Here is a 204,007-nt window from a genome sequence, read left to right on the forward strand (position 1 = left end):
AATATTATAGCATGTAAATATTTGTTGAAAACAAACTAAATCTTCCTGTCGGTTATTTTTAGATTATTCCCAGTTTTTAAATTAGAAAAAATATTCTGCTTTTGGCAAGCCTTTAAGAATCTAAATCTTATTCCACATATTAACAATCCAAATAAAATGAAGCATGAAGAAACATGGAAACCCCAAAAAATATTCTGAACACACTTTATAAAACCAATTTCTACTTTCAGAATTATCAGAGAAGTTTACAAGTAATCCATAGCAATCATCATTTCAAGTAATAAGTCTTAGAAATCTTGGAAGATTTTACAGAAGCAGATTTCAGCTTTCTTATGGAAAAACCGAGACATTGTTTATTTATTTATGTATGTATGTATGTATGTATGTATGTATGTATGTTATCTTTATATCCTGCCTTTCTTTCAATAGATCAAGGCGGATAAAGTGGAGATCAAGATGATCTCCACTTTATCCCCACAACAACAGCTTTTTGAGATAGGTTACCTGAGAGAAAGAGAAAGAACCCACATCAAGAGAGGTTTCCCTGGCAAAGATTTGAAATTGAGTTTCTCCAGTTCTGTTCCAATACGTCAATTACTGTACAACTTTGACAACTAAAATGGATTTACATGAACACATTTATATTTGTGTCCACTTAAAAGCACTGTCTGGGATTTTCACATTTATTTTCATAAAATATCTTCCTTTGCCATTATTCCTTTTTGTTGTCATCACACATATTGTCCAGTTTTATACTATGCAAAATTATTATTTGTAAAAATGTAGGATTCTTTGCCTCACATTGATATCCCTAAGGAGTGATAGATAGATAGATGGATGGGCAGTTTTCTCCAAAATACAGAACAGAAGGAAACCTTCCTCAAGCCACCCATTTTTTTTATATCTAAGTCTCCAAATTTCTATTTAGACTACTATTTCCAACACTTTTCATGCTCATTGTGCTGTCTGGAGGGATATGGGAGCTATAATCCAACTGTTTAAAGGGTCTTCTAAAAGATTTTCACTCAAGACTGCTTTTCATCACCAATCCTATGCCAAGGTTGGATTATACCACACTGGCATCTAATATGGACATCAATCATTGCACTACAGAATTTCTCAACAATTCTGCTTCTCCAGTTGTCAACTTGACACCAAAAAATTTTCTTGAAAATTAGGACCATTAGAAAGAGAGCTTGTTTTATTACAAAACTTCATTCAGTAAGCTCACTAATTGGCTGTCCGTCTTTGTCACTAGCCAAAGATTTGGGAACAAAAATATACTGAAACCTTTTGTATCCAGATACAATAAAAAACACAAAAGCCAGATTCCTATTTGGATGGGTTTTTTTTCTTTCTAAATAAAAAAGCCCTCTTCTGATCATCAAAAGAGATGAAACCACTTCCACTTTAAATTCATTACAGAACTCTACATGGCCAACCTATTACTAGGAAGAAAAATTTAAATTAATGAGAACATTTTAAAAAAAGCTCATAAGATATGAGTTTGGTACAAACCAGTACCAATGAATACTAGTTTAAATTAATTGGTGAAGAATTCTCATAGAATCAGGAAATAAGAATCAAAGCAGCATTCTTTGCTTACTCATATACATCCATAAGTTGACAGCTGGAAGAAGATAAAATTCTCCTTCACAGTAGTTTTTCAAGAAAACATGTGGTTGAGCGCATATTTTATTCAGATTGGAAAAAAAAGACCATGTTAATACAACATGAAGGAATGTGTCACTTTTATTTATCCCATTCTTCTGCAATTTAGCTCATGGAGCTTTTATTCTCATCATCCACTGTTCTGCATACATTCTGACATAATGTATGAAATGTCGGTTATGGCTTTTAAAGCCCTGAACGGCACAGGACCAGATTACTTGCAGGACCATCTGTTTCTAAGAATTATGGCCATTTACAACATCCCACAAGAAGGTCATGTTCCTGGTTCTATTAAATAGTACCATTTTGTAGGACCACGGAGGCATGCCTTCTCTGTCACAGTTCCTGATCTATGGAACAGCTTCTCCCTATGATGTAGAGCAGTGGTGGGATTCAATTTCTTTTACTACCGGTTCTGTGGGCATGGCTTGGTGGGCGTGGCAGGGGAAGGATACTGTAAAATCTCCAGTCAGAGGTGGTATTTGCCGGTTCTCTGAACTACTCAAAATTTCCACTACCAGTTCTCTAGAACTGGTCAGAACCTGCTGAAAACCACCTCTGATGTAGAGGGCCCTAATCCTATTAGCCTTCTATTAAAGCTTAGCCCCAAGGCATTAAAGTCACGATATTAGAAGAGACCATCAGGCAAGTGTCTGGTTTTTGTGAAAATGTTATAATGTTCCTATGTAAATTTCTGTTCATGCTTCCGGGGCAGTTAATATCTTATTTTGTTATAGTAATTAAAGTTTTGGGCCAGGACTGCGAAGACCTACCATTTCAAAATAATGAAAGTAAATTCAAATCCATCCTCAGTCATGGCAACTCAATAGGGAACAATGAGCCAGTCACTCTTAGTCCAATCTATCTAATCGGATTGTTACTGGATAAAATAATGAAAGATTCCTAGGTAAGCTGCCTTAAGGCTTTGAAGAAGAAAAAATAGAATGTTTGAAATTAAATTAAAATATCTCATATAATTCCAAGTTGTTTTGCTGTAATGATGTATATTTTTCTAACATCATTTCCAACATTACAAGAATAAGCACCCCATCTTTAGATAGGCACTGCAAAAGTCACTAATAGACTCAGGCTAGTAAACTGAATATTAAGAGGAAACATATGGAAAAGGCTAATGAATAGATACTAAGTGAAAACAAAGAACCAGTTTCTTTTCATCTATATAGCAAAGGGATTAGAACAGCAATAGAGAGAGGGCTATACTTTTGGGCTCCATCGATAGTTTCCTAACTTAACTGGAAAAGTGCTTAATTAAGAAACAGGAATATTTATTGCTACCTGTACAATCAGTAGAGCCTACACTAGTTATTCAACTGCTGAGTGGGCTGAAAATACAGAGATAGCATTCTGTGAAAAGGTATCTGCCCCCATTTTTAGAGTTTTCAAGTTTTTCCATAATCAAAACCAAAAGTCTCCAAACACAAACCAGGATAGTCTGAACTCCCAGAAGACTTGAAGTGCAAGAATTTCTTTGCTTCCTGCAAAGAATCCCACCTCTGAGGGCTGGCTTTTATCCCTTAAGGGAGGGGCCATCACCTTGCAGCCTTACTCCCAAGTCGCCCGTGCTACTGCAGCTGCTCTTTCCTTCGAGCAGCCCTGCGCACACGTGCACTGGGCACAGGCTCCTCAGGATCCTCTGCATCATTGCTGCCAGCCTCCACAAGCTCCAAAGGCAGCACTCCACTCTCTGATAGTGCTGGCCCTATCCCTGAGTCACATGCAGGCCCCTCATCCAAGTCCTCACTCTCCAGGTCCCCAGCCATCCGCACCTGCTGCTGGCGAACCACAACAAATGCAGCACAAGTCAATATACCTTTAAAAATCCTGAGATGTTGCAGTAAAGATTTAGCAGCATAAAAACAGGAAATATTTCAGCTACAGAGGAACTAGGTGGGCAGTTGCAAAGCATAACTTTAGATTTCTCTACATCTTGCACTTTTAAAAAGGAGAAGCACATTGTTGTTGCTTCTTGCATGCAAGTGTCAACAAAAAAATAGCCTTTCTTGGTCATTAATTGTACTGAAAAAGTGCAAGTAATACAAAGAATTGTTTATATCCGAGCTGATGAACAAAAGGCAACAGCTGGATGATCAATAGGCTTATTGGTTGTGGATTTCTACATTTATACAGTCAAAGCTTATATATTGACAATAAAGACATGCTTTTAGAGACTCACTCTGTGGGGGAGGTGCAGTCTCTAAATTTGACACATGCATACATACATACATCTGGAAAAGTCTTTTCCTTTAAAAAAAATTTTTTTTTTGAAAACAATTTTATTGATTTTCTACAAACAAACAAAACAAACAAAACATCAACTCTCTTATATACATACAGTGTGTCGGTTGGTTCATCAGTTTTGTGCATTCATTTCGTAGTCTCAATTACAGTTATATTACATAATAGCTCATATTGTCAATCCAAACTTATATATCCTAATATCGCTATTAGAAAATCATTTGACTATACTTTTAATCATTCGTACTTATGAGATAACAATACTTTAACCAGTTTATTCTATAACAAATCATATAATCATACCAGATCTATCCTAAAAACACTTTATAGATATGATATCGAATATCAAAAGAGAAAGAAAAAACAAAGATATTCCTTGCTGTCTAACATTCTAAATATTCTATTATTGTACTTTGTCATCCAACCATTGATAGAAAAGATCCCAAATTTCATAAAATTGTTTATCCTCTTGCTCTCTAATTTCAAATGTCTATCTACTCATCTCAGCACATTCCAATATTTTCTTAATAATTTCTTCCTGCGATGGTATTTTCTCATTTTTCCCATTTTTAGCAAATACGCTTTCCTTTAAAATTTTGTATGACTATGTGACAGTCCTGCCTTCTTTGTGATTCTATGTATCATCTTTTTATGATTTTTTTACAGCTACAATGATAATTAGTTCTGAAGTTCACATAAAACCATTCTCAACTACTAGTCTAATATTGGGGGGAAATGAAACAATGTAACCTTGATTATATTCCATCAAATTATCTATGAAAGTTAACTTTTACAACAAAAAGAGGAGAAAGTGCAATGCCCAAGGGAAACACCTTGAACATACACAGTTGTTTTATTATTTGATAAGATACTCGAGGAGGTAATTGTAATATGCTATTAAGCAAGCAGCTTTGATTGTAGAAAGCATACCTGATGAGTAACTGAGAATCTTGATAAGACAAAAAAGAAAGAAAGAAAAGAACTACCCTTACTTTTAGGCATTTGACCATTTGTTTTGTCCTTTTTCCATGAGCACCTATCATGTTGTCAGTTTTGATTTCCAAGTTCAACCCTTGGCTTCCAAAAGCATTCCTTGTGAGGATTTTCTTGTTCTTGGTTTTGTTTTAAAAACAGCTATCCCCGATTCTCTTGTGCACGGCTATGATGTTTCCACAGCTAAAAACCTACTTTCCATTCTCTTGGACCAACTTTGTTGCTTTATCAGCCTTAAAAGATAACTGTTTCCTTTTATTTTGAAAACCACTTCTTCAGATTTCATTCTAGCTCCATATATGGTGTAATCAGTATGCAAGTTCCTTATTTCCCTTTTGTGTGGTAGAAAATTACAGAAATGTCTCAAATTGGAAGGAACTTCCTAATCTACATGCTGGGGATTGGTATATTAATAAATTTTATTATCTGTTTTGTGTGTGTGTGTGTGTATGGGGGCGTTGTCCATATAGGATTATGCACCAAATTCACAATCTAGAGACTGTATCTCTCTATAGCTGCCACTAAACTCCAAATACATGCAATCAATAAAACAAGGATTGTACATAGAACAATATCAGACCTCTGAAAAGTATAAGCATGCATATGTACTCAGTACATATTGGGCCCCTTTTGCAGCAATTACTGCCTCAATGCGGCGTGGCATGGAAGCTATCAGCCTGTGGCACTGCTGAGGTGTTATGGAAGACCAGGATGCTTCAATCACGGCCTTCAGCTCTTCTGCATTGTTCGGTCTCATGTCTCTCATCTTTCTCTTGGCAATGCCCCATAGATTCTCTATGAGGTTCAGGTAGGTGAGTTTGCTGGCCAATCAAGCACAGTAATCCCACAGTCATTGAACCAGGTTTTGGTGCTTTTGGCAGTGTGGGCAGGTGCCAAGTCCTGCTGGAAAATGAAGTCAGCATCCCTAAAAAGCTCGTCTGCGGAAGGAAGCATGAAGTGCTCCAAAATCTCCTGGTAGACGGCTGTGTTGACCCTGGACTTAATGAAGCACAGTGGACCAACACCAGCAGATGACATGGCTCCCCAAATCAACAGAGACTGTGGAAACTTCACACTGGACTTCAAGCATCTTGCAGTGTGTGCCTCTCCATTCTTCCTCCAGACTCTGGGTCCTTGGTTTCCAAATGAGATGCAAAAGTTGCTCTCATCAGAAAAGAGGACTTTGGACCACTGAGCAACAGACCAGTTCTTTTTTTCTTTAGCCCAGGTAAGACGCTTCTGACATTGTTTGTTGTTCAGGAGTGGCTTGATAAGAGGAATACGACATTTGAAGCCCATGTCCAGGATCCGTCTGTGTGTGGTGGCTCTTGATGCACTGACTCCAGCCTCAGTCCACTCCTTGTGAAAGTCCCCAACACTTTTGAATGGCCTTTTCTTGACAATCCTCTCCAGGCTGCGGTCATCCCTGCTGCTTCTGCACCTTTTTCTTCCACACTTTTCCCTTCCACATAACTTTCTATTAATGTGCTTTGATACAGAACTTTGGGAACATCCAACTTCTTTTGCAATTACCTTTTGAGGTTTTCCCTCCTTATGGAGGGTGTCAATGATGGTTTTCTGCACAACTGTCAGGTCAGCAGTCTTTCCCATGATTGTGATTCCTACTGAACCAGACTGAGGGACCATTTAAAGGCTCAGGAACCGTTTGCAGGTGTTATGGCTTAATTAGTTGATTAGAGTGGGACACTTTGAGCCTAGAATATTGCACCTTTTCACAATATTCTCATATTCTGAGATTGTGGATTTGGGGTTTTCATGAGCTGTAAGCCATAATCATCTCAATTATGAATCACGGCTTGAACTATCTTGCTACGCATGTAATGAGTCTATCTCATATATTAGGTTCACCTTTTAAGTTGCATTACTGAAATAAATGAACTTTTGCACGATATTCTAATTTTTCGAGTTTCACCTGTACATACTTGCCCCCCATTTCCCTTATTTTTACCAGCATTATAGTCATTAAAAAAGAAGATACATTACACAAACAAAATTTCAGTAATGCAATTCGTAAATAAAGAACATAAAATATATGCTCTCAGTTATTCAGCCAAAGGATTTGTCAGAATTGATAATGGAACATATAAAGCAGAATGATTTGGTGTTATGATACCAAATGAATGAAGGTAAAACTCAAATAGAACGTAACAAGAAAGGGATTATAACAAATAATGTGGTTTAATATTACTGCTAATGGGTTAATTGTTACTGCTTAAATGGTTAATTGTCTGGGTATTTACAAAAATAATAAAGACCTATTTTTGAAAAATTAATTATTCATAGATGAGATGTCATAAAATGAACAAATTGTATGATTAAATAGATATAGAATCTAGGCACAATAACAGCAGCAACAGGAATTTCAATGAAAAAAAAATTAAATTTATACTGAAATTAGAACTAAGAAACTTCCTGACAGTGAGAACAATTAATAAGCTTGTCTCCAGAAGTTGTGGATGCTCCATCACAGGAGGGGGTTGTGGGGGTTGGGTTTAAGAAGAGACTGGAAAGCCATTTATCTGAAATTATTCTGTATTCTGAACATTATACCTAGAAAAAAACTGGTACATGTTTACCACTGGTATATTACTCCAGCATTGTTAAAAACAGCAGTTCATTTTCTAAAAAAGATTACTGAAAATGTATCGATCAAGCTACATTATTTATTATTATAATTGTTGTTGTATTTAATGGCAATACAAGGCTCAACAATTTTGGAAAATGATTTATAACAGAATGAAACATTTTCAAAAAGTGAAATTTCTTTCTACTGCTACATTTTTATTAAATACTATGGTACTAAACCTAATATTCCAGTGAGCTATACTGAACTAGCTTTGTGCCTGCTAACTGCTGCAGGGATTTTTTACATTTCTTACTGCAAAGTATATATGGATCTTTCTGCAGATAAATGGTTATTTTAATTGTGGAAAGACATCTCAATGAAGCTGTCAGGGAAAGTTGTAAGCCTCCTGCACATGGCAGCAGCAGCCATCCTAAGCACCACCATGCTCTCACTGGCCACCCATGCAACTTTGTGCACCCATTTAGCTATCTGCTACCCTGTTTATAAACTGTCTGGGATTTGCAACTGCCTGTTGGGTCCCCCTGGTTGTTGGAAATTGGCAGGAGGTTGTGAGGAGATCTTCATTTAACTGAACAATGCTGGGATTATCATTGCTAAGCGATGAGATCATGTAATTGCGTTGCTTAGTGATGAAAACTGAAATTCCAATTACAGGTAGCCCACAACTTATGACCACAATTGGGACTGGAATTTCCATCATAAGTAATCATAAAGTCAGTCATCAAGGGATTGGACCCAATTTTTTAAGTAGTTATTAAGTGAATCATGTGATTAAGCATGTCATGCAGTCATTAAGAAAATCTGGATTCCCCAGTTGATTTTGCTTGTCAGGAGCCAGATGGGAAGGTCACAAATCAAGACCACATGAATTGCATGATGCTGCAACCATCCTAGATGTGAGCTGGCTGCCAATTGCCCCAATTGCATTTCACATGACCACGGGTGTGATATGATATTCATAACTTCAAGGGTAAGTCGTAAGTCACTTTTTCCTGAGAAGCTGTGAAACCTTGAACTGTTGTTAAATGAACAGTCATAAGTCATGGACTATCTGTACTACTGATAGCCAAAGACTACCTGTATCTATTCCAGATTATTTATTTCCTGATTCAAACTGGCTGATGCTGTAATTTTTAGCAATCATGATCATACACAGATACAAGAGGCCATAGCAGAGGTGGTATTCAGCAGGTTCTGACCAGTTCTGGAGAACCGGTAGAAGAAATTTTGAGTAGTTTGGAGAACCGGCAAATACCACCTCTGACTGGAGATTTTACAGTATCCTTCCCCTGCCATGCCCACCAAGCCACCGCCCACAGAACCAGTAGTAAAAAAATTTGAATCCCATCACTGGGCCATAGGCAGCCTTGCAGCCACAGTTTATTCTCCATCAATTTAGAACATGCAAACCATAGCAAACTGGTATCGAATTCTGAAAAGGTAACTTATTAAATTCTTGAAATTCACTCAGAAACAGTGATACTAATGTGTAAACTTAAGCCAAGTAAGTCATATATTATTAATTTTGAATTGTTTGAGCAGTCTCAAAGGAAGAACATTGGGCATTACAGCAACTGCTACATGATACTACTTTACTAACTTTATAATTTGATGAGAAATGAATATAGGGCAAATGTCTTTGGATAGTGCTTATGTCAATCAACCCAGAGAACTGCAGTTTTAGGGCAGTTTTGAAGTACAAGAAAGAAATGAATTGTATCAATAATATTTTATATGGTACACTGAGAACTGCCAAAATGTTCATGCTTTTTAAGCCAATATGATAGTCCATCTACCTAAATTAGTTTCATTATTATAAAATACTGTCCACAGTAATCTAACTTTTAGTAGCCATCTTTCTTAAAAGGCCCCATTATACTTCATCTAAAAATCATATTTTTCTAGGATTTATACTAATGCCTTGCATAGATTTTTTTTAAAGTATAAAGGCAAAAAAGGATCCTAAGGATATTATATACAAATTTACAGAAGGAAACTTTATGATGCAGTAGAATAAAATGCCAAGTAAAGAAAACGAATCACTCCATACTGAAGTCATTTTAATTGCTGAATGCGTAACAATTTGACTCCTGTATTTGATTTATTCAATATCAGAATAAGAACAGAATCTATCTTAGCTTCATAATGGGAAAGCTTTCAATCTTATTTCCATTTTTAAATATAACTTTTAATGGTTACTAGTTCAATCTAAAAAATAAAAAATGGTGTACATTCATTGGCTCCAACCAAAATTACAAATAATTAAAACATTAGAAAATCTTTTAATTAGATTTTTGCCTTTCTAATTGCTTTCAGCACTTTTAAAAGGTGAGACATTGCAGAGAAGATGGGCTTGCAATCTCATGTAGTAAAATGCAGGCAAATAGCTTATTTGAAATAGGGCGAGACAACCTCAAATGTATCCATTATAGTGGTGTGACACAATTCTGAAAGAAAGATTCAAAGACTCAATTCTTAGAGCAGAAAATAGAATGCATGCATAAATTCAAAATCTTTAAAAATTGTATCAGCAAAACCAGAAATCTTAACAGTTAGATCTTACAGTTAGAACAGAAATCTAACAGTTAGACCTTAACAACAGTGTGGCTGAATATGGTTGTTGGTAGAGAGCTCACAAAAAAGGTAGAGGGCTCACAAAAAGAATCTCTTCCTGAGTTTTCCTTACCAAAAAAGTTAAAATATTTTTTAAATGTTGTAATGGAGAAAATAGGACATCTTGTTCTAGGTGCCCTGTAGACTTTTATTAATTGCAAAAATGTCACTGGAATCAAGGCTAAATACTTTATTTCATGGGTCGAGAAAGAGGGCTAAAGTAAGGATAGAAGGGAGGGGGAGAGGGAGGGAAGGAAAGTTGTGCGTGTGAGAGCGATATGGAGATGGAGATGTGAGTGCTTCGAATTTCTCTTGAAATCCATAGAGATCAAACATATTAATATTTTGTTTGAATCATGCTTGTTATGTCAAAACATAGGCAAACATAAATAAAAGCAAACAGAAGCAAAATGTTACGAACTTATCCAAAGACTTCCTTCACCACAACTCATCTATTTCTGCATTTATTTGTATTAATTTTCTTCAGTTCAATTTGAGGATTGGGTGGTAACTCTGTATTCTTCTATTTAGGTGGTGTTTCTTTTATTCTTTTGTTAACATGTGCACATATAAAGCCTTTATTCTTGAATAGTTTATAACTACATAGAGCACCTGTAATTTTTGTAAAGCTTTTTTTTTTTTTAACAAATTTTATTCAGTTTTTCACATAAAAACAAAAATCTCTTTTTAGTGGACAACATATTTCCGGGTCATCACCTTTACATACAAATATGATAGCAGTTATACATTCTTATATTCATACTTAATTCTATTATTACCTTTTCCATTCCACATTTTCAGTAAGAAGAGAAACAAACACATTAATTCTAGCCTCTTTCATTAATCTCAATCGAAACATCTTTTTGTTTCATTTCAATTATTTCAAATATAATCCTTTAATATTTATTTTAAAAATAAAGATAAACAATATGTGTTTGCATAATAATAATAATAATAATAATAATAATAATACTCTATATTGACTTATTAATTTAGTTGGTTCTTTAGTCTGTCATATTCCCTTTCCATTACACATTCTTTTTATAAATTCTAAATTAATACAAGTTTTAACACGAAAGAAAAAACAAGTATAAGTTTCCCTTTTACTGCTTTGAGTGTGACAAATATACCTTTATTTAAAATATACCTTTATTCCCTCATCTTGATTCCCAATAAACCATCATTTTTAAGAAGTTACAATAATAATCATTACATCTTTTCATTTGGATTCCGCAGCATATTTCCCCCCCTTAATTTCTAATAAGAGTTATCAATATCTATATTACCCTATTTTCTAAATATTTTTAATTGCAGAAATATTCTTATTACCCCTTGTCACCCTGCAGAATCCCCTTTTTAATTCATCAACCATTATCTCTGAAAAAACAATTTCTTTTCAACATTTTATTATTTCTGTATTTCTTTATTTTATGCACCTGTTTCTTACTGCTTCTCCTCCCCCTCTTTTCCCCATATCTTTTCTCATTCCAGTTTATATCCCTCTCTTTCTTAATATCTTCCTTTCCCCTTTTCTGCTGGGTCTTTCTGTCTTTCCCAACTTCACAGGTATTCCCCAGTTTGATTGCCTTCTTAAGTCTCAACTTTTTAACCTTCCTTCTTTCCCCACTTCTTTGCAGCGTTCTTTATGTTAATTGTCTATTTAAAATGTCTTCTCCTTCAGTCGACTCCTCCTCCTCTGAAGCTCTTTCTTGTTCTTCATTGCCATTTCCATTTTTTCTAACACAGAGAAAAGTGATTCGCCTCTTTCCTGTAGTAATTCTCTCATATTTTTAAGTTCCATTTTTAATTCCCGAAGAGATATCATTACAACTCTTGTATTTTATGATGGTTAAAGTCCACAAAAAAACCACTTTTACTTTCCTTCTTTCTTCTTTCAATTTTCTAAAGTTCTCAATTATTCCAGCCCAGGGTCTATTCCAAAAACATCAATCAATCCCACAGTCAGTCTTTCCTTGCTTTTTTCTTTATTCTAATTCTGCTTTCACTTTCTAAGATTCTTACTTTGTTTCAATATTTCTTTAATATTATATCCACACAAGTTCATTCAGAAACAGGATGTTTGAGCTCAAGTTTTTGTCAAAAGGTGGCACTCTCCATTATACAAAGTCTTCACCTTTTTCCCCTATTTTTTTATTTAGGGTTTTTCGAACCTCAATATTCCAACACAGTTCAGTCTCCAATTTGTCAACCTTTATTATTATTATTATTTGACAATCTTAAGTCCAGCTTTATTGTATGCCTGTTTATTGCCAAAATATTTTAGTCCAATTTAGTTAAATCTTTAGTTCCGGCTTCTTCCTTTCCTGGTTCGAAGCCCCGCTTAGCTGTCAGAAATACTTTCTTATTTTTTTCCCTGTACCTTTGTAATTTCGCCATTCACTTTTCTTTTCTTAAAAATTCCATGTTACCTTAATCCTGGGGTACTTTTGTTTAGTTGTATCACCCAGTTGTCCCGGTTCAGATGTTATCCACCTCTTTCTTCCCTCCTGCACAAATCTTAATCCAGCTGAGTCCTCCTCTTCAGGTTGGCCATTTTAAACCACCGCTACAGTCGTCTTCGGGGGGAAAAAGACCAAGCCCAGGAGGGGAGATGCGGCTCCCCTCAACCTGGCTTGCAGCTTCCCCTTACTCCACCGCTCCTCCAAGGCAGCTTCAGCCCCTAATCGTAATGATCGGGGCTCTCCAATGAAAGAGCACAGACCATAGCTGCAGAGAGATGCAATCTACAGTCTGTCAGCAAGGAGGCTTTGCCTTCTTCCCGACCCAATTTTTGTACAGCTTTTTACTTAGTATATTGCTTCTCTTATTACTGAAGAGCCATGACCCGAAAATTGCAAAATGCTTTTCTCATTGTAATCTTATACCCACACAAAAATTTAATCCTGTACCTATTCAAAGAGATCCACTGTGAGGGAAGCAAGTAAAGGATTGTACTTCTTGTAACGCTCAGGGTTTTAGAAAAGTATTTAGACATTCACTTGTAAAAAAAGAAAAACCCAACATTAATACCTTGAGGAATTCTAAAACTGACTTGAATCACATGATACATTAAACAAATGACAACATGGCTTAGAGAAATATGTGAACTCAGACGATTTGTCAAGTTCTGTTAAAATTCTGGATAGTCAAAGAATTATTACATTATTACATTGCATTGTAATGTGGTTTGGTGACTTTTGTATAGTGCATTGTAAAAATGCAGTTACACTGATTCATGTATCATAGCATTTAGTTTAATACACTGCTCAAAAAAAATAAAGGGAACACTTAAACAACACAATGTAACTCCAAGTCAATCACACTTCTGTGAAATCAAACTGTCCACTTAGGTAGCAACACTGATTGACAATCAATTTCACATGCTGTTGTGCAAATGGAATAGACAACAGGTGGAAAGCATAGGCAGTTAGCAAGACATCCCCAATAAAGGAGTGGTTCTGTAGATGGTGATCACAGACCACTTCTCAGTTCCTATGCTTTCTGGCTGATGGTTTGGTCACTTTTGAATGCTGGCGGTGCTTTCACTCTAGTTGTAGCATGAGTCTACAACCCACACAAGTGGCTCAGGTAATGCAGCTCATCCAGGATGGCACATCAATGCAAGCTGTGGCAAGAAGGTTTGCTGTGTCTGTCAGCATAGTGTCCAGAGCATGGAGGCGCTACCAGGAGACAGGCCAGTACATCAGGAGACGTGGAGGAGGCCGTAGGAGGGCAACAACCCAGCATCAGGACCGCTACCTCCGCCTTTGTGCAAGGAGGGACAGGAGGAGCACTGCCAGAGTCCTGCAAAATGACCTCCAGTGGGCCACAAATGTGCATGTGGCTGCTCAAACAGTCAGAAACAGACTCCATGAGGGTGGTATGAGGGCCCGACATCCACAGGTGAGGGTTGTGCTTACAGCCCAACACCATGCAGGACGTTTGGCATTTGCCAGAGAACATCAAAATTGGCAAATTTGCCACTGGCACTCTGTGCTCTTCACAGATGAAAGCAGGTTCACACTGAGCACATGTGACAGATGTGACAGGGTCTGGAGACGACGTGGAGAATGTTCTACTGCCTGCAACATCCTCCAGCATGACCAGTTTGGCAGTGGGTCAGTAATGGTGTCGGGTGGCATTTCTTTAGGGGGGCCCTCCACGTGCTCGCCAGAGGTAGCCTGACTGCCATTAGGTACAGAGATGAGATCCTCAGACCCCTTGTGAGACCATATGCTGGTACGGTTGGCCCTGGGTTCCTCCTAATGCAAGACAATGCTAGACCTCATGCGGCTGGAGTGTGTCAGCAGTTCCTGCAAGACGAAGGGATTGATGCTATGGACTGGCCCGCCCGTTCCCCAGACCTGAATCCAATTAAGCACATCTGGGACATCATGTCTCACTCCATCCACCAATGCCATGTTGCATCACAGACTGTCCAGGAGTTGGGGGATGCTTTAGTCCAGGTGTGGGAGGAGATCCTTCAGGAGACCATCCGCCACCTCATCAGGAGCATGCCCAGGTGTTGTAGGGAGGTCATACAGGCACGTGGAGGCCACACACACTACTGAGCCTCATTTTGACTTGTTTTAAGGACATTACATCAAAGTTGGATCAGCCTGTAGTGTTTTTTTCCACTTTAATTTTGAGTGTAACTCCAAATCCAGACCTCCATGGGTTGCTAAATTTGATTTCCATTGATAATTTTTGTGTGATTTTGTTGTCAGCACATTCAACTATGTAATGAACAAAGTATTTAATAAGAATATTTCATTCTAGGATGTCTTATTTTTGTGTTCCCTTTATTTTTCTGAGCAGTGTACATTTAGATCACATAAGTTATGACTATAGAAGGAAGAGGGGTGCAGATCAGTGGTTAAAGACCTTGAGCTTGTAAGCTGGAAAGCAGACAGCCCAGGTTCAAGACCCAAGTGCCGCATGATAGGATGATTTTAAAACTTTAAATAGATTTTAAAATTTGTCATAACTTGGAATGGTCATGTGTCAAAGACTACCAGTACTTTGCTTTAAAAGCCTCCCCCAAACCAGCATCTTCCAAATATCCTGGTCTCTTTGCAAGCACAGTTGAATAATGAAAACCGTATGGCAGTTTTTTGGGGATAGTGATTCTGAAAATTTGTGATGGGCACATTTATAAAATCAAAGTTATAAGAGATTGGCCTATTCTCAAAAGTATTGTCAAGAAAGCCACAGGCATTAAAATGTAAAGAAAAAAAAAATTGCCAGAAGATGAATTTCTTGAGGTTAATTTTTAAGATCTCAGTGGAACTTTTGCATAACAAGTACATTGTGTAAATATACATAATATTGACATGGCACTTGTGCTGTATAGCATATCAGTTTCCAAAAATTAAAAGGGCCAACTACCTGATGAGCATATTGTTAATCTTCATCCACACGTGTACAGTATACGTTTTGTGTGTGTGTGTGTGTGTGTGTGTGTGTGTGTGTGTGTGTGTATCTGGCTTTACTTCATTTTCTTATTTATTGTTTAAGTAGTTTTGGTTTCATTGCAATAGTTTTAAAACTTTACTCTTCTTATTTTGGGCTTCTCTGGGAGGAAAAGCAGTATACAAAATAGATATTTTACATTATTTTTTTCCAAGTTTACCACTGGAAATGTCATCTGGCATTTTGAGTTCTGGGACTTCAGGATGTAATACACAAGCGACTATTATTAACATTTCCATATATCACTTACGAGAATTATTTTAAAACAAAATATTTTTGTGTAGAGACTCTGTAGCGTCTTAATTTATAAATTGCTTTATCCATCTATCTGAAATGAAAGTTTTTAAACTAAGATAAATAAGCAAAGAGGGAATTTAACAGACTGTAGCTATTTATATTTTCCTATATTATGTATATGTGGGCATATTCATATACATATGTATGTAAATATGTTGAAGAGTCAATGTAGTGTAATGATTAAAGTGATGAATGAGGAGTGGAAAAATCAGATTCTAGTCCTCTTTTAGGCACATACGCTGCTTGGATGACTTTGGATCTCTTACTCAGCTGTAGATCAGACAAGTGAAAAACATCTGTTTACCAACCTGCACTGGACATTGTGATAGAATGAAGTATATAACTTTGCATGAGGAGAAATTCACCCTGCAGCTGATTGAGTCAGGCTAATAATGTTTAATATTAGTACTGCTGCTTGTACTGCTTTGCATAAACTTAACAAAATCAATGAACTTATTCCATATCCTGAAGCACTAGGTAAGTATTTGAGAGCTCTATAAGAAATACTGGAACACTATTATATGCTTATTAATTTCCCCTTAAGTGTAATGAAACTTGAGTCACAATGCACAAACAAAGTGTGCCTTTGTATGGAGCTGCTAGAGTGAAAGAACATAAATATTACCCCTTTCCTGGTTCTACAGAATCAGATCTCCAACATCATTTAAGCCTTGCTCAGCTTGCTTGGAGGGCTTCCAGTTTAGCCTTCATGTATATGTTATTGAGTATTTATTTTATAAGCTCACTTTCCTTGGGTATATTCCTTAATCTACTAATGTTTCACATAAAAATAACCCCCTCAATATTTCAGAAAAACAAGCGTTGCCTAGGAACAATTACTGCAAACTATTTTCAGCAGTATTTTACTTAGGCTAAAGACAAATGTAGTTTTTTGTAGCACTGTGATGAATCCAGCTGTTTCAAAACTGAAGGGAACTTTTCCTCCTGTTCCTATTTCAAAGTGGTAATTTAAGAAAATACCTACAAACTTGTAATTTTGTCATGACACTATAAAACTATGTATTTAAAAACATATTCATTCCCTTTTCTATTAAACTTTTTCTGCACTACACATGACATTATATAAGTACATTACAAAGCACTACAAAGCAACAGGCAATTGAGTTTAAAATCCTCTATCATTGCAGGAACACAAATTAAAGGGCCCCCGTACAGATGGGACTCTTTCTTCCATTTGAAAACCTCCAGGGAAAGAAGAGCTCACTGATCTCTGGGTAACTGTCTTCATTTTTGAACTGCTTATTACTTTGAAAAGTTATTTCTAATGTTAATCAAAATTTGCCTTCTTGTAGCTCAGGCCTGTCAAACTGGCGGCCCATGGGCCGGATACGGCCCACACAAACCATGCCCACCCCAGCTCCGCAAAGGCAAAAAACATTGCGATTCATCACAATATGGCCCACGACATGAGCAGATTTGACACCCCTGACATTGTAGCTTAACTTAATTAATTAGTACACGTCCTGTCCTTAGAACAGATTTGAACTTCTCTTGTTAGACTTCCTTTCAGGTACCTGAAAAGTTTTGTCATATCTCCCTTCAACTTCTTAAGGCAAAACATGGCCAGCTCCTTTAACTTCTCTACATAGGACTTCACATTCTTCACACCCTTCTCTGAACCTATTCCAGTTTGTCTTAATCTGTAATGTTGGGAATTGAACACAATACTTAATACGAGGCTAGATTAACAGTGTAAACCAGAATTATTTCTGTAATTTAGAAACTATACATTTGCTGATGTTGCCTAATATTGCATTAAACTTTTTTGTAGCCATGACACATTGTTGACTTATATTCACTTATATTCAGATAATTTTCACTAGTATTATCTCCAAGTCACATTGTCCTCAACGTACAACTATTTAGTTAGCATCAATTTGAAGATGCAATGGCACTGAAAAAAGTGTCTTACAGCCAGTTCTCACAGTTATGACCATTGCAGCATATCCATGGTCACATGATCAAAATTTGAACACTTGGCAACCAGGATATATTCATGATGGTTATAGTATCCTAGTATCCTAGGGTCATGTAATTGCCATCTGTAACCTTCCCAGCTGGCTTCAAATAAGCAAAGTCAATGGGGGAAGCTTGTAATTAACTTACAACCAGGGTGATTTACTTAACTGTGGCAAAAAAGGTCATAGAATAAGACAAAACTCACCTAAACACCAACTCACATTGCAACAAAAGTTTCTTGATTGTAATCATAAGGCAAGGACTACCCATATCCCTTATTTTATATCCAAGCATGTGATTACTGTTTCTTAACCAGAAATGCTTGCATATGTCTTTCTTGAATTGTATAATTTTCTATCCATTTTTCTAATCAATCAAAGCTAGAAAATGCTCTCTCTCTCAGAATATATTCCTTGCAATTAGCAGTTTTTCAGAAGAGGACTTTTCCATCATTTGTAGCAAAGCACAGCCTCTTAGTAATTTCCCCAAATCCTGCCTTCCCACCAGGTCTCGTTTAATTCCACTAGCAAACTCCTACTTGTATTCCTTTCTCATTTATAGTGCTTAACCCAGCTGTTTTATATTCCTTCTATATCTCTGCTTAATTATCAGGACACATTCAAATACATGCAACAAGCAATTAACAGTTCTCAGGATATACTTCTTGCAATCAGCAACTATTCACAGCTGAACAAACACTTCCTCAGAAGTATTTTTTTCTTCCATTCAGTCATGACTGATTTCTCAGAAACTGCCTGGACAAGGCCTGCAGTTTTCTTGGCAATTTTAGAATTGATTTGCCATTGTCTCCTTCCTAGGGCTGGCCTGAGATCGCTCAGTTGGCTTTGTGCCTAAGACTAGAACTTTCAATGTCCTAGTTTCTAGGGCGATGGTTTAATTGCACTTTCTCTGTTCAATCTCTTATCATTGGCTCTTCTTCCTGTTGAGATCCATGTAGAGTCTTGCGAGACTTATTTACTATTATTAACACGACTACTCTTCTGTATAACAAGGCTGCATTTTAAACAAATTCAAAATATGATACAGGAATGCCTTTGCCAGGGCTTTTTCATATATGACAAGCACAAATAATTGAAAATCTCTACTATTCTTATTGCTTTCTTAATGGGTAGTTGTCCATAATTTCTCAGGTTACTGTCCTTAACTGGAATTCCAGTTTACAAATGGCTGCTCTTTTTTAAAAAAATATTTCTAAAAAAGGAGGATGCACACATATTTGATTCTTCTTTGGCTATGTCTAAATTCTAAGTTCTCAGGCATAGAGGCTTATTTAGTTCCTCTTCCGTGATCCTATCCTGTGATCAAATTTTTATTTGGTTCCTATTCTGCAGCATCAAATATTTTTTTAATCAAGAGTTTATTTTAGCATGTTAAATGTTTCTGTTCTTTGATCGAAGTAACCCCTGAAATGTTGCTCAACTTAAAAAGGTTTCAAGATTCCCCCTGTTCAGTTGTGACCAACTCAAGGGGGTGGTGCAACATTCTCAGCTGAGGGACCCTCTGAGAGACACTTCCATCAGCCAGCATGAAACTACGGAACACAGTAACTTTCCCATCAGAGTGCTACATATTTACAGTATCTACTCGTGTTATGTATGTTTTCAGACTGCTAGATTGTCAAAAGCTGAGGTGGGTAATGGGAACTCACCCCGTCACACAATCTTGGCTCTCAAAACCTGGACTGTCAGTTTTCCAACTGACAAGCACAGCATCTTTAAACACTGAGCCATACAAACTGCAATTCATCAAGAGCTAGAAAACAAATAGGTCTCATACTTTTCTACTTGCTACAGTTATTTTTAGTTTGTTTCTTTACATTGTATGCTTTATGATTTAATCTTTATTTTGTTAACCACTCAGGGAAAATGACTCATACCAGCAATATGAGAATTTTATCAGGCTTAGCTCAATAGTATATAACACTGGAAAGAAGAATTAAAAGCAACTCTGCTGGTTAATACAATCAGTTCATTAAATATTTAGGATATTTAGCATTGCCATTTTCCTTATTAGTATAAGGAAAAAAGATAAACATTTATAAATTTCACCTAGCTAAAGATTTGTCCATTTTCAGAAATAAGAGTTTCAGTTAAATCTCTTAAGGGTATATATTTTTACCTTCCACATTTTTTTTCATAGCAATCAGAATAGTTCAGCAGCAAAGAAGTGACATCTTCAAGTACAACCTACTGATTTAATGCTACAGATTTATCAGACTTTGCTATGTCTCCAAAAAAATATTTTGCAGAAAGAAGCAAATATATAACCAGCAGGTAGCTAGTTCCCTATTTCAAAGGTCTGATATGAATGTGTAATCTTTTTGCTATTAAGTAACAGAATGCTTAATTAGTAAAATTATACACAAAAAAGGAGGACAGTTCACAAAAGCTGCAATAGCAAGCACATCAGAGAGGACAGTATCAAGTCAAGGTTAAAGACAAAATACATTTGGAAAAGTACAATGTTCTCTTGGACATAATCTGCTAGTTTAGATTAAATCGCAACAACAACTTTGCATAACGAAGTTATCAGTAAATGTAAGGGCTTTTCCTCTGTACAGAAGGAATGAAAGAACATAAAGTCCCGTCCCCCCCAAGTTATAAAGGAAAGCCATTATTTTTTATGGTTTTATATAGGATCCATCCCTGCTGTTTTACTGCTTACCATGCTCTCAGAATCCATCAACATGGCAGAATTTAAGATTTGATTTCCAATTTACTGTGCTTTGATTTCTATGAAAACACAATTCAAAGTCCACTAATGCAGGGGTCCTAACCTCCTGGCTGTGGCCCACTACCAGGCCATGGCCTATTCGGAATTGGGCCATGTGAGTGCCTGGCTGGAGTGTGTATATGCGTGCTCAACTTGTGCAAGTGGCAAACCAGTGGGGCACACAGCCCAGTTCCCCTCTCTCCCCACCAGCCAGGCCGACAAACCGCAAAGGTTGGGAGGCAGCTTCATGAATGGAATAGCATTGGGTTTAGTGTATTCTAGAGAATAACAAGGATAAGGAAAAATTATTTTGGCTGTGCATATGAAATAAAAACATAGCAAAAGACAAAGCCATGCATTTGTTTTCATATACACTAATCTAGGGCCTTACTCTCTAAGAAAAGTTTCAGATTGATGGTTTACCTAATCTTAACAGGACTTGATTTAATATTACCTGGATCAGCTAAAATATAGAATGTTGAAAAGGTATTATTCTATTATTTGTGAATTGACATTTTAAACCAAATCTTCAGATTATTTCTGGCAGACTACAGCTTCAGAAGAACTTATTAACCACCAATGCTGATCAAGTGAGAAGGAGAGAGAAATTAGTACCTTTCTTCTGCAAATGTATTTCAAATCTCACGTTCCAAAACCCAACTAAATATTAAATAGAATATTTTAAAAGATCTTCTATTCTACTAGCTATTTCAGACTCAATAAACTTATTATAACTTCTATTTCTTTGTACTCAAAACTGAATTTCCAAACTTCATATAAGCTTCATGTATTAATGTATATTTGTGTGTATTATGAAAGGACAAAATATTCTTTGACAAATATGTTCCCTATCTTGATTTTTTCATATAAAGTACAATCATTTTTAACTAGTCTATACAGATCATTTCCTAAGTACATATTCCAGTTTAAGAATACACGATCATGTCATATTAAGCAATGTTTGCTTGGGCACCAAAATATATTCATCAATATATATAGTTTGTAAACCATGCTTTGTTTCTTGAGATAGGTTCAGACATTACACTAATTAAGAAAAAGAAAGCAATGCCTGAAAGAGTTTAAGGCTGCAATTGGCTGTTTTAGTTGCTGCTAAATAAGAATCCCTGCATATTTGCAATTCTTGCTATAGGAATAACTGCCATTAATAAGTTTTGACCTGTATTATGAAGGAGCAGCTACTAACAATATTAAATGATCAAGTACCCATCAGAATGATTAAAGTTATAGATGTAAAATCACACTAAATTATTTTGTCTAGAAATGAAATTTGCTTTCAAGATGTTTTATCACATTTTCATTTCTTGGAATGTGTACTGTACCACATTTTGATCACTTTTTTAAACAATAGGTTTTCTATCTCTTTAATGGTCTTGGGTGGCTTGCATACTTTTAATCTGATTGCAACTATTACTATATACATCAAGGTCATCAGGGCAACAACTGAAGAAAAAAGATCCTAATATTCCTTTGACCATAAACTTTCTGGAATTGCATCATTTATATACTTTATTTATGTATTTATTTGTTACATTTATTTGCCACATTTTTCACCATGAGGCTATTATAGGTGGCTTACTACAATAAAAAAGAAGAAATTAAGAGTGTAAACAAAACAGAAGTAAAATAGAACAGTGAAATAAACAATGAAAAAGAAAATAATGAGAATACATCATATGATAATAAAAAATGGTTGGGTGGAGACCAGAAAATGATGGAGTCTGCTATCAATCCAGAGCGGCTTCCAGTTTAGAAGTTTAGTCCTTGTTTAGATCAAGTATGACTATACCAACATTTTTAATATTTTTTAAAGGGATTGTATTTCCCCTTTAAATATAAATGTAAAATACCGTATTTGCCGGCGTATAAGACGACTTTTTGCCCTAAAAAACATGCCTCCAAGTGGGGGGTCGTCTTATACGCCGGTAAATACATTGTCACTCGGTGCAAGAGCAACGGGGCGGAGCTCCGCAACTTGCGAAGCCCCTTCAAGCCCAGCCGGAGTCTCTCTTCCTCCTCCTCCCACCCACCCACCCACCCTCCGCCCGGCTCGGGCGCTATGGAGGCCAATCTGGAGGTGGGGTGGGGTGGAGCGGGAGGGTCTCTGGCGGGGCCGCCGCCCAGCCAGCCCCGAGCCGCGTAATGGCCCGGGAGTGGGGGGGGAGAAGGTGGTGGGGTGGACTGTGGCGCCCCTCCTTCTGGGCAGCGGGGCGGGGGCGGCAATTTGCTCCTCCCGCTTCTCCCTCCCTCTTTGAAAGACCGGGAGGGCTGTGCTTGGGGCGGGGGTGTCCTCAGGAAGTTCCTGATGGGACCCCGCTGGGCAGGGCCACCCGGCTCCCGAGCTGCTTTCCAGGGTCCCCTTGGGAAGAAAAGGGTCCGGTGGGCGGTGGAAGAAGGCGAGCGCCCTCCTCCCGCCCCTGTCCCGTCCGTCCCTCCTCTTGTCCCCTCCTCCCCTCCCCGCTTAAGAGAGAAAGATCCGCCTCCCCTGCACCGAGCTTCCACCCAGCGCCGCGTCTCCGGCCAGCAGCGCTGCGATTGGGAACCGGCCAAGCGACTTTAAAACCGAGCGGAGGCCAGAGATAGCGGAATTACCCTCCACACCACACACACACACACACACAGAGAGAGAGAGAGTTGGCAGCTGTCCATCCCCACCCTTGGAGTCCCGATGGCACGCACGCGGGGCTGTCACAAAGGGAGAGGAATTGAGTGCCAGCCTGAGAAAGGCGAAGCTGCCTCTCTAAAGCATTTTGGTGGCTTTGTAAGTTTGGGGGAAAGGGGTTGGGGTGTCAATCAAGAATTATATCCAGAATACCCCAAGTGTTACAACTTACCGTATTTGCCGGCGTATGAGACGACTTTTTGCCTTGAAAAGCATGCCTCCAAGTGGGGGGTCGTCTTATACTGCGAGTATATAACAAAAACTGTATTTTGAGTGGAAATGTTGGGGCTCGTCTTATACGCCCAGTCGTCTTATACGCCGGCAAATACGGTATGTAAAATACAGAGTTACAGGACCTTCAACACCCACCCCTTGATCCATACACAACTATCACAAAGGTTGATTTGCTTACAATGGTAATCTGGGCTAGTGCAAGCACTTTAAAGCTGAGTATTCCTCAGTCCTCATTACATGAATACTGTTTTAAATTCTTTAATTCAATCTTCCTCAATGTGATACCCCCTCAAGATATAGTGGACTACAATTCCTATCAGGTCCATCCAGCAACCTAACACATATATAAGGTAGGACCTGGTTGCTGTAAGCAAAAACAAGATATGCATTACTCTACCTGCAAACTATTTCAATGATTAATTCACTATGCGGATCAGCCATATTTTATTTCCTACATCACACCAGACAACAGGAATTTGGGGGATTCCTAAAGTAGTTTCTCTGATATCAGATATAAATATAAATCTCTCTTCCATATCCCTCTGTAACTATTAGGTATATTTTGAAGCATTAAATGTTCTGGTTTTGAAGGATAAGTACCAGCAGTGCTTCTAATTTGTAGATTACAAAAGGCAAGCTACTTAATTCTTACAGTAAAAGCTATCACTTTCTATTAGTGTCACTGAAAATAAAAACACTGAGGAACTGCCAATCAGAGAAATAAAAGAATGCAGAGAACAGCAACAAAGATGATTAGAGGTCTGACAGCTAAAACATATGACGAATAGTTGCAGAAACTGGATATGTCTTGTCTAATGAAGAGAAGGATGAGGGGTGACATGACAGCAATCTTCCAATATCTGAGGGGCTGAGAGAAGGGGCTGACCTATTCTCCAAAGCACCTGAGGGCAGGATAAGAAGTGACAGGTGCAAACCTATCAAAGAGAGATCCAACCTAGAACTAGGCAAATTTCCTGACAGTGAGAACAATTAATTAGTGGAATGGTTTGGTCTAGAAATTGTGGGTGCTTCATCACTGTAGAATTTTAAGGAGAGGCACAGTGAAGGTCTGGAGGTTGTACGGTGCTATGTAAGAAGTGTAGGTTGGGGAAGTTGTGCGAGGATGCCTGAGAGGCACTGCATGAGTCTAGGCGAGTGTAAGATGGTGTGTGAAAGGCATGGTGGTGTCAGAAAGGGTGCACGATGTTACATGAGAAGTATGATTCAGGGAGGGTGCATGACAGATGATACATAAGGGTAAAACGTTGAGTTGGAAAGGGTGTGTGGGGGTATGAGGGAGCCATGGATTACCTGTATTAGAATTACAAGGGTTACTACACAGTATACAAGCCCAATTCCCCTTTTGGTCTCCAATTTGTATAATAACCATCATTTTTATGGTGGTTGTTAAGTGTATCATGTGGTTGTAACTGACATGAAAAGTTGGAAATTTTGGTCACATGAATGTGAGATGCTACAATCAGTCATAAGCATGAGCCAGTTGCCATGGTTAAAATGCAATTATGTGGCACTTATATATGAGCCAGGAGTTTGCTGCAGCTGCCAAAAAAGCCAATGCATCAAACAGGAGCTGTGGCGGTACAGTGCTTAGAATGTGGTATTGCAAGCTACTTCTCCTGATTGCTTGCTGCCAGCAGTTCAGCAGTTTGATTCTCACCGGCTCAAGGTTGACTCACTCTTCCATCCTTCTGAGATTGGTAAAATGAGGAGACAGATTGTTGCTGGGGGCAATATAGTGACTCTGTGAACTGCTTAGAGAGGGCTGTAAAACACTGTAAAGCGGTATGTAAGTGCTATTGCTATTTTACAAGGGGCAGAAGTGCTTTACCGCAGTGATCCCCAACCTTTTTGACGCCGCGGCCCGGTACCGGCATCAGCTGGGCGCCGCGGCCTGGTACCGGCATCAGCTGGGCGCCGCCATCTTTTTTTGATGAAAAAGTGCTTCCGGTGACCTCACGGGCGCTTTCATCAAAAGATGGCGCTGCGCTCGTGAGCTTTCGGTAGAAATGGCTTTCTCCGGAAAAGCTCACGAGCGCTAAGCCGCCATCTTTTTGATGAAAGCGTGCTTCGGTGAGCTTTCTACCCGGAAAAGCTCACCGGAAGCACTTTTCATGAAAAAGATGGCGGCGCCCAGCAAGCCGCGGCCCGGTAGGAGTTGTTCCGCGGACCGGTACCGGTCCGTGGACCAGTGGTTGGGGACCCCTGCTTTACCGGCAATGAAGCACTCCTTCCAAGGCCACTATAACAATTGTTAAATGACTGATCATAAGTTAAGGACTCCCTTTATTCAACTTTTATTTATTAGAAGTTTTCAAATTATTTTATATTCGTATATTGTAAAGAAAGATCAGAAGAGTTTGATGCCATACTAGCATTAACATAACCATTTAAATAGAAATCAACATAATGCACTCACCGGTATAACCTCTATGCCTCTTTTCCTGAGGAAACAAAAGGGAAAAAAAAAAAAAAAATATGTTAGGGAAATACACAACCAGTTAAGTAAAACAATATTTGGAGTGATTTTACCCCTGAATGTTTGAACTTTTAATTCAGCAGAAGAAATCCTTTGATAATTTAAAACTTTTGTGGTACATTTCTATACTATTTACTGATTTGTGAGCAAGTCTATTAAAGTTAATGTCATTTAATTTTGAGCAAAGTAAATATTTGTTTAGAAGGCTTCATATTCAGCAGAATTACAACTCAAGCATTTTACAATCCCAATTTCCAAAATGAAATATAATAACTACATCAGCATAAAAGCAAAACAACTTTTTTCAACTTCAAGATGTGTGTAAACTACAATTTGGTACTACAATTAGCATAGTATATTTAGTACTATACTATACTACACTGTACTGTATATTATACTTGTATAATTAGTAGACAAAAGGGACAAGAAATCAACCCATGGGCTGCACTTATTCAAGACACAATGTTATTTCCCCTACTTCTACCAAAGGGTATGCTGCTAACATTACCAATATTTACAGTTTCTTTGTAAAATTAAGATCTAGCAAATATTAAATTAATGGAGAAGTCAAATCCATCTTCCATCATGAAAGAATTGGATCATACTAAGTATGATAATTTGAGAACTGAGAAGTGATATATAAATCTACAAAATAAGTATGTTGCACTTTTTAAAAAACTCTATAAAAATATAATTCACTGAGTATCCATTGTAATCATCAGATCCCAAATTCTTTTTTCCTTAAAAAACAGATATCAACTTCAAGAGTTCAGTGTGGTAAATAAAAAATACATCTCCTTTATACAATTTTTACAATTGGAAAATATACTCATGACAATATGGACATTTCATAGAATTCTTTCAGTGTCTTTTTCTGTTTTCACACACATAAAACCTAAAGGAGAAAATGTATGGTTTTGAAAAAAATAGTTGGTAAGAGTGAATAAAATTTTAAAATATTTAGGCTTAGTCATCCTTTGAATCAGCTTAAAAGTGATGATTCAAATCAAAAACTGGTGCAACTCATTATAGCAGATACATGTATTTCCAGGACTGCAAAGCTTTAACAGAAACCCTTGACACACATGAAGCCTCCCTGATATGGCCACATGATCATGGAAACATACACGGCTGCTTTAATGAGTTGGAGTCAGGTGATGTATTTTGTTAGTGGTTCTAAAACATGTCTTTCAAATCAAATTTAAAGCATTGTATAGCCCTATATCTAAACTAATTAAATCCTAATATCTGAGGCATCTAGTTATAATTACGTTAAGAAATTATATTTCATAGATTCTTCCATATATTATCTCAAGCTTATATTTGATATTCCTAAAAAATCAAATTGTCCTTAAGGCAAAAATACAATCAATTCCAGAAATTCATATACTTTCCCAAAAGCAGTTCAAAAGCAACTGAGAAGGAATTTGCAGGAGTTAGTTAAAGTGTAAATATTCCATGTTAGAAATATGAAGTGACCAAAGGGAAACAGCAGCATAACAGCCAAAGAATTTGCTCTGGGGAATAGAAAGACACCAACCACAAGTCAGGCAAACTCACTCAGATTTTTTTTTAATTGCATACTTCAACATATGGCATAATTTATGCTTTAGTGAGTATTAATCAGGCATGTAAGTGTTGTTTTTCTTTTCTAATTGACTTTGAACTGAAAAGAGGTGGACCATTATATTATTTTACTAGGGACCATAGTTTAGTGATTTTTCTATTGCAAAAAGGTTCAAGTAATCTTGTACTGCACTGATCCTCAGCATATTTCCTTAAAGAAGAATCAAGCAGCAAGTGACACAATTACTCAGGGACTTGAGAACTCTAAATGTCAGATTCTGTATAAAGCAGTTTCATCTTTTCTACAGTTTTTTTTTTCTAGGAATGTTGATATTAAGATTTAATCAGAAAGAAGGCTTTATTAAAATACCCTGATTATATTTTAATGATTTATTATTACAAAGAGTGATTTATTTACTTGTATCCCGCCTTTATGTTCTTATAAATAACTGAAGGTGACAAACATGCCTACTAATACTCCTTCCTCCTCCTATTTTCCCCACAACATCAACCCTGTGATGTGAGTCAAGCTGAGAGAGGGTGACTATCTGGCTTTCATGGCTAAAGTAGGCAGGGCTAGAATTCACGATTTCCCACTACCTAGCCTGGTGCCTTTAACCACTAGATCAAATATTTATTCAAAGCATTTCTAATATACAAGAACATATCATGAGTAGTAATTTTTGTCAAGATTGATAGTGAAAGATGGTCTGACCTTCAACCTAATCAGGATTCTTTAATGCATAACAAAACACATTCTAAATCCTTTTCCTCTTGAACTTGTGACTTGCAGTCTTTCTGTCTTGGACTAGATTAAAAGAGCTTTGGCAGTATAAAGTCAGCAAGGCAGAAACCCTGTTGAAGACTTGGTGTAAGCTAGATAAGACCCCCCACCTCTCAGTATTTAATTTCAAAGTTTTTAATCATGCAGGGGGACGGTTAGGAAAGGGAGTTTATAATAAAGACAATAAATTTAAAAAACCAGAACTCAAACTGTTGTCTTTTCAAATTTTATAACAGAAGAGATTAGTTAAAAGTCTCACAATGAAATAACTTGATATAAAATCTAAATTGTAATCTCATTGATGGAAGATTTGACTATTTAAAAAGGAAAGTCCATTTTTCTCTTACTATAAGAGCTTGTTACCTAAACAATGCCAAAAAAGAGCTCAGATTCGTGATAAATGAGTTATGAAAAAACAGAGGAATCTAAGTAACTAAGCATCCATTGTTTTTGGTAGTGGAATGTTTTGAACTAGATGTTTACTTAGTTTCTTTCATTTTTCCTCCTCTGTCAACAAGGTTAACAATTAAAGATACTTAAAGTAGCAACACAGGCACAGAACCAGTAATATTTTTAAGAGGTTAGTACATAATCTAGGTGGCAGTATTCTGCAATTTTATTAATACACTGAAGCATTCCAGTGTTCTCCAGCAGATTAAATTAAAATGTTATTTTTTAAAAACTAGTCCTCAAATGGTCATTCTTGTATTTATTGGCTCCAAATTCATTTGATCAACATATTAGATTAAAAGGGCTTTGACAATATAAAGTCAGCAAGGATAGAAATTTAATAGATTCTATCTAAGAGATTCAAAAGAATCTCTTAGAAGAAATAAAAAGTCATGAACTTTGGGAAATTTTATTTACTTGTTTCTTTATAAGATTAATCTTGCTGCTCAACCTGTAAAAAATAACACTGGGCAGTTCACAACAATACTATGATTTAGATGCTAAATAATTTACTGCTTTCTAAACCTATAGGTTTTATTCTTATTTATTTGTTAAATTTATTTGCTGCCTATCTTGCTGTGGGGCTATTCTAGGAGGCTTACAATAAGAAAAAGGATTACACCAATAAAATGAAAGAAATGAAAAGAGTGTAAACGAGAATGTCTTGAGAAACAATGAGAATTAAGTCACTGCATAGATCTGGGTCATATGAATCAGAATACTGAACTTTAAATCTGAATGACATTAATTTTAGCCATGAAATTTTGTTACAGAAATGCACAAATTCAGAATATTCTTTCAATTCAGCTTTTTTCAACATAAGGAAAAAATATACAAGGCTATCTCACTCTACTGCCAAGCTGCAGCCAATCTCTTTCACCATGTTTAGATTGGGGTCTCCTGTAATGTATTTAGGTTTAACATGAGGACAATGAGAAGTGCTGGGATTTCTATTTTCCTAAGAACATTACAAAATTTAATATACTCAGCATACAAACATGTGAAAGAATAGGTTTATGCAATGTACAGAGTTTTTTTTTCTTTCTTTTAATGGACATATCAATATTTTATTTTCATTCAAACAGTACATAAAGATAAAACTGATATAACTGGAGGGGGGGAATAAAAAATTGAGCTTGCAGTGATTTATTCAACAAGAATTAACATATATCATTTCTTTCAGTGACCCATGTAGCTATAATTTGTGCAGCTTTTACTAAAGGTAGGTTCATGTATTGTGACATAAACAGTGATAAGAGAACTATTACTAGATCACAAGATAAAACTTTGGGGCTCTTAGAAACTTTTTTGGCATCTTGCTTTCTGTGGCCTGGCAGAAGCAAGTTAGTAATTGTCTGAAATCTTCTCTTGAGAATGATCTTCTGGACAGTGAAATGATTGATGTATAATTGCTTGACTATAGTTTATTCTTAAAATCCCTTCCCACACTCATAGGCATATATAACCTTTCTGAAGGTCTCAGAGAGCTTTCAATATAGACATAATGGTATCACACCCTGTAACAATGAAAAGCAAATCAAACTAAATGTCTGAGGTTAAAATAAGACACATGCCTCTCAAATTTTCCCTAAAAATATTTCTAGATTTAAACCATTCCCTGGCTAGCAGTCAAGGAAACATGGGGCTGAGCATGGCCATCAAAATAGTAGTTTATTCTGCATACATAATAGCTGCTAAAATTTTGCTTGCTAATTGATACAAATTAAGATTATATGAATACAAAATAGGATTTACTTTGCAAGCCAAAATAAATCATGTCTGTTATGACATTGAGAAATTATTAGTCCTATTACTGGATTTATACACTGTGTTAATGGTTTGTATAATCATTGCTTATTGAATTAATGACAATTAACTGACCACACATAATATACTGCCCAGGGTTATTTCTCCGAGATGGGCATCCATATAAATGTGACTGATTGATTGATAAATCAATAACTAAATTGAAAACTATAAAAAACGGGTTATAAGATACAGAGGGCAAGTTCATATACCATATAAATGTAATATGATTTTCTTGGTTTTTGTTTGGTATATAACAAAGCAACTACACTATAGACTATTGAATATAGACTATTCAAACAGCAATGGCTACAGGAGTTTTAGAAAATAAAACAAGTTTCCAATGGAAATTACTCTAATTTATAAGTAAAAACAAAAGACCACATTTCCATTTGAGCAGAAGATAAATTAGGAAAAGATTGTCCTGAACATTCTAAAGATGTATTTGACAATAAATACATTTGTGTTACAAGAATTACTATTTATGATTGATTTATACATGTATAGTATTAACATATTCATATAAACACTCTGAATCAAAATTTTAAAATATTTTGGTATTTTTTCTTTTTTGCCGAATAAAAGGTTTAACAGTTTGTGTTTCATGAGAAATATTGAAAGGCCACTATAACTTGTACAGGAAATGTATTGAAATTCTATTTGATATCCTTGAAGACCAATTAGCAAACTTTGCAAAACATACTATATTAAGATTATCTAGCTACAAATATGCAATATGCTGATGAGCACTATATTGGTTGTTATATCAGCACACAGGAAGAATCTTCTGAACCGGAATGAGTTAATGTTTTTATTTATGCTACTTATATAGCTGTCCATATTATATACAATAATCCTGTAACTTTTAAGATCACCTACTTACCAACTAACCCAAGGAAGCTTACAAAGTATTATAAGTATTTGTTTGTGTGTGTAATAAATAAACTATTTACAAAAGAACATAATGATTCCACTGGAATCATTCTTTAATCTCAATTGATACTTCCAAGCATCAAAACTAAAATGTAAAGTCTAAGAATGCTTCTGCTGGTCCTCTATGTATGAATGAACTTCTTAGACTGAAAAAAAAGGTTTCAATCATTTAAACATATTTATAAATGGAAAAGTGGATTATAAATTGAATAAATAAACATGAAGAGAAATTACTGGTAGCATTGTTATTTATATGACAAGAAATTATCTTCTTCCAAATGTGCTGAGTTACAACTATAATAACTCTGGTGAACATAACATATTGGTTAGTCCTGTAATTTATAATTTTGCCATGCACCTGCATAAAAATCAGTAAGGATCTGCATCAAGATCATTACTTTTATATATGGCAACATGGGGTTAGAAATAGATGATTATCCAGGACTATTACTCAGTATGATACAAGTCAAGCTTAAGTATGGACATAATTGTATAAAAGCAGCCAGAGTTTCCAAGGTAGATGATTCATTGTACTACAAATACCACATGCTGATGTGTTAATAGATCAAATGACCATGGTAAATTTTAAAAAATCAGAAGGGAAATTATTGTGGCCACTGTATAGCTGCAAATATAGTGTGCCTCAGTGGAAAATCTCCATTAATTGTAAGGAGTTACATAGCAATTAGTTTAACATGGTTTAAGATACTCTGTAAAAGTAGCAAATGAAGAGCAGTGCATAACTTAAGAGTCATTATCTTTGCCATTAATAGGCTAATTTAGCAGAAATGTGTTTGTCTCTCTTTAAAAGTTTTAAATGCCATTTACTGCAAATTAACTATTATTTGGATAAGCATCCTGGGCATGCCTACCAAATGAAAATTACAGAAAGAAATATCACAATAGTATTTGAATTCTAGTAAAAAAGTAGAACTATTAACTAAAATTCTGTTAGTCAAATCCAGAAAGCCTTTATTCTGTCTGATTTTGCTTTATGTGACATCTCAGACAGAACTATTATTGTGATTCACTCATATATCACCAAGTCACATTATGATTTGTTTGGTTTTGGTTTCACATTTTGTATGAATCTGGTCCTTGTGCCTTAATTTATCAAATTACTTTTAAAACATGATTTAGTTGACTGAACCAAAACAATATATTGAAGTTTTTGGTTTCTTTTTCCTTTTGGAACAGGAACATTTTGAGAAGAAAATTCAGCAACTATACTTTGCCTATGTAACTTAATAGAAGAGAAACATTTCAGGATGACTGTTCATAAATTAGTCTTGAAAGCCCAACTATGTTAACTCGTGATTAACATAATAATCTAATATTCAGTTAAAAGAGAGCTAGACAGTCATGTGAATTGTAAAGCAGACCTCTTCCTCAATATAGTTTAAATATGATCCATATTACTGTGATTATGTAAGACTATGCAGAATTTGTCTTAAGTAGTCTTAGTTTATTGTAGACTAAGACTACTTAATCACTGTAGTCTAAGTCAGTGATTCTTAAAGTGTTGCTTATAGTGTTGCTTAAAGTGTTGCTTAAATAAGTCCAAGATGGTCTACCATAACTTTCTCATACTCATTGGCCAGAGCCTGTTAGCAGCCTCACATCCTGCCTTCCCACATGGCCTCACAGCTAGCTAGCTTGCCAGAATGGATCAGTTACTGAAAACTGATTCAGTAAAAGCGAGGAAGTGACAAAACAAGTAGAAACATCAGTATCATATTTCAGCAATTTGAATTTTCAACAGGTCTTCTCAATCTACATGTATTTTGCTGTACTAAATGTAACTCTAATCTTGTACAAACAACTCAGAAGAAAAGTACAAATTATAAATATATAGTTTTTTACCAGACTGAAGTCTGTTCATTCTTAACCCCTTAGTATTTATGAGGTTTCCACTGAATGTAATTCTTGCCCAACAGGTTTGTGTTAAGAGATGTTCCTATTATGATATGAGTAAAATCATTTTTAAAGTCCTTTAAATTAAAAATAGAAAATATGGTAAGGCAAACATAAATGCAGTGATCATGTTAATCCAGGCTGCACAGGAACACAAGGCCTGTGTCGCTTGCATTGTGAACAACATGAAGTAGTGAGGGGAGGGGGAAAAGCGGAGGGGGGAAAGGCGGAGGGGAGAACGTCCATACACCCCACGCGCCTCGCCTGGCCACCAGGCTGCTTGTTTCCACTTCTTTCCTCTCCTGCTTTTGGCTGCATGCAAGGAAAGCAGCAAAAGTCTTTCTTTCTCTCCCCCAAACTCCACCAGAAATGAGTCTTTGGGACCCCGCAAGGCATCCTGCTCCATGAGGCTGCGCTGGCGCAACAAGTCTCACAAAGACTCATTTCTGGCAGAGTTTGTGGAGAGAAAGAAAGACTTCTGCTGCTTCTGCTGCTTTCCTTGCATGAAGTCTTTCTCTCTCTCCCCTCCTCCCAAGGAGCTGGAGATGGTATCCTGCAATCCCAAATAAAGAATGATCGATCGATAGGAAAACGGGATGGGGAATTTTCCTGCAGACTTTTCGGGGGATTTTCCTAGGGTCTCTGGTCCATGGATTTAAAATTATGAGTTTGGTGGTCCCCAAGGTCCAAAAGGTTGGCGACCCCTGTTTTAGACATTATGTTTCCAATTGTGTAGGCTAAAATTGCTTTTTCTTCCTTGTAGCCACATCATACTCAATTCAGTTTACAATTAGCTACTACTGTAAGAACGTTTCTTGCAAATATTATCAACCTAGGTAATATTCCCACCCTATAATGGTGAGTTTGATTTTTGCTTCCTAAGTGATAAATTTCAAATGTCTCTTCAATTTCATTGTTACTTTCAGTCATTTCTTTAACAAAGTCATTTTGAATTTTCTTCTTTTTACATGTTTTTTTCATAATTCACAAGTTTAATGATTATTCTCTCCATTTCTTCATCTAAATCAATCAGTTTATAAGAATGCTATCATCTGAAAATTTTAGCTTTTGTGGCCCAATTATATTTATATAATTCAATATTTTCTCCCCAAACTTAGTAACTATAGTACACTGTCTTTTTAAGAAACATTATCCTTATTATATTCCACCAAAATACTGTTTTTGACAGTCCTTTTCTATACAGGTAGTCATCAACTTACAACAATTCATTTAGTGCCATTGTAACTTCATCAAAGTTACAATGGCATTGAAAAAAGTGACTTATGAACATTTTTCACACTTATAACTGTTGCAGTTTCCCATATGATTTACATTTGGACGATCAACAACTGACTCACATTTATGACTGCTGTAGTGTCCTGGAGTTGTGTGAATCTCTTTTCCAACCTTCTGACAAGCAAACTCAATGAGTAAGCCGCATTCATTGAACAACTGTCTTACTAACTTAACAATTGCAGTGATTCACTTAACAAACATGGCAAGAACAGTCATAAAATGGGGCAAAACTCATTTAACAAATGTTTCATTTAGCAATATAAATTTTGGCTTTAGTTGTGGTTGTAAGTTGAGGACTACTTGTATAAATTGTAACGGAGTCCAATAAATTTTAAATGTTAGTTTTATGTATAATTCATAATTTGAGGTCCATTGACACTTGCTAAAGAAATTGACACTCTCCTGTTTATTAGAATTATAGAAATGAATTCTACCTCTAATTCTTTATTCTCTTCATTTCTGGAAATTTCCATATCAAATTGATCTATTGATAACAAATATCTATAAAAATAATTAGGTTTCTAGTTTTAAAGGATTTAACAAGTTGTATTTCAGAAGCTGAAAAAAGATGCTGATCCAAGATAATTAACAAATGGATTACACCTGATAAATACTTGTCTCTTAACATAGAATATGTTAGAAATTAATCTTCATCATATATCAATTGATCCAATTGATCCATTTGCAGATGATACTAAGCTGGCAGGAATAGCTAACACCCAAGAAGATAGGCTCAAGATCCAGATGGATCTTGACAGACTAGAACATTGGGCCATATCTAACAAAATGAAATTCAATATAGAGAAAAGTGAAGTCCTACACTTAGGCAAGAATAACCAAAAGTACACATATAGACTGGGTGAAACCAAGCTCAATAGCAGTAACTGTGAGAGGGATCTTGGAGTCTTAGTGGACAACCAGCTAAATATGAGCCAGCAGTGTGCAGCAATAGCCAAAAAAGCTAATGCAATCCTAAATTGTATTAACAGAGGGATACAATCAAGATCAAGGGAAGTACTAATACCACTCTATAAAGCCTTAGTAAGACCACACCTAGAGTACTGCATCCAGTTTTGCTCACCACATTATAAAAAAGATGTTGAGACTCTAGAAAAAGTACAGAGAAGAGCAACCAGGATGATTAGGGGACTGGAGACTAAAACATACAACGAACGGTTGCAGGAACTAGGCTTGGCTAGTCTAGTAAAGAGAAGGACCAGGGGAGACATGATAGCGGTCTTCCAATATTTGAGGGGCTGCCACAGGGAGGAAGGGGTCAAGCTATTTTCTAAAACACCTGTAGGCCAGACAAAGAATAATGGATGGAAACTGAACAAGGAGAGATTTAACCTGGAAATAAGGAGAAACTTTCTGACAGTGAGAACAATCAACCAATGGAACAGCTTGCCTCGGAAGTTGTGGGAGCGCCATCACTTGCGACTTTCAAGAAGAGATTGGACTGCCATTTGTCAGAAATGGTGTAGGGTCTCCCGCTTGGGTGGGGGGTTGGACTAGATGACCTACAAGGTCCCTTCCAAGTCTGATTATCTGTTATCTATTATCTATCTGTTATCTGTTATCAAAGTCAATATCCTCACTTCCATCTAATATTTTCATATCACCATCATCTCTTAAATTTTACGGCTTCCCCATAAAGTCAATTAAGCATGGGAAAAAAGGATTCAATCTTTTTATTAGATGTTACATTGCACAGGTTTTTAACTGATGTAATTGTTTCCAGAGATACTAAGTTTTAATATAATTAGATCCCAATAATATCTATCCAACCATAGGTACTAAACGTATTCCAAAGTTACCCAAATTAGAAAATTAACACTGATTGTTGCTTTCCAATACTTAATACTTGACAATAGGTAAGTGTGATGATATAGCTCCTATTTAAAAAAAAAAACAAATTCTCCCTCATCAATAGGAAATTGTACTTTCTGTAAAGATATTCTCAGAATCAAAGAACCCCATAGAAATCTGTAAACAAAGACTTTTTTTAATAAATATTTTGCAAATATATAAACTAGAATTCTTTTCAGAATATGAAGTAACCTGGGAATAATATTCATTTTAGAGCGTTCAACTTCATTGAATGGGTAAAGTTTAATGATTCCCATCTATCAAAGTCTGAAGAATATTTTGCCGAGTTATATCCTTTACTATACAAATATATAAATATTTAATGGATTCCTCACAAGTATAGAATTGATTTTCTTTCTTTAAATGGATAACCAAAAATTCACTTACAGGCATCAATTTCAATTTGGATCAATTAATATAGTATACTATAGTTTTATATTTCCTTAGGAATTAATAAAATTATGACTTCCAGTGGCGTTTCCGTCGATGACGGATCAGAGACCGTGATCGTGTGCAGCTTTGATCCGTGTTTCCCTTATTGGAAGGGTCCCCACGGGACTGGAGTCATCTGACCCACCTTGGAGGGGGGGGAGAAGAGGGGGAGACTGCAAGCTGGGTCGAGGGGAGCTGCATCTCCCCTCCCTAGCTATTACTCCCCTGGAAGACAGGGAGAAATGGCAGTCTAAAATGGCTGCCCTGAAGATGGAAAAATGCTGGGACCCTAACTTATTTTTTTTTAAAGATTTTATTGGTTTTTAAAAACAAACATAAACAGACAAAACATAAAAACATCAAGCTGTCTTCCATAGGTGTACATACAGTGTGCCAGTTGGTTTACAAATTGTTTTGTGGTTCCATTTCATAGTCTTCAATTACAATTACATTACATATAATCTCATATGTCAATCAAAAACTAAATACCTTAGTATCATTATTAATCAATCATTTGACTATTATTCATTCATGTTTTACAAGATAACCATAGTTTACTTAATTTATTGTATAACAATTCATATTATCATCCCAAATCTATCCTAAAATCATTTTGCAGTTATAATAAAAAAAGTACATCTTTATATATTTATTATTTTCTAAAAATCTACATATTTCATTACTGTACTTTGTTATCTAACCATTGATAGAAAAGGTCCCAAATTTTATAAAATTGTTTATCCTCTTGTTCTCTAATTTCAAATGTCAATCTACTCATTTCAGCACATTCCAATATTTTCTTAATAATTTCCTCCTGTGATGGTATCTTCTCATTTTCCCAGTTTTTAGCAAATACAATCCTAGCCGCTGTTAATACATTTACAATCAGGTATTTCAAGTCTTTACTATAAATTTCAGGTAAAATTCCCAATAAAAATATCTCTGGTTTCAAGACTATGTGTTTTTTCGTCATTTTCTCCAACCACGTGGATTTTAGTCCAGTATTTTTTGGCATCCGCACAAGTCCACCACATATGGTAAAATGAGCCAGGTGTCTGATGACATTTCCAACATTTTTTGGATTTATTCTTGAACATTCTTGCTATTCTTGTCGGGGGGAAATGCCACCTGTAAAACATCTTATACAAATTTTCTTTATATGCTGTTGACATTGTCATTTTATAATTTTGAGACCACAATTTTTGCCATTTCTCTAGATCAATCCCGTATCCAAAATTCTTCCCCCAAGCAATCATAGTTTCTTTAACTTGTTCTTCTTCTAGTTTAATTTCTAATAAATATCCATACAGTTTTTTAATCACCTTTTCATCAGTACCTGTCAAAATCTTATCTAAATCAGTCAATTTATCATAGAAACCTTCTGTTTTAGAATCTTTATCATACCTTGAATGTATTTGCGCATATGAAAACCAATTCATCTTCATACCTTGTTCCTCTAGCTTTTGCATAGATTTAAGTTCACCCTTTTCATTCAGTATTTCACCATATCTAACTGTTTGTTCCTTTTTGTATATTACAGGATATGAAAATGCTTCAATAGTCGATAACCAGACTGAAATTTTCAAATAACATTGTCTTTTAACCTTCTCCCAGTTTAACCACAGAGACTCCCCTATATATGATGTCTTCTGAAATACCCGTGTTTTAGTTCCTTTATACCATAAAAAAACATGCCATCCCAACAAGTCATGTCCTTCTAATGTCAACAATCTAGCATTTCTTAGTGTTATCCATTCCTTAACCCACATCAGATTTGTAGCTTGGTAGTACAATTCCCAATTAGGCAGACCAAATCCTCCTCTAATTCTAGCATCTTGCAAGAGTTTTAACGTTATTCTCGCTTTCTTACCTTGTCATATATATTTCAACACGATTTTATTTAAATCTTCAAAATAATCTTTTCCAAGCCTAATTGGAATTGTTTGAAATAGATATAAAATTCTGGGTAATATATTCATCTTGATTGTTGAGATTCTCCCTATTAGTGACAGTTGTAAGTTTTCCCATTTCACCAAATCTAGCGCTATCTGCTTTTTAAGTTTAATATAATTGTTCTCTTTTAATGTACTACATCTTGCTGTCAAAGCTGGGACCCTAAGTTTTGTGCTGGAGCGGTGAAGTGATGAGCGACATGTAACCAGATCAAAGAACTGATTTTTTTCTTAACAACCCCGAGAAGTAGAAAGAAAGTGCCCTCGCGCAAGAGTATCACAGCAGAGAACAGAAAATAAGAGGAAAATACTAGGTAAACAAAATTGGAGTATAAAAAGTTACAACAAAATTAGAGACTAAATTTTGAATAATATAAATTGGCATTAATTAGGCATTGGATAAAATGTTGGACTTGCCTGGAATTGATTATTAAGAAAATTAATCGTGGAAATGGTTAGAAATTAATGTTTAACATAATTAAAAGAGAAAAGAAAAGAACTCTGAAAAATGGAAAGTGATACAGAGAGCCATCTAATGGTCAAAGACTTTTTTTCCTACAAAATCTTAGGGAAATTTACTAGACTCATAACTGTTATGAAACAAAAGATAAATAAAATAATAAGAACCCTGGAAATTTAAAAAAAAAAAAAAAAGAGGGAGAAACTCTACTAAGAAGATATACAAATGTAATTTCCTGGGACTGTTGGGTATTGATTGTGAAAGAGCCAGTAGGATTAACAAGAGAAACAAAGATAAAAGGAGACTTTTGGCAAGGATTGTTATAAAAGACTTTGAATATTAATAATTTAACTGATTATAAAAAATGGAAGAAATAAGCAAAGACTTTAAGTTGGAATTGCAAACTGTAAGAGGAATGCTGAAAGAAAGAAGGGAATTATTGGAAATATTGGAAAATAAAATAATGGCGATGGCAGAAGAACAAAGAAATTCCAGTGAGGCGGACTTAAAGGAAGAAGAAAGAGGCTCAGATAGACATGGAGAACAAGAAACACTGCCAAAAGACACTAAAGGAATTAAAACTATGACATTGATGACAGAGTCAATAAATACAAGAGAAAACGCTCCCAGGATTAAACAAAAGAAGACAAAATTATGCAAGAAGAAACTTTAAAAAAGAGAACAGGAAAAGGGGGAGAAGATGGGTGAAATGTTAGGAGAAGGAAGATCAGGGAAATTTATAAAAGGGAAAGTTGGCTAAAATTAAAAGAAATAATAAAGCCAAAAAATTCAGAGATAAGGGTTAGATGCTATAAGGGGGATACCACACGTCATAGTTGTGCTTTTAAAGTTGTAGCAACGTTTCGGCAGAATCTCATCTGCCATCATCAGGCTTCTGTATTGTGTTCGTCTGTGAGTCAGACTTTTACAGTTGTTTCAGTTTTAAATTTGGGGCTAGCCTACTGCTGTGCCAGAATGGTTTTTTCTTCATCCTGATTGGTTGGGAGTCTTGGTCTGTGTTTATTGGTCTTGGAGTTTATTGCAAAAATGCAGTAAAAAAGCTGGAACACACTTCCTCACTAGTCCAACACGTGAAAGCCACAGGTCATAGCATCAACTTCAATGGCACCAAAACCCTAGCCACTATAGAAAACCCCAGCCACAGAATTATCAGAGAAGCCATAGAGATTGAAAAAAGACCTGAAAGCATGAATAGAAGAGATGACTCCACTAACTGTCAATTATCTGGAAGCCTGCACTCACAAACAAAAAAATCTCCACACCACAAGCCAAGCAAACACCTGCACACAAACAGATCCCCCTGATACCTCCAGCTCAGACACACCCCAACCAGGCATCCAGATGAAACCTAGCTTCCTAATAAATGATAGCCGTCCATTTACTCAGAGCCAAGCTGCACTAAAAGCCTCCAATACAGGAACACAATGTTGCCAGCCAATCAAGACAAAAATGCCACAAAACAGACAGAAGATATTAGAAACACCAATCAAGCAGAACACAGCAAACTCCAAGACCAATAAACACAGACCAAGACTCCCAACCAATCAAGATGAAGAAAAAAACCATTCTAACACAGCAGTAGGCTAGCACCAAATTTAAAACAGAAACAACTGTAAAAGTCTGACTCACAGCGAACACAATACAGAAGCCTGATGATGGCAGATGAGATTCTGCCAAAATGTTGCTACAACTTTAAAAGCACAACTATAATGATGTGGGAAAATACCGAACAAAGCTGAATACCATACGTATACGTATATATATGTATACGTATACGACTATACGTATACGTATACATACATACATACATACATACATATATATATATATATATATATATATATATATATATATATATTTTATTTATTTAATTATTTATTTGATTTGCCAATTGTTTACAAGATAATAAGTATAAATGTATACATAGTTGTGAATACATGAAATGGGTACATATAAGAAAAATAAAAGAAGAGAAACAATAGGACAGGGACGGTAGGCACGTTGGTGCGCTTTATGCACGCCCCTATATATATATATGAATGTATATATATATACATTCATATGGAACTAACCTCATGGAACTAACAGAACACTGCTTAACCAACACATATTTCATATACAAAGGACAAAGATACAAACAAATAGAAGGAGCTCCCATGGGATCACCACTGTCACCTGTCATTGCAAACCTGTTCATGGAAGAATTGAATCCAGAGCCCTGGCCAATGCCATCCTCAAACCCAAACTATGGTTAAGATACATCGATGACACATTCGTGATTTGGCCCCATGGACAAGAAAACCTAAACAATTTCCTAACACACCTAAACAGCGCACACCCCAAAATCAAGTTCACCATGGAAACAGAAACAAACAAACAACTACCATTCCTAGATGTACTAATCTACAAAAACAGATGGCACACTAGGACACACCATATACCAGAAGAAAACCCACACCAACCGCTACCTCAACGCCCAATCCCACCACCACCCAGCACAGATAAACTCCGTGGCTAAAACACTAATTACCAGAACCAAACGCCTGGCAGACAAGACACACATTAAGACTGAACTATGCACCCTGAAGTACTGACAGCCAACGGCTTCCACAAAAGCAAAATCACCAGCTTGATCCACAAAAACACACTGAAACATAATAGAGACCCAGAAGATGAACAGACCTATGGAACAGCTGTCCTGCCCTACATAAGAGGTACTACAGACAAAATTAGTAAGGTACTACACAGACATCACATCAGGACTGCCTTCAAAACAGACAGAAAAATAGCAGCCATCCTTAGCAACCCCAAAGATAAAATTGACCTGGAAAACCAAGGCATATACGAAGTCCCCTGTGCATCATGCCCGGCCACATACATTGGACAGACCAATAGAAGAATAAGCACCCGCCTGGATGAACACAAAAATGCAGTCAAAAAGCTGGAACACACTTCCTCACTAGTCCAACACATGGAAGCCACAGGTCATAGCATCAACTTCAATGGCACCAAAACCCTGGCCACTATAGAAAACCCTAATCACAGAATCATCAGAGAAGCCATAGAGATTGAAAAAGACCAGAAAGCATGAATAGAAGAGATGATTCCACCAGGCTGTCAATCATTTGGAAGCCTGCACTCACAAACAAAAAAATCTCCACACCACAAGCCAGGCAAACACCTGGGCACAAACAGATCCCCCCTGATACCTCCAGCTCAAACACATCCCAACCAGGCACCCAGATGAAACCCAGCTTCCTAACTAATGATAGCCGTCCATTTACCCGAAGCCAAGCTGCACTAAAGGCCTCCATTAAAGCAACACAATGCTGCCAGCCAATCAAGATACAAAAAGAGCCAAAAAACAGACAGAAGATATTAGAGACACCAATCAAGCAGAACACAGCAAACTCCGAGACCAATAAACACAGACCAAGACTCCCAACCAATCAGGATGAAGAAAAACCATTCTGGCACAGCAATAGGCTGCCCCAAATTCAAATCTGAAACCACTGTAAAAGTCTGACTCACAGACGGACACAATACAGAAGCCTGATGATGGCAGATGAGATTCTGCTGAAACGTTGCTACAACTTTAAAAGAACTACAATGCGTGGGAAAATACCAACCAAGCCGAACACCATACATGTAAGTACCGAAAACTTAAGAAAACATACATTCATATATATATATATGAATGTTCATATATATATATATGAATGAACTGTATATAAAACGTGTTGTTATGAACCCTTTTCTTTCTTCAAGGATTAAAATAAGGGAATGGAAATAAATTTTAAAAATATGATTATTAATTATTATAAGTAAAGTGAAGATAAAATGATATTAAGAAGTTATCTTACTGATTTACTAGAGGGGATATATACAGTTGACTATATATACAGTTGATTATTTAATGGATATTAGAATTGTACAATGAGAATATTTTATTATGATTAAAGTAGGAGAATGGAAAATATATGGATCCTAAATATATTGGTTTTATTATATTTTTACTCTTTTTAGATTGTTTATTATATATTGGCTTAGAGAAAATTAAGGACAATAATAATGTGTAATGTAAAATAAAATAGGTGGTAAGCTGAAAATGGAAATAATAGGGGATAAAGAATTGAAAACTTATGTATGGATGAAATGATATTGATATTGAATTAATGAACTGAAATATGAATTGCAAATTTATTTAAGGATGAGTGAAATGGATTATATGAGTTAATATTATATAAGAGTAATGGAAATGACAATATGACTATGTACAAGTGTAATAATCTGGAAACGTGTTGCTCACGTGAAAAGATATACAAAATTTAAAAAATAAAAAACTTTTTACCAAAAAAAAAAGAATTAATAAAATTATTACAATATGATATAATCATCACGAGTCTTTCACTCTAAAGTGAAAGTTAATGATACTTTTCTCCTACTCTTTAATTATTTAGAGGAACTAGACAAGGACATCTACTTTAATCCTTAGAGTTTAATATCTGCATGCAACTCTTGGCTCATGCTATTAGACAACACAGGGAGATTTATGGAGTAGTACATAACTTAGTTGAATACAAATTGGTTTTATTTTCAGGTGTATGTATTAAATTTATATGCCACTCATCTCCCCAACTGAGTGATTTTGGCCACCTTACAGAATCTAAAAAAGATAAACAGAAAAGCAATTACAACTTTAAGAACTATGCACATTAAAATTTTAGACCAGTTTCACTGAAAAACACTTAAATTCAACACATCAAAGATTTAAAACTATGCACAAAAAAACTCCTCTGACAGAACCAACAAGATGGGACAGCATTGTGGTAAGGTCTTCTTACCCTGTCAACCACATTTAGCAGTGAGGCCCCCCAAAAGTCAACCAACAAAACCAAATTTTAATACCCTTCTGGAAGGGCATTAAAGTGGAAAATTCTTCCCTCAATAGAGAGGGAGGCCAGTGGTGGGATTCAGCCAGTTCTCACTAGTTCGGGAGAACATTTAGCTAACTTTCTGAGCAGTTAGGCCTGCAACATTAAACACTCAAAGAGCCTTTTGGACCCATTTCCCATAGGAAAAAAACCCACTGGGAGCCACAAAACCTGGGTGGGCAGGCCAACTCGATATCATTCACTCACACCCAGTCACAAGACCCCCTAGCCATGCCTACCCAGCCACAAAATCCATCTCTCTCCCCTTCTCCCCCCACTCTGTATCTCTGTATCTCTCTGCCCCTCTCCCTCTCTATCTGCCTCTCTTCCCTTCTTTCTTTTTTCTTCCTTCCTTCCTTCCTTCCTTCCTTCCTTCCTTCCTTCCTTCCTTCCTTCCTTCCTTTCTTTCTTTTTTTTCTTTCTTTTTTCTTTCTTTCTTTCTTTTTCTTTCTTTTTTTCTTTCTTTTCTCTTTCTTTTTTCTTTCTTTCTTTCCTTCCTTCCTTCCTTCCTTCCTTCCTTCCTCCTTCCTTCCTTCCTTCCTTCCTTCTGTATCTCTTTCTTTCTTTCTTTCTCTGTATCTGTCCCTCTCTCTGTATCTCTCTCCCCTTCTCTCTGTATCTCTCTCTCTCCCTATCTTCCCCCTATCTCTGTATCTCTCCCCCCCTCTCCTCTATATCTGTTTCTCTCTCACCTGGGAGGGTACGCACCTCAAGCGAGCGCCAAAGTGCAGCAAAGGTGCATGCAGGGTGGGCGGCCGCTCGCTTGAGGGTCTCCCCACATGTGTGCATCCTCCTGGCCCCGCTACAGCTGGCCAGAGGGTCACGAGAGAAGAGGGGGAGGGTTGCCCAAAGGGAAGCCTCCACTATGGCTGGCGATCGTTCCTCAGCCAGCCCGGATTTCCAAAAAGAAATAAAAGGAGTAGTGAAGAGCCCCAAGGAGAGCTTGCTGGTTTGGCTCAGCCATGGCTTTCCGAGAGAGAGAGAAGAGACGCAGAGACAGAGAGAGCATGAGAGAGATACATAGAAAGACAGACTGTGGGGGAAAATTGGCTGTTGGGCAAACATCTTTAGTGAGGGCTTTCTCCTAGACTGACCCCAGGAGTGGGTGTACGAGTTTCGGTGAGGCCAGCTCCCTTTTCCTGCTGCTCTGAACTTCTTAAAGCCATGGCTGGGTGCTGTGGGCCCATCCCCCTTTCTGAAATCCCATCCTCCCAGATCCCATTCCCACCCCACCAGCCCTCATGTTAACGAGGCCGGCATCAGCCGTGACTGGGCTAGGCCAGTGTTTCGGGGCAGAAAGCAGGTTGCATGTCTTCCCCAAGTGACCGAGGTACACCCAGCACCAATAAGGGCCAGAAGAAGCTCCAGTAAGAGGGAGGCGTCAGAAAATCAGCCCCAGACACTTCTCCATCCCCCGCTATCACCCTTGCCTTCTCAGGCCAGGCGAGAGAGGGGAGGATGAGGGGCAGGGCCAGTCCCAGTGATGGGACAGGGAGCCACAGCAGAGGGCCCAAAGAGCCATGTGCTGCTCTGGAGCCGCGGGTTGCCGACACCCAAATTAGATGAACCAGCTATTGGAAGAAACAGCTTTTCCCATCTTAGAGTTAATCCTGTCATGAAAGCAGGAAGGAGACATTCTATGTGTTGTTTCTAGCCTGGTCCTTATTTTTATTGCCCTGCTTAAATGTTTTCAGAAACTGCCTCTGCCTTAAGTCTTGTTACATTGTAATACCTAATGGCATTTTTTTTTCTTTGCTGGTACTTTTATTAGGGGCTTGGCTTTCTTAAAGAGGAAGGTTTGTTTTAAACTTTTTACACTGCTTTACTGGTTCCTGGCACTGTCCTTTTGGGGTGTACTTCCAAGAAGCAAGATGCAAGCTTGGCAATGATTTTTTTTACTGCTTTTCTGGGAACATGTGGTCTTTCCTTAAATCTGGATGCTTTCCTTAAGATATCTTGTGAGGTGAGTGAGACCAGCCGGTATCTTTAAGTTGTGCATATGGATCTACTCCTGGGTGGGAAAGGGTGCTTTGTCAGTTCACTGAGCACAGGAGTCTGTCTATGGGGATTCTTCAGTCATCCAGGTCATGGCTATCCCAAAGGTGCTTTTTTCAAGAAGCAACTGGACTTTCTTGGTTTCCAGAAAGTCCAGTTGCCCCTTGAAAAAGCACCTTTGGAACAGTAGTCTCTTGCATTGCTTCAGAGTGGCCAAGACACATGATTGCTCACTGATTGTAAGATTTTTTTTTAAAAGGAGGTAGGGGTGTGGATTCTCTGTCCAATTCATTTTAGTTTTCTCTCTTGATAATAAGGCTTAGTAACATGGCATCAGGTTTGAAGTTTATTCAGATATCTGTGGCATGTACTAATGTTGTGATCCTGACAAGCTTGTGAGGGCAGAGACTTGAACCTGGGTCCCCTATATACTTTGTTAATTTGTCTCTTTAACTTGGCATTTTTTAGCCCAAGTGTGCCTACCCACTTTCGGGAGAGCTTAAATGAACTCTCTACTAAAGGGTTTCACTTTATGAGCAACAGTTGGCTGCTGATAGTTACTGTTGCATTTTAACTATTTTAATTCCTCAAGGTGTTCTGGCACCCTGCCTGATTTGTAACTCTGGGTTGCAGGTATTGCTGATGAAAAGGAAGATATTCGGACAGTATGGTTTAGGTTTCCATGATGGCTGGGATTGATCTTCAGTGTGTATTCCCCCATTTCTAATCTAATGATTGGTATTTAGGGCAGCTTTTTGCAAGCAAAGAAGCTTTTTGTATTTTGTACAGGTAATCATTTAGTGACCATTCAAAGTTACAGTGGCACTGAAAAAAGTGACTTATGACCATTTTTCACACTTATGACTGTTGCAGCATCCCCACAGTCATGAGGCCGGGCAAGGTGAAGCATCCCTTAAGTTGGCCATGCCCACCCAGCCACGCCTACCCAGTCGGTCATTAGGGCAGTTAGAGAACCAGTTTGAATCCCACACTGAGGGAGGCCTCAGACACAACCTGTTCCCCATTTTTATGCCGTTCTTGCATCAGTTCCCAGAAAAATGAAGACCACTTTTCCTGTTCCCATTACATTTTTCAGCCATAGGATCTTGATTAACATTGAGCTGAGTTGATTAAAATCCACTTTCTGAAGACAAGATATATATGACTTAGTTTCCTTTAAAATCAAGAACTTCAATATTACATGGTCTCTTTCCCACGTTGTTGTTACTTCCAATTCTTCAAAAAAGTCTTGCCTATTGATTAGCATCAAGATAAGTGTAGCTGATTCTTTTAGCCTTCCTTTACTTTCTAAAGGAGAAAATAGTACACAAGAAGTCAGTAATTTCCTGGAAAGTTCACCCTTAGTAGAGTGTGTCTTCTAACATATGGTAGGGAAATTAAACTCTCTCATTATTATAGTGGGAGAAAATGAACCATGTCCTCTCTCCATAACTCTAATTTAATTACTCCTTAAGAGCTCTATAAATGCCCTAGTTGCATTCTTATGAGTCAATTAGAGGCCTCCAAACTTAGAATATACAAAGCATAGAGGCCAACAGTAGAAATGCTGATTGTAGCAAAGCAAATAAGTAACATAACTTTCATTTCTATCTGCCAAATACTACAGCAGGTTTGAGAAAATAAGAAACAGATTCAGCAACATATGTCTTCTGTATGATTATTGAAGTTATTGTATAGCTTATTTTTTCTGGAACAGTGTGACAGAAAGGAAAACTTATTTTAATTTTTGCTTTTATTAAATACAAAAGAAAAAGGAAGGGAGGAGGTAGGTAGGTAAACAAAAATGTACAAGGCTTGTATAAATACATATAGATACATAAAAGTTCTGTGTAAGTATTTGAATGAATAGTAGCCATATTTCATTACTATATGTGATATGTCAGTAAGTGATATTTTACCTTAAGTATTTCTGTGTTGATAGAGGTTCTGAAACTGTGGGCTTTTCCCACATCTAGAGCAACAAGCAGTTTAGAAAGGTATCACAATCTTTTTTTTTTTTTAAATGCAATCTTGCCCAAGCAAAGAAGTATTTCTATCAGCACCTGCTCTCAATTTGCTTAGACAAGCCTACAACTGGCTTATTCAGGCAAAATAGAAAATAAAGCCAGAGCAAGTTTTAACAGGTAGTTAAATATATGAATCAAGTCTTCTAATAGTCAATTATTTATTCATGGAGGGCTCCACAAATTCAATTATAATTTAGGGAACCACAGTCTCACCAACTTTGCAAACTCCCTGTATTATGGAAGAAAAATGATCAATACTTCTGAGAGAAAACAAGGTATTCAGGCTTCAACCCTAGGCAGATGCTAGAAAGGAACAGGTAAAAACATACATCTTAATATTGTAGATCTCTGCACACATGGTTGAGCTTTGAATGTCCACTGTTGGGCACAATTTCTACATAAACTTACACAATGGTTTCTTATACAATATTACCTTTCCCTGGTTCTTCCTTCATCTCATGTGCTACAATCCACATACCAAAATGACTGGAACTCTTATTCAGACACCATTCTGTACAAGGCACAAAATGAGCTGGATCCCACAATATTCTCTAATCTAATGAGTTAGGAAAACATAATAATTAGCTGATAAACCTGGACAGTTTCTATACTCCCCCCTCCCCAATGAGTCTAGGTACTTAACAGAAAGTTAACATAAGAAAGCAATCAAGAGCGTGAAATTAACACACCTGTTTGCTTATCTCTTATTTTCAATTTGGATTATTTATTCTTGTATCCTACTGCTGTCAAGTTTCAAACTTGGCACAAATGAAATTAAATACTCTGAATGCTCTGCATCTATCAGAGGTAAGGAAAACATAGAGACAAGGCAATTGTCTCTATGTAATAACAAGTATCTCTGGGAGAGTTAGTCAATAAAATAATATTAGGCTGTTACTTTTTAACTTTAAGGAAGAAAATATATTACAGGAAAAGGGTTATGTGCCAGATCTCTCATGAAACAATGCCCTTTGTGCAACTGTGTACATTAAAGGCAACAGGCTAATAAGGAAGTAACTGCTTCAGAGTAAGCAGAAAAGAGCAATGAGCAAATGAGTGCAAAGTTAGTAAGTTTTGCTTGCGCCATAACTTCCTGTTACCACAATGCAGTAGTAGGCACTGGAAGACTGAATGGAGACATTAAAATTGTAGTCAATTTGTCCTTAATAGGAAACAGAGAACTATGTACCAATTTAATGCCATTGAATAACAATACTATTTATTTTCTTCAATGGATGGAAGCTATTGGTTAGGGTGTTGGCAAATTTATTTCACTTGCTGGAAGCACAATTGTTTTACTTATAGAACTGATACAAAGTTTAAGATAAATATGTAACTGCTATGATCTAATATTTTTAATGTATTAAATAAAGATCCTCTTCTTATAAACCCAAAGTTTCTCAGTATACAATAGAACCCATGTAATAGTAACAGGTACACATTTTTTTGACCTATCTACACAGATCAATGGACATATGCTGCAAGAGAAATATCGGGTTCTTAAAGAGATTATTTCTCAGAAAGAAATGAGAAAAGAGCTATTATCTAAGATCAATACTCCACCTACCCACAAGAGTTAATAGGGGCCAATGGTCCAACAAAAATTTAGAGAACAAGTTGAATTCTAGCTAATATATTAGGTAAAGGTAAAAGTTCTCCTCGCAGATACATGCTAGTCGTTTCTGGCTCTAGAGGGTGGTGCTCATGTCCGTTATAAAGCCGAAGAACCAGCGCTGTCCAAAGACATCTCCATGGTCATGTGGCCATGACTAAATGCTGAAGGCACACGGAACGCTGTTACCTTCCCACCAAAGTGGTCTCTATTTTTCTACTTGTATTTTTACATGCTTTTGAACTGCTAGGTTGGCAGAAGCTGGGACAAGTAACAGGAGCGTACTCCGTTACGTGGTGCTAGGGATTCGAACCGTTGAATGACTAAGATATTACTGCAGACTAATTCTGTTGACTGCCAACAGTTCTGCAGTTCAATTCTCACTGGCTCAAGGTTGCCTCAGCCTTCCATCCTTCCGAGGTCAGTAAAATGAGAACCCAGATTGTTGGGGGCAAAATGCTGACTCTGTAAACAGCTCAGAGAGGGCTGTAAATGACTCATCCTTCCAGGCTGGCATACGACTCAATATAAGCAATATCTCCAAAAGGAGCTGCTGGTGCTACTTTTCCTTGCTTTGGGAATTTTGGCCACTGAATACTACAACAGCGTATGGTATATAGATATGTTTCCCCAAACCTGAATTTGCAGCCCCAAAATACATTTCATGAAACCCCAGTTATTCTGGGTGTGTTGAAGATGACGTACTCTGAAAAATCAAATTCTAAGCACAAAAATAAGTTTGGGGAACTAAATTATTAGTTTGGCACAGTCATATGGTACATAATCAATAAATATTTCATAATATAGTTTCTCTTATAATTTTATAATTGGGCAAATCATTTACTAGCAACCATCAGCATGTTGATAAGTGACAATATTAGATATGACAGAATCAATCTTGGATTCTTCTCAAGGATAAGAATGTCATTAACCGTGAAGAACTATATTGAACTCCAACAAATCTGAAGATGCACTGTGATTCCACTTTTGAAAAGAATAAAATTTGCCTTTCATTTATGTAGAAAAGATTAAAATATTTAAAACAATACACCAAACTTCAGCTACTTTATTTCAAAACAGAAAACTAGCAACCTATTTCCCCTGCCCAACTATGTGAATAAAAAAATAAGTCAAATTATTTCAAAAACAAAATATCCTAAGTATAACTAGCTGTCAATTTGATTAACGAACCCCTTGTCTGTATGACAGCTGTAGGACTAGCTAAATAATTAGTCTCACCCAATTTTCTTCATTCTTAGTGAAGCTATCCCAAAGGGCAACTGCTTGTCATTTTCATAAGAAGCAGTTACTAGTTACTGAGGTTTCATAAAGACATAAAACTGGTATGCGTCACTTTAGCCACTGTTTATCCATGTTTTTCAGAATAAACCACAACCTAATGAGTGTGCATAGCATGCTAAACCATTAACTACTACCAACCACATTGCCAAGCAAGTATATTAAACCATAAACAAACAAATCATGTTTGTATGTGTGAACCAAGCCAAAGATTTATGGGACATAAAAGTTATAGGATTTTCTCCCTTATCAATTCTTTTCAGAAAGTTAATATACAGGCAATCCTAAAGTGCTTATGCACAGATTAGCAAATTTCCTAGATTTTCAGACAGGAGCCATTCCTGACCAATGACATAAGTTGACCTTGGCACTTTTAATATGTGTTTTACCACATAGTTCTGGCATGTTTCTGCTAACAGAGCAATTATCAACTTGATGTCCATGCAAAATAATCAGTAGTATCAGACATACTACTTTCCTATGTCCTTTTAATGACAAGTAAGAAACATTTAGTTTCCACTCATCAATCAATAGTATCAGGAGATACTGGCAGAATACAAGCTTTCTTGCATATACAAGCATTACTTTTTAGGCTTTTTCATGTTAAGTGTTAAGGGGAACAAAAAAAAATCAAGTACAATTCTATTCAATTTACTTATCAAACACTGCATTAAAAATGCAGTTCAGTCAAATCATAATTGCAGGTCATCTTCCATATGGACTTGTAAAAAAACTGTGGCAATCAAGAACAAAATTTATGGTCCACTTTCTCTGCAGCAGGAGCTATTCTGTCATTCTATAAGTGACATACTTTAGTACCCCAGAGACTGTCCTTAAAATATGCACTATTTCTGCAAAATATTTCCTACTTATAGTGCCTCAAAATTATACAAAAAATGGGGGGGGAATCCTTTTCAAAAACTGGTGTAACAAGAATAATTGTCTTTCAATTAATTTTTATTGTTGTTCTGTCCTTGGTAAGACTAAAACATGGTAAAATGTAAGTAATGTTTTGTTAGGGCAAATTTATTTTCTCATAGTCCAAGAGAGCTCCACATACTATAAAATGTCTGTTAAATAAAGAAGGGCTACAAGAATCAACAGCACTTTTGTATTTTCTTTCTTACATGAAATATTGCTCACTATCTTTATAATAATTTAATATTTATATTAGCTTAAAAGGTACTAAATGAGAAACGTATGAGGCCACGGCTAATTGAAATATTTAACGAATAAATAAGAACAGATTGGGGTCATGCAACATTTTACACCAAAACTTTAAAAATGGCATTTCAAGGCCTGGCATAATGTACAAATCACACGTGTATAGGTAGTCCTCGTCATAGGACTGCAATGGAGCCTGTTCATTATGGGTCATGACTGCTGCTAAGTAAGATGGCCTTGCTTTGACAATGCACGCTTGCTGCTCTCCCTGATGAGGCCGCTAAACACACAAGTCATTAAGCCAAGCACAGGGTACCTCAAGGTGAAGAAGGCCCTGGGAGACCTAGCATAGGCCCAGGCCTGCCTGCCCCAGGCCTCCCAATGCCTCCACAAGGACTACTAGAATATTATAAGGAAAAATAATAGAATCTTAAAAGTATGATTGGAGATTCCCTCTCCTGTCTTATATCAAAGAAAATCAAGGCAAGGCAATCTTGAGTTTCTTTTCTGCTCACTCCTCCTCCCTTCAGGTTCACTTAAGCTGGTGTTTATGAAATGACTTTCAATAGCTTTCATTGAACTCTCTTGCCTTTTTCCCAGTGGCAAAAAAGAAGTCCAAAAACTTATTTCTTGACCAAAGTTTTCTTTGTGTTTCTGTCGAACAGTAATCCAAGTATCATCTATGAATTTGCCTACTCGGAATGTTTCTGTGTGAAGAGACAGGCAGGAATAGGTGACGTTCAATGGGAAAAAAAGGAACAGCTTAGGTAAGCATTTTAGGAGAAGATTTGCAGATAACAAAAGAATTAGCTTCCCTACATATACAGATTCTCTTTTGCAATGCCACCTTGCATTCCAATTATGTTGTTGCTTCTATTTAGAAAATATGCAATAATGAATGAATATGGCAAAGTCTATATTCTAGAGGTAACTCAAGCAACAATCTTCCTTCCCCAATTCTGTTTATCTGTTTAAATATTCAGGTCAATTAGAACGACACATACGCATACAGAAATCACAGAATGCATAAAGTAGCTTGAGGAGAAAAATGAGAAAATGAATGGAAAGAAAATCACGGTTGTCATGAGTTAAATGAAGAGACAACCAACCACATAAGACCATCTAAGACAGTGAAAAGAGCTCTAATACAAAAATTTTCCTGACTAGAAAACATTACATATTATTATCTTAGTGCTTTAAATAAAGCTTAGCTAATCAAGATACAAACAATATTTAATAGAATTCATTTCTGGTTTTAATACAAACATTGAACAAATCAAATTAAAACCTAGATTTCTCAGGATTTTAAAACTTTATTAGAATAGTTGGTTATCCCTTCTACTGAAAATATTTGATTATTACAAAGCAGCGTGTCATTAAATGTGCTTAATATTAACTTTGGAATCTAAAGTAAACTTTTAGTTGGCACTAGGCAAAGATCTAACAAAGAACTATTAAAACTCTACAATTCTTAGTTTATCAAAGTTCCTGGAAGATGTACAATATATTTCATTACTTTTTAAATAGGTGATTAATGTCCCAACATAAACATATTTTATATTTGGATCATCTCTTATGCTAGTATATCTAATGGTCTATGCCAGGGGTGTCAAACTCAAGGCCCACGGGTCAGATGTGGGCCACGGGGTGCTTAGGTACAGCCTGCAGGGTGCTTAGATACAGCCAGCAGGGCCGGGCTGGAAATAGAAGACTGGCCCACAGTGCCTCTGCTAGTGACATAGGGGAGTAGGCAACCCCCATTTGGCCCATTTTTAGCCTGGACACCTTCTGCAGCACCCTGCCAGCCAAAATGGGACATGGGGGGCCTCAGGTGCCCCCCAACCCATTTTGCCCAGCAGAGTACTGCAGCAAGCATCCATCCTGTCTCTTCCTGCCCCCCCCCCCCACGGACGACAACTACAATGCTGATCTGGCCCTCCAAGAAATCCAGTTTGACAGCCCTGGTCTATGCTCAATACTAACAGTGTTTAATTAAATTTAACTTAAATTAGATGCCCTATTTATTTTTTAAAAAATGGAGGTGTGGATTAAATTCATTCTCCAGGAAACAATTACCCTACCTCATCTATAAGGAAAAAAATCACAGATTCAGCAACTATCTTCCTGTTTGTTCCAGTGGAAGGCAGAAATATATGAAATACCACCTTATTACTGTCCTGCTTCCAATTCTTGAAGTATGGTAAAGGAAAAAGTTTCCCCTGTCCAGTTGTGTTTGACTCTAGGAGGCAGTACACATCTCCATTTCTTAGCCAAGGGAGCCAGAGTTGTCTGAAGACGTTTCTGTGGTTATGTGGCCAAGGCGCATGGAACACTGTTACCTTCCCACCAAAGTAATACCTATTTATCTACTTGCATTTGCATGCTTTTGAACTGCTAGGTGGGCAGAAGCTGGGGCAAGTAACGGGAGCTCACCTGTCTCATAGCGCTCGTGTCTTGAACCCAGGCTGGCTGTGACAAGCTCAGAATCTTTAACTGCTGAGCCGTTGCACCCCCATTGAAGTACATAATGAGTAACTAACCACATACTTATTAAATATGTACAATGAGTTTATTTTAACTTTTATTTTCAAAAGCACTGATACCATCAAAAGAAAGAAGAGGCAATAAGAGTTCATTATTTAATTTTTTCTAGGTATAAACCAATCATGTGACCATCTTGAAAAGGTTCACAGAATTGGATTTTGTGTGACACACCAGCATTCATCAACACCCAACAACTATTTGGATTTTTATTAAGGTTTATTATAATATAAAATACAATGAAAATAAAGATTAAAAGAGATGTAAGATAATTTTTAAAAAGGTGGGGGGTGCATTGATTTTCAACTCTTTCCAAAACAGTGAAATACTATTATAGTCTCCACTTTTTGGATTCCATTTAGTTATTACAAGCCATTCCTATAGCTATACCAGTGGTGGCTAACCTTTTGGGGCTCCTGTGCCAAAAACTGTGCATGTGCTTGCATGCTCGTGCTCGCGTGCCAGCACCCAGAAGGCAATGCGTGCCTCCCCATAACCCCTACACATGCGCGTGCAATCCCACCCCACCCCCACCCCCGCTGCCCTCTTACCTGCACTGAGCCTCACAGCTGATTTTTGGCCAGTATGAGACCTTTTTCGGTTTTTCCGAAAAACCAGAAGTGACGAAACGGGGCTAGATTTCGGCCTATAAAGCTTGTAGAAGCCTGAAGAAGCCTTCCTCAAGCCGTTGGGAGGCCGAAAAAGGCCTCAAAACAGGCCGAAAATCAGCTGTGAGGCACGCACATGCGCAGTGAGGTAAGTCTGCCTGCAGCTCGCATGCCAGCAGAAATGGCTCTGCGTGCCACCTGTGGCACGTGTGCCATAGGTTCGCCATCACGGAGCTATGCAATTATTCAATTGAAAGCCTACGTTTTTTATTATTTCGAGCATAAAAACCAGAAACAATTTTCCAATGGAAACAGGACCAAATAAAATCTTTAAAACAATTTACATTGCCATCTCAACCAGATCCATTTCCCCCCCCCCGCCATTTTTTCCTGTTGTGAGAAATAATATGTATTTTAATTTGTACTTACTAGATTTTCTGCACTGTCATCTATAATAGCAAAATTATTTTAAATTCTTTGACCAACAGCCATAAAGGAAAAAAATTTGCTTCTAATTTTGTGCTTTTTAAAACTCTAAACATTTCTTTAAAATTATCATCTTTATAGTTACAATTAATTAAAATACTTCATTTAAAAAGGGATTCTTTCAAATTTATCCACTATTGGCTTCCCATTGCTCAAATATCATAAAAAAAGACAGAAAATCCCCTTTTTTCACTTTTGTGTTTTAAACATACATTTTATGTTCTATTATTCTCAACTATTTTTGGCTATATAGCTATTCTCAAAATCACACCCCATTCCTACGTAATTTGCAGAAGCCACACAAATGGGTTTGCTCTTGTGCAGTCTGTGGACCTTCTGGAAGTCATACAAGAGTGGTGTGCTCTCTCCTGACCTCTGGAGTTTCAGAAAAATCAGAGAACAGGGTGTGCTTTTCAATAGGTTTTGGAGGCCGCAGAGGTCATGGAAAAGCATTCTCTGTAGCTGCTTCAAGAACAAAGGTCTTGTGCAACCTGGGGCAGAGCCTTGGGTAGACCACAGAGATCTATTAACAGAAAGAGGACACCACCTGAACATAAGCATTGTGCCCAGATCCTGGGCTACACTAGGCCATTGGACAATCATGCCTTGGGATATAGCACAAAGTGGCCTTTTTCAGTGGTAGTGGTGATAAATAGAGTGAAAGTCAAGATTCAGACCTAACCTTGGCTTTACCAACTGATGCTGTTCAGAGTGGCATGGAAAGTGGGAAGATAGAGAATTGTTTCTGTTCAGAGGACCCGTGTGTGTGTGTGTGTGTGTGTGTGTGTGTGTGTGTGTGTGAGAGAGAGAGAGAGAGAGAGAGAGAGAGAGAGAGAGAGAGAGAGAGAGAGAGGGGGGACCAAAGTCAAGTTTGGTATTTTCTGAATTTTTGACGTGTCAAACCCAAAAGATGTGCCATCACTAATCTAGTGAGTGCTGCCAAATTTAAATCTATATATAAGTGGAATATTAACAGGGAAGTTCAGTGTAGTTACATTTTACAGGTCTTAGACCAGTGGTGGGATTCAAATATTTTTACTACCGGTTCTGTGGGCATGGCTTGGTGGGCATGACAGGGGAAGGATACTGTAAAATCTCCAGTCAGAGGTGGTATTTGCTGGTTCTCTGAACTACTCAAAATTTCCGCTACCGGTTTTCCGGAACTGGTCAGAACCTGCTGAATACCACCTCTGTCTTAGACACTACCACAACCAGTGCAAGGAAACAATCAGAAAAAAGAGCTTTTTCCCAAAAAACAGAAAGTTCACACAGAGAATTTTTTTAAAGCACTAAGATATACAATAATTGTGACATTATCAAACTATTTTTCAATCCTGACAACTTTAAAATGTGTGGACTTCAACTCCCAGAATTCTCTAGCCAGCATGCTGACTGGGGAACTATGGGAGTTGAAGTTCACACATCTTAAAGTTGTCTAAGGCTGAGAAATGTGATCTACAGCATAACTAAAGAGAAAAAAACAAGATGTTGCAAAATATCACGCTAATATTATTTAATAAATCAAAAGGAAAATTTGGTAGTATAACTGGTTGGCAAAGGAATATTAAAGGAAAACAAAGATGTAGGGAAACTAAATTTTATTTTGTTTTCAGTGTAAATCCACGCTTTAATAGACATTTTTTAGAAGAGTCTTAGGAATAGTACCACTGAGAAGGCATGAGGCTATCTGAACTAAATACTGTACTTACAAAAAAAAATTGGAGTTCAAATTAAAGCACACAGAGATTCTATTTCAGTATCTCCTATGAATAAAAGTCCATCATTTATTAAACTAATTGCCCTATTCAACTGCTTTATTAAGAAGTATTTTCTAATTTTTTTTTAAAAAAAAAAAATTTCTGCCTTCCTACAGATTACTAGTCCATCTACTGGGATGACAAAGGAGGAGTTTGAACCTTTCATGTATTTTTTTTCCTTTAGCTAGACTATTTGTCTAACAACCTCCCTCAAACTTCTCTTCTTAAAGTTACACACACACAGTTTCTGCAACCTTCCTACTGACCTTAATCTATTCAGATTAATTTCAATCTTCTTAAAAGTGTTTTGCCCAAAATTGAACATAGTATTCTAGGTGATATCTGATCAACAGAGTAAAATATTTTCTATTAATTGGAAGTATATTTTGCAGTCTAGTGTCAAGTACGCCTTTTTATCTCAGTATTCAACTTAAAATCAATTATAATTTCAAGCTCTTTTCTATAAATTCTGTTGCTGATATTCTAATTGTGTATTAATTTCCCTCTCTTCTCCATAAACAAAAAGTTCTAAGATTTAACAAAGGCAAATGTAATGTTATTTTCAGTTAATTTCTTCAAATTGTTTTTAACTTTGTTATTTTCTAGGGTAATTATACTATCCCATTTCTAGTAATCTGCAAATTTTATAAGCATACATTTCAGTTCCTCATCCATGACATTAATACACAGTAATAGGCCCCAAACCCAACCTTCTAGCTTGTTCTTGTTTCTTCCAGTTTGAAGCATGAAACAGAGATAAGCACATTTTCAGTCCCATTTTTAAGCTAATGGGTGATATAGTCCAATATTTTAGGGAGATTAACAAGCTGGAAGGATGTTTGTCTCTTCCTTTACTTTCCCTATTAAACAAACAATTAAGAATTCAACTACAACATTTATAGCCAAAAACCATTCGTTAGATTTAGAATAGGTTTTATTTTTGTTTATACAAATAACCATATCTGGAAGTACTAACAATCAAAGCTATGTCTGCATAAAATCCATAAAGCCTCAGTTATTATCTGTAGTAAATGTACATTTGCTATTGGTTTTAAACTAACATTTTTGATTTGCAGAATTTAGCTGATCAAGAAAGATAATTTTAGAAAAAAGCACCAACTACCAGTAATAGGATGTCATAAATAATACCAGCTTTGTTTAGTAACTGCTTGGTACTTAGTCACTTAGATGACATGGGAGGTCCAGAAATGTAATAAATAAACTTACAGTTACAGACTTTCCTATTTAAACCATTCAGAAATTCCCCATATATCCTGTTAACATTACTACCAGTAAGTGGATGGTTATATGAAAAACCTCAATAGCTTTTGCCATATAGCAAAACAACTAGCTCATTCATCCAGTTACCAGTAAGAATCATTATATTAAGTCCCAACCAGAAACAAAAATATTTCTTAGTTTTATAATTAACAAGGTCTGAAAGCTTGAACTCAAAATAGCCTAGCAGAGCCAGAGGGAGGATTGGTAGGAGCATGGCTTTTGAGTGTTGTAGTACTTAATTGGAAAAAAAAAAGAATGCTAATCTTTAGGCCTATCTTAGCATATGAATTTAGTACTGCACTTAGAAGGGGAAAAAAATAACACTGAAAGGATGCAAGGTATTTTTGAAAAGAAAAAGGGAAACTGAGGGAGATATGTGTACACAATTGTACAATGTTTCTTCAAAAACAGTATTATGGGAAGCCTAATTTTCCAGTTTGTTTACTGAGTCTTTCAAAATGAAGGAACCTGTTTTTATGGATCAATTTATATATGATAGTATTTAAATGTGGCAAAGAAAATTCACAAACATCAAAGAAAAAAGGTGGCTATAACTTTCTTCAGTATGTTATTTCAAACATGCACTGCCTACAATGCACTTTACATCACTCCTAAAGCTTCACCTTATGCAGGTAGTCCTCTACTTACAATTTAATGGCTGTTCAAAGTTACAACAGTGCTGAAAAAAAGACGACTGTTTTTCACACTTACGACAGTTACATCCCCACAGTCATATGATTAAAATTTGGTTGCACAGCAAATGACTCATATTTATGAGGGTTGTAGTGTCTCAGGGCAACGTTATCACCTTTTGCAGCCTTCTGACAAGCAAAGTCAATGAGGAAGCCAGGTTCAACCATATTAACTTCACAACTGTAGTGGATCCACTTAACAATTGTATCAAGAAAGATTATATAAAACGGGACAAAATTCACTTAACTAATGTTTCACTTGGCAACACAAATTGTGGACTCAATCATGGACTTAAGTGGAGGAGCCAATCTGTTAGTTCCATCAAGTGAAACCAATGAAAACTGAAAGTTTTTCACATTCTCCCTGGATCTTTTCTTAATAATCTGGCATTTTTCACACAGCTGAATGCCCCAAGTGACAATCATTAAGTTCTCCAGCCAACCTGCTTCAAAACTATGCTGGCTGGGGATTATGGAAGTTCAACCCAGGTGGAATTTATGCACACCTTAGTCTTGATAGTTAGAAAAGGCAGGTATCCTCCTCTTTTTTTTTGAGTCTCATAACTAGGTGGCATCCAAATGTGTTAAATAGATAATTAAGTACAGTATTTATCCAAGACAGAAACAACTGGAATACCAACTTTCCCCGGAGCCCTGGAGGAAGGGCAGTGAGTTCTCACCCAAACAACCCCACATACCCTCCCCCAACCAACTAATCTAAGATTGCCAATCCTTACCTGCAAAGATCTGCAAAGGCTTGGAAATTGAGCTTCTTGATTTTCTTCTCGCTCAGCCAATAACCGACCCTTTTCCCTTTCAAGAAGGTCTGCATCTTGTTGCCCCCTTCAGCAGAGCATGCCCTTCTTCTGAAAAGAGAAAAACTGGGAAGGATTCTCCCTCTCGCCAAGGATGCCGACACCTTACTCCGAAGTAATTGCGGCCGTTAAGAGGACGCCCGTTTTCGGTTTCCAAAAAAAACAACCAACCAAAACAAAAAGCCTGGAACTAGGGAAAAGGCGACGAGGGGGCCCAGCTCTTCAGCATTTCACCCAGAGGCGGCTTTGAGGGGAAAGCACCGCAAGGCTCGGCCGGAGCGGAGAGGTAGGGATGGAAGAGAAGAGGAACCTCTCAGCAGCCATCAGGAAACTTCCTCACGCCACCGACGGGCATGGCCGAGGCGGGCAGGCAAAAAGGAGCGAGCGGAGGGCGGTCGAGCGAGCAGCAGCAGCAGCAAGTTCGGTGCAACCCTTTTCTGCAGGCCCTCCGAGAGGCTCGGCGAATCCGGAAAGGTTCCGAGCCGGCGGGAAGGTGCCTCCGGCGGAGGGAGAGCTTTCTCTTTCCTCCCGGCCCGGGTGAGGGAATAGATAGGAGGGTAGCGACGGCGCGGCTGGGCTTTTTTGAGGGGGGGGGAACCGCCGTTTGAGGCGGAGGCGGCGGCACTTCAGAGTTTATAAGCCAGAGCCCCGGCTGGGTTGGGCCGGGCTGGGTTGGGCGACGAAAGGGGCGAATCGAAGCAGCTCCTTCCTCTGGAGCTCTCGCAGCCTTTCAGAGCTCCATTTGCCCGCTATTCTCTGCCTCCTCTACTTCCTCCTCCTCCCGCCTCCGCCGCCGGTCTCCTCCTCTCTCCACCTCCGACACCGAGGGGAGGGGGCTCAAGAACACACCCTCCTCGCCGCCGCCGCCGCTGCTATGGCACCCGCGTGCGGAGGCGCTTGCCCGCGGAAGGCACCGCCGCCTTTCCCTCTCCCTGCGCAGGAGCGGCGGCTCTTACTGTAGCCTCCGCGGGGAATGGAGTGGGCTGGCTGGGTTGGGGGTGGGGGGTAATCGAAGTTCGCCTGCCGGGTTTTGGAGGCTGCGGGGAGCGAGGTTGTTGATTTCGGCGAGCTGATAGCGTGGCTGCTGGCTTACTCGGAAGCGAGCCCCTTAGATGAACTCCCGCGTGAAGGAAATTAGAGCCTTTAATAATAATAGCAAAAGCAAAAAAAACAAAACACCCGCACTGCTTCCTGGGCTTGGAGTGCTAAAGGCGTGAGGCAGCTGTTCCGCGAATCACCCATTAAAAGGTTTTATTTGGGAGGGAAGAAAGGAAGGGGCGAGGGGGGATGGGAGAAGAAAACCGGGGATAAAAGACGGAAAGGCTCCCCAAGAAGGATGGCCCCATCTGGATTTTGGGACCAGCTGCGTCAATAGGGCAACAAAAACCCTGGTATGGAAAGAAAGAAAAAAAAATGGGGTGCCTTCTCTAATCCACATTTTTCAGATTGGGCTGGACAGGTTCAGGTTCCCTACTCCCTTGTCTTTGTAGCATAGGAGACCTGTTTGTCTTAATAGTGTTGCAAGTAAGAGCGTTCTAATACAATCCAGAAAAGCCATCCTTCATCATTTTCTGAAAACAAGAGGTAAAGAGGCAGAGAACTCAACCTTAAATTCCCTTTCCTTTTAAGACTGTGCAGGGATAAGCACAAGTGGCTGGCATTGTCAGGGATATGGCTATAGGGCAGGCTAAGGATCTGACCATTTATTGCCTTTTGGCCCTAGGGAAGAGCAAAAGACAAGGACAAGAGAAAAATATGCCACTGGTTGTGCTTTATCTTTGCTTCTTGTGTTCCTGCCCTCCGTCCCATGCACACGCCTTTTTAAGTTTTGTCCATTACATAAAACAATCTTCTCAAATCTAATGTCGTTCAGTAGCTTTGGATTACACCTCATACAAATATACGCGTCGTGGTTGGAGGTTTATAGTCCAAGACACCTGAAGGGCACCGTGATAGACAAGTCTAAGATTACAACTGACTTTAGATATGACTGTAACCCATCATTTGCTTAAATATGACTTGGTGGATAACAATTGGCTGATTTCCTATCACAAGCTAAGTAGTTACAGTAACTGAGTTCACACATTTGAGCATGTCAAAAGTAAACTCATCCACATTATGACTAAATTTGATGTGTGACTCCAACCAGAAGGTCACTAAATTATGCCAGAGCTGACAAATTTGGTATAAATCCCAGTTCCAGATCTCCAAAACAATGGTTATTTTGAGGTGAAACATTATAACAAAAAAACTTTGCTTCAAATGCAAATATACTGATGATGTCTGTGTAGCCAACAAATTCCAAGCTTTATAATTTAAGGTATCATATAACACAGAGTGCTTCCCTTGTGTCATTTGGCCAGGCCACGTGTATCTAGGACCTTGGACTTTCTAGCCACATTTGCTGGGTGGAGGGAACAATCCTGTAACAGTTATTATATGTTATATATTATATAATGTAAACAGAAGGCAATCATTGTACAAGCATATAATTTTGCAAAGCCTCTCTATTATACCATTCTTTTATTTATTTGAAAATATATGCCTGGACTAGGCCAAAAGCCAAAAATAAGCATATGCCCAAATTTAATTCAGAATGAATTGTTGGGATTTTTTGAACCCACAATTATTATCAAACAGTAGTTAGTACGTTTAATTAACAATTTTTGCTTAACCCTAGTTTTTCCTTGTAGACATAAATTTCTGAACCTGAGCCAAACCTATCTGAATGTATTCTCACTTCATGTTTCTTGGGCAAAATGTATGATAAGGTAATAAATACACACTCACATGATAGAATAAAAGTGAAAAAGTATACAAAGCCATTTTTAGATAGTCATATATGCACAGTTTTTTTTTAAACTAGAAAATTCTATATGAGTTAGTCAGTGGTGGAGCATGTACTTGGGTTTCAATCTCATTGAATTGAATTTATTGAACTTTGATTGAAACATAATGACAAAGGCCTTTCCAACCAGAGAAATATTGCCAATCATAATAGATACCACATTTCCCCCCCAAAAGACCTGGTCTTATATTTTTGGGGACTCCAAAATAAGCACCAGGGCTTATTTTAAAGAAAACACAATTTCAGGGTGATCAGCCGAGCTGGGTGACCTGCCCCTGACACATGCACAAGAGGCAGCAAGCGGGAGGGGACCAATGGTGTCCAGCAGCAGATGCAGCCCACTGGCCCATTCACACACTGGGGCTGTGCAGCCATGTAGCATAGGTGAGTTCATTCCCTATCCAAGCAGCAGACGAAGGCAGGGGCATAGAGAAGAGCAGGTGATCTAGAACAGGAGTCACCAACCTTTTGGATCTCAGGAACCACCAAACTCATAATTTTAAATCCCACGGACCAGAGACCCTGGGAAAATCCTAAAAAATGTCTGCAGGAAAATTCCCCACCCTGTTTTCCTACTGATCGATCATTCTTTATTTGGGATCGCAGGATATTGTCTCCAGCTCCATTCTCGGGGAGAGAGGGAGAGAGAGACTTTTGGCTTCATGCAAGGAAAACAGCAAAAGTCTTTCTTTCTCTTCCCCAAACTCTGCCAGAAATTAGTCTTTGCTGGCGCAGCCTCTTGGAGCAGGATGCCTTGCAGGGTCCCAAAGACTCATTTCTGGTGGAGTTTGGGAGAGAGAAAGAGTTTTGCTGCTTTCCTTGCATGCAGCCAAAAGCAGAAGAAGAATGAAGCGGAAAGAAGCAGCCCAGTGGCCAGGCAAGGTGCATGGGGCAAGTGGACCAAGTTCCCCCCTCCGCTCCTCCCCTCACTACCTCGTGTTGTTTGCAGTGCAAGTGATGCAAGCCTTGTGTTCCTGCGCAGCCTGGATTGTTTGAGGGTAACATTTGTCTGCGGACCACCAAATTTTCCAGCCCACTGGTTGGCGATCACTGATCTAGATGCACTGTGTGGGATGCGGGAAAGCCGAGAGTCAATGGGCTTGAGTGGCTCGCCGGGCGCAGGAGGCCTGTCTTTGCGTGGTGGCACTGGCAGCAACCACAGGCAGAGACACGGGGTGGAAGGCAGGCAATCCTGATGCATCACGCAGGCTGCAAGCAAGCCAAAGAGATGTGAAGATGAGCCTCCCATGCTGCCTGCCGCTCCAGCCCACCGAGACTGCTTTCCTACAGCCTGCACGGGACATCTGGATCTCATGCCTTCCCCCCACCTCTGCCTCTGCCTCCTGCTTGGACAGGTAATCAACTCATTGTGCTGCATGGGCTGCAGCTGCTGCCAGACATTGTCAGCATTTGCATGCTCGTTGCCTCCTGTGATGGCCATGCCAACCCCCCTCACTAGGGCTTGTTTTTGGGGTACGGCTTATATTGGGCACATACTTAAAAATGAGGGTAGGTTTTATTTTTGGTATACATCTTATTTTTTGGGAAACACTAATACTGGATCAATAGGGAGATAAATATAGCTTCTTATTAGGGTTAGTAGACAAATATTAGCATACTCTTTCATTCTTGCATTCTGAACATACACACAAACTGAAATCAGTCATCTAATTTTGCCAATTGTGAGGTGCATTTCACAAAAAAATGGAGAAAACTAGATTTAGAAGAATCAAAAATCAGGATAAAACTTGGAGGAAGAAACATTAACAATCTTCAATATGCTAATGATACAACTCTCCTCTCGGAAAGAAAGGCTTTCTGTTCCAAAGAAAGCCTGGAACATCTGATCAAGGAAATCAAAGAAGAAAGTGAGAATGTTGGCCTCTACAAACATCTACAAACATCAACGCACTGCGATGATGAACATGAGCCGAATGTGGAAAAGCAAAGACATTAGTGTGGCAACCAAATGTGGCTTAGTCCAGTCTAGTGTGTTTTCCATAGCCACCTATGACTGTGAAAATTGGACATTAAAAAAGTAAGACAGGAAGAAAAGTGACTTGTTTGAGCTATGGTGGTTGAAGAAGGATCCTGTTACCTTGGATAGCAAAGTTGACTAACAAACACATACCGGAGAGCATCAGACATGTCACTGGAAGGCAAAATCATAAAACTGTGTCTAACTTATTTTGGCCATGTTGTGGGGGAATTCTGAAAGCAATTATGTTCAGAAGAGTTAGTGGTAAAAGGAAATCAGCTGCCAAAGAACACAGTGGCTGGACACCATCAAAGCTGATACCAGTCAGAGCATAGAAAAATTCGAAGAAGTAATGCAAGATTGGAAGATGTGGAGAGTCCTGGCCCATAGATTCACTAAGAGTAGAACATGGCTAAATGGAGAACATCATCATGTTGGTAAAAATAAAATATTATCATATTATAAAGTTCAAAAATGTGCAAAATATAATAAAAATGTGCCAGTTTGGAAATGTTTGCACATTTTGATGCAAAAAAAATTCACAAACTGGAAGAGCAAAAAGACCAAATAAATAGCTCTGAAGTCAGGAAAATTAGAAACTGGGTGAAATCAAACTACAAAATGTGTATTTCTATACCATTAGTGTTTCTTCTCCCTCTAATACCTTACTAAATAGTTTGAAGCCAATCTGCTTTCATCTTCACTTCTGTCAATCTCAAAATGCGGAGAACACCATGAACCAATCAGTGCTCATCCTTTCCCTTCAGCAAACTAACAAGAAACACATCATTCAATTGGTATCGTGTCCCCTGAGCTGTCATGACCATGAAATAACAAAAGTCCATTCTTTCCACACAAAAATTGCTATGGTTTATGAAATTTGTGTCATAATTTTCCCTCAGAATTGCAGAGGCTGTGGTGGGGGATATCATCCAAAAGAAGATTAATTGTAAAAAATGGCTTGAAAAGCCCCTTCCCCAAGCTTCCTAGCTGTTTTGGCACTATTTCTTTGTTATACTTAAAGGTCTTTGGATTTGCAGAAATGAAATTATAGCCTATCAATACATTTTAACTTAGGCATTTTTCATAATGGTTATGAAAATTGCATGTTGTCATAATGGCTGGATTGGTGTTTGAGAAAGATAAGCGGTGAAGTCACTGGAAGCTCCAGGAATCAGATATTGGGTATCTGGATGATGTGGGTGGACAGGGTGGAGAAAAGGAACAATAATAATGACTGGATCTAGGAGGAGGAGTGAGGCAAATATTCCTGCAAAAAAAATGGCTCACCCTCACACTTGCAGGCACTATAGTTACTGTAAACAAAAGTAAAAACAAAAGCACTTCTCCCCCCACCTCAAAATGACATTGTGGCAGGTCCAAAGTAGGTGCCCAAGAGGTACAAGATAGTGGTTGTAGGAGTGCCCAATTTCTATCCTTATTTCCACCTGTTTCAATGATCATGCTGCTAGTATGAAACTGTTTGGAATTCACCTCCACTTTGACCTTGAGAGAGCCAATATCTTTCTCAGCGCTCTAATTAATAAGCATAGATAATTGACTTTTTTATTGAAAGATTGCTCAGTTGGGACTTGGAGAATTAAAGTATATGCCAATAAAATAGGAAGCAAGCCCTAACAATTGGTTTCTGTTGAACCTGCCCAGCCCCCTTTAACTTTCCCCTCATCCACACGCTTTTTCCCCATAATCAGACAAGTAGAGGAAAGCAGTGAATCCAAAGTTTATAAGGGACAAAAAAACAAAACCAAACCAGACGGAAGATGTTGTGGCTATTTTATGGCCTTCTTAATGGAGATCTTGGAAAGCTTGGTCTCCCAGTTTTCCGTTTATGTGGATAACAAAACTAAATAATTCTCTCTTTCTGTATCCCACAGGGTTTCCCTTCCTTCTGTCCCCCCCCTTCATGTAACTGCAAGTTCTTTCTGCACCTCAAGGAGCAGGAAATATATTTTTTTTAAAATTCTGGTGACTCACCAGACTGGGTGTGACTTACTAACTCTTCCCTGCTATTTCAAAAAGGTAGCAAAGGTCGGCTTATAGGGGAAACTTGAGAGTAGAAACAGGAAAGGTTGATGGAGAAATGTCATAATATATTTGCTCCAAGTATAGTAAGCAATGATGCTGCTATTGTTTGCAATAATGGAAAAATCAAAGCCTAAGGGGTAGTAACTTTGCTCTTATGCAAAGCATGACGCTTAGTTGTGGTATTCATACATAAATTCCCGAAAATGGGAGTGTGAAAATGCAAGTCCTTGTTACTGCACTAGATGACACTTGCTAGCAAGGAAGGAAGGAAGGAGTTGCACTCTTTTGTTTTTCTGATTGAAATAGCACACTGGATCTTGCAAATTAGGAAAATTACATCCCAGAATGGATTAACTGGAAACAGAAGATGTTGTTTGCCTATACAGCATGGAGCCAGGTTTTTTGAGGGACCACATCTTCCTGATTATGTCTACTCATCCTGTCGTGTCTGGCAGGAGAGGCATGCTGTGGGTCCCATCTACAAAGAAAATGCATCTGATAGGACCTAGGGGGCATGCCTTTTCTACCAAGTATTGGCCATCTGGATCCCTCCTGAGGTGAAGTTAGCTCCAATCCTTATAGCCTTCAGGAAACATCTCAAAATGTGTGTGTGTGTGTGGGGGGGGTTGTTTCAGCAACCCTGAGGATCTCCTGGTAATAGGGAACCTACACACTAATTATATTGCATTTAAACATCTTTGCTCTCCTATTCTTATTGTATCCATGTTTGTTCTTTTAATGGGTTTTAACTCTTGGTTTTGCTGTATGCTGCTCAGAGTCACTTTGGTTTGTTGGAAGAAATACCTTTCTGGGTTCAGTTCCAAGTGGGGAAAAATACACTGGAAACATGGAGGCTGTTTGGAAGGTTTAATGGTGGACAGGAGGACCGCATGGCTTGAAGCTCCAAAGTGAAAAGGATGATCACATGCTTCAAGGTGAGAAGAGAAGGTCAAAAAGGGCTGATATACTGAGAGTGCCTGGGTTTTATAACCTTTGTTGGGATTTGAATTGGAGCTTGTATTCTGATTGGTTGTCAGACTCCCATGGGGCCACACAGGGGCAACTCTGTAGGCTGTCCTGAGTTCCAGGCTTGGTTGAGCCTTGCTGGATGATTCACTGAAGGGGCTTTGGGCAATTGCTATAGTTTTACCTGGAGATCTTTGTTATGTAAAGTATTCTGGCCCAGGCCTTAATGGCCCACCCATTAACAAAGGTGGGGGTGAGCTTCTCCTTCTGAGGTGAGTTTCTGCTTCTGGGTTTCTACTCTTTTTTAGAGGAAATATTCTGCCTTTTTAATATTTCCCAGGATATTTAATTTTTTGTAGGAGTGGTGGGTGTTAACTTCCTACAGGTTAAAATGTGCAGCCATGTAAATTTAGCAATAAAATAAATATAACATTAAGAAATAATATGCTTTTGACTTATCTTGTTGTGTACACTTAGTCATTGTGGTTTATACACACTGGTTTGTCTTAGCGTATTATTATTATTATTATGGATATCCATTCCAGAAAAAAAATCTTAAGCAAAATCTTAATACAGGATTATTATCCACATCAAAGGATTAGAAGGCAATTAGAACATGCCAACAGATAGTTCCTTCACAGATACATAATAGTCTCCAGAGCAGGTGCCAAATCCAAAGGCCTCTTAAATACAATTAAAACAAAGAAACATGCTGGCTAGGAAATTCTGGGAATTGTTGTCATAAATCATCTGGAAAGCTTCAGATTGGGGGAGGCTGTGAGTAAACAATGGGTAACTTGTTGCCCTTTAACAGAATCCGAAAAACGTTTGCTTGAATCTGTCAACTTCCTTTGCCTCGTAGTGTAACACAAAGTTCTTTGCGTAACAAGTTATGAGGAAAAGAGAATTGCTTTCACTTCTTTTTCTATCCCTATCTTTTGCAGTACGGAGTACTGATCTTGGAGGACAGTCTCAGCTGGAGAGGGAAGAATTAAGCCTGTGTTCCCCTCATTCTGTTCCCTGATTTGGAAGGTCTCCATATTTACTTTTCAAAAAAAACAACAACAACACTGCCAAGGTGAGTAGCTGCCTGCTATATTTTTCAAATGATACATCATTTAACCTACAGTGCCCTCTGAAGCTCAACATGTTTAATAACATCCTATCTTATTTTTACAAGTCTTTTTTTTTTTTCTTAACCCTGATTTGCTGGTCCCTCAAAGATGTGTAAAATATGCAAAATTCCACCAGCAGGAAGTGGCAAAGAGAGAATGTGTATAGATAAGCTGTACCTTTTCATTTTGTTAAGAGGGAAAATGTGCAAATTTGTTCCCCACAATGGTATAATAGTCCTGTTTTTATTTAAGAGTATGTATACTTTGTTTCTTCTTTTTTTAAGATGCAATTTCCTTCGCCTTTGAGGTATTAGTATTTGTATCAATATAAGTAAAACAATAGTTGTCTTTTGCATCTGATCAACACTGAAGTAGTTTTTGTTAGGGATACACCCTAGCAGAATGTGCACGGCAGTCAGGCAGGCAGGCAAATATGTGAGATAAACATTTTTTGTAGCTTACACTCAGTAAAACAGATACACTGTGATAGTTAAATAGTTTATTCCAGTAAGAGTTTTAGCATAGTCAAACAGTCCATAAATCATTCAATAGGTCAGTCCGTTCGGGGATTATTCAGTTGCAAAGTCCAGTGTCAAAAAAGAGGTCAGTAAACTTACAAATATCAATCCAGTAATATATCTTCTCGCAGTAGAGATATAAAGAAGTCAAACCTCCTTTCTTCCTTCAACGTTCAAAAACTCAGCAGCAGGGAATACGCAGTTAGCAAACCAGCAATCCAGCAAGCAAGTAGGTTCTCTTGCTCCCTCTTATGGCGGTTTTGCAACCGCACCCAAAATTACATGCTTTGCAGTTTAAAGTGACACACACTTAAACTTACTATCATAGTTTATATATATATTATTTTACCCAAACTACGTTAGGTAACTTTGTTATTCCTAACAGTTTTACTCTCTTAATTCAACTCATTCAAGTCATTGAGTAATTGAGTAATTGAGACATTATCATTGAGATGACAACTGAAGAAACCTCTTGGATGAAAAGTGAAACACCTTCAAGGAAAAACAAAGAAAGTCCAGTTGCCTTTTGAACAAGCATCTTCGGGACAACCATGACCTGGATGACTGAAAATCTCCATAGACATATAGGATGATAACTGGTGCTCTAGCTTTGTAATATTTCTCTTGGTTTGGATCTGAAATACTAACTTAAGGAACTTAAGGAAAGTTTCCAAAGTGATTCCTTCCTAAGACGCCTGTAAATCCAGAAGAGGAAATGAAGTAAAGTCAGGAGGTCCCCCTGATTGTGGAATGTTGCAAATCTTTTATTCCTCTATTTCTTTTTCAGACTCCAACAAAATGATTTATACTGAGCCTTTAAACCTTTCTCAACTGGGATTCCACAAGATACTGTGATTAAAAAAACGTGTTTTTTTTTTGAAGTTTGCACACTGTGAAGTGTTAATGTTTGCAGCAGTCTGATGAGTGCATACTAATTACACGAACGTTCTGCTGCCAACTATAGATTCAATATTTTTTATGCAGGGATTCCCTGAGACTTGAAAATTGTTTCAAGAACTTCAACAGGAGAAAAAGGCTGAGAAAGGCTGATTTAAACTAAAAGTGTACTTGATAGACTGATTCTTTTTAATACAATTTAAAATAAAATAAAACATTTTTAAAATAATTTTAAGATTATTTTAAAAATCTTAAAAGAGAGCTGTGATGAAAGATACCCTTTCATTTTTATTAGCACAATTGACTTTTGTCAGCAATGACCCAAAAATAGTTTAAAATGAAATAAAAGTAAAAAAATTATGTAAGAGATGAAGAATATTCTGAATCCTCTTCCATTTTCTACTCCTATATAACACGGTAGCCATAATAGACCTATAAAACTATTTATGACATGAGTCCTGGGACCATCTTTCCTCAACAGTTTCTGCCCACTTTATCCATATACAGTAACTAGGGAGCATCTAATAAGGGGCTTTGGCTATGGCAGGAAGGGCCTGACAGCTGGCATTTTCTTCATCAGTTCTCTTCTTCTTCTAGAATAGCTTGACTCTTGAATTTAATGGGTTGGGAGAAGACCCGGGGGGAAGAGGAGGAAGAGCTGCAGTTTAGGTGAAGATCATCAGATAAGAGAAATCTCAGCTCAAATGAGAAATGGAATTTGAGAAAGGGTTTCAGATGACCCTCCCTGGTTTTCTATAGAACAGTGGTGGCTGACCTTTTTGGGCTCCTGTGCCGAAAATTGCACGCACGCTTGCATGCATGCGCTTGCGTGCCAGCACCCAGTAGACAGTGTGTGCTCCCCCCACGCCCTGTGCGCATGCTCGTGCAATTTCCCCTTTGCCATACCCTTACTTGCACCGCACATGTGCGTGCCTCTCAAATGATTTTTTGGTCCGTTTGAGGCCTTTTTCAGCCTTCCAGAGGCTCGAGGGAAGCCTCTGCAGCCTTTGAAGGCTGAAAAATGGGCCCGTTTCATCACTTCCAGTATTTCTGGAAATACAGGAAGTGACAAAATGGACCCATCTTTTGGCCTCCAAAAGCTGCAGAGGCTTCCCTCGAGCCTCTGGAGGCTGAAAAAGGCCTCAAATGGGCCGAAAATCAGCTGGGAGGCGCGCACATGCGCAGTAGGATAACTTTGGCTGGGGTTCGCATGCCCACACAAATGGCTCTACATGCCACAGGTATGGCACGTGTGCCACAGGTACGCCATCACAGCTATAGAATAAAGGCAAGGAAAGAAGAGGCACATTCAGAGTTGCAAGATTCGGTTACTTTAACCTTATAATAGAAATAGTTTTAGTATTGATGACTAGTAGTCAAGTCTGATGTACATTGAAGGAGTGACACTGAGGCATGGATGGCCTGCTCTCCCCATAGCCATATGGAAGCAGTTGAAAACATGGCTCTTCTGGTGATACGTAGTGGCACCACAGTCCATAATTTCAGCTTTGTTACTTTTAGTTGAAAATTGAATTGGAACTACTATTTTAAGTAATTATTCTGATTCTGTACCAGGTTTTTATTAAGTGAGTTCATCTGGAATCTGGTTGCTTTCATACATAAATATCATCAATAAATAAATACTTTCCCCTTCCCCCCACCCCCGCCACTTATTTTCAATGTGAGGAGTTGTCGCAAAGAAGAGAAGGCAGAAAACTTTATTCTTGTGAATTGATTCATTTACTTTACGTTCTAAGGCCATTTATGAATAATTCCCTCCTCTCTAGCAGTACCTACATCCCCTCTGAGTGTTGTTCAGAAAGTATCTCTATGCCTTAGAGAAACCTGAGGAATTTCTTTGTTATTACATACTGTATTATATTTTCTATTTTGGTTTGGTTTTCTTGTACACCGCCCAGTTGGATGGAGTCAGTGGTGCTTAAATTGAATATATTAATTAAATTAATTAAATACTTGAAGTGGTAGAAAGGCGGAAGCAAAGATGTAATATTTGTAAACACATTTACAAAGATGTAAACACATTTGTTTATTATGTCAGTTCTTCTCCTTGCTTTATATGAGATTCAACAGAGGAAACATGATACTTAGTATTCTTATTGGATTTGTTGAGATGGGGAAGCAAAGCAATTCATGTGCACAATTATTACAATTATTACAATTATTCATAATTTGACAGGAAAAGGATTCCATGCTTTAACACTGGAATATGGGAAGTTTCTTAATAACAAGCCAGACCGTACATCAGACTAGCTCAACATTTACTTCATTCTTATTTATTTTTTCATTTACTGGATTTTATAAAGTTGCCCAATTCAAACAAGGTGACTGTGTAGAAAAATGAACAATAAACCCAAAGAAGCACAAAATATTAAAACATGCTCAATACACAAATATAAAATGCAAAATTTAAACTGTATTAAGAGTTAACACATTCGCTTTCTCAGCCTCATTGGAAAAATGGGAAAGACTAGAAATTAAATTGAGACCTTCTATATGCAAAGCAGAAACTCTTATCATGGATGGTCTTTCCTTAAACTAGCAAAAGGTTCAGTGAAGAATGCCTTCAGTAGTGGAGTTGCATAGAAATAAATATACATGGACAGGTATATTTTCCTGAAGTTTGCTTTGTTTCCATCCTATAGAATAGATCAATCACTTTCTCCACCTGGTTAACATAATACAATTTTTATAGTACTTGAACTATTCTAAACTGCACAGGCACTACTAGAATTGTGTGTCCTTAGAACTGTAGATTTTATATCTGATTAAACATTTAATAGCAAACAGCTCTGACACACCACGTAGCAGACCTGATAGGATAAATCAATCTGATCTTATTATTTGACTACTGGCATTTTTCTGGGGAAATCCGGGATCTGAACAGGCTGGGGCTACTGTGAAACATTGCATGTATTGCCCAAAAGTTTCAGGTTAAAGTAGAGTGAAAGGGAAAAAAACAACAACCAATTTTCATGATATAATCTGGACTATATATACCCACCATTTCCTAGGAGATAATAAGAAATTGTTTTGTAGTTCTGAACCTCATTGACAGGGAATCCGAATCTGGTATGGAATCAAAGCTGTTAAGGATGAATTAAAAAGAGACTGTCAAAAAACCAAGATACAGAAGAAGGAAAGTTTGAGGTTAAAACAAATTGTGAAGATAGATGGATAGATGGATGAAAGGAAGGAAGAAGGCAAAAGCAAGAAAACAAATGAAAGAGCTATTAAAACAAACAAGAAACAGTATTATAATGACATCTGTAAAGACATTGAAAATGAAAACAGATACCCAAGGTCTCTTCCAACCCTGTTATTCTATGCTAATAACCTTCATTAAGATTAAGGGGACTAAGATTAAATGTATATAAGACCAAATTAATGACAACAGGTACAGCAACCAGCCTTAAAAATGACAGTGGAGATACTAAAGTGATGGATAATTTCTGCTTTTTAAGGTTGATAATCAACAGTAAAGGAACTAACATTCAAGAAATAAGCCATAGACTAGCATTTGGTAAAGTGGCTATGAAGGTCTTGGAAAATGTATTTGGATGTTGAGATTTGGATGTACCTACAAAAATCAAAATCATGTTGCAATGGTTTTCCCTACAATATTCCATAGAAGCAAAACCTCAACTTTTGTTTTGAAAAAGCAGGATAGAAAAAGTACACTTTCAAAAAGTGTTATGTTGATGTTTTCAAACTTTGGTGTTGGAGAAGACTCCTGAGAATACCAGGGATAGCCAAAAATAAACAAACCAATGAATCATTGAACATGCAGAGTTCTCACACAAGACACAAATGACCAGGCTCTAATCATACTTCAGACATATTCTGCAAAGCCAGCATATGTGAGAAATCTATATTGTTGAAAAGGTGGAAAAAGAGGATAAAAGAGGATAAAAGCAAGGCAGATGGACTCAATTAGAGTTCCAATGAGTGGAGGAAGAAGGACTAGGTTGGGAACACATTTCATGGAAAAATTTATGTCTAAGACTCGACATTATCTGGATGACAAACAAAATCTCCACTTCAGAGAGTCCTATAACTCCTATTTCTGTATTGTACTGTAATTCATTCAATAACTTCAGTTGCAACCTGATTTGGTTGTGACCGGAAGTGAGACTGACTGCACATTCGCCTACAAAAGAAATGGCGCAGAAGAAAAAATCGTCACAGAAAGGGAATCAGCTGCAGCCGTGTTTGACCGCCACCCGATTTTTGAATCGTGACCCATTTGTGACCAGAGGTTCCATTGTATGTGGATCATGACAACCTTAAACTGTTCTTTTTTTAGAAAAATAAAAAGCGTGGCATAACACCACCAACAAATAGCATTGTTTATTTAGGTGCGCCAAGCTATCCTTTTGATCTTCCACAATGCCTCTGAGTGATGGTAAGTATGGAAATTAGGAAAAATTAAAAAGATGGCTAGGTAGATGTACAAATCTAGCGCTCTTTGAAGTGCTAGAAAAAATAAAAACGAAGAGGAAATGAGTAAGTGTCAACAATGAGCAGCTTAATCATGTTTATGGCTGAAACTTAGTAAAACTGGTATTCAATTAATACCAAAGGGATTTTGAATGTGTAGGAATAATTGAGTGCTCCTTTGGATTTTAACCAATGCCTCTACATTAAAAGACAAGATCTTGACTCTTTACGAATGTATCTTTTCTTTTATGTACACTGAAAGCATTTGCACCAAGACAAATTCCTTGTGTGTCCAATCACATTGGTCAATAAAGAATTCTATGTTCTATGAATAAACAAATGGAAACAGTGAAGCCTAGAATGCAAAAGTTAAAACAATCATTCTTCATTCTCAGAAAATACTTATTGTATGTAACCTCAGAATGTTTGGATGGAAGGAAGCTCCTCTGAGCAATAAAACCATAGAGGAAATTCTGTGTGCAGGAAAAGGTAGCACAATAAACTGAACAAAGTCATTATCTCATCAATGGGCAATAATCTCTCTCCATGAAAGTAATTTTGTTGGTGCACCCATGACAAACTCTTAAATTTACAAAAGCATCACAAAAGGCCCACAAAGGATGACCTATTCCTAGCTTATGCCATTTATTTATAAAAAGTTTAAAAAAACATGCACCTGGTCCTAAATCTTATAAGAGATAAGCTTGAACTATCAAGTGATATGTTTACAGTATAGTATATGATTTTCTGATTGATGCTTGTGAAAATGCCATGGGAGCATTATAGAACTGCAAGCTCCTTTGATTTAAGATCCTGCTTCCCTGCCAGAGAAGCTGGAAGAAATGGAATGGAGCAGGTAATGGGAACCAGTTCACCATATTAAAGTTATGACATAAAGAAGGAAATGTAGCTAAATCTATTTTACACCAATACCATTTATTATCTTTCTCATTTCAAAGATCTCACCAAATCCATTCAGCAAGGATCTTCTCAACCTTCCCCTCTCAATTCATTCATCCATTCTTCCTTCACGTAGCTGTTCTACAATTTGATTTCTGAACAAACTTCAATGTATTTTGTACTGCTCAGTTACTTTTTTTTATTAAATTCATATTTATTACCAATTTATTCTTGCTCCTATCACTTCTTGTACAACTCATTCAATCCTGATGGGGCTCAAGGTCAATGGCCCTGCATTCTACTGAAACAGATTGTTCTTCCTAGCATTTTTTCTTCTAGGTAAGGGGGATATCCAACTGGAAATAAAAACCCATATAAGGAGGAAATCCTTCCAAGAAGGTATTGCACAAAAATACTGTATATAACCTGCACTTCACTTTAATTTTGAAGTTATCCTTGCCTTTTCCACAGCCACTCTTTTTTGTAGTAACTCTGTGGTTTGTATTTTAAAAAGTGGATTGTGGTTGTTGTTGTGTAGGATTGTGTCCTGAAACCACCTGATTCTGATCCTCCAGTGCACAAACAAGTCAGACTGAAATAAAAATATAGCTATATTTATACTAGTAATAATTATTTATTACACTGTCATTAGAGTTTGAAGGGGAGAAGGAAAGGATTGTAGGCAAGTGCAATAGCAAAAGTCTTTCTGATTTAACCTTTCCTGAATGATTTTGCAACATTACTTTTTGGCCAGGAACTCCACATGAATGACTCTATTTGTGCTTCTTTCTCACAATGTTCTAACACCTCTCAGAAACTGGGTTCAAATGTCAAAGGCTCAATGTCACTGTTCTCATATGGGTCTACACAGAAGAAATTGTGGAAAATACAATTATTGCTGGTTTAGCAAAAATGGATGAAGAAAAGCAACGTCTTCATATGTTAATCACACAAGCATATGTATCCTAAAATGCAAATACTGATTGTTAAGAAGCTCTGGCACAGTAATCGGTATTTTTGCAATTTGAAAGTTTATTCTGCTAAGTCTAGAGAAAAAGCTGTTTTTTCTCAAATCTCCACAATCAAATTTATCAAATCTATTTTAGAATTACTACAGCACTTTAGGATTTATTCATGAAGATTGGCTTTCCTTAGTCTATTGTGCTCCATCTAGTGGGCTTCCACAGAATTTTAAGCACAGGAAAAATGGTAGCAGTTACTTTCAACCAACCTGGGCTTCCCAAAAGAAGATTCTCTGTGTGAAAAGAAGAATCGATCTGACATATGTTATGGTGTGTATGATTCCTTCAACATGTATGACAACATCATGCTAGTGAGAGAAAATGGTGCTGATGTGGCCCAATACTGGGCGAATGTCGTTTAGTTTTAATCCTTATTTTACGTACTTTTTACATGCACTATATTTTATGACCTATTTTACAACTATTTTATTTGGTCAGTATTGAATGTTATATGGTTATAATGTGAAAGTGTTTCTGACACAAATAAAGAATCTGGTTTGATTCACCTGACATATGCCATGGTTTGTTTACGCTCCATTTATTAATTCATCCACAAGGCTGGATTTCCATAACATGTTAAGCACAATCAAACCACATTGTAATGATGTCCTGTATGAATAAAACCAATTACTTTTATATAAATAGGCCATAATTTAACTAGAATGTGTCAAAACATTATGCTGGGTTTATACACTTAAAAAATTGTTCAATGGAGTCTCCCAAACCAGCATTATATTAGAAACAAATGAGAACATTCATTCATTCATTCATTCATTCATTCACTCACTCACTCATTCATTCATTCATTCATTCATTCATTCATTCGCCTTTAGAAATTGCCCACAGGGTCTCTGGGTAGTTTACAAATAAAAGTTTAAAAACATAAAAACTGAATATAAAAATTTAAAATTGAGGAAAGGATAGTTAAAACTTGGCATTAAATATTAATTAAAAGGTGGGGCAGGGACTTCAGAGTGCACCCCTCTGAGCCCTAAAAGAGGCAGCAGAGTCAGTCTTTAGATGGTTTTGAAAGGTCTGGAGATGGGGGGGGGGACAACCTCATCTCAGGGAGGGGGGGGAGACTGTTCTAAAGGGTGGAGACAACCTCAGAGAAGGCTCCCTTCCTGAGCCCTTCCAATCAGAATTCTTTAACGTTGTCCACAGCATACCTTTCCTGCCTGACTAGGTGGGATGGGCTGTTGCAATGGGGCGAAGCTGGTTCTACAGGTAACCTGGCTCCATACCATGTAGGGCTTTAAAGATCAACACCTTAATCAGACACAGAAGCAAACTTGTGCTCTCTCAGCACAAGTGCCATTATATGCACTATTCTTTGGGTGCCCAACATTGATATCTTTTGTATCAGCTTGAAGCATCCAGATACTTTTCAAGGATATCCCCATGAAGATTGTATTGCAATAATCCAAACGGGAGATGACCAGAGCGTGAGTAGACCGAGTAGAAAGCTTCCCTATCCAGGAAAGTGTGTAACTGGTGCACAACATAAAGTCGAGTAAGGGACCTCCTTTATCTTAAGAATAACCTGTAAATAATACTTGTATTAACTCCTCAAAAGCCCCCTCAAAAAATCTTTGATTGCAACAACCCTAGCAGAACTGATTTATCCATAGGAGCAATGTCCCATGGATATTTTTTTACAAGCATTCAGCATAGTTAATTTCCTGTTATTGGTACATTGTATTCTGCCATTTTCATAGAATTCCACTTGTTTTAAGGAGAATTTTTGTAATGTGATTTCTTCATATATTCTAGTGCTCTCTGATCTGATTGGCTGGCTTTGGAAAACAGATGATTCAGGCTGTTTCTCAAAAAATACTTTTTTGCCTGAAATAGATGACAAGAATACAATTCCCAAAGCAGTTCTTCTCAAGATACCCATCCTCCCAGTTTTACTTAAATCTGATTGATTTGACCGGTTGCAAAATTGACAATCCTGATTACTGTTTTAAGTATAGATATTTTTTGTCTGAAACAGTAGACTGTGGTTCCTGTAAAAACTTTTGGATTTATTTTATCATATTCTCTTCATGAATTTAATTGAGTTGTCTGCCTGTGACGTGGGTGTTCCAGGCTATTTTTTAAAATCATATTTATTTATATTATTATTATTTTATTGTTGATACAAATAATCCAAGGCAGCATACTTACCCAAGGCAAGGTCTCCTAATCCTATTGTGATTTTAACTGGCTGGACATGAGAGTTGAAGGTAGTTTTGTCTTGGCTCCAGATGTTTCTTGGGTCTTAATTAATTTACAACTTACAATAGCTAAAGATTTGACATTCTTGTTGCTCTTACTGATCTTTAATACACCCAATCACTTCTGGTATCAATATTATTTTAAAAGTGCCACTTCTATTGTCATTTTCATATCATTTCCACAGATGACAGTGCTAACACTGTTGTCACCTGGTTTTTCAGTATTCTCAGTTTACTCTTCATTGTATCTATCTAAATACATATGGTATATTCTTTGATTGGGGTATGTCTTTGTCCAGGGATGGGATCCAACCGGTATAACTACCGGTTCTGTTGCTCTGCGTCGCATGCGCATGTGTGAGTCGCGTGAGTGCAATTTACGACCTGCTGAGCTGCCCGGACAGTTGAGCAGTGCTGGGTGCAAGTGTGCAGCGGTTGGAAAACCCCTTTTTTCCTGCTTTTTCAACTGCAGCTGTGTCGCGCAAAGCTTCTGCGGTTGAAAAAGCAGGAAATAAAGGTCAGGTAAGAGCCCGGGCAGGCGGGCCAAAACATCAGCAGACATAGAACCAGTTCTATGTATGTTCTCTATTTGCTGCTTTTCAGAGCAACCGGTTCTACAGAAGTGGACAGAACCGGTAGAATCCAACCCGTCTTTGTCTAAATGTTAATAGCAATAGCACTTAGACTTGTATGCTGCTTTATAGTGCTTTACAGTCCTCTCTAAGCGGTTTATAGATTCAGCATATTGCCCCCAACAATTTGGGTCCTCATTTTACCCACCTCGGAAGGATGGAAGGCTGAGTCAAGCTTGAGCCTGGTGGGATTTGAACTGCCAAATTGTAGGCAGCTGGCTGCAGAAGTAGCTTGCAGTACTGCACTCTAACCACTGTGCCACAGAGGCTCCCTAATGAAGCTGCTGCTGCTTCAGTTCTTTGCACAAGCCTTGCATTTCCTGTTCATGTGTCCCACTGTTGCAATGTCATGCTGACTGCATTCACAATTGCCAACAGCAGACACCACAGAACTTCCTGGTGTGCTTGCATCAGCGTGCTGACACTCTCACAGTAACAAATATCTGACTATCACAGGACTAGCTCAGCATAACAACATTAACACAGGTTCAGCAGCACCTGTGAGACCAACCTAAGAGGTTGGGCAGACCCTATCTAGTAAGAGAAGTTAAGTGGCATAAGAGGAAGTGGTCCAGAAACCCAGTGTGAATACAATTCACCTGACAGCCACATGATTTATATTCAGATGCTTTGACAACTCAGTCTCCCAGGGTCATGTGATCACTTTTTTTTTTTCAATCTCACCACAAGCAAAAATCAATGGGGAAAACCAGATTCATTGAACAACCGCGTTATTTACTAATTTAACAAACTGCAGGGATTCACTTAACAAACGTGTCAAGAAATCATAAAATGGGGCAAAACCACCTCTCCCTTAACCACTTTCTCACTTAGCAACATTAATTTTTTTTTTGGGGAGGGGGCTCAACTCTGCTCGTAAGCCGAGAACTATCTGCACTACATCACAAGGGTGTACCACTTGGTGCAAAAACTACCACCAGAGAAGAGAGTCTCAAGAGAGTCTTGCCCTTGGGGCAAATGCTGAAAATTTTCTTTACCTATCAAGGTAGCAGAGAAATCACCTTTTTCTTTTTACAAAATCGGATCTTCTTGTTCTAAGGAGGTAAGTTTCGAGTGTGTGTGTGTGTGGGGGGGAGTTACGGAAAATCCTGCGCTTCCCTGCAGATCCTCAGGAATCCCATCGCCCCCTCCCCGCACAAAGAGGTGGGGAGATACCAAGCATCCCCTCTGCCCCCACGTTAAGGAGAAAGCCTGGCTCGCTCTTTCGTCTCTCTCCCCCGCGATCCCCCCCCCCCCCCCCCAAAAAAACAACCCCTGACTGGTAAAACCGCCGCGTGGCTCAGGACCGGCGGGCTTGAGGGACCGGGTGAACCGCCCTCTCCTGCCCCCGCTCGTCACTCCCGAGATGGGAGCCGCTGCACCAGCCGCCCCTCGTGCACTACCCGGAAGCAGAGGGAGGCGAGGGCGGGTCTTCGGCCGGAGACAAAACGGGTGGTGGGGCCCGGCGGCGCCGGAGGGATCCAGAGCGTGAGCTCAGGGAGCGATGTGATTGGGCGGGCGGCCCATCCTCGGATTTCCCCTCGCCTGCTCTCCTCCTCCGGCTTGTTTTGCTCCCGGGTTCCCTGGCGGAGGAAGGTACGCGGTGGGCGGCTGGGAGGGAGAGCGGGCTGGCAATGCGGCACCTTCGCCGCCCGGGGTCGGGAGGGAAAGGCCGATGGCAGAGCCTCTCCCTCGAGCAGGGGCTTCATTGCTCGGATTGGTGCTCCAGCATTGCCTAGGAGCCCCTCCCGTCCCACTTGGCACCTGGCAACTTTTAGTTCCCCTTGAAACCCCAGTTTGGGGGTCGGGGGTGGAGCTGGTGGCGGTGAGGAGAAGGCATGGATTCCCCCGTGGCGAGGAAATGCCAGAGAGGGCAGCCTCTTAATCTAGTTGAATTTGGGTGGGTGGGTGGGTGGGGGAGAGACCGCGAGGGAAGGGACCAAGGCGCTGGACATCCTTGAGAGTCCTGGGCTTCTGGCTTTAAGGTTCTACCCTGGAACATGGGATCTCTCACGGGTTTTTTCTTCTCGGAGGAGGTGGGGGTGTGTGTGTCTTTGCCCAGCCCTTGGACGGAGTTGTATTGTTTCATCTATACCTCTGATTTTTTTTTGGGGAAGGGGGGAGGGAGTTAAACACAGCAGACAGGGGAGATATATACAGGGATCTGAGCTTGGCTGATCTCAAAAAGAAAAAAAGAAAAGAAAAATTAAGCAGGATCAATTACTGTTTGGATTGGAGGCCGCCAAGAAGTCTTCAGATTATAAACCTGAGTGGGAAATTAAAAAGAAAAAAAAAATCCCAGAAGAAGGCATGGCCAATTATTTCTATAGTGCTGCCAAGAAAATGTGTAAGACATATCCATAAAATCACCAGAGGGAAGGGAGTTCAATCTCAAGGAGACTTGATAATCCACTTAAGGTACTTTCAAGAGGTGTGCTACAAAAGAAAATTATCGACAGAGAAAAAAGGGTGAGAAAAAAAGTTGTCCTTCAGATTGAATTTTGTTTGTAGTTGCCTGGTATTAATGAATTTAATAATTGATTTTCTTGCCGTCACATTGCTAGCAGTGGAATGCCTCCTTTTGCATTGTATGAATACATCTCTCACGGGCTGGACATTTAAAATAGATTTGGTTTTTGAAGGGTTTTGTGGAAGTGTGCTATGTTTAGAGGGTATAGCAGAGGCGCAGTGTAGATAAAGATCAATATGTAAGAGAAAGATCCATTAATGCGGTTTAACAGAATAACCATATGGCAGGTTAGATAGCAGTGAAAAACCATTTGTTACAAAAGATACAAATGATAAGCAGTGGCAGTATCACTCTTACATTTTCTTCATAAGTTTTCCAATATTTTATACGTTATTACCTTTGGGAATAATGTAGTTTTAAAATCTTATGGAAAATTATAGCTAGTGCGTCACCCTTTTGTATGTGTGTGGCTGTGTATGCCTTTGAGTCAACATTAACTCCTGGTGATTGCCTGAACAAGTTTCTGAGTTTTCTTGGCAAGATGTTAGAAGTGGTTTGCCATTGCCTCCTTCCTAGGTCTGAAAGGACTGACCTAGGGTTTCCCAGTTGGCTTTGTGTCTAAGGCAGAGTTAGAACTGTCTCCCAATTTCTAGCACAGCTGTATCCAACCCCATGCAGCCCTGGATGGGCTGCAGTGCTGCCCACTTAGAAGATCATAAACTTATTTTTGTAAGCTGCCTAAAGTCACTTAAAGTGAGTAAGCGGCTATGTAAATTCTCAAAATAACTATATTTTATAAAGGCCCAGACAATTCCTCTTCACTTAATGAGACTCAGACAAGCCAAAAATTTGGATACGCCTATTCAGGGATGTCCGACTCCTAACCAGTATACCCTACTGGCTCTGTGTCACTCTTACAGAATATAAATATTGTCCATGGACTATAGATACTATATGGAAAGCGATACTTTTATGGTACCCATTTTCTATAGGTAAAATGAAAAACCTGCAGTGAAGTTTTACAATACTGAGTAGTTATTTTCATATTAAGTCTTTAATTATTTGGAAGAAGAATGGAATTAACATATATGTTATAAGGGAACACCAAAATTTCAAAGTATGCATCTCATAGTTAGATTCAAGAAGATCGGTAGAGAAGTGAAGAAAATTAATTCAAATTAATTCAGAAAGTTATATTTATTTTCTTTGTTTTCTGAAGACAGAACCTTCTGGTGGATCCTGGTATTTAGTACAACACTGTTATACCTTTTAAAACAATATTGTCATTAGCATTGGCAACAAAATATGTAAATCAAGCTCTGGAACAGATTGTTCTCATTGCTACATGCTTCAAGTAAAAGTATGCTGTAGAACTGGAATAAAGTTCCTGTAATGTTGCCTTGAGATGATTGTTTGGTGTTTGTGCTGATAAAATAGTTCAACATTTAGAGTGATTTTAATGATTGCTCAGATTGCCCCTCAGCCTCAATTAGAGCAGCAAACAGAAACAGAAACTACAGTGCCATGTACAAGACTACAGTCCTCTCCTATGACTGCAGTAAATATTACTGTGGTATTACAACTCAGTTCTATGACTTTAAAATGTATCCACGGTTTATATTAAGTTCTTCATAAACTTCATCATGAAATTATTGCCTAGAACTGCTGTGCAGATAAGTTGCAATACAGATCAGTTGGTCTGAAGGTACTGCCTGGACTTTCATTAATGTGCTTGATCTATTTTCCCAGAAATTCAGAATTAGAATCATTAGAGTATTTTCACAAAAATGATACTAAATTAAAGGTATGAGCATCTATGCAGCATTAATGCTATATCCATGTCTCTCTTTAAATAGTGCGAGTTTTAAAACAGTTTTAAATTAAATTGTTTTAAATTATTGATATTTCCTTTGATATATTGTTAAATTGTAGCTTTTTTCTGAAAAATGAAAGCAGGTGTGCATGTGTGTTTCATTCATTCATTTTCACTATTCTAAATTCAGTATGCTACTAGTTTGGAGAAAAGTTCAAACTTTGATCATTAACTAAAGCCACTATGCCTCTATATATTGTAACCAAAAGAAAAAGTGTCATGTGCTGCCTACAGTTCTGCAATTAATTTAGAATGTTGGGATGATTCATGGCAGGAATAAAAGCTGGTTAGACATCTTACTCTGCTGAGCAATATGTGCCCATAGCTCTCATAATCATACTGGGATGAGTGATACTGAGAGTTACACATTCCTAGTTTGGTATAATATGCCTTTGCATGATGAAAGTAGAGATAATTTTAAACAAAATTTGCTGCTTATAGAAGTATGCTTCAGTATCACTGTGATTGGTAAATGATCAGAATTATAGAATGTTGAATCAAAATGTTGGTTTTCTTCAGATAAGAACTCTGATGTCCCTAGTTATTTTTGTTATTGTTTTTATATGTTATTTTGTTTTGCTTTAATCATTGCATCCCAGTTTTCAGAAAAAAGCAGCCAATTCTGTGGAAAATCTTTTTACACATAATTCCTTTTCATACTAGATGGAAAGTGTCTCATATCCCACCCTCCATGAAAAACAAATGAGACTTTAATAATCAAGTAATGAATGCCATAAACCACCAATTAATTGCTTGGGAACCCTTTTAAATGCTTATAATAATCAAACATAATAATTCCGATACTAGTATATGTTGGAAGGTGATCTGTATCTTGCATAAGGAAGAGATAATTCAGTCCCGTGGTCTTGCTGTAATGAAACAGAATAAGTATCATAATAAGCATAATTTGCTGAGGCATTAGTTCTATAGCTCCCAGTTCTAAATATGTTATCTATGTGCTATGCTGGGGCATTGTTACCAAATAATATGTAGTTGAAACTTGAGGATATCTACTAATATTTGCTAAAGGAACTTTAAACAAAGTTTAGCAGCTTTTCTTAAAGATCTAAGGGATCTTTAAACAAAGGCTGAAAATAAAGGTGAATTCAGTCAATTACTCAATTACTACACATGTATTCTCTTCATATAGAAAGAGGGTTAATGTATCTATTTTTATATTGCTATCTACTTACTTATATAACATTTTCACCATTACGTGTGAAATATCTTGGGCTGAGAGTGAAGCACAAATGACCCAGTCAGCTCCATACCTGAGTGGAGCTGAACTTGGAATTGCTAGACCAGGACTGCTTACTTTAAAACTACTACATTATATACTTGCATAAGAACCACATATGTATATAGAAGGGGGGGTGCAATGGCTCCTCAGCTAAAGATGCTGGCTTGTGAGCTGGAAAACTCAGAGTTTGGTTTTGAGATCTAGATACTGTGCAACGGGGTGAGTTCGAGTTATTGGCTCTAGCTCCTGCCAAGCATGCAAATGCGAGTAGATATTAGGTACCATTTCAGTGGGAAGGTAACAGCATTCCGTGTGACTCGGCATATATTCATGCTGCCCACATGACCATGGAAGTGTCTCCAGATAACGCTGGTTCCCACCACTAAGAATTGGAGATCAGCACCACCCTGTAGAGTTGGATAAAACTGGACAAGAGGAAACCTCTTTATGCATATAGAATAAAAATATTCCATAGGAAAAAAAAATACTGGAATATAGTAAGGGCAAGTAGGAAAAACTGAACACATTTTAGACAAAAGAAAAAACCTCTCACCAATCTGCCCCATTGAGAAATCAGCTCAGCTAAAGGGCAATTAGAAGTTAGGGCACCTGGCTACAAAGACAGGTCAGCCCTATAGGCCCTGCTCAGTTATCGGCGGTCTGCATAGCAGGCCACTTTACCTCTGAAGATGCCAGCCAGTTGCTGGCAAAATGTTAGAAAATCCTCTGGTCCAGGGAGTCCCAAACTTGGCAACATTGTGTGGACTTCAATGCCTAGAATTCCCCAGCCAGTCTTAAAATTGCTAAGGTTGAGAAACACTGGCTTATACTAAGCAACTCTTATTGTGTACTATTGTATGTTACTTTTCCTCACAATGGCCAATTATTTTTGTTTTTAAGGTGCAGAGCATGGAGAATGATGAATTTCCGTCAGAGGATGGGATGGATTGGTGTGGGACTGTATCTAATAGCAAGTGCTGCAGCATTTTATTATGTTTTCGAAATCAATGAGACTTATAGTCGACTAGCACTGGAACACATTCAGCAGCCGCCAGAGAAATTTAAACAAGAAATCAGTTGGATGCATTCCTTAAAAACACGTCTTCTCTCTGTACCCTTTTGGCTATGGGTCATTATCTTTTTAATACCTTATTTACAAATGTTCTTATTTCTGTACTCATGTACGAGGGCTGATCCTAAAACAGTGGGCTACTGCATAATTCCTATCTGCTTGGCTGTGGTTTGCAATCGCCATCAAACATTTGCAAAGGCCTCCAATCAAATCAGCAGACTGCATCTTATTGACACGTAAGGAAACCAGTGTGGCTTGCCCTCTCCCATTCCCCTGTGGCTGGGTTTTGATAAGTTGAAGACCATTTGAATATCTGAAAAGAACTTGAAATTCTTTTTGTCAACATTAACCTCTGGACAGAACACCTACCAACCTTCTATTTTTTTTTAACAAGATGATTTTTAACTATGGGGGTATTCTATTTGATGAAAAGTTCTTTGAGAACAGGGGGTAACATTCTTCATATTGGCCTTACAAAGCAGTTTCTACACTCCATCTGAAGATTTTAGAATAAATATATATTTGAAACTCTAATTCACTGTGCATACTTCAAAACTTCAAGTTTCCTATAAGCGAATTGCTGAAAATTGAATTTACCTGTGTTTATGTGTAAATTTTGGAATTATTATAAAAGTGGCATTTGAGACATTGTCCTTTCTCCTTTGATGATGTTGCACTAAATAAAATGGGATTCCTTTTGCACATGATAGGCTTAAAAGAAAATTATCCTTTTACTTGTTCATAAATTTCTGCAAAATTTCTTTAAAATGTAATAACTGCTGCTCATGTTTGAAAAACAAGCTGATGTTTAATATTCCATTCTCTAACTATCTGAATCATTGAAAAGACAGTGAAATGCATTGTATACAAAATAACTAGAACCAAATTCTGTAAACCCAGCCTACAGGTATCAGCAGCAATATTCTGAATATTGATTATTTCTGAGAACTTGTAAGCTCATAGAGATGCTGTTGGGAAGGTTAATTGGGTGCAGAAATGGGGGGAACAGTGGTTCAGATAATATCTAACTACAAATTCCATTTCTGATCACGTGGATAAATAGAAATTTCAGAACAGAAAGTTCCACATTCCCGGTTTTTAATCCTTGCAAATAACATACATTTATACTACTCAAAACTACTACTACAAAAATACGTGTGCCCGACTCCCAATTTTGAGAGGTTACAAAGAAAATATAAAAGAAAAATACAACAGTAGACAAAAGGAAAACACCTCCAGGTATGAACAAAAAAACAAGGCAAGAGTAAAAAAAAGAAATCTAAGGCCAGAAGGTAAACTGAGTAAGCATCTCAGAACCACCACCACCCCTCTAGTTCTCATGAAGATAAAGGGAGATCGGGGGAAGTACATTCAGACTTTTAAGATTCTGCTACTATAATCTTATAAGGAAATATTAGTATCTTGAAGGGCTATAACAGTCTTGGCAGTCTCAGTATGCTTAACCTCTTCCTCTGCTTGCCCTTTCTTCCACTTCTGCTCACCCACACCTTCTAATTTGACTTTCCCCTTTCTAACTTGAAAGCATGGTGGAGTGAAGTATGCTCACCTGGCTGTCTAAAGACCTTGAAAAAAAAAATGGCTAAACTTGCCAGCTGTAGACATAATGCCCATCAAATAGCTAGGGTTGGCCAGCTCTGATTTTAAGATGTGGATGCCTGTGGACAATGTGCTGGTCAGTTTTTCTCTTTCTTGGCAGATTGAAGAGCAACTAAGTGCTCCCCCCTGAGGTTTTCTGGTAGCGGCTGGGCTGTAAAACTCTTGGAGGGGGGGAATTAGCTGAGCCTAGACTTGTTGGGAGTTGAGGAGGGTATTTCTGCCTAGGAGTAGTTGCTCCAGTCAAGCGTTTTCATTGTTGCCTTTCCCAAGCAGAAAGGGTACTTTCAACTTTGCTTTTTTCCTCACACATACAATCTTGTTGAATAATTTCAAATTACAGATACAAAACTTGAGTATTTTAAATATCCAAGCCTTCAATTTTTTAAAAGATAAATTTTCATAGTACAGGAACTTTAATTTTTTTTTAAAAAAATTATAGTTTCTATCAGGAGTGTGATTTTGTCCGTTTTAATGGTGGTTCATTTGAATATGCTTTGGTGTTGATATGCTTTCCTTCTTCTTCCTCTTCTTCATCTCCATCTTCTTCATCATCTACAAAAATAATAATTGTCACATAGAACTATTTTTCCACTAACAAGTGCCTCCCAAAGTAATATACTACTTTTGATAAACATTTCCATAATCAAATCCATTTTTCTCTGCTAGATCAAAGTTCAAAATACATGTAGGCAAAAGATTATACTCAAAGTTGTGGTTCTATGCTTTAGAAATAGGTATTTCCTTAGGTATTAGTTGTATTTTTATTGTGTTTGAATGACAATCGAATTCACTCAGCTACTCCCCCAGAATACATCTATACTAATATACACTAGTAATGTAGGATAAGCATTCTCCTAACTGAACAGTGAATTGGAATTATCAGTATTCACCTAGTTACTTACAGATGACTAGGAAGTAATCACGTTGAATTTTATCTATACAACCTTTCAGAAAATACAGAATAAAATCTGTACTCGAGTGCAGTCAGCATCACTAGATAGAAATTCAGCCTTTCCAATGCTTTTCTAACCCCCTTTGTAATTGGGCTAGTGAAGATGAATTATAAAAATCACAGAGTAGTTTTCCCAGAGCTGACTAACTTTTGAAGGGCCCATCTAGACTTCTGTATACAGATGTAAAAATTAACCATCTGTTAACTGTCCTGTTCCAGTTTGAACAATATGACTGACCAGAGACATTACTGTAGTCCTCAATATTGGTTAAGAATTGATACTGACTTTTCTGACACTCCTGCTGCTGCTCATTATGTTTCTGTTGAGCCTTAAAAAGTAGCTGATTTTCTCTGACAATTTTGAATGGTTTTTCATGAAGATATTAACACTTGATGATATTGTGCTTGTGTTTAAAAAGGCATGATGTGAAAGCTATCAGTTCCCTGACCATAGAAAGTCCTTGTGCAGATTATCAGAGCAAACAGTATTTACAACAAATGAGAGAATTTCCACTTAGAAAGAACAAGGTGGTTTCAGAGCAAGCCATGGCTGTGTGTGCCAGATTTTTACCACCAAGCAAGCAAACTGCTATTATGTTTATGGTTGCTATCTTTAAGAGCATCCACTGGGATTTGGAGTACAAAGCTGTTTTGGTGATCAGCATACACAGCAAAATCACCTGAGCCTTTCCTACATTTTAGGATACAGTTAAAGTTCACAAAGACAAAACCAACCCTTTTAGTCAAAATAGGACTGTGATGAAGGTATGTATTATAACCACTGCTGTTGAAGAAGGTGCTAGGTTGGATAATGGGGAAAAAGTCAGAGATACAAGAGGCAGATAAACTGAATTTCACAGATGCAACATAAGCCAATGACTCTTTTCACAGAGGAATCAGAACTGAAGGCACAGGAACTATTAGGTGTCAGAAACTAGCAGAGAGTCTTGGACTACTTAAAAAGACCATGACTGTCAACTCATGACTCAAAAATTAACATGGCCTTTAGAGATGAACCAATTGAACTGGTGGATAAGTTCAAAAATCTAGCTCTCTGACTTTGAATCAATGTTGCCAGATTCAATGATGTTGGGTGAATTGGAAGTGATCAGTCAGCTTTTACCAATAGTATGTCTTTGAAAAAGGAAAAACTGAAAATTAGGATTCAATGCAGCCATCATGCTACTCTATACAGCAGAGAAATGTGGACAGTTTACTCAGCACCTATGGACATTTCAGATGAAGTGTTTTAGGACTATCCCGTATGATTAATAGTGTAATATGAACATTAGATAGATATGTCAACAGTCCATAACTGATATGATCTGGCAATCATCAACCAAAGCAACCAATACCAGTTCCAACCAATGACCAGGCATGAATCCTAAGTGACAGTAATGTAATACATTTTTATTAAATTATTTATTTGTACCCCACCTTTATTTTTACAAATACCTCAAGATAGCAAATATATCCAACATATTCTTCCTACCCTGTGAGGCAAGTTGGACTGAAAGTGACTGGCTCAAAGTCACCCAACTGACTTTTATGGCCATATTTTCTCTGATACTCTGTTTACCCCTACGTTCTCTTTCTCTAAATTCTCTAAAAAGGGCAGGTTGGAAACTGAGTGAAAGTGTAAAAAATGAATTGGTCAAGGGAGAGATTATAGCAAGGGTGCATTACTGCTGTCTTCAAAACAGGTTGCATCACATACTTTCTTGAATATATATGATCATCTCATCTCTCCTGAGGATCTCAAGTCATTCCAACAAAACAATCATCATTCATTCTTGGTTTTATGAATGGGCCAATCTCGTCTGTCACTAACCTATGGATTCTTACTTTCACATGCACTCACAACTAGATGACACCAATTTAATGATTCTGACATATGCTTCAGCCCTTTTATTCATGATTAAACCTACACCTTAATTTCTTTGCATGTATTCAGCAATTCTTCTCCATTAGATCCAGCCAATTTCATTCAGCTCCATTACATCCTTCCTTCTTTTCTTATAAGCACCAGCAGTCAACATTTTCTTTTATATATATATATATATTTAATGTATGGTCTTTACTTTTTTCCTCCTTTTACATTCCTATTTGCACTACCTTTTTCTATTTTTTTCTATTTTTCTTTTTTTTATTCGCATGACCTTTGGGGCACCTAGATCTTTATACCCTCCATCCATGTTAGACAAAGCCTTCAGATGACTCTCTTTAGTCTAAAGATGTGGTATATTCAGAGGTCTCCAACCTTGGCAACTTTAAGACTTGTGGACTTCAACTCCCAGAATTCTCCAGCCAGCTCTGCTGGCTGGAGAATTCTGGGAGTTGAAGTCCACAAGTCTTAAAGTTGCCAAGGTTGGAGACCTCTACCACACCTTAATTCTATCCATGATGCCAAACGCAACCTTCCCTAATAATGACAGAATAGAAAATAATAGAATAGAGCTGGAAGGGACCTTGGAGGTCTTCTAGTCCAGACCCTTGCAGGAGAACCTATACCATTTCAGATATCACGGTGGTCAGTTTGGGTACGTTTGGACCAGTATTCTCCAAGCACAATCCAAGCCCAATTTGATCCCTCCTTCGTTTGCGAGCTGAAACAGAGCAATCAAATCTGTCCTCACAAAGGAGCCGCACACAGTAGGAACGGCCACCATAATAATATCAAGGGCAAAAAGCCGGTTCCAGAAACCAGCCCCCTCACCTCCACGCTCATCTCGGTCTCCGGAGGCAGCGACGCTCTCCCGTTGCACCAGAGGGTCAAGCCGAGCGGCGACTTCCTCCCGCAGCCGAGACAAACCCGCCAACAGGCCCCGCAGTTCTCCCGGAGGCTCACACTGAACACGCCACGCTCGTTTCAGGCCATCGCGGCCGGTCAACTCGGCCTGCAATTCCATCGCTCGGTTCCCGGCGCCAACGAGGAGCCAATCAGTTTTAGCGTATCCGCCTCTGACGAAACGAGGGGCTCCTCCAAGTTCTCCTCCCCTAATTTAACGCGCATGCGCCACCCAATCCCGCTCGCTTTTGTCGTTGATACGGCACGCAGAGGAGCGCATCCGACCGCGCATTGTCTCCGCCTCCGTCCGCCTCTGCGATTGGCTGCCGCCGCTCACGTGCAGGCGGCCCGTTTGTTCTCCGCCGCGACTTGTTTTTCCGCTTCCGGTATGCGCGGAAGCGTCGCCTGGCGGCAGGTTCGCGTTTTCCCGCCTTTTCCTCCTCCTCCTCGTCGGGCTTTTTGCGACGGAGCGAAGGAAGCAGCGACGTCAGGGAGATGGAAAGGTCGGCGGCTGCTTCTGGCGCTCCAGAAGAGGAGGGCGGCAACGACAGCAACACTTCCACGGGCGGCGAAGAGGGGGACAGGAACGCCGAGGAGCCCGTCGTGTCGCTAGCCGAGGTGCTGGCCGAAAGCGAGGAGTTGGAGAACGAAGCGCGCGCCGTGCTGGGCGGGAGCGACCACGAGCGCTGCAGTTACTCTCAGGTGAGAGGCGAGGGCGGGATGGAAGGGCTGCTTCTCCAAGGCGCTTCAGAAAGCTTCCTCAACCTCTTTACCTTCAGTTATGTCGGACTTATTTCCCCCCACGCCATTCAGCCCCCTCAGATTCTCGGAAGATTGCCTGGACAAGTCCCTGCATATACAGGTAGCCCTCCACTTGCAACAGTTCGCTTAGTGACCGTTCAGCACTGTGATTTACGACTGTTTTTCACACTTATGACCGTTGCACACACACCCCTTACTTGATTTACATTCAGATGCTTGACAGCTGATTCACATTTATGACGGTTGCAGTGCCCTAGGGTCCTGTGATCATCTTTGGTGACCTTCCGACAAGCAAAGTCAATGGGGAAACCAGATTCACTTAGCAACCTGTTACTAATTTTAATAACTGCAGTAATTCACTTAACAAGTGTGGCAAAAAAAAGTTGTAAAATGGGACAAGCTCACTTAACAAATGTTTCACTTGGCAACATAAATTTTGGGCTCAATTGTGGTTGTAACTCAAGGACTACCTGTATTGCCGTAGCTTGGTACTGAGAATGGGGAAATTAATGGGGAGAATGGTTTTTCAAAAGTGGTTTTGCCATTGCATCTTCCTAGGGCTGAGAGAGAGTGACTGGCTCAAGGTCACCCAGGTGGCATTGTGTCTAAGGCAGGGCTGGAACTCGGTTTGTAGTCTGTTCCCTTAATCACAACACTAAACTGGCGGATTAGTGGTGGACTATATCACTATATCGTATGTGTGTGTGCAAGCATGCCTTTGAGTCATTGTTGACTCTTGTCAACTGCTGTACTACTAGTCTCTTCAGGGTTTTGGTTTTTTGTTTTTTTTCCAGAATTTAGGAAGTGGTTTACCATTGCCTCTTTTTTTAGAGCTGAGAAGGAATGACTAGCCCAAGGTCACCCAGCTGGCTGCTGCTTAAGGCACAATTAGAATTCATAGCCTTCTGATTTCTAACCTGGTGCCTTGAGACTACACAAAATTGGCTCTTTAAAGCTGACATCAACCAAGAAGATCTTATCACCTTTTTGATCTGTAGGTTTGGTTTTATTATAATCAACCAATTATTAGCTCTAATGACTGAAAGATGCTAAATTTCTGTATTTATACACTTAATTGCAGTTTTCAGACATTTTTAAAAAGAAGTAAATGTGATCCTTTTAATATTTTTTTCAATAAAAGGTACTATAACTTAAAATTGCCACATGTATTAAGGCCAGTATAAACTGTGAGATGGTTTCTACCACACAAAAACTTTTTAGTATTAAAAAAGAAAAAGCCAAATTATAAAGTCAAATCTGTCCTAGCAAGCACTCAATATACACTGCTAAAAAATAAATAAAGGGAACACAAAAATAAAACATCCTAGATCTGAATGAATGAAATATTCTTATTAAATACTTCATTCATTACATAGTTGAATGTGCTGACAACAAAATCACACAAAAATTATCAATGGAAATTTAGCAATCCGTGGAGGTCTGGATTTGGAGTTACACTCAAAATTAAAGTGGAAAAAAAACACTACAGGCTGATCCAACTTTGATGTAATGTCCTTAAAACAAGTCAAAATGAGGCTCAGTAGTGTGTGTGGCCTCCACGTGCCTGTATGACCTCCCTACAACGCCTGGGCATGCTCCTGATGAGGTGGCGGATGGTCTCTTGAAGGATCTCCTCCCACACCTGGACTAAAGCATCCCCCAACTCCTGGACAGTCTGTGGTGCAACGTGGCATTGGTGGATGGAGCGAGACATGATGTCCCAGATGTGCTCAATTGGATTCAGATCTGGGGAACGGGCGGGCCAGTCCATAGCATCAGTGCCTTCGTCTTGTAGGAACTGCTGACACACTCCAGCCACATAGCATTGTCTTGCATTAGGAGGAACCCAGGGCCAACTGCACCAGCATATGGTCTCACAAGGGGTCTGAGGATCTCATGTCGGTACCTAGTGGCAGTCAGGCTACCTCTGGCGAGCACATGGAGGGCTGTGCAGCCCCCTAAAGAAATGCCACCCCACACCATTACTGACCCACTGCCAAACTGGTCATGCTGGAGGATGTTGCAGGCAGCAGAATGTTCTCCATGGCGTCTCCAGACCCTGTCACGTCTGTCACATGTGCTCAGTGTGAACCTGCTTTCATCTGTGAAGAGCACAGGGCGCCAGTGGCAACTTTGCCAATCTTGGTGTTCTCTGGCAAATGCCAAAGGTCCTGCACAGTGTTGGGCTGTAAGCACAACCTTCGCCTGTGGACGTCGGCCCTCATACCACCCTCATGGAGTCTGTTTCTGACTGTTTGAGCAGCCACATGCACATTTGTGGCCCGCTGGAGGTGATTTTGCAGGGCTCTGGCAGTGCTCCTGTCCCTCCTTGCACAAAGACGGAGGTAGCGGTCCTGATGCTGGGTTGTTGCCCTCCTACGCCCTCCTCCACGTCTCCTGATGTACTGGCCTGTCTCTTGGTAGCGCCTCCATGCTCCGGACACTACGCTGACAGACACAGCAAACCTTCTTGCCACAGCTCGCATTGATGTGCCATCCTGGATGAGCTGCACTACCTGAGCCACTTGTGTGGGTTGTAGACTCTGTCTCATGCTACCACTAGAGTGGAAGCACCGCCAGCATTCAAAAGTGACCAAACCATCAGCCAGAAAGCATAGGAACTGAGAAGTGGTCTGTGGTCACCACCTGCAGAACCACTCCTTTATTGGGGATGTCTTGCTAATTGCCTATGCTTTCCACCTGTTGTCTATTCCATTTGCACAACAGCATGTGAAATTGATTGTCAATCAGTGTTGCTACCTCAGTGGACAGTTTGATTTCACAGAAGTGTGATTGACTTGGAGTTACACTGTGTTGTTTAAGTGTTCCCTTTATTTTTTTGAGCAGTGTATAATAGGGCTAACATTTGTTGTGTTTTTACATCAATAGCTTGGTACTGAGAATGGGAAAATTAAATATTAATTGTAAATTGTTTACAGGTGGCAAGTATTGTATATTGGTTTTCTTTGGTTTACAGGTGGTAAGTATTGTATATTGGTTTTCTTAGCACTAAGAGTAGGAGCTGGATTATCTCTGTCAGATAACCAATTTCCATGGTTGTCTGACAGAGTATTATTACTTGTTGTTTATCTGCTTGTCTAAATGGAAATTAGTTATAATCACTTATTCCTGGTTGAGTTAGGTGTAAGGTAAGTATAGTGACCTATGTTTTATGACATGGTTACTTAAGAATTCTATTAAACTTCCAGTAAGAACAAAACTATTTAATTTCTAGGATTCAGGTTTGTTGGCAAAATCTTAACATGGTACCTTTCCCAACTGTTTTCATTATTATGCTGTTATCTTTCCAGGGTGCTGTAAAGAGGCAGGCATTGTATGCCTGCAGTACATGTACACCACCAGGTGAAGAACCAGCAGGGATTTGTTTAGCATGCAGCTATGAATGCCATGGCTCTCACAAGTTATTTGAGTTATATACAAAAAGGTAAGCCAAGAGAAAATAAATTCATTCTTAGGCCAATTTATCAGTCTTCAGCTATTTAAACTGGTCCTCGAGTTATAACCATAGTTGGGACTGGAATTTTGATCACTAAGCAAAAATTTCTGCATCAGACCTGCATCCTCTGTTGTGTTTTGTATCTTTCCTTGTTCCTGCTTGTAAATGTGGAGTCTTTTCTTTGCAAATACTGACTTGGAAAAATGAGTCCCCCTGGTATATGTATGGCAAAGGCAGTGCTAGGAGCCACAAGGAAGATGGGGCACAAGTAGAGGCTTTTTAGCCTTGATTGAGGCATATAAGAGGAGTCTGTCTGGTATCCCAACACCCACAAAAATGCCCTTACTGCCACATGCAGTAGGCCTGGGATATCTAAGCAACCCAGTTCCTCTTGTGTGGCATTTGGAGCCAGCAGCCCTAGTGGTGGTAGATTGATTCCTAAGCCACAAGTATTGCCAACCAAGACAGTTTAGCATGTGCTCTGAGCCATCATGTATGGCGTGGATTCTACTGGATCAATCCTCAGCACATGTGACAAGGGAAGTGCTATTGGCCGTGTAGTGAGAAGGGTGTGGACCTATGTTTAAAGTCTTGATTGGGGTGGGGTACTTGATTCCTTGGCTGGTTTGTGGTTCTGGGCCCTTCTGCTTCCACCAGGATTCTGAAGGGCTTCTGTTCCCAGGCTCCATGCAAGAGATCCCCTGCAACTTAGATATCCTGGTTCCCACAAAGATGCCCACATACTGCCATATGTGCTGGGATTCCGAGACAGAGAAGCTCTTCTTGTATTACTTAATCAAGGCTTAAAAGCCTGCAGCTGTGCCCCATCTTCCTTGTAGCTCTGCCACATGCATGGAGCGATTCCTTCATTTTTCTTTTTTGGTATTTGTAAAGAAAAGACTGAGCTTTTTACAAGAAGGAACACGGAAGAATACAAAACACAGAGTGCAGGAAATATGTGGTGGAGTGCAAGGCACCCAAAAGGGCAGAGATGGAGGGAAAATAGGTGGGAGTTGAAGTGCAGTTAGGTCTGAATTTTGATCATGTGACCTTGGGGATGTTGCAACAAATGGTTGCTGAACAAATGGTTGTTAGTTGAGGATTGCCTATAGAATACAGTTGCCTTTTTTAACAGAAAGAAAAACACCTTTGAGACACTTCATTAGAAAGAGGTTTATTGGGCTCAAGATATTATTACATCAGTGTATTTTAAAAGTGATATGCTTGAGTAAATAAATATAATGTTCAAGTTCCTAATTTCCAGCTAGAGAAGAGTAGAGTGCTACTTCAGTACAAAATATAACCACAATATATAGTTCTATGGGTTAAAGAGTTGCTTTGAAAATTTTTGCTTTGAAAATTTCATGATGTCTTTAGGACTATAACTGAAATTAGCTGTGCAAATATTTATATTAGGCATTTATTTTGGTTTGAAAAAATGAACAGTGAATACAATTTAATAATTACAATTTAATAATTTTTTGAAGATATTTTCCATCCATTTTGAATATAGCTTGCTTCTAACATCTTTTAGAATTTTCCCTTTTTCCCCCCAGAAACTTTTGTTGTGATTGTGGAAACAGCAAATTCAAAAGTCTGAAATGCAAACTACATCCTGTAAGTATAAACATTAGGTTTACATTTGAGAGAAAAGTGGTAGCCAAACTTATTATTTATCTGATTTCAATTGTAAACTATGAAAATTATTGTGTACTTAAAGCTTTTTGTACTAAGAAGTCCATTTGGAGACTGCAAGAGAAATCCAAGCAGCTGGAATTACTGTCAAAACAAGAGCATAGAGATGACCTTTTCATAGTCCCTTATGCTTTAGTCACTTCACAAAAAGTCTGTTGCAGTAACTATACATGGGACTGCCCTTGAAGCTAATTAAGTCTGGAATTAAGTAATTATGTGCATGCCTTGGTTCATTCATGTAACAGCCAGTTCAAGATCTGCACTGGTTAACACTTGATTTCTGCTACTTGGGATCTCCTCCCCCCAATAATTTCTACAATAATTTCTAATAATTCAATTCCAGTCTGGGCTCCTTACAGATTCCCTCTTTCAAAGAGTGTCAACTGTAGGATTCTCAGAGGCAGAACTTTCTCTCTCTCTGGAATAGATCTTCTAAAGGATTGCCTTGCCTTACATTACTGGAAGTCAATAAAACCCTGGTTATTTCAACAGGCCTTTTAGGGGGAGTTGGTTCAGGTTTCTTCCTATGTAATGGTATAAATTATAAGGGTGTATGAGTGAATTGCATAGGAATAATACATTATGTAATATTGTTTGGCCCCTTGCTTTGTTGTTTAAACATGTTCACATGTGGTAGAATTGTAAACCAGTCAAATGACAATTACAGCAGCGTGTCAGCCTAGTAAAATAGTAAATGAAAGCAAATTCAAAAAGTTGCTGCATGTTGTTAATACATACTGTAGTTGACTTCGGGCCAGTCATCTCAGCCCAACCCACCTCACAGGGTTGTTATTGTGGAGAAAATAAGAAAAGGTATGTTGTATACATTTGCCACTTTGAGTTATTTATAAAAATAGTAAAGGCAGGAGTGCCTGCTAACTTTAATTGGAAGACCTAATTTTATTTTATATAGTATTTGAATCTGCCTTCATCAAGGACAATTGATAAGCATTATTGCCTTTTTCTGTGATGATTGAAGTAGGGTGCAAAAAGTAAATAAAATGCTTTTTATATAATTTCTTTTTTATTTATCTTCTAATTAAGGTACTGTCTTGCATTTTTTTAGGAAAAGGCAACAGTGAATCCAGCAAATAAATATAATGATAATTTCTATGGGTTATATTGTGTTTGTAAAAGACCTTACCCAGACCCTGATGATGAGGTAAATTGTATTGTGATATATAAAAGATGCAAATGCATTTTGTGCAAATGCAGTTCATAAGATGTAATAAATTGATCGTATTTTCTTTTTCAAGTGAAAAGCGGGAATTTTACATGTACAATTGAAAAATAAAAGACCACTGTAGTTTTATGTTTTGGATATTAGAACTAAGCCATTCTTAGACAAATTAGTTTCAGGAGGCTAGCTTATCTTAAGATATACTTCCTGTTCTGAGGCTGTAATAAAAAAGACAGATATTATCTCTCAGAAATTTTATTTTCATTAAATTGATCACACAGTGGTTTGAATGTCTGTTACGTGTACTTTGTCCCAGGAATATTGAATCAGTTGCATGTGATATAGAAATGTATGTCTTCTTCCCAATCTCTAACCATGAAAATTTATTTTAAAATTTTAGTGCTGCTCTAAATACATTGCAAAACAATATAAATGCAAGTACTTATAAGGTTAGAAACAGTCATTAGAGATTTTTTTCTGGTGAGTTAGGTTTGCTCATTCACTTTTTCAGTGTTGAAAGTTAAAATGGAATGAATATTTTTCAGTGACATGGAGCTTTAATGGTATAAAACAAACCCTTTTGAACTGGATGTAGCAATGTGTTGACAGTATAGATACCGTATTTGCCGGCGTATAAGACGACTTTTTTGCCCTGAAAAACATGCCTCCAAGTGGGGGGTCGTCTTATACGCGGGAGGACCTCGACTCCCACTTCGAGCTTGAGTTGCAGCCGGGAGGAGGCTGGGGGGAGGTGTGTGTGTGTGTGTGTGTGTGTGTGTGTGTGTCACTCGCCACGCGCTGCGCAACCTTTCCCCTCTTCCTTCCTTAGCGGTGTGGGGAGGAGAGGATTCAAAGATCCTCACGTGCGGCGTACTTTTCTTTTTCTTTTTTTCTTTTTGCACGCAGGTTTTGCATGCGGGCGGCTGTAGGTTAAGGATGGGGAGCCCCGGGTGGGTTATCAGGTTTTACGGTGCTTCCAACATGTGCGAACGGTGGGAGAGCGGGAGAAGAGAGCGAGCGAGCGCCCCGCTGTGTGAAATCCTGCCGTCAAAGCAACACTGGGGAGGCAGGGTATAAATTTACCAGGTTAATGTAGCAATGGTGATTAATGCCCAGAACATTGTTTGCGGGTATTGGGGGTGTGTGTGTGTGTGGTGGTGGTGAGGAGAGGTTGTCCTTTGAATGCGGAAAAGTAGGTGTGACCTTGTGTAGGAAAATAAAGAGATCCTTTTTAGCGTGTTTGGCTTCTTTGCCTCCCTCCTTCGTTTTGACGTGGAGATAATGGCCTTCGGGCGGGAGGGAAGAAAACGGTAGCTGGATCATTTCAAATTTCACTTACTCTCCTGCCTCACTTCAATATGTCTGAGCGACTCCAGATACTGGAAGACTTTTTGAATGAAAGTGTTACCTCCATTTTTTTTTTTTAAAGAGGGCCACTTGGGGAAAAAAAAAGATTCTAAGGAATTCCTTGTTTCTTGATTAAAGAGAAGGCATTGAATATACTGTTCCTTGGCAGCCTTTTCAGTGTCCGGGTTTTTGTGTGTGTGTGTGTGTGAGAGAGAGAGAGAGAGAGAGAGAGAGAGAGAGAGAGAGAGAGAGAGAGATCAGCTGTATTGAGAAGAGAACGTTTCCTGTGTTCTCATTTTATTTACAACATATTTTACGCTTAATGGTAAGCAATGAAAAATATTTTAAAACTCATTTCTAAACTCCATAGCTATTTGCATATTCTTGGTTCAAAATTGGATTAGCTCATTTCAAAATTGTCCAAAGCAGAAAAGTGCGTCAAAAAAAAAAAGTGCAAAAGTGGAAGGTGTGTGGAAGAGGGGTAGTCTTATACGGCGAGTATATAACAAACTCTATATTTTGAGTGGAAATGTTGGGGGGTCGTCTTATACGCCCAGTCGTCTTATACGCCGGCAAATACGGTAATTATATACGAGAATGCCAGCTCAAGCTAAACTGATAGTAGCATTACATGTTCTCTGTGATTTCAAAGACCCTTTTCTGAAGGGTTGAAGTAATAGTATATTTTGTAATATAGCACTATGACTCTATCTTTAGATTCCAGATGAAATGATCCAGTGCATAGTTTGTGAAGATTGGTTTCATGGAAGGGTAAGCAAATGTAATAAGATTGTTCCATAAATGGAAAGAATTGGAAATATGTAAAAATCAGATTTTTATTGCAGTCGAATCTTTTGGAGAATAATTGCGTAGATCCTTAAATAAGTGAATTCAGAATTTCAAATCCATACAAGGTGTCCTTATATCTGCGTTAAATACAATTTGAGCGCTGAAATCTTTTTGCTTAACAAAAATTTTAATAATGTGAACTACAGCCTTTTCAAGGAATGATAGCTTTGAAAATTTTCAGCAAGTGTCTGTAGTTCATGCTATATACACTGTATGGACTATAGAAAGTTAAGAGGAAAAACATGAGCTCTAATTCTGTGATGTTAGATCCATTATTCTAATTTTAATGAAGACTCCTGCGTTTGTCAGTAATACAATTGTTCTGCATTTCCATTTGCTTTTCCTTAGCATCTTGGTGTTGTCCCTCCAGATAGTGGAGATTTTCATGAAATGATATGTCAGTCTTGCATGGATCATTGCCCTTTCTTGTGGGCATATGCCTCGCAGTTAGCAGGTGAGGAAAAATAACAGTTGTTGTTGAACTAATGTTTAGTCTTGTCCAGTGAAATGGAAGCTTTTTGATTCGATGCTTTAATTTAATTGGCATGAGTGAAATATGTATTCATATTGTGGTATTTTATTAATTTAATGTATTGTTTGGGATTAAATATCTAAGTTCTTATATGCAGTCTAGAATTTTAATACTAAACATGCCTTCATGGAAAAGAATTATGCCCTGAAAGTTAAATCTGACCTATTAGTCAGCTGCTTACTGGGGGTTGAAATGGGGCAAATACCAAGAAACTGTATTCAGCTGGCAAATATTTTGCTCAAACTTCTACTTTATCTTCTGTAATTTGTTTTAAATTTTCAGTTTATGGTTAGGGAGAAACAACCTTGTAAGAGATTATATTCTCCACCTAAGGGCATAGTATAGTCATGTGAAAAAGAAAGTGCACCCTCTTGAGTTCTGCGGTTTTACATATCGGGACATAATAAAAATCATCTGATCCTTAGCAGTTTTTAAAAGTAGGTAAATACAGCCTCAGATAAATAAGAACACATGATATATTACATCATGTCATCATTTATTTTACAAAAAGAAAGCCAAAATGGAGAAGCTATGTGTAAAAAGCTAAGTATACCTGATTCAATAACTTGTAGAACCACCTGTAGCAGCAGTAACTTGAAGTATTTGTTTTCTGTATGTGTCCTTTTTTCCCCACATGACAGTGAGTACACTTCTTACTTGAGCAACATTTGCATAACTGATTATTGGATTGTTGAAGAAAATAAAGATAAGCATTTGTGCTTCTCTAATGTGGTCCAGCAGTGGTGACCTGTGCATAAAAAAATGTATAGATAGTCCCAAGTCTTTATAATTCAGCAAAATATATATTACTGAAGGAATACTTTTTTCCAAGGCCCTGTGATATTAGATCACAGCTATGACAGATTTTACTGCTTTCTGATAGTTCTGAATATAGTCACTTAATATCATGTTGTAAATTAGGTACAGGTTTATTAAATGATACATTTAAAATTTTATTCAAAGATTACATTTCAAGTTAATGGGCTGTGTTTTGACAATTTTGATGTCATTAGAATTGCAAGAGAATGACTTGGAAACTTAGCTTAAATATTATTACTGCATAAAACATGGGAAAGCGAAGAGGTGAAGTAGTTGCCCAATACAATAGCTTAGTTGTCATTGGGGGAAAAGTATATTGTATTGAAAAATTGGACACTATTATTAAAATAAAAGCATTAAAAATCATACAATACTGAAAATTCAAAAGGTTTTACAAACTTTTAAACATTGTATAAGATCAGTAGTCTACACTTCATTAAAAGGTATGGATTATTTGTAATTACAATACTTCTATGAAAATGTCTTTTTGGAGATAGAATATAAGTAAATAATCATGCTGTAGTGACATTATGTTTCCTTTTTAACAATGTTAGTTTTATTGTTTACACTGATATTTAATCATGCAAAAAATATTTTAGCTAATTGAGGTAGAAATAGCATTTACTATATTCATTCTAATAAATCTAGTGTCTATTTTTTGTAGTTCCAACTGTGACCAAAGTTATTGCTGCAGCTGATAATGGAACTGTGCTGAATGTTGAAGAAACTGAAGTAATCAAAAATGAAAATAGTATAGATCAAATGAAGACTGAAGATAAAATAATACAAATTAATGAACCATCTACCAGTTCTGGAAATGAATGTTCAGTGGTAAGTCCTGTACTTCTTGTTTTGCGCCATAATATTAAAAGCTGTAATTCTGGGCTCATGATATTCCTGGCTGCATCATTGCCACGATATGTACTAAGTAGAATCATGTAGCCTAATCTAATTGATGAAAGTTTGGTGTAGTAGTTAAGACACTGGACTAAAAACTAGGAGGTCATGAATTCTAATCCTGCCTTAGGCATGAATCCAGCTGAGTAACTTTGGTCCACTCTCTCAGCCCTGAGAAGCAGGCAGTGGCAAATCTTGCCAAGGAAACTGCAAAGACTAAGTCAGTCACCAGGAGGCAAGACTGACTCGAAGGCATCCACGCCCCTCCCCCCCAAAAAAGTCTAATTTACAGAAATCCATAATGCTGCTTGCAAGTGAATAGAATTACAGCATTTTGGTTTATAAATCCCACCCCATACATTATTATCTTTTTGTTTTGTTTGGTGTTGTTTTGTTTTCATGCATTTAACTCAAAAAACCATGAGAAGGTTTCTGTTAAGCATAGTTAGCTGAATACCTTTACCAAACTCTTCTGGTGTGGAATATGCCTTTCTGAAATTAGCTACATCAATGTGCAAGTGAAGAACTGCGTACTACTCAACTGTAAACAGTAAATCTGGAAGACTAAACAGACTGGAATGAGCAAAGAATAAGGAAATTAAATAACATTGATAACTTTTATTTTATTGCAGCCAGTTAAGAAGGAAATAGTGGTGTGCAAGCTGCAAGAATTTCAAGCCAAGCAGAACCTGAAGCAAAATATAGCCACCTTCTGGCCACACAACTGGCGAAGCAAATTGTGCACCTGCAAAGAATGTGTGGTATGCATTTTCCAACTGCTGTATCTATATGTGTTTTAGAAGAATCTATATATCTTTTCTGAAAAAATTGCATGTTGCTCTGGTGGAATTTATTCTTTTTTCAACACTTAAATAGCTATAGCACTTATATACAAATTCATAGTGCTTTACAGCCCTCTCTAAGCAGTTTACAGAGCCAGCATATTGCCCCCAACAATCTGGGTCATTTTACCGACCTCAGAAGGATGTAAGGCTGAGTCAGCCTTGAGCCGATGAGAATTGAACTACTGGCAGGTAACAGAATTAGCCTGAAATACATCATTCTAACCACTGTATCACCACGTCTTCTGGTGGGACTCCTCTTTCATTTTCCCCCCTGGGTGGCTATTTCTACTTGAGGAGGAGACAGTAGTATATGTTTATAATTTTATGTCTACTATTTTTTAAAGATTTTTTAAAATACCACCTTTATTATTTTTTATAAATAACTCAAAATGGCAAACATACCTAATCTTCTTTCCTCCTCTTATTTTCCGTGCAAGAACGAACCTGTGAGGTGGGCTGGGCTGAGAGAGAGTGACTGTTCCAAGTCACCCAGCTGGCTTTCATGCCTAAGGACAGGGCTGTCAAACTCCTGGCCCGTGTGTCCGATGCGTCACGTGCTGGCCACGCCCAGTTTAGCAAAGGGGAAAAAAGTGTTGATACGTCACATGATAACGCCGTGACATGAGTTTGACAACCCTGCCTAAGGAGGAACTAGAACTCACATCTCTCATCACATCTCACATCACATTTCTCACTGGCTCTCAGTTCATCTTAAATTCATTGTCTCCTTTTTTGGAAGACAAAAAAACTGGCAGTAAAAATTGAAACATTCTAAAAGATTTCATACTCAGTAGGGTATTTCTTTATAATTAATATATTAGAAAAATATGAGTGTTTTGTTCTGTTATTTGAAATTCTACATGGAGATTTGTCCTATATAAATTTTTATGAAAATGTGGGGGAAAAGAAGTATTGTGTGTAGGGATTTTTGACTTTGCTGTTACAATTCATTGTACAATTCATTTATTGTAGAGCCACAATTGTATGTTTCTCCATTTATAAGGTTGGTGGACTTGTTTTGAATTGCCTAGGTTCCTTCGTCACAAAGCTATTTTTTCTCCCCATCTCACTTCATTTTTACACTATTTTTAAAGGTATGCTCTCATATATGTGATTGATGCTTTTTAAAGAAATGAATTTGAAAGTCATTTGCTTCTATTTTGAATTCATGAAATATTTTTTAGATACAGTGAAAATAATTTCTTATTCTTCAGAAAATGTATTCTGATATGGAAGTCCCATTCCTAACAGATGAATGTGATACTGTCTTGGCTTATGAAAATAAAGGGACAAATGACCAAGAAGCAGATAGAAGAGATCCTCTAATGGACACACTTAACAGTATGAATAGAGTACAGCAGGTAGAACTCATCTGTGGTAAGTAATTAAAATAAAAGAGAACTAGTCTGAAAAGGATCTCACTTTCTGCATGAAAATAGAAGTGGGAGAGAGGGCTTTTTCAATTGGTGCTCTAAAACATTTTTATTAATTTGGAGGCTAGAAAAAAATATGCCCACAAAAATCTCACACAGTATTGTTTATAGTAGTTAACTAAGGTAGAACGTTGTCTTAGAGCTGTTGAGTCAGAAGAAAATTCTATTGACTTTACTGAGTCTTACGCTTGAGTAAGAATTTATAGGATTGTCCCTGTAGAATACTGTCAGCAATCTATCAGAAATGTTTAAATTAGATAAGCTAAGTGTCCTTGAGCAATTTTTATTTAATTATAAACCAGTAACCTGGGCTTATATTGTGACACATATAATATATATGTGACACATATCATATATATTTTAAATATAAAAAATATAGGGAGATAGGCAGTATAACTGTAGCATAATTAAAGTAGTACTGGAGGGGATGGACATCTTTAAAGCTGATTGACAAGCCGCAAAGGAAAAAAAATAATATAAATACACAGCTACAATAAAATCATTTTTTATTTGATTCAGAGTACAATGATTTGAAAACAGAATTGACAGACTATTTGAGAAGATTTGCAAATGAAGGAACAGTAAGTATACAATATCATCTAATACTATTGTGAAAATATCCTTTGAATAATTTAAAAATATAGCAGTTGTTACCTTTGCCATTTCGGCAGACTGCATATATGGATTTTCAGCTGTATAAGAGGTGAGACTGTTAGGGCCATTTTTCATATTTGAGAAGTAAATATGCTACTGAACCCCTGTATAATTTATATTAATAATGATCACATGGAACATGTTAGTCTTAAGCTCCTTAAATAAACTGTTTCTCTAGTTTCCCCCCTTTTCCTCCTTAAGAGCCAAGCAGGAATGTACTACCAGTAATCTAGAGCATGGATAAGGCAAAAAGATTAGATTTCCAACTCAATACACTTCAATGAAGGGTTCTATAGGGAAGAGCAAAAATGGTCACTTGTTAATTAAAATAACACAGAAACATAGTTTCTTACCGGACGATCCCATAACTCCATAGCACCTTCTGGTCTTCACTCTCTGCCAACTGCTTGAAGCTAAATATTATTGAGCAAATGTTCCAGGACCTTGGACTAGCTTCCAAAGTGGGAAATTCAAGCAGACCAATCAGATTTTAGATGACCTTGACCAAACTGACCAGTTTTAGAAATTTTCTACAATCCTGTTTGGTATAATGCTGTTACTAATCAGACTGATGGTAGTTTGGTCTGAATAAGTTAAAGCAGTGGTCTGAAAATGGGAAGATAAGCTTGAACTTATCTCAACTAGCCATAGATGATTATGAAAGTATACAAAGATTTAAATCTAAAATCAGAAGACTTATTTGCAAATTAGAAACAAATGCAACAGACGTTGTAGCAATTAAGTACTATTTGCATTTGGTAAGTGAACTTATGATTATAGAAGATATTCAAAATTTGGTATTTGAGTTGCTAATTCTGTGTTCATAAGGATAGCAGAATTGGAACATTGAGGCTTACTGTTTTTAGGAGACCTGCTGTTTGTCTTTTATCAAGTATCTGGGATACAGAAGTCTTGTAAAATCTCAGAGCTTCCCAATTTTCTTGCAACTCCAACAAAGGGAATGGTGGAAATATAAATAGTAAAAAGTCTTCAATTCTTATTAGTTTAGTTTGCTGCTTAGTTTCCTCTTTCTGCTTCTGTTGTGGATCTGGAAATAAATTTGAATGTTAATATAAATGAAATGACTATGTATAAAAGGTAGAAAGGTGATTTTAAGTGTATTTCACCAACAGCATTTTGAGTAAAGTTGAATCAACTGACATTGATAAATTAAAATCTGAAGGGTACCCAGGAAAAATAATGTGTCCTGTTCTAAGTTACACAATAGAATTGAATTTTTAATGATTCAAGTTCAAAAATTCTGTATTGTAGCATCCTATTTAATATATTTGAGTAAATTATAGCCACTTTAAATATCACACAATGTACTGGAAATTTGACAAGTTTCCCCACCCCTATGATTCTTTTAGGGCTTTAAAATTTTAATATCATGTGTGAACATTTATTTTGGTTAGATTGGTGCATTTGATTTTAGTGCATTCTTAAAGATCTAAATATTATTCTTCAAACACCAGTGAAATGTTTTATACATTTATATTACCGTCCTGTTTTTGTTTTCTTTTTGTTAACACAGGTTGTTAAACGAGAGGACATCCAGCAATTTTTTGAAGAATTTCAGTCTCGAAAGAGGAGGAGGGTAGATCAGATGCAGTACTACTGTAGCTAGACTAAATCGGAAGTCTTAAGAGACTACATATACAGTTATCTGCTAAATTCTGGGGTTTCCCTCCCAATTTAAATCTAACTTCTTGTTCATCTTGATTTGTGTCCTAGAAGGCTGAGTTTATTATTTGCAGCCATATGCATACACCAATTTCCTAGTAACTATGCTGAGAAGTGAAATGATCATGGATTCACAGATTGTCACTTATGTCAAAGAAAGAGCTGGTTAGTTTTCAGAAGATACCTACTTAGAAACTATACTGATCGCTTTTTAAGACAGTATGGGTGACAATATTTTTTTATGACTTAAAGGAAAACCCTAGATAAAGGTCTTAATGAATTAGCATTCAGGGTCAAGATACTTGTTTCTCAAAGATTTATTTGAATGCGAGATTTCGTATCCACTTGGTTTTAGGACATTCATTATGGTATATTCTGCTAGCTGTTGCTGTTAAAAAGCCAATTTGGATCATTATATGGCTTGCTGAATTAGTTGAAGTACAACTTTTAGCTAAAATTAGACATTCATGATTGTTGAATGAATATGACTGCGGCCAGAGTGTGTATTATAAACAGCGGTTAACTGTAGGCAATGATAGTGCAGAGGCTTAGTGATATTATCACCAATATGTTTTGACTGATTGCCAGCACAGAATGTGTAAATTGCTTTTTGGTAGGCTATATTTATCAGGTTAATCTATTTACTTTTTAAGACTGAAAGGAGTATCTGAAACAGACATAATGTAATTGCAAATTTTTAGCAAGAGCAGCCTACAAAAGCTATTTACCAAACTGTAAAATATGGCTATGATCTTTTGTAGTTATGTTAGAGAGTACAAATCCTTAATACTGCAAAGAATGTTTAAAACATCATTTAACTGTACATCTATTTTCTATTGGTTAAAATTATCACCTAACTACTAGAAATTCACAGCAATCATGCTGTATACCAATAATTCAATAAAATGGTGTTTTAATTTTTAAGTTGGTGAGTGTGGTAATAGTGAAGGCTAGTTCTAAACATTTAAAGCTGAAAACACATTATGCATTTGCTCATCTAATAGAATGTTTCTGCCCAGTTCCCATCGTCTTAGAAAACTTTGGCTGTTCATGGACTATGGTTTTTCTCATTATATTTTAAATTAATTAAGAGTCATAAGATGTGGTTCTCTTGAGTGCAGTATGGCTTTGTATTGCTGTTAGAATGGTATGAAAAATAACTAACTTTACATTAGAAATAATAAGCAATTGTCTTACAGAATTACAGAATTATTTAGGCATGAGTGATGCAGTATGGTAAGTATGCATTGAAGAAGCATTAGCAGGCAGTGTGTTTCAATTTCAACAATCTTTGTTGACATAAGGAGGACCTTCCAAATATTGTCAAGCTGCAATTTGCTACATGTTTTTACTCCTGACAAAATATAATAGGACAGTAGGAAATGAAAATCTATTCCTGCTAGAGAGCAATACCAAACAGAAATTACCCCAATGAAGCTGAATTATGACTCTAGGATGTTAAAGTGCCAAATGATTATCTTTTCTATTCTACCCAGTAAGGAATCTGAAAGTCCACATAAATCAACTATTAGATCTAAGCAAACTGTAATATAACTCAAATCGATCAATTACAGATTTATTGTAACCATTTGATGTTACAAATAGGTAACCTTTCTAAAGGATAACCTACACCAGTACATAAAAAAATTTTCATGCACAAAAGTAGGAATGAAGTTCTGTCAGGTATATCTTTTCGCTGTCTCAAAAGTTTTATCACTATCAATTTATTAATGATATTGCACAGGTTCTTCTTTCCTACCTTTGTATTTGGACACTTCTCACATTACTGTTTTGATGATAAGCTACGAATAGAATGCAATAATATAGGGAGAGTTTGGCACTCTAGAAATTAAGAGTGCCGTTTCAAAGGCAAGCAATGCAGACTGGAGTGCCTACCATGACACACTTTGCTGTGTATCCTACAGTCTGAGACTTGTTTAAGTCCTGGATATGCTAATTTGTTATGTCTCCCAAGTATAACCGGTGGTGACATAATAGGATCATTCATGGGAAGGAAAATGCTTTCTTCCAAACCAGGAACAAACCATCACATTCCAGAAGTTCTGCTAAGCCATTGAGATCAGCTGCGGTTCACCAGGGACAAAAGACTGAGTAACGTATGAATTTGCGCTAAAACAATCTACATATACAGAGTGATTCTACAAGGCAAGTAAGATATGGCTGGTGTGCATCACTTTCTCCAGTGGATCCAGCATGGCACATCCCACCCAACCACTTACTTCTCCAAATCTTCCCAGTGCTTTCCCTTCCTTCAATTACTGCTGCCAATATCCTTAGCTCTTTTTCCCTACCCTGTACGACTTTGTCCCAGAAAAAAAACCATCCGTTTTATTTCATGTATGGGCCAAAGTATGCTTCAGTTTGGATATGGATTACTTGAAACATTTCATACAGCCATATTTACATTACCATTCCTATTAGTGGTTTGACTTAATGACTGGCCAGAAATCAAGTGAGCTCCATAACAAACACTTTGGAACAGGATACAGAATACATTTAGTTCAGACAGCTTTGATAGACCATGAGGTCTTAAGGCAATTCATTTAGTTTCAATATCAGAAAGTCACTGAAAGGCAGAGTAAGCCATTAATAGCTGGAATGTGGTATGGTTAAGCGTCCTGTCAAGCAGCAAGTAATATAGTCAACACTTCCAATGCGGATGAGACAAAAAGAAAACACCTTTTAATATCTTGCTTATAGGTGAAATGGTCTCAGTCTAGAAAACAAATCTGTAAGTATAGAATTAAAACCAACAAAAAATAAGCTTTCTTCAGAACTCAATTAACCTGAAAGTTAAATGACTAGTGCAAAAGATGAAAAGTGGGCATAAAAGAATCCTAAAATTTGAGATGAGAGTTTTACGAATATATTGAAAACCTTAAGATTGTCTCCTTACCTATATTCTGTAGTACACCTACCTCCATAACCTTTCCAATTATTTGAGAACATATGCTGGGATCTTCATCATGGTCTGCTTTTTCTTTTCCTTCTACTTTTAATGTTCATTATATGGCACTTGAATTGTTTCAAATAAAGATATTGCTACTGTAATGTAGAGTTTTATTGGTACTTTTAAAGCATGCAGGTCATGAATATTGCAGTGTGTTTGGCCCATTCAAATTAAAATCTCATACTCTCAAAAAGTTTCAAAAAGTTTCACAAAAGCAGAACATTTGTAATGAAAAGTATGTTACACTTGTGTTTTTCTAGACAAGCCATTTATTTGAAATACCAACTATATGTAGGATAAAGTCAGTGTTAACATGCTTCTCAGCAACAGTAGAAAAATAGAACCAGTGAAAACCTTTTTACAATTATAATGGTACTCAAAAGAGAAATGTATTCTTTTACAATGCATCACACAAGACTAGAATTCAATTCTAGGCGGTACCTAAATAAAAATTCTATTTTTCTTAAAAATAATATGTACAATTGAAGCGTAAACAAATTTTACAAAGTACTGGTTATGCAGGTTGTAGAAAAAACACTTGCATAGGACATGAAGTTGGTTTAAGAAAATTTCTGAGCCTTTAGCATTGAAGGCACTTTTTATACCAGTAACAGCACAAGAATTTTATCATGGACACTTAACATCTTTCAGAAATACATACAAGTATAGAAACAGATCGGTTTTTAATCCTTCAGCTTTCCCCAACATTCCACAAATATCCATCCACCATAAAAACAAACAAGTCATTGGAAGTAACTAGAGTAAGAGTGGTATCTTCGGACCTTTTCAAAATAATACATAACAGATGGAAATGGTTTATAATATTTCAAGGTAAAAACAAAGCTATTGAAGATATTAGCCCTTTTCCATTCCTTTAACAGGTAGAAAAAGACTGAAAACAAGTTCAAATACAAGATATACTAAATGGCGAGCCGGGCAATTTTGCTTTAAGCTTGCAGGACTACAAGAAGTAGCTTTGTTAATACTGCAAAAAATATATATATTTGTAAACACATTGGGTGAATGTCAAAATGCCTTGTGTGGCACTTCCCTCTAGAAGCAGCCCTTTGTCTTCTGAAAAATGCAGCTGATCACTAGTGAAGCAGCATCCATCCCTTGTGCCTATGAAAGATTTAAAAATTCTCAAAAGAGTGTACATGCATGGAAATGGATCCCAGCTACAGTTTAAAACCTACTTTTCCTTTGTAGGATGCAGTCAAATCAGATTTGTTTCTGTTACAAAAAGATTAGCAATAATCTGAAGCTGTTAGTTCAGCAACTATCTCTGCCATGTTATTACAGAATTAAAGAATGCTTGGGACTTAACAAATTTATTAAATTTATTTGCCACCCATCTCAAATCCAAACACCTGGGTGGATTTATTCCAATACTTAAGATTTTTTAATTGTTTAAAACTTTGAAAAATGGTACATAATTTATTACAATCATGTCGAAGAGCTGAAATTGATTGTGCATCCTGCATTTTGAAGATAAAAGCTTTAAATACATCTCATAGTAAATTATCTGTTCACCAGAATGTAAAAGCAATCTCAATTATGACACAAATTCTTTTATTAATTTCTTGTTAGGCAAAATTAGGAAAAAAATATTTGCGTTTCTCTGGGTCACAGATATTTTAAAAATACTTTTTGTCTTTTGCAAACAGGATAAAATCAAGATGACTTAAAAAGGGGCGGGTAGGTACAATGAAATTCCTTATGCAAAGTCAGTATAAGTACCTAAAGGTCCACAGATAATTTCACTAGTAATTAACAAAGCCCAAATGTTGATGGGGATTAATGTTCCATTTATATATGGCCCATAGGAAAAGGCAATAAGCCAGAATTCTGCAGCCTCTCTAAATTCTTTAGCTCAAATGGGAATATTTAGGCTGAAGTTGTTAAAGTGGTACAACAGTCCTTAGGTCTGCTACAGAATTACCTTCATCTAAAACTCTGCTGACAAATGATAGCTTATTTCATTTATGGAGTGTACATTTTTATACTTCTCATAAGTTATTCCACAGTAAAAAAAGTAAAATGAATTATTTGAATTAATTCAATAGCTACTATTGAGACTGAAAATTTGTGCCTTGAATTTCTCATCCATACATCCTATCACATTTCACTAGTAAATTAGCTTTGGGTAGAGTTGGAAAAAACCTACTTGAAATAGAATATTAACATCTAAACTAGATTTTTCTGTAGTTTGTTTTGGGAGTGTAATCCAGGAAACTATCAGAAGAGTCCTATCCGTGATCTCTACAAAACAAAGCCAATATACATAGAAAGATTTGAGTTTCATGTTTGAAAAAGGAAAATTTTTCAGAAATCATAGCAGATTTGGTGTGTGTGTGTGTGTGTGTGTGTGAGAGAGAGAGAGAGAGAGAGAGAGAAACAAGTTTGACAGAAAACATGTTTAAATTCCAGATCATTAACAAGATGCTTGACAAGTGACAAGTGATTATCTTATCCTCAGAGTGCTGTCTTATTACCGAATCAACTTTTCACAGAATATATTTTTTCAGTTCACAAAGATGTAACACAATGCTTGAAATTAATGTAGTGTAAACTATCTGGACAAGGTGTTCATTCTCATTCCTTTTTAACAGTGTTTCCCCTTAAAGGGTCAGGTCTGGGAACTAAAAGATTAGTGGGGACTTTAAAAAAAGAGCTCAGAAAATAATTAAAAACACTTAAACAAAATGTACATTTCAACAGTCTCAAGTACAGTATTTAAAAATAGATTTAAGGTTAGCTAACAATGTTTAAAAAAGGTTCAATGTTGCTAAGGTTCAAGTGATGGAAGAGCTGTATTTTAGAATTAACCACCATATCAAGTCAAGCCTTTGCTAGGTATTACCACACAGTGGTACTGAAATTTTTCCAGTCCATGCAAGAGAAATACGTGGCAGGTACCTGAAACAACTTACTGCTGAAATGGCCATTCTTAGTGGCAATAATCTATCCGCCCAGCATCTCATAAAACCCAAATGAACCTCCCTTCTAATATGGTTTAACCAGCTTCAACAAACTCCAAACTATTCAAGAGAGGAATGAAGAAATTAAGTGCTAAACTTTATAGCTCCTTAAGTTATAGCCATCTTCAGTATGCTTTCTGTCCATAAAACAAAGTATATATAACATTACCAAAACTGCAGCCCTTGATTTCTTCAGAGGCAGAAAAAAAGGCAGTAAGCATTCCTCTTGACTTCCCCACAGAGGGCTGTTCTACCAAAATGTAGCATTAACACTCATGTCAAATGCTAAACAATTATTTTCTTGCCTTCTTGTGCTTACCATCTATGTGTCTTTCTAAAATGAAGAATCAGAAAAGCACATCTACAGAACTCTCACAAATTTGAAGCACTAGTCGCACTGTAACCAAAGGGCTTGGAGAGTGTTTCTTCAGTTTTCATGTTCCAAAAGGAAAAGAATATTTTCAGAAATCATAAGAGACGTGTAGTCCTCACTTTCAAAGAAAATCCTGGCCACAGACATTACTGAGCACTTGCTACATCAGCAGCCTAAGACTTGGTAAACAAAGCATACACATTAGACTGGATTCTTGTATTAGTGGTAAAGCAGAAAGGCTGCAAACCTAACCAGAGCAGTTTTGTAAGTGTGCTGTTCTTTGGAATTCCTATTGTCATTAAAAAATAAAGACAGATATTTTCACCATCTTGTAAGAAAATACATCTTAAGTATGCGAGTATGCAGCCTAATGCACACTGAATACCAGGAAATGATTTCTTAAAAAACAACAACAACAACCAAAGACACTCAAAATAGTATGAACATACAGTCCTATAAAATATGACAGTAGAAGTTTAACATACCAATATAAAAATTAATAAAATTAATGTACAGGTGCAAAAGGCTACCTTTTATTTTCCTTTTTTTTAAAGGTGCCAGTTAAAATATATTGTTGAGAATCTTAGCAAAATCTGTTGAAAACATAAACCCTGAAGCAGCATTCCAAATAAACAGGGAGCATACCACTTCTTAATGAAGCCATGTATATACAAAAATAATAATTAAAAAATAATATAGCGGCTGGCGTTGGAAAAAAACTGGCCTGAGAAAATTTCCGGCCAGGGATTTCAAAGACTGATCTTTCACAAGTCTTAGGCACAGAGAAGAAGTGGAGGTGGAGGGTTTTCAGAGGGCAGATTTTTTGTATAGAAAGTCAGGAGACTTTCTTCCTCTACTTACAACCTCTTCTCTTTCCAAATCTACATTTCTCTGGACTTCACTCTCCAGAGGCTCAGTGTCAGCCAATCTCCTGCTAGATAGTTCATCATGGATTTCTTCCCTGTAGGAAGGCAGGGAAGGTCGACTAGAGGTTAGGCCATATGTTAAATCCGTTTCCATTTTTGTTCGTCCCCTTGCATGAATTGATATATTCCCAGGGTTCTCCTGGGCAGCCAAAGCCAAGTTCAACCTCTGGGGAGGTTGTTCTAAGACATTGAGGTGTATCGTTTCATTCTTTTGTCTGTGTGAATGCCCTTCTTGAGAAAGTGCATAGTCTCTCCTAGAATCTTCTAGTTTTTTAGGAGAGATGTGATTAGGTAACTGAGTGGTTTTTAAGCCGCTGGGCGATGCTTTATTGTGGCTATATAAATCTGGCCCCAAATAGTTACCTTGGGAAGGGGAAGGGGTGTGCCTGGTAAGGGAAGGAGTAGAAGGCCTGCATGCAGCATTTGAGAAATCATAGAAATCAGGATATTCCTGCTGGTTCTCTCTAGGATCCAGTTTTTGCTCCGCTGAATGTTTCTTCCGTGAACTATGTATGTGCCTTGTCTGAATGCATGAAATGTGCTGAGGTGGTCCTGGTGTAACTTCCGGAACAGGCTCTGTGTCCACTGTAAGCTCTGGCAGCCTCCTGTCCTTCAGAGATATAGTTGACACACCCATTGCAATATCCGGCATCAGCTCATTGAGAACAGGTTGAATACCCTGCAAAAGAGAAAACCTATTACAAATTGTGCTTGCAATCTAGCTGTCCCAGGATGACTTTGCCCTATAAAAGTCCAACATTAAACAGCTAAGGATCTGACATTCAGCTTGCCATTTTATACATCATATTGTGTTTGTTCAGTAAAGGAAAAACTTAAGTGCTGTTTCAAAGCTAATAAGAAATAATTATTCATAAACTACGTAGTATTTTATATTTAGAAGGTAGCTTCTGAAATTAAAGGCTCTGATGTGAGCACAAAGAGTTGAGGCTTTCTAAGCAAACTAGTTAAAAATTAAAACATTTCTGAAAGCATAGTCCTATTAATGTAGAATAGTGAGATAGCCCAAAATCTTACCAAAAACAGAACTTTTCATTTACTATATCTGCAATTTGGCAATGTAATTAAAAACAACAACAACTTATGTTACAAAAAGTTGCAGTGTTTCCAGGAAAACATAGTCCTATGTGCAGGCCTGTCAATTTTGGGTGTTTCCTGTAGAGATACATTTTGAATTGCTTATTAATAGGAAGCTCCTACTGAATTCATTAATTCAATAGGCAGATTCCAAGAAGCAATAACTGTACATAGAATGCTTTAATTATGACTTGTTGATGATACAGGTAACACTGGTCAGCAACAATTTTATCACAGCAATTGGAATAGGTGTTCTAAACAGGCTTTCTAAAAAATGAAATCAGATTTTTTCCTAACATTTCACTTTCACTTGTGACTCTATTATTATTCATGTTCAAATAACGACATTATGCTAGCGTATTTTAACTATCATTAACAATCATTTGTAACCTAATTATTACAATTATTAGTAGATAAATAGGTACCATATTGGTTGGAAGGCTTTTATTGTTTACAGACTATGCTCTTTTAACAGGAACCATACCATTTTATATATTTATAGCATTATAAGACTAAAATATATTTAATATATATTAACTTTTTAACATACACATATGTGGATGTGTGTTTGTAGGTATTATATTATTATGCATTATATATATTATGTTATACCATATAACATATAGTATTACCTTTTTAACTTTCAATACTATAAACCGAACTTTTAATTCTGTTTTTAACTGTTCTTATTTATGTTTTTATATTTTGTGACATGTTTTTATTGTAAGCTACCCAGAGTCACTTAATTGAAATGGGCAGTATAAATATGTGACAAATAAAATACACAAATATTTATACATTGAATGGCTACCTTATAAAGTTCTTTCATCAGCTGTTGGTTGAAAATGGGTAATAGGTTTTGTTTTGTTTTTAAAAAATAAAGCATACATTTTCTTCAAGCCTACTACCTTGATAAAACATAGAAGAACCAAAATTAGTATTTTATGCATAAACTAACTTAAAAGCAAAAGTGTAAGAGAAAACTCTTCACAGAAAATTTGGATGCAATCTATAGGAAAGGATTTAATAACTGAGTAAAAATCCCCAGCAACTATGTTCATTTATTCTGGTTTGCCATTTTTTACCTCTTGATATTTTCCTTTGATATCCCTTGGCGGAAAATGCATTGGTGAGCAAGAACTTGGATTTTCTACCCATTGTGTTAGCTTCTCCTCCTGCTTCATTTAAACCTTCACCGGGTTGCCTTTTCGACATACCGTGCAAATATTTGCTTTATTTTTGTACATTAATGCTACCTAGCAATCTTGGCATCTTCACTGGCAAGAGCTTGAGTCAATTGATTAAACCAATCTGCTTTGTCACATAAATCTATCTATCTGGAGTGCTTGTTAGAGTTATTTGTTATCCACTTAGACCATAGGGAAATTATACAACATCTTGTATGATCTCTTGTAGAATAATTCAATGCCATGGTGCTTGATCACAATCTATGTTTCCAAAATGAAGCCTGCTCCACTTCCAACAGCTATAATGGTAAACTTAAAATGCCAACTCTTATTATTCACAGCACCCTGCAGTAGTAAATTAATACTGATATATTTATTTATCCACTTTATATAGCCATCCCTTTCTTTCCTTCTTTCTTTCCTTCTCTCTCCTTCCTTCCTCCTTCCTTCCTTCCTTCCTTCCTTCCTTCCTTCCTTCCTTCCTTCCTTCCTTCCTTCCTTCCTTCCTTCCTGGCAACTCAAGGCGGCTTACAGAATATAAAACCTCATATAAAAACAATAAAACTAATAAAAGAAGACATACAATGAATTAATATAATAAAATCACACACACCCCACCCTGGAGACAGCACCTAACACAAGCCATTTAATGAGCTCCATCCCACTCAGGGTTCCCCAGGCCCACTGGCAGAACCAGGTCTTCAGCACCTTCCGGAAGAGTGCTAGAATGGGGGGGGGGGGATGATGTTCCAGAGAGAGGGGCTACCACAGAGAAGGCTCTTCTTCTGGGTCCCATCAGGTGTATCTCCCTAGGGAATGGGACCCGCAACATTCCCTGCCTCCCCTTATGACTCTGGGAAACTTACAACCAGATTTAAAAAATATGCAACTTACTAAAACCCCTTAAATTTTAAAACAGGTATTGTATGCATGAAATAAAAAGGCATTCTTACCACTTGCTTTTCAGCAGCCACCACAGCTGCTGCAGCTGCAACTGTCTGTCTTCCCAGTCCTGCGGTGTTAGTGCAATCTGGAGGTGTGCCTTTCACACTAGAGAAATAATTGGGTAGGGCAGCTTTGGGGGCTGTTCTGGCATGGAAGAGCGAATGGTTACAAGGATAAGAAAAGGAACGGGAGGGATGCTGGCTTTGGGCTCTCTGCTTCCATCCAACTTTGAACTGACTGTGAATTGGAGTCGCTGGTGGATGGTAAGGAGGGGGAGGAGGAGGGAGTGGTGGGTGGAAGGCCACAAAAGAGTCTAGCTCTGTAAACAGTGTTTCTGCAGTGGGCGTGCTGTTCACACGACATCGGCCTGGCTGTCTCAGGGTCAGAAGTGGGCTTTCATCTCCAAAGTGCTCGTCAGGGAAGAACTTGTGAGGATTCTGCAGCAGAAAGACAGAACAAGAAATGCAACTTGTCTATGGAGATTCTCAGTCATCCAGGTCATGGTTGTCCTAAAGGTGTTTTTTTTTTCTGAAGAAGCTTCTTGGATGAGAAGCGAAATGTCTTCCAAGGAAAACCAGAAACTCCAGTTGCCTCTTGAAAAAAGCACCTTTGGGATAAGAAATACAACACTTCGACTAATAGAGATGAATGTTTGGTTGTACTTTTCCCTCCATGCCAACAATATGGAAACATGGTAGGTTTGCATTACAATGGCTTTGCCTGGGCAAAACAAACACAACATGCCAACGCAATGGGATCTATATATGTATCTAATTACAGAGCACAAGTGGACAAAATACAGCAACTCTTCCTGTTCCATCTTAAGCATAAAACTACATAAATTCTCATACTGTAGATCACCATAGGGTGGGGCTCTGTACAGGCTGTAGTCTAGGGCAGAGGTCGCCAACCAGTGGGTCAGGGACCACTGATGGTCCGTGAGAAAATTTTGGTGGTCCGCAGAGAAATGCCCCCCACCAAGCACTCCCCCCCAAAGCAATTAATCCAGGCTGCGCAGGAACACAAGGCTGCACCGGCCACATGGCCCGCCCACCCACTGGCCTCCATCCTTCGGCCGAGCGCAAACCTTATCTTGAGTAGAGCCATGCGAGCTGGAACTGGAAAGACCGACCAACGGCGGGAGAGGGAAATCCGCTCCGGGGTGTCTTGCTGATGTTGGTGGGAAAGTTGGTCCCATATTCCAGAGCTGCAGTAGTCACAAAACTGGCCCTTCAGTCATCCTGGAGTAGCTCCTCCAATCCATGGCAGGCCGGTGCACCCGGGTGCAGGAGCAGCTGCTCTGGGATGACCAAAGGGCCAGTCCTGTGACTACTGCAGCTCTGGAATATGGGACGACTTTCCCACCAACGTCAGCAAGCCACCGTCAGTCAAAATTCATATTAGTGGTCTGCGGGATTTAAAATTATGAGTTTGGTGGTCCCTGATGTCCAAAAGGTTGGCGACCCCTGGTCTAGGGTCCTTAACATCTTTTTATCAGCATATCTGAATCAAAAGCTTTAGATGGTTGTAATTTTTATTAAGCATTCTCATCGTTATGCATGGAAGAGATAACTCATATTTAGAATAGAGCAGCATAAAGGAGCAATGGGAATACTTTCTTATTGATCAGTTAGAAACAAATTGATTTGACCTATTCTTTTTTTTTTACATTACAATATGTAACTGCAACGTTCCCTTTAAGTTTTCCTCCATGAATGAATGTACTTATCACTTCTTCAACACTTTTGCACAAGGTAGTTACTTCTGACTTTGAATGCACACAGGTTCTAAAACAGTTTAAAAACAAGAGAACCAGACCAGCCGGCTTGCATGCTGCCTACATCGCTTCATACCTGCAGCAACTCAGCAGCAGTATCAGAAAGTCCAAACTCCCTCAATACACGGATCTGAATCTCATAACTGACTGTGGCTCCTTCTCCACAATTCAGAGCATAAGCTCGCTGGACTTGCTCGGTATGGCGGAGCTCCTGCAGCCGTCTGACCATTTCTTTAACCACAGAGAGACGAGGAACTGAGAAAGAACAACCAGAAAACAATCCGAATTGAAATGAGTCCTGCATCCTTGGTAATGAGCTTCAACAGAGCCCAAGTTTAGTAAGGTAGATATTTACACTTAAGACAGAACTTATCCAAAAGCAAATGATCGGAAAGACAGGGGTCAGCGAGATCAATGCAATAATGACTCGAGCTACAAAGTGGGACAGAGGACAGAACAGATACATTTCCTTCGTTTCCATTCTTATTGTGAACCCACTGAAAACTTTACCATTTAGATCAGTTTTCCCACCTGAATTCAGTATAAGCACCTGAAGGCAGGACAAGAAGCAATGGGTGGAAACTAATCAAGGAGAGAAGCAACTTAGAACTAAGGAGAAATTTCCTGATAGTTAGAACAATTATTTAGTGGAACTACTTGCCTCCAGAAGCTATGAATGCTCCAACACTGGAAGTTTTTAAGAAGAGGTGTTTAAGAAGATAAAACGACAATTCATGGGGTGGGGTGGTGGGGAACCAGAAAACCTCCAAGGCCCCTTCCACCTCTGTTATTCTGCTATCTTTCCTGGATGTTCTTTATGCAAAATGGACCATCAACACTTCCCATCCTCCCAAGTATTTCCAAATTTGTTCTCTGGGTTGGGAGTCACTCTGCAGCACATGTGGGAGTCCTATCTAATGTTAGGCAATCTAGCTGCCAGCACAACAAAGAAAATCTAATTCCTTTTTACAGTATTTCTCCACTAATATATTCCAATCAATCTCTTCATTCTGAGCATATTCTACCTCTTTCCATAAGTTTAGCCAATATGAATAACCGAGTAACAGAGTTGGAAGGGACCTTGGAGGTCTTCTAGTCCAACCCCTTGCTCAGGCAGGAAACCCTACACCATTTCAGACAAATAGTTGTCCAATCTCTTCTTAAAAACTTCTGGTGTTGGTGCACGCACAACGTCTGGAGGAAAGTAATCCACTGATTAATTGTTCTAACTGTCAGAAAATTTATCCTTAGTTCTAGGTTGGTTCTTTCCCTGATTAGTTTCCATCCATTGCTTCTTGTTCTGCCCTCAAGTGCTTTGGAGAATAGGTTGACCTTCCTCCTCTTTGTGGCAACCCCTCAGATACTAGAACATGCTATCCTGTTATTCCTAGTCCTTCTTTCCATTAAATTAGACCATTAAATATGGCCTCTGTTTCTCTGTTTTGTTCCAGTTTTGCTCCTTCCAGAAGTATATTCTCTCTTGCAGAAATTGCCATGGCTAACAGCAGCTTCAACTGTGAAACATTTTTGCTTTAATGTACCACTTTCAAAGGCTTGCTGAAAACATACAAATTTGTTTACTGCCTATAGCATTCATTTAGACTTTCAGGATCTTTTCAACCATTTCCCTAGAAAATGGAAGGTAAGGTTTTCCTGGAAAGGTAAAAAAAAAAGCTATCTATATTTCTGGAAAATTTATTTCAACCTTTTCATGTTGAAAAACAGAATGCAGAATAGGAAATGACACAATCCAAGAGCGCTGTATTGCTCAGGAAAAATACACATCAGACAACAAAATTCCATACTTCTGAGTAGTTTTCAATATATTTAACACATCTTGACAAAAAGAGATGACCTAGCATGGAAGGGGATGAAACTCTACGCCTGTTGTGGTTAGCTGGCAGCAGGTGCAGACGGCTGAGGAAAGCGAGGACTCAGATGAGGGGCCAGGACCATTAGGGATTGGACTGCTGCCTTCAGAGATTGTGGGGGCTGGTAGCAGTGATGAGGAGGTTCCTGAGGAGCCTGTGCCAAGTGCGCGTGCACGCAGGATTGCTCATAGGAAAGAGCAGCTACAACAGCACAGGCAACTGGGAGTAAGGCTGCAAGGTAATGCCCCCTCCTTCAAGAAGATAAAAGCCAGCTGTGAAGCGAACGTTCTTTGCAGGAAGCAAAGACATTTTGAAACTCCAGCCTCGTGGACATTCCAGTATCCTGAGTTTGTATTTGAAGATTCTTGTATTGCAAATTATTTCTTGTCTGTTATCTTTTGGCAAGTCTCACACAGTTTGGCAAGGCTTGTGCTTATCACAGCTAATTATTTTGCAAAAGCATTACAAGGTTTCTGTTCCTTTTGGATTGTGTTTGATTTGTTGGAAAAGGGCTTGGGTCAGAACAGTGTCCCAGTATCCCTACGCACCCTAACCCTCCAGAGGAGCCACAACGCCAAACCAGCAGGCCACTTCGGGTTCTTAAAGACTTTACACTTAGCCTGGAGGCAATTCTTGTGGCCCAGCATAAAGAAACACGTGGGCAGTTATCTGAAAAGTTGCACCATTTGCACCACAATGAAAAAAACAACCAGGAAACCCCCCTGGACAGCTGCAACCAGTAGCAGAGCCAACAAGACCATGGGAGGAAATAGCAATGGGCTTTATAGTGGATTTGCCAAAAAGTGGGGGGAACACAGTGATCTGGACTGTAATAGACTTATTCTCCAACAGGAGCACTTCATACCCTGCAGCGGACTATCCTCAACCCACTAGTTAGCCAAGCTGTTCTTGAAGCCCATCTACCACCTGCATGGAGTACCACAAAGAATTATCTCAGACAGAGGGGTCCAGTTCATATTATCTTGACAAATTTCTAAGCACAAGATGTTGTGCATTCTGAAGCATCTGTTTTATATGCTATTAGAATCTCATTCCAAATGAATTAGTACTATATGAAGTAGGCAATTTCCAGCCTTTAAAAATCCCACATTATGAAAATCAAAGCCTCAAGTATAAAAACTACATATGACTGTTACTAAATACTTGGCTGGTCATTGAGTGTAAATAAAATTTTCTATTTTTAAGTAATGAACAGAAAAAACAGTTTCCAGCTGAAAATGAGATCATCAATAGCATCATTCAATTTTGTCCCTTAAATACCTTGTAAGGTAATTTTTAACAGGGTTTTGTTGCAGCTTCCAAATCTGTCTCTTATTTAATTTCCAGAAGTTCCCTCTTTGACTGCGTATTTTTTGGTCATTTTGAATTGGGAAATAAATGAAAACTGTCATGTAAGATAAACAAGCTTTCTAAAGGTTTTTTTTTTTTAAAGGATCCAACCAAAGGGGGAAAAAAACCCTCCTGAAATATTCCAGCTTCATTCATCTTCATGAATCAATGTTGTCCACTGTGGCCTTTTTCTCCCCTAAATCTAAGCTATCCAGTGACTGGAATTAATTTCAAGGGTTGCCCCCTTGTGTTCAACAACAATTTTCTGCTGCATAACCTGAAAATAACTGTAGCAGCTATGCAGCTCAGCTTTTATCATGTTGTGCACAACTCCCAAGGACTTTTCTACGTGAGGAGGGACACAGGCAGTGGTGGTATTCGACTGGTTCTGCCCGGTTCTGGAGAGCTGGTAGCAGCAATGAGCAATGGAGACAGAACCGGTTCTCTCCACTGCTCTGTGTTTGGCCCACCCACCCACCCTGGCTCCCATACTCACTTTTATGGCCAGAATTTGAAGCGCAGCTGTTTTGCGCAGCGCAGAATAGCGCCGTGCGGCAGCTGCTGCAGAGAACGGCATCGTGCAGAAGCAACTTAGAACACCTCTGCGCCTGCGCAAATGCCTCTGTGCCTGCGCAAAGTGTGCATTTGGCACATGCATGCACGCAAAGTGTGTGCACGCACTCAAAGCACGCCCACCAAGCCACACCCACCGAACCGGTGGCAACTTTATTTGAATACCACCACTGGACACAGGTAATAAAAAGCAAGTTTTCTAGCCAAATCTGGGCATCCCATTTTCCTCTCTCTTACCACTGATGGATTGCTGTGAGTAGCAAAGCAAGGAACAGGACCAGATACCTATACTTCCAACACAATATTGGCAGCTGACAACAAACCTAATTCTTGAGCCGTGGCCCCAGACTTGGCACCAGACTCACTTTTGGCAGTTCATTTAAGCTTAGTTCTTGGATTAGCTTCAATGAAGGTCTGCATTTGGAGGGCAGCTTTACAAAAAGTCTTCTTCTTATACATAAACTTGAAATGAAGAATGCCCATAAGAATTTCTGGCATCACAAGAACCTTTGAACACTGTCCACTATTTATGCCTGTTCTGACACACGTGCTGTACTCCAAACTTGAAGCGACCATGCCTTCATCTTGTTTTATATACTTCTTAATAAGAATATATTGTGTCAAACATAAATCCACCACATTCTTTCTTGATTAGGCAGAAATGTATGTATTTTTAAAGTGAGTCTCACATTAATCCAAAATACCAAACTAATATGAATATATGTCTTATTGCAAGCGCTCATCATGGATGAACTAATACATTTTATTTCTATCTAAACTTGCAGAAATGGGAAAAGGGGGAAAATGTTTTTTTCTACTAACATATTCACAATGGACCCAGCTTGCAAAGGACAACATTCCCACATTTTTTTTTCTGCTTTACAGTGAAGAGATCTAGAAATGCCCTGTTAAAAATTATCAGGGCATTATGACCCTAAATTAATTATCATACACTCATCCTCCTGATTTTATTTTTTCATGAAACTCTGGTATTTCAATGTTAAAGAATTTCATAACCAATAACAATGTATTTATGAATTGGCTTAAAAACATACCTGGAATTTCATTAGCTACAACTGAAGGAGGACTGGACTGATTACTGGTCATTTGCTGGTGATTTATCATATGACAGCACTGTGGAACAGCATTGTTTACCATGTAGAGGGTGTCTGGTACATTGGACATTCTAACCATCCGTAAACGAACAAGATCCGTCTGCTCCACCATCATCTCATCCAGAAGTGACTGAAACAACAAAGGAAAAAGAAATGTTTTGCTCTAATGTACTGAAATAAAAAGGTAATAAATACAGCTAGTCCTCAACTAATGACAACTGAGCCCAGAATTTCTGTTGCTAAGTAAATGTTGGCCCATTTTATGACCTTTTTTGGCCCATTTCTTGCTGCAGTTGTTGAATGAACCACCACAGTTGATAAGGTAGTAATCCAGCTGTTAAGTTAATCTGGGTTCCTCACTGACTTTGCTTGCCAGAAGGTCACAAAAGCGGATCACAGAACCCCGGGACACTGCAATCGTCATAAATATGAGTCAGTTGCCAAGCGTCTGAATTTTAATTAGGTGACCATGGGGATGCTGTGACAGTCAGAAGTGTGAAAAATGGTCGTAAGTCACTTTTTTCAGTGCTGTTGTAACTTTGAACTTTGTCACTAAATGAACTGTTGTAAGTTGAGGACTATCTGTACTAGATATAGCCTTCTTTTTTTAAAAAAAAAACCCATATAATGGTAGATAAGAACAGATAACAGAATGTTACTTTTTCAGGAAACATAATTTTATTTCCTTTACATATAATTTTATACATTCTGTATATTAAATATGGACAGCTTCTACTCTTATGACTCACTAATCCTTTTTTTCATGTAAATCATTCAGATGACTTTTAATGGGCTCACTAATATTCAAAGAAGCCACTTTGCTAATGTGGGTCTTAATGTGTCAATCTTACAAACACAATATGCCACATGCATATTACCTGAAATATTGCTGATAACCAAAATATACCAAAGGATTTCACTGTAAAAAGGGTGCAAAAAAAAATATCCTCACACAAAATTTGCATTATAGTGCAAAATGTCTTGTATAAGTACCACACAAACAGAAAACAGGATCAAATTTCACACCGTGTGACATTCTGGGAAACTGAATTGCATTGAAGATCTGGATTTTTTTTCTCCTCACGCCTCTGGGGGGTGGGAAGGCTTTGTTCTTAAAAGCGGCCCATAGAGGAAGGCATTCAGAGAGAGGGGGAAAGTGTGCAGTTGCTCCCTGCTTTCTTCTGTCATCCTTTCCTTCCTTGTAAAGGAAAGCACGTAGCCCCTTCCTCCAGACACAGAAGGACGCTGGCTCAGTTCTGTTTAGGAAGATGATGCCTTCCTCTGTCTAGACAAGCCAAAAGGTCTCTGCAAATGCGTACATATGTACGGGGTGAATGGGAAGGCGCATGCTCAGAGAAAACTCAGAGAGATGAGAAGAGATTAAATCCATCTTTCAAATGTGTTCGGCAGGTAGAGTAATTGAATGGAAGAAAAGATCTGAAATCCTGTTCTTTTGGAGATACCAGCACTAAGGAAATGGAAGCCTGCCTATCCTCTAATAATTTATCAGACAGTCATATACTGTAAAGAATCCTTAGTGAATCCAGGATGAGAACCTGGAAAAAGCAACATTTAGCATTCAAAAATATTGATGTCTGCCTGCAGAGGTCTGTTACAGGTTTCAAAATCATCTTGAGCACTTCGAACTCATCATACTTTTAAAATATCATTCTGGATATGGAATGCCCTTGGTTAGATGAGCTACATCTGCAAGCTATTTATGAGATGGATGGCAGCATTAATACATCATTTTACCTTAGCCTCCTCCACATATGGTGAGAACAGCCTCGGCCTCACATAAATTCCGGCATTTTTTTGTCGCAGCCACACATTTGACTTTCCACCTTCTGCAGTTGGCAGCATGTCCGAAGGAGGTGTACTAATGAGACCTCTCTTCATCTTTAAAAGAAAACATCACATCAGAAAGGTAACAATGATTTTTAAGTATAAAACAGCAAACCACGCACAAGCTGATGAGAGTCACCAGTAAAGAATAACTGAACTGAACCTATACCAAATTAATAAAAAAAAAAAAAAACTGATTAAAGAATCAGAGCAAGTACTCCCAAAGCTTTCAAAACCACAATACATTTTATAGAGTGACCTAAATCAGGGGTGAGAGATCTGTTCTTTGATGGTGATTTGGGTGATCTGTTGGATATCACCAAAGAAACAAACCCCTGGATCTGATCGGACTCTTCCTGGCCCATTTTTTTTCTGCACTTTTCTCATGGACACTAGCATGAAAAGCTGAAACAGGATTCAAAGGAAGCTTTAAAATATACTTACCGAATCTGTCAGCACTTCACTGTTCATAGGCAGAATGTGCTCAATGCGGACGAACGGTAAGAGAGGGGAAAGGATTTCCTTTAATTCCTCAATATCAAGATCTCGCCTCTTTACACCACGCTTGTTCACGCTATGAGCTGTGCCGCTCAGTAAATTGGGTTCTGACAAATTAAATAAGTTATTTACTCATGTGTTTTAATTTTTTAAAAAATAATAATAATTAAAGACATACTTATTCTAAAGTTTTGTTATTTCTTACTTATGAACATTACTTATATAAAAATCAGGTCTTGGACCAGCTTACCATAAAATTAACCCAAATAAAAAAACTTCTATTTTTTTTTTAAAAATAGCTTTAGTTCTTTGATGTAGGTTAATTTTTACTGTAAGCTGATTTGAGACCTATTGTCATATAAGTAACATTACTGTTACTTCCATATAAGCATGTATTAAAGAGCCGTGGTGGCACAGTAGTTAGAATGCGTTACTGCAGGCTAGCTCACTGCTCACTCCAGGAGTTTGATTCTGACTGGCTCAAGGTTGACTGAGCCTTCCATCCTTCCGAGGTCAGTAAAATGAGGACAGAGATTGTTGGGGATAATACGCTGACTCTTCTATAAACCGCTTAGAGATGGCTGGAAAGCACTATGAAGCGGTATATACCGTAAGTCTAAGTGCTATTGTTGTTTCCTAAAATAGAGGTGATAGAAGCTAAAGTTGAGGTAAATACGGGGGGAAGAATTTTCTAGCTTGCTCTTTGATTTTTGGGATAGCATTGCTTTCCATTTGTTTGAAAAGCTTTTGTAAGCTTATTTTAATGCTCATCATACAGTTTTTCTGACTTTTGTATGGGCAGAAGGGGCTCTGCTAGACAGAAAAGAATGACATAATATCTTAGAACTGCCTTCTCATCACTGAAATATACTTTCAAAGCCAACATCAGCTAGATCACCGAACAACTCAAAGAAGCAGTGCAAGATTGGAAGATGTGGAGAACCTGGCCCATAAAATTTCCTGAAGTCAGACATGACTGAATGGATAGCATTATCACCATCACTGCAATATATACTATACTAGTCAAATATATGGACTGCATTTAAATATGGTGGCTCGATAATAAAAACAGTTATAAAATTGAGTCCAGTCAGGTGGTGCCTCAACTTATGATCGCAGCGACTTATGACCAAAATTCCAGTCCCAACTGTGGTTGTAAATTGGGCATTACCTGTACACACATTTATTAGCTAGTTAAACTCTTGTTGGTGCAAAACACACACACACACACACCATAAACAAATGAATATATAAGGAATTTCAGAGTTGCAGTGGACAATACATCAATGTGCCAAAAGGTCTGGCTAATTTCTGCTGCTATTACAGACAGGGTGGCTGCCCCTGGACAATGGTGATGTCACCAAGTCCTTTCACCATTTCCAACATGGAAATATGAGTAGTGGGTAGAATGAATGAATGAATGAATGTTAGCTTCATAAGCACTGTATTTCATACTAAAATGCATGTTTCAGTCTGCATTTCAATATTAAATACAAGTATTTCCTTATTAACAGTGAAACATAGTATCTAGTAAACACCTACCTCGATCTGCAATTCTTTTTATTAATTGATGTTCACCCCATTTCACAAGGTATTTCAAGATATCTTGCTCACTCGCCTATTGAAGAGGGATTTAAAACAAAACATAAAAAAACGTAGTCGTAGGCACACAGCATCATCAAATCAACTTTTAGGCCAAAAGTGCTTATTCTAATGAAGTTTAGATTAATAATAAATTACAGCTCATTAAGCTCCTTAATGCCAAAGATTTGTAACACAATATGCTACTGTTGCTCATTGCATTTCAGTCAAACTCCTACAGTTTTTATTACTAGCACTGCTAATTCTACAAAGGGATTTTATTGAAGTATTCTACTTTTCCTTATGAGTGCATGTGTGTGTGTAAATTTTCATTCTCTTTCAATCAATAGTCCTGGGGGTATCTTTGAGACCTAGTTGTTGCACAAAAGTGCCTAATAATATGTATCTGGACTTTTTGTTGCTGTTGCAATGTTTTTTGGGGGAGGGGATGTGTTGCATTGCCTTGTATTTTATTCTGTAGAATGCTAGCATTTTAATTTTTTTTAAATACTTAAAGTAGTTTGATGAGTGAAATATAAAGAAGAGAGAAAACTATAATATCCCCACTCCCGAAATGAAATTCTGCTTCTTGCATTGCATTGCAGAAGAACTGAAAAGTGGATTGAACAGTCACTAAGAACTGACAGAAGTGCTGGAGTGAGGCAGCATGTAAGTGTAAATACATGATGATGATGATGATGATGATGATGATGATGATATCAATAGGATACATGAACATGGTGTCCAAAGGAGAAATTAAAAAAAAGATGGCAGTTGCAATTGTATGAATTAACTCTCCCCCCATCCCACTTGTTGTATGTTTGTACTAAGGGCTTTGATTGCATAGTCATAAGTACACTGCTCAAAAAAATAAAGGGAACACTTAAACAACACAATGTAACTCCAAGTCAATCACACTTCTGTGAAATCAAACTGTCCACTTAGGTAGCAACACTGATTGACAATCAATTTCACATGCTGTTGTGCAAATGGAATAGACAACAGGTGGAAAGCATAGGCAGGTAGCAAGACATCCCCAATAAAGGAGTGGTTCTGCAGGTGGTGACCACAGACCACTTCTCAGTTCCTATGCTTTCTGGCTGATGGTTTGGTCACTTTTGAATGTTGGCGGTGCTTTCACTCTAGTGGTAGCATGAGTCGGAGTCTACAACCCACACAAGTGGCTCAGGTAGTGCAGCTCATCCAGGATGGCACATCAATGCAAGCTGTGGCAAGAAGGTTTGCTGTGTCTGTCAGCGTAGTGTCCGGAGCATGGAGGCGCTACCAAGAGACAGGCCAGTACATCAGGAGACGTGGAGGAGGCCATAGGAGGGCAACAACCCAGCATCAGGACCGCTACCTCCGCCTTTGTGCAAGGAGGGACAGGAGGAGCACTGCCAGAGCCCTGCAAAATCACCTCCAGCGGGCCACAAATGTGCATGTGGCTGCTCAAACGGTGAGAAACAGACTCCATGAGGGTGGTATGAGGGCCCGACGTCCACAGGTGGGAGTTGTGCTTACAGCCCAACACCGTGCAGGACATTTGGCATTTGCCAGAGAACACCAAGATTGGCAAATTTGCCACTGGCGCCCTGTGCTTTTCACAGATGAAAGCAGGTTCACACTGAGCACATGTGACAGACGTGACAGGGTCTGGAGACGACGTGGAGAACGTTCTGTTGCCTGCAACATCCTCCAGCACAACCTGTTTGGCAGTGGGTCAGTAATGGTGTGGGGTGGCATTTCTTTAGGGGGCCGCACAGCCCTCCATGTGCTTGCCAGAGGTAGCCTGACTGCCATTAGGTACCAAGATGAGATCCTCAGACCCCTTGTGAGACCATCTGCTGGTGCAGTTGGCCCTGGGTTCCTCCTAATGCAAGACAATGCTAGACCTCATGTGGCTGGAGTGTGTCAGCAGTTCCTGCAAGACAAAGGCACTGATGCTATGGACTGGCCCGCCCGTTCCTCAGACCAATCCAATTGAGCACATCTGGGACATCATGTCTCGCTCCATCCACCAATGCCACATTGCACCACAGACTGTCCAGGAGTTGGGGGATGCTTTAGTCCAGGTGTGGGAGGAGATCCCTCAGGAGACCATCCACCACCTCATCAGGAGCATGCCCAGGCATTGTAGGGAGGTTATACAGGCACGTGGAGGCCACACACACTACTGAGCCTCATTTTGACTTGTTTTAAGGACATTACATCAAAGTTGGATAAGCCTGTAGTGTTTTTTTCCACTTTAATTTTGAGTGTAACTCCAAATCCAGACCTCCACGGATTGCTAAATTTCCATTGATAATTTTTGTGTGATTTTGTTGTCAGCACATTCAACTATGTAATGAACAAAGTATTTAATAAGAATATTTCATTCATTCAGATCTAGGATGTCTTATTTTTGTGTTCCCTTTATTTTTTTTGAGCAGTGTATAATCTTATAATATTATATGTGGATGACCTTGGAAAACAAGGGGAAGAGTTGCTGCCTAGGAAACAACTAGCCAAGACAGACAGGAGCTCCCAGTGGTTTAAGAGTCTCACCCTAATTGATCAGGCGGTTAAAAATAGTGGTGGGAAGTTTGTACCCTCAGACATGCAAGATTCTGTTAATGGAGCCTTGCAATAAAGTAAAATTAGCTCATCCATTCACATTTCCTGTCTGGTTTATCTGGAAGGGCTGACACACAGACCCTGTGGATGCCATTGCCTGCATCTCCTCTCCGCCCAAATGGATTTGTGGATGTTTAAGCAAGAAATTCTCTCATTTCTCCTGCTTTATTCCAGGCAAGCATGAATTAACATATTGGTCCTTCTCTAAGCATATGATATGCTTCAGAAATATTTAAATGAAACAAGATAAATATAATCCCAAACCACTTCCTTTTTAAAGTATTCTTGATATGCCAAAAGAAACCAGGGGACAAAGAAATTGGAGCTAACCATAGGCCCCTAGTTGATATTTAATAACATGTAAAGGAATATGACTGACATTCTGATTTTTAAAAAGAACTTTAGCTATTCTGAAGCTGGAGGGACTGAAAAATAAGACAAGTATATGAACCAAAGTTTCCAAATTTCATGCTATGTAATCAGAGCAAAAAAAACCATACAAAGATGTATTTTTCAAAGTAATATGCAATTCCAGTGAGAGGCTTTTTCAACTAGGTAACAACAATTGATGGAGCTTTTTTCATTTACTAAACTAGAACAGGACAGTGGAGGAATGAAGCAATCAAAATCAGGGAGATTCAGTACCTATCCAACAAGAAAAGTGTATTTCAATGAGGAGCCTGGATTTCCCATTTTCTTCAAATGTATGTTGTTAGTGTGAGACTACTGTATAATTTCTATAAACCTCTGAAAAGGCAAGACAAAAATTAAGCCTAAAAGAGTTTCACTTAAAATAATTTGCAACTGCTTGTAGGCTATTATTAGGCTTTCAAGCAATAGTTTATACTGTCAGTTTGGGCTGGGTTATATGCCAGGAAAGGAGAATACTTTCCTTAATCACTACCTCTAAAAGCAACTTGTGTGTATAAATGCCAGAATTAAGGAAAGAGGAAGAACCTGTTCTGCACACATGAATTCAAGCCAGGTTTTGCTTCTTCTTCTGTTTTTCTCCTGTGGTCAAAAGTTTTAGGATGCGCATGTTTCTGTTCCCTATCATTAGTAAGAAAGCCTGATTCAGCACTTAATAAAAAAAATAATTGAATGGGAGGAAACAATTACCTGTAAGTAGTCTGACTGGATAGCAGTTTGCAAGTGGTCTTTGCAAAGTTCAAAAAAGACATCTGAAGTCATTACTTGGGAAAACTCCTCACAGAGGAAATGTAGGGCTTGGCGGTGTACCCACTTGGAGCCATAAGGCTGGGAGCTCCACTTGAGAACGGCAATTAAGGTTTCCAGTGAGATGCTCTCGGCAATAATATCCTCGCAGCCTACACAAAGAACACATACCGTTTAAGGAGGTTTACCTGCTCAAGGATTGCCATTAGTCAGTAGAAGTCCTGCGTTGGGAGAGTTTAATAAGTAATAACTACAACTGTCCTTTAAAGCAAGGTTCTTTTAAAAACTGGCCCATCCACATCGGTTATTTATATAGCTGCAATAGGTCTGGTGTCTCAAAAGTAACTACAGGTAGTCCTTGACCACAACTGGGACCAGCAACTCACTTAAGTGGGGCAGTCACTAAGTGAAACTGTGACTGTGCTTATGATTTTACCACAGCTTTCTTTTGCTTTGAAGGCCTGCCTAGGTTGTTAATGTGAGGACTAATTGCAGAGTTACTTTTTCATCACCGTTATAACTACAAGTGGTCACTTAATGAGGACTACCTGTAGTCAAATTTATATTCTATAAATAGCTGTTTCCTATCCTTGCCAGGATTCTCCCTCCTCTCCCGTTACTATCCAAGTTCATTTAACTGAGGGTATCCAGATTCCACACAAACTAAGTATATACAATGACCATACCTCCTACAGGGCAATTTAAAATATCCATCTCCATCCACACATAGACTCACACCCACACTCTTTTCCAGGATTCGAAATAAGTCAAACCATCCATATACAGTTTGTTTTTCACAAAACCAGTAAAGATAATCAAAGAGTTATTTTTCTAACTGTACTTATGTACAACTATACACTACCAATAACTCTTAATTCCTGTACTATTTAACTGGGTGAAATGGTGCACCATAGGATAAAACATTTTCAACCGAGGCACTTCAGATGGGCTAACTTTCAAAATGGGTTCAAAATCTGGAACCCATGTCTCCTATGAAATTGAAATGTGTCAAATTTTATAAAACATTTTATTTCATAAACAGTATTATTATAAAGCACTTTTATGACATAATGCAAAATGTCATGAAACATTTCCGGTGCTGATGTTTGACTGCGATACATGAGTTGTTTTCAAGGCAGACACGTCTCTGAATACATCCCAACTTTTCCAGTGAAAGCTATATATCAGAAGCTGTTTTATTGTTGAAGGCACTGAGGAATCCAGTTAGTAAGCATCTTTGAAAGGATGACTCAATACGAGGGAGGGAGGGAGGGGAGAAAGAAGGAAGGAAGGAAGATTTCCAAGTTCACTGCGAGCTTCCCACAAGGAAATTCAATGGGGAAGCCAACAGGAAGTTGAACGTCACTCCCCCTTGCTACTGAATTTTTTTTTTTTTTTTTTTGCCTGCCTGCAGAAATTGTTTTTCTCTGTTTAGGTAAGGAAATATCTCTGAAACAACGACCCAGTGGGTCATGGATTGTCTAGTGAATAGCAAAAGTACCTTTAAATGCCCACTTAATGCTTCAGTAGAGCTAGCATTTGTTACAGCAGAAAACGTGTCCAGCAGAATCAATAAGAAACAGAACAAATAAGGTTAATATTTTCTTAGCTATTTAATTCAGCAATCTAACCTCCCCATTTCTCACATGATGCCTGTCTAGACTTTAGGATTTGGCAAATGTAATCCTCCACAGATTTGTCTCTATTGCCAGGAGAAGCATCTCCTACATTCAAGCAGAGTTCTGCCTCCAACACATATGTTCTCATCATTAGCTGCAAGATGCAGATTGGTCCATATCCCCATAAAGGACCTAATTTTGGATCCTCAGCTATACCAATATGGAATAAATCACCACTCTTTCTGGGGAATCATAACATAGGTCAACAAAGCAAACAATCCAGGCTCACTGCAGTGCTTTATTATATCAATAGTGCAGAGCTAGAGGAGACCTCACTAAAAGGACCGTGAGCCCCTCTAAACTTCAGAGCTGCCCCTTAAGCCAAAGAGACGCCCTGATATTTATACATTTCAGAAAAGAGAGATATGATGCATGGATAAATATAGATATATAAGTAACAAACTAATAAACCTCAGGTTACCTTCTATCATTCTGCTGTCTACTATCTTCAAAGGAAGCAATTGTCTTCGTCAGAAAAAAACAAGTCAAAAAGAGGGGACAATTTAGGGTGCCAAATGCTAGAATGAAGATATCCTTTATTGGCATCTTGAGGGCAGATTTATAGGTTGCCAAGGGAATGTTCTGGTAAGATTTATAACAGGCTGGTGTGGAATTAGATGATAAACCAGATACAAGGCTACTGCAAATTCCTTATGTTTCGATTTGATTTGAATAATGCCAATCAACTGAAAACTTACAAGTGGCCTTCAGCTTACAACCGTTCACTAAGCAACTAAGTCAGAAATTACAGCAGAACTCCCAACGTGTATTTACAACCTGGATTCAAGGTTCTTCCCCCATGGTCACAAGATCCATTCGGGACACGTTTACAGCCATTTGCAGAGTCCCGTTCACATGACCAAGATTTATACTGTTTTTCCGTGGGTTTTGGCAAAAACCACTTATTGCAGACAACAGGTTCGCTTAAGAATTGCCATGAAAAATCATTTCAGTCGCATGGGTGCCTTGACTTACAACCATCATAACATACGAAGGAAATTCCAGGCTCCATTATTGTTGTAAGTCGAGGACTGCCTGTATTTTCTAGTATCTCCTGACCAAACCTCAAACTTGCTCCTATTCCAGCCAAGGAGAAAGCTGCCTACTCAACGAAGGCTGAGCTAAAACTGGGGGACGCTAAGGAGGAACCCGTGGAGTAGGAGGACTGTCCTATCAATTAAGCTCAGCCTATCCGAGCAGAGACTAAGCACCTCCCACTACTGGATGCTTGGAGCAACTCATTGGAGAATGTCCCATATAGTTGCTTCTTGTGAGGAGACTATAAAACAATGGTCTCTGGTGGGTTTAGAGCTCTGGAAACAAAGGAATAGCCATCTTCCTCAAACCACAGTTGGCGCCTTCAAAAGGACATTGGGTTCGCATACTTTCTTTTCATAATGGAATTTGTAGATGACCTGGGAGAACAAGAGATGCTGCCTAGGACACAATCAGACAAGAGATGTGGCAGCCCCCAGCTGCTTAACAGCCAGAGAAAGAAACTTAGGAAATCTTAATAAATCAAGCAATTAAAAGTAATCACAGGAAGTTTGTACTTTCAGACCTGCAGGATTCTGTTAATATAGCTTACAATATAGTTAGTCCTTGACTTAAAACTGTTTGTAACCATTTAGAGTTACAATGGCCCCGAATCAACGTGCAGTTGATTCATATGTTCAAAAGAATTCAATTACAATTGACATAGCTTATATAAATACACAAATAGCAAATCAGTTTAATATAACGAATGCAGAATTCATACATTGCAATGTCCTACCTGTAAAAAAAAAATAAACACAAAAAAAAAAAAAAAAAAAAAAAAAAAAAAAAAAAAAAAAAAAAGGAAAACAAAAAAACAAGGGAGAAAAAAAAAAAAAAAGAAAGAGAGAAGTGGGGGATTGTAAAAACCACCCCAATGCTCCCCCCCCCCCCCCAAAAAAAAAAAACACCAAACCTTCAACCCACACCAACCCCCCCCCCCAAGTAAGAAAGGGGGGAGGAAAGGGGGCTACCCCCCCCCCCACCCCCCCCTCTCCCCTTTCCCCTTTTTTTTTTTTTTTTTTTTAAATTTACCTATAAAAAAAATTAAAAACTAATTAAAATTAAATAACTTAAAAAAAAAAAAAAAAAAAAAAAAAATAAATAAAACAGTGCTTTCTTTCTTATGTTGCTTTATTCTTTTGTATTTCACAAGGTTTGACACATCAGTTGGGGGGAGGGGGAAATAACTCAGCAATCTTCAGATTCTACCTCTACAAACAAGCAAGACAATCATGTCCTTGTTTCTATTCTATAAGAATAATATGGACTGTTTTTCACTCTACTGCATCTTGGTCTTGAGATCTAGTCAAGTTGGCTGAAGAAGAAGAAGAGATCCACCAACCTTTACAAAAGCACTAAGGCAGCACAGAATCCTTTTTCTGAAAATGGAAATAGAATACATTGGGCTCTTGAAATTATTTATTATACTCCTAAAAGATGTTTACCAAAATTTTAAGGCAATAGCTTTACACAGAGAACAGATGAACATAAATATTTTAAAAATTCTACATCAAAACTATGTAAATGTACATTGTTAAAAATTATTTAGAAGCAGATACAAATTTAGGTTAATCATTTGTAGCCCTTCAAAGTCTCTTCTGCTTCCCTCAGTCAAAACCTTATGTTTTGTTTTAAAACCTTCCCTATTGATTACATCAAAGTTAGCCAAAATCACAAAATATTTTGTATATACAGTACAAACATATTTCAACATTTAAATTTCAATTCAAATCATCCTCAAAAACAATATGGTGCATTATTTTTGATTCTGCTTTTACTAATGTGTTATCAGCATCCTAGACGAGAGAAAATCTGAAGACTTGTAGGCGTCAAATCAAATTCAGTCTCATCCTTCTCATACAGATTGCATTCTACACAAATTAAGCTACTGCAGAATACAGAAATATGCCAGGCCCCAACAGACCTTTAATAAATAAGCTTGTCAAGCTGCAGAAATGTTTTTCCCCCACTTGTATCAGTTCTATTAAAAGTTAGCAGGCCACTAATCTTTTCACCTGTTTCCCACTTCTTGTAGTACATCTGTAATGGATTATTTCACTAGTTTTGGATCTATGAACATGAAGAGTGCTATGTCATCAAATGGAATCATAAACTCCTCTATTCTTGGGTCTTTGATTTTCTGGAGGCATTATAACGGAGAATTGATAGAATATTTAATCCTCTCTATGAGAAATTCAAGCTGTTTTGTGAGTTCTTTGGCTATGTTCTAGGTTAGGACCCCTGGTAATATTACAAATGGACAAAGTAGTATGTTGGACTTACATATTTTTGGCTAAAGGAACAGTTTGCAACACACCCCTTTTATGAAGGTGGGAAATCTTTCGATGTTGAGAAGCCAGAATTAGTATTTTTGGACAGGGACAGCTATTGGTAATGCCATGCAATATTTTTCCCTTCCAGATTGCAGGACATGGAATAATAAAATCAAATTACAAAAAGATAGATTTCTGATTGAATGTTAAAAACAAAAACCCTTCCCAATACCAGAAAGAATTCAACAATGGAACCAATAATCCAGAAAAAGAATGAGTTCTCTTTCATTGAATGCGTTGAAAAGGAATCTAGGTGGTCATCTGTGAGACATGCTTTAGTATAGATTTCTGCACTGGTGGAGGTGGGGTGTTGACATGGAAGTCCAAATCGCTCTTTCCAACTCTATATGTGAAGGCACAGCTCTATGGTGGAAGACACAGCACCATCAAGCCAAACTAAAATTAGAAGAGCTGTCATTCAGAATGTGTCTTAAAAGTGGGTAGAGAAAAAAGCAGCAGAATTTGTAAGCAAGGACATAATCTGCCAATATTCATTAGTATTTGTTTGAAACCCTTCATTCCTGGAAAACAAACTGGCTGTTTTGGGGAGGGGGAGTGGGGAATAGTTGACTGCTTTCAAATGGCTTTCTGCTGGAGTTGAATTCCTCTGAAATGTCAATTATAGCTGAATGGTGTAACAGGCCAAATCCTTGTCTCTAGCACAGTGGTCCCCAACCTTTTTTGTGCCAGGGACCAGTTTCACTCAGAAACACTTTTTCAAGGACTGGGGAGGGGGTTCGAGTTTGGTGAGTTTGCTTGCAGACGTTTTCATTATCTGACTAGGTAACATCTGATGTTGTTACCTAGTCGGGTAATAAAACGCCTGCCAGCAAACCACCAAGTTCAGGGAACGCCAATGCCTCCTCATTGCAACCCTGAGCGACAGATAGTCCCTGCAGGACGGCTGAGAAGCCTCGCCTCTTGGCCCTGCCTTCATCAGCCCCATCCCTCAGGTGTCTCCCTCCCTCCTCAGCCTCATCCTCAGGTGTCTGCCTGCCTCTCTCAGTCGCTCTCTCACTCCTCCACCAGCCCAGGAAGAAACTGCTTCAAAGAAGCCGGCAGGGTGGCTTTTCCTGTCGGCGCAGCTTCCCAAAGCGCCCGCTCACCCCACCCCGCCGCCCACGGTTCAATCCTCCGCTCTGCCTGCCTGCCTTCGCTTCTGGTGGTTTCGGAGCGCAGCTTCCCCGGCGCCCGCTCACCCCGCCCGCCGCCCGCGGTTCAATCCAGTGCCCGCTCTGCCTGCCTGCCTTCGTTTCTGGTGGTTTGGGATCCTCCGGCGCCCGCTCACCCCGCCCCGCCCGCCGCCCTAATCCAGTGTTCTGCTGCCAGCCTGCCTGTTGGTTTTGGTAGCCTGGAGCAGCTTCGGCTGAGAAAAAGAGGCGAACAGTTATTATTCTCAGCCGAAGCTGCTCCAAACTACCAGAAACGAAGGCAGGCAGGCAGGCAGAACGGAGCACTGGATTGAACCTGGATTGATTGGCGGCGGGGGGGGTGAAATGGGCGCTTCGGAGGAGCTGCGCCGACAGGAAAAGCCACCCCCGGCTTCTTTGAAGCAGTTTCTTCCTGGGCTGGTGGAGGAGCGAGAGAGCGACTGAGAGAGGAATGAGGCGGGAGGAAGCCGAAGCCACTGAGCCAGAGAGCAGGACAGGCTTCGGTTGCTTCCTCCTCCCCTTCTCTCATTTGTGTCCTTGATCCCGATCCCAGCAGCATTCACCGAAGGCGAAGAAAGCCGCCATTTTTTTAAATTTTTTTTCCTTTGCGGCCCGGCATAGAGTGCTCCACGGACGGCACCGGGTCCGCGGCCCAGTGGTTGGGGACCCTGCTCTAGCACACAAATATATTTATTCTACATCATACTTACTGCTGAACATCAAAAGTAACACAAATAAGTCAGAAACAACAGCTAGAGCCTAGTGAACAAAAATGAGAGCAGCAATGGCTTTTCAATACCTAAATTGTTTATTATTTCAATATTCAGGCTTTATTGGTCTTCAATTACACAACTGCTTTGAAAGCATTACTTTAATTCAGGCATATCTGTTTTTATGTATGTGTAATGCATACATAAAAATAGCCATCATCCACTATTCTTTTTCATATACCATCCTTTGATCGAGGATGGTATATGAAGAAAGAATAGCAGATGATGCCAAACCATAAACTAGATACATAATTTGTCTCAAAGCCTACTAAGCTTTGGTTATTTGCTGTAAACTGGTAGTAGAAGAAAAAGTGCATGTACAAAATTAGGGAGGGAAGCATTTTTGGCCTTGGGAGATAAATTGTTTGGGTGCTAATGATAATTGAATACAAATATAATTATCTGCAAATAAAATTCTTAACAACTTAAAAGAAGCATATAAAGTATGTAGTGGGAAAATACATGCATTATCAGTAGCTGCTTTTTGAATATCTTAAATAATGATTAAATTCATTTTTCATTTAATTTCTAAATGTTTGGGATACTAAAAAGAATTTGAATCCTTATAATGATATGAATCTACAATTTTAATCTGATACTGATTTCTAGTGAAAAAAAAGCAGGATTTTAATTAAATAACATATATAGTCTTCCCTTCCTTTTGAATACAATTTTCCCTCTGAGACAAGGATAGCATCCACTCTTCCAAAGACAGGTAAACATGGCTTTTTCTGGAAAGGATTAATTATAAACAATGGTGTCATTTCCAATCATGTTAACATTACTTTCAACATTAATTGAAATGAAGACTGAATGAGATTAAACTTTTAATGTGATTACTATTACTTGTTGAATTTTATATGTAGATGAAACCCATAAATAAAAATTTAGTCTTGTGTAATTGAAAGGTCATAAATTGATCATTTTTCAAATATTAATATTTATAGTCCACCCAAAGGAGCAATTAATTTTCATGCTATGAAAATAGGCGATTGCAATTTGACCAATAAGTATCAGACTTTTGTTTTTCTTTTTTAATTACATGCTATCAAGTTTGAATGAGACAGAAAGGATCAATAAGGGAAAAGAATAAGAGAAGACAGGTTGTCTGGTTATACTTATTCGTTGATATTTCACTTCATAATCCGCCCATTATTAATTCAAGAAATATCATATTGCTGATTCCAACTCCTATATAGAATGGACAATTTAGAGAGGCTGTGATATTACCACTAGAAGAGCTTCTTGAATTACAAAACAGAAATAGTTTTAAGGTTCTCCTCTATGGGTAAAAACTTGAAATATAATAGAAGGTGACATGATGATGTTATCCATTCAGTCATGTCCGACTCTTGGAGATTCTATGAGCCAGGTCTCTCCACATCTTCCATATTTGCACTACTTCTTTGAATTTTTCTGTGCTCTGACTGGTGTCAGCTTTGATGATGTCCAGCCACCGTGTTCTTTGGTGGCCTGGTTTCCTTTTACCAGTAACTCTTCAATACATAATTGCTTTCTCCAGTGAATTCTCCTGCATGACTTGGCCAAAATAAATGAGATGCAGTTTTGTGATTTTGCCTTCAAGTGACATGCCTTGTCTGTCCAACGTTCACAACCATAGATCGCTATGGAGGACACAATAGAGCAGACTAACCTACATTTGATTGCCAGGCTGGTATTCTTACTCTTTGATATTCTGTTCATATTCGTTATTGCTGTGAAACTCAGTGCAATCCAATGTTTTATTTCTCGGCTACATTCACCGCTTTGAGCGATCTCTGATCCTAGGAAAGTGATTTTTCCCCCCACACACCATCAATTTCTATTTTGATGTTCCCATTCCTTGTAGTGTGTCAACTCATGAAACATTTACATGCCTGTTTTATAGTTGCCAACAGAAAGTTGGGGTGGGGGGGAGTTTGAAAGAGCAGTGCAGCAGTTTGGAATTGAAAGTGCATTCCATTCATATTTTTTCAGAGATTGTAACTAGGCGACTGAAGTTTCTGCCGTGCAAAAATCTAATTGGAGAACATGATTGATGACTCTTGGTTAGGGACATGTTTTGTTGGAGAATATGAATTATGATGCACCCAGAGGGGTGGGGGAAAACCAAGGTCAAGGGTGACAGTGAATTACGTGTCTCAGAGTCGGCTACATCCAGGTCATGCTGACATGTTAACTCCCAATAAATCCTTTGTAGTTTTGGAAATTTGGCTTGAGACTCATGATTTAATTGGGGTAATGGCTGGAATCCTGACATAGTGGTCATGAGCTTGGTTTTTTTGATGTTCAGAAAGAGGCCAAAATTCTTACTTTTTTTTTCTTGATTAGATGTTCCAGGTGACAAGTTAATTCAAATTTTGGTTTAAAGAATGAAATAATGTTGAAATAAATGCTCCGTATACAAGTTAAATTAACTTAATGTGCTAAAAATATTTTTATCTGCATCCCTCAATAGAACTGGGAAGCATAAACAAGTTGTGGTGAGGAGTTGGAAAACTGGCACTTAAAGCTATAATTCATATACTATTGCTACTATTCTGGAATATAATAATCTCATGACACACAGTATTTTCAGGATTTCTTCCAAAGAAGGTACTAGTAACTGTGACAATCATCACTGTAATTATTTTGACCCACTGTCTGACCCAATGATTCATGTACATAAATCCTTGTTCTGCTGCACTATTTTGCACATGCTTGAATGTACAACACACACAGAACTCTGCCAATAAATACCAAGCCATGTTCAAAAAAAGAGTCAACAGTACAGCATAATGCAAATACATTACTTTACAAATCAAGCTACAGTCATAACTGACTGAGTACCTAGATATCTACAGGGCCATTTGTCTGACCAGAATCAATCTGGCCTATTATGTCACCACGAAGAATATTTTACTAAAGTTTACTTTCAGAAATCAACAGGAGTTGAGGACAGAGGTCTCTGCTTCTTGTTAGCAGAACCAGTATTCCGAAATAGTCTCCTTCCCCCTTTCCCAGCTCAAGCTAGGCCTTCCCTGTCTGAGTGAAAAAAAGATGCTGAAAACAGAACTCTTGTGAAGAGTGCGCACACTTCAGAGGTGATATTCAGCAGGTTCTGACCAGTTCTGGAGAACCGGTAGCGGAAATTTTGAGTAGTTCGGAGAACCGGTGGTAACCTTCCTCCAGGAGTGGGGTGGGAATGGAGATTTTATAGTATCCTTCCCCTGCCATGCCCACTAAGCTATGCCACGCCCACCAAGCCATGCCCACAGAACTGGTAGTAAAAAAAATTGAATCCCACCACTGGCGCACTTGCTTGTTAATGAGATGGGCAGCATACACATAAACAAACAATCAGATTGAACCGTGTCTTGCTTTTATAATAGTTAATAATTGAATTATTTTACTGTTATTTAGTTTTTATAGTTACCATTGAGATTTTCAATTATTTTTCTTTATATAATGTTAATTATTAAGAATCATTTGGTTGTGACAGGGTATTGGTGAAATATACTGAAAAATATTGAATTGTACATATTTTATTTATTTAAATTAATTTTCCACCCATCTTGTTTTGAAATTCTTATGCTATGTATACTGAAATGAACTTCTCAAGGGAATACTTAAGGATACAGTGCTAAATGCACTTGCACCTGGAACTGATTGAAATTAAAAGGACTTACTTTGTCTAAACATCGTTAAGTCTATGGAGATTCTTAGTCATCAGGTCATATTTGTCCCAAAAGTGCTTTTTTTCAAGAGGCAACTGGACTTTCTAGCTTTTCTTTGAAGACATTTCAATTCTCATCCAAGAAGCTTCTTCAGCTTCTTGGATGAGAAGCGAAACTTCTTCAAAGAAAAAGCAGAAAGTCTAGTTGCCTCTTGAAAAAAAGCACATTTGAGACAAACATCCTTAAGATCACACATTTTAGATCTATTTCTCATCCAACTTCTTTCATTACTGAGCCTCAGTCTGCAGAAAAACTTCACTGAAAATGGAAGAAAGGTTGTGTTAGGAATGATAGTCACCTAACAATTGGGTTGGCAATATATAAACCAGGATAGTCATTTAATACTGTTGTATCTTTAAGAGAATGTTGTAATTGTGATTGGCTGAGGTTCCTTCAACGGCCATAAGATGTTTGTTTGTTTTTTTGCATTTCCTTTGCTTGCCTTTTGCCTGATCGTCATTCTGCTTGAATTGCTGTGAGTCTTGCAACTATTCGCAAGAGGATTTGTTTTCAACTGCCTATACTGTTAGGAAATGTTTTTCTTGTAGGGCTAGGGGACATATAGCTAGATTCTGTAAGAAGGGCAAATGACAGAATAGTGGTAAGAAGAATGTTAATTTAGCTATGTCTAGCAATTCAACTGTAAACCATGATTTATGGGTAGTTGATAGTGGAGCATCGCAGTGCATTACTAGAAATAGAGAGAGGTTTGTAAAGATGTCCATGAGTAAGCAACATGTATCATTGGCAAATGGATGGAAGATGAAAGCATCTGGTGAAGGTACTGCATATTGTTCATGTGTAAATGAGCATTTACCTATGTTATATGTACCTAAACTGAAATTTAATTTGTTATCAGTAAGGGCTTTAGTTAATATTGGTTATGTAGTAACCTTTAGGGGAGATAACTGTATAATAGAGAAAGAGGGTAAAAGTATTACTGCTACTTTAGAGAATGATTTATATGTGATACATGATGACCAATTGCAGATGGCTAACTCGGTTTATAACATTGTTAAGCCACATGACAAATGTATACATTTACTGCATAGACGTCTGGGGCACATTAATTTCAAAATGCTGAAACAAACTGTAAAATTGTCAGAGGGAGTAAAATTAAAACTCTGTAGCAAGTACTTAAACTGTAATGCCTGTAATCAGGAGAAAAGCAAGGTTACTCCTGCAAACAGACTGAATGGGTTTAAGACCAAAGAATCTTTAAAGGTTGTTTTTGCTGCTATGTTTTGAGTATAATGGACCATTACTCATGGTACGGTTTCTGCTATCTAATGAAAAACAAAACAGAAATGTTCCAACATTTCTTTAACTGGCTAAGATTTGCTGAAAGGAAAATGAGACATAGGGTAATTACCTTAGTTACAGATAATGGGACTGAGTTTATTAACACTAGATTCCAAACGATGTTGAAATTGGCTGGTGTCAAGCATAAGCGTTCTGCACCTTATAGGCCTCAACATAACTCGTTTATAGAATGAAGGGGGCAAACGTTACAAGCCATGGCTCGCACTATGTTATCTGATTCAGATTTGCCTGAAACCCTGTGAGGTGAAGCCATAATGTGTACCAACCATGTTTTAAATAATGTGGTGAACACAACAACTGGTGAATTGCCATTCACTCATTGGCATGGCAGAAAACCAAATTTAAGTTATCTACACACATTTGGAGCTCCAGCATGGGTGCATATTCCCTCACAAGTAAGACTGAAAGGGCAACATAGAGCTAGGAAATTATTTTTCGTAGGTTACGAGGCCAACCATAGATCATTTAGATTCTGGGCTCCAGGCACAGCTAATGTTTACTGTAGCGCTAGTGCTAAATTTCTTGAGCACGTTGGGTGGCATAAACTAGAACAGGAATCCAACAATGATGTTGTTATCGATACCCAAGTAGTCCCCAACGATGAGACAGTTAAACCATCAATAGCCATTAAAAAGGAAGAACAGGCACAGGAGGAGGTAGAAGAACAGGAACAGGTGGAACATGAGAGTCCACCAGTAAGCCCTGAGTTGCCTAGACGTTCAACCCGTGTAACACGACTACCAGATAGATATCAGGCTAGTATAGCATGCCAAGTAAGTATAGCTCCTACTAACTATAATGAACAGAAACTGTATCCTACTAAGGTTCAGGCTGCTTGGCAGGAAGCAATGGATAAGGAACTAAAATCCTTACAAAGGTTGGAGGTATATGAAAATGTTAGGTTACCTCCAGGTAAGCATGCCATAGGGTGTAAGTGGATTTATAAAATTAAGACAGGTATGGATGGGACTATTACCCATAAAGCCAGGTTAGTAGCACAAGTGTTCGATCAGTTAGCCAACGACTACGATGAGGTGTTTGCACCTAGTCTGAAGGCTACCACATTATGAGCAGCATTAGTGTGGGCAGCTAAGAAGAAATACACAATAAACCATTTAGATGTTGAGACGGCGTATCTACATGCACCGTTGCAACATATTGCTGCAGTATTTAAAGAAGACTTTAGGGATAAAAACTGATAACAAAACTGATTGCTGGAGATTAAAAGTCTTTATGGCTTGAAGCAATCAGGCTATGAATGGAACCAGTGCATAGTGAAGGAATTAACAAAGATAGGTTTTGTAGCTGGCATGGCTGATTCATGTTTATTCAAAAAGGAAAGTGATGGTGTAGTTTCATTGTTGCTATTGTTCACTGATGACATAGCATTAATCACTAAAACTGAGCAAGAAGCTACTGGGATTATTTCACTGTTAGAGAAGAAATTTAAAATCAAACATTTAGGTGCGATTAAACAGTATCTTGGTTTGAAAATAGAAAAAACTAAGGGAGGCTTCAAAATCTCACAGGCAGATAAAATTAACCAGTTACTGAAGAACTTCAAAATGGAACTCTGTAAACCGGCTAAGACACCAATGAGCCAGGAGTTTAGCCACAGTGATGTGCAAAGTCCTGTTTTTGATAAAGACATTTATCAATCATTAATTGGTAGTTTATCCTATCTTAGTAATTGGTCTAGACCAGACATAGCATATAGTGTTAATTAGGCAGGTTTAATGCTGAGCCTACTGAAAGGCACTGGCAAGCTGCTAAGCATGTGTTGAGATATCTTAAACAAATGATGCATTATGCATTATATTTGGAGCCTAAGAATGAACTAAGTTTAACTGCATATGCCGATGCAAGTTTCGCTACAGACATACCTACACATAAATCAACGTCAGGTACTGTAGTGTTATTAGGAAAGGTGTTAATTGGATGGCAGTCAATTCAACAAAAACATCTAAGCCAGGGGTGGGCAAACTACGGCCCGGGGGCCACATCCGGCCCGTTGGTCTGTCCAATGCGGCCCGCCCCTGAAAAAAAATGACTGCCATTGGTCTGTCCAATCCGGCCCGCCCCTGAAAAAAAATCGCTGGGTGTGGCGTATTGCCCTGTGCCGCGTGGCCCCCAAAGCTGCAAAACAGTGCGGAGCGATCTAGGGGTAGGAAAGAAAAGAAATTTGCAAAGGCCTCGGCTGGGAGTTCGAAATCACCTTCGAGTGCGACCTCTCTGAAGGTGAGTCCCCGCCGATCCCCCCTTTTTTTCCGGGGCTTCTAGGCTTAAACTTTGCAAAGGCAAAGCTTGCAGGCTGGAGCGTCTTCCCGCCGAGGAGCGGGAAGGGTTCCACCCGGCGGGCGGGGCGGGCTGCTTGGAGCCACCTAAAGCTAGGCCGCTGCTGGTGGAGCCTTGCCCTGCCTTGGTGCCCCGCTTCCTGGCTCGGCGGTCCTGCTCGGGCGGCACTTTAAAAGCCTGCTCCCAGCACCCGAGCAACTTCCCAGCAACTTTCGGCTTCATTTTAACTCGCGGGCACCAGGCATGATATTCCGCTCTGAAAAAAAATCGGGCCGGCCAAAAGAGACCCCCTGCCGCGCGCCCGGGGAGTGCCCGCTGCTTTCCCTCGCCAGGGCCGGGCGGCGGCGAGTTGCATGGAGGCTGGTCTGTGGCTGGCCCAGCTCCCTTTTCCTGCCGCTCAGCGGCCTTCGCTCACACCGCCCGGGCTCCGCTCAGGTATCCGGCTGGGGCTGTCAGGAGTTGCTACCGCCGGTGCAGCTCCACGCGGCTCCAGTCCGCGTTGCCTCGGGAAGGGAAAGGCAAAACCAGGAGCCGCTGCTGCCGTTGCAAGCGCCGCCGCGGCTCTACCTTTTTGCCTTTCCCTTCCTGAGGCAACGCGGGACTGGAGCCGCAGGAGCCGCGCCGGCGGTAGCAACTCCTGACTCAGGGGGCCTCCGAGGGGAGGGGAAGGAGGAGAAGGGGGGAAGGGTGGGGCGGGCGATTCCCAAAAATCTTGTGCTGACCCGGCCCGTCTGTCAAATTTTAAAAGTCAATGCGGCCCCCGAGCCAAAAAGTTTGGCCACCCCTGATCTAAGCTTATCAACAATGGAGGCTAAATTCTCATGTTTGTTTTTATTATGTACGGACTTAATATATTATAAACAACTAATGAGAGACATGAGAAGTAATGTAAAGGAACCTACTGTTGTATATGAAGACAACCAATCAGCAATTCAGATGGCTTCCAATCTCGTTGTAAAGACAAGATCAAAACACACCGATCTATGACATCTGAATGTGAGACAATGTGTTCAAAGTAAAATGATTAAACTGGAGTACTGCATGTCAGAGAATAACATTGCAGATCATTTTACGGAAGCCCAAGGCACTGTGAGGAATATGAACTTAAACTATAAGGTTTTATATATAGTCCTACCCAAAGGGGAGAATGTTGGGAATGACAGTCACCTAACAATTGGGTTGGCAATATATAAACCAGGATAGTCATTTAATACTGCCGTATCTTTAAGAGAATGTTATAATTGTGATTGGCTGAGGTTCCTCCAAAGGCCATAAGATGGAGCCAGAAACCTGGGTTTGTTTGTTTTTTGCATTTCCTTTGGTTTCCTTTTGCCTTTTGCCTGATCATCATTCTGCTTGAATTGCTGTGAGTCTTGCAACTATTCGCAAACTCTGTTTACTGAACTTTGTTTATGATACTGGTAAAGAAAAGGACTTCGTTTTTGGATTATCCCTGGACTGATTATTTTGAATACTAACTGCTTTAACCGTGTATGATTTGGACTGTTTGTTGGACTTTGTTTACCTGTTTACAGGAAGTAAAACTTACATTTTACTTAAAACTTTACATTTCAGTGTATCTGTGTGCTGGTTGTGTATTATTCATCACCACTCTCACTATGTTTCCCTGAGTGCACTCATTCTCCTAACGGGGAATACCTTAACAGGCTGAGTTACGCTGTATCCTGCATTCATTCACATAGCTTGCACATGTAAATATAAATAAGGAAATGCCTCTGATTCAGAGACAAGTAGCAGAACCAAACAGATTCTTGAGCCATAATACCAAGCAATGACAACGGAAAAACAAAATGCATAGACATAAACTGAGAACTATCATTTCAGATAGATAGAAAGCAAAGTTACAGATGTTTTGCTTTTAAAGACAAACAGCCTTAAATTGTGAAAATAAAACAGTATTTCTACACAGCAAGCCATAAAAATACCATATGGATATTAAACAATTACATAGAAACATATTATGAAGAAAATTGGATATTATGATAGATTTTGATTAGAAAGATAACGACAGCGTTTCCAAAAATAATTTGCCAGTCCGGAAGTTAAATTCATTAAAAAATAATCTGAGAAAATTTTACCTTGTATTCTCAAGCATTGCCAGTATCTCTGCAGGCAGTTACCTTATGAGAAAATTTACTTTCAGTTCACTGAACTTCTAGTTCAAAAAGGGAAGACAAGCTTCCAATGCGAGTTCAGAAGAATATGCTGCCTATATATAATTTACCTCCTATCTTTTGTATCGAGAAATACATTGATAAAAATTCTGATGCAGGAAGAAAGCAAGACCTTCCAAAGTATGTAGTGTGAATTAAAACTCCTTCTTAAACACTTGAATCTATCCTTTTCAAAAATGTACAGGTAGTCCTCATTTACCAATGATAATTGGGACCAGGAACTACATCACCAAGTGAGGCAGTTGTAAGGTATGTGTTACATGACTGTGCCGACCTACAGTGGTAATCCCAGTTGCCATTGTTAGGCATATCCTGCATGTTTGCAGCATCCAAAGATCATGTGATTACTACTTTCTGCCATCTCCCCCAGTGACTGTTGGCAGCAAAGCTTGAAAATGGTGATCGTGTGATCACAGAATTTATGCAGAATGAGATTGCACAGAAGGAATGTGATCCAGGGCCTTTGTCAAAGCCCATTCCAGACAGCACCAAGTGACTCAGCTGAATCCCTATCAGATCCTCAGGAAAAAATAAATCTCACATGTGATCCCTGATATGTACCGGGTTCTTAATAAGTCAAGTCCAGAGTTTCACACTATATTTTCCCCCAATTGTCATTACTTTTATGGAATAATCTTCCTCTGCTCCTAAAAGCAGTACCCTGGAATTAGCTTTGTGTGAAATTAATTGTTTATTCTCATAAGCAGTTTAATATTGATTGACTATTCCAGTTAAAACATCATTTCTCTTTAGCAAATCAGAAAACTTTGTATTTTGTTTATTTTATAGAACTAAAACCAAAATCCTGCCACTCCCATCATCTTGGTGTGTATTTTTAAACAAATATCTAGCAAAGGAATAAAATAAAAATGGAAAAAATGTGTGTTTACAATAATCTCAATTGTTACTATTTGTAGACTAATTTTAAACTTCCAAGAAGCATTTCTTCAAATGACTAATATACACTGATTTAGAAACTGTTTTTTTTATATAAAAACAGCCATTCTAAGCTAAATTTTAAGCTAAATTATTTTCAATATTGCTGTTTCCCTTAGCATTATTTGAACATGCTTCACAAGTTCTCTTGACTTTAAGTCATCTGGGAAACTATGATTGGCAGCTTCTTGAAATGCCAGAAGTATACCATCTGAATAAAACATTATACACAGCAAAATATGTGATCCTTTATTGTTATTAGAGAAACAACAGACAACACTAAACAAATGCTTGAACTAAAAGAACTAAATTGATAAAAGATCATTTTTATTTGCTGTATTGTATTAATCTAAGGTTACTTTGAAAATTCTCATTCAGAATTCATTGCCTCCAGATGCGGTTCTATCCATTAATTTAAACAATTTTAAGGCCAAACAAATTAATAAAAAGGTTTGGCAAGGCATACTAGTCCTAACATCCATCCAATATCTCCAGAATTAAATGTAATGTGCCGTAAGCACCAACTGGTAGTTATAGAAAGCTATATGAAGTAGAATACAATAGTTCCAGTTTTAGATGATGTGCTATTTTTGGCTCAATATGAAATAAAAAGGATCTTGTAAGCAGAAACCCGTGTTCTCATCACCTCTTCATTGGACTACGGGTGTATCTCCACACAGAGCTTCCTCGGAAGACCATTAAGAAACTCCAATTGGTGCAAAATGTGGTGGCCTACTTGGTGATGCATATCATCATATTACTTTGATATGGTGCTGTTTTGGCTATCAATATGTTTCTGGTTGTAATTCAAAATGATAGTTATAACTATAGACTTTCAAATGACTTTACTTTCAAATGGCATCAATCTGCCCAATACGTGTTTCTAGTGCCTCGCTTTCATGAAATGAGGTGAACTGAAATTCAGACATATTGTTTCTTAGTAATGGGACCTACTCTTCAGAAATACTCTTCAGGATGTTGCATTAGCCTCCTCTCTTTTCCCTTTATTTCTGGAGTGTTTAAGGATAACTTAGGTAACGCTGCCTAAAGTTTTTAATACTTCATGTTGTTATTTTATTATTACATCCTGATCCTGATCTTCAAGGACTATACTTCTTTGGATATTTTAATGTTCTTGTTAGGGTTCCCTGTGCAGGGAGCATCTTCAAGGGCTGCCAATTTTGTTAAAACGCTGAGAGAATTTGGAGATTGCAATATACAAATATAACAGGTAACTATTCAAAACCTTACCTTAAGAAAAAAAGTCAACCCTTGCAATAATATTACCTTTTTAGTTGGCATTGGGAACATACATAGTACTGAACTACAAAATCAATTGCCCAAAATGGCACCACCTTTAACAGATTCTTAGGCAAGAATCTAACTGGTAAAGAGAATAGTCTAGGAGAAGACATCCTTTTTTCCTAATAGATGGCAGACATGTTCAATGCCAAAAATACAGCCTTCCAAAAACGGTTCTGATGTCCGGTTGATGGAATGGAAAAGGAAGAGGCAAGGAGAGTCTAAGGATACATCTAGGATAAGTAAAGATGATGAGGAACACAGCTAAAGAAACACAACAAGCTTACAGCAGTATTTATTTGAACACCAAAGACTAAGGTCAAATTTCAAGTCTTTCAGGTTTGTTTGCTACCATAGTTTCCATAGCAATTCCAATTTTATCCCACTAGAGAAGAAGTCAACAAAATATTTAAACCACAAATCTTTTCTTTTTTTTTAATTTGTTGAATTTTCTTTTAGGGGATTTCCAGTCTTAAATGAAAAACGGAAGTTAATGCTTGCAAACTTATGCAGTTTTCTTCCTAAGATTAGAAGGACTCAGTGTTCATTGTTCCATCCCACGGAAACATTTAAAAAGGCTACTTGTAGGTTATAAAATAAGGTATTTCCCAAAGAGAATCTCTAGACAGGAGAGGTTTAAAGTTATTTTTTCTACCGAAAAAATACCGTTATTTTTTCTGTCCCGAATTATGTTTAAACTGAATAGCAAAATACATGTAAAAGTATGCCAATCTGAACAGATTTTGTTAAAACTTCAGTTACTACATAATGGTATAACGGTGATATAAACTGAAATTTAAAGTCTTTATTTATAAAACCCATCATCTGAAAAATACTAAAACCACACATTTTCTTCTCCTTTTTTGGGAACTGGATTTGTATAACACATTAAACCAAAGCCAAAGTAAACTTATGTATGATGTGTCTAGACCGGACTCAGTCTACATTCAATACATATGATCAGATAATTCCTCCTTCAGTGGGATTTGTCTCCCCTACACCAAGAAACACAAATAAACCAGATGCAGAAAAGTTCAGAAGGCTATCATATTTTTAATTATAGCCTAATAATCAGAAAGGGACAGGTGGCTATCTCGTTAGCTATTTTTAAATTGCCAAGAAAATAATTCTTCAGCCACATCTACATTAGGACTTGTGATTTTCCACTAAAATCCAATTTTGCTTTCAAAACATTCATAACTTTTAATTAATTCTCACTTTTTCAGTAGCTCGATTCCAATTGCTAGGAAGAGGCAAATGAATGAAAGCACTCTTTTTTCATTATGAAGTAATCATATTCATGATTATTTTAGTATTTTTAGATCTATAATTGCATTTTTTTAAAAATATTTCATTTTTTATACCTTTTCATAAATCAGTTTGGTTACAGTTTGCTTTTTTATTATGTATTAACCTTGGGTATCCCGCTAAATTTTAAAAAAATTACTCAGTACAATGGCATATGAAATAAATACCTAAAGCAGAACAATGATTCAGGTTGAATCTTTAAGAACTCCACTAACAAGGCAGGATAATAGCCTGCAAGACCTAACAATACAAACATTAATGTGATACTTAATTCAGCATAATCTCTCTCCCTTCTCTACCCCAGAAAATGTGATCACCACATAATACTTGATATCTGTTTTCTTGATGTAACCAAATACTGTTAAGGACTACATTAAACAAAGTTTCTCCCTGGTTTATATTTTACAAATATATATACACACTGTTCATTCCCAAAAATTTAATAATCACTAAAACCGAATGCATTGATAAAAATTAAATATTTTGAATCTCTTCTCAACTATAAAAAACAAGGGGGGAAACCTCATTTCCAAGAGCAGTTTATTCCTTTGTAGTAGCTCTGTGAAAGATAAAGCAGAATTGTCATTGTCCCTTTGAAGTTCTAATAATACAGGGCAGGCGAGTTGGAGTACGTCTTCATAAATCAAGGTAAATACCATATATATGCTTGGAAAGCACCCAATTATCAATATTTCAAACCCTGAGGGCTATGTGCCACCTTTCAGAGGCACCATCTGTACCTCTACATTCTTGCCAACTACTCAGTCTCTGGGAAATCTTTAAACAGTTAGCAGTAAGGTTTACGTCACAAATTAAAACAAGAAAACACTGGACAGGTAAAGATACACAGTGGACAACTAAAACAGAACCACCAGAAGTAAAACTTAAAGGGAGTATAAATAAAAGCACTACAGTATTGTCATGATTTCAAAGGACTATGGAATGAATGCAGAAGCCTTCAGTCACAAAATATAACTCTGAAAAATCAGATTCTTCAGGTAAGTAATGGGTCATTTTGGATCAAGGGACACCAAATCGTTCCATAGTCACTTACCTGAATGGAATTGAGAAAGAATAAGGCTAGCAGGCAGACTGAATAGACTAAAATTGTAAACATACGTATCTGGTTATATGTTGTACTCACTGAAGGATTGATTATAGTACTTTTACATAAAGCTTCCTTATATCTGTAACTCAGGATAAAGTTTCATTTTTATATTCTAGAAAAGACTATTTTCATTTTGCAAACAAAATGAAAATCTCCTTAGGCTCTTTTCTCCTATTTCTCCTATCATGCAACGTGCCTCCCCGCCCTCTCCCTTTTTTTTTCTTTTTTTTTTTTTTTTTTTTTTTTTTCTTTCCCCCTATTTAAACCCCAATTTCCCTTTTCCCCGAGTACTGTAAACAATTGGCAAATCAAGGGATAAACAGAGCTATTTCCAGCATTACAGCAGTCTTAAGAGCATGGCTACCTAGGAATAATAGCCATTGAATCAACAGGATTTACTACATAGTAAATCATATCTATTTATATTTGCAAATCCAAATGTCCAGTCTCCTTTTCTCTCTGTATGTGAGACAGCTAGATGTTCTGGTTTATGTGGAAAATATGTGCCCCCACTCTATGGAATACAGGTGAAACTTGAAAAATTAGAATATCGTGCAAAAGTTCATTTATTTCAGTAATGCAACTTAAAAGGTGAACCTAATATATGAGATAGACTCATTACATGCAAAGCAAGATAGTTCAAGCCGTGATTTGTCATAATTGAGATGATTATGGCTTATAGCTCATGAAAACCCCAAATCCACAATCTCAGAATATGAGAATATTGTGAAAAGGTGCAATATTCTAGGCTCAAAGTGTCCCACTCTAATCAGCTAATTAAGCCATAACACTTGCAAAGGGTTCCTGAGCCTTTAAATGGTCTCTCAGTCTGGTTCAGCAGGAATCACAATCATGGGAAAGACTGCTGATCTAACAGTTGTGCAGAAAACCATCATTGACACCCTCCATAAGGAGGGAAAGCCTCAAAAGGTAATTGCAAAAGAAGTTGGATATTCCCAAAGTGCTGTATCAAAGCACATTAATAGAAAGTTATGTGGAAGGGAAAAGTGTGGAAGAAAAAGGTGCACAAGCAGCAGGGATGACCGCAGCCTGGAGAGGATTGTCAGGAAAAGGCCATTCAAAAGTGTTGGGGACTTTTACAAGGAGTGGACTGAGGCTGGAGTCAGTGCATCAAGAGCCACCACACACAGACGGATCCTGGACATGGGCTTCAAATGCCATATTCCTCTTGTCAAGCCACTCCTGAACAACAAACAATGTCAGAAGCGTCTTACCTGGGCTAAAGAAAAACAGAACTGCTCTGTTGCTCAGTGGTCCAAAGTCCTCTTTTCTGATGAGAGCAACTTTTGCATCTCATTTGGAAACCAAGGACCCAGAGTCTGGAGGAAGAATGGAGAGGCACACACTGCAAGATGCTTGAAGTCCAGTGTGATGTTTCCACAGTCTGTGTTAATTTGGGGAGCCATGTCATCTGCTGGTGTTGGTCCACTGTGCTTCATTAAGTCCAGGGTCAACGTCTACCAGGAGATTTTGGAGCACTTCATGGTTCCTTCCGCAGACGAGCTTTATGGGGATGTGTGGCTATTCTGCCTTAGCTATTTTGCCATAGAACAAATCTTGCCCAGCACGTACACCACTCAGGGCAAATTCCACTGAAACTGACAGGATTAACTACAAAAGTCTGTGTCAGCTAGAAACTGTGTATTTGGTATTAGGACATGTCTACCTGAAAACTATCAGTCATGTAGTTTGCTCCTTGTGTCACGTATCTTGGTTTTAATGATTAACTCTGTAACTTCTTTGTTTCCTGCAATCACCCCGCACCCCGTCTTTGGAATCAGCACAATAAAAGGGGACAGCGCAAAGCAATCGGGCCGCTGGGACCATTCCATCTGCCCCAGGCGCGATGTGTTTCCTCACCTAAAGAAACTATTTGTTTTGTGTCTTTTTCTTTGTGCCTTGGCACTCACCTCGCGAGGGTCCCGCTAAATTATTTCTTGAAAGGAATTCAGCAACAGACTGGAGAATTGAATCAATGGACCGGTCGCCGACGCGACAACTGGGGGCTCGTCCGGGATCCTTCGATTCGTCCGGGATCCTTCAATTTTCTAGTTTCACGGTGTGACTTCTATCTAGGGGTGCATCGCCTTCACTCCCATTTCTACGCACCTGGCAAAGGCTCCGCACGAACGTAAGTAATGGGCTCCTCACTTTCCAAGGTTTCGTCAGGACATAGGGACGAACTTTACGATTTGGTGAAGAAGGCTAATTCCTTTCAAAAATCAATGGTACCACTGTGTACCCTATTTCTAAGAAATCTTTAAATAAATTTATAATTTACATAGAGGCACATTGTCCAGCCTATCCCTCTGCGGGAACGCTCCGCCATTCTCTATGGGAAAGATTAGGGAAATATCTACACGAAATTCCTAGAGCTCCCATGGATATACTCATTTCTTGGAGAGCGATAATGGCTGCTATAACCACTGTTTATCCACCTTCTAGTCTTCCTGAAACCTTTTTTTCCCTGTTTCCTCTGATTCCCCTTCTCCTTTAAAAACTACTAAGCCTCTTGCGGCTCATCTTGACACAATTTCTTCCTTACCACCTCCGTATCCTGACATTTCTTTCCCTTCTCCTTCCGCTCCTTCTTCTCTTCCTGACCCTTCTCCGATGAAACCTGTGGGAGGTATTATAACTAATCTTCTGTCATCACCTCTGCCTTTAGAAACAGAAGATCCTTCTGCTTATCCTATGACTATTATCCCTGGTGCAGCGGGAGGCAATGTTCACAGCAACATTGAGTTTAAAGTTTTAAAAAATATAAAAGATGCAGTTACAACTTATGGATTACACTCTCCTTATACTGGGAATACTTGATTCTTTGGTCACCGCTAATACTGTTATGTTACTTTATGACTGGAAAATGCTTTTCTCTATGCTCATGACTCCGGCGCAATATGTTGTGTGGCAATCTGAATATGAAAAAGGTGTTGAGGCTGAAATTGTAGGGGTTTGCCTGCTGGAGTAACTAGATCATTTAATGGGAAAAGGTCAATCCTCTACTCTAGCACAACAACAAAATTCCCCGTCGCAGTTTTGCCATTATTCATATGTGTGCTATGAATGCCTTAAAGCGAGTGGATGATTCAGATTCGCAGTCCACCCAAGCATTTTTGAAAATTATGCAAAATCCTGATGAGCCATATGCTTCATTCATCAGTCGCCTTCAGACAGCCCTAGATCGACAGATAGATAATTCTACTGCCAAACAAAAGTTACTTATAAAATTGGCTTTTTCCAACGCAAATTATGACTGTCAAAAATTCTACAGCCAGTCGCTAATAAGCCAGGCGTGACATTGGCTGAGTTTTTACAACTCTGTAGAATTGTAGGAACAACCACTCATAAAATGAATACGCTTGCTACTGCTATCACTGCTTCATTACCGGATCCTAATTCCGCCTCCACTTCTCCTCCCGATGCTTTCGCTGTAACACGCAACGGCAATTGTTTTAACTGTGGCAAGCCCGGACATTTTAAAAATCAATGTCGTATGCCAGGGGTGGGGCCGCTCTTCGTGGCCAAACCAGAGGTCCACCTCCCTCATCTAAGCCACAAACCATCTGTCCTCGCTGCCGGAAAGGCTATCATTGGGCTTCACAATGTCGCTCTAATCCTCCTCTCTCTCAGCCTTCGGAAACTAATTGAGGGGTCTTCAGCTAACCCCGCCACAAAGGCTGAATTACCTGCCACAACATTTCCTGTTGTGCTGTTAGAGGATCTTGTGTATGATGATCCTGGCGCTGTTTTCACTCTTCCTTTAACTACAACGCTTTTCAAACCTCTGCCTCCTTCCACACCTGTCTTACTTATTCCCAATTCTTCCCTTACCATAGAGGGTGTGGTTGCTGCTCCTTACTTATATGATTCTTCTGCTCTTAATAATCTTGCTTTGGCTGCAATAGGGGATCATTGCTTTTCTTTAAAAAAGGGGACAGTAGTGGCTACGCTTATAATTTTGCCTCTTTTTGAACCCTCTCCTTGTTTGCATTACAGCAGCCTGTCCAAGCTTCAAAACCCACTCTTTCTGTCACACTCAATGGTCGCATTTTTGATGGTCTGATTGACACCGGTGCAGACGTTTCTGTTATTCGTTCCTCTGAATGGCCCTCTTCTTGGTCTCTCACAGAAGCTTCTTCAGTGCAGGGCGTAGGTGGGGCCCAAGCTGCTAAGGTCAGCTCTCATTGGCTCTCTGCTTCTACTAGGCATTCTACCTTAACTGCTTATCTTAAACCCTATATCCTTCCTCTACATTGTAACCTCTGGGGACGTGATTTACTCTCTCAATTTCAGGCTTATATTCAGCTACCATAGTTTTTCTATCTAAATGTCCATTTCTCCTTTATCCCTTACTCTTAAAACCTCTTTTCCTGTTTGGGTGGATCAATGGCCTCTCACCAAAGAAAAATTGGAGGCTTTACATCTTCTTGTCCATCAACAGTTAACAGAGGGACATATTGAACCATCCACCAGTCCTTACAACACCCCTGTCTTTGTCATTAAAAAGAAATCTGGCAAATGGCGCTCCTTAATGATCTCAGAGTCATTAATTCCATTCTTCAGCCCATGGGACCACTGCAGTGTGGCCTGCCTAATCCTAATTTGATCCCAGCTGGATTTGATCTCATAATAATAGATTTAAAGGACTGTTTCTTTTCCATACCTCTGGCACAAAAAGATAGGATCATCTTTGCCTTTACAGTACCAGAGCTTAACAACTCTAAACCCACCTCTCGGTATCAATGGAAAGTTCTTCCACAAGGTATGCTAAATTCACCAACTATGTGTCAATTTTTGTCAATGAGGCTCTCTGCGCCTTATCGATCTCAATTTCCTAGTTTTCTTGTATATCATTACATGGATGATATCTTAATTGCTGCCGATGGGCCAAAGGGGACGGTCCAAAAACCTTCCCGATCCTCTTGACCACATTAGCAAAAGCAGGGTTACATATAGCACCTGAAAAATCCAGTCTCACTACCCAATGCAATATTTAGGCCACAAGGTTTTAGCTTCCACAGCATCTCCACATATCCCTTCACTCACACTTCCCCAGCCAACCACGCTGGTCCAATTACAGCAGTGCTTGGGGGTTATTAACTGGGCTCGACCATATCTTGCTCTAACCACACATATGCTATCACCACTCTTTCAAGCACTAGTAGGATTGAAAAATCCAGCAGATAAGGTCTATCTTTCAGATCAGCACCTAGAGGCTTTACAACAAGTAAACACAGCCCTAGCCACCCGATGGGTAAACCGTGCACTCACAGACACACCACCTTCTCTTGCTATCCTTTCCACTCATCAACTACTGACTGCAATAATTGTCCAAATATCAGATGCAAGAAATCTTCATATCTTGGAATGGCTACACCTACCACACACTCCAAAAACATCTATTTTTACTAGAGCAGCGCAAATGGCCTCTCTTATAGAAAAAGGGCGTAAGAGAACCAAAGCCCTGATGGGAATGGATATTTTTACATTGTATATTCCTTTTAAGATCACTCAATGGGAACCTCTTTTTCAGACTTCCACAACCCTGCAGGACGCGTTGGAAGATTGGTGTGGCCAAGTGTCGTGCCACCTTCCCTCTGATTTACGACTGCAGGTGTTGCGGACAGTTCCTTTTGTTTTACAATCACCTTTTGTCCAACAGCCATTGAAGGAAGGCTTCACTGTATTTACTGATGGTTCAAAAATATTGGAGCATGTACATGGTACGAAAATGCTCAATGGCATAAACGTTTAACTACTTCACAAACATCAGCACAACAAGCTGAATTAGCTGCCTTCCTATTGGCGTTGTCTCTTTTTTCACAACAACCTTTAAATGTAATATCTGATAGCATGTATGTTACCCAGATGGTTGCTCATATTTTCGATGCATATATCTCCCCTGTTACCCCTCCTCTCTCATGACACTTTTTTGCAGCTTCAGACCCTGTTGAAAAAACGAGGGAAACCCTTATTTGTAGCCCATATCAGAAGTCATCAGCAATTGCCTGGATTCCTAGCAGAAGGCAATCATATGGCAGACGAGGCTTGTAAAATTATGGCCTCCTCTCCCCTTCTCCAACAGCCTTCACCTGGGAGAGTCATGATTATTTTCATCAAAACAGGAAAGCCCTAGTGCGACAATTTGGAATTACATATCAAGAAGCCACGGCAATAATTCAACAATGTCCAACATGTAGCTTGCAGGCCAAAGGTATCCCTGAAGGCGTTAATCCCAGGGGTACTCAAGCCTGTGATACGTGGCAAATGGATATCACTCATTATCCTCCCTTTGCTCTCTGGAAATACATTCATGTATCAGTAGATACTTATTCAGGGTTTATTATAGCAACATTGCAAAGAGGAGAGGCTACCAAAAATGTTATTAATCACTGTATTCGAACATTCGTAACGTTGGGATGTCCAAAAATTCTCAAAACAGATAATGGTCCTGCTTATGTCAGCTCTCCCTTTGCTGAGTTTTGTCATAAATGGGCCATCACCCATAAGTTTGGTTTACCCTTCAACAGCCAAGGTCAAGCGATTGTGGAGAGATCGAATCAAACTTTGAAACAGGCCCTTGATCGGCACTTGGGGAAAAAAAGGCTCAGGCCCCCGAACCTCCCAACATTGCAAAATATCTTAAATGTTTGTCTTTATACTCTTAACTTTCTCAATCTTACTGGCTCTCCTCCTGCCACGGCGGCTTCCCGCCACTTCACCAAGCCAGTAGTTCCCTCTTCCCGTCCTCTTGTCTATTTCAAACAGCTTCCAGATCCTGCGTGGAAAGGTCCTGCACAGCTCATCACCTGGGGAAAGGGTTACGCTGCTGTCCAACTTCCTGATCGAGTGCTTTGGGTTCCTGCTCGCTGTGTCAGACCTTACCATGGCAAACCTGACTCTGATCCTAATCTTTCTTCTGATATCAATACTTCCTGTCTTTTCTCAATTTAGGGCATCTCCTGATGCTATTTTTGCTTTCCTTGCTGACACTGTTACCTTTGTTTTTAAAGATAATCTCCTTCCTGCATGTAATTATGTTTTCCAACACAACGGTCGTTTCCTTCCTCCTACTTCTGACATAACTGTTCACTATTACTATTCTCCTTGTTTAATCTTTTAACTATACATGTCACTCCGCTTACTATAGGTTCCTATTCTTGCTTGGGGTTTTTCCACAATCACACCTATTTCAATCACACTGTTCTATTGCTTTCCACTCCTTCAGTGGCATCTCCTCCACTATCCTCCGTTTTCCTTACATTGCCCTCTCTAGCTAATTCTGAGCCACCTTTTCCTGGGGACAAACTACGATGGCATCTTCGTTGCTGCTTTCCACCTTGTGATGTCACCACCTGCATATGGCATCATCCATCTTCCTGGGTTCCTGATCGCTACAAACCACCTGTCGCGCAAGACGCCACCTCATCTATGACGACACTCATCGCAAGACTACGGCTCTCATTCGAGCTCGCCATCTTCGGTATCCTGCAGTCATCGGTGACAGCTCCATCTCTAACGCCATGGAATGTTTGCAACGCTCTCCAATAAAGAAGAAGGGCACCTTTTGGCGCTGGTTCCGTAATGACACACTGCTTGCAGAGGACACTCACTATTCTATTACTTCTTTTTCATGCCACCACATTAGTCCTATGGAAAGTTCAACCCAGTGACTTTGGACAATACCAATGTGAAATTACAAAAATGGTCAAGGGGTTCGCCACTTCCTCTCGATTGACTCTTACCTTGTTCCAGCAGCCTGCGTTTCATGCTATTCCACGATTTGGCTATCGTCGCACTCCTCGAAGCATACAATCATCTTCTACAAATGAACATCAACCTCAAACTTATACCTGGACTATCCTTGACTTTCAAGAAAAAAATTTAAATACCACCACTAACTATCGATGGCCATGGTTTCCTCCGCTTTTCATGGATTTTGCTGAAATGGGAACAGGAATCGAAAAATTCGCAGACAAAAAATTGCAAGCTGATACATGGGACAAGCAAGGCTCCTGCTCTCCAGCACCTGCTGACAACTATAGACTATATTTTTGCCCTGCCCACAGTACTGGCACTTCTCGTTCCGCCTGCGGTGGGGTAGTTGACAGATATTGTAAAAATGGAGTTGTGTATCCACAGGTCATATCTGGTGGGAAGCACCTACCAAAAATGACTATATCCATATTACCCGTGCCCAAGCACAGCCTCCCTGCTCTCCATGGCCTTGTTGTGGACAGAGAATGAATCCACTCATAATCACTTTTACTGCACAAGGAAAGACACTTGCAAAAACAATGGATGGTTGGGTTTACTTGGGAGGGCGTCAGTGGGATGGTCAAGGAGATGAAGGGAATGTTTTTACAATTTGCCTCTCGATATCCATGTCCACTTATGATGTTGGTCCCAATCCCAATTTGAAATCAATCTTTCTACAAAAACCCAATATCCAGGTGAATCCATTAGTACAGTTGGTCAATTCTTCTTTCACATTGCTAGCAACTACACTTAATGATTCATCCAAAACTGATCAATGTTGGCTTTGCTTATCTGAATTGCCACCATTCTACGATGCAGTAGCTTCCAATGAACCCATTAGTAATTCCACCAGTGACACACAATGCCGATGGAACACTTCCTCCATCACTATCACTGACATAGTCGGTCGAGGATGTTGCCTAGGACACATCCCTGCCAATTACTCCCAATATTGTCAGAATGTTTCATCTGGGTATCACTGTAATGTATATCTACCAAAAGAAAGATCAAACCTTAACATTGGAGGCTACGGTCCTCTGTACACCACCTCCAATGGCAATATCACGGCTCGCCTCAAGGGCCAATTCTTTATCCCAGGTAATAATTCTGTATGGGCCTGTTCCACTGGAGCCACCGCTTGTGCACATGGTGATGTTCTTATTGCTCAGGGATCCTTTTGCATTCAGGTAAAATTGCTCCCAAAGATCACTTTTTATCCAGGGCCGGAACTTGTTAACGAACTTGAACCTCCACAATTCCCCCTTCGTCAGAAACAAGAAGTCATAACAGCTGTAACACTATCTGTATTGCTGGGTCTTGGAGCCGCAGGTGCAGCCACTGGAGTAGCGGCTCTAGCTGTTGGTCATCAACAGTTAGCAACCCTCAGTTTACAAATAGATGAAGATCTCAAACGCATAGAGACTTCAATTTCTGCTCTCCAAACTTCTCTCTCATCTCTAGCTGAAGTGACCCTTCAGAACAGAAGAGGTCTAGATTTGTTATTTCTAAACAAAGGGGGATTATGTGTAGCAATAAAGGAAGAATGTTGTTTTTATGCTGATCATTCAGGAATTGTCAAAGATTCCATGGCTGAATTACGTAAACGATTGAAGGATAGAGAGAATGAACGACAACAAGGTCAGCCATGGTATCAAGGCATGTTTAATTTTTCTCCCTGGTTAACCACCCTATTGTCTGCCCTAATAGGTCCTCTTGTGCTATTGCTTCTTGCCTGTACTATTGGCCCATGTGTACTAGGACGCTTACTTACCTTTTTGAAAAATATTTTGAATACCCTTGATAATGAAGTTAACAATACTCAAAAATCGGTTAGCTTTCTCACATCTATCATTGCATCAAAAGATCTTGCCAAAAAACCCTTGCTGGAATGGTCCTCTGACCTGGAGTCAGAGGAGGAAATAGACACTACTAACTCCTTTTCTCCCAAAGAAATTTTGTTAACTCTGCCCAGCCACGATTCGGGGATGAGGACTTTTCCTCGTATGAGTTGGTTCTGCAAGGCATCAACAAACCGAAGGGTTTGTTGCCACCTTATGGGACTACTCGGGAGGAGAAAGGACTCTACCTAGAATCATGAGCACAAAAATAAAGAAAAGGAGGAATTGTGGCTATTCTGCCTTAGCTATTTTGCCATAGAACAAATCTTGCCCAGCACGTACGCCACTCAGGGCAAATTCCATTGAAACTGACAGGATTAACTACAAAAGTCTGTGTCAGCTAGAAACTGTGTATTTGGTATTAGGACATGTCTACCTGAAAACTATCAGTCATGTAGTTTGCTCCTTGTGTCACGTATCTTGGTTTTAATGATTAACTCTGTAACTTCTTTGTTTCCTGCAATCACCCTGCACCCCGTCTTTGGAATCAGCACAATAAAGGGGACAGCGCAAAGCAATCGGGGCCGCCGGGACCATTCCATCTGCCCCAGGCGCGATGTGTTTCCTCACCTAAAGAAACTATTTGTTTTGTGTCTTTTTCTTTGTGCCTTGGCACTCACCCTCGCGAGGGTCCCGCTAAATTATTTCTTGAAAGGAATTCAGCAACAGACTGGAGAATTGAATCAACGGACCGGTCGCTCGACGCGACAGGGATGCTGACTTCATTTTCCAGCAGGACTCGGCACCTGCCCACACTGCCAAAAGCACCCAAACCTGGTTCAATGACCATGGGATTACTGTGCTTGATTGGCCAGCAAACTTGCCTGACCTGAACCCCATAGAGAATCTATGGGGCATTGCCAAGAGAAAGATGAGAGACATGAGACCGAACAATGCAGAAGAGCTGAAGGCCGCTATTGAAGCATCCTGGTCTTCCATAACACCTCAGCAGTGCCACAGGCTTCCACGCCGCATTGAGGCAGTAATTGCTGCAAAAGGGGCCCAAACCAAGTACTGAGTACATATGCATGCTTATACTTTTCAGAGGTCCGATATTGTTCTATGTACAATCCTTGTTTTATTGATTGCATGTGATATTCTAATTTTCTGAGATTGTGGATTTGGGTTTTCATGAGCTATAAGCCATAATCATCGCAATTATGACAAATCACGGCTCGAACTATCTTGCTTTGCATGCAATGAGTCTATCTCATATGTGAACTTTTGCACGATATTCTAATTTTTTGAGTTTCACCTGTATTCTTCCACTGGAGATTAGATAGGCCCCCACTCTTCTGGTCATTTAAAACATGGTTCTGTGCCCTTGTGTAGAGAGCTCTAAGGAGGAACAGTCATGGGGTTGGTTTAATGCCATGAGAGCCGTCCCTTTGTCTTTGTCAACCAATTTTTAACAGGGTGAATTATAATGTTTTGAAAATTTTTAACTCAAATTTAATACTTTAACATTTTAAGTTTTTATATATTGTTTTATATTTCGATGTTTTATTGTACACTATCCAGAGTCCCTCTTTGAGGGAGATAGACAGTTTAGAAATGTGAAGTATAAATAAATAAAATTGTGTGTGTGTGTGTGTATTTCAACAGAGGGGGAAAATCAATCTAGTTTACAAATGGGATACCTTTTTGAGGGAATTAATTTTAATACATTCAATTAAAATTAAATTTTAATGCTCTTTTTTCCATGTGGCCTCTGGCCAGTGCATATATAATTTAATCAAACGCATACATACCTTTGGAGGAAAATTAGGCAGGATTAGTTTCAGTGAGAAGCAGGGAATAATTCAGAAAGTCGAGAAGCTGAGAGCATAAGCTCACAAAGCAGGGAAGGTAAGTAGCATACAGAATTTTTGTGCCCAATTGAATCCTCTGAAAATGGCGTGCTGAGTGGCCAGGTGGGTTTTTTCCTCCTGACAAACAGCTGATTTTTCCACTAAAGCTGGTTCTTTGGCAGCATGCTCCCCAGATTCAAATGGTAACAACTAGGAATGATCCAGAATGACCCTTAAATGACCATCTCCTTTTACCTGGGAAGAGGAATCTCAATAGTTGCAACTCTTGGTAGGAGCAGCCAGAGGATTGCGTCTCCATCTTTTCCCTTTTGGCTGTTTTTTTTTTTTTTAAGTGCGCTTCTATTTTGGCTCCATGCTTTAAAAGTTTTCTTTTTCTTTTTGACTTTTATCTTTAATTGTTAATTGACTGGCTAAATGTTGATTAATTCTAACCCTTAGCTGGATTTTAATATGAATTTTTACTGCTTTATTTTGGAGTTGTGAATCACTTTCACTATATGAAAGTCGATGGTGAACAGATTCTTCCCTGGATAGTGAAAGTGGTCTGATTTGATTTGCATTTACACTGCATTTTTATTAGAAGGGTTTTGTATTCTATTAATGTTTAAAAACTCTCTTATTTCTTTTAACCTCTGATGGGAACTTTCCTTTTTTTTCTATTCACTTGTTATTGTCTCAATTATTTTTGCAGTCATTCTGTTATGGTACATCTACTTCTCCAGTCTATGAGAGGAACTGTTTATGTTTTGTTTTGAAAGCTCAGCTACAAGAGAATTTTGGGCTATATTTGAAATGTAAACAATAATAAATTAAGGGTTTTGAATATTATAGGGCAGTGTGGTGGCTCAACGATTAAGATGCTGGACTTGTTGGGCTGAAAAGCCAGTTTACAAATATGCATGCATGGTTTTTCCTGCATTTTTCCTGCCTGTTTTATAAGCTTCTCACTGATCTTACATTTTTTAAATATGTCCTCAATATGTCAAAGAAATTATGTCAAATTATATTTTTGTATAATCTGCACTTTTTTTTTAAAACAAAAATACATTGTCCTTTAGGAAACAGAAAGCCTCCTTATGGAAATGAAGAGGATCCGGTTGTTTAAAGCAGGGGTTGCCAACCTTTTGGACCTCAGGGACCACCAAATTCATAATTTTAAATCCCGTGGACCAGAGACTCCAAAAAAAATCTGCAGGAAAATTCCCCACCCTGTTTTCCTACCGATCGATCATTCTTTATTTGGGAGCGCAGGATACTGTCTCCAGCTCCATTTTGGGGGGGGGGAGAGAGAGAGAGAGAGAGGGAGGGAGGGAGGGAGAGAGAGAGAGAGACAGACAGACAGACAGACAGACAGACACTATTGGCTTCATACAAGAAAAGCAGCAGAAGCAGCGGAAGTCTTTCTTCCTCTGCCCCAAACTCTGCCAGAAATGAGTCTTTATGAAACAGGATGCCTTGCAGGGTACCAAAGTCTCATTTCTGGTAGAGTTTGGCGGAGAGAAAGACTTTTGCTGCTTTTCTTGCATGCAGCCAAAAGCAGAAAAAAGAAAGAAGTGGAAAGAAGCAGCCCAGTGACCAGGCCAGGCGTGTGGGGCGAGTGGGACAAGGTCCCTCCCTCCGCCCTTTCCCCCCTCCCTCACTACCTCATGTTCTTCACAATGCAAGCGATGCAAGCCTTGTGTTCCCGTGGGCCATGTGGGTGGCACAGCCTTGTGTTCCCGCGCAGCCTGGATTAATCGTTTTGGGGGTTGCTCTGGGGGTGACATTTCTCTGCGGACCACCAAAATTTTCTGGTGGACCACCAGTGGTCCATGGACCACCAGTTGGCGACCACTGGTTTAAAGGATCCAATGCTTCTTAGGCTATCAAAAGTCATAAGAAAAACATGACTGCACCCCCCCTGCCCCAAGGGAAAACTGTCATAAATAGAGAAAGGTCAAGTGTGGACTGTCTACTGATTTCAAAAGCAATTGTATTTTTCAACTGGTGCTGAAATATTCTTTAATTTTATTCAGACTGCAATGGGTGACAGCTTTACTGGCCTCCTAGCACAAATCACTTCTATCCTGTTGCCTTAATTAGGTCTTCCCATTAGTCCCATAGTTACCATGTCACATGCTCAAACTATAACAGATCAACCAAATTACACAGAAGTAAATACATAAAGTAGTCTTTGACTAGCTTTTCTTTTAATGAGACCCCTCATAAATCCTGAGGTGGTATATCAATGGGTTTTTAAATTGTACATATGTTATTACAAGTGCAGAAAAAAATAAATCATTGAGCATATTACTCTGTTCATTTTCCTTCATTACACTTTCCTGCATGCGTGATACAGAATAGTTTCAAAAAACACTATGAAACTTAATACTCAAATCTGAGCAGATGATAAGCATTAATTATTCATATATTGGACATTTACAGAGAATTATCTGAGTGAAACTCAAATAGCTGAACAGGAGAATGACCAGAAGTCTATGGAGAAACATAACTGATACTGCGTGTCACATATTTCCACTTCTGTAAAGTGCAGGTAGCCCTTGCCTTATGCCGATTCACTTAATGGCGGTTTAACATTGTAACAGACTCAGAAAATTGTCTTAACAACTACAGTCATGTGATCCCAATTTGGGTTGGTTGGCATCCTGCTCACGTTTATGATAACTGCAACATTTTGCGGTAACATTATTGTGACTTGTGACTTTCCAGCAGGTTTTCAACAAGCGAAGTCAGGATTCCCTTAACGGCTATGTAATTCACTTAATCTCTCTGGTAAAAATGGTTGTAAAATCAGCACATGATGACTCGCTTTATGGCTGCACTGAGTTAAAGCACAATTGGGACTGGAATTTCCATAAGTCAAGAACTCCTTGTACATTAATACTGCAATTTTTCCACAACTTTATTCAAAAGACCTATTATGTTCAAACAGGCTTCTCACGGATACTGCACTAGAAATGCAAATTTACTTGTGGCATTTCTTTTGCAATGCTCTAGCTTGTATAAATCTCCTTCCTGTGCACCTGGAAGGGACTTCTGTATCCAATCCATGCAGAGACATCTAAATACTTTTGATTTACATAATCTATTTTGAAATATAGGTTCATGTGTGAAGCAATAACAGGTTTTCAAACTTGAAGTTATTCTCTGAAACCCTAGAAAGCTGCTATCGATTAGTTTGCAAGACCAAACAATAATCTGAATGTAATGAGCAGCTTCATATAGATATTGCTACATAAAGTAACCACTCCTAATACAGTTATCTTCTACTTGGTTGAAGAGATCAATCAAGTTAGGAGCCAGTTCTTTGTAAAATAGTACATCACTGATAATGTCAATCATAACTTACAAAAGGAGGAATATCTCTAACATGGTGACTAGTGTTATCACACATGCATCAAAAACAAGTTTTTTTCCTGAAATAATTCATAGCCATCTGCAACTTAAAAGATACACAAACACACAAATGTGCGCGCGCGAGCGCACACACACACACAGAAAACACGGAATTAAACCTCATTAAATATAGCTCTGTTCAGTAATTTATTCTGAAAAACATATAGTTAATTGACTAAAATTACATGAAGCTAATAATAATTCCAAAGCAAGATAATTTTAGAAACCTTGCTTGGAAAAGAAGGGCAGGAATGATCAAGAAATATATTTTTCAAGAATTTTTTTTAAAAAATCCATCCAGATTTAAACATTACGGCGTGCTTTTAAAGGAATAAAATAATTATTTACCTTGTGCAAGCATACTGAACTCCAGGAAAAGTGCTATGTGGTACAGTTCCATAGCTTCTTCAGCCTTTGTCATGCTTGTTTTTCCTGCTACAAGAGCCTGGACTTCACTTAGACTCCCTACTGATGGACTGCTGTGCAAAATAGAGAGGTCTACCAAATCTGTATACATACAGTTTAAAATTACCCTCACATATTTTTTTGGTATGATAGATTCATCTAGTATAATCCTTGTTGGAGTCCTTAGAGTTCGATCTGTAATTTCTTCTCCGGTTCGTATCCTCCTCTGTAGCAGATGCCGGAAGAAAGGTGAGCGCGATGAAATAATAGCTTTGTGCGCTCTGAGCTCCTCATCTAAGCAGCTCTGACTTCCGCCATAAGCTTCAACAAGTTCAGAGTCGGATGAAAAACCGAGAACCACGTCATAATAGCACATGTAATCCAACAGCCCTCGCATGTCAACATCTAGAGAATTTGGTGTTCCAAATTCCTCACTAAGCTGCATGAGAATGTCAACGTTCTGAAACCTCGAATCTTCCATCCCCAATTCACCTGTGTATAGATAGTGCAGCAAAGCAGAAAACATGGGCAGGTCGATGCCAGCTGTGTTGATATCCATTATAATCTCTGCACCATATTCTGGTGAGGAAGAAAGGAGGGTCTTAAAAAAGGGGCACCTTGCAGCCAAAATTGCACGATGCACAGGGAAGCAAGTCTCTTGGAAGATTAGATCGACATCTGTGCAGTATTTAAACTCGTACAGTTCAGCCATGTCTTTCTGCAGCGTCTTGGCTTCTGGCCTTGCAAGACTAGCTTGCAGAGAAAGCTCTTTTAAGGCTGATGTTCCTTCATACTCTTCCACTAAAGCATTGACATCCCGGACATCCCAGCCGGAGAGGAGCTCGCGCATCTGCTTGGCGTGGTCAGCAGACCGGTGAGATTTTCGGCGCTTAATAAACTTCTTTTTGAGGGTAGCAAGGCCAGAACTTTTCTTTTTCTTATCTTGAGGTTTCTCGTGGCCATGCTCAAGGCTATAAAGTTTAGATTCACAGCCATAACCTTGATGGGAATAGGACGATGTTCCTGAAAGAAGAAGAAGAAAAAAAGCTGCCTAAAGCCCAGAATTAGGGTGTAAAAAGTGAAATGCATTGATAGGAGTTTTAAACTATTATAAAAAAAAATCTGAAAATGTTCAGAATAGTTTACAATAAACTAGCAAAATGTAGTTATAAAAAAAATTAGTGGAAAAACTATCATTTGACTACCCAGTTCTATCCAAACCAACAAACACATAAGAATCAATATTGGCAGTTTTCAACTGTCAAGACCCCAAACTTTTATTTAGCTTTAATTTGCAGTGCATGGAGATTTTGAGAAATAAAATATTTATTTACCCTACTTCTTTTTCTTTCCACCTCTCTTAAACAAAATAGTGATGGCAGTATTCTAAGAGCTGATTTTAAGTCAAAATGGTTATGTGAAAAGAAAAAAAATATTTTTTTTCCAAAAAAAATAAACAATGTTTCTCTTTTTACAGATATAAAAAAATGGCCTGGATCATTTATCTTTCATCTGGAATATGTAACTGACTGGAAAAATCTCAGTTGCATTCCTGTGGTTTTACTATTTTTGTCTATCCCATGTCTTTCATTCTTCCATTTTTGTGGATTAATCTTGTTTGCTAGTTGGGGGAAGCTAATACACTGACACATCTTGTAAGATTTGCAAGGGAAAACATATTAAAGGACATCTTACACCATTACTAAATTCTGCCCACGTCTGTCATTCTTTTCCAAATCTCGATTATTCTTTCTTTTTATTTGATCTTCTTGAAAGTTTGATATATAATATCTATGGCTGTGCATCTAACATCTTGAAATATTTCTAGCCCTGTGGCAAAACTAAATATTGTTAGTCTTATTTTTATCTAGTCTGATGCATATTTAATTGTATTTATTCTAACTACAGCAATGTCTGATGTAAATTAACACCATACAGTTTGAAGATTTTCCCTCGACTTTTCCTTGTTGACTCCTTTGTAATTTGGCAAATGCATTACAGACCTGGCCAAACATGCACAGAATTTTAATATACTAGCAAAGGCTATAAGCTCTTTTAAAGATTTCTTGCACACTTCCCCTCTCCTAAACCTATAAACTTAACCCATAGAGATTAAGTGTTATACGAGTTTGGGAACACTTTCTCAACATAAATGTTGAATCTTTTTGCTAATCTTGTCATGGAGTTGAGTTAGCTTATACAATTCAAGAGAAAAATGTAAATGAAATTCAACAGCTGGATAGAAAAAATAATAATTAATATATTAAAATAAGGTTTTACTATAAATAAGTACCATATGTTTCGGAGTATAAGATGCTACAAAGTATAAACAACTTTTGGGGAGGAAAACAAGAAAAAAAGTCTGCCTCCCAGCAATTTGCCTCCTTGTAAGCAAACAGCAAACAACCTATTTCAGTTTCAGCACAGCCTAATTAGCACAAGCAGCTAATTGTTGATTGGATCGGCCTCCCAACGATCAGCTGTTTCAGGCTGCAGAGATTGCCATCGCCTATTGCTGCCTCCGCACGCTCCGTTTTCAGCCAGCACATCCCGTTTTCAGCTTCTGCACATCCCATTTTCGGCTCGTTCCGGGCAGCAGGGATCAAAATGGGTGGAAAATGGGGTGCGGAGGCCAAAAACGGGGTGTGCGGAGGCCAAAAATAGGATGTAGAGGCCAAAAGTGGTGTGCGCAGAGGCGGCAATGGCAATCCTACAGCCTGAAACCGCTGATCAGCCAGAGGCCGATCCAACTGCCAATCAGCTGCTTGTTCTAATCAGGCTGTGCTGAAACTGAAACTAAAACAGGCTGTTTGCTGCAAGGAGGCAAATTGCTGGGAGGCAGAGGCCGAAGGGTGGGAGCAGGCGGGTGGGCGGGGCTTCAGCAACATTCACTGTATAAGACGCACAGACATTTCCACCCACTTTTGGGGGTGGAAAAAGTGTGCCTTGTACTCAGAAAAATATGGTATATAAATACACCGCATAAAAACAAATATATTTTACTTTGTAAAATCCTTTTTGGTGTTTAGCTTAGCAAGGCCCATAAGCCTATATATTCCAAACTATCCATTTTGTTAAACGTTTTAAACCCCGATCACAAGTGGTCAGTCTTTAACATGATTAAGACAGATGGTTTTAAAATATTCCAAAGAAAGTGAACAAAGGGATCATAGAACATAACTTATTGCAAGATGCAAGTATTAAAATAATTGAGGTTTCAATGGAACCCGTTAGGGCTTAGAATTAACAAATGCTTAAGATTATTTCCAGCAATCTTGCCATTAGATCTGTTAACTTCACAATGTTACATTATGTTAAAATGTACTTATATCAAGCTTTTTCTGCTAACATAGCGTGAGGAAATAGAATTCTATCTCATTTGGTAAATGTGAAGGTACCCAAATGCATGCTGGGAAAACCTTAGTTTTTTTCTATATCAAGAAGCAATGGGGGAAGGATGCATAAGTTAGAAATAGCTAAATCTTGAACTTACCTAATGGGCAGCTTTTAAAATATTGTTGGCTCAGAAAAACGTAACATTAAAAGTGTTCAGAATTTCAGAGTTAATTTTCGCAAGGCTTTTTAAAATTTCTGTTTGTTGCCACAAAAAGACAAACTGGAGCAGACAGGGTAATATTTAACCATTGGAATTTGTTCATAAGTATCCTTTGCAAGGGATCAGAACTTGCAATACTATGATAGATTTATCACATGAACCGCCTTTGAGTTAGACATAGTACCCAATGATGGCAGACAACATATGGCCTGGACATGCAATGTAAAAATCTTAAATGGAGAAACAGAAACACCTACCTATGAATGTCTGTTGTGCCTGAGAATTTCCCCCTACCCTTGGGGAACACGAATGAGGATAGTTTGAAGCATTAGCACCCATCTTCTTTAGTCACTTGAGCACTCCACTTTCTGGCTCATCAGCGCACAATTCCATAACCCATGATAGAACTTAAGACATAGTTCAAGTAGTAGCTTGTTCCCCATTTCTGAAAAATTGTAAACATAATATTACTATCTTTCCAACTGGTTACATAAATACTGTAAAGATTTAGGTAATCATATACCATTTGTAATGAGTTTTCTTATTGATACAGCTATAAGTGAACACATTTTATCCTAACAATGAAGTTAATGCATAATCTAATCATTTCTGAAAACTAATTTTGCATCAAGACCTATTTGGTCAAATAAAGTACAAGTTTACCTATAAAAAAGTTCATGAGATAGGAAATCCTTATATCTAGAATTTATGAATACATAAAAGATGTTGGTTTAAACGTGCATACTCTACAAACAGTTTAGACAGAAGTGACAGCAATGTAACATACAATAGCTACAGTATGTGACCTTCAAAATGTATGAGCACATTAATAAAGGCAAGCAGAAACAAAACACAAAAAATTAAGAGACAAAACAAAAAGCTTTCAGCAAAGACTGAATGGGTAATACAGCTAAAAGATCATTATATAATGTGCAAATTTGAGTATGGGGCACTTAAATATAATTTACATATATATGGGCAAGCTAACATTCTCTTGCCAGCAATAAAACATCAATTTGTGCGGGGTGCCAAATGTTTCCTGACTATAGAAAAACTTAATTTAAACTCATTAAATTGGACAGATTCTATTAAAACAATTTTTTTAGCACTGATGCTGTTACACGTCATAGTTAATTGGCTATTATTATAAAGAAATTCTAATTAAAGTTTGTGTTAAGCTCCTTTTTGAACCGAAGAAGATATATGTGTATATGTATGTGTATATGTGTGTATATGGATAGATAGCTAGATAGCTAGCGATAGAATATTTAGCTATAGGTTCCCAACCATAGACTGACAATATGCTATGTTTTTTTTTTTAAATCTAAAAGTCCTCAAATCAAGGAAGATACCATGCATTTGTGTAGTTAAGTCACAATGAGGACTACAATATTCCCTACAATATGGGGAAATTCCACTGCAAGACGTTCAGCCCTCTCCATTGTTTCTGAAGATTGTGGTTTTGCTTTCATCATTATATAGTATTGTTCGGGAATTGAAAAATGAAATAAACGCTATCTTTAGGATAAATGCACATAATTGCACTATACAATGCATGATTGGATATTCCCAAAATAAAATCAAAATTGAAACATGATTTTTCTTAAAAGAAGATAAGGTCAGTTCCTCAAGTATCTCAATTTGAAAGAGTTCCTACCACTTCTAACTTTCAATTTTAGGAAGTTCCAAAAAACTGACAATAATGTGATGCATTTGGGCTTACATTCAACAAAAGCTACCTGTGCAAACAGTCACTTTTGAAAATAAAAGTTTCCTCTCAACACCAAAATTTTCATATAATTTTCCACTGCCATTTCAAAAAGATTAAACAATAAGGTACACTGCAAAAATGCTTACTATATAGCCAAGTATTTTATACTTTCTTTTTTCAACCATAGGCATTCTCTCAAAGTACTAAACTACAGAGGAATTTTTAATATGTGCTATAGTAATATGAGTCAAAAGGGGAAAAAAATTCTACTCCCTAAATTAAGAGCACAGCAGAGAAGCTTCCAGTGATATTAAACTGATATCCCGATTAATAGGAGAGATTACAGCCCAAAAGGCAGCTGGATGCTGGATGTGGACCACCAAAAATCTCTCTGGAGAATGGGCGTTGGTATATTTACCTGAGAATGCCCTTTCTATACATGCTGCGAGAGAGTTCAGGAATGGGTAAGACTCCTCCCTCTGATGTCATCAAGCTGAGTCTGCCAAAATATAAAAAGCCAGCCCCTGCTGCTGGCCCCAGCTTTTTCGGCAAAAAAACTTGACAGATGTAGCATGTTTCTGGAAAATAAAACAGTGAGAACCCTCCCCAATCAAGACCAGTCGAATACAAAGGTGGGGCTGGACTCTCTCGCAGCATGTTTAGAAAGTGCGTTCTAGGGTAAATATACCAATGCCCATTCTCCTCCATACTGCTACAAGAGTCCAGGAATGAGACATATCAAAGCCTGCATGTCCAAGGGAGGGTCATCATCTGGTCCGCTCAGTCCAACACTGGAAGAACCTTCTGAAGCATCCTTCTGCCAAATGCCGCTTCTGCAGAGGCAAAGGAGTCCAGTAGATAGTGCCAGATAAATGGAGAAGGTGATGCCCAGGTAGCTGCCCTGCAGATTTCCTCAATGGACGCCTGGGTAGCCCAGGCTGCCGAGGTTGCTACACTCCTAGTAGAGTGGGCTGTGAGCTTCTTGGGAACTGGGAGAGACAAAGTCTCGTATGCAGTGGAAATACAAACCCTGATCCATCTGCCCATCTTGGATGGGGAAGCCTTGCTCCCTAAGGTAGCCAGTTGGAAGAACGCGAACATCGATTCTGTCTTGTGAAAGGTAGCAGTACGTTTAACATAGATAAAGAGAGCTCTCCGCACATCCAACATATGCCACTTGTGTTCCAACTCATGTTGAGGCCTAGGGCAGAAATCCGGTAGGAGTATGTCTTGTGCCCTATGGAACCAAGAATTAATCTTTGGAACAAAGGTGGGGTCCAAATGTAATACTACTCTGTTCTCATGAAAGATGCACAAATCTTGTCTCACCAAGAAATCAGCCAACTCTGACACCCTTCTGGCCAACATGATAGCCACCAAGAAGGCCACCTTGAGTGTCAAAAAATAGAGGTCCACTGACCTTAAAGACTGAAATGGGGGTCCCATCAGGGCCTGGAGTACCTTTGGGAGATCCCAAGTGGGATATCTATGAACTACTGGGGCTCCCCTCAAAAATCTGCGTACTGATGGGTGGTGGGAGAGAGAAGTATAATTATCCCATGACAACACTGAGGACAAAGCCGCAACCTGACGGTGGAGAGTGTTTGGTGAGAGCCCTTTATCTAGACCTTCCTGTAGTAGCATCAGCACATCTGGGATTGAAGCAGATGTAGGGTCCTGGGCCACCGCAGAACACCAACTGCAAAAGGCTCTACAGGTAACATCATAGATGCGATTGGTTGATGGCTTATGAGATACCTGGATGGTTTGAATCACCCTATCTGATAAATTAGTCTCTTTCAGAGATTTCCACTCAAGCGCCATACAGCCAACTGGAACCACTGAGGTTCCAGGTAGAGTAAGACCCCTTGGCTGAGGGAAATCCTGCTGTCTGGGATTCTCCACGGTCAAGTTCACCAGGTCAGCGAACCAGGGCCGTCTGGGCCAATGAGGCACCAGAAGTACCAGTTCCGCCTTCTCCTCCAACGTCTTCCGAAGTACGGTTGGAATGATAGGAAGAGGGGGAAAGGCATAGAGGAGACCTGCTCCAAAGTACATTGGTCCAAAGTACCATCTGCTCCAAAGTACATTGGTCCCCTCCACTCCTTGGGTAGGAAACCTGATGAAGAATCTGCCTATCTGTGCATTCTGGGAAGTGGCGAAAAGGTCTACTACAGGGGATCCGAATCTGTTGGGACAGTTCCTGGAAAAGGGATGAGGGCTCCACCCCGAGTGGTCGACCTTGGTCCAACTCAGCTAGTCAGCCTGGGTGTTGTTGACCCCCAAGATGTGGTCTGCTCTGAGGGACAAAAGTTGTCTCTCCACTCACCGCCCCAGACGTTCAGCCTCCTGCATTAAGGATTTGGACTGGGTCCCCCCCTTGTCAGTTGACATGGGCCTTGGCAGCCATGTTATCTGTCATAATCAACACATGGGACCCTGTCACCTTGTCCTGGAAGTGTCTCAAAGCCAGGAAGATGGCCTTGAGTTCTAGCCAATTGATGGGGCAAGACCTGTCTGCCTGGGACCAATGACCCTGAGCTATCTCACTTTGCAGATGAGCTCCCCATAAAGACTGGGATCTGTTGTGATCATGATCCTTTCTGGTTCCTTGGTTCCTGGTCCCTGACGGCCTGGGACTGCCACCACTGGAAAGAATGAAGGATATGTGGAGGAACTCGGACCCTGATGGAAGAGTGGCTGGTTCCCGCCCGTTGAAATGACAGCAGGAACATTGCAGAGTTTGGGCATGGAGATGGGCCCACAGCACAATGCCTATATAGGAAATCATCTTTCCTAGGAGTTGGGACAGGAGAGACAGAGGAACTGTGTACTGCTGTCGAATCCAGTTTATCAAGTCGTTCAGACTCTCTTGGTGATCCAGGGAAAGAAAGATCTCACAGAGGGTCGTGCAGGACATGGGTTGTTAGTAGCAGGTGACTCTTGTTGAAGTTGATGGAAAACCCATGTTCCTGCAGGAGCCACTTTGTGGTCTGAAGGTCGTGTTCGGCTGAGTGGGTTGAAGATGACTGGATCAGGATATCGTTGAGGTAGCATTGGACCCTCACAGGTAGAGTGCAAACGGACACTGCCAATGCTGCCAAGACCTTGGTAAAGCCATTGGGGGCTGACGAGAGGCCAAATGGAAGGGCCTGGTACTGGTACTACCTGTTTTTGTAGCAGAAGCACAGGAACTGGCGATGAAGGGGCCAGATCGGGATATGGAGGTATGCCTCCATGAGGTCTCTGGATGAGAGGTCGCCCTCCTGAACGTTCTCCAGAATAGAGTGGAGGGACTGCATCTTGAAGCGCCTGAAGGAAATGAACTTGTTCAAAGACTTGAGGTCGAGAATTGCTCTCCACCCCCCCCCCCCGAGGCCTTTGGGATCACGAAGAGCCGAGAGTAGAACCCTAGTCTCTGTTGATCCACCGGAACTGCCTGTATGGCCTTTATGTCCACCAGATGTTGAATGGTCGATTCCGTGAGGGCCTCTCTGGACCTGTCTCAAGATATTGGACAGCAAACAAAAAACCTCAGGGGAGAGGAGAGGAATTCGAGTTGAAGACCCGACCTCACAGTCCTCAGAACCCAGGTGTCCAATGTTGACTCCTCCCATCTTGAGGCGAAGAAGGCCAGACAACCTCCAATGGGAGGGGAAGGAAGGCAGTCATTTGGAGCATTGGAACGAATAGCCGCCTCCTCCTCAAAAGGGCTGTTTATTGGAAAACTGCTCTTGTCTGCCCGATCGTTCAGGTTGCTGCTCCTGGCGAGAAGGGAACGCCCTCTGGCCACGAGGAAAATGAGTGTTGGACTCAGGCCAAAAGGAGGAGGGTCGGAAGTATGCAGCCTGACGAAATTCCAACCTCTTTCCTGTTAATAAAAGGATCTTTCTTTTGTCCTTGGTCTCTACCAGGTAAGGTTCCAGGGCTTCCTCAAAAAGACTCTCGCCTGAGCATGGGGCGGAAGCTAGCTTCCATTTGCGATGGGAGTCTGTCTGCCAATTGCACAGCCACAGGAGGCATCTCGCCACCACTGAGAATGCCTTCGCCCTTGAGGCAAATTTTGCCGAGTTTAATGTGCCACCAGCTGTAAACTCTGCTGCAGTGATGATCTTATTCAAGTCTTGGTGAGACCTGGAATCACTGGTTGGCAAACGATCCTGCAGCTGATGCAGCCAATGTAGCAATGACCTTGTAAAGAAGGAAGCTGCGATAGAGGCCCGGACCACCCAAGCTGCAGCCTGATGAGTACGTTTGAGGGTCTGTTCAGACCTCGTCCTCAACTTTGAGCACATCTTCCGGCTCTGTTGGAGTGCCAGATGTGGAAAAAGAGGCAATCACTGGGGCATCTATTGGAGGCACTAGGAGGACATTGGTCAAGGAAGGGACCATATTATAAAAATGCCTGACCTGAGATGAGGGGTGTGGCCCTGAACCTGGAGAGGCGCACTAGTCGTGCACCAGATCTAGGAATAATAGAGGAGATGGAAGCACCTCAGCTTGGGCAATTGGTTTTCAAAATAAGGAATCACTCTGGACAGAAGATTCCACCTGAGGTTCTGATGCCACCCCATCAGGTCCTAATTGAGCAGTGACTAAGGCCTTATGCAGGAGAGGTTTGAACAAGGATGGCCTGGAAACAGCAGCAGAGGTGGACTGCTCAGGCCTCAATCCTTCATCCTCTGACAAATTTGAACCCCTGATCTCGCCTTCCTCCTCCTCTGACATGGAGGAGTGACTATGTTCTGAAAGATTCATAGAGCCCCTGTCTTCATACCCCACCCCCATTCAGAATGAGTGGAAGGAAAACTATGCTCATGGGCCTAGAAAACCCTCTCTGGACAGGAGGGACTACTTGAGAGAAGGCCGGGAACAAACCTTGGCTCCCTCCAGGGGGACAAAAGAGTTGTTGAAAACCCTGAGCAACACCCTGCCTAATGGACACTGAAAGCATGTCCTTAATATTGTCAGGCCTGCTGCCTATGGGAGGATCCACTGGGCGAAGGCCAGCAGCAGCAGGCATAAAACTGGCCTCTGCCCTAGGCGTATGGCCACCTTGGATCAAATAACCCTGAGGACTGGAAGCTCCTGGAACCCAGGCTTCCTGCCAAAAGTTGGGCCCAAGTCTTGAGGGAAAAAAACCCTAATCTGTTCTTTCTGGGGACCACACCTGTGACCTTCTTAGGAGCAAGGCCCTGGCCCTAATCTTGGCTGCAGCCTCCCTTTTTGCAGAATGGCCTCGCTGCCTTCTTTTCTTTAATGGCCTAACCTCGGAGCAATGGGCTTCTTCAAGGACAGGTTGATCAGACTGGGCCAGATCGTTCTCCATGCTGCAAAAGGCTTGACACAAGAGGTGCTGCAAGCTTCCCCTGTAACATGTTGCCCTAATGCATGGGCCAGGTGAGCTGCTTTCCCACCGTGATGCCTGAACCAGCTACACTACTGTGAGGCCTGTTCAAAATGGTCGACTGCCACATGCTCTGGGCCTGGTTTAAAATGGCTGTCCGCCACATGCTCTGGGGCCTGGGTTAGAATGGCCCCTTGTTGAAAAATGCTCTAGAGGCCCAGCAAAGGCACTGTGCGATCGCGGTGGCTTAGAAGACCACAGCTGAGAGGAGCTGGAACTAGCGCTCCGAATATCAGCTGTGGAGAGCCAACTGCTGATCTGGGAGTGCGCTAAGAGGAAATTGCATGGGCGGCTTGGCCAAACGCTCCCAGCAAGTACTCACAAGAGCCCCAGCGCCGAAGCCTCAACCCTGATGAAGAGAGGATCCCCATTCTCCTCAATAGCACAACTCCACCGGAGCATCACTGTGCTGATGTTGTCTTCTGTTTGCTTTCTCTTTCGAATTAATTAGCTGCTGCGTAAGGTAGCAAAACTCCAGAGACACTTGCTCTTGACGCTCAAGGAACTGAGTCAAAAAGCTGGGGGCCAGCAGCAGGGGCTGGCTTTTTATACTTTGGCAGACTCTGCTCGATGACATCAGAGGGAGGAGTCTTACCCATTCCTGGACTCTCATAGCAGCATAGAGGAGAAAGGAGAGATCTTGAGATTACCATATATACTCTGGACAGCTATTTTTTGCTGTGGATAGAGGGCAGCAACATATGTTTTTGCAATTTCTTGGAAAGATAGGAATCACGGGATTTTACTGAGCTCAAAGACGTTAATCTATTCTAGCCTATTATGGACTTAAGATTTAACCAAACTTCACTATTAATTACTTTGGAGTTTACTTTATTTAAAACTATTTGTTAAATATTGAAAATCTTCAAAACTACAAGTTGCTCATATTCACTGGGTGAGTCTTTAATCAAGTAACTAAGAAAATTATGAGTTTAAAATTTTGCAAGAAAAAAATGGGGAGGGGGGATAAATGGCAAAAAGGTGATTATAGTGTTGATTTTAGGAAATGTTAAATGGATTAAGAATTCCAAATTTGGATTTGAGTTAAAGAAGAACTTTGAAGTTAATTAAAAGAATCTTTCCCATGGAAAATGTCATGTTTATATTTAGAAACAACTGATAAGACAACTTTGAAAGCTGAACACTAGAGGGCACTAAAAGGAAATTAATGTATATATGGCTACTTTAAGGGAGTTCTATGATGAATGGACCAAAAAAATGCAATCATAAAGTTACATGTTATTAAAGAATTAAAAAATATTATTAAAGAGGAACAAGTTCCATTGAATCAAACTGAAACTGATTTTAATTGGAATTTAAAATGGTAGCCTATAAGAAATAAATAGAAATAGCAGATTTAGAAATGAAACTGATTTAATACAAATGACGTACAAACATTAAACCAAAAGAGTGATGTGGACACCTTATCTATGTTGGATTTACAAAAAGAACTTGTTGAAGCTTTGTGAGAAGAGACAATCAGAATATGAACAGTGATGTGGATAATTTTCTTCTACTAGAATTACAAATGATCCTTCATAAATGATGCCAATGGTTCTGAGAAAAGAAACAAAGAGTGCATGAGAAAGCAGATGTTGGGGCTTTGTTTGAGGGAACTAAAGATTGTTGGGAGAAAGAAGGAAGAATACAAAATTGGTTTGATCAAGATTAACACAAATGAGTGGCTATTTTGGGAAATGTTTAATGGATTCTTGCTAATTAGAAATGTATGATGATTCACGGATTTTGTTTATTTGAAGAGAGGAAATGGGGGTATGTTTAAATAGGAAGGGAGATATAAACGTAAAGGATTCAAATTGGATTTAGTAAATCATAATTTGCAAATAGTTATGTTCTTATTTCTGACAACATTTAATACAATTTTGTTAATTAAAATGGACAAATCAGTTTTAAAGATTGATTTTACAGAGAATGGAGTGAGCATAAGTAATGAAGAGACGGTTGGTTTTAAGAAACAGTGATAAATTGTTAATATTAATCATGCTTGATGGGGATGAAGCAAGGAAGGTTTCTTTTTTCTACCAAAAAAGAACTATCAAGGGGGAAAAAAACCATAGTCCTCCCAAGATGGGCAGGGCAAGTATATAAACAGGGTGCAAACCCCACACTCACCAGCATTAATATTACCCAGTTGGTTAATGAAATGTCTGAAAGCAAACAACCTGCAAACAAACAACAGACTAATTTGCATCCCATAAAAAGGTATTTAAAGACCTGTGTTCTCACAGAGGAGCACAACTCAAAGCACACTGACAATGTCTCCTCGAATGGTGATGAAACCAAATTGTCAAGCTCAGAACTCAAACCAACAGCCTAGCAAACAACCTAGCTCAGGGAGTGTCAAGGACTCCACAGATGAAACTAGATTAAAAAATTAGGGGGAAAGAAGGAAAACTCTCAAGAATAAATCAGGTACATGGATATTCCTCTGGGAGCCAGATAACTTCTCAATAACCAGTTCCTTTCCTTCCTTCCTTCTATCACTCCCTCATCTCACTCTGTGTAACATTTGCACAGATTAAACAATGAACCCCCGAATAAATCTACCTGTATCTATCCATTTATAGTTGGAATATTATTGAGTTCTAGTATCCACTTTTTAATTCTGAACAATAAGGACAAAAGAAGTATGCAAATTACTTATAAGAGTGATGTGGAGACAAAGGTAAAATATGTTAGTTTTTGTATTCTGAAAGATTGCGCTACAAATTCGTGTTAACACAACCAATATTGCTGCAACTTGTTGGCAAGATCAGCTAAGTAATTTTTATAACTTTGTTCTAATTACATGCATGACTGCATTATTTTATCAAGTTTCCATGTCTAATAACATTATCTGCCTCAAGTATAAAATATCATTAAATTCTGGTATAGAGTACTAAATCCATGGAAATGGACATTTTACCATCTACCTGTGGTTTCCTTATATTGAATAATTTGATGTCATTTGCAAACTTGCCTAAATAATTGTTCACCCAAATTCTAAATCATTTTTAGATGTTAAAAATCATAAATGCCAATATAGATGCCCAGGGACAGTTGCCTAAGTTCCTTTAAACGAATTTCTCATGGATTATCTTGAGGTACATACACTGCTGCTGGAGGAAAGAGATTAAAATATTATTATTTTTACTGCTGTTCTCATTAAAACTGCTCTAAAGTAGAAAATGTTATCTTCTAACCAGAGCAGTGAGTGATGTAACTATCAAAAGCTCATGTTTTTCTTGTCTTATTCCTTTCTCCATACAAAAAAGACAATCCAGTTCATATCTTACTTAGTGAAATTTAAAGCATCTTAATATAGTTAAATGCATTTACACATTTGCCCCTCTTTCTTTCTCTCCTTCTCCCAAAATGAGGATTAAGGATATGGGAATTAGGGACGTGCATATGCTTTTGTTTTTTATTTTAAATTATATATCATACAACAACTATAACAAGAAAATAAGAAGGGACAGGCTACTCTCGTCTTAATATGGCACCTTATTGAAATTCAGACAGCAATCTATTTTTTTCAAAGTTATGATGACAAAGACCTAATAAATACAGTGCTTTTGCTAACATATTGTCCCGCTCCTATCAATATGAGTACAGCTTATTAATTTAGTTCCTGCATTTTGAGAAATAGTTCTTAGTACAAATTAACAGCTTTTGTACACAAATAAAAGGCAGACAAAGGAAGAAACCTAACAGATGAGATCTCCAGAGACATCAAAGACTTCCAGTTTATTAACTAAGCAAATCATGATCAAGCAACATACAGTTCTGCAAAGATCTGACAGAACTGCTTTAGAAGCACACAGCTAAGAGACTAGATTGTTTTGACAAACACATCTCATTCTGTCTGCATTTTCTTTAGGGAATTTAAAGTAAGAAAACCAACTCTTTCCTTTTTAGCAGGGTCAATTCTTAAAAACTAGAAACTGATGAAGATACCAATACAGTTAGAAAGATTAGTACTTACGTATGTTCTGTGCACTATTTGTTTATTCATATTGAAATTATACGACTGCCCATTTTAAGTACATAATCATTAAAACAGAGTAAAAACAACATAACAATATCAACTACTGTAACTAAATCCCACCGTATCAAGACTGAGAGGCTGTGCCTGTTGCCCCCCAAGATCTGGGGTTATTCTAATATTGGATTGCCCTTGTCACTCAAGGGCGATGTGCAATCTAGGAGGAATCTTCTTAGACTGAGACCTCTTGCTTGATGAGCAGGTGACAGCCATGGCCAGAAGGCCTTTGTACAACTTTATCTGGGCCACCCTGTTCTGGGTTACAGATAGTCCTCAACTTACAACTACAATTGTGCCTCAAAATTCTGAGGTTAAGCAAGACAGTTGTTCAGTGAATTGCACCCCATTTTACAATCTTTTTGCCACGTTGTTAAGCAAATACTGCAGTTGTTAAGTGAATCATGCATAGTAAGCAAAGTTGGCCTCTCCCATTGACTCTGCTTATATTAATTTATTTGATTCTTCTTACTAGTTTTACTGTTTTAAATGTGGTTTTATACCTTGTAAGCCGCCTTGAGTCGCCATGGGTGAATAGGCGGCAATATAAATTCAATAAATAACAATAAATAAATAAATAAATAAAAATAATAATAAATAAATAAATAAATGGCATGCTGCAATGTGTGAAAACCATTCATAAGTAACTTTTTCCAGTGCTGTTGTAACTTCAAATGGTCACTAAATGAATGGTTGTAACTCAAAGACTCCCTGTAATTGTGTTGCATTTTATTCCTGTTATATTGTGAGCTACCTGGAGTCAGGCAGCCCTCAAATCCAATGAATTAAATTAAATTAGAACAACCTCAAAAATGGCTTTCTAAAAACTGTGGCAAGAGATTACCTACTTTCACGCATAAAATTTAACAGACATAACATACATGGGAATTGAATGATGAGGGAAGAGGAAAATAGCAAACTCTTATCCTATCGGAGATTGCCTTATTTTATATTATACTGGTCACTGATGCATGCATGCACACGTTGCTATTGTCACTGGCACTTTTAGAAAGCATGGACGTATTTCATATTTTCCTCTTGAGATGTATTTCCTCTCCTAACACCAAAGGGCCATCCAATATCACTTCTCTTGGACATGAAGAATATATTCTAATATCCATTCAGAAGGTAGAAAGTGACCTTGCAAAATAGCTACCGGTAGTGTGGACTTTTAGAACTGGGTAGAAATACCACTGCTGCTTCAATATTTCTGAAACTCTGCTCGACTACAAATACTTCTTGCCAGCTATGACAGCTTGGAGCTCACGCAACTGGCATGGCAGTTCACCTTCTATCAACATGCAGCAAAAACTCTCCAAGAAAGCTCAGGTGCTACTGAAGAAAAACTCCAATGCATTTGCCTCGGCTTCCTGCAGCTTTGGCGCTGACTGCTGCAGTGACTTGGCCATAATTGTGCATTGCCCTTGGCTTATTCAGGCTTCAGATGAAATGCCCTCAGATATTTTAAAGATGGAGGTCAGAAAAAAGTATATTAAAATATTCTTACCGAGCAAAGGCCCTTTGCGCTGCAGCCAGCACCAATTACTATTGACAGAAGGAAAACAGAACCCTCTTGGAGGCAGAGCGCTCATTCCAAAAATCAGCAAAGACACCAGAATTCAGTTCAAACACACTTGCAGCCATATTATATTATGCTGACGGGGATTTTTCGGAAGATGATCATTTCCTATCACAGGGATAATTTTGCTTGTTTGTTAGAAAGAAACATATGACATTTGACATCAATGTGCAATGTGAAAAAATGGTTGGCAATGTAATCTTTAATTGGATACTAATTTTCATGGTTCTATTGTACTTCCTAAATCTTAAGTAATACACTCTAAAACAGTGTTTTTCAATTTTGGCAATTTTCCCCAGCATTATTGGTTGGGGAATTTTTGGAGTTGAAGTCCACACATCTTACAGCTGCCAAGGTTGAAAAACACTGCTCTAAAGACCAGGTGCTAGGAGCCAGAAGTAGAAGAAAGCTATTAACTTCTTGTTCTGAGCACATCAGATTGGCCGCTATTTGACACAAAATACAGGGCTAGAATACGGGCTTTGGCCTCATTTAGTAGGGCTCTTCTTACACTTTACATTCCAACACATAAAAGACATAAGACTTCATGCTTACAATAGGGAGTTTTCCAGCTGCTTTAAAATGAAATCTTGATAGATGAAGCAATCAAATCATTGACACCAAATGCCTTTCTATTCCTCTCCCCATTCTTTCTCTTTTCCTCTCCCCATTCTTTCTCTTTTCAAAATAGAACATAAATAATTGTTGAATTAATGGAAAGTTTGCTACAATAATCCACAGAACTAGAAGGTAATCAGAAATTGGATCCAAAGAACACACCAGAACACTTGTCATAAGCAAGGAGTAGAAACTGACATGCCCAAGATGGCTGCCTGAAGGTCAAATTCACTGTAAATAATTAAAAATGACTGGTGTAATTTATTACCAGAAACAGAGAAGCAGGTTGTTATAATATATTTGAAAGAAGAAAACTAAATGTACAAGTTGCACCTAAGCATACTATTTGTAGCATAACATATGACAGCAAAATCTCTGATTTGGAACACTGGTATATAGAATTCACTATCTGCATTAAATTCTCTGTGATTAAGAAAGAACAGACTTATGAAGAACGAGGACCCGATGCGATTGCAAGTTCTTATATGAACATTTTTATTAAATCTAAATGCTGACTTTTGAACAGTGTGGTTTATTTCCAGGAAGCTAACAGGAAGTAAAGGTACACCAGATCATTCTTGGTAAAAAGCTATACAATAGTTACAACTGTTAATGTCAAGTATACAGTTTTACGACTTTTTCTGCCATGGCTGTTAAGTGAGTCGTATGTTCGTTAAACAAATCCAGCTTCTCCCATTACTTGTCAGAAGCCAGCTGGGAAGTTGCTGGGAAGGAGTCCCCAGGACACTGCAACTGGCATAAATACATGCCAGTTGCCAAGCATCTAAATTCTGATCACATGACTGTGGGGATGCTACAACGGTTGTAAAGCGTGAGGACTGGTTGTGAGTCACCATTTTCCAGTGCTGTTGTAACTTTAAATGATTGCTAAATGAATGGTTGTAAGTCAAATACGACACGTACAACAGATAAAATTGCAAAATTTTAACTCAAATGTTTTTAAATTATATTGGCATTGGGTTTTGCATTAGCTCATGTTGCAGACAATTGTTACCAAACAAAATCACTAGAAAAGCATGAAAAGTGATGTGAACTTGGATCCCTAAATCTTTTTAGTTAGTTGTTAATCATCCTGGAGATTCAAATTAACTTGAATTTGCTTTCTATCTAGGAAAGCAAATTGACAATGAGGCAGAAGGCAACAACAAAAATAATTATAAAACTCTGTCTTATGAAAGTACTTTAAAACTGGCATTGAGTTTTTCACTTGCCATAAAAAGCGTAGCAATTTTCAGCCACTCCTTCCCACTTCTGGACAAAAAACAAAAGTCAGAGATCACCCTGCAGATTTGTAACAATCCAGAATTTCTGACTAACTCAGGATTACTAAGAGGTTCCTTGATCAAATAATGCTTCATTAGCCTGTCTTTTCCAATACTATTGTTTTAAAACAATATTGGAAAAATATCTTCCTTGCTTTTTCAAGCCCCGCTTGTTACCCATGCCAGAAGCAAAGATTTTGAGATGCTTAATATTTCTGGAGGAATTTACTTTATTGTTTTGTTGGCAGCAAACATTCAGAAGGGGTTTATTTGACATAATCACTACAGAAGAGGCTATACATGATCTTAAAAGCACCTTACAGTTAGGCTCAACTTACAACCACAATTAGGACCCCAATTTTAATTATAAGTCATTCTGGTTGCAAGTTGAGGTGCCCAGATTTTTCAACCATTTTTACTGCAGTCGTTTGTCTGAATCACATGATTGTTAAAGGAATTCCATGGCTGTTAAGTGAATCTATTCTCCCGAATGGGTGACTTTTGCCCGAAACCAAGAAAAAAACCCAACCAAAATAGCAAAAAAAAAAAAAAAAAATGTTGCAAATTTTGGACATGTGACTGGTGGATGCTGCAACCCATCATTAATGTGCGAGTCAGTTGCCAGAAGCCTGAAATGTGGTCATCTGATTGCATGGAATGGGGGATGCATGGCATTTTATGGGCCTTAATTACCCTTTCTGAAGCTGTTATAACTTCCTGTTTTCTCAGGCATCCAGGTGACGATTGTCATAACTTCAAACAGCATTTAACCACTCTACTGGGCAGCATAATTATAAACAAAGTTAATTTGGGCTATTAATCAATGTTTGACTAAATACTATGTTCACTTCTACACACTGATTTTCAAGCAAACTGGACAGGCTCCAGATCTGACAACACAACACTGCAGCATGCTTGTACATGTGTTCTGAGATCACTTGTGAAAACAAGTCTTATATTCCATGTGTCACTATCAACCTTTAAAATCAACTAGCAACAAATGGTATGCCTATATTTGAAACACTAGAATGGTATCCATATATATGGGGTAATTAATTGAAATTAATTCCCCCCATCAAAGCCCAGATTGTTCCAATTAGAAAAGAATGGTAGAAAAAATAAAATAAATTTTTTAAAAGGTATTGACCTAAAGCATAATTTAAACCAATGTAATAACTTACATAAAGGACAGCTCTGTTCACATTTTCTCATTAACAATGAAACTTCAGATTCAATTCTCACATTATATTTTTGGATATTTATCTATTTAATTATTTGTGTCCTGGTGTTTTTTTTTACAAATAACTCAAAGGTGGTAAATATCCATCTTCCTCCTCCTATTTTCCCCACAACAACCATTCTGAGAGAGACTGACTGGCCTAAGCTTGCCATCTTGCCTTTCATTGTACTGCACACTTATAAAGCCAAGAGTCTGGTAAATAGGCAACATGCAAATTTTTATATAAATAATGAAAGGAATTACTACAAATTTCCTATACCTTTTGCAGGGAACCAATACTACAGAATGCATCAACATGCCTATTGCAAAATTGTCCCATTGAGAGGCATGCTTTCTTCAGAATTAACTTATGTCACACTACGAAAATTCCCTTGAACAGTTCTGGAAGGATGCTGGGTGTGAATCACTAGAAAGTACTTTTCGCTGATACGCTGACAGAAAATTCGATTGGATCAAAGAATATCACATCAGCAGGGTGATCAGCAGGGTGATACACCTGTTTTCTGAACTTTATTTTAACGTGAAAACTATCACCTATTAGTTGTACTGTTAGGAACTGCACTCTGTATAGACAAATGAAGAACCACCTCTTCCACTCAGCTCAGCGACATCAGCATTTCATTCAGATATCAGAATTGTTATTCAAAGCAGGTGTGCAGCTTATTATTATTCCTTGACCTTGCTGGGCCAAGAAGAGAGTAGCCTTACCTACTCTGAGATTAAAATCCTATGAGGAAAAAAGTATTTAAAATAAATTTCTAATCTACAGAATTGCAACAAAAAATTGGATGGCATGTATTATTCACTCAAAATCTAATGCAATCTACTAACTGAACAGGTTGCTTAGCCTTCCTGCAGGGTGCATTATGCAATATTGCAATGGAGTAACCAAGTTATATGGCATCATTTTTCTATGCTATCATAATGCATTTCATCTCCAATTGATGCAGGTAAACTGTTAACAATCTCATTCTATCATAACTAGTTTCATATTTTAAGCTTCAGAAAATCCAGACTTTGCAGTAGGAATGCCAATTGATATGCATTAATTCCCAAAGTTGTGTAATTTTTTTACTCTTCTATCCTTCTTCCCTTTCCTAGTTTCCTAGCTTTCCTAGTTCCTAGTTTATTATGAATAGAAACAGCCTATAGCAGGGGTGTCAAACTCACGTCGTCACAGCTGTGTCACATGACATATCGGGACTTTTTCCCCCTTCGCTAAACTGGGCGTGGGTGTGGCCAGCACGTAATGCATTACGCCCATGGGCCAGGAATTTGACAGCCCTGGCCTACAGTATCCCATGTAGGATTTTTTATGACCTCTAAATATTAATATGTTACTCTACTCTGAGCCATGGTTACAACCATTGGTACCCAAATGGGGCTGTTAAGTTATGAAATATATTGTAACATCACAACACAAAACCATGACATATGCTGAACTTGTGCCTGACATCAGGATTCAAGTATAAAAGTACAGGTTTTGCATCAAAGGTTTTGTCTCTTTTAAAATCATGGGTTTTAAGCAAATGCCTCTTAATTATTTTTACTCTTGGTTGTGTCTTTTTAACTGCTGTGAGACACCCAGGGTCATGATGATGAGATGGGTTGCCACATAAACTGAATTGAATACATTAGTGTAGCCTAGAGAATTTTAACTATAACATACAGAGAAAAAACACCGAGACCAAAACCACAGCAGAATTAAGAAGTGGAGAAAGAAGCCCTTAATCACAAACCATTGGTTGGTATTCACTTCTGAACTGAGTGAAGGTTTTAAATGCTTTTAAGACATATAAAATGTCTTCTGACTTTATTTCTATTCAATATATAGTCCACTATTATAAACTTCATGGTACCAAATCCCACTCTGGGAAATATTAACGGTATTTTAATAAACAAGAATTAGAATGTGAAAACAATTATATACATACATACACACACACACATATACTTTCCTTGTGTTGAATAGATTGTTACTCTTTTCATATAAGCAATAAGATTAATATTTGCAGAAAATATCTTCAGATAATAACTTCTATGTTATTTCAATATAAAAACCTCTCAAAGTACATATGTAATACAAAGGAAATTGTTATCAGTAAAAATGCTTCAAAATTGGTACAAATTACTCACACACAACAGTTTTTGATACAGGACAACATTTGTTAATTGGCTGCAGTACATTATGTCCACTATTATTGGACAAAATTAATACAGAAAAAAATAGATTGCATCAAAAATCTAGTTCAAGAAATGAGCTCTTTCATTACTATTCTATTCCAAATGTCTATTATCCCCAGCATGCATGTGTGCAAACTAAGAGAATAATATTCTACTATCCACATTATTTTTCAAGGACAATCTGAGTGTTTGTGCAAAATAAGAAACTTTGGCCCTTAACGCTACTTTAAGAAAAAAATGTAACCAAATAGCAAAAGGAAAAACTCTCCTTAAAACAAATATGAAACTAATTCACAGATATCCATATTTGTCAATAGAAAAGTACCTGCAGAATACTGGAGACAGATATTATATTGCACTCTATACCCAAAATTAGCTGATCCATGGCAAAACCAAAATCAAAACCTGGAACTGTTGATGCCAAAACCAGAAATGCAAGAATCTTCAGTTGGAGACTTCAGAAAAGCAATATGTGACAAAAGCAAGAAACAATCTCCCTTTGCAAACAATACTATAAGTGGCTAGATATAAATTTTCAGATATGGAATTCATTTCAAGCAAGTAGTTTATTGATTCAGCTTCTGTCTTGACTTTTAATTAGTGATGCTAACGACTGCTAGTGATCCTAAACCTGTCAATGTATACATTAAAGACAGCACAGTACACACATTCTTCAGTAGTTTTCAAAGATGCTGAAGCTACTTTGCCAATTCTGCTCTATTATTTACATTTTGCTAATACATCTGTAAATCTTGCAAGGAAAACCTCAGGACTATTCCTGATAGTCCCTAGGAGTTAACACTGAAGGGGGGCCCTCGCTCTCACACACAAACCCCCAACACCAGTGGGCCTCCAAAGGAAAAGAATAGCCAGGCCATATCGGAGATATGATAGAAAATCTTTTATTGTACTACAGGCAGAAAAAAGCTATACAGATTGACCAGGAAAACCACCCTTAACTTTGCCAGATTCATCCCAAGGTAAAAAGTACAGCATGCAATTCATTCTGACATCTCTGCAGGGATCCTCAGAAAGTATAATTTACAAATAGAAAACTGGGCATCTGAGTCAAGTCCACTAGAATGCAAAAAACCAGCACAGGGGCTGGAGTGAGCTTGGATGCACTTGCTCAATACACAAATCATATTATACACCCTTTATGGGACACAATGTTACTCTTTGCTTATTTAGCCAGCAGAGGCAGCACAGACAGACTTAAAACACAATTTTCCGGGCAATTACTTGGAAGCAAGTCCCATATAAGAGTACACAGGATTTAGGTTCTGGTCAAACAGGCCAAGGAATGCTGATCACCGGATCCTCATTGCTGGGTGGGTTTTCAAGACTCTTTATAAATCATAACCTATCCGAGAGGATTTCTTCTGCTTCGGTTCAGCAGCACTTCGCTGTCAATCGGAAGGATGTGTAAAGTTCTTGCGCAAGCACCAATTGCAAAGCCCTGAAACCAAGGCTCGCAATTCAGATGTTCTAAATAGCAAGGTACCATAAAAGGTACCGAGGGAGAGGAGCAGGGAGGGGAGGAGAGAGAGAGAGAGAGAGAAAGACGGTGCGGTGCACACAGCAAATCAGCTCGCCATAGCAAAGAGTCGAGTATCTTTGCTGCAAAGTAGAGAACGGGAACTAGACAGGGGAGCGAAAGCGAAGAATGCGAAAAAGGGAGGGAGGGAGCGGGGAGACAAGGACGAGCTTCGGGACACACGCGTGTTTGTCACCCACCCAGAAGGGGCAGAGGAGGGAAAGGCTGGACGTCTCTTGGCAAGTGTACAGAGACAAGAGGCTGCCAGAAGTGAAGCCTCGGGGGTTTTAAAAGAAGGGCTAAAAGTAGGGAAGTCCTCCAAACAAGACAGCCCGGGGGTTTAAGGGAGCCCTAGAGTGGGGTTCCTCGCCTGCCTTGTGGCCCCCCCAGAGCTTTTGTTTGGGTTTTCAGCCGGGAAGGAGAAAGCGAACAACTCCAAGCAACCCAAACGCCACGGCGACTGAGGAGCGCTCGGCCAGGAAGCCACAGCGACGGGTCGGAGGCGAAGGTGGCGGGTGAACGGAGTTCGATCGCGCGAACTCCCAAGGGCCGGGGACGGTGTGGGGCGGCGGGCGGGGAGGGGGAGATGCCATCGCCCCCAGATGTCCCCCCTTCAGCCCTTCTTGTGCTTCCGAGCCTCCCACTCACCGCGCGAGTCGTTCACGGCCGCTCGGAGCCTCCGCCGCTCCCGACTGGGCTCTCGACCCCGGCCCGGCTCAGCAGCTCCCGCTGCCTCCTCCGCCGTCTGCCCCAGCCGCCTTCGCGGCCGCCATTTTCCTCCACCGCTCCGGCCAGACTTCTCGGGAGGGCGGGGGGAGAGGAGGAGCAATCGCGGGGCCTGCGCGGCAGCGCCTGGGACACGTGGTCCGACCGGGAGGGGCGGTCGTCGGGCTGCGGAGGAGAAGCAAAACTTGCCTGAGGGACGTTGAGCCGGGTGGCCGGTCGTCTCTTACCCGGTTGCAGTTTCTCCGGGAGGAAAGGGTCGCGGCGCCTTTCTTAGTTGTTGTTGTGCTTAGATGGGGGTTCGTGTCCTGATCCTGGGCACGGAAGGCGACCTTGCGGACGTTCCTCCTGTTGCAATTGTGTTGTAATCCTTTACTCGGGGCCAGAACTTTTGAGTAACGCATCGGGACGCGTTTCCGAATCAACGCCGGATTGCGCCTTACTCGTAGCTGCAGCGCTCGCTCGCTTGCGCGGGACTCGCCCGCCCTCTGTATTCCGCTTACCTTGTGTCCCAAAGGGGCTTTTTCAAGAGGCAACTGGACTTTCTGGTTTTTTCTTTGAAGACGTTTCTCTTCTCATCCAAGATGATTCTGCTTCTTCAGAAGCTTCTTGCATGAGAAGCGAAACGTCTTCAAAGAAAAAAACCAGAAAGTCCAGTTGCCTTTTGGGAAGAAAGCAGCTTTGGGACAACCATGACCTGGAAGACTGAGAATCTCCTTAGACATAGACTATCCACTATTGACCTCACCCCATTCCTAAGAGGTCTGTAAGGGGCGTGCATTAGTGCACCATCGTGCACTGTCCTATTGTCCCCATTTATTCGTACCTATTTTCTGTATTCTTACTTATGTTTATACTTATACCTATTATCTTGTAAGCGATTGACAAATCAAATAAATAAATATTAAATAAAAACATTCCGCTTATCTTGTTTCTCACAATTGTGCTTTGTGCCAACTCGCGAAGGTATAAAAGAAACCGGAACGACCGGTCTGTCTTGCAAATATATTGGAAACGTCCTCCTGCCGCTGCTGCCCCTCCACCCGCCTTGTCTCCCCTTGGTTTTCGGTGCCCACGGCCGTATTTGCTGCGAAGCAAAACGTTTTTGCTCCGTTCCTCCTGCTGTTCTCCACTGGGGCGCTGCTTCAGCCTTGGGGCAGATAAATCAGGTGCCAAGTCTGGTGGCAATGCATTGATGAAGAATCGAACTTCAGCCTGGTTTAGGTAGTGGAACAGGTTTACTTTCGCATGTGCTATTGGTAACATTAAAACATGACCTATGACTTGCTTAGTCCAGGTTTGTTAAGTTAAATGCCTTTAGTTGGGTTTGTCCTAACAAACAACCTTAGGGCATGAAGCCAATTTACAAGGTATTTGCTGGCTCTTATCAAAATCTTAGGGTGGTATTCTGTTGCTTTCATGATTTATGTGCATGTCAACAGCAAGCCTAAACTATCTGATTATGATCTCGTGTCATCAAGTCAAGTTTGACTACTAGAGACCAGATATATTTCCTCCATAATGCTCTTTCCTTAACCTGTTCCTTCAAGTCTCTTAATAGTGTGCTCATTGTCACTGTAATTGAGTCCATCTACCTTGCTGCTGGTCATCCATTTTTTCCAACTTTCCCAGCATTAAAGTCTTCTCCAGAGAGCTAGGTCTTCATAGAATATGTCCTAAGTAGGATAATGTGATGTCTTGAATGAGAATTCTGGGTTGATTTGTTCAAGGATCCACTGGTTTGTTTCATTGGCTGTTCCACTGTCCACTCAGGAATCTTCTCCAACAGCAAAGTTCAGAAGTGTCAATACTCTTCCTATTCTGCCTCTTTAAAGTCTCGACTTTCACTTTGATAGAGTATCATAGGGACATTTTCTGAATATTGGGTGCATGATTCACAAATCATTCAGAAACTCAGTGGCACTAATATATAGTTTTAGACGCTGGCCATTATAATCTTGGGCTTCTGACTTGCATATCATTTCAATCACATCACAATGATGTATGTTGTCTTGGTGTATTTGGGGATCTTTTCCTTCTGCTGAACTGGACTAAAGAGATCATTTTCCTTGAAGCAGTACTGAAAAGCTGTGCAACAGTCTATCCACACTACTAATCCAAAGTACAGTACAGAATGAACGTTGGAATTCATTCTAACACATTCGAACAATTCTAACAGAATTGTTAGAAATCAAGAGTGCAGTATAATATTTGTCCTTATTTAATATCATGTTCTTAAAACTTTGCATGGAGTGGCAATGTTCACACAACACACCAAATAGAAAGTCATGGATTACAAACAGTAATGGCTGGATTCACATATCAGCTAATCTCTGGAGTTCATTTTAAGTTTTAGTGTGCTGTGTGAACTAAGTCACATTAAGAAACATCATACTGTGAACTCATTCTTGCTCAGTTCTCAAATCAGCCTGTTTCCTGTCTAAACCATTGATTTTGAGCACAACTTAAAGATACTAGAATACATTAATTTACCTACAGCCACACTAGTTAATGAAATATGAATCAGTATATTAAAATCTATATTTTTTATTAATGTCAGTTTTATATTAATATATAATGTTGACTATTGTAATGCATTCTACTTGAGGCTGTCCTTGAAAAGTATCTGGAAGCTTCAGTTGGTTCAAAATGCAGTTGTCCTCATGGTTCTGTGCAAGTCTAGATTTGTACATGTGCCACTTTTCTTGCAGGAGCTGCATCTGGTTCCAATTCAAGATGGTGGTTGTTACCTTTAAAGCCATAATGGCCTGGGGCTAGGTAATTTGAAGAACAGTCTCAACCAGAGTGGGAAGGCAGGGAATGTTACTGGCCATCTCTCTTAAGGAGGTCCATCTAGTGAGACCAAGTGGAAGGTAGGTCCCTCCCTGTAGAATATCATCCCTGTGGAAGTAAGATTGACCTCCACTTTGACACTCTTTCATAAGGCCCTGAAAACATGATTCTGCCGGAGACCCCAGGGTGATGATGGAGTCCACCAAGTGGTTAGTTTGATTTTTATTACAAGGGGGGGGGGTTGATTGGGTTTGTATTGGGGTTTTATTTTTGAAAGTCATCTAGAATCACTGTGACTGAGTTGGATAGCCATATAAATAAATGCCCTAATATGTGCAAAGGGGCGAAGCATATGGTGCAACATTGAGATGCTGCTTTCATTATTCTAAAGAAAGCAGCCATCTCTTTTGGACACCCATGTGATGTAGCATTGTGTGCGTTTTGTGAATGAAAGTGTATGAAAGATCAAGTATACAGAACAAGGCAAAATGTTGTGGAAAATGTGAAAACAAATGTTACAATGAAAAATTCAAAGAATACAAAGCAAGACACTGTTCTCAGAACAAAGATAGCCCTTGTGTGATGATGCAGTAGCATTTGTGTAAGGTACCAAAGAGAGACTGGTCAAGCTTTGATGGACTACTTGAAATTTGTTGTAAGTACAGTATAGAAATAGAGATGGTTGCTAGATAGACAGCAGATTCCATCTCCCCTCCACCACTCTCTGCTCTCCTCTTATTTTTTTTTTACTAGTGGTAAAAATATTTAATATTGGTGTATTTTCTTTTTCATTGTTTATTTTAGTCTTCTGTTTCGTTTTCATTTTGTTTAAACTTCTTTTTTATTTCTTTGGGTTTTTTTATTGTTGTGAACCACCTAGAGTAGCACCATGGTGACATATACAGCAAATCAATGTAGTAATAATAGATTGAAGCCTTTTGTAGAGTAAGGCACCAGGTAGTGAATGTCCCACTCCAATTCTTCTGGAATGCGGACTTAATCTTGACAGCTAACCCTACGTTTGATATGCACGGGTGCATGAATGTATAAACAAATGAAATTTATTTCAGAAAGTGAACAATTAAAATTGTAAACCTGAATTTGTTTCCAAATATTTGAAACACTGAATAAAGATGAAAAAACAGCATCATTGGAAACCTAGATGTGAGTAAAAAAAGAACCTCGTTGTCTATGTTTTTTAGACAGTCTTCTAATATGCATAAATTGAATCCATTTCCAGATCTTCATGCAACACAATTAGACTGTGTTAATATTTTTTCTGTGGTTTGGGTAATGTTTAGCTTCAGGGTTAAGTGAGTGTGGTCTAGACAACAGATTTCCTGAAGTTTCATTGGCAGTTGTGGTTACAGAAATCTGTTGTCTAGACCATGATTGCTAAATCCCAGAAGCTCAATACTACTCAATAAGTATTGGTGTAAAAACATGCACCTGTATATTTTTCTGTAGTCAGTAGCAAAGGATAGGGTTTGCATATATCACCAGATGAACAGATTCCTGAATCAGAAATTTAAGGAAAAAAAATCCAAAGATTACTAAAAACTACTACCTACTAAAACTCTGAAATTCAACAGTAGTTTTTACTTTGTTGAAAGCCTTATTCAGGAGTGTATAGGAGGTTCTTCTGAATAAATATATGCTGAATCATGTTGCATAGCTCCTGAAATACATTTTAATCATTGCCTGGTAAACACATACCTCTTGAAAGCCTCACTGGGACCACTAGCAATTTATTAGCTGGAAAGACTATCTTCTAAATGCATCATTGGTTTTATATGCCAGTGTCTCAAAGTGCATCTGCAATATAAGGCTAGAAAATTTCTAGCTAAGCAATGCCTGTGGCTTGTAACAAACACGAAAACTCCTTCATGTTGAATGCTGCTAGTAAATAACTAAAGAAAGGGCCTCGTACTCTTAAAAGCATACAAACTGCCATTTTGATACAGTACACAACGTCTGCATAGAATTCAAAATTAAGGAGTATGAATTTGTTCTGAAAAGTAAAACGATAGCTGGAATCTCTCTTGATGGTGTAAACCTAAACAGAACTTTACCAGTTTAATATTTTATTTCAGTCACCTGAACTGTGTTGGATGAAGTTCAATACTTTTTTTACTGGATAGCTAAAATTTCACATTTTAAGGGAACATGCTAGAGTAAGGAAAACTGTTCCAGCACTTCAGTATATAGTGTAACATAGTGGGTGATGGTGACTTTAATAAAATAATACTTCAAGGTGCAATTGCTCACTATTTCCTTCCCTCCATGATTCTGCTACCTTTATTATTATAGTGGAATAGGTTTTCAATAGATGGCTACTTCTACTTCTGTATACCAATGACTCAGCCTTTGATTGGATTTATACAGTTCTGAATAAACCCACAATTCATAGTTGGCACTATACATTAAATAATAAATTGGCTTACAAACTACCAATAGCACATTAAACCAAAACTATCCATTATTACTGTAGGAATGCTTTACATTTGTGGGCTGGTAGACACATTTGGAATTTCGAGAGCATATTGGACTTGCTAAGTGACACAATGGCTTCTAAATAGTCATCTACAAGCACTGCTATATCCATATTTCTCCACAAACTCACAAACCCACCAGCTACTCGTACTTTTTCTTTCTTTCTTTTTTTTAAAACAAGTTTTATTAATTTTAAAACACACAAATTATCATTATTCATTACATGTTTAAACCTTTTTCCCTTGTAAATTTAACAAGTCAGATAAATTATGATTCTGTTTTAAACCATTTCCATATAATATACCAAAACCTCTTATTCAATTTCTCTTTACTTCTCTTTACTCTTATTCAATATCATTATTATTATTTCATCTGTTTCTTTCTGACTTAGTTACCATTATTCTCATTCTATATTTCTACAAGTTTTTACCAATTCTCCCCCAAAAAGACATATACACACAACACACAAAACATAAAAAAATATCTTTTTGGAAAGTAACTTGGACCCAGGTGTCTCTCTCTTCATGGACTTCAATTATATTCATGCTCATCTTACATATCATTACTTATTTTATTTACCATTCTAAGCCTTCTATATTAACTTCTCCACATATTTCAACTTCTTAATTCTACCTTAATTAATCATCTTAGTTTAAATCATTATATTTGTATCTTTTGTCCATTTTTATCATCCCTTTGTCTCATCCCTTATGAAAAAAAAGAAAATCAGTTTCTCCTGAAATCATTAATCAGAGTATGATGCCTTTCTATCTCCCCCTAAGTTAATCAAATTAATCTTTAAAATAATATCTAACAGCCTATGAAGCCATAATTTTATGAAACTCTTTAATTAAAACAATATTCTAAACCCCTCCTATTATTAAGTTTTAAAACCAATCATTAAATAAAGATAATACTTGAACCCCCCCCCCTCTTCTTCTTCGCTCATCTTTTGTTTTACCTTGCAAAACTTTTTACTTTTCCAGCATCCATAAAAAATTTTTTTTCATTTAATTTTAAAAAATTTTTAGCTTTTCTCCACTTTCCTTTTTTTTTCCAACAACCTTTCTCCCCCTTTCTATCTGCTTACTTCCCTTTCTGTCTTTTCCCCTTTGTATACCTCTATTGGTTTGCACTATTTTCCCTTTCTTAAATTTTTAAAAAAAAATTTTTTTTTTTTTTTTTTTTTTTTTTTTTTTTTTTTTTTTTTTTTTTTTTTTTTAAAAATGAAATTTTTTTTGATGGCCTTCCCCGCCCCCCCCCTGTCTTCATCTGTTGTTTTTTTAATTAGTGCTCCATTTTAAAAAAAAAATCCCCCCCCCCCCTCTCAGAAAGGTTCCACTCTCTTCTTTTTTCCTCCCTTACAACAAGCAGGGTAAACATCAAGAGAAAGTCCAAATTGTTTAAGTTTTTTTAAAATATTTTTTTTTCCTCTCTTAAGCCTGCTAACAAACTGGCAAAATATTTCTTTTTCCCCCCCTCCCCCCTGAGCAGAAGACCTTCCACCTAAAAAAAGGTTTCCTCCCTTTTTCCGTAGGAAAAGGGACATCCAGCCAGAGGTGGTATTCAGCAGGTTCTGACTAGTTCTGGAGAACCAGAAAATACCACCTTTGACTGGAGATTTTAGAGTATCTCTTTTTTGATAATTTTTTTTTTTTTTTTCTATTTTTTTTTTTTATAATTTCCTCTTTAATCCCTATTTTTCACCCAACCCTAAAAAAAAAAATATTAATATTTTTTTTTTTTTTTTTTTTTTTACTTTCCCCCCCCCCACACCAAAATAAAAAATTTATATTAAAAAAAAAAAAAACAAAAAAAAAACCAAATTTTCACCAACCCCCCCCAAAACCTCTTCCCCCACTCTCTCTCCTTCCCCAAACCTAATCTTCCCCCCCCCCCTCCCCCCCCCCCCTTCTCCTGCCATGCCCACCAAGCCACGCCCACAGAACCAGTAGTAAAAAAAATGAATCCCACCACTGATCCAGGCACCACACTAGGGACTCCATTTTTAGCAGGATGTATTGTAAGAGACTGGAAAACAGGTTTAGCTGGCTTGAAAAGAGGCAGCCCAGCCCAGATTTGGGGGGCAAGGGAAGAAAAAGTTGTGAAGAGAGGCTTGACTTTAATAGGCTTGCTATAAGTCAGCCTGAGAATATGCAATATGCTTTCAAGGTTATGTTTTTACCCCAACTACCATTAAAGATACTTTTCTGAAATCCATGTAATTCTCAATTCTTAAATGTCAGTGGGATGTAATATGTTTGGACCTAACTGTTAGTCTTTGTATTTTTTAAAATACAAAATTTCAAAAATAGAATTTTTGCATTACACCAAGTTTTAGGCCCTGTGGCAGAGGTGGTATTCAGCAAGTTCTGACCAGTTCTGGAGAACCAATAGTGGAAATTTTGAGTAGTTCGGAGAACCAGCAAGTACTACCTCTGACTGGAGATTTTACAGTATCCTTCCCCTGCCATGCCCACCAAACCACGCCCACAGAATCGGTAGTAAAAAAATGTGAATCCCACCACTGCGTGGTTGAGGTGAGGTAAACTAGTGCCCACATTTTCTCATTTCCATGCAATTGCAGGGGCATTTCGACTGAAAAGGTAGTTGGGTGTGAGACTGTCTAAATTATCTCTGGAAGAAAGAGAGATCTGGAGATTGTCCACAAGTATTTCAGACAGCAGATTTTTGTGAGCAGGCAAAAGAAACATATTTTTGCAGCCTCTTGCAGTCAGCTGGGAGTCATGGGTTCCATTGTGCTCTGAGTCATAAATGCAGTCTTCACAGACTAAAGACTTGACTAACCTCATCTTTTTAATCAATTTGGAGTTTAGTTTTTGTATTGCCTTTCTTTAGATTGAAAAACTCTCGGAACTACTTTCAAATTGCTGGATGAACTTCCCTTCAGTCAACTAAAAAAAAAGGAAATTCTGTCTTTTCAGCTTTGTAAAAAAAATTTTTTTTGTAACTCTTTATAAAGTATAGTAAAAGAGTGGTTTTAGACACCAGAGTTGTTTCTAAATAGTGTAGTTGCTAATGCTTTGTGAAACTGATTTAAAGAAAGATTTTGAAACTAATTAGATAGATCCTTTCATGTGGAAAAAGGTTGTTTACATTTCAATGCAAAACAAGACTTTGAATGTCAATTACTAAAGCATATGATGGTTTCTTTAAAGGAAATTTCATCCGTGGGCATGTGAATTGCTTGAACTTTTTAATTCTACTAGAACTAAAAGTTATGGAAGATGAACAAACTCCTCTGAAAACAACTGTAATAGACTCTAGGGTGGCCTTAAAATTACAACTTACAAGAGAAAATTAGAAATACTGGATTTACAAGTGCCTAAATAATTATTAAAGACCAAAAAAAGAAAAACCACAAATAATGTACCAAAAAGCATCGTGAACTGTCCTTTTAAATTGAAATATAAGATGTATATATGTAAAGTAATGTAGATAAATAAATATTGCACTTAATAATAATTATATAATAAGTAAGGAATTAGTAAATTAGCAAAAGATATATGAAATGAAATGCACTCAATTGTTATTAAAGGACATATACACTGCTATGATATCACTGTAAAATGTGAAAACTTGTTTCTCTTTTTTTTAATTTTTGAAACTTTGAATAAATAAATTTCAAATAAATAAATAAATTGAAATATAAGAGCTTGAGTAGAGTAACATTGCCAAAATGGCATTGAGTTGTTAACCTAATCGTGCGAAGCTTTTTCTCCAGTAATACTAACTACTATTAGTTGTACTACTAATTAGAGCATACAAAACATTTGCTAGACCAATTCTTGAATACAGCTCATCTGTCTGGATTCCACACTGCATATCGGACATGAATACAATTGAGAGAGTCCAAAAATATTTCACGAGAAGAGTCCTTCACTCCTCTACTCGCAACAGAATACCCTATGCCTCCAGACTTGAAATTTTAGGCTTAGATAACTTAGAACTATGCCTCCTTCAGTCTGACCTAAGCGTAGTACATAAAATTATCCATTACAATGTCCCACCTGTCAGTAACTACTTCAACTTCAACCTCAACAATACACAAGCACACAATAGATACAAACTCAGGGTAAACAGCACAAAACTCAATTGCAGGAAATATGACTTCAGCAACAGAGTGGTCTGGAATACTCTACCTGACTGTGGTTTCCTCCACTAACCCCAGATTTGATAATGTAGTTTCTCTTTTGGAAATGTTCAGTGGTTTAATGGATTAGTGTGTAATATTTATATTATCGTTTTTGGTATGACATATTGATATGATATAATAAAATTATATGATATAATATAATAAAATTATTACTGGTAACATTTGATAGCTTTCAGTTTTATTATGATTATGTAATGTTTAATTATTAAGAGAAGAACAAAGGGGATTTAGACTAAATGGAACAGGATTATATATTGATGTCATTAGGTATTTTTGTTAATTTTTGCAGAACCTTTGTTCATCAATAACGAGCTGAAGATTTAGAGATGAGTTTACAGAAAATGCAGTGAAATAGAAAATGGATTGTTTTTCTTTTCTCTCTCTCTCTATATATATAACCCCCCCCCACACACACACACACGTGTGTGTGTGTTCTTCTATTAAGTTTGTTAGTTTTATCCATTTAATACAAATTTTTAATAAAATTATTGAAAGAAGTTTTAGGCCTTTGAATTGTTCATTCAGAAAAGCAGGAAACTGCAAAAGGAAGGGAGGCTGCCATTGACCAAAAGACTGTCCATCAATTGCTTACTGACCTGAATTTTTAGCAAAGGATGAGACCAGTGCTGAGTCATACATCAGCAAAGCTAAAGCTTTCAACGCAATCAAAGTAACCCTTAGAAATCTTGCTGGACTATTCTGGTTGATAGAAGATTGCATTGTGATTGCATCTCAGATGAGGCACATTTCTACCTCTTTCATTGATTTTACTACAGGAATTTCCAAAGCTTTATATTGTTTTCTTTTGGCACAAATTGTCAGATTAAGCAAGTCATGGTGAACATGTCT

General features: G+C 38.6%; 5 protein-coding genes across 10 annotated transcripts in view; 2 read left to right on the forward strand and 3 right to left on the reverse strand.

Annotated features, from left to right (window-relative positions):
- The window catches only part of ITPK1 (inositol-tetrakisphosphate 1-kinase), a 136,326-nt gene extending 74,821 nt beyond the window's left edge, over positions 1–61,505 (reverse strand). The window contains exons 1-2 of one of the 2 annotated variants that reach the window (XM_087952092.1): positions 60,651–61,505; positions 25,975–25,999 (exon numbers count right to left, since the gene is read on the reverse strand). In XM_087952092.1, the coding sequence (XP_087808218.1) occupies positions 25,975–25,999; positions 60,651–60,745 (120 nt within the window). In that variant the 5' untranslated portion in view covers positions 60,746–61,505. The remainder of the gene's footprint in view (positions 1–25,974; positions 26,000–60,650) is intronic. The other variant, XM_087952091.1, reaches the window with a different exon arrangement.
- A 20,262-nt stretch (positions 61,506–81,767) lies between these two features.
- Positions 81,768–87,705, forward strand: LYSET (lysosomal enzyme trafficking factor). 5 transcript variants are annotated; one of them, XM_087952095.1, is made up of 3 exons: positions 81,768–81,923; positions 84,017–84,039; positions 86,811–87,705. In XM_087952095.1, the coding sequence occupies exon 3, from the start codon at positions 86,827–86,829 to the stop codon at positions 87,220–87,222; it is 396 nt and encodes a 131-aa protein (XP_087808221.1). In that variant the 5' UTR covers positions 81,768–81,923; positions 84,017–84,039; positions 86,811–86,826; the 3' UTR covers positions 87,223–87,705. The 5 variants fall into 5 exon arrangements, with proteins under 5 accessions (XP_087808221.1, XP_026534997.1, XP_026534998.1 ...); XM_026679212.2 differs by lacking the exon at positions 84,017–84,039 and having other exon boundaries at positions 81,786–81,923; XM_026679213.2 differs by lacking the exons at positions 81,768–81,923; positions 84,017–84,039 and adding an exon at positions 82,657–82,745.
- Positions 87,706–88,993: 1,288 nt separating this feature from the next.
- On the reverse strand, positions 88,994–92,558 carry GON7 (GON7 subunit of KEOPS complex). Its single transcript, XM_026679215.2, has 2 exons — positions 92,268–92,558; positions 88,994–89,151 (listed from the first exon to the last, which is right to left on the reverse strand). The coding sequence occupies exons 1-2, from the start codon at positions 92,458–92,460 to the stop codon at positions 89,045–89,047; spliced, it is 300 nt and encodes a 99-aa protein (XP_026535000.1). The 5' UTR covers positions 92,461–92,558; the 3' UTR covers positions 88,994–89,044.
- A 147-nt stretch (positions 92,559–92,705) lies between these two features.
- On the forward strand, positions 92,706–109,416 carry UBR7 (ubiquitin protein ligase E3 component n-recognin 7). The gene is made up of 11 exons (XM_026679222.2): positions 92,706–93,041; positions 96,413–96,546; positions 98,115–98,175; positions 99,320–99,415; positions 101,498–101,551; positions 101,978–102,083; positions 103,645–103,811; positions 104,510–104,638; positions 105,937–106,099; positions 106,675–106,736; positions 108,344–109,416. The coding sequence occupies exons 1-11, from the start codon at positions 92,835–92,837 to the stop codon at positions 108,434–108,436; spliced, it is 1,272 nt and encodes a 423-aa protein (XP_026535007.1). The 5' UTR covers positions 92,706–92,834; the 3' UTR covers positions 108,437–109,416.
- Positions 109,417–111,714: 2,298 nt separating this feature from the next.
- BTBD7 (BTB domain containing 7) lies at positions 111,715–193,789 on the reverse strand. The gene is made up of 11 exons (XM_026679218.2): positions 193,621–193,789; positions 173,629–173,816; positions 169,759–170,838; positions 133,313–133,521; positions 129,542–129,617; positions 127,946–128,106; positions 127,412–127,555; positions 125,597–125,786; positions 120,824–121,002; positions 118,979–119,407; positions 111,715–116,422 (listed from the first exon to the last, which is right to left on the reverse strand). Exons 2-11 carry the CDS (start codon positions 173,708–173,710, stop codon positions 115,625–115,627), a joined length of 3,348 nt encoding a protein of 1,115 aa, XP_026535003.1. The 5' UTR covers positions 173,711–173,816; positions 193,621–193,789; the 3' UTR covers positions 111,715–115,624.
- Positions 193,790–204,007: the final 10,218 nt, after the last annotated feature.

Source organism: Notechis scutatus, chromosome 1 (assembly GCF_049901735.1).
Source record: "Notechis scutatus isolate UNSWTSFEM ecotype Mainland chromosome 1, rNotScu1.2, whole genome shotgun sequence".
NCBI classification, from domain to species: Eukaryota; Metazoa; Chordata; class Lepidosauria; order Squamata; family Elapidae; genus Notechis; species Notechis scutatus.

Bases quoted from the DNA above. Each gene is read 5' to 3' on its own strand.
- LYSET (XM_087952095.1), top strand. From the start codon at position 86,827: ATGATGAATTTCCGTCAGAGGATGGGATGGATTGGTGTGGGACTGTAT.
- BTBD7 (XM_026679218.2), bottom strand. From the start codon at position 173,710: ATGGGTGCTAATGCTTCAAACTATCCTCATTCGTGTTCCCCAAGGGTA. The intron at 127,556-127,945 runs GTAAGTATATTT...TTTCTTTTAAAG, and splicing joins GTGAAGTGCTGACAGATTCG to ATGAAGAGAGGTCTCATTAG. The intron at 116,423-118,978 runs GTAAGAATGCCT...TCTCTTTTGCAG, and splicing joins TGGCTGCTGAAAAGCAAGTG to GGTATTCAACCTGTTCTCAA.
- UBR7 (XM_026679222.2), top strand. From the start codon at position 92,835: ATGGAAAGGTCGGCGGCTGCTTCTGGCGCTCCAGAAGAGGAGGGCGGC. The intron at 99,416-101,497 runs GTAAATTGTATT...CTCTATCTTTAG, and splicing joins ACCCAGACCCTGATGATGAG to ATTCCAGATGAAATGATCCA. The intron at 103,812-104,509 runs GTAAGTCCTGTA...ATTTTATTGCAG, and splicing joins CTGGAAATGAATGTTCAGTG to CCAGTTAAGAAGGAAATAGT.
- GON7 (XM_026679215.2), bottom strand. From the start codon at position 92,460: ATGGAATTGCAGGCCGAGTTGACCGGCCGCGATGGCCTGAAACGAGCG. The intron at 89,152-92,267 runs GTGAGGGGGCTG...TTATTTTTGTAG, and splicing joins AGACCGAGATGAGCGTGGAG to ATGATGAAGAAGATGGAGAT.